This window comes from Prionailurus viverrinus, chromosome B3 (genome assembly GCF_022837055.1).
Source record: "Prionailurus viverrinus isolate Anna chromosome B3, UM_Priviv_1.0, whole genome shotgun sequence".
NCBI classification, from domain to species: domain Eukaryota; kingdom Metazoa; phylum Chordata; class Mammalia; order Carnivora; family Felidae; genus Prionailurus; species Prionailurus viverrinus.
In genome coordinates this window covers 121,301,518-121,550,918 of record NC_062566.1, presented here as the reverse complement: position 1 = coordinate 121,550,918, position 249,401 = coordinate 121,301,518, and the positions used below count along the sequence as shown (strand labels likewise).

The 249,401-nt window shown below is 40.7% G+C and overlaps 2 protein-coding genes, 1 long non-coding RNA gene, 1 other non-coding gene and 2 pseudogenes across 7 annotated transcripts; 4 read left to right on the top strand and 2 right to left on the bottom strand.

The window, feature by feature from the left end:
* The first annotated feature begins 28,121 nt into the window (after positions 1-28,121).
* Positions 28,122-176,087, top strand: STON2 (stonin 2). Of its 3 annotated transcripts, XM_047864710.1 has the most exons (9): positions 28,122-28,251; positions 38,499-38,752; positions 64,466-64,737; positions 66,573-66,857; positions 89,201-89,398; positions 121,559-121,729; positions 165,086-166,924; positions 172,711-172,913; positions 174,472-176,087. In XM_047864710.1, the coding sequence occupies exons 3-9, from the start codon at positions 64,650-64,652 to the stop codon at positions 174,553-174,555; spliced, it is 2,868 nt and encodes a 955-aa protein (XP_047720666.1). In that variant the 5' UTR covers positions 28,122-28,251; positions 38,499-38,752; positions 64,466-64,649; the 3' UTR covers positions 174,556-176,087. The 3 variants fall into 3 exon arrangements, with proteins under 3 accessions (XP_047720666.1, XP_047720665.1, XP_047720664.1); XM_047864709.1 differs by lacking the exon at positions 38,499-38,752; XM_047864708.1 differs by lacking the exons at positions 28,122-28,251; positions 38,499-38,752; positions 121,559-121,729 and adding an exon at positions 42,052-42,089.
* LOC125169384 (uncharacterized) lies at positions 129,972-130,102 on the top strand (annotated as a pseudogene).
* Positions 140,453-141,007, bottom strand: LOC125167473 (gametocyte-specific factor 1-like; annotated as a pseudogene).
* A 15,952-nt stretch (positions 176,088-192,039) lies between the features above and the next one.
* Positions 192,040-203,264, bottom strand: LOC125169081 (uncharacterized). Its single transcript, XR_007153436.1, has 3 exons — positions 203,118-203,264; positions 202,067-202,280; positions 192,040-192,103 (listed from the first exon to the last, which is right to left on the bottom strand). It is a non-coding gene; the product is annotated as an uncharacterized LOC125169081 (long non-coding RNA).
* Positions 203,265-203,412: 148 nt separating this feature from the next.
* Positions 203,413-247,454, top strand: GTF2A1 (general transcription factor IIA subunit 1). 2 transcript variants are annotated; one of them, XM_047864711.1, is made up of 9 exons: positions 203,413-203,885; positions 207,792-207,893; positions 218,479-218,683; positions 220,468-220,532; positions 224,436-224,511; positions 225,669-225,802; positions 228,674-228,994; positions 234,770-234,859; positions 243,186-247,454. In XM_047864711.1, the coding sequence occupies exons 1-9, from the start codon at positions 203,856-203,858 to the stop codon at positions 243,291-243,293; spliced, it is 1,131 nt and encodes a 376-aa protein (XP_047720667.1). In that variant the 5' UTR covers positions 203,413-203,855; the 3' UTR covers positions 243,294-247,454. The 2 variants fall into 2 exon arrangements, with proteins under 2 accessions (XP_047720667.1, XP_047720669.1); XM_047864713.1 differs by lacking the exon at positions 203,413-203,885 and adding an exon at positions 204,235-204,373.
* On the top strand, positions 219,751-219,893 carry LOC125169348 (small nucleolar RNA SNORA79). Its single transcript, XR_007153655.1, has one exon. It is a non-coding gene; the product is annotated as a small nucleolar RNA SNORA79 (small nucleolar RNA).
* Positions 247,455-249,401: the final 1,947 nt, after the last annotated feature.

The window sequence follows — 249,401 nt, the reverse complement described above, 5'->3', positions numbered from 1 at the left end:
ACTGACCTTGGCTATAATTAACGTGGGGATGTTGGACGTCAGAGCTGTAACATCAGGGGTTTGACCATGCAACTTGGGGGTGATGCTTATTTAGTGCTTAGTCTCTCTCACAAGTCGTTAAAATGGGTCCTTGGTCTGCAACTGGGTGAAAACAGCCTCGCTCCTTTAACTTCCTTTATGATACTATACTAATTTTCATTGGTTATACTAGCCCTGACATTTGCCAATACTATGTAACAGCATATACATGAATATATGCAAGTAAATAATTAGAAGCAACTTCTTTAGTAGAAACTCAAAAAAACATGATTTTTTTTACTTTTTGGATATTTTTAGGCAAGTAACAAAGAGGCTTAGAATCTGTCCGTTCAAAAGGAGGTGCTGTGGTGTTACGGGTTTCCTATTTTTCTTCCTGCGTCATTTCTGCCACTACTTGGAAAGTCATCGGGTTAACCTTATGATTGAATCCTGAAAATTCTACCAACCTTATAACTTACTGTTAGTATTACATTTTGAGCAAAACTCTTGATCTTCCTAGTGTCCACATATTTGGGGGGGGGGGGCGTCTGGATTAATTTTTTAAACATGATCTAGTGTTAATGCTGAATTGTGTATTAAACTCTTAAAACCCCACATTTTTCTCATATAATGTGAGTGGGATGTGGCCAGTTACTTGACTTCAGAACATTCGTATAAATTTCTTCTGTTGCTGCTGAATGCATTTTCCCTTTGCCTTCTTCCTACCTCTCAATAGAACTCTGTTAATTAGCCTGACAGGATTGAAAAGAATGTCTCAGAAGTAAGTGCTAGGTATGAAGTTCACGTATCCTAAATAAGGATTCTTAACTTTGAACATAAAGCCGTCATTGATGTTTTGCATGATTCAAGATTTAAATGTGAACAACAGAAACTTCCATTCTTGGAAGCAGATTTATTTCAAGATCTGACAGCACAGGTGTGGGTTTCAGAGTCGGCACATCTGGGTTTCCCCACTTGCCTCCCATGCCCTTGCCTGTAATCTTTTTTCCTTAGAAAAATTTCATTCATTAGTTTTTTTGTTCTAAATGAAATCTTTTGAAACTAATCCTGCTTGTGCAAGGGAAGAGAGGGAGGGGAGGTCAGGGAATCACCCAGCCCCTCGCTTCCCTTAGGTCTTCATAAAGAATTTACTTGAATTTTTCCAACCTATACAAATATGTTATTTTCTTTTCCATACTATTTGGAAAATGTTCTTTGGTGACATCTTAGATGATGCCCAGAAGTTTGCTGCCAGAACACAGAGGTGAAAACAGTGCACTGTTTGTCTACGGTCCCTATTTTGACACTCGATGGAATAAGTGTGGTAAGTGGAACTGTCTACACTGGAGCAGTGAGCCATAGCCTCTAGTATTTCAAAGGCAAAGGGGAAAAAAAGTAATTGGAGAAGCCTTAAGTTTGTTTAATTGGTATGTGTATCTCCTCACTCATTTGAAACGTAAAAGCAATTAAAACTACATAACCAATTTACCTGATGCTTTGTGTCCTCAGGTTTGCTAAACCGAAGATGAATCTAGTAGGTCTCACAGACACAGGAAAGCAGGTTAGAAACGGGACATTTATGCCGTAAAGCAGTGAAACAATAGAAGGAAGGCCTAAGAGCTAGGATGAAACCCCAATCTTAATTACAGAAAAATTAAGTTGCATCCCAGAAGACTTATTACTATGACTAATAAAGGGACTTCTTACTTGTGAGTCATTGTTCTGGTGCAAGTCATGATGATGAGTGGGGACAGATGCAGAAAGGAAGGGTTCCCCACACAACCTGCATGGCCTGCAGGTGGGGCCTTGCATTCCTGACAGGTTCTCCCATTGGGTCTCCCCAGGTGCCCAATCCCTTCAAAGAAGAGATTAGTGATCAGTCCTGACCGCACTGAATGGCCCTGAAATGCCAGGGAAGAGGGTAAGGATGCCGTCACCATCACCAGCATAAGGGGGAAGGAGACTACAGGGAGCTCTTGCGTCCACAGCGAGTGGGTGGCCTGGGGCAAGCCACTCACTTTACATATGCACCGTGAGAGGGGGCGCCAGGGATGGTCCCTAAGGTCCCATCCAGCCTTTTGAGGTCTTAAATGCCAAAAGTAATTGAATTGACTTATTTTTCCACTGACACCCAGCTCTTACAGGACTTTTCAGTAGAAATGACATATTTCACTGACCTAAAGGGTTTGGCTCCAGAGAATTTATGGGCAAAGTTATCCTTTATGTTAAAAAGATCAGTCTTCCCTCCCCGCTAGCACTCTCTCTCTCTCTCTCTCAAAAATAAACAAACATTAACAAAATTTATTAAAAAAAGATCAATCTCAAAGTTTATAACATAGGATTTCGTTTTGTCATTCATGCAACACCCTTTATTAACCACTATTTCAGGCACTGAAATGTACATTGAATTTAAAGATGAGTAAGAGAAGGGGCACCTGGGTGGCTCAGTTGTTTGACGACTCTTGATTTAGGCTCAGGTCATGATCTCATGGTCGTGGGATCAAGCTCTGTGTCAGGCTCTGCGCTGACAACGCAGAGCCTACTTGGGATTTCTCTCCCTTTTTCTCTGCCTGTCTCTTTCTCTCTCAATGAATAAACAAACTTACAAAAAAACAGTAAGATCAGGCTCTTGTGCTCTGGGGATCACTCCCAATCACCATATGATTAACTGACCACAAAATGTGAATACATAACAGGCCCTGAGTGCTTTACATACATTATTAATCTCAAATACTCCACGATGTTCCTACTATTTGTATCATTCCCATTTAACAGATGAGGAAACTGAAGTCCAGGCTAAGCAGTTTGCTCAAGGCTGCTGAGCTAGTGTAAGTTATGAGAGACTGTCTTAGCTATCAAATTCAAGCTCTTGAGTAGTGTGCTATGCTGTCTCCTCAGTGCAGCATGGGGGGGTGTATAGTGGAGATGTGAACACGCTGCTGGGTGGGGGGTGGGGAGACAGGAAAAAGTAACAACAAGATGCACAACATTCTTCAGTGCGCCTCAGCCTTGTTCTGGTTCCTGCTAACATGCTGTTCTATTTTAAACATGTGTTGCTAAAGCAGTGTTTGCAGGCATCTACTGCTGCTTTACAAATGTAAAGGCATAAAAAACATCTAGAGCACATGGAGGTTGGCTCATGCCTGTTCCACCTGTCTGGGGCTTCTGCTGGGGTGGCTTGAATAGCTTCTGTCTGACATATTCCAGAGCCAGCACATCCAAGACTGCTCCTTCACTCACACCTGGTGCCTGGGCTAGGATGGCCAGAACAGCTGGGCTCTGGCTGGCCTCACCCGCTCCGTGTGTGGGGGTCTCAGGGTCACGAGCATCCCAAGAGCCCGGGGGAACTGTAAGGCTTCTTAGGACCTGGCCTTGGAAGTCCCAGACAGCATTTCCACTGCATCCTATGGGTCAGTGAGTCACCCAGGCCAGCCCAGATCTATCGGGTGTGGTGCAGAGGAGAAGATGCCACCTCCTAGTGGAGAATCAGCTGGGTGGAGAGAGAGGGAAGGAAACGATGGCAGCCATCTTGGAGACAGGCGTCCACAGTCACACATTTGTTCTTTGCGGCATCAGCAGCCTTTGAATTTAATAAATAGTCTGTTATGGAAATACCAGTAGTTGACCTGCTTCTAGATAACTTCTCTGTATAAAACTCCTGCTATTAATTATGGGAAAACAAGGGGACACGATAAATCAGACATCAGGCCCATCCTCAAGGACTGCATTTAAAAATGGCCTCCAAGGGGCGCCTGGGTAGCTCAGTCAGTTAAGCATCTGACTTCTCTCAGGTCATGATCTCACGGTTTGTGAGTTCAAGCCCGGCGTCTGGCTCTGTGCTGACAGCTTGGAGCCTGGATCCTGCTTTGGATTCTGTGTCTCCTTCTCTCTCTGTCCCTCCCCCACTTGTGCTCTGTCTCTCTCTCAAAAATAAATGAATGTGATTTTTAAAAAATGGCACCTGGATGACTCCATCCGTTGAGTTTCCGGCTCTTGATTTCAGCTCAGGCCATGATCTCATGGTTCATGAGTTCAAGCCCTATGTCCGGCTCTGTGCTGAGAGCACAAAGACTGCTTGGGATTCTCTCTCTCTCCCTCTCTCTCTGCCCCCCGACCCCCGCTGCCTCCCAAAATAAATTTAAAACCAATATTTTAATGGCTTCCAAGAGCTTCTCACAACCAAAGCTTCTTTCCCCAATTCCAATTTTTAAGAGCTTCTAATGTAATTGTAGATGCTCCCACCTGATTTGTCTACAAATTTAGCACAAGACCTCCCACATCTACTTTCCTGAAACAGCTGAACTGGTGAAAACAATTAACAGAGCCAGTGTGGATGAGTGTGTTCCTGTGCAGCGTTCAGACCAGGCTTGGTTCAATTCCTTGCCTATCCCCCAGTTAATTTGGGTATGCCTGTTATGCATCCCCCCGTATTTTCCCTTTACAGCACTTCTTATCATTGATTATTCGCAGAGGTTGTCCATTCTAGGTCTCCCTGCTGGTAAATCCAAGGAAGACAGACACCATTTCCCTCGTATTCACCAATGTGTGCCCAGAGCTTGGCATGATGCCAGACACACAAATCAATTCAGTTAATGTTGGAATTCGTGGATGGACTTAAAAATAACATTGTAAAAGATGATGAAGATCCAGAGTCAGCTCTTGAGAACACTTGCTTAAATGCTGATGTACTTGAAAGGGTTTATTAGTGTGTGATTTACTCACTTGGAGTAAGATTCCCCTGTTCCCCCTGCTCTGTTCTCCCAATTGCCACCCAAGGAGGAGAAATCCCTACTAGAAAGCCGCCCTTAGGGGAGGGAAAGCAGTGGGTGCTTTCACGGGCTGTGGAGGCCCCACAGAGGGGTGGCTGTGCTCCAGACAGAGGGCTGGAGGACGCTGCACTGAAGGCAGCCCTTTGAAGTGATGGAGCCCTTTGCGAATTGAAAAGCAGAAAACAGTACAAAAGCCACAGCGCAGCCCGTGTCCTCTGCCTGGGACCGGTGCTCCGAGGGTGTACAGTAAGTTGTGTTGGGTTATAATGTAACAGCTCCAAGTCCCTTCCGCTGTGGTTTATTTGGTATTCTACGGCTCTCACAGCTAATCATTTAAAATCGGATTCTTTTCCTTGGAAAATTAAGACTTCGTTGTTACCACAAGATCCACTAGAGGGCGCCCAAGGGCCACACCAGAGGAAAGGGGGCAGAAGTCTTTTCTGGGGAAAGTCTGAGGAGTCTATCCTCCTGGCTTCCCCCAATAAAATCAGAACTTTAATAATCGCACCAGACCAGCACTGTGAGTTGTGAAGTGTCCACAAAGCTTTCTTGCTTCTGCCACCTAAAATATTTTACTGTAGCAGGTTCAGTGGTGCTTCCCAAAAAGACATTTTCATATCTTCACCCTGGCACCTGTCAATATGGCCTTTTCTGGAAAAAGTTAAGAATCTCGAGATGAGATTATGGATTATCAGGGTGGGCCCTGAGTCCAGTGACAGGTGTCCTTCTGAGAGAAAGACAGGAAATTTGACGCAGATAGAAGAGGGGAAGACAGAGGAGTGAGTCCATGGGAACTCAAGGCAGAGATTGGAGTAATGCAAATACAAGCCAGCAAGCGCCTGGAGCCACCAGAAGCTAGAAGAAGCCACAGAAGAATTCTCCCCTAGAGCCTTGGCGGGAGCACAGCCCTGCTGACACCTTGATTTTGGACCCCTGGGCTCCAGAACAGTCAGACAATAGATTTCTGCTGTCTTAAGCCGCCATGTTTGTGGCAATTTGTTAGAACAGTCCAAAGAAACCATTACAATCACCCTATACCATGTGTTCTCAGTGAGGATGACATGGCCCCCAAAGGGGAGACAATTTTTTTAAGTTTATTTATTTATTTTTGAAAGCACATGAGAGGTGGAGAGAGAGAATCCGAGGTGGGCTCTCCACTGACAGTTGGAGCCCAATGCAGAGCTCGAACTCGCAAACCATGAGGTCATGACCTGAGCAGAAATCTAGAGTCGAGAGCTTAACTGACTGAGCAACTCAAGTGCCCCCCATTTTTTTTTAATTGGGGGAGGGAGTATGTGAAAAAAATCTTAGATATTACAATGGGTTGTCACCTCCATAGGACCACAGTGCATACACAGAGTGTGTGTGTGGCATTAAGATTGTATTCATGGGGAGCTGGGAGGAAGACGACTAGGAGAAAAATAACCTAAAAAAAGTTCCATTGGGGAATGATAGTTTTTGAAAAGTTGAGAATCCTACCCTAACCCCTATGTTGCATATACATCAGTACTGCTTTTACTTGCTAAGATGACGTCTAGAAAAATAAAGATATAACAAAACAAAAAGAAAGAAAATTAAAAAAAAAAAAAACTAGAACCTATGAAGTTTCTCCCCCCTCAGAAAAAAGGATTTTATTGTATTTTTTAAAATGTTTATTTATTTATTTCGAGGAGAGAAGGGCACTGAGAGAGGGAGAGAGAGAGTCCCAAGCAGGCTCCACACTCAGCATGGAGCCCCATGTGGGGCTTGGTCCACGACTGTGAGATCATGACCTGAGCTGATATCAAGAGTCGGACACTTAACTGACTGAGTCACCCAGGCACCCCTATTTTATTTTTTTAAAGTAGGCTCCACACCCAATGTGGGGCTTGAACTCATGACTCTGAGATAAGAGGTGTGTGTTCTTAGAATCTCCTGCTAACTAGAGTAATGTCTCCCGTCTTCTCCAATGGATGATATTTCTTTTGTATGAGCCAGGCAGCCATCCCATAAAAAGTGTTTTAGACTCTTCCCTCTTTTTTTTTTTTTATTTTTTTAAATTTTTTTTTTTTCAACGTTTATTTATTTTGGGGACAGAGAGAGACAGAGCTTGAACGGGGGAGGGGCAGAGAGAGAGAGGGAGACACAGAATCGGAAACAGGCTCCAGGCTCCGAGCCATCAGCCCAGAGCCCGACGCGGGGCTCGAACTCCCGGACCGCGAGATCGTGACCTGGCTGAAGTCGGACGCTTAACCGACTGCGCCACCCAGGCGCCCCTCTTCCCTCTTTTCTAGTTCCATAAGTACACATAATCTGCAGGTTAGGCACCCAACATAACACTGAAAAATCAAGCTCACTGTCCTTGAGAGAGACACACAGTCCAGAGAGGGGACAGACCAGGCCATACTTCCAGCTCAGTGAGTAAGGGGGGTGATGGAGGTGTGGCCCCGCCGCTCCTGGTTGGCGGAGGGAGGTGGTAGTTAGGGGGCTTTCTGAAAGAAGAGCTGGCGTGTAGAGGACAGTTTGGAGTCAGCCAGGAAAGGGGGAGCTAGGGGCTGCAGGCGGAGGAGACACCCCTGTCTGAAAACAGATGCTTCCTCTGCCACCCTCTTCATTCCTGCTGTTACTGTGTTGGTTAAGACCTTCCAATCTACCATTTAGCATCTCCATGCCATCTCTGCTCCTCTCCCCTTCCATCTCCGCTGTATACCAGACTAATTCCTCAAACAATTTACAACACACATTTTATCTGCTCAAGAACCCTCCATGGCTCCCCATTACAGGCTAAAGCCCTCCCCGCACTTGCTGCCAGAATCCCAACAATTTGGCCCTTCTTACCTCACCTGTCTCCCATCTAACCAATCCTGTGTATTCACAGACACAGGCACGCTAGAGGTAAAAATATTTTCATATTGACACTATTTCTTTGGCTCCTGCTCCCCCCTTGCTGTGAGAACCCTGGACCCATTGCAAATTCCTTCCATTTAGTCTTAAGAGTCTCCAGGCAGGTTCAGACATGGTCTTGGAATCTCCTGCTAACTAGAGTGATGACTCCTGTCTTCTCCAGTGGGTGCTACTTCTTTTGTATGATGTGGGCCCCTGCCCCCAGGTGCTCTGAGTTAGTCCCCGGGGAGAATGTGTCCCTCAGCCGCATCCATTCACTGGCTCCAAAGCAGCTTCACAGTGTGCTCCCACCGTGAAGAGAGATGTTCAAGAAGCAGTTCGGGCAGTTTTATAGTCACCCTTCAGACTCTCGCAGGAAGCTGGGACACAGAGACACAGACTAAGGTCCAGACCCTAGGCTGTACTTAGATTTGTCTTCTCCTCCATCTCTAGTCCGTTGTCCTTGGTACATATGTTTATTTTTCCGATGTTTATTTATTTTAGAAAGAGAGAGAGAGAGAGTGGGGAAGGGGCAGACAGAGAAGGAGACATAGAATCTGAAGCAGGCTCCCGGCTCCAAAATGTCAGCACAGACTCCGATGCAGGGCTCGAACTCACGAACCGGGAGATCATGACCTGAGCCAAAGTCGGATGCTTAACCGACTGAGCCACCAGACACCCCTCCCTGGTACATATCTTCATGCTTCAACGGCTCTCAGTGAGTTCTTTCCCATGAAGATCCTGACACAAGGCAGGATCCTCAGCAAACACAGCTTAGATTCTTAATCTATGGCCCCCCTGCCTCTGCACTTCTGGCTCTCAAGGCACGCAGGTTGAAGACTTCCTTTACCTCCACCCACAGGTATGTTTCCGTCCTCCAAATTCCTTGCATTTATCATCTGGGCCTCTCTTTGTCATTAGTGCTGTCTCCTTGCCCCTCTTGTGTCGTTTTCTTTTGTTTTTTAAATGAATTTTTTTTAGCGTTTATTCATTTTTGAGAGAGAGAGACAGACAGAGGACGAGCAGGGGAGGGGCCGAGAGAGAGAGGGAGACACAGAATCTGAAGCAGGCTCCAGGCTCGGAGCTGTCAGCACAGAGCCCGACCCCAACGCGGAGCTTGAACTCACAAGCCATGAGATCATGACCTGAGCTGAAGTCGGACGTCTAATCCACCAAGCCACCCAGGCGCCCCTGTTGTGTTTTGTTTTAAAAAACACTGAGGTAGCAGAGGACAGAGGCTGTCTGACAGCAACTGGACAAGTCGTCCTGTCTACCTGGCTTTGAATACAAGGACACAGGACACAAAGACCAGCTCCCAGGGGCCCAAACATTACGCCACTTCCTGAGACCTCCTTGTCCTCTGTCTTTCGTTCAGTCTTGTTCCTTCCACGCCCTCGAGAAGCTGAGAAGCAGATAGAAGCAGGCACTTGTGGGTGTAAAAGAATTTCAATCTAAAATAGAACCAGAAGAAACAAAATGGAAAAGGGTCCCACGTGTGCCCTCAGGAAGACAAAACTTGAGGACTAAGAGACAGATTTCCCAGAGGTGCCTGATTTACAGAAAAGTGATAGTGTTGGAATTTTCTTGGATGATAAGTTGATCAGGGGTTGTCTCCCATCAACTCTGGCAAGCCTTGCCAGATGTGTGAGCAGGAGCTGACCAGGTCGGGTTGCTCCCACAAAGCATGCTGACTTGAGCCTTGTTTGTGTGACTGGACTAGTTTTGTCTGCTCAGGAAGCTTTCAAAGCTGGTTTCCACTTTTTTTTTTTTTGGTTTTTTTTTTTTTTTTGTTACTTGAACTGAGCTCTCCTTTCTTTCCATACCCTTCCCACAAACACGGCTAGCCCAAACCCTCAGCAGACTCACCCACAGTTCACTTGTCCCAAATTGCAATTCCTCTTCCTGAATAAACTCATCTTTCTAAGGTTGCCTCGGTTTACCTCTTTGTGCACAGGAAGTGAGTCTCGCTACAGGTAACTCACAATGGGCGGGGAGAATGTCTGCCATTTAAGATGTTCTCATTTTCCCAGTAAGAATCTCCAGAGCCTCCCAGAGCCTCTCAGTGTTGTTTTAGCTTGCATTCCTGTTATTTTTTTTTTTTAATGTTTATTCATTTTTGAAAGAGAGAGAGAGGGAGGGAGGGGAGGGGCAGAGAGAGGGGGAGACACAGAATCTGAAGCAGGCTCCAGGCTCCAAGCTGTCAGCACAGACCCGATGCAAGGCTCGAACCTACGAACCTTGAGATCATGACCTGAGCTGAAGTCGGACGCTTAACCGACTGAGTCACCCAGGGGCCCCAGCTTGCATTTCTTTTATGAGTGAGACTGACCATCTCCATGTATCGGAGGTCACATGCAACTCTCTGTGAACCATTACTCATTTCATTTGCTTGCTTTTTCTAGTGGGATTGTTGATCCTCATTGATTTCTATGAGCTTTCTATATATTAAGCAAGTTAACCTCTTGCTGTAAAATGAATTCATTTAGAGAATAGGCTGGATGGTGGAGAGAGCGAAGGTGGGAGGCAGCTCAGCCTCCCCATACTGTCCTGAGCAGTTCTCGCCCTGAATGTGCATACCTCACTCAGGAAACATGCTCTATGTCAATGAGACCCTCCTCCCTGGAAGGCAGCTGGCGGCCACCAGGTCTCCTGGAGCAGGTGTCATGGGCAAGGTAGGGGTCCTCCCCCTCCCTCCAGATGTACCCTCCCTGAGAGGAATTCTTCATCTGGTTGCATTTCATGGGTGTTTTTAGCATTTTGGTGACATTTACTTGCCCCTTGTGACCTGAGGGATTCCCCCCCCACCGCCCCGCCACCCTCTGGCCAACCCTCCAACCTGGCTCTGCTCCTGATAAACAAAAAGAATAGACACAGGTCAGAAGCAGGAAGCTGGTTCAGCTCCAGGAAGGCTGGGCAAGGGTTGGCAATCATTTGTGAGGAGAAAAACAAGTGTGATGGACTGAGAAAGGAAACAGCTGGGTGTGGTGAGGGAAATGCCCCCTTCCCCCCATATATGCCACAGAAAGGGAATCCAAAACAAACAAGGAGGCTCACATATGTGTGAGCCCCGTATGTCTTCAGGGGATAAATGCTGTGTTAACCAGCCCTGAAGTGGAAAAGGACTCACAAGATATTTTTTTTCAATTTGAGCTTTGTTGAGGTAAATTGCCATATAAAATTCTAAGATATTTAGGGGCTCCTGGGTGGCTCAGTGGGTCGAGCATCCGACTCTTGATTTTGGCTCAGGTCATGATCCCAGGGTCGTGGGATGGATCCCCACATTGAGGTCTGTGCTGAGTGTGGGACCTGCTTAAGATTCTCTCTCTCCCTCTACCCCTCCCCTGCTCATGCTTTCTCTCTCTCTCTCTCTCTCTCTAAAATAAATAAAATGGAAAAAAAAGTTAAAAATCTGAATGCAACAGCATTTATACTTTTTGGTGGATCTTCTTTAAACATTAGTGCTTGCAAAATTAGTAGGGTTCCACTTTTGCATCACCAAATGAAGGATTCTCTCAGTAGCTAGATTTAAGGATCCAGCAGAACAGCAAGTGGCTTTTGTCTCCATTTTCTATTCCTACAATGTAGGAGTAAGATTTTATCATCGCAGGGTTTTCCATCACACGTCCACACCACAGAGAAAACTCTGTGTGGAGCCGCAAATGGAGCTCCCCAGACTTCCATTTTCATCTCTTTGCCCAAGCACACAGGTAACTCCCAATGGCCAGATGTGGCTTGTCCCCATTGTTGTTGACACAATGACTTTTCACACTTGCCACAGTAAACTCTGGGTAAAGAGTCCCTGCATGATTTGGTGAATATTCTGCAGTCAAAATTCCCCCCAAACACTCCTGCCTTCAATGACTCGCTTTCTAGGCATGGAAAATCGTAAGCCAATGAGGAGTTCCTTACACGTTCAGTTTGCTGGATCCTTCCCCTTTCTGTCATTAAGGTTGTCACCCATCTGGATGAAGCTTCACTAAGCTCTTCTCTAAATTTAGTCACCAGGTTGCCATCAACAGGTATTAAGTATGGATTCATGAACTGAGTACTGGTTCCACTCTTAATAGAACCCATGGCTTAGTCAAAAAGCCACTACTAGAGCATTTTGTTGACAATTATATAAAATCATGAGCAAAATCCAAAAATCCCATGGAGATCGCTGACATTCTTTTCAGAGGGCATGGAAACACTATGAATACGGTAGCTTATCTACAGCTATTAGCAGTCAGCAGTGGTGACATCATTGTGTTGGTATTATTGTCATACCACCTTGAATTTGTCAATGTTCAATTTTTTTTTAATACTTAAGATTATGGTCTTCAACAATATCTCAGAGCTGCCACCTTAGCTTTGGTGGAAGGACCCAGATCTTTTTCTGGTCAATGGAGCCTGGCCAAAAGTGGAGACAGAATCTGAGGATCTGTGGGTGGAGGTCAGGATGTGGTCCTTCCTGCTGAGGTGTTAAGGTTAGTGGAGGTTGTGGTGGGTCAGAAGCATGGGTCCAGTAGGGAGGGAGAGGTCATAAGGGGTGGGTGGGACCCATAGGGTTAGCAGAGAAGCTGACCTCGATGGATCTCTTTTGAGTGATGGAGGACCTAGTTCCCCAAGTCAGCCTGCTGCAATCATGGTTAATGAAAAAAGGGGGTGCAATGTGGCTCTGTCACCAGGAGCCTAAACTTCTAGTCTTCCAACTTCAACAGGTACCAGTCTGAAGCCATACCACTTTCTTCACAAGGGGTCTCTCATTTTCATCATCTAATAGGTCTGGCTGGTGCCCCAAACCCTTAGAGACTATCAAACTGTAGTCTAACATTTTTATTTTTTTTTATTTTTTAATGTTTTTATTCATTTTTGAGAGAGAGAGAGAGCACAAGCAGGGATGTGGCAGAGAGAGAGGGAGACACAGAATACGAAGCAGGCTCCAGACTCTGAGCTGTCAGCACAGAGACTGACATGGGGCTCAAACCCACGAACCATGAGATCATGCCCTGAGCCGAAGTCATACACTCAACCGACTGAGCCACCCAGGCACCCCTAACATTTTTTTTTTAAAGTAGGCTTCATACCCAGTGCAGAACCCAACACAGGTCTTGAAGCCACAACCCTGAGATCAGGACCTGAGCTGGATGCTCAACCAACTGAGCCACCCCGGTGCCCCTAAAAGACAATTCTTATCAAATTAGTTGTCAGTTGTCATTTCGATCTCCAGGGAAAAATAGCTAGCTGTATACTTGACAACTGGAAATCTTCCATTCCTTTGCCGCTTATGAGAACTTGTTCAAATCTCCAAATGGAAGCAGAATTAGATTGAAATGTAATATATTATATTTTAGATTTATTCTGGAAATAATGAAAAATAAATTTATCATTAGGCTGTGGAGTAGGTCTCAGAATCCTACTACAAAAAGCTGACCCATCAGACAGCTCTAAAAGTCTAGCTAATTGAAATAGCCCAGCTGTTGAATATGAAGTATTACCCCTGTCACTCTGTAAAGATCAAAGCTCTAGGCCCACCTGTCAACTAGGAGAAGCAGGGTATTGATTGACAGCCTCACTAGGGGCTGTGCAGTTGTGGGGGGATTGGGGGGGAGGTAAGGAAAGGATTTTCAGCGGGAGAAATCAATAGATTCCATTACAAATGCCATATTTATTTTGTGCTCTTAAACCATCTTTTCCCCAGGCAATCTACAATATTTTTTCAAGGGCCCAGAATGTCCAGAGCCATAAACTAAGACTTCAATTCTTTCCCCTAAGGAGTTGACAGCTTAGCTGGAGTATAGGCACATTAACACACCCATTAGTGAACTTAAAAACTGATAAATGACCAAGTACAATCATACACACTTTAAAAATTAAAAAAGAAGACATATCTGAGGCAACTATTCACTGTGACCGTCCCTCTGATAGTCTGAGACAAAAAGAATCTATTTCAATGATTCCCAACTTCTCCAAGTATGAGGAATAATTTTTTTAAATTTCCATGACCTTTATGTAATAGTCATATTTTTGTATTTTCGGTTCATGAACTAGGAAGGCCCTCAAAGGCATTTCTAGCGGCTTGCAATAACTCTGACTTCCACCAGGAGGCATCAGCACACATGTTTTTAAACACCAGTCTACCGAATGGCTTACTGTTCAGATTCCATTGAGGATGCGACTTCTAATAATTCACTTGTTACCAGGTCTCTCTTCACCATTAATGTAAGAATGGACTTTGAATAACTGTCATCGAGAGATCTGTGGGATTAAAAAAAACATAGGCCCTGAAGTCTGAAGATGCGATTCTCGTTCCACCCCTGTGTTGGTGGCTCTGTGATCTACACAAGTTATCGACCTCAAGATGAAACACTGGGCATCATAGTAACCATGCCCTGCCTTCTTCATAGGGTTGTTATGAAGAGACAATGTCTTTAAATTGTTCTTTTAAATGTTTATTCATTTCCTGAAAAGGAGAGAAAAATAGAGCAGGGGAGGGGTAGAGACAGGGAGACACAGAATCCAAAGCAGGATCCAGGCACTGAGCTGTCAGCACAGAGCCTGATGCCGGGCTCGAACTCACGAGCTCAGAGATCATGACCTGAGCCAAAGTCGGATGCTTAACCAACTGAGCCACCCAGGCACCCCTGAAGAGACAATGTCTCTAACTTGAAATATTATTCAGCTTACTCTTCTGCAGAAACCTCACCTCTCAGTTAACAATAATGAATGTTAAGTGCCCCTTCATGGATAAGTAGATTGTGGCTGCTATATAATTGTTTGTTTCTTGTCCCCTGTAATTATCTCCCCAGTAATATAAAAGATCTAGATCTGCACTTTCCAATACAATAGCCATTTGCCCCGTGTGACTGCTGAACACTTGAAATGTGACTAGTTTGAGGTGAGGTGTGTTGTCAAGTGTAAAATTCAGACCAATTTTCAAAGATTTAACGTGAAAAAGATGTAAAATATTTTATTAATAATTTTTATTTGATTATATGTTGAGATAATATTTTTGATGTATTAGCTTAAATAAAAGATATTATTAAAATGAGCATGGGTACTGAAAATTTTATTTTATTTATTTAATATAATTTATTGTCAAATTGGCTTCCCTACAATACCCAGTGCTCATCCCAACAAGTGCCCTCCTCCATGCCCATCACTCACTTTCCCCTCTCTCCCAACCCCCCACGTACTGAAAATTTTAAATGATATATGTAACTCACATTATATTTTCATTAGACAGTGCTGGTCTTGACTATGCAGGTTTTCAGTTTCTCTCCTGCTATGAGGTTCCATGTTTCAAACATAAACACTCTGAGATGGGAAGAGAAGTTCCAGGGAAGCTTGGTACTTAGGTATTCTGCTCTTGGGAAACTATCCTTCAGAAACACATGCGTAGGTGCCTGTACAATATGCAGATGTTTGTAGTATTGTGTATAGCTTGAAGAAAATACTGGAAACAACCTAAATGTTCAATGATTGAGGATTGGCAAATAAACAATGGTACATCCTTATGTCAGACATGTGCAACTATTAGAAAGACAAGACATTTTGAACCATAAGAACCACCTGAAATGTTGCACCTAAAACCAATACAATGTTATGTATCAATTATATCTCAACATAAAAAATTTAAAAATGAAGTAATCTCTATACCCAACAGGGGGCTCAAACTCATGACCCTGAGATCAAGAGTCGCATGGTCTTCCAACTGAGCCAGCCAGGCACCTCTAAAATTTTAAAAATTAAAAAAAAAAAAAAAAAAAAAGGTCCACCTTGGCGGCTCAGTCAGTTAAGCATCTGACTCTTGGTTTTCGGCTCAGGTCATGATGTCACAGCTCTTGATTCCGAGCCCTGCATCAGGCTCCATGCTGTCAGTGCAGAGCCTGCTTGGGATTCTCTTGCTCGCTCGCTCTCTGGCCTTCCCCTGCTCGTTCTCTCTCTCTCTCTCTCTCTCTCTCTCTCTCTCTTTCAAAATAAAAAAATAAACTTAAAAAAAATTTTTTTTAAAGAACCACCTGAGACACTTATTAAAACTACAAATCTGTGAGAACTTCTCAGGCCTCTCTCTGAGAAATTCTGGGTCAGCAAGTCTAGGGTGAGACTCTGTGTTTAAAAAGTGTCCCCAAGATATTCTGATTTGCAGACAAGTTGGAGACGCACTAAAATAATTTGTGTGTGTATTTGTGTATGTATGGAAAATATAACCCAAGATAGTGTTGGAAAAATATCACACGATGATTTCTGTTTATAAAACAATATTACGTGTGTGTGTAAATATACATATTTTATGCACAGCAAAAGGTCTGGATGGATATGAGCCCAATGGCTACCTGTGGTCGCCTTTGGGAAGCATAAAGGGGAGAGGAGAGTACTTTCCATTTTCATTTGTGTGCTCCAACTTTGGTTTGTTTATACATCATTTAAAGGGAGGAGGAGAACTTGTGATTTCATCAATTCCCAAGTGATGAGGAGGGAGGCAAGGGCGAGGCTGCCAGCTGTGCTCACAGACGGGCCAGCTGGGGTCCCGGTGCAGCAGAATCCTTCCCAGGAGCCGCAAACCCCCGCTCCGCCCGCCCCAGCCCTAAGGCTCCCGCCTCGTGGGGGCTCTTCTCCCTCCGCTGCCCGGCCGCAAGGGGGAGTCCGAAGCCGACTAGAAGGAACGACTGGGGGAGGAGGGCTTCCCAGATCGCAGCTCCGCCAGAAGCAGAGCCAGGGTGGTGAGGTCACCAGCACAGCTGCGAACTATTTCAAGGAAACAGGTGGCGGCTCAGGGCTTGTTCTAGGATGGGAGTTTGCTGAGAGAGGCCTCTGGAAGGGCGACCTCAAAGCCCAACCATAGAGCCTCTGTTGCTGGGAAAGGGGAGCGCCGGGTGACCCGGGAGCCTCAGGACCCTGCAGCTATCCCCCACCCCAGGGAAGGGCTGTCTCAGCCCTGGTGGCACACGCAGTCACTAGGGAGTTTTGGCAGTCCTGTGCGGAGTTGTACCCCATCAAATTGGAATCTCTAGGACCGGCCCTTGGCATCAGCATTTCAAGAGCTCCCAGGCGATCCCAATGTGCAGCCGAGGTGAGAGACCAGTGGCCTTACCCTTGCAATTAAAGTCCCTGGATATGCGGCATCCCCAGGAAGTCTGCTAGAGATGCAAAGTCTCGGACCCTATTCTGGACCTAGTGATTCAGAACTTTGCACTTCCCCAAGATCCCAGGAGATCTGTGCGCTCTTTAGGGTTTGGTGAGGCTAGGAGATCGAACACACGGGCTCTGGGGGGCTTGCAGAAAGGTGTGGAATGCTACCAAAGCCCTTGACTCCCGTGTGCCCCTTTTCTGAGCCTCATTCTCCTCACAGATACAATGACAATAAACACTCTTAGATCCTTGTAATGATTAAGCTTGACAATGCCTGTAAAGTGCCTGGTCCTCAGCACTGGGTAAATACGAGCTCCTAGTTAGGATCGTACCGTTTTTCATCCTGAAACAGAACCCATTCAGTTGGCCAGCCGGGGGTGAGCATGTTCTGGCCATGCTTCTTGTCCAGTTCATCCTCCCTCCCACCCCAGCATCAGATGTCTTTTCTCTCTAGGGACTCAGACTTGGAGACCAGAAAGTCTGTGGCTCAATCCAGACGGTTGGTCTCTGATTCCAGAGTTGTTTTTCCTGTTGAAACCATGTGATTGCTCCATCATTAGAAAAAGAAAAACAATAAAAGGGAGTAGGTTCTTGTAATTGCCATGGAAGCTGCAAATGTGAAGCTTTTCTGGGCCATCCGGAGAGGGGAAGGGTTTGGGGAAGGTGTTTGCCAAATGTCCGCCTGCCTGGGCTTCTTGATTGCAGATTAACCCCAGACTGAGAGGCTGAGAAGCTGTGTGAAGGCCTCCCTGATGGTTTGGGGAACAACATGCTGATAAGGACAAGTCGTGGACAATATCAAACAATGCTGTGCTTTCGGGAGTAACACAGTTTCATCCAACGATGGTACTGATGTTTTGGGTTTGTTTTTTGGTTTTTTTTTTAAGAACTGTTTGTTCACTTAACAAACATTAATTAAGCACTTTCTGTTTGCCAGGCATTGCACTATCTCATTTTATCATTGAAATTACCCCCTCGAGGCTGGTATTACTCTAATTTCATAGGTAAGAAAATAGGCTCAGATGTTTTGCTTGAAGGCCAACCAGCCGCTGAATGACAGATCGTGGATTTAGACGAAAGCTCTCCTGGGTCCACAGCCCACTCAGGTTCACTTTAGGTGACGGTTGTGGCTCTGGGAGCTGGAGCTCCTTCCAGTTCAAGGTGGGATTGTTTGTTATTCTTAGCATGTTTCCCTCCGGGTGTTTAGAGGCACCGTCTCCTGCAGTCCTCTGCCAGTCCCTTCATCCGCTGAGAGGAAGGGGGTCCATTCCACTCTGAACCACAATTCTGTATTTGTCTGCAAAATACAAGAGTTTCTAAAGCATTCCCCTTAGTCTCTTTCACCTTTCCATTGAAGAAACACTTACCGAGAGCATCAGGAAATACACAGATGACTGAAAAGAAGACGTGAGTCCTGTTTGAGAGACTGGAGCAGGAGGGAATGAGCTCTGGCCTGGGGGCAGTGGAGACTGAGCAGCAGTTTCATGGGGCCAGAGGAGACACTTCAAGGGGGACGGCACAGTAATGGCACAAAGACAGGGCATGTTTCTCTGTGCTTTTTTTTTTTCCTCAGTCACCAAAATGCAGGCCCCTTGAAATAAAAGCCAGTTGGGATTTTTAAGAACATACTTTATTTTGAATTTTAGATGGATTCAAAATTACAATGTTAATAGCATTGAATAACTTCTAACACATGTGCCAGCCACGATCCTAAACACTTGATGTACCTTAACTCATTCACTCCTCACGAGGACTCATTTTACAGATGAAGAAATGGAGGCACAGTGAGAGGCTAAGCAACTTGCCAAGCATGACAACTTGTATCTGTGACACGAGTGAGCCAGGATTCCAACCCAAGCCTCCTGGCTCCCAGCTCTGTGCTCCTACCCACCTGCTGCTATCTTGTCTCTCAAATGCCAGATACCCTAACATCTCAGTGCAGTCCCTGTCAGTCTCCTTTTGAAAATGCCTTCTTGTAACTTATTCCTCGTGCAGAGCAGGGCCGTCATCCAGGAAATCTGTAGCTCTGCGACAAATATCTGTGTAGTAAAATAGGAATAATAGTTACTATTTATCAGGTACCCACTATGCGTCAGGAACAATGTTAAGTATCTCCTCATTTAATGCTTACCCAAATCCTCTGATGTAGGTATATTATCACCCCACTTTATAAATGTGGAACTGAGGCCCAGAAACCAAACTAGCATCCCACAGCTGGGAGAAGGCAGAGCTGAATGTCAATACCAGGTCATCTGAAATCAGAATACTCCCTCTCAAAAATACTCCCATGGTGCCTCTTCATCTTGGTGGAGGTGGTGGGGGGTGGGGGGAGTGTCACTTAGCTTTCTTCCTTTTTAGTTTTCTTATATTTCAAATGAAAGTATTAAAAATAACTAATATCTGTGTGCACTTATATAGGCCACAAAGGAGTCTCAGGGGCTCAATTTCATTTGACCCTCCAAGCAACCATATCAAGGTAGGTTCTTCCAGCCAGGTCTTCCCTTGAACCCCATAGAATTCCTAGAATGTGATCGCTTTCAGTGTGCACCACACTCCTACCTGCACACACTGCCCCCCAATGGGGAGGAGGGGGTGGATGAGAAGAGCCCAAGGAATATCCATCGCCTGCTACATGGCTGAAGACTGACCAGGGAGGGCATGAGGTCACCACATTGGTCAGAGGCAAGACAGGACCCCACCCAGAAGGGTGTGCTGGCGTCGTGGAGCAATGGGCTGGAAATCTCCAGGAGGACATAGGTATGAGCACTCCTGGAAACCTGGCGGGAAGCCCATGGAGAGGCTGGGGTAACTGCCCTGGGTGCCAGCACAGAGTGAAGAACGCCTGCCCCCGCCCCAGCTGCCCTCGGGTAGAGCAGAGGCAGCACTGCAGTTGGAATATGGCCAGTCAAGACCAGCGCGTGGGCCCACATACACAGCTCAAGCCAACATGTGCAGCCCAGAGCCCTGAATTCATCTTGTGTATGATGTGAGAGTCGCCCCAAATCGGCAGGCCAGCACCATTCTGGCAGCCCAGTCTTGTGCGATCCTGCAAATTAAGTGACACACAGGCCAGTGAGGCAGTCTGTGCTACAGGTCACCCTCCAGCCACATGCAACTAAAAAGATCCCATGGGTGTGAATCTAAGTAGCTCTTCAGGGTCTCTGGTCAAGTCCATGTGCAGAATAGAGGGTCCAGGAGTGCCCAAACCAAGAAGTGGTAATGAGGGGAAGAGGCACATCCAGGTCCCAGCCTCAGCTCAGAAAACCCCACCTAGATAGCACTGTTAGCCCCAGCCAGTCTGGGGGACAGAGAAGAAAATTGTGGGGATGGCCAGGGCCCTGGTTGCCTGCCTAAGGGTGTCACTGCCAGTAGTGGTACATGACAATGTCCTCCTCACAGTTATGGCTGGCAGAGTCCCAGACTGTGCTAGTTCCTCCAGCCTCTCTTGCAGCCAGGGATGGTCACGAGCTCATTTCCAGCCAATGGGATATAAAGAGAACTTCACCAGATGGGGGGGAAGGGCTGTTTGAGAAAGGTTTTCCTCCCCGATAAAGGAAAATTTCTTTCCCAGCTCAGTCCACTTCCTTTTTTCCTTGTACATGCTTTCCTAAAGATGAGAAACCTGGAGTTGTGGCAACCATGTTGCGTTTACAAGACAGCCAGCCTAAGATAAAGCCAAAAAGCCAAGGATGGAGGAGCAGAAAGAGCCTAGGTCCTTTAGATGTCATGGAACACTCTACCTTGGGGCTGCCAGCATCCAGAATGTTCGTGTCCAATAATTACGTGTCTTTACAGCTTGAACCATTATAACTGGTTATTCTGATACTTGCAGCTGGGAAGCATTCCTAACTTAAATACAGACTATAAGCATCAAAGTTCACCTCGAGACTGGGCTAGATGCTGATGCCCAGCATGCCAAGATTGAAAGAATCTCTTTTGAAAAGGAGCTTCCAGTCCAGAAATGAGATAAATATACAGATATGACCCCAGGCTGCCTCTTAACACTTGAAAGAGTGTGTAGGCCCAATCAACTACCTACAAGAAGTTAATCTTATTTAGCCAAATATGATCACAGATGGAAGTTCATGGATGGTGGAAACCATTTCTTTATGGGGCTGCCTTTTCATTCACAGAGATTCAGTGACAAATGGGACTCCTAAGGTACCTTCTTTCCCAGACCTCCCTTTTTAATCTGACCCTCCCCTCCATGTGTTCCTCAGTCCTTCCTGCTGCATATCCAGATGCCATCTCCCCCTCGGTAGTTGTTATTTATGGAGTGTATTTCTAGTTCCATCCTGGTGGGGAAGCAGAGGAGCGGAGCGTTCTTGTAGGTGGCACATTTTTAAAGTTCTTCTTAGGATTAAATTTGGTTAAAAAAAAATCTTCATAGTGGAGCAGCTAAAACTTAAGAGATTTTCCCCCTCAATATTGACTTTACTTCTGGCACAATGTCAATAGGTTGCTATGTTCTAAGTTTCCCTTCCCATCAGGTGGTAAATGGAATAATCAAAACTGGCAAAGAGGACAGAACACACTATTTCTCACACCAAAATGTCAAGATTACAAAGATACTTGCTGGTCATGGGTCCAGTGTTACAAGATGCAGGAAGGTATAAGAGAAGAGGCACCTTTGTAGGCCTGGAAGAGTCAGGGAGGGCTTCACAAAGGAATATATTTGTGCTAGGGCTTCAAGGGTGATTAGGACTCTATTAGGAAGCTTGGTTGTAAGTAATAAGCTCAACTCAGAGTAGTTTAGGAAAAAAGGATTTAACTGGGTCTCTTTCACAAAATAAAAGGAAAAGGTGAATGACCTTAAAGAAGGAGGGACAAGGAAATGGCTGGTCTGCTGCACAAATGGAGTGGAGACTCTGACTCATACTTTGCTTGCCTCTGTTTCTCTCTGCATCTTAAAACAGAGAAAGAGTGACTCCAACTTTTTTGCTCCTGGTAGGAAATTATCAGCTGGGACTTCACCTTCGTTCTATTGCTCACCTATAGGTCAATTGGTTGTAATAAGGGGTACAGAGTGGTTTGAGAACTTGTCGGTGCCTTGTAGAGACACATGGGTGAGGCAGTGGAGGAAGATCCCCCAGAAGAAAGAGGCAGGTGGTTTTGGAAGGAATCCTGTTATAGTTTGTGTGTGTGTGTGTGTGTGTGTGTGTGCAGGGCACTAAGCAGATAAGTAGAAATGAGCAGAGAAGGGAAATGGAAGATAAGGTGCATGTAGCAGGGGAACAGCATACCTGGCAGAGGGAACAGCACAGAGGCATGAGAATATATGGTACATTCTGAGAACTACAAAGAATTCAGCGTTGGTGGCATAGAGTTAAAGAGTAAGATGACAAAAGTTGAAGGTGGGGAGGTAGGCTAAGCCTGATCCAGGAGGACCTTGTATCCCATGGTAAAGAACTCAGATTTCTTCCCTTAGGTAATGAAGAGTTATTGAAGGATTTTGAATAGGAGGGAGAAAGTTAGATCATTCTGATAGGGATGGATCAGAGCAGTGTTTACAAATGTGTGGTACCCAGGATGAGCACAGACTTTTTTTGGTGCTGAAGCTGGTTTTAAGAGGAATGCAAGAGGGATATTAAATTTCATTGACTCATGTGAACAAAGAGTTATTCTTTTTTCTTTTTTTAAAATTTTTTAAAAGTTGATTTACTTTGAGAGAGAGGTAGAGAGAGTGAATGGGGGAGGGGAAGAGAGAGAGGGAGAGACAGAATCCCAAGCAGGCTCCACATGGTCAGCGTGGAGCCCGATGCAGGGCTCGAACCCACACACTGTGAAATCATGACCTGAGCCCAAACCAGAATCAGACACTTAACCGAATGAGACACTCAAACGCCCTGGGAGTTATTCTTTTTTCAATTCTCTTTCAGTCAATTTGATTGGACCAAGGAGAAATGTTTGGTGCTGATATGTCTTTAATACTCTTTAAGTCTTGATAATCTTTTCTTTATGAAAGAAATTGCAGGGCCTCAAACTCAGAACTTTTGGCAGCCAACAGTATCCAGCTAAGATGAGATAATGTGGTTTTACTTTCATTGTATTACTTTTGTGGTTAACATTCTATTTATGGCAAGTGATACTAGTTTTTCACTGATGATAACGAGATACAAATTCCTTTTCAATGAAGTTGAGCAAGATGAGAGCCAATGTAAAGAAACAAGTACATGATGGTGCAGATGATACATGGATATGGAAAGGCTGGTGACAGTAGGGGACAAACGCCTGATATTTGGGATAACTGGAAAAGAAGAAAATAAGATTAAACACAAGAGACTACTAAGAAGGATATTGCAATAGTAGAGGTGAGATATTTTAAATTCCTTGAGATCAGAGAGCCATATATATATATATATATATATATATATATATATATTCACTCAGGAATAAGCCTTGAGAGCAGTAAGAATAACTGTCCAGTTAGTACCCTTGCTAGCAATGCAAAACGTTGTCACAGATATTGAGCTGGATCTTGTTGCTAATTTATTCTTTCAAACACTGTTCTCTAAAACTTCTAACATACTACCTCAAATCCAATTTTGGAAAGTGAACAGTATAAATGAATTAAATTTTAAAAAATGTTTTAAAAACTCTTACTCATCCTTCAAGTTCCTTTAGCTTAAATGTCACCTCCACTGAGAAGCCTTCCCTGATTTCTCTGTGTACACCCACCTGCTGCTTGTCCTGTGCTTTCAGTGAACTTCCTACACATTTAGGCCAAACTTCACAGAACAATTTCTTTGTGTGCCTCTGCACAAGGCTCTAAACTTCCCAGAGACCCTGTCTTTGTTTTTATCCACAGCTCCTAGGACTGTTCTGGTACAAAAATAAGCAGGAGCTCAATAAACATTTGTGCAACAAATGAATCTTGCTGTGGGGACACCACATTAAGGAAAAACACTTAGAAAGTCATTACATTCTATCGATTTCAAATTCAGTGAAAGTTCAAAGAAGGGAAAGATCAACATAAAGTGAAAGAGGTATTGAAGGAGTTAAGGATGTTACAAGGCTTAAATTGGAAACAGGAAATCTAAATATTCTTCAACATCACTTCAGCATCTTAATAGCAAGATTTCCCACTTGAAAGAGTATGTGTATGTGCTGTTAATGGGGGATGTTGGAGGGAAGGAAGTAAGGAGCCAGGTCCCTATAATGGATTTATCTTGTCCCTTCTCCATGTCTGCCTTCTCAAGACCAACCCTTTGGAATTTGGCTGACCTTGTCTACAATCCTTCCTCTTCTCAGACTTCCACATAGTGCTTGTTCCATAAATATTTTTGGAATGGAAGTTTTGCCATAAAGACAAAACTAAATGCTGGATTATTGACTGAAGTTCATTAAAAGTTCATAGAAGGGAGAAGGGTGGGAGCAGTGAGATCCTATTGAAGGATTTCTAGTGGATACAGGCTTGAGTCAGGCTATGGAACATATAGACATTGACTCTCCCACTCTCCAGTATTATCCCAAACTGCCAGTTAAGATGGCTCCAGTCCTCTAACCAGCAAAAGCTACACTGCCAGCAGAGTAGCCTCTAGCCACATGTGGCAATTTAAATTTAAACACAATTAAAATTCAGTTCTTCAGTTGCACTAACCATATTAATGGCTTCCATATTGAATAGCTCAGATAAAGATTTCCATTATCATAGAATATTCAATTGGACAATGCAGATCTAAGGAGTAAATCGCCTCTAAGTTACTGAAGGTGGGAGCATGAGGGAGAGAGAGGCCAACTTTTTAACTATGTTTTACTGGCTTTTCTGTTCCTCTACACTTTTACACTGTTAGCTACTAAACACTTTATTATTTAACTAACATTTCCTTCGTTGATGGTTTCTAAACTTTCTGAATGCCTGCTGTGTGTATTTTGTTTTGTTTTTAATAACTCAACGGTTTTTAGTATATTCACCAAGTTGTGTGCCCATAACCACCATTCAATTCCAGAACATTTTCATCAACCCAAAAGGAAACCCAATATCCACTAAGCAATCACTCTCCATTCCTCCTTCCCCTGACCCCTTGGCAACCACTAATCTACATTCAGTCTATATATATTTGCCTACTCTGGATATTTCATCTAAATGGAATCATACAATATGTGGCTTTTTGTGTCTGGCTTCCTCCATTTAGCATTATGTTTCCCAGGTCCCCCCATGTTGTAGCATGTATCAGTATTCATTCCTTCTTATGGCTGAATACTAATATTCCACTGTATGGATGTACCACATTTTGTTTATCTATTCACCAGTTAATGGATATTTGGGTTGTTTACATTTTTCAGCTATTATAAATAATGTTTCTATGAATATTCATGAATTTTTTTTTCTGTATGGGTATATGTTTTAAATTCTCTTGAGTATGGACCTAGGAATAGAATTACTGGGTCTTATGGTAACTCTGTGTTTAACTCTTTGAGGAATTGCCAAACTATTTTCTAAACCAGCTGCATCATTTCATCCTGTGTACACTTAAGAGAGACCTTATTCTTCTTTTTACCTGACAGTGCCTCACATACAGAAACTACCTATTCCCTATTCGAGTGGATAGATGATCACTTTGACTCACATCAAACACCCATCCAGCCTGGAACTGGAGGATGCCCTGTTGAATAGCAGAGTGGTGTGGCCCCAGTCTCCTTAATGCCACCCTATTAGCCTGTAAGGGATTTTAGTCAATCAGTTCAAGTTTATTGAGTACTTACTACTGAGTTCTATGAACTAGGCCAGGTGTTGGTAATAATTAGTTGGAGGGATGGCCATGTAAATGGATCACTAGAATACTGTTGCTTTGTGCCGTACTGAGAATATAACATGGGCACAGGGATCACTATTGTTGCCTGGAAGAGTTAGCGAAAGCCTCACAGAGGAAAGGACATTTTAGTTGAGTTTTGAGTGATAAATAGGATTTGCCACAGAAGACATGCAACACAGGAGGCACAACTAAGCAAAGCATTTTTGGGGGGATGAAATGGGGATAGGAGCACCTGGGGGGGGCTTGGTTAAGAGTCCAACTCATGGTTTGTGAGTTCAAGCCCCACACCCCGCTCTCTGCTGTCAACACAGAGCTCACTTGGGACCCTCTGTCTCCCTCTTTCTCTGCCCCTCTCCTGCTCTTTCTCTTTCAAAAATAAATATACATTAAAAAGGTTTAAAAAGAAATAAATTAGACATAGACAGATACATAACTAGTTCCTGCCCACAAGACCATTCCAGAGGGACATGGTGGAATCCAGATTCTTCTTTCACTTCTCATCCCTCAGAAGGCTGAGTTTAGTGTGATCCAACCAGGGCTATGAATTTAAGAAATCATCTTGGGTCAACCTAGTTCTCCAGCTAAAATAACCTTTCTTCTTTGGAGAGATAGGGTGACCAATCCAAATGGAACTTCTGCTTTGGCAAAAGCCACCACAATGGAAAGTGAGCAACTGGAAAGATAGGCTGATGTCTTCATGTGTTTCTGAAGCTTGGAGATGGATGCTGGTATAGGAACCATTCTCACAGTCTATTTTGCTGTGGTGTTCCTACCAGGTAAGGTTCTACTCATGCCAGGCCATCTTTTCAATACAGAATGAACTACTTGCTTGTCCGTTGATATAAATTGGGAACAGTGAGCTAATTTCCTCCAAGGGTCTTGGGATCCTCAAAATAAATGACTTTAAGCTTACGCGAAGGTAAAAATCAGGCTGTTCAGAGTAGGTCAAGCTGGTTTTCACTCAGGTGTTTATTTCTCTACCAACCCAAATTTCTCCCTCTAGGTTCTGTCAACATAGGAGAATACTACGAGGGGAGATACTTGTGGAAAATGGCTCCATACTTACTTCCAAGGTATGAATACACCTGGAGTCATAAGTGCTAGAATATAACCTATGCTGATTATTTCTACTCACTGTTACCTGAATGCTTAGAGAGGGCTCCTTTTATGAGTGGCAAAACAAAGTTCTGGTGGCACCCTGATTTATAGTGATTGTTTTTATTCTTTAGAAAGGCCCAGTGCAGTTGAGAAAAAATGTTCGGAGGGCTACAGAACTGTGGGAGAAGAAATCGAAGATGGAACAATTTTATTTATTTTATTTTATTTTATTTTATTTTATTTTATTTTATTTATTTTATTTTATTTTAAATATGAAATTTATTGTCAAATTAGTTTCCATACAACACACAGTACTCATCCCAACAGGTGCCCTCCTCAATACGCATCACCCACCCTCCCCTCCCTCCCACACTGCATCAACCCTCAGTTTGTTCTCAGTTTTTAAGAGTCTCTTGTGTTTTAGCTTCCTCCCTCTCTGACCTCTTTTTTTTTCTTCCCCTCCCCCATGGTCTTCTGTTAAGTTTCTCAGGATCCACATAAGAGTGAAAACATATGGTATCTGTCTTTCTCTGTATGACTTATTTCACTTAGCATAACACTCTCCAGCTCCGAAGATGGAACAATTTTAAATCCCAATGCTCTCTTTCCGTTCTAACTTGTGCCTTTGCACTGCGGTGTGGAATGACTGCTGGAGTGTCTTCCAGATAAAAACCTCTCACACTCAGAACTTATATCACTTGTCCACACGTTTCACAGGACATGTGGACATCCTTATGTCAGCTGTTTCCTGTATTTCTGTATTAATATATGTAAAGCACTTAGAAAAGTGCCCGGCAAATAATAAGAGCCATGAAAACGTTAGGGTCATCATTATTATTAGAATTACTATTACCATTATTATTTAGCCCCATCTCCTTAGTTAGGTATTAAGTTCCTTGTAAGTGAAGATCTATGTCACCATTTTTCTCGCTCTTACTAATTTGCTGACAAGACGAGGACCTCGCACAAGTTGCTTCCCTTTCGCGAACTCTAGTTGGACCACATAAAGATTATGCATCAAGCCCAACCTAAGACCACAAACACATTTTGGCGCCCACTGTTTACAAGCCACTGTCTTGCGTCCTATGGCCTTTTTATAGTAAAAACTGTAAGAGTAAACACGCGGTCAAAACCGCATGTAGGAGTCCAGCCTTGGCAGGGGGTGTAGGAGAGACTCCAAGGCGATACCCGCTCCCCGCCACCCCCCTGCTACTCGTGCCACTTTCCGCTCCGCCCGGTGCCTGGACAACCGACACCGCTCGGCGCAGAGCGCAGGATCCCGGGTTCGGCGTCTGGATCGCGGCCGCGAGGTGCTGCGGGGACGCGAAGCAGTGGCGCCGGGGGCACCCAGAGCAGGTCCAGGCGGCGCCGGGTCCGTCCCCCCGCCCCGGCTCCCGGCTGCCCAATCAGGGCGCGGCTCGGGCGCGCGCCGCGGCCAATCAGGAGCTGCGGGAGAGGGGCCAGGAGCCGGCGGGCGCGGAGCGAGCCTAGAGAGTCGGGAGCCGGCGGCGGCGCTGCGGCCGCGAGGGAGGGCAGCGGGAGCAGTGGGGCTGGGCGAGGATCCCCGGGCCAGCCCAGCGGGCTCTGCCGTGGCGACGTTCCGGCCGAAACTTGGGACCCTGCGGGCGGCGTCGCAGGTAACCGCGCCCGCGCCCCGCGGTGGAGGGCCAGCGTGCCCTGCCGGAGGGGCTCCGCAGGTGGAGCCGGCGAGGGGTGGGGGTGGGGGTGGGGGTGGGGGCGGGCCGGCCGCGAGGTCCTAGCGCCGCGGGGGCTGCCCCTCGCCCCGCGTGTCCCCACGCCTCCGCGCGTGCCTCGGCCGGAGCCCCGCGGAGGCGCGACATTTCCACTGGCTGCCGGCGTCCAGGGGTGGGAGGGGGTGAGGTGAGCCCCCCTAAGGCGGAGAAGGGGCGGTGGGGGTGGGGGAAGACACTTGCGACCCCCGCTCCCGTACGCGGACACTGCAGACGGGTGTCCTCCCTGAGATGTGAGGCCCCGCGACGTCTTCGTTGGCCCAAGGCGACAACAGGTGTCCCTGGGGACGGTGCCTTTCCCACCCCTCCCCCCCACCGCTCGAAATCCCGGCCTTGGCGTTCCGCCCCACCTTCGGGGTGTCGGAGACAGGACCCCAGCCTGGTCACTCAGGCGCGCTGCCCGCTGGACAGCGCCCAGAGGCGGCCTGGACCCAGCAGACCCGGGCTTTGGATGGAGTTTCCTCTGTGTATTGCCAAGCAATTTGCTGGACACCCGCCTCTCCCTGGGTGAGGAAGAGTTGAAGATGAGAGACAGAGATAGAGACAGAGACACCGAGAGAATGTGCCTGTGTTGCCCTTACTGAAAGGAGCTCCCCGAGGGCTGTGGGTGAATCATTAACTGTCGTCTTGTGCAGCTACTGACCTCTGAAAGGGAGAGACACCCTTTCTCTCAGGCAGGTCCTTCATGCTCTTATGTGCCTCACTCTCTTAATCTGTAAAGTGGCCATAACTGGTTGCACCTGCTTGATAGCCTTGTTTTGAGGATTAAATAAACCAGTGCCCCCAAAACACTGAGCACAACACTAAGTACCCAGTAAATGCTGGCTCTTATTATTTGTTATACGGAGTGGATGGTTTTTTAAAGAGTAAGTCAGACGTGTTCTCACTGGCCCAGTGACCATTTGGAGCTCTGAACAGCTTTCTAAACTCGAAGGGGAAAAATGCTATTATTAATGTTACCGATGGTATCATTTAAATGTAATAATGTCCTTTGAGGGAATTAAAAAAAAACACAAAACTCCATTGAAATGGTGAGAGAGATAAATGGATTCCAACAAGTAACTGAGAAAAGCTTTGCAAACCCTGAAAAAGTTGTTATGAATGTTGTGTGAGAAGAATATCTTGGTGTTTGTTGAATGCTTATCTTTCACTAATATGGCTGATGGGGGAGGACTTGAAGGTTCTTATACTTTCCAAACTCCTCCCTGAAACAACTTTAAAGAGAGGGGGAAGATGAGAAAAACAAATAAAAAGCTCAACCACACAACAAAACGCCAGCAGCTCACAGAAACCTAAAATTGCAGTTCCTACTTTAGGCAGTTATTTTGGTGTCTGACTTGGGTGGTCTGGTTCAATTCTTTGCCACTGTGTCACTTTATTATCCTCGTTTTCTTTTCCTTGTTCATTTACTTAAAATATCTATATGTAGCCAACTTGCTTGGAATTCTGAACCCTCTGCTACTTAACCTCCTACCTTGTGGCAAACCCAAAAGGACCTTCCCACAGGTTCCCAAGGGCAATGTCAGTGGGAATCTACCTGTCTTAACACACCACACTACCTGGGAAAGGTACAGACAGAATGCCCCAGTTCTCCAAAGGCTCCAGTGCATTTACTTGCCAGGAGCCTTCGAATAAATCCATCCACGTAGAGAAAGTGATTATCTTCTCAGGGGGTAAGAAGCCCACTTCCAGATGCAAGTCTTTCAAGTGTCAAATTAATTCCACAACCTTTTAGTTGTGGATAAGGAGACTTTTACTCTCACCACCACAGTGGGAGGATATGAAAGCTTGCTGATAGAGGAGGGAGGGAGGTGAGTGGGGCACAGGAAAGATTGCTGCGATCAGAGCCATACCCACACTTGGTGAAAACTCTGTCTCTGTGGCTGATGGCTGGGAAACCTGGACAAGTCGCTTTGCTTTTCTGTGCCAGAGTCTCCCACTCTGTAAAATGAGGGCTTATTTATTTATTTATTTATTTATTTAGAGAGAAGTTGCTAATAAATGGAAAGTGCCCAGCAAAGTTCCAAGGACATAGTTACTGGTCTGTAGCATTCAAAAGGGATCCTATAGGTGAGAGTCAATCGGTTATATCTGGGAATAAAAAAGACTTGATTGAGGAGATGACACCTGAGCTGAGTGAAGAATGATGAGCAGGTCTCTTATGCAGATAGGATTGAGGTGGGATTGGAAGGAAAGGTAGAGCAGAGGAGAGAGACATTCCAGGCAGAGGGGATATGGGAGATCCAATGTGCTATAATGGTCAGCTTAGGCAAAATAACAAATAATTCCCAAATCTCAGTGGCTTACAACAACTGAGGTGTATTTGTCACGATTGCTGCATGTCCAGTGTAGGTTAGTTGTGGTTCTGCTCCTTATCTGGTTCCTTCTGAGATCCCCAGAGGCTTAAGAAACAGCCTCTTCCTGGGGCAATACTGATCTCATTTATGGGAAGGGGGAAAAAGAGAATGTGATAAAACAAAAATATGGCACTTAATACCTGCTCAGAGATAGCAGACATCACTTCAACTCTCATGCTATTGGCCAAGGTAAGTCACACAGGCAGACCCAATGTCAGTGGTAAGGGGGAGTCTAAGCCTCCTGCAGACAGTGAAGAATGGCTGAGTAGGAGGGAAAGTGCAGAAGGAAACAGGGCAAGGGAGGTGGCCCAGAGGCAGGTGATGAAGGGCCCTGGATCATGTCCTGGGACTTTATCCTATGGGCAGGGAGCAGCCATTGAGGGTTTTAAATTGGGGTTTGACATGGTCAGATTTTTCAGGCCAAACACATGTCTCTAGTGGCAATGTGGGGAGAAGACCAAAATAGGCGGGATTAAAAGGTAAAGATGGTGAGTGCCCCAACGAATTCAGCAGCCTCAAATCTCCTTCACTATCTTTCACATGACTCGAGATTCAACTGTTAGAAAATTATTCCCTGGGCACTTGAATGATTCTCCTTTGTCCTCTCTTAAAATGTATATGCTCCTTCATCCTAAAGTATTTTATGGTATCATCTAAAGCAGCAGTTTTCAAACTTTAGTGTGCCTCAGAATCACCTAGAGCCCTTGAGAAAACACAGATTTGTGGGTCACACTGCCAGAGTTTCTTAATAGATCTGGGGTGGCACCTGGGAGTTAGCATTTCTGACAAGTGCTCAGGTGATGCTGATGCTGCCAGTCCAAAAACCACTGAACTAAAGGGATGGGTGAGCTCACCCACTTCAGGGGAGCACGAGCCCCACTACTCTCTCTCTTTCTCTCTCTGCCCCTTGTGGGATTCTCTCTCTGCTCCTTGCTCACTTGAGCACCCCCCACCCCCAAATGTGGTTGAGGGAAAGGCCTGAATAGAAGGGCCTAATGGAAAAGGGAAGAAGTCTGGAAGGTCTCAGCATTCTCCATTTGGCAGATTTGCTGAAGGCTGGCAGTGGCATTGGGGTCTGTAAGAGTGACTGAGTCTCTAGGTTTATATTAAATTGCAGATATAATTCTCACAGTAAGGACATGAAAGGAGCTTGGATTCATAGAAGAAACATACAAGTGCTGCTACTTTATCCCGTCCTTTTGTAATTCTGCCCCACCCCCCACCATCCGGCATGTCCTTGAGCACACACCCTTTTGTCTGGCTCCAGCCCTCTCACTTAAGTTTGTCAGCTCAGCGTATTCCAGTCTCTGATCCATCACACTTCTTGTCCTCCCAGTTTTAATTTCTTTTGGAACTGGGGTTTGCCCACTGGGTGGATGTTTGGCTGAATTGTAAAATACACCGAGAAATTTCTTGCTTCACTTGAGGTCATCTTCATGAATACACATCTGTACCATATGATCATGCAAATTGTGATCAACCCTCCCAAGATAACTAACCCCCTGAGAACTCAAGATGTCCATAGTTTAGCTTATGCTAATGGGTGGAGCGAGTCCCATCAATTCCTTTCACTGTGACTCACCACTCCTGTAATGAGAGAACATTCCAAGAATGGACGTTAAGGAGAAAATATGTTGGCGTGTACAACATGACACAAGAAATAGAACATAGTGAGCGTTTGTTTTCTTTTTACTATTTTTTTCTCAATTCTAGATGTGGAAAAAGTTTTGACTCTACCGGGTCCAGATAATCAGTGATATGCCTGCCCACACTGTATGAATACATGAAATACTTTCAGAGTCAACATTTTGAGTGCTGGCCAGCAGGTTACAGTATTTGTTTCAAGGTGGTGTGAGTCTAAAATGATCCATTGAGATGTGGATACACTATCTTAGAAATATGCATAGGAAATTTGTATAAAACAAGAAATGTCATGGTAGGCCCAAGCTATAAAATGAAATGAGTAATATTTGAAAAGACCCTTTTTCCTAATTGAGATTTGACAATTCACACCTAAAAGGTGTGCTTTTTGAAACAAGAAAATTCCCTAGGGTTCTGCATACCTCCAGAGGTGGATGAGAAAATTTGGAACCATGACCTCTGGCCAGGAGGCCTGAGGCCATCTCTGTTGGTCTGATTCCCTCTCCAGGTAATTTTGGAAAATCAACTGTTTCACTTCCTCCTGCAGACGTGGCCTTCCCTTGGTCAGCTCTGTAGTGGAACCCTGTAGGTCCCTCGGTCTCAGGTCTCCAGGAAACTTGATCTAAAGTTGTGGGGCACCTGGATAGCTGTCAGTTAGGTGTCTGACTTCGACTCAGGTTATGATCTCATGGTTCCTGAGCCCTACATCAGGCTCGCTGCTGTCAGCGATCTCCGTTGGATCCTTTGTCACCCCCTCTCTCTGCCCCTCCCCTGCTCTCTCTCTCTCTCAAAAATAAATAAAACATTAAAAAAAATAAAGTTGCAAAAGATGTAGCAGACAAAACCCTAGGCCTGAGTGAGAGCCAGTGAGGGAAGGGACTTAAACTAGCCAGGAGGGATCTAAAATGCTGAATATATTCACTAGAAAGTGTTACTCTTCCCCATTGGATAGCATTTATCCAGGAATTTGATACTTAAAAAAAAATACACATTAAACCACTACATAAATAGTATATTCTCTATATGTTTGTATTTAATAAATGTTAAATGTAATATATATATGTATATTTTCACATCTCTAGCAGTTTCAAGAGGTAGGTTTCTTGCGCTGTCATTTTTCTGAATCGTGATTACTGAGAAACAGTTGGCCAAAATTCTATAGACAGATGGTGGAAGGGCAGGATTGAAAACTTAAAGTCCTTTGAATTTTCTGTTCATTGTGTCCACTCCCATCATCCCAGCTGGCCTCAAACTAACCCAGACTTATGCTCTGAGATAGCCTCACTAACAGGTAACAGCTAAGAGAAGCTTATTGTTCTTTGTGCAATGTGATCATGAGTGTGAAGCTACTTTGCAGATTGCTAATGGCCCAGTAAAATCTTTGGAAGGTGGTTTCACAGGAATGGCATTGGGTATCTTCTGGGTGCAAGGTTCTGAGGACGATGTGAGGAATTCAGAGAAGTGTAATGCGTATTCTTTGGACACAGCCTCTAATCTGGGAGTGAAAGGGCATAATATTTATACAGAATTAATAGTAGTCAAATAATAGTGGGGCCAGCCATATAATTAAAGGGGGCACTGCAAGCTGTGAATTCAGAGACAGAATCTTTCTGAGGTGTTGCTAGGCTGGGAAGGTTCACAGAGGAGCAGTTACGTTGGATTGGAAGTAGAAATGGAGTTTAGGTGGGTACATCAGGTTTTAGGGAATGGACCTCAGCGAACCATGGCTCTGACGGTCCACACAAGCTTGTTCCAGGTCTGTGGCTAGACTTCTAGAGCAAAGGAGTCAAGTAGAAGAGGACAGAGAAGTTTGAGGTAGACAGCTTCTTAAAGTCTTCCTTTCTTGACTGCCATCTGATTGTCTAATTCCAATATTCTGATGGCTTGTGTCATCTCCTGAAAAATGAAGCCATCTGGTGATTTGTTAGCAAATGAGTACTCTGGACTCTAATTTGTCCTCTTAACATGTTCACTTTATTAATAGGAGAGCACTTTGAAGCTAAGAATGTCAAACCTCTTTATAAATAAAATTTAATCCTATCATAAACTCTGTCAAACTGGCAGGCGGTTGGCTCACTCTGCTTGCAAGGTGACCAGGGAAGGTCAAGCAGCTTGTTTAAAGTCGTGCAGGTATCCCCTGGCACTTCTGTGCTCATTGGTCCCACCTCCCCTGGTGTCCAGCTTAAGATGCTTTACAGATATTCACTAAGCACTTGGGGACCCTTCCATCCAATTAGGACTTTCTCCATCACTCTTTTATCCCATAGAGGCCCTCAGCCTTAATCCCAATGACCCTCATTAATTTTAATTTGGAGGTGGGATGATTACACCCTTCTCTTTCAGGCTTAACAGGGGCTCTCGTTGAAAGAGGTACCATTTTAGTGCTGTGGGTCTGTGCGCACACACCATCTGAATGAATTGGTATTCTCAGCACTTTTCATGCCAGATGCCAGCCAGTATAGCAGGTCTATCAGTGGCTTTCAATCTGCCTAAACTTTGAAGTGAGACACCAGACCCTTGCCAGCTTGATAGAATCACTGCATTGGTTGCCTTTTGAAGTTAGCTAATTGCTTAAAAAAAAAAAAAAAAGTGAGATGCTTTAAATGAAAACAGATTTTATTCCTCTGTTTGCTTTAGAAACAATATATTTGTCTGTCTTTTTCGACTTAAGTTTTTAAAGAAGAAAGAATATGATACCATAGTGAAGTGGGTAAGGTTAGGGTGATCCATAGTCAGTGAGCTTACTCAGTTAAATGTTACTTAAATGTGTGAACTGTCACACATTAAAAAAAAAAAAAAAACCAAGACATAGCTGTCACAAATACAGTTTTCCTATTGTATTTTCCCACCCTTGCCAAACATAAAGTATTAATTTTTCTCTGCGTCATTCCTTGTCCCTACATTTCCCTTCACTTAACCCTCTAAACACTTGAAGGGTGTGAACAACTTTTATTATTGAGATTATCAAAATTACCATCAGTAGCCATCATTCATGGAGTTTTACTGTGTCCCAGGTCTTCTGCTAGCATTTTACTCCACATTAGCTGAATTTCCGCCTCAACTCTGTGAGGCGGGGCATTAGTAGTATCTGCAAGGGTAAGTAATCTGTCGGAGGTTGTGGTGGAGATAGGGCTTTGACCCGACCTCTTAATCTCTCAGTTCTAGAAGCTGTGCCCTTAGTCACTATTCTATCTGGAAACAGAAGGAAAAGTCCTCTAAACAGTTAAGGGGTGGGGGGCGGTCTGTGCACTCCGGGCACACCCACAGAGATCCTGCCAGAAGAACTGTCCTTGTTTTTGCTCCGTGGCTTCACTGTCAACAGGGCTGTTGAAGCACACTTGCTTCTCTTCTTTTATCTATTTCTTTCTCCTTAATATTTTTGGTATTAAAGTAACATCTAAAAGGGGGGTCTTTTGGGGGCATCTATTTGAGTACATTCAGCACATCCCAGTCACTCACCAACAGCCTAATTGGCCCAGGTGGGCAGTATCCTCTGAAGCAGCCCCTCCAGCCGCACCGTCCATCACATTCAGAGGCCCTGGAGCTCTCATGCTCTGCTGTTGGTTGGTGTTCAGTTCCTGATCCCCGAGCAGGCCTTGGGGAGGCAGTTCCAAGGAGGCAGGGTCATGTGCTGTCATATCTCAGATTCAGCTAGATGACTTGGCTGGTCACAGCCCAGTGCTCATGGGACAAGGGGCTTTGGTCTCTTGTCATTTAGTTGCCACTTTCCTGTGAAGAGGACAGAGAAGGTGCAGTCAGTCCTGGCCAGGAACTTGGCAGAGGTGGGCCCCGGCCATAAGAAAGCAAGATAAGAGTATAGGTTCCTTTATGTACTTAGAGGAAAAAGTATGTTTCATGGATGGAGCATGGTGAAGTGGTTAAGAGCATGCACACCAGAGCTAGACTGTCCAGGTTTGAATCGTGTGGTGTTGGGCAAGCTGGTTAATCTCCCTGTATCTTAGTTTCCTTATCTACTGAAAGAGAATAGTGGTGTCTACTTCAGAGAGTTCCTATGAAGATTACATGAATTCTCTAGTGCTAATTAGCTGTAAAGCACTTTGAGACCACTGTCTGGGAGACAGGAAGTGTTACATAATAGCATGTAAAAAAAAAAAAAGCGGTAGGTGGACATCGCTATACGTGGGTAGGCAGTGCTATGGTGGATGAAGCTCACCTAACTGCTTTGGGAAAGGTGCTCCTGCTGAGTTGTGTGCAAATGAATTCTTACTATGTGCACTAGGGGAGCTTGCTGTTTTAAAGAAGCATAGGAGAAATCTATTTGTCTGCTGCCTAAAATGAACATGAGAGAAACCATGTAGGAAGAAGAGGGGAGTCTAGGATGACTTGATGTTGTGACCAACGCCACTGCCAAGATAAACTGCCATCACGTTGGATGCAGAAGGCTTCTGGTAGAGCAGCTTTGGAGGGAGTGTTGCTATCCAGTCATGGATATGTGACCTTTGAGAGGCCTATTAAACGCTGTCATGAAGGCAGTCAGTGGGCATCAGGTGAGAGGTCAGGGCTGGACACATCGATGTAGGGGTCCTTGGCTGTAGATGAGAGTTAAATTCGTGAAGGGATTAAATTAGACCAAGAAGAGAAGGGGCTCTGGAGCTGAACCTGAGGGCATTCCAGCTCTAGTGGAAAAGTCAAGCCGGCTCTACTTTTCCAGTTTGCTTTCTTGGCTTGCTAGAGGGAAATGAAGTGTGGACCCATTTGATGCTGGCATTTGCTTTGGATAGTTTATCATTTGAGCTCTATAATGCTTGGACTTCTGAGTCAATAAACTAGGGTTAGATACCACTTGACCTCTTCCTACCTTTGTGCCCTTGGGCAAGCTACTTACCATCAGAGTCTCAGTTTCCTTATCTGGAGATGGGAACTGGTAGTAAAAACTCCCATCTCGGGGGTTTGAGGGGTTCAGTGAGTGCAGCTGTATCAGTGCTATGAAGCTGTTAATCGTTTGATCATTGTAAAATTCTCACTGTTCGTGCCAGAGTGGTTGGAAGTAAGGAGCGGTAACAGCTCACACATTTTTAAAGCTCTTTGAATTTCCCCTGAATTGCAAGCCGCATTTTAATTTAACCCATACTGCTACTATTTTTTTTTTGTTCTTTTTAAAAGTAAAAGAGGTCAAGAAGATACTACAATAAATTCCACACACATATGTCAGCCATTTATGCTTTCCCTGAAAGCATAACTGAAACACTGCATCCAGAAATCAAGTCTGGCCCGTGTATATGGCAGTTGGTACATGAATCCCAGATACACAAGCATTCAGAGGAAAGCGAAACACAGAAGAAAATGGATATCCTAGCAATGACAGTATTTCAACATCACATATGCTAACCTCATATGTGCTCTTTACCACTGTGAGGCAGGTGAGAAGGTTCTCACTTCTCTAGTAAACTAACTGATCCTCCCTTACGTTTTTTTTTTTTTAATTTTTAATGTTTTTTTTATTTTTGAGAGGAAGAGACAGAGCACAAGCTGGGGAGGGGCAGAGAGAAAGGGAGACACAGAATCCGAAGCAGGCTCCAGGCTCTGAGCTGTCAGCACAGAGCCCAGCGGAGGGCTCAAGCCCACGAACCACAAGATCATGACCTGAGCCAAAGTCAGATGCTTAACCAACAGAGCCACCCAGCTTCCCCTCTCCCTTACTGTTTTAAATTCCAGTTTTACACTTGGTTGGAGAAAGTATTCGAGACACTTGGTTTCTCTCAGCAAATAATATGATTCTGAATCTATTTTTTAAAAAGTCTCCCTCTCAAAGCTACATAAGAATCCAGAGGCAGGGGAAATCAAATTCTGAAGTCTTTTCTCTGGATTCTTTAATTAGCATGTCTGCTGTGTTTGCATTTGTGGTTTATATGCTTTGAACTTGTGGCTTTTCTGTTTTGCAAGAGTTACTGTCAGTGAGACATTCACCAAAAGAAATACAGCTATTAGTGGTGGCAGGACCAAATACATGTAACGGTGTGGTTGGTTTCTAAATCCCTGCTAGAATTTTTGAGAAAACCTCTCCAGATGGCGGTGGGTGGTGTGAGGGCTGAAAGAAAACATTCGAAATACCGAAGCAGAAAAAATAATAGGAAAGAGCTTCCAGTGATTAAATTTTTCTTTCTGGTCTTTCAGGTTGAGGAAGTGAAGAGAATAGGCATAAATGGTGGGAAATTTCCATCAACTTGGAAAACACAATAGAATAAATAATTCTTGGCCATGAGGTGAGAGCCCAGAGAGTCACAAGGTCAAAGGATCCTGTCCCATTTGTCTGTGGTGACAGCCCCCCTCCCCCCAAAAAGGAACGCCTCACCCTTGAACAATGCAAGTGTCCCTGGGAAGCTGAAAAGGTACATGCAAATGATGAAATAAATCACATCATTTCAGAAGTAAGTGGTGGTTATACTTTTCTATATTTCCCAAATTTTCTTTAGTGAGAGTGTGTTCCTTTTATAATAAAATATATATAAATAATACAAAAAATAGATGCAAAAGAGGGAAATTTACTGAGTGTGGAGATGGGTGAGTTGTCTCCATTTAAAGGTGCCGAGTTCCTTGCATTTTATAACAGGATTATTTTGCCCTAGAAGTCGTAACACTTCCTAACTTACCTGCTGTCTAAATTTACAATCTTCAAGAATGTACTGGGTGTCAGCCATACCTGTCACCCATCAAAACCCAAGACCCTGCTCTAGGAGAGCAGAGCCAGCGCTCAGGCAACAGATATTTATTTGACTCTCACACTGTGCCAAGCCCACCCAGTGTGGCTATATTCCTGGCCACTATCCCCAGCGGTTGGAGACCCCCTCTTGCCCCTGTCTCAGCAGACATGAACTAGGGATGTTTCTTGTTTACAGGGGGATGGCTGCATGAGGATAATGTCACAGTCAGCCTGGGGCCCTTGGAGCTGCTCCTCACGAGGCCCACTGTGGAGGCCTGAGTTTTTGCGTTCAGCTGCGTTGTTTTGGTTTCTGTGCCTGAGGTCTATTTTGTTGGGGGAAGGACAGGGATTCTTAGAAAAGGGAAGGAGATATCCTCTGCCTTACTGAAAACGGAAATAAGGAATTATCAGTTCAGGGTCAGTGGAAGCCACAGTGCCTGGCTTCCTTTTGCTGTGCTCTTCTGGAATGAGTTGGTTTTGTTTTGAACTTTCTGAAAGTGACATGAGCTAGATAAATTGTTCTAGGGTGGAGCTTTCAACAGGGAGTCCAGAGACCCCTAGGAGATTCATGGAGGGACTTTGGCAAAGGTGTCTGTGAAGCACCTGAAATTTTAAATATGTTGCATGTATGTGTATTTACTCGGAGATGAGGGTCTCTGGCTTAAATTGTACCTCAGATCCAGAGGGCCATACTAAAAAAAAAAAAAAAAAAAAAAAAAAAAAGCTAAGACCCAGTTCTAGGGGGAGATGTTCAAGTTTGAGTTACACATCTTGGCCTTGACTCTAACTAGAGAACTCTTCCTAAGGGATGGATGATGTGTTTGTAGTTGAAGTATTAGTGTAAATAGGCACATCTCAGGTGCACCCACAGAAGCCTGTGCTGCAAGAAAGGTGAGGAAGGTTTCACTACTTCAAGTGCTGGAAAGCTGGAAATCCAGAAATGCACAATCCCTGCAGTTCTAATGCTTCCTATCCTCCTCTTTCTGTTGTCCTTGAGCCCACACAGAGTTCCCTTAACTCTGTATTACCTGAAGAGTTAGCTTGTTGAAATGAACACTAATACCTCTTTTACCTGTTTTTCTCTGGGCTCTAAGCAAACCAGGTTGATTTTTCCTGCAATGGAAGGCTGGATTCGGTGCAGGCCTTCATGATGATGATGAGAGCAGACATGTACAGTGAGTGAACTGCCACGTGGCTGTTTATCCAGTGCCCCACTCATGAGTGTTGACCTTCCCACCCTTGCTTCTTGTTTCTCCTCACATTGCACATTTTCTCTAGGTGACCTCCAAACCCTTGGCTGCCAATACCTTTTAATCTGTATAATCAATACCTCTCTTCTTCTGACTTCTTGACCTGTTTAATAGTCCCTAAGACGTCTCTGTGGTTGTCCGACAGGTGCATCAAACTCACTGGGTTTAAAACTGAACTCATCATATCCCTCCCTACCACCCCTCAATCATTCTTCCCTATGAAGTCCTTCTGAAGGCCGGTGAATGGCCAGAAACCTATCCAGTCTTCCAAAGATCTTTTTCATCCGCCGACCACATCACTGCCTCCCTCAATCTAAATGAGCTTCAAATAGACTTTATCCCCATGTCTTGATGATCTTTCATTTTAAATGGCTCATAAAAAACATCCCTCCTGTTTATCCCTCATCTTGCAATGCCTGATCACTATAATTACTAGGTGATCTTCCCACCCTCCAGTCCATCTTCCTCATTGCTTCCAGAATGATTTTCCTAAAATATGATTGAATCGTATTATTTCTTCATTTAAAATTGTTTAATTGATCTCCATTGCCCTCCAAAACCCAACCTTGGCATGGCTAACAAGACCCTTCTGACTCCTCATCTTTCCAGCCTCTTCTCTTCTCTTCTCTTCTCTTCTCTTCTCTTCTCTTCTCTTCTCTCTTCTCTCTTCTCTCTTCTCTGAGCTGCTTGTAGTTCAGAAAGCACAACATGCTTTCATTCATCTCCTACACTTTGTATGAATGTATCACATTTTATTATAGCTGTTTTTAAGTGGGGGAACTTATAAAAAAACTGTCACACTTCAAGGTTCTAAGTCATGTACAGAACAGTCTAGCTCTGCATCACCCCCATCCTTGCCTCCTGCCCATTCCTAATACCACCTCTAAATCTCAGGTCATCCTTGAACTTGAACCTCTTTTCTTAGCCTCATCTTCACCTCATGCCATGTCTTACTTGTATCTCCAGATCCTACCCCATCACTGATTCATACGTACTCCAGGGGTTGAGGTCAGTGATGAGTGATGTTCAAGAATGGGTTAGGTAGGCAGGAGGTCTGGGGATGAGGTGAGAGACAGGGATGTCTATTGCACATACTTTTTGGTACCAAACTGGTTTTGCATGTTAACACAACTGTTTAAACATGGCTAAGTAAAATGGTACCCTCTAATTAAGTTGCATTGTCCTGTTTTATTCTTATAGATGCTATGCTGCCAGCTTGGAATCTCCCTTTTCCCTGCTCCCAACTAATTTCTGTTCATCTTTCAAGCCCCTTCCCAGGTATCACCTTCCCTCAGTTATTCTTTACTGACCCCAAGATTGGACTGGGTGCCACTCCTCTGTGTGCTAATGGCACTGTTGGGTTCACTGTATTGTGATTGTCTGTTTATTTGCCTGTCTCCTTCTCTCTCTCTTAGTCTTCTCTCTATCTCTAGAATTTCACTAGGACATGCCTAGCAATAGGAGACGCTGAAGAAATGCTTACTGAATGACTGTAGAATGGATGATGTCCTGTGACAGAATTCTAAGAACCTGCAGAAGATCAAGGAGCACAAATAACCCACAGTCCAAGGAGATTTATTAGATCATCTCTTCCACTTTCTGTGAATGTGAAATTGCACACCAGTACTGGTTCGTCTCTAGGTTTAACCTTCCTCTGTTGGCTGCCCCTTACACACCATCTGAAATCCTCTTAGCTCCACTTCCTTCTCAGTTGCCTTGGTGACCAGCTCTGCTGGACTGTACCATTCTACCATCCAACACCATGTTGGGCTTACTCCCACCACTTCTGGACTCAGATGAAGCACCACCCTGTAGGTATGGGATCTAGCTTCCTCATTTGCTGCTGAAGGAGCAAGACAATACACCCCAAAAGTATGGGGGATGTTGGGTCACCATGGAATGAACTTTGGCCCAGTGGGGAATAAGAGAGAGTCAGGTGATGGCAGACATTTTCCCTCTCAGAGTATCGCTCCATTTGATGGAAACTTTTGGGAGGCTGTAATCTCTACCAGCCTCTTTGGGGGTGTCCCATATGACCGAGTGAGAAGTTTTTTTTTTTTTAATTTTTTTTTTCAACGTTTATTTATTTTTGGGACAGAGAGAGACAGAGCATGAATGGGGGAGGGGCAGAGAGAGAGGGAGACACAGAATCGGAAACAGGCTCCAGGCTCTGAGCCATCAGCCCAGAGCCTGACGTGGGGCTCGAACTCCCGGACCGCGAGATCGTGACCTGGCTGAAGTCGGACGCTTAACCGACTGCGCCACCCAGGCGCCCCGAGAAGTTTTGTTTATTGTGAAGCCATGATTGGTCCTGCCCCATTTGTTATTTGATTTTGCTGTTTCACTTCTTTTTCTAAACTCAAGCTTCCTGGGATTGCTAAAATGGCCTAGAAGTTTGGTCTTAGGCTCTCATTTCTTTTTTTTTTTTTTTTTTTTTTTAATTTTTTTTTTTTCAACGTTTTTTAATTTATTTTTGCGACAGAGAGAGACAGAGCATGAACGGGGGAGGGGCAGAGAGAGAGGGAGACCCAGAATCGGAAACAGGCTCCAGGCTCCGAGCCATCAGCCCAGAGCCTGACGCGGGGCTCGAACTCACGGACCGCGAGATCATGACCTGGCTGAAGTCGGACGCTTAACCGACTGCGCCACCCAGGCGCCCCTAGGCTCTCATTTCTAAGCAACACAGCGTAAGACACATTCACACTTACCACTCTTTCCCTAGAGAAACGGGGGCCAGTGAAGGTAGAAGAAGAGGGAGGAACACTACAGATCAGGTGGTCTCTAGGGTATGGATCTGACAGGGCATGACTGGGAGTCTGAGCCTTCAATCCTCCATCCCCTGTTCTCTCTTTTTCTGTAACACTGGCTGCCCTCATTTGGAGGAACTGGGAAGATGGGTCTATCAGTAGTAAAAGATCCATCATTTGTAACCTGTGGATCTGGTCCCTGTGTAGCCTGTGTAGGCTAGCCATCTGTTCCATGGTTTCCTATTTTTAAAAATATTTCTAATTAAAAAAAACCACATCAGACATCTATCTTTGAATGTCAGCAATACAGCTGTGAAAATTGATCCCGTGAGGATGTGTGATACATTCTGGGTTTAAAGCTTACCTTCACCACTTCCAATGTGTGTAGCTTTGAGAAAGTTAGCTGATCCAAGCTTTAGTTTCCTCATCTGGAAATAGGCATTAACAATAACATTCCCCTAGAGTGGTTGTAGAGATCAGGTAAGACGATGCCTGTAAGACCCTTAGCACAGTGCCTTACAGAGTAAGCTGTCAGAAGGTAGTTGCTATAGTTGTTATTCTGTCTTCACAGTACAATTTGAGAATGAGAGAGGGTTAATCTCTGGATAGGAAACAAATGTAAGGTGATATATATAAATTTTTTTAGCCCTTAAACGTTTTATTGGGTTTTCAGGAGGGGCTTTTTCGGTAAACCTCAGGCCAGTTTTATACTTGTTGAAACAGGTGGGAAGGCATGCTAAAACCCTTGCATGGAAGCAGCGGTTACCTGCTAGGTATTTTATTTTGTGCAACGTGTGAGAATCACATACGGTTTGAGACTAGTTAAATATGTTTCCCGTCTTTTAAGTATTTTCAAGGTTGCAAATAAGTTTATACTAATCCCAAATTAATACATTTGTGGAAACAAAAGCGGAAAGGTTTTGCAACTTTGCTGTGGTCATTCAAAGAATTTGTGGCAGGGAAGATCCCAGGAAATCTCTTGCTCCTTATCTGAGGTGAGTTTCAATTCATGCCAGGTAAAAAAGAAAAGTACTTCCTCCATAGAAGTTTGTAATGGGGATTAACAGAGTGTACACTGTTAAAAAAAAAAAAAAAGTAATTTTTTGCCTTCCTTTACAAAGTTGTATTAAGAGTCATTAAACTTTAAACTGTAATTATGGTATATTATTAACTCCTTACAATAGGCCTTCTAGTCCAGCTGCTTTACTCTGTTCCACAAACACTTGCTGCTTTCCTTCTGTGTAGCTGGCCCTGAGCATTGGGAATACAGTGAGAAAGGGCACAGACCATCCTTCAAGGAGCTGTCACTGCAGTGAACCTTCTGAAGGGTCAGACAGTGACCGTCCAAGCGCCTGTAATGTCTCTCTACAACATTTGACACTAGAGAAACCCACCTTCTTGAGACTTTTCTTTCTCTCATGACCCCAGTGGCCTGTGGTTCTTCTCTTCTCTCACATTTGGCTCTGTCACTTTGGGTGCCCACTTTTTTCCTTCTCACCTCCCCATTTTCCTATATATAAAGACATGCTGCAGGACTCAGCCATCTTCTTTTGTCTTCTTCTTCCTCGGTTGGTAACCTGTTCCTTTCCTTGGCTTCATGTGTCCTCTTTTTTGGGTTGTGTGTATGTGTGTCTCTTATCTAACTTTCTACCCCTTACTTCTCTAGGCCCCAGACCTCCATTTTCTATATCTACCCTTTTGTTTCACAATCCTCGAATCTCAGCATACCCCCAATTAAAATTCTCTGCCCACCTCCACTGCCAATTAATCCCACCCTCCTCCTTTCCTTAGAATACTTAGCAGGCCCTTCTCTGCCCTCTGTTCAGCTGTCATCCTCCTGATCACCCAGGTGGGATTGTATTTCCTATCACTGTGGTTTCTTTTGTTCTGTTGAACGAAGAATAATCACAGGGATCCCTATGGCTGTAGACATTTACTTCCATCTTCTTTCCCAGTCAGGGTTTTCTCCCAAACATTTATCATCTCCCTGCTGTTTCTTAAGCGTGGGTGAGTGGTGAATGAGTACGGGCTGCTGGATTGCACAGCTCTGGGAAGGCACTGGGGCAGCATTCCCCAGGCACCGTTCCCCTTAGGGAACACCGTTCCCCTTAGGGAAGGCATTGGGGCAGCATCCCCTTAGGCACCGTTCCCTTCACATCGTGTGTACATGAATGGTGCCTCCCAGAGTTGTGCAGCACAGTGTTGTGGGGGTGTTAGGGTGCCAGGGGATGGAGTGCTGGTGAGGGCTTCTGGGGGGAAGGGATGCTGAAGACTACAGTGGCCGGGACAGAGTTAAGGGGGACTGGCAGTGCAGCCCAGGAGGAAAGTCCTATTTCTGTGAAAGAGGGAAATATGGGGAAATAGTTTTTCTCTTTGCCCTTTAGCTCTGTGAGAATAAAGCTCTGTGTTTTTCTAGACAAATCTGCACTGAGCTAACCTCATTTAGAGCCACCCACAAAGCTTGAGATCTGTGGCCGGGAGCTTGATTTTCCTCTAATTTTTGTCATTCTTGATACAGGGAGCATTGGCAGGAGTTTCTAAAATGAAGGTCCCACGTTGCTGCCACTGTACTGATAGATTGGGATAATCCCAGATACTCTTGTCACAACTGGACCCTTTTAGATATGGTTTCCATGTGGCCCAAAGGGGTTGGTGGCAGTGCTGGTTGTGCTACTGCCCTGTTTACCAAAGCAGCCCAGATGATTTGGACACACCAACATTGGGAGGAGCTATGTGGCAGCGGTGGCCAAGGTGCAGGACCCTTGGAGCACCTGCCCAGGCCAGTTGCTGTCTTCAGCCACATGGGTTGTGCCACGCACCCTCCATGGACATTGTTCACGTAGAAGATCTGCAAATGGAGTCCCAGAGTTGTCCTGTGTAATGTCCCTGCGAGGCATTTCCAGGCCAACTAATAATACCTCCCATCCTGCTGGCCGGGCCATTTCCTGCATCATGCTGAAGCTCACACCACTACTTCCTTTTTTCCCCAAATTTCTAAGGTCTCTCCTTTCCTTCCACTTTCACTTCCTGAATGCCATGACCACAGGAATGAAATCAGCAAGTTGTTGCCTGGTCTCCTTGCCAGGCTAACTCCTACTCATCCTTAGAAATAGTAATATAGTAAACTACTCTTTATTCAGTGTGCTGAAAATCTTACATGCAGCATCTCTTTCTATCCCTATAGGACTCTCTGAAACTGTTAGGTAAAATTCAGGTTTGGAGAGTTTGAGATATTCCCATGATTACAGTTAACAGTGACGGGCTTGGCCTGCATGACTGCACACAGAGCTTGTGCTCTGAATCCGTGTGTAATTCAGCTTCCTAAGACCCAAGATAGGCCTCTTCTAGGAAGCCTGCCTGAGCTCCTCCACCCCTGTGACCTTTGGTCATCCTCCATAGTTACCCATGCTGTCATTCAAGTTCAGTGCCTCTTAGAGGTAGTAGAGAGAGACCTATGTTCCTTCCTTTTTCTGAGGTTCCCAATACATTAAAGATTGAAAGAGTTCCAAGACAGGGTTAGAAAAATATTATGACCTTTCTTGTGTATTTGCATTTAACCAAATTAAAACCTTTAATGCATATTCTTACACAGAAAAACACAGAAACCCATACAGAAACACAGAAAATATAATTTTGCTACATGCAAGATAACTATAGGAGTTATAAATGATATTCATTGAACTCTCTAGGCAGAGTGGTTTGGTAATGGGGCATGAACTGAAGGTTGTAGGAGGCACCTCTTTCAATCCTTTCGGTGTATTCCTGTGACTAAATGTGTGCTTCCATTTTTTTTAATGTTTATTTATTTTTGAGAGAGAGAGACAAGTGGAGGAGGGGCTGGGGGGGTGGTGTGGACAGACAGAGGATCCAAAGTAGGCTGTGCGCTGACAGCAGTGAGAATGATGTGGAGCTCGGTCTCATGAGCCATGAGATCGTGACCAGAGCCCAAGTTGGATGCCCAACCAACTGAGCCACCCAGGTGCCCCTGTATCCATTTTTAATAATATTAAAGTCCTTCATGAGTATGAGGCGGTTGGCTAATTATAGCCTTTCTGGATTCTGTCATCTATTTCTCTATCCCTAAAACTAGCACAGTCAGGGCTTGGCACATCATAGGCTCTCAGTGCTTGTTGGTTGGCAGAATGAATGAGTCAATGATTGTTAGAGAACAGTCTCAGAACTTAGAATGATTTTAGTTAGAATCCCAGCACTACCATTTACTAGTGTTCTGACATGAAGAAGTTACTTAATCTCTCTTCTCAGCTTTTGTCATCTCTAAAATGGTGATATCACTAATAGTACCTACCTCAGAATGTTGGTTGGAGGAACAAAGGGGATAATGTGCCTCATCTATGGGATGACAGAAGTGAGCTTGTACATGAAGGGTGCTTGGGTATAGACTGGGAGAGGTAGGAGATAGGTCTGTGGGCATCATTGTTGATAAAGGGAGAGCCACTCCAGATGCTGCCCTTCCCTGAGCCTGTGCCTCCCCAACCAGCCGTGCGGAAGAATGATTGGTGGCTCCAGGAGAGTTGCCAAAGCACCTGACTTTGTTTTCAGGGTGCTGTTTCCTCATTCTGCTGCTTGATAACGATGTGCAGACCTTACTTTTGGAATAACGCTGCAATCTACTGACTACTCTCACCCACTTTGTTTCACTTAATAATTATTCAGAATTGTAAAATTGCCTGTGGTTTCAGGAAATTCCTGCCTTTGTTATAACATGCCTGGTACCTGCCCCTCTCCTGCTGGCAGAGTTAGCACTGAAGATATTTGGATTTACTGAGTTCTTTAGAAGCATTTTCAAGTTTTTTTTCTCCAAGACTGGGATTCAAAGCATTTCATGGAGAAAGCCCCACTTCAAACTCTTTTTCTATTTCCACATGGTCGGGTATAGAATGGCCTGGTTGGTTTAGGACCTCTGTCTCCCACATGCCCATGTATTGAAGAGCATAGTATGGCAGCACCCCCTAACTTGGGCTCCCTCCTCTTTTCTTTCCAGTTGGAGTCACTGGGCCCTGGGACTTGAGTCTTGTGGTGTACCTCCACACTGGCCATGCATATAAGAACTTTAGCCACCCTTCCTACAGTCTCTCTCTAGTAGACTTGATCCATTCTGTGTAGTGATAACTTTTCAATGTATATCTCCAGCACTGAGCTACAGACTCGCATGTTCAAGTTCACAGTTGACATGTCTCTTGGATGTCTAATAAGCATCCCAAATGCATCATGTTTAAAAATAAATATTTACTTTACCCCGAAATTCTGACTCTTTCCCTCAACTCAGTCAATGGCAGTGCCATCCACTCAGTCCTCGACCATAATCCAGGAGTTAACTGTTCCACCCTTCCTCTCCCTATGTATGGCATCCATCAGAAAGTTTTATAGATCCTACCTCCACCATCTATCTCAGATATGCTTAATTCTGTCCATCTTCATTGCTCCCATCCTGATTCTGGCCACTATATATTTTTTTTCTTGATAAAAGAAATCACTTTAATTTTTCAATGACAGTGTACTAAGTGATGTTAGTTTTGTGATTGTCTTTATTACCCTATACATTTATAATCAGTAAGAGAGTTCTTAATGTTTTGACAAAAGGTTTTAAAGACCACAAAACAGTCAAATTTTTCTCTTTGATTATGAAAATTGCTTTGCATAGTTTCAGCTTACATGGTCATTTTTTATGAAAAATTTTATTTTAAAAATTGTGTTGAAATACATATGAAATTTGCCATCTTAATGATGGTTCAGTGGGATTACGTACATTCACATTGTTGGGCAACCATCCCTACCATCTGTTTCCATAACTGTTTTCATCTTTGAGAACTGAAATTCTGTACTTATTAAATACTAACTCCCCAGCCATTTCAGCCACTGGTTACCATCGTTCTACTTTCTGTTTCTGTGAATGTGACCACTTCAGGGACATTCTGTGGAATCAAATGGTATTTGTCCTTTTGTAACAGGCTTATTTCCCTTAGTGTGTGTCCTCAATGTTCATCCATGTTGTATGTAGCAGAATTTCCTTCCCCCCACTTTTTTTGATGTTTATTTATTTTTAAGAGAGAGTGTGAGCAGGGGAGGGGCAGAGAGAGGCGGGAGACAGAGGATCCAAAGTGGGCTCTGTGCTGACAGCAGTAAGCCTGATGTGAAGCTTGAACTCATGAACTGTGAGATCATGACCTGAGCCAAAGTTGGACACTCAACCGACTGAGCCACCCAGGCGCCCCAGAATTTCCTTCCTTTTGAAGGCTAAATAATATTCTGTCCTATGTAGATACCACATTTTGTTTATCCATTCTTCCATGGAAGGACACTTGAGTTGTTTCAGGCCGCCATCATCTTTCATCTCAGCTATGTGACAGCCTCTTAATTGTTCTCTCCACTTCCACTCTTAACCCTCCCAATCTGTTCTCCACTCAGCTTCTGAAAAGGCAAATTAAATTTTATCGTTCTTTAAATCCTTCGTTGACTTCTCATTGTACTTAGAATAAAATCTAAATATCTAAATTTGGCTGATAAGACCCATATTCCTAAAAAGGAAACACCTTTATAACCATATCTTAGGCTTCTGTCCTCCTGGCTCATTCTACTGTCAGTTTTTTCTTTTTTGTTTCTATCTCAGACTCTGCCTTTGGTTCCCTCCACCTTGAATGCTTTGTACTTCTTGCTGGTCATAGTTGTCTTCTTCTTACCCTTGAAGTAGTAATTAAATGTCAGCTTTTCAGAGAGATCTATCACCCTAATAATTAAGATCCCTTGTTATTCCTGGTCTTAACCTTGTATTGATTTGCAGATATGGTACATGTTTACAGTTGATTTGTTTCATCCTTGTTTTCCCCTCTTGGATGTAAGCCCCTTGAAGGCAGGGTCTATATTTATCTTGGTCTATATTTATCTTGATTACTTTTGTATCCTGAACATCTAGCAGATGTTTGCTAACAATTTGGTGGATGAATTAGTAAATATCCTATTTTTTTAAAAAAAGTTTGAGAGGAGATTCCACAATCTGTTCTACTTCTCCTTTCCTTCCTTTTTCCTCACTCTCCCCTTGGCTGACTTTTAATACATTCCAAAATGTTGACATCCCTATTGTTAGGAAGAGGCAATGGTATGATATCATCATTACTGCACCAGTAAACTGGTTGAATGTTCATTAGCCTTGTGATGTTCAAAGGAAAGATAAAATTGTAATTTAACTTTTTGTTTTAAAAACAATCACCCTTCCAGCCTTGCCCTATGTCTCTGGGAAGGCAGGCTAATTTTGCAGTAGTCTAAGTAAGCAAGGCAGAAAAAGACAAACTTTTTGGAGAGAGATCCTATGTAATATGTTCCAAAATGCTACATGTATAATTTTGTGTTCTTTTGCTATTTTGTATTATTTTTTTAATTTGTTTCCTACTACTCCTAGTAGTTGATATCAGTTGAGGTCCAGTCCCTTATCCACACTGGGAGGTTATGTTAGAAAGTCTTTGTTCCTCAAGATTTTGAACTCTCAAATAAATTTTCCTCCCATTTCTAAACTATGATGCTAGCACAGGATGGTTGGGTTCTCTATCCAGAGTAATTTCAACAGGGTTGAAATTAAGGATTGGCCCACTGTGTGCTCACTTGGAACTCAGAGACTTCTCCAAACTTATGCTTGTTGTTGGCAGGATTCAGTTCCTTGTGGTTTTAGGATTGTAGTCCCCCTGTGGTCATCTCCATCTGAGCAATGGAGAACCTTCCTCTCCTGCTTTGAACTTCTCTGAACTACCTCTTTTGCTACCAGCCAGAGAAAATTCTCTGATTTTAGTCACCCTATCTTAATGGCAACTGGCTATTATCTGAAAATCTCTTTTACCATTCAATATGACATAATTATGGAAGTTGCACCAGGACATGAAGATCATAGGGATCATCTTAGAATTCTGATTGTCACAGTTAACCTAGAATTGCATTCATCTGCCTGTATCAGAAAAACTGATCATAATAGTTTAAACAAAAACATTTTTTTTCATCTAACAATAAATAGAGTTAAGTGATTATTGATACAGGATCAGTGGCTCAGTGACATCAGGGCCAATGACTGTGATTCGCTTGCCTTTTCATTTGTGGTTACAGTGTGATTATCACAATGCAGCCATCATGACCATATTCAAGACAGGAAAAAAGAGAAAAAGAAAGGATCAGGCCTGCATGAGCATTATCCGTGTCCTTCATTGAGACATGCAATACAAAGCAAGACAAAGCAAAGACAGAAACCACTTCTCAGAGCTTTAGATCTCACCATACCTTCATCTATGTCTCATTTGCCAGAACTTGGTCAGGTGGCCACCCCTAGGTGCAAGGGAGGCTGGGAGCAGGAATAGAAATTTTTGTGATTGGCTTATTAACCAGTAACAGTCCATCCCCTGGTGCTGGATGAGGAGAAGAAATGAATGTTGGGGATTCAGCCAACATACCTGTTATACCTATTTTCTGAAAAGCACAGTGTGGTGGAGGAGAGAGTATAGAAGTTAGAGTCAGAAGACTTGTGATCCTGACCCAACTCTGTCGTGGTTCTCTGCGTGACCTTAGACTAGTCAAGCAACCTCCCTGAGCCAGTTCACATATCTATCAAATGAGAGAAATATTTGCTTTACTTATCTCAGGGTTATTGTAAAAATGAATTGAAATAATTAATGAAGTTATTTGCATCCTGGAAATACATACTAATTACAATTTTTGGTTAGTATTAAGAGTACATTTCATTGATGCAAAGAAATGTGTGTATATATATGTATGTGTCTATATATATACACGTATAAGTATTCATATTTAAAAATATTTTATAATCTCTAAAATGAGATGCATTTTATAATCCATGGGGCCTTAGTTTCAATGAAACATGATAATAATATTTTGCTTAGCTTCTTGGAAAGTCTTAGGGTTACGCCTAGGAAATATGGCCACCATTGGGATCCATAGGACTCCTATAGACACCTAGGCAACGGACATCAACGCCTTATGATGGAACATCTAAAGTGATAGATTCATGCCTCTAAAATGTAGATGGAAAGAAATTATCCACACCAACGTCCTACTTTCATACAGGCAAAATAGTAGTATTCCTATTCCAAATATGAAACTAAAGTGAGCAAGATGAGTTTACCAAGATGGAGGAAACCAGATCCTTCTAAGAGTTGGAGGTACTAGAAAGTGTTCTGCAAACTTTAAGGGGTGACCTGTCAGGGTTATTCATTACACTCTGTATGTAACACACTGTTCAAGCACCTGGGGATGTCCTTCAGGGTCACTGCCTCAGGAATGCACCAAAGATCAGAGATAACCTGTTTTTCAGGCCAAGTGTGACTTAGATCCTTGACTCTGAATGTGGAGTCATAGAGTTCTTTAATAACACAGCTATCAGGATTGTTTATTTTGAATAAAAATCACACAATAGAATATTTGTAATTATAACATTGGGATATACATATATGCATGCATGTAAATATATACGTATATGTGTTTGTGTACGTGTATGTGTATACACACACATATAATGTGACTTTCGAGAGGACAAAAACAGATATCTAGAGATAGGGAATTATGATGTATGTGATTGAAAGAAAAATAGTGGAGAATCATCGATACATACTGACATTAGTTGAAATATGACATATATTCCTTTTGGAGTTCTTATGTATGTTTGACTTGAGGCTGGGGTATTCATTTTATTCACCAATTTCCAGTTGAAGAGGAGTGATCACTCTTTTTTAAAAATTTTATTTATTTATTTTTATTTTTAAAAATGTATTTATTTTGAGAGAGCAAGTGAGGGAGGGGCAGAGAGAGAGAAAGAGAGACAGAGAGACAGAGAGACAGAGAGAGAGAGAGAGAGAGAGAGAGAGAGAGAGAGGGAATCCCAAGCAGACTCCTTGCTGACAATGTGGAGCCTGATGCGGTGCTTGAACTCACAAACTGTGAGATCATGACCTGAGCCAAAACCAAGAGATGGACAACTAACCATCTTGGCCACCCAGATGCCCCATTTTAAAAAAATTTTTAAAGAATATTATATTTAAATGAAAGAACGAAAAAAAAAATGGTGAAAAGATAAGAGCATATAACCAAAGCCCCTTACCTTTTCCCTTGGGGAACATCAAAGCACCTGTTAATTAAAGGGCGTGTGTGTGTGGGGCGCCTGGGTGGTGCAGTCGGTTAAGCGTCCGACTTCAGCCAGGTCACGATCTCGCGGTCCGTGAGTTCGAGCCCCGCGTCAGGCTCTGGGCTGATGGCTCAGAGCCTGGAGCCTGTTTCCCATTCTGTATCTCCCTCTCTGTCTGCCCCTCCCCCGTTCATGCTCTGTCTCTCTCTGTCCCAAAAATAAATAAACGTTGAAAAAATAAATAAATAAAGGGCGTGTGTGTATGTGTGTGTTGTCCAGTGTTCAGATTCTGTTAAAATGAACTCTGTTCTCTCCTAAAGGAAAAGACTTTAGAAGAAGGAAGAAAAGCAGTGTTCCAAGTCCTGAATCTGATATAAGGTCTTTGCCATAGGGTAATTGTGCCTTCTGGGCTTCTGTTTATTTTAAGAAGTTATGAAACAAGTGGCAGGGTTGCTTTAACTTTGTGATTAAATCGTTGTGGTTTCTTTAGCCCACTGTGACAGAGGTCTTGGAGTATAAAACCATGCTTGGTATTATTTTGTATTCTACATTGCAAATGCTGAGTTCATAGTAGACGTTCAGTACGTTGGTTGAATGTCTTGCTTTGGAAGAAAGCTTTACAGAAATACATATAATCTATGCAGACTTAGTTTTTTTTTCATCCTTTCTTTCTTCCCAGTTTTCTTTTTGACCTTTAGATGCTTGTCTTTGATCAGAAAAAAGCTGAGGCCTGCTTTGGGGTTTGGAATGGGCACTAGGATCTAGTTTGAGATGTTTCTGCATAAGCCCCAGACAGATGGCTGGATAGCATTGCCAGTAGCCTCAAAACCCAACAAGTGGGTGCAAAGATTTCCAAAGTAGCCATCTTGTTGAATATATATGGCAGAGAGATACAAGAGGGAGATGGTTAAATTCTCAGATTTAAATTACCTTTTTGGATCACTAACCGAATAAGAATTATGTTACAGTAGTATAAACCATGGCTCCTCTAACAAAATAAAAACATTTTCTCAGCTCTGAAGGGATGGAATTAATCCATATAGCTACATGAAACTCTCCTTTCCTTTTCATATGATGTATGAAAGTTTTCTAAAACTTCTAATTAACATTTCCAAGACATCACTATAAAATCACCCTAATGTAGATTATCTGAACTGGACTTCTTTTTTCTTATTAAAAATGATTACAAGTCAGAAGGGAGTGTTTCAGGGGAGGACTTTCAATTTTGGCTATAACTGGTAACATACTAGTCCTTGTGCAGTGAACAACCGTGAAACTACTGGACAACTGTATGAGGCAACTGTTTTTAAGTATTGGTCAACAGAAAGCACAGTATTTCAATCGTGAGAGAAAGAAAGCTCGTGAGGTGAACCTGATGATCACCTTGGCTCTCTTCCAGGGGAAAGTTTTCTGACTGCAGCATCGTATGCTGGGTCTGCACTGAGCACAGCAGTCCTGCTGAGCTAAGGAAACAGAGATCAGAGTCTGGGACAGCGAAGCAGCTGGAATCTGCTGGGCAGGGCATTAGAGAAGAGAGAATTGCATGGGGAATGGAGGAACAGAAGTGTGTCTGGGTGTACCCAGGGAATCCTTGGCCTGGCTGGAGTGCAAATATACAGACTGAAACTATACGAGATTTCTCAGAAGTGGTGGCTCCAGGGTTGAGAATGGGACAGAAATACTAGAGGTCAAGCAATATTGGGAGATAGTGGCAGTCCAGCCTAGCCACATTGAAAAGACCTCCTTAACACATTCTAAGCATCTAGGAAAGATAGAAAGTCTGTGTCTTAGGGGTAAGAAACATGCTTTCAACCAAGGTTGGTAATTTTTTAAATAGATTTAGGTAGTAATTATTCTAGATCTTATGAGCTATACAGCATCTGTTATAACTACTCAATTTTGCTATTAATAGGACAAAAGCAGCCATAGACAGTATGTAAATGAATGGGCATGGTTTTGTCTCAATATAATTTTATTCATAAAGAAAGGCAGAGGGCCAGACTTGGGTCATGGCTGTAGTTTGCCAGCTGCTGCTCTACAGTAAGACCTACTCTAAACCCACCCTAACAAAGCCAGAGCTGTCAAAATCTGCCATGGAGATTGACTTTGAAAGTTGAGATCTGCAGTCAGAGGAGCTTAAGAGACATCTTCGGCTTTTCACAAATTCATCCAACAAAGTGGAAGGCCAAGCCCAGACAAGATGAATGTGAGCAAGCAGTTTGACTTCTGGCAAAAATCAACTCTGCAGAGTCGATTGTCTTCAAATTCAGAAATCTTCTGTGTATCATCAACAATTAGTAGGCATGCAAAAAAATAGGTAAATATTACTCCTAGTCAAAAACAAAACAAAACAAACAGTCAATAGAAACTAATCTCCAAATGGCCCAGATGTTGGGTTTGGCAGACAAAATCTGTAAAGGAGGTATTATAAATATGTTCAAAGAACTAAAGGAAAATATTGTTGTAATGAGAGAATATATAGGGCATCTTAGCAGAGAAATAGAAACTATAAAAGTATCTAATGAATCTATTCTAAAATAGAAAAGTTGAGTAACTGAGATGAAAAATTCACAGGATAAGCTTAACAGGAAATGAAGATGATAGAAGAACCGATAAACTTGAAAACAGATCAGTAGGAGAGGAGATAGAGAAAGGGGGCAGAAAAACGTATTAGAGGAAATAGTGACTGAATTTTTCCAAATATAACAAAAAAAATGACATACAGATTCAAAATAGTACACAAACTTTAAATAGGGTAAGTTCTAAGAAAACCACATCTACACATATCATAGATAATTGCTGACAACCAAAGAGAAAGGGAAAAAATTAACAACAACATAAGAATCAAAGTCAGCTCCTCATCAGAAACAATAGAGACCAGGGGCTCCTGGGTGACTTAGTTAAGTGTCCAACTTCAGCTCAGGTCATGATCTCGCAGCTTCTGAGTTCGAGTCCAATGTCACGCTCTGTGCTGACAGCTCAGAGCCTGGAGCCTGCCTTGGATTCTGTGTTTCTCTCTTTCTCTGCCCCTCCTCTACTTGCACTCTGTCTCTCTGTCTCTCAAAAATAAATACACATTAAAAAAAAAATTGAGAGCAAAAGATAAAATACTGAAGAAAAGTCAACCTCAAATTCTCAAATTCTCAAATTCTTCTGTCTACTGAAAAATATTCTTGAAAAAAAAAAGATAAAGAATGGATTATGTTAGAGCCATGCTGTTCCATAGAAATATAGTCCAAACTTTTCCAGTTGCCTCCATTTAAAAAATGTTAAAAGAAACAGGTGAAATTAATTTTAACAATATGTTCTTTTGGACCTGGTATATCTAATATATTTTTAACATGTAGTCAATATAAACATTATTAAATAGGTATTTTACACATTTTTGTATGCTTTGAAATCTGATATATATTTTATACATAAAGAACAAAATTTATTATTTTATTTTATTTTTTTATTTTTAAAAATTTAAATCCAAGTTAACATATAGTGTAATAATGATTTCAGGAATATAATTTAGCGATTCATCACTTACATATAACACCCAGTGCTCATCCCACGAAGTGCCCTCCTTAATGCCCATCACCCATTTAGCCCATCCACCCACCCAACACCCCACCAGCAACCCTCAATTCTCTGTATTTAAGAGTTTCTTCTGGTTTGTCTTCCTCTCATTTTTGCTTCCCTTCACTTATGTTCATCTGTTTTGTTTCTTAAATTCTACATATAAGTGAAATCATATTTGTCTTCCTCTGACATTTCACTTAGCATTGTACACTCTAGTTCTATCCATGTTGTTGCAGATGGCAAGATTTCATTCTTTTTGATCACCGAGTAATATCCCATTGTATATATATATACCACATCTTCTTTTTTTTTTTTTTTTTTTTTTTTTTTTTTTTTTTTTTAAATTTTTTTTTTCAACGTTTATTTATTTTGGGGACAGAGAGAGACAGAGCATGAACGGGGGAGGGGCAGAGAGAGAGGGAGACACAGTATCGGAAACAGGCTCCAGGCTCTGAGCCATCAGCCCAGAGCCTGACGCGGGGCTCGAACTCACGGACCGCGAGATCGTGACCTGGCTGAAGTCGGACGCCCAACCGACTGCGCCACCCAGGCGCCCCTATACCACATCTTCTTTATCCATTCATCAGTTGATGGACATCTGGGCTCTTTCCATACTTTGGCTATTGTTGATAGTGCTGTTGTAAACATTGGGGTGCATGTATCCCTTTGAATCAGCACTCCTGTATCCTTTGAATAAATACCTAGTAGTGAAATTGCTGGATTGTAGAGTAGTTCTATTTTTAATTTTTTGAGGAACCTCCATACTGTTTTCCAGAGTGGCTGCACTAGTTTCCATTCCCATCAGCAATGCAAAAGGGTTCCTCTTTCTCTGCATCCTCGCCAACATATGTTGTTGCCTGAGTTGTTAATTTTAGCCATTCTGACAGGTGTGAGGTGGTATCTCATTGTGGTTTTCATTTGTATTTCCCTGATGATGAGTGATTTTGAGCATTTTTTCATGTGTGGGTTGGCCATCTGGATGTCTTCTTTGGAGAAGTGTCTATTCATCTCTTTTACCCATTTCTTCACTGGATTATTTGGTTTTTTGGGTGTTGAGTTTGATAAGTTCTTTGGATACTAACCCTTTATCTGATAAGTCATTTGCAAATATCTTCTCCCATTCCATCGGTTGCCTTTTAGTTTTGCTGATTGTTTCCTTCATTGTGCAGAAGCTTTTTATCTTGATGAGGTCCCAACCGTTCATTTTTGCTTTTGTTTCCCTTGCCTCCAGAGACGTGTTGAGTTAAGAAGTTGCTGTGGCCAAGATCAAAGAGGTTTTTGCTTGCTTTCTCCTGGAGAATTTTGATGGCTTCCTGTCTTACATTTGGGTCTTTCATCCATTTTGAGTTTCTTTTTGCATATGGTGTAAGAAAGTGGTCCAGGTTCATTTTTCTGCATGTTGCTGTCCAGTTTTCCCAGCACCACTTGCTGAAGAGACTGTCTTCATTCCATTGGATATTCTTTCCTGCTTTGTCAAAAATTAGTTTGACCATACGTTTGTGTGTCCATTTCTGGGTTCTCTGCTCTGTTCCATTGATCTGAGTGTCTGTTTTTTGTGCTAGCACCATATTGTCTTGATGATTACAGCTTTATAGTACAGCTTGAAGTCTGGAATTGTGATGCCTCCAGCTTTGGTTTTCTTTTTCAGGATTGTTTTGGCTATTCAGGGTCTTTTCTGGTTCCATACAAATTTTAAGATTGTTTGTTCTGGCTCTGTGAAGAATGCTGGTGTTATTTTGATAGGGATTGCATTGAATATGTAGATTGCTTTGGGTAGCATTGACATTTTAACAGTATTTGTTCTTCCAGTCCATGAACATGGAATGTTTTTCCATTTTTTTTGTGTGTGTCTTCTTCAGTTTCTTTCATAAGCTTTCTATAGTTTTCAGTGTATAGATTTTTCACCTCCTTGGTTAGGTTTATTCCTAGGTATTTTATGCTTTTGGTGCAATTGTAAGTGGGATCAATTCCTTGATTTCTCTTTCTGCTGCTTCATTATTGTGTATGGAAATACAGCCGATTTCTGTACATTGATTTTATTTCCTGCAACTTTGCTGAATTCATGGATCAGTTCTAGCAATTTTTTGGTGGAGTCTTTTGGGTTTTCCACATAGAGTATCATGTCATCTGCGAAGAGTGAAAGTTTGACTTCCTCCTTGCCAATTTGGATGCCTTTCATTTCTTTGTGTTGTCTGATTGCTGAGGCTAGGACTTCCAATGCTATGTTGAATAATGATGCTGAAAGTGGACCTCCTTGTCAAAGAACAACTCAATTTAGACTGGCCACATGTCAGTACTTACTTTGTGTCAAGTGGCTACTGTATTGAAATTGGATAGCACAGTTTTATCTATCTATCTATCTATCTATCTACCTATCTATTTATTTATTTAATTTTTATTCTTTTGAGAGAGTGTGTGAGCAGGTGACGAGAAGATAGAGAACCCCAAGCAGGCTCTGCACTGCCAGTGCAGACCCTGATTTGGGGCCCAAACTCACAAACTATGAGATCATGACTTGATCTGAAATCAAGAATTGGATACTCAACTGACTGAGCCACCCAGGCGCCCCCTAAATTGGATAGCACAGTTTTAGATCAAAGAGAAAAGGGGATGTATGTGTTGCCTTATATGTAGAATGTTCCTGAAGCTATCTTATGTAAAGAGGTTAAATTAACCTTACTAAAACATTTACCTGCTCAAAGCCCTAAAGAGTGACAAAATAAGTTAATTTGTTCATTCACTAATTTCACCATCTACTCAACATTTAATAAATGCAAGACCCTATTCTAAGAGTTGAAGACATCAACAATAAAATAGTCCCCTTTTCCAGGGAGCATACAGGCTAATTGGCATGAGGCCCACATTAGCAAGTAATTTCATTATAATTTGGTAAATTAGTGTAAGTAAGATACCATCAGCACGTAGAAGATAGGGACAAGTGGAATTAGTGGAAGTCAGGGAAAGGTACCATATATCAGAGTTCTTGATTATAAGCAACCGAAACCAACTCTGGCTAACATAAGGAGAGAAGGAGTCTGTGGCTATGAGGGCCATTGAGGAGTTTGTAAGCAGAGCCATGGCATGGACGTTTCAGGTTTTAAGAAGAGTACTCTGGCATAATACATTGGGTAATAGGTTGGAGGGGTGTGACCATGAAGGCAGGGAGACAGGTAAGACACTGGTGATTATCTGGATGAGAGACAATAAGGGGATGGATCAAGGCATTGGCAGTGGGAATGGAAAGGGTAGTTTCATGTGTTCAAACTCATTCTAAGATTGAGAACTGTCACTATTCCAGCTCCTCCTTTTCCAGTGCACTCAACACCACTCCTACCATCTCCTGTAAACAGAATGTAACTCACTGTCAACTAGACATACCAGTCCTGTTCCCCCTTCCTAAAATGCCTTTGCCCCTCTGCTGTCTTGCTAAGAGCCCTCCCCTCCAGTTTAAGGTGTAGCTCATGACCACCTACTGCTCAGTAGTCTCTTAATACCTTTATGCTCTGCTGTCATTGTTTTGAGGGATCACCTGTCATAATAGGTTAGAGAGCCTACTGTATTAGTGTTTTATGTTGCCGCCATACCCCCCTGCCATCTGCTTTGAACTACTTGAGGCCAGTTCTTGTTTTTCCTTGTACGTTCAGGCCCTAAAATGGGCCCAACACAGAGAACTCAGTACATGTTTCTGATGATGCTGCCCCCTTACTTTGCCAGGCACACTGAGGTCCTGTTGTGACCAATAGCTTTCATCTCCAAGCTCCTTGTCAGTGTGGTCCAAGGAGCATTCATCTCCTGTAGGTACATTTCTTCGGTCACTCTCCACCCAAACCTTTGGCAGCTTAACATTTCCCACTGAACTCTTCTCCTCAGCTGTTAAGGCTACCAATTCTCTCTCCCCACATTTCCCCAGTAAACACCTCAGCTCTCATCAGACTGACCTCTTCACCCACCTAGAAACAAGCCCACAAAGGTCTGACTCTTAATCTTCACTTAATGGTGATCCTTTGTCCTGGGGATGCCCTCAAATATCCTTACTCCTCCCTTCCGGTGGCCCAGAACCAAGGATGTCCTTCAGATCCAAGAAATCTGCTCAATTCTTTATGGCTCCAGCCCTTAGAGATCTCTAAGTGGCTGAGCAGCATTTTTGGTGTGTCCTCCAGCAGGATTATTCCTGGATTTGTTGTGTTTGCTCTTCTGTGTCTCCAGCTAGATTGCAAGCTGCTTGTGGGTCACTCTTTCAAAGGGTGTTTAGTACATTTCCAAACACATAGGACTCATGAATGTGTATCAGAGGATTGGCACAAGATAGATCTATTTCTGCGACTCCCATCTTTTCAGCCAACTGTTCTCCACCCCCAGATTTTAGTGTGTAAGGCCGCCGAGAAAGAAGCTGTTCTCTGAAGTGGCAAGCCAGAGACTGCAATGAAATTTGCAGTGTCTCTTGGTCAGTCCTGCTGCTGATACTGAGTCACTACCATTTGTGGTGATTTTCAGCCTAACTTTATGATTCACATTCTAAAAATGGGGTGAGGTTTTTATAGAGAAACCAATTCTAGTGTGAACTTAGCCTCACAATTATTGGGTTCCTCTGTGGTTTCTAGCTGCTAGCACAGCACCCGCAAGGCCTAGCATCTCATGATTTATTAGATGTGGCTGTTTCGTGGCAGATAGCTAGAATCCATTTCACTGGGTTATGATAAAGGGTTCCCTGTAACAAATTTGTTCCACCAGGCTTTCTTGGGACTGCTTATTATCAACAACCAGCTTGTATCTAGATCTGAGATGGACAAGCTAAGGAAGGGTAGATAAATCCTTGGGACTCTTCTTTCATTCATACTTTCTGAGTAGTGGTCTTGATTCCTCAGCCCAAGTGTGCTTGTGTCTCTAAAGAGGATGTTGAGTGCTTGACTCTGCTTAACATCTGGGAGAACTTCTCTAAAAATGATTGAAAAGAGAAATGACTAAAGCCAGAATGTGTAAGTGACAGAAAAGGGTGGTTTCATGAATTTGTATTCTAGTCCCAAGACTTCTACTAACGAGCTGTGTAACTTCTGGCAAGTAATTTAATAACAGCAGTGGTTATAGCTGACATTTATAAGGTGTGTGGAATGGGGCCTGGCAGGCATATAGTAAGCCCTCTGTAAGGTCACCTGCTATTATCATTGTCATTGTTACAGAGTGTTTATTACTCCCAGTACTAAGCACTCAGTATGTATTATCTCTCTTAATCCTTAAAATTATGAAGTGAATTTTGTTATTCCTTCTGTACAGAGGTAAAATGAGTCTTAAAAGCTGCAGAGGATTCAAATCCCAGGCCCATGCTTTTATTCTCTGTTGCTACATTTGATTTCCTTGGACCTCAGTTTACTCATCTGTGAACTTGAGAGCTGGACTGTTGGTCTTTAAAACCTTTGAGCTCTACAATTTCTAGGTATTTTTTCCCATTACCCTCGCCCTTTTCCTTTTCCTCTTCCCTTGTCCCATCCCCCACCCACACTCATCTGTGAATTTCGCTGGATTCATCATCACGGGGTCAGGAGGATGTTTTCCCCATTGAGCTATGATGCTGCATGTGTCAGCACATGAATTTGTACTGTGGCTTTTTTGTTGCTGTTGGATCTGGTTTACATACTGCTGTTATTGGGAGAGGAGGAGTCTGACTCTTCAATTTTGCTGTCTTATCGTGGTCTGCAGCCATTACCACACTGAGTGATGCTGATGTCTGATGGCACTTGAGAAAGGCTTTATGGGAGAAGCCTGCTGGTGTCAGCTCTTAGGGTCTTTGGGCTTCTGCGTGGTTTTCTGGTGAGATCCGGGTTTGGAGCATTGCACTCTCTGGGCTGTTTGCACATGTCTGGTCTTGTGGTTGGTAAGAATCTTAGGAGAGGGACTTGGAAGAGAGATTTCCAGGCTTTCCATTTTCTGTACAGCTGGAATGCCCTGGCAGATTTCCACATGGGGAGTTCCACTGATCATTTCATTACGGTTCCATTGCCATTGATGTTTGTAAAGTGCTTTAGTTGGACGATAGTCTACATATATTCTAGTACTGCTTTTGTGGCTTTGACCCAAAGATCAGAGTGTTTTGGCACCAGAAGACCCAGGTTTAAGGGTGTCATTGATAGCTTGGTGCATTGAACACACCTGCTTAATATGGCCTCTAATTGATCATTCTGTGGATGGGATCTTATAGAGGAAAAAAAAGAGTCCATTTGTCACTGTCCTGGGATGTGTGAATTCTTCTACTTGGAATCCTGGAGGAAACATCTTAGGGCACCAAACAAAGGCCTGGAAACAACAAAAATGTTGGATAAGTCACTCCTCTCACCCCAAATTTCTTCATCTGTAAAGGAATGTATAGTTAAATGTCTTACTCAACTAAAATGGCTATCAAATCAAATGAGGTATGATATGAAAATATGTTTCTGAAAATTGTAAATGTCTGCAAGCAGTTATTTTTAGGGAATATTGTACAGCAAAACTGTTTTAGTTACCAAAAAAGGCAAAAACTATTACATATTTCTATTCAGATTAAGCCCAGCATAGATGATTTATAGCAGATAATAATCTACACTAAAATTTCCTCAACATGTTCTTTGTGTTATACACCAGTCAGAAGACTGTGAGTTAAATTGTCCTAGACTAAAATGAATATTGTGAATATTCCATTAATAAGAACTGGTAGTGTTCAGGGCAGATGGTAACTCTTTTGTGGAAACATATTAATTTTGCATTAATTCAGATTTCATTAATTTATTATGAGAGCAAGAGCTAGGTTCAAGTTGTAAATGGACATTAATAGTACAAACAGAATTATAAGTCTATTAAGTTCTATATACATAGAACATAATTGCAATGTGAGTAAAGGCTAGACTTTTATGTACTATTTCATAGTAGATTGAAAATGGGCTAGATTGAAAATATGTTTCTTTAACTCACATGTTTCACTAAAGCAAATATTCCCTCCCCCTTTACTCCAAATGAAAAAGATGACTCCATTTCTGTTTTTCTTGATTGGTAAACCATGCTTGGAGGTACCATCTGGAGATGGTTGGGTTTCTGCCAAGAATTTAAATCAGGCCTGCAAAAAAGCTACCTGCCTAAGGCAAGAAACTGCATTGATTTAATAGGAAAAAACAGGCTTTTATTTTACTGTCCTGTAAAAGAAAGTGAAAGTACTTTGAAAAGTTTTAACTTTTGTTTTACCATAATGGCATTATATTACAAATAAAAGTATGTCTAAAATATGATAATTGGGGAAATTTGGGAATCTAATTGCTAAAATTTGCATGATTATTTGCAAATCTGATATGAAGTCACATACAGAGATCTTGATGCTAAAGGCAGATACAGTAAAACCTTGGATCGCGAGTAACTTGTTCTGTGAGTGTTCCGCAAGATAAGCAAACATTTCTAATAAATTTTAACTCGATGAACAATCGATGTCTTGTAATACAAGTAGTATGTGACACCAAACGTCACATGATCACAACTGAGCCAACGGATCTTGAAATTTGTTTTGATAGACAAGTTCTTTGGATTACAAGCATGTTTCCAGAACAAATTCTGCTCACAAACCAAGGTTTTACTTGTACGAGAATTGGGGACAAGACAGGGCAGAGAGAAGGAATACAAGTTGGAAACTCTCCAGACCCCCCTGTGGGCAATGTTGAAAACCCTGGACCTGTGTGTATTGGATATAAGGTGACAGTTGTCATTTTAACTTTTATTATTTTTTTACACAGATTTCTGCTTGGCAGATTAGCCAGACAAGAAGGGCCAATCTATCTACGTTCTGAGTGCCCTGTCTACAAGACCCTCATAACAGAGCTGAGGCCCAAGTCCAGCGTGCCACCATACCCCACCCCAGACATTACTCTGGGGTCTGCCCGAGACCATCAATGTGAAGATGACCAGTGCTTTCCTAGCATGACTTCCTTGGACCATGTGATTGCTACCCACCAGTCAGAGTGGGTCTCCTTCAATGAGGAGCCACTCTTTCCTGTTCCTTCTGAGGGTAAGGAACACTGTCATTTCTTAGGTGAAAAGATTAGCAAAGAACCATAACTGTTTACAATGACTTCTACTTGATCATTCTTTGGGTGGGATCTTAATATGTACAAAAGAGCCAGTGTGTCACCTTCCTGAGGTACAGATTCTTCCACTTAGAAGCCTTCTTAGAAGCCTTAGGAACCTTAGAATCCCAAACAAAAGGTCTGGAAACAGCAAAAGTATTGGCTGCTTTCTTCCAAGGAGCATAAACTTCGTATTTACAAACCACTCTACACTTGGTCTTTTAGGGTGTTCCTCCCACCAGCAATTTGGATTTCCTCAGTTTCTAAAGCGTAGTTGCGGAGAGTGACAGGCGTTAGAGCCAGACTGCTTGGGCCCAAATCCTGGCTCTGTCACAAATAAGTGATGTGCCCTTGGGTAGATTGTTTCTTCAACTTCTTTGAGCGGTAGTTTATCTGAGCAGTAGAGGCAATCACAGTCGCTTCCTCGGGGTGGCTGTGAGGGTTAAATGAATTAATATATGTAAAGGACTTAGACCAGTTCCTGGCACACGGAAAGAGCTCAGTTAATTGTCATCCATGATCATGATAAAGATGGCTAAATGACTTCCAGGGAACTGGTGCTCAGGGATGAAGGTCAAGGTAGGGGTCAGGAGATATTTGCAGAGCCTTGTCAGCTGGTTCTGTTCCACTGCAGCTGCTGCAGTCAACTGGTATCCGCCCGGCTTCACTTACAGCACCTGGAAAGTGTGAGTGTACAGGTGAGCTCTCCAGGATGGAGCCACGTGGCTCTTGAGTCCTTGAAATGTGGCGAGTCCAAATTGAAATGTGTTTGAAGTATAAAATACCCACATTGAATTTCAAAGACCTAGCGAAAGTAAATATTTCATTAATAACATTTATATTAATGACCTGTTAGAATCATACATTTTCAACACACTGAGTTGAAATTTATATTAGTAAATGTAGTTAACCTCTTTCTTTTTACTTTTTTTAATGGGGCTACTAAAAAATTTTAAATTACATATGTGGTTCACCTTTTATTTCTCTTGGGCAGCACTTAGTCTAAAGGGTTTGGTCACATGCAGATGGACTCGTTTGGCGAAGGATGAGAGAAAAAAGTTTTATATTCTTTGATTTTTAAAAAGTTTTCATGTAATAGAGCTTGACTACTTTTAGTACACATTTGATAAACTTTAACACTTGTATAGATTTGTGTAACCACCGCCACAATTAGGACATAGTTCTTTAAGAAAAAAATTTTTTTTGAAGACTGTGAAGTGTTCCCGCACCAATAAAGTGCTAGAAAGCTAGGGGAGAAGCTTCTGGGCCTCATTCAGCTTATCATTGGTACGGAGTTTGCACCTGGCGGTCTGCAGACATGTGTAGTTTCAACTGCACAGAGGTTAAAGTTTGAATTTCAAGGTGTTCAGTCCAGACGGATGCTTTCTTGTTCAGTGTGAGTGTCTACCAGTCCTTGTTGCCTTTTGCTTTCCTCATTCGACTCAGTTATATTCCTGTTTGGCCTCTATAAACATTTTTGTTTGTGACTGCCAAGCACTGGAATAGGCACTGGGGTCAGAATAGTGAGAAAGACTGGAAGTCTCAGCCTGCCTGGATACTGACTGTGGACATGCAGAGGTTATCCTTTGTACCCATTATTAGGGAAACGCTCCTTGGGCATAGAGACAGATGGGCATGGCTGTTTCTTCACCCTCACCCACCAGAATGGTGAGTCTTGTGATCACCCCTTACCTATCCTTGGTTTTTCCTCCACGAGACAGTTTTGAAGAGTAGCCTCCCTCACATGATTGATGGCAGTGTCTGGTATCTGTTTCAGGGGGCACCGAAGAGCACCTCCCAGGACTGTCTTCTTACTCAGACCGGTCTGAGAGCTCCTCCGGGGAGAACCATGTGGCACATGGAGGCTCTCAGGAACTTTCCCACTCAGAGCAGGATGACTCCTCTGAAAAGTTGGGCCTCATCTCTGAAGCGGCGTCCCCTCCTGGGAGCCCCGAGCAGCCCCCACCTGACCTGGCCTCGGCCTTCAGCAACTGGGTTCAGTTTGAAGATGACACACCCTGGTCCAGCACATCACCACCTCATAAGGAAACAAGGGAGACAGGTGGGAGGCTGCGAAGGGTTCTGACTTACGTCTATGCTCACCGGGGAGAAGTGGGTGGGGGCTGCCAGGGTGCTGGTTTACCAGAGCCCTCTGGCACTGGCCATACAAAAGAGCTGGCAGAGATCTCATCTGACTTAATTCTACAACTAGTTTTTGTTAACAAAGCATATGGAAGGATTAATGTGTTCTGGGCCATTTCTTGCTTTTTATACTTGTCCCTGGCTGTTAACTTGTCTTTGGAAGAATGAATATTTACTTATCTCTCTATTAGGTATTGCAATTATATTTACCCAGCACCTAAATTATAAGCTCCTTACAAGCAGAAGTGAATGCCTTTCAGAGCATGGACCACCATCAATTTCTAATAGAGTCACTAGTTACATATGGATATTCTTGTGTCCCAGACCTGTTGAATCTAAATCTTCAGGGGTAGGGACTGCTGTTAATGATCATTCTCTTATTTTTGTGGCATTTAAACAGCGAGAAGCTGCACTGGGGAGCTTAGTGAAGCCAGAGGAGTTGTTAGTCCCCATCCTGGTGACCTGGCTGCTTATTTGATTGTGTACCAAAGCATACCAGCACTGATTGGATAACCTTTGTGACTATCTTAGTTTTCTGTTTGCTGCATAGCAAACTACCATAAACCTAGTGGTTTAAACAACATAAACTTTATTATCTTATGTTTCTGTAATTCAGAAGTCCAAATGGGCATCACTGGGCTAATTCAAGGTGTTGGCAAGGCTGCATTCCTTCCAGGAGGTTCTGGGGAAACCAGGAAATCTGTTTCCTTGCTCTTTCTAGCTTTTGGATGCTGCCCATATTCCTTGGCACATGGTACCTTCCTCTGTCTCCAAAGCCAGCAATGTTGCAGCTCTCTGTGCCTTTCTTCTGTAGTCACATCTCTAACTGATTGACTTCTGCCCATCTCTTCCGCTTTTAAGGACCTTATGACTACATTGGGCCCACCAGGATAATCCAGGATAATCTCCCCATCCCGGGGCCCTTAATTTAATCATATCTGCGAAGTCCCTTTTGCCATGTAAGGTGACATATTCACAGTTCTGGGGAAGGATGTGGATATCTTTGCGGGGGTGGGGGGCATTATGTTGCCTACCATAGAGCCCTACTAGAAAAAAGCATGGTTGATATTATTTTGTTGGTGGCTTAAATGTTTTGCTAGTTTTAATTTTTAAAAATAATCCTTTTTGTTTTCAAGCATGTTTTCAGCACCAATAAAACAATTTTAAGAAAATATAAGACATAATTTTATATAATAAATACTTCAAGGGCGCCTGGGTGGCGCAGTCGGTTAAGCGTCCGACTTCAGCCAGGTCACGATCTCGCGGTCCGGGAGTTCGAGCCCCGCGTCGGGCTCTGGGCTGATGGCTCAGAGCCTGGAGCCTGTTTCCGATTCTGTGTCTCCCTCTCTCTCTGCCCCTCCCCCGTTCATGCTCTGTCTCTCTCTGTCCCAACAATAAATAAAAGTTGAAAAAAAAAATTTTAGAAAAAAATAAATACTTCAATTTTTACATACCAATTCGCATGTTATATATACCTTTTCACATTTAAACATCAGATTTCTCAGTGAATCATTGGTGAGAGAGCCATGACACTCAGAGCAGCAAGGATGAAAAGACAGGTCCAGACAGGCTTCCCAGTCTTGCTGGTGGGAGGAAGTAACCTCTACTGAACACCTAATGCTGGCAAAACAGTGGGCTGATTAAGCATTTATGCATGTGGGGAAGAGTTACCCGACATTGGGGAGTGAATCAGTACAGAAATATGTTCCTTATTTTAATAAGATATATTTACCAAATACTTTCTTGGGCACCGTGCTCAGTGTCTTAACTACATCATCTTAATGCACCTCTTAACAGCAATCATATGAGGAAAGCATTAACATTATATTGGACATGAAGAGACTGAGACAGACAGTGGTTTAGGAATTTGCCCAAGGTTGTATGCTGGCAAGTGGCAGGGGAGAGCTTCAAAGCCAGGCAGACTGGCCCCAGGATCTTGGAACAGTCCAGGGATGCGCCATGACTTAATTTGCTCCCATGTCCTGCTGTTCCTGGTATGGTTTTCTCTGCTCCCTCATTCTGGGAGGCTGGGGAGTTGAGGATAGGTGCAATGGTGTTTCTCTACTCACTTGCCCCAAAATGGCCCTGCTTTCAGGTCACTGCTGTATTCATGGCATTCAGATTTGCTCACATCTTGTTCATACCTTACCGTTAGCCTCAAAGATTTCTTGGTGGTTCAGAATTATGTAAATGATGGTTGTATAGATGGTCAGTTTACTTCAACTCTTCACCACTTATTTTGCAAAACTAACTCTGGGGTTAGTCCTAATTATGTTGCTTCCATCTGACTGAGGATCTTAGCTTGCCATTGATAGTGCTTTTGACATATTTTTAAAACCTTATCCTTTAATGCAGCAGTTCTCAAAGTGTGGTTTATAGATCACTGTGATTGCCCAAAAGTCTCTCAAAGGGTCCTTGGGGTCAAATTATTTTCATAATAATTCTAAGATTGCCTTTTTCACTGCATTTGAATTTGTATGGTACAAAAGTAATGGCGAGTAAAGATTCTGGCCACCATGTACCCATACTAAAAAAAGAAGTCAATTTCAACATAATATCCTTGATAAAGTAGTAAAAATTATTAATTTTATTGAATTTTATTAAATCTTGATTCTTAAATACATCTTTTTAATATTCTCTGTGACAAAATGGCATAAAGCACTTCTGTGCCATACTCAAGTGTAACAGTTATCTTGAATAAAAATGGTTGTCTTGGAAAAAAATTGGGTTAAAATTTTTTTTAAATGTCTATTTATTTTTGAGAGAAAGAGAAAGCATGGGGAAGGGGCAGAGAGAGAGAAAAGGGACACGGAATCTGAAGCGGGCTCTGTGCTGACAGGAGACAGCCCAATGCAGGGCTAGAATTCACAAACTGAGACGTCATGATCTAAGCCAAAGTCGGACGCATAATTGACTGAGCCACCAAAGTGCCCCTAAAATTTGTTTAATAAAAAAATTCATTTAGAAAATCACAATTATTTTAAAGTTATTCAAATTTTCATTCAAAAATGAAAATAATGCAAAAAAAAAATCCTTGATGAACAAAGTATCAGTATTTTAAAAAATAAGATTCAACCTATACTTGCATGACTGTCTCACTGGTACCCTAATCCTGGCCCTAGTTCCAATAAAATTTTATTTACAAAAATAGGTGGCTAAGTCTGTGGGCCATAATTTTCTCATTTGATATTTTAAAAATACTGCATTTAAAATGTTACTTGATTCCTGAGATTTTTGTTACCCCCTAAATTTTCCACCCAAAGGGAGTTCCTCACTTGCCTTACCCTAGTCCCAGGTCTGCATTGTAATAAGGATATGGGATGTATGGATATTACTATAGAACAAATCAAGAAATGATAGTTTTCAAATGTGTTGAAGGCATTATGTTGCCTTGAAAATTGTTCAGACAACAATTCCATATGTTTCCACATATGAAGATTTAACTCAGCCTTATAGAGGTAGAGCTCTCTGCCTTAGGGGGAGCCTGTAGACTGGTTTCACAGCAGACTTGAGGCTCAATGTGTGGGCAACAAGCAGGAATAAACCATGTTTAGGGCCAGCCCTAAATATTACCTCAGGTAGTATTCTAGGGACCCAAGAACCATGTGTTAAGCATCAGAGTGGTAAAGAAAATGGTAATAAATCCAAGACTCCAATCCCAACTCTTCTGCCAATACCCAGCCTTGACACATCAATATCTCTATTACCCAAACCAACATCACCCATGTATGCTAATTCCCTCGTGGATTTCCTTACACAGATTGGATTTGACAACAAGGCAGAGTGGTTGGTAGAGCTAAGGTCACATGATAAGGAGAAAGGAGGCTTCCACCCTCTCAACACAGATAATGCAGATCTCTCCCAAGATAGACAGTTCCATTCTGACAGCTGTCGGGCAGCTCAGATTTTGATTTAAATTCAACAGATTTGAGAACTTGTGCAATGTCAATAATATCTCATACGTAACTGCAGGCATTACACCAAAATAACACAGATCTGTGCAGCAAGTATCCTCATAGTGATAGAGACAGTCTGAGGTTTCTTACAATCACTGCTGCCTGCTCTATTCTTTTGGTAATACTCAGTTTGGTAATACTCAGCTAAATAATGGCCTCCAAAGATATCAGGACCCACTCCCTGGAACCTGTAAATGTTATCTTATTTGAAGAAAGGGTCTTTGCAGATGGGATGAAGTTAAGGATTTTGGGGGGCACCTGGGTGTCTTAGTCAGTGAAGCATCTGAGTTGGGCTCAGATCATGATCTCATGCTTCATGAGTTTGAGCTCCGCATTGGTCTCTGTGCTGACAGTGTGGAGCCTGCTTGGGATTCTCTCTCTCTCCCTCTCTCTCTGCCCCTCCCCTATTCTCTCTCTCTCTCTCTCTCTCTGTCAAAATAAATAAATAAACTTAAAGAAAAAGTTAAGGATTTTGATAGAGAGATAATCCTGGATTATCTAGGTGGGCCCTAAATGTAATCACATGTATCCCTTATAAAAGGGAGGCAGAGGGAGATTGTGCCCACACAAAGAAGACAATGCAAAGACAGAACAGAAGGGTATTTGAAGATGGCAACCTTGTAAAGTGGAATGTTGAGGCCACAGTCAAGGGATGCTGGCAGCCCCCGGAAGCCTGAGGCCTACGCAAGGAATGTGTTCTTCCCCAGAGCCTATGGACGGAGTGCTTGCCAGGCAGGTATCTTGATTTCTACCTAGTGATTCTGACTTCAAACTTCTCACTTCCAGAACTGGGAGGAAACAAAGTTCTCTTGTTTTAACCCACCAAGTTTGTTACAGCAGCCACAGTTAACTAATGGACCAAGTGTCCAAAATCCTAAAGCAGAGCCATTTGCATAAGGCTGAAAATGAGTCAGTCTGGGCTAGAGGAGCATCTGTAATAGTGCAGGCCATTTATTAAGTAGATGTGTTAGCCGGTATGTTTTACTTTCAAACTTGACAGCCTTTTATAGTTTATTCATTGAATCACCAAATATTTATTAAGCACCTCCTCTGTGTAGTTGTCATAGATGCAGACATTCATATACAAAGCTGAGTAACATAAGTGCTCAGAATTTAACAGAAGCCCGTTGAGTTTCTTCCTGGGTCCTCTAGTATGAAACCAGAGCCAGCCTATGCTTCCATGATTTCTCCATCTGCCTCCAGTTGACCATCTTTCAACCACTGCATGTCTTTAAAAAAAAAAAAAAAAAAAAAAAAAAAAGCTTTCCACTTCATGGTAGCTAAAAATCTGAGACTTAGCTAAAAATCTGAGGCTTCTTTGAGAAAACAAAGGAAGAAGTGGATGTTGGGAGAATTGCTTGCCTAAAAGGTTCATTTTATAGCCAGGCCTGTCTATCATCTCTTCTTGGGAAGGATGAAAATTAGAACTTAAAGCATTTCCCCTTGTTATATATCCATTGATTGTGGGTCTTCTCCAGGGCTCTTGTTCAGTTTTGCCCTAGATCAATGGTGCCCACTTGGAGAAAGCTATGTGTTGGCTGGGTGGCCACCTTCTACAAAATAAGTGTCCATCTGGTTCTTTTCAGTTTAATCTGACAGTATAGAAATGGTTTGTCCATCAATTTCTCATTTATTCACTTTAAAAAATGCTTCTCTTAGTTTATTAGTTTCCAGCTAGCAGACGCTGGGCCTGTTTTCGGCCGTAGCTGTGTGTATCAAGTGAACTTTTTTTAGTATGGGCAGCATGTGCGTGAAATGGAGAGATGTTTGCTGTGCTGTACTGAATGTGCAGAAATTGGGAATCTGTTGGTGAACTATGGAATATGTCAGCGTGTCTCAATGCATGTAGGTGGTGAAGTGCAGCCACAAATAAGGAAAGTCTGAGTAAACTGTTTATGGCTTCAGCCATTTTCTCATTCACAAGAGTATCACATCAGTATCAGCAGAGCAACACTCATTCCTAGAATGTAGTTGCAGCTTTTCTGTTTTTTTCCCATTTTATTTCCACGTCCTGTTTGCTTCTGTTACATGCTTAGCACTTTCTGATTGGACAGCTCTGTGACAGGAGAAAGGGGAAAGTGTTTCCTCTACCCCTCAAAATTTCTTTGGGCTAGTCTAAATTGACATGAGACAGGGGCGCCTGGGTGGCTCAGTCAGTTGTGTCTGACTCTTGATTGTGGCCCAGGTTGTGATCTCAGGGACCTGTGATCGAGCTCTGCACCGGGGTCTGTGCTAAGTGTGGAGCCTGCTTGGGATTCTTTCTCTCTCTCCCACTGCCCCTCCCCTACCTCTCTATCCTAAAAAAAATTGACATAAGAAATTAATGGGAAAAAGTGTAACTTTGTGCTACATATACAAGAGGCTCATAGACTGGCAAAATGAGGTGTATATGCCATCCTGAGCTAAGGAATGGGATAGGGCCTGATGCTTCAAAGGGGAGGAGGGCGATTCACAGGATGGTAAGAAGAAGAGTAGATGTTTAATAATTAGGTGCCTGCCCTGCCATGCAGACAGGTCACTCAGATAAAACTTATCTCTGGTAATAACTCTTATTCTGGGAAAGATACTCCATTTATTTATTTTCTTTTTCTTTTTTTTAATGTTTATTTTTGAGAGAGAGAGCGTGTGCTTGTGTGTGAGATGGGAGAGGGGCAGAGGGAGAGAGAGAGGGAGACAGAGGATCTGAAGTGGGCCCTCGCTGACAGCAGAGAGCCTGACATGGGACTTGAACCCATGAACCACCCATGAACCATGAGATCATGACCTGAGCCAAAGTCACTTAACCGACTGAGCCACTCAGGCACCCTCCATTTAGATTCTTCTAGGTGGTTAAGGGAGGGGCAGACGTTTCTCTTGAGCCTTCAGGGTCTCAATTGACTTTAGCTCAGAATAGTCCACATGCCAAAGTGACACATTTTGAGGAGACTTGTTCTGAACGCCCTCAGCCCCATCCCATGCAGCCTCTTTGTAAATATGTTTTCATGAGACAACCATGATGTAGACCTAAAAGAAATAGGATGAGAAAGGAGGATATGTGGAACTGATTAACACCGTTGCCAGTCTGGATTTCTGGAAGCAAACAGTGCAGCCTTACTTAGCCAGCTGTTCCCTGCCTTCACGTCCGGGCTGGCAAGGAATAGTTGGGAAAGACAGTGCACGTGTGCACACATGGAGGAGTTAGGTGGAGAGATGTTATCTGGGATACTCCTTTTCCATTCCCCCAGCTCCTGTTCCTCTACTGTCCATAGTTTTTCTGGCAAATGAAGAGCAGAAAACAAAAGACTTACCTTTTAAGTTATGCCACCTACGAACAAACCAAGGGAGCATTGCATTTCAGCCTGGAATGGGATTGTACTATTAGCCCAAATAAAAATGCCAGGAGGCTGTAGGCACCGTGGATTAAAAACAAAGAGACCATCATTAGTGGTAAATCTCTTATTTTTGTGGCATATAATTGTCAGAAGCTGCACTAGGGAACTTCAAAAAGCCAGGGAGCTGTTACTCCCCACCTTGGTGACCTACTTATTTTATTGTGCCCTGAAGCATACCAAGGTTGATTGGTAACGGAGGAGCGACAGCTGATGGGGAGGACAACTCCAGGAATGTTTTAAATCCATCAGGGGGACAACTTTGTTTTGGACTTCAACTGGTGCAGGATTTGAAATGATCAAGTGCCATCCTGGTTGGTCTGGGAAAAGGGAGACACACATGATCTCTCTCGTAAAAATATGAGTAAAATCACTTAATTCAGTGACAAAGCCTTTTTGTAACCAAACGTATAAGAAAGATTGCTGGCATCAATTCTTTGGACCTGAGGATCCTGGAGTGAGGGTCATATAAAATCAGGCCCCTTTGGTAAATGTCGTTTCCTCCATTAAAAGCCCTAAAATTTGGTGGAGGCCCAATATGGAATTTGTACCCCTTTATTTAACAAGACCACTTAGGCTCAGGCCATGTTGTTGATAAATATTCTCTTTAAATGATTTTTATTAGAAACTTAACTGCCAGATACTTAAGACAAAGTAGCCACCAGAATACTGTTCACATCTTGAGTGTGAAAATGCTGTATGATCCATCTGGGTTACCTGGTAAAAAATGTCAAGAAGTTTAAATGAAAACTTGTTTGCTGAACCCTGAACCTTAATGCATAGATATCCTGCTAAACCTTTAAAACAGCAACAGAGCACAGCAGATCCAAAGTGTTAAATAAGAAAAAAACAAAAGCAAAAAAAACACAACAAACTTCTGATGAATCTGTTCAAATCAAAATTGAATCTCTATATAGTTCTCTAAAGAAATATTTTTGAAAATGAACCTAACCCCAGGGGGTATTTTATTCACATCGAGTCCCTTAGCAGTAGTGTTTCTGAGTTTCCCTGGTGGTAAGAAGTTTTCCTACTTTAGTATTTTGTCTCCTCTGTTCTAAAATTCCACTCCGTACCAGGAAGAATGTAGCAGTCAGCTCATATAACACCTAAATTCTTTATAAACATCCTCTCAGAGCAAGGCTGATTTCATGTGCATTTTACAAGTGTATGTGTGTGCTTTGAATATGTTTGTAAATGCATGCAGATAAATTGAAAGAGCAAAGTTCATTCCCAAAATTAAAAGAAAAAAAATTATGGCACTATTTTCAGCGTGAAGCTTCCTGTTCAGTCATCATGTTATGTGCTGACCTTCCTCCACAGACATGGCAATTTTGCGGCAAGGCCAAGACTGAATTGGACCCATTATGCAGATGATGCAGGATATGCATAATTACAAACACAAAAATTTTTTCATTTCCAGAGCATTTGTTCCACAGCCCAAGAAAAACACTAATATTCCCTTGTGCTTCAAATGTCTTCCCCAAAAGCTTGGGCTAAGGCCTTCCCATTGTGTCTGGGGAAGCTAATTATCTGGGGCCAGAGAAAGAGCCACTTGTTTGGGGGGAAGACCAGAGATGATGTCAGCCACTTAAGAGGGAGGCAGGGGTGACAGCTGAGAGACTTAATCCTGAAGAAGACTAGCCCAGTGGTTAATTTCTATTATACTTTTTATTCTAGCTACTGAGGGTGAGTTGGTGGGTGGGGGTGGAATAAGATCCCAACCATTTGGTGACTGTGTAGCTGAGGCCCATTGCTTTTGGTATGCATATGTATTTCCCTCTTCAACAGAAGAGGTTTTATTTTCTTTTAATACCTTAAATGTTCTCTGCTTTTAAGAATAATTAATGACCTTTCCGGAATCCATCTCAGACAGTGATATACTGAGGAATGGATTCTAACAAAGCCCTTCTTCCTTGGGGCCTGATGCCCTCTGCCCCTGCCCACTGGGCACCACTCTGCTATAATCACTACCTCTTCTGCTGTTCCTGACAAGCTCATTACTGCTCTTGCTGTTCCCTTGGCCCCCAGAACTCTTCTATGTTTTCAACTCAGAGCTCTGCTCAAGCATCATTTCCTCCTGCTCCCACCCCCCCAACTTTTTCCTGCATTAAATGTCTTTACAGCCCATGTTTTTACCTGAAATTAGGTTATAAGTTTGTTTATTGTCTCTTCCTCACTAGGGGAAAGAGACTATCTCATTTACTCTCAATAGTATAATATGGAGCATGGAACTTAGTAGGTACTCACTTAGTATTTGTTGGATTAATGAATGAAAGATGTATATGAAACATACTGCAGAATGACTGACTCCCATTTATGGAGTGAATGAGCTATTAGGTGGAAGTTGAGGCATGGCTTCCTCTGTGAAGTATGTGTATTTTTTAACAAACTAGGCAAAGAAAATAGGCCAACCTCTTCCCTATCATGTCACCAGCTGACTATCATCAGTTTTGATTTCCCATCATTATACACAGTGCACACACGCAGATTCATATACCTGGCACACAGATACACATGCAAATATACATACACACACATAGTGTATGTGTGTTAACATATGCACTTACATATACATGCATATATAATATAGGCATAACATATGTACATATGATACATATATTTATACAAACACACACATATTTTTCCCCCTGGGAGCTACCTTAAAAAGTGCAATTAAACCTGTCCATTATATTTTTGTCATATTTGAAACTACTACCATCATGCCATGTGGGCAGGGGAGAGGATCTCTTGAAAATTACTTCCAGTTATGTAAAATGGGCCTTAAAATATTTTATTAAAGCTACAATATTCTCCTCATCCAAAGAATGTGCTAACTCACCCAGGGGGTCCTTGTGGCCTATCTCACCCTCAGCGTGGGACATAAAACACAATAAACTGCCCAAACATGCATTAATTAACTAGTTTATTCATGCAAAAAATATTTAGGTGCTGGGAATGCAATTATGAGAAAGTTGGCCATAGCCCCTGCTCTCCCCACGCTGAGGTTACCTAATGGTTGGGCAGTCTGTTACTAGTAAAGCCTTCTGGGGTAAGCAAGGGCCCTCTGAACCAGTCCTGGGACCAGCTGTTTGTATTGCCAACTATGAACTAGCAGGGGAGCCACAAATGAAGAATGGAATTAGATCTATTTTGTATTCATGGATGGGCATGTTTATAGCATTGGAAAAATCACACAGCCCTAGTGAGTAGACACCAAAGTATAAAATAAAGGATATGATATCAAACTATACATAAGTATTTCAATTTTAATCTATTTAGGATCCCAAAGGATAAAAACAAAAATTTTGTCTTTGCTGTATTAATTGTTTTAACTGACAACTTACCAGTTTATTGTTTATTCAACCAATGGTGTTTTGAATTCCCACTCTGGCAGTCACTGTTCAGGGCACTGGGGATACAGTGGAATATTCCTGCCCCATGGAACATACTTTGTGCTGGAGAAGACGTACCAGAAACACAATAAAGGTGTAGATACAGTGTCAGTGTGTGAGACAGTGGTTAGCAGGAAGGAGAGACACATGAGGGAAAGAAAGAATAGAGTAGAGAGGATGTGAAATTTTACATAAGATCAGGGGTGACTCTGAGCAGCAACTTTTGGGTAAAGACATGTGGGAGGCAAGGAGTGAGCCTTGCAGAAATTGGGGAAGGAGCTGTCCAGGTGAAAGTAACCACACATGACAAGCCTCTGATGGGTGTCTGTCTGTGTTGGTGGTATGTGACTGGAGTGGAGGGACATGGGGAGAAGGGAAGGGGATGAGGCGGACAGGTCATGAGGAATCAGACCATGTATGTGCTTGGAGGGCATGGGGAGGACCTTGACTTTTGCTGTGGGTAAGATGGGAAGCCATCAGAGGGTTTTGAGCAGAGGTGTGGTAAGGTCTGACTTCGATTTGAACAGGTAATTCTATTAAAGCTATGTGGCTGCTCTGTTGAGAAGACCAAGAAGAGGAAGACACTTGGGGAAGCGGGGTGACCAAGTGGGAGGCCCCTGTAACTATCCAGAAAGCGATGGCTGTTCCCTGAAAGAGACATGTGGGAAAACAACTTCCAAAGGCCAAAGGAGCCCTAAGGCCAGAGACAAAGGCTGATAGGTCCAGTTTGACAACAAATGGTTTATTAAAGGGACTTAGGGACAGAGGCAGGTCTTGGGCAGCTACAAGCTGAGTAGATCTCTGTGACCCCACCTCCTATAAGACCTTCTTTCATAGCCCTACAGGCTGGGGAGTCATGCTGGTGGGCCACCCCGGAGGGACCGTTGGGGAGCAGTTGTGTGTCACAGTCCTATCTCCTGAGCTGATTGAGGACTTCATGCCCCAAGGGTGCACTTAAGTGAGGTTAGATGAGAAAGAATGTTGGGAGAAGGGGGCTGCACTCAGGAAGGCTTCAGGTCATCACCCTCGAGTCTGGGTCACACAGCAGTGTGTTCGGCCAGTGGTAGCTTGGAGATGGTGGGAAGTGATTGGATTTCAGATGTATTTTGAAGGGAGGACTAGCAGAAGCTGTGGTGGACGAGTTGTGAGACGAATCAAGGGTGGCTCAAGATTTCATTCTGAGCACCTAGGAGGATGAAGGAGCCCATGTGGAGAGGGTAACAGGAACTTGGTTTCCAATAGGTAAGGTTAGAGACCTAAGTGGAGATTTCAAGTAGATTTGGACGTAAGTTTATATCTGGATGTAATAACTACCACTTGACTCTCTTTCAGCACTTCCTTTGTGCCAAGCACTTTTCCAAGCACTTCATCAATATTAACCTAATCCCCCTGTGAAGTGGGTACAACTTTAAGCTCCATTTACACAGATGAAAACCCAGCAGAACAGGTGGATTAAGTAACTTGCCTCCGGCTGCCGGGCTGGATACCGAACAAGACAGGCAGTCTGGATCCAGGGGCCTTGTACCTAATCTCGTAGGAAAGGAGGAGACAGTTTCTATCCTTTTTTCACCTTATTCCTTGCTGGATGGCTGTGGCTGTGAAGAGCCCTGCTGACAGCACTGTCTGGCCCAGGTATCAAAGGCCTGGCGCCTGGGAGAAAAATCAGCCCCAGGCTCCACACTTCAACATTTCAACTAATCTTGTGGCCTGAGGACACTCGCTTCAGAGCCCAAGTAAAGTGATTCATCCAAGATTTCTAAGTTGATAGATGAATAGTATTAGAGCAAATGAGAACAGTGTGTGAGGTGTAGGGATTTTGCCTCTCCCAGCTGTGTTATTCCTAGCTTCTCTTTCAGGGGAAGTACTGCAAGTTTTATCCAACAAATGTAAAACGCCAGTGTGAAAATACAAATAATTAAAATAGCTTTCTTTCACAGCATTAGAGTCTTTTGATATGTGGTTTTAATAAGCTTTATGATTGAATAAATATAAAGGAACATTTAAAATGTATATTAAATTATAAAGAACAGCAGTACAACCCCATCACCCAATTTAATAAATAGAATATTGTCATCACCCACAAGCCCTCAGGTTTTCCTACTGATCATATCTTCTTTCTTCCAGACATCCCATCCCTCCCTCCTATATCACCACCTTCCTGGGGTTTGTGATATTAACTACATTATTTTTCTTAACAGTTCTCCTGCCTACACGTGCATCAAGAATGATATAATTTAATTTCACTTCTTTTTGAACCTTGTGTAAATGGAATAATACTGTATGTATTATTTCATAGCTTGCTCCTTCAACACATTATTTGTGACATTTTCCCATACCATTACCTGCAGCAATAGTTCCTTTGGTTTTTATTGCTGTGTATTCCATTATGCTGATATACCACAATTCACTTATCCATTGTATTACAGTTTGTTATTTGCCTTGTTTCTAGTTTTTTGCACTTAAGAATGTCCTTCTATGAGCATCCTTTTTGTTTTTGTTTTTCTATGAGCATTCTTTTTTTTTTTTCTAATGTTTATTTTTTCAGGGAGAGAGAGAGAGAGAGAGAGAGAGAGAGAGAGAGAGCGAGCGAGCAGGGGAAGGGCAGTGAGAGAGGGAGACACAGAATCCAAAGCCAATTCCAAACTCTGAGCTGAACTCACGAACCTTGAGGTCATGACCTGAGCCAAAGTTGAAAGCTCAACCAACTAAGCCACCCAGGCGCCCCTCTGTGAGCATTCTAAACATACAACCTGTGAACATGTGTAAGCGTTTCTCTTGAATTAAAAAGTCAGAGGAGAATTGCTGTGCTGTAGGCTGAGTTTATCCTCAACTTTCTCACTTAGCACCAAGGCGTTTTCTAAGGTGGTTCCAGTTTACTCTTATCAGCCATATATAAGATACTGTGTCTGCACTTCCTTGTCTGCACCTGGGATTGTCGTATTTCTCTATTTTAGTCAGGGAGATAGGGAAGGGGGAAGAGTAATGGACTCTCATGTGGTTTTAATTTGCATTTTCTAGATTATTAATGAGACTGAACTTTATTTTTTGCCATCTGAATTTTTTTTTTCTTTCATAAAAGTCCAGGTATATTCTTGTTGAGGTCTCTCCCCTTTTGTTGCTGATGTCTAGGACTTCCTTGCAGATATGATGCATGGCAGATCTCTCTTACACATGGATGTAGAATAAATTGGATGGTCTTTTCATCTCTTTATGGTGCCTTTTGTAAAAAGTTCTTAATTTTAATGATATGAAATTTGTTTTTCTTTTATGGTTGGTGTTTTCTGTGTCTTGGTAGAGGAAATCTTTCCTTACCCTGAAGTTGTGAGCATATTTGGGTATATTTCTTCTAAAATATTTCTTGTGGAACCTTTTATACTTTGATATTAAATCCACCTAGGATTGATTTTTCCATTTGGTGTGAAGTAGGAGTCTAATTTCAATATTTTCTATATAGTATTTTACCATTATTTCTATTATCATTTTATTCATTTTAAATGTATATTATTAACATTCTATTTTGTTCACATCTAAATAGTGTGATTCTGCTTATTAATACAAGGAAAAAATACGTAAGGTTTTTGATTGAGAATTAACATCTTTACACACTTTTTTTTTTTTTTTAATTTTTTTTTTCAACGTTTATTTATTTTTGGGACAGAGAGAGACAGAGCATGAACGGGGGAGGGGCAGAGAGAGAGGGAGACACAGAATTGGAAACAGGCTCCAGGCTCCGAGCCATCAGCTCAGAGCCCGACGCGGGGCTCGAACTCACGGGCCGCGAGATCGTGACCTGGCTGAAGTCGGACGCTTAACCGACTGCGCCACCCAGGCGCCCCACACACTAACTTTTTAAACCCTAGTATAATATCTCTTTCCAGTTATTTAGATCTTCTGTACAATCTGTTAATAAACCTTAAAAGTATCTTCTCTGAGACCTTGTGCATATTTTGTTAAATTTATTACTATATAGATATTTTTTGTTGCTATTATACATTTTTTTTAACATTTATTTTATTTTTGAAGACAGAACACAAGCAGGGGAGGGGTAGAGAGAGAGGGAGACACAGAATCCAAAGCAGGCTCCAGGCTCCGAGCTGTCAGCACACAGCCTGATGCGGGTCTCAAACCCATGAACTGTGAGATCATGACCTGAGCTGAAGTTGGACTCTTAACCAACTGAGCCACTCAGGTGCCCCTGTTGCTATTATAAATGTTATCTTGTTTTAAGATTAATTTTCTATATATTCTTTGTTACTTTTCAGAAATGCAATCACTTGTATATATATTTAAAAACAAATACTGTGCTAAATTTATTAATTTGATAATTTATTAGGGTTTTTTTGCATTTTATGTACACAAAAATATCTGCAAAGAACGAGTTTTGTTGTTTTCACTCTCTTTTACTTCCTGCCTTACTGTGCAGGTTCTGACCACAAATAGGATGTTGAGCAGAAGTGGGAGTAATGGGTGCCCGTCATCTTGATGAGGATCTCGGAGGGAAAGTTCTCCCTTGCATGGTGTTTGCCGTAGGGGTTTGGGGTTAGCTCTATTAGGTTTAGGGAGCTTCTTCTGTTTCTAGTTTGCCAAAAATTACTACCATGAAAAGATACTAAAATTTATTCAGTGCTTTCTCTGTATGCATTATGATGATAATATGTTTTTTATTCCTTTAATGTATTATTATGGTGAATTATATTAACTGATCCAGTAATGTTAACCCACACATTATCAGCAGAGTGGTATTACCTCCAATGGGGCTAAAAATAGTTCTTTGGGGGGGGGAGAAATCTTATTCTTTTTATATGTACAGCATAGCTATATATACAGTACATGATAGACATACAACATATCTTCCGTGTTAAAATTTAAGAGGGAATTGATACATTGGACTTCATCAAAATTAAAACTTTTGCTTTATGAAAGTCCCTGTTAAGAGGATAAAGAGAGAAGCTATAGACTGTGACAAGATATTTGCAAACTACATATCCAACAAAGGACTGGTATCTAGAATATATAAAGAAAACTTAAAACTCAGTAGTGAAAAAACCAAGCAATCTAATTAGAAAATGAGCAACAGACATTAAACATATTTTTTACTTAGCTGGCAGATAAGTATCTGAAAAGGCATTCAGTATCGTTACCAATAGTGAAATGCAAATAAAATGAGTTATTGCTATACACGTATCAGATGACTTAAAATAAAAATAGTGGTAATATTAAATGCTAGTGAGTATTCAGAGAAATTAATTGCATGTTTAGTTTAATAAGGAACTGTCAAACTGTTTTCCAAAGTCATAGTTACAGTTTACATTCTCACCAGCAATGCATGAGTGATCTACTGTATGACCCAGCAGTTGTACTCTGGGACATTTATCCTAGAGAAATGGAAACTTACGTTCATACAAAAACCTCTCCATGAATATTCAAAGCACTGTTATTCATAATAACTAAGAACCAGAAACAGCCCAGATGTTCTTTGACAGGTGTAAACTAACTGTGCTTAGTCCATTCCTTGAAACACTACTCAGCAATCAAAAGGAATGAAGTATCAATACATTCAACACCTTGAATGAATCTCAGAGGCATTATGATGAATGATAAAAGCCCATCATAAAAGGTTACATACTGCATGATTCCATTTATATAGCATTCTTGAAATGACAAAATTATAGAAATGAAAAACAAATTAGTGGTTGCCTGGGGTTAGGAACAGGGCATGACAGGAAGAAATAGAAATGAATATAAAAGGCAACATTCCTTGTGGTGATGGCACTGTTCTGCATCCTGACTGTGGCTGTGTATACACAACCTATTATACACTGATAACATTACATAGAACTAAATACACACATAAGTACATGTAAAACTGGGCACATCTGAGTAAGATCAGTAGATTGTATTAATATCAAGTTCCTGGTCATGTTATTCTACTGGAGAGGAGGGGATTCAAGGGAGAGGATGATTGGGGAAGAAACCTGCTAGTGGGGCAGTAATGAAAAAAAGTTGAGAAATACCATGTTAAATAAACTAAACTCGTATTAACTGGATAAATCCAATTTAGTCATGATGTAATTCTCCTTTTCATTGATCTCTAGATTCTCTTTGATGATAATTTATTTGAGATTCTTATATCTATGTCCATGATTGAGGTTGACCTATAATTCTCATTTTGGAGAATAGAAGTATAAATGCAATGTACTTTGTCAGGTTTTGATGTCAGGAAGTTCTGACCTCATAAAATGACTTGATGGGTGGTCTCTTTTTTTTTCTGAAAAAATTTTTTTCCTTTAAAGTTTGATAGAACTGTTCAGTAAAACTACCTGGTCTTACATTTTCCTTATGGGAAGATTTTAAGAATTCCCTTTATTTGATGATTATTGGACAAGTCAGGTTTTTAACTTTCTTCTTGGATCAGTTTTGAAGTTATACTTTTTTAAAATTTCTGTAGTTCTTTTTTCAAATATGTTGGCATAAAGACATTCATTATTTCCCTCTCATTGCCTTCTAGATATATACAGCATGTATAATTATGTACCCTTTTTCATTCTTAAGGTTATTTGTGCTTTCTTTTTTCTTGATTTTTCTAACAATTTTCCAATTCTATTACATAATCTTCTTAAAGAATTTTTACCTATGTGCTTTTTAATTTCAATAACTTCTGCTCCTATGATTATTATTTCCTTTCTAGTATTCTCTGATTTATTTTGCAGCCCTTTCTGTAACTTGATAAGTTAGAAGCTTATTGTATTAAATTTCAGTTCTTCTTTTCTAATATAAGCAATGCACCTGTCCCTATTAATACTGCTTACCTCCATTCTTTCTCTTTTAAATTTTTTAATGGTTATTTAGTTTTGAAAGAGAGAGAGAGACAGAATGTGAGTGGGGGAGGGGCTGAGAGAGAGGGAGACACAGAATCAGAAGCAGGCTTCAGGCTCTGAGCTGTCAGCACAGAGCCAGACACGGGGCTCAAACTCACAAATGGTGAGATCATAACCTAAGCCAAAGTCAGACACTTAACCAAATGAGCCACCTAGGCACCCCTGCTTACCTGTATTCTTAAAGTTTTTACATATACTATTTTCATTTTTGTTTGGTTCTGGATATTTTCTAATATTCATTAATATTTCTTCTTTGACCAACAATTCATTTGAAAGTATGTTTCTTAGTTTCTAAATTTTTCAAATTGTCTTCTATCTAGTTTTGGTAAGTAGATGCTAGTTATATCTAGATAACTGGTTTGGATAACTAGAGACATCATTGTATTGTGATCAGTGTTCATGGTCTATTTGATACCAGTTTTTTGGTATTTGTTAAAACCTGCTTCATGTCCTAGCATCTGGTCACTTGCCATAAGAGTTTTAGGTGTGGATTATGAAGAATATGCATTCCTCACGTGTTGGTCTATGTATGACCATTAGATCAGCTTGTTCATTTTGTTGTTTATATCTTCTGTTTCCTTGGTAATTCTTCTCCCTCTTTGATCTATCGCTTACTGAGAGAGGTGTAATTAAAAATCTCCCATTATGATGATGGACATTTCTTGCTTTCTGCACTTCTGTCAGTTTTTGTATTAATAATTTTGAGGCAAAGTTATTAAATATATACCAACTTAGAATTATTATTATCATATATTTCTGATGAATTAAAACATATAGTAATTTTGTTGTAACCCTTTCTAATAATGCTTTTACTTTAAAGTCTATTTATAGGCAACAATATATCAGGGTTTTTTTTCATTAATATTTTGTCTTATATGGATTTTTTATCCCTTTACTTTTATTATTGTTGAATCTTTGTATTTTTTTTAAGTTTATTTATTGTTGAGAGAGAGTGAGCATGAGTGGGGGAGGGGCTGAAAGAGAGGAGACAGAGAATCCTAAGTATGCTCCACACTGTCAGCAGAGTCTTATGTGGGGCCTGAACTCATGAACTGCGAGATCATGACTAAGCCGAAATCAAGAGTTGGACACGTAACTGGCTGAGCCACCCAGGTGCTCCAAATCTTTGTATTTTAGATGTGTCTTTTGTAAACAGCATGTTGGATTTCATTTGATTTTTCAGTTTGATAGTCTTTTTCTTTTAACTGGAAATTTTAGTCCATTTATGTTTATTATCAAGTACTGATATAGTTTATTTCTATAATCATATGTTTATTTTTCTTGTCTTTCCTTTTACATTAATTGTAGTTTCTAGTTTTTGTTTGTTTAAATTGTCTTTATTTTTCCCTTGCTCTCTGAACATCTCCTCACTGAATAAACAGTCCTATTTGGTCATTTTCTGTCAGCTTATTGAAGCATTGGCTTCTCTTGTTGAGAAGATGGTAGTCAGTCTAATCATCATTCCTTTGAAAGTAGTCTTATTTAAGATCTTCTCTTTGTTGTTGGTCTTGTATAGTTTCGATGTCTATTTGCACAGTTATTTTTGGTTACCCTGCTTGAGATACCATGAGATTTCTAATCTGACGAAAAAATCTTTCATAAATTCTGGAAATTCTCAGCCAGTGTTTTTTTTGTTTTTGTTTTTGTTTTTTTTTAATATTGTCTCTCATTCTCTCCCTCTTCTCCTTAGGAATTCCGGTTAGATAGTTACCTATGAGCTTTTACCACTCTGTCCAACATGGGACTCAAACTCACAACCTGAAGATCAAGAGTTGCACATTCTACCAACTAAGCCAGGCGCCCCTCCCATGTGTTTTAATCTCTCATGTTTTCATCTCTGTCTCTCTATGCTATCTAGATTAATTTTGTATTTACAGTAGTAGTTTTCTTCTCCAGAAGCTCATTTAGTTCTTTTTCAATTCTGTGTCTTCTTTTCTAATATTTTCATTTTCTTTCGTATTTTCTTGTTTCCTTAAACATATTAAACATACTTATATTTCCTGCTAAATAATTCTAGTGTCTGAATTCTTTGCAGGTCTGATTCTGGCTTCCCCCCATCCCTGGCCCCCTTGCTGGCTCTGGTTTGTGTTTATGGTAACTTGATTTCTTATGTATTTCATGGTTTATTTATTTTTGTTTTTTATTTTATTACCATGTGTAACTAAGGAACATTCTGTCTGGGAAGGCTGGCTTTGAGGTATCTTCCTCCAGAAAGGATGAGTATTTGCTTTTCCCAGGTGCCCGAGGCCACTACCAACCTGGAAATACTTCAGCTATGTTCTCAGACTGGAAGGTTTTCAGACCACACAAGTAGTTTCAGCCGTAAGCCCCTATGTGGGACAGCTTATAGTTATAAATTCTTAGGAGATTTCTTTTCTCTACCCTGCACCCAGGCTTAAGGCAGACAATTTTCCTTGCTGTCCTTAGTTTGGGGGTGGGGCTTATTGCTAATTTACCCTTTAATTGAGCCCTTTAGGAATTCAAGCTTCAGGCATCACATCTTCTGTCAGGTTTCCCATCTTGGGTTAGCCCTAGGTTGTTTTCCTTCTTTGCCTTCTTCACAAGACCTTTAAAAAACTCAAACTCAGAAGTCTCCTTGGTTTGTTCAAAAGCCTCGGGGTCTGAAAATCAGGATGAGTGCTCTGTTTACCATTCTGGATTCCAGCTTGAACTTGGCCTCTGATAATTCTTTCTTGCTCACCCTCTAATATATTTTAAATAATGTTATTATGTTTTATTTAATTTTTTTCCACAGTAAGGTGTCTAATCCATTATATTGTAGGAAATGGCAGTCCTATAATAAGCCTTTACAAGTTCAGTTTTGCTTTGGGCTGTTTGATTGTTTATTTTGTTCTTCTTTATCAGTTTGATTTTTTTCTATGTTTGTGTAGGAGTTTTATAGGTACAAGTTTAGTTGTAACAGTCTGTACTTAGCATAGACTGTTATGAGTGCTTCTCATAGACTGTTATGCGTGTTTCTGGTGCTTCTGTTGATAAAACCAACAAATATTGAGTACCTATTCACACCAGACAGTATTCTAGGAATGGGGATGCAGAAGTGAGTAAAATGGACCAAAATCCCTGCCGCCCCAACCCTGTCCCCAAGAAGCTTGGATTCTAGTGGGGAAGACCCTGCATTATGTAGTACATTAGATGGTGATAATACTAAGGAGAAATAAAGGAGAGAAGGGACTTTGCATTTTTGGAGAGAATAGCTCAGGAATACCTTACTGGGAGGGTAATATTCTTAAAGAATAGGGGGTGTGAGCCATGAGCACTCCAGACAGAGAAAAGACCTTCATGTCTTATAAATGTCTAAGAGAATATGGAATGAAAATTCTCCGTGGTTTCATATTTGTTCTATGTCACATATATTGCTATTTATTATTTTTTCCCTCCTAAATCTCAATTTTCTCTTTACCCAAATTTCTCTGAACCCAACTCTCAGTCATTTTGATTCTCTAGCTAGGAGAACTGACTGTTTTTAAATTTTTTATTGTAGTTTATTAATTTTGAGAGAAAGAGCACATGCATGTGCACAGGGCAAGGGCAGAGGGAGAGAGAGAGAAAGAGGGAGAGAGAATCCCAACAGGCTTCGAGCTGCCAGCACAGAACTCCACGCATGGGCTGAAACCACAAACCATGAGGTCATGGCCTGAGCAGAGAGCAAGAGTTAGACGCTCAACCAACTGAGCCACCCAGACACCCGTAGGAGAACTGACCCTTCTTGAACAAGCTCTTTAACCTCTTTTGAGGTGATTTCCCCTTGTGTCAGATGAGACCAGTGCCTGTCTCTCAGGATTGATAGTGAAGTGAAGTAACATTTGTATAAGTGTCTGACATTTCATGAGTACTCAAGAAATGCTAGTTGTTTTTCTTTTATTTTTCCTTCCCTGTCCACACTGCTTTCAGCACTTGTTTTTAGTACTTATCAATTAATTTGCAGTAAGATTCTCATGCAATTCCATGGAGAAACCGTGTGGTAGGCAATTAACTGAAGACAAATAAACGTTAGAAAACTTCATTTTAAAAAAAGAAACTTTCCAAAGTGGTTTTGAAAGGCTGAGTTTGCTGCTCAGCGTTCAGGAGATAAAGTCAAGCCCTGTGCATTCCTCCCTTGAAGTTTGTTCATTGTATTGCAGATCAGCAGCCCCAGGAAATCTCAATTTGTATATGAAACTGTCTGCAGAGTCTCCAGTTACAGTGAGACTCCAGAGGCATATCACCTTCCTATGCGAGTACATATATATTCACCTATCTTCTCTTAGCCATTAACCTAACCTAGCTGTAATTTTGCAGTATATTTTGGGAAGTTGGCATACCACTAAAAATGGATTCATGAAGTTTTTGTTTGAATGAAACAAATCTAAGTGTAGAAATACAAGTAGAGCTGAAAATCACTACTTTTCTTTAGTGAGATTTTCTTTGATTTGAGAGTCATGAGAGCCCTTATTTGTGGTACTGGTTTTGATACAGACTTACAATGTGGGGGCTCAGTCAGTTATTTTGCCCTGTCATAAGTGATATTTCCATCATTTCCTTCCCTTGTATGGCTGTTGAGATTTTGTAGGACCTGAGCACCATCAAGGTAAGACAAGCACTAAAGACAAGCACTAAACGAGCACAACCAATTTATATTGTCTGCTTTTGGTTCTTGGTCTGTCCCCAGCCATACCATTGACCATGCCCTGCTGGACGTGCCCTTCCTTCGACTCCTTGAGGAGATGCCCTCTGACCTCTGAGAGCAGCTGGACCACACATTCTGAAGACACCAGTAGTCCTAGTTTTGATCCCTCATACACCGACCTGCAGCTTATCAATGCGGAGGAACAGATGAGTAGCAGGGCTTCTCAGGCTGACTCGACTGGTAAGATGGAGCCCAAAGGGCTTTGAAGATCACTTTTGGTGACCTGTTGCCACTCCTAAAATCTCTGCAGCTTTGTTTGCAGAATGAGTTCAGATGTAGTAGTCCTACAGTCAAAAAGCTAGGATAGAGTGGTTCAAAATTGCATTGGGAAAAAACACGTACACAGATTGGCTGATTAGTTGGCAGGATGTTAATATTGGGAAACCATTTGACAATATATCTTAATGTGTTATTTTCTACTATTCGGTACAAGTACTGTTCCTTGTCAATTTATTTTCTCCTTGGATGACTGAACTATACATAGTATGCACAAGGCTGAATCTTTCACCCAGCCACCCATGCATCTTTCGTTTTCAGCAAGAGGGAGGTAGATTTGAGCAGAGAAAAAGCAAATGTTATGTCAAGTGGAATGAGTCAGGACTCAGCCACTGTGTCCAGACCACAAATCATTTTGCAGTTATATTTTTTTCTTTTGTGCTTGAATTGAGCTATATACATCAGTCTGTAACATCCTGTGCTCTCATTTATTAAATTTCTAAGAGGTGTAGGAAGGATGCTGCCTGGCTTAGCAGGTGAAATAAGGGCCTATTAATAAGCACTGTATCTGGGTTAGGTTTAGAATGGCATTGGATAGATGTAGTGCATTCTTGGTGTTTTGTTTATTTGGCCCAAGGGATTATTTTCCTTTGAAAGTAATAAAGTTACTAATAATTTCTCTGTGGATAAATTTGCCAGGTGTATCCAATAATTTTGTTTTTCTCAAAAACATTGTTTAGGAATTTGTCTCTGGATCATTTTTCAAATTTGGCTAACATTCGTCCTTATGCTATATGTTATTGGAGGATTCTACACATGGAGAGAGAGATTTCTTGCGGACTAAAGGTTCAGACAGGATTTGATTTGGTATTTGATAGTATTGCAAAGAATCCTAGTTTATCATAGTCTGTCTTCACGAGCCCCAGTTCTTTATAGCATTTTGTTTTTACACCCTCTCCGTTCTGTTTAATCTCTATGGCTGAGGATCACGGTCAGTGGCTGAACTGTGACAAGCCCATCTCCACTGTGGGGAAAGTTTCACGTTGGGAAGGCACCATCAGAAGCCAAGGCAATTAGGAAAAGAGGCTGTACTCACCCCTTCCTTCGCCTCCTTGCCCTCAACCACCAGCCTTCCCATAGAGGACACATAGAACAAACACATTGGTCAGGAGTACTCAGACTCTGGGGTTAGACTGCTCAGATCCTCATTCTTCCATGTACCAGCTGTGTGACTTTGGGCAAGATCCTTAATGTCTTTTTGATTCAGTTCCCTCACCTGGAAAATGGAGATAATAGTAGTACTTACCTTACCAAGTTGTTAATAGCTCCAAGTGAGACAGTTTATATACAGCAACTTATATGATGCTGGCCACAGAATAAGTGATCAGCAAGGATCTGGTTGTTTTCCCCTCTCTCGCCCCAGGGTTCTTACTGTTTCAGAGAGGTGGAAGAGGGCCCATCACAGTGGGAAAGTCAGGACCTCTAGGCTCAGGTTGGTTTTTTTCAGTGGCCTCTCTGCTTAGATGAAAATTGCTTTAATTCCTACAGGTTCTAGTGATGAAAATCAGAGTTCTAGTCGGAACTGGACATTATTAATCTGTCTCCAAAGCGTATAATTGTTTTCAGTATCTCCCTTTTCTGAAGCCATGCTAACAGTATTACAGTTCCCACTGAGAAAACCTCTTCTCTCATTGTTTTGATCAGGGTCCTGGCAGGTGGCAGATGGTATCCTCAAAAAGGTTTTATTTGAAGAGGGTTTAATGAAACAACTCTTACAGAGGCAGCAAGAGCTAGAATCATGGGAAGAGGGGCTGGCCAACAGGTGCTGTGGCTGTATGAAGGACAGAGCCACTGCCAGAGATTTGGTGAAGTGGGGAGTAGGGGGGAATAAATGCCCAGATCTTGTGCTCATGCTTCCCACTGGCAGATCCCAGCTGGAAGTCAAAGGGCACAGGGCCCTGGTGAGGCAACCCACAGAGATCAGCCACCAGGGCATAGAGCTGTGGAGAAGGGTGGGAGAATGGATTTGGGGTGATGGTGCGGGTGAAGCATGTGGAGAATAGCCAACACACTTTCATCTCCACCAGGAATTCCACCTGGAGTCCAGGGTCACTCTGGAGAAGCGAAGGCAAAACTAGGGCTGTGGAATGATGAGCGATGCTCCTACATCTCTCCTTCAGCACGAGATAGTTTCTGTAGTTACAGGAGGCTAGAGGTGTGGCCTTTTGGCAACCATCCTTTTTTACAGAAGCAATCATAATCATAGCCAGCACACAGCATGTGCTGTGTGCCAGTACATGATGTGTATCATCTCTGGCCTTTACAACAGTCCTGCGAGGGAGGAATCTTTCTCCCCATTTCCTGGTTGACCCTGAGTCTGGGAGGTTAAGATGCTTGTCTGAGACAGTACTACTAAGAAATGGATGTGCCTGGATTTCAACCAAAGTTCCAAAGCCTTTCCCCATGGTTCTCAAACCTAGTGGTGCCCCAGAGTCATCATGTTTATCATTTTGCTAAGTTACCCTCCAGACCTTCTATACAGATAGGGTAGAGGATGCGTATGAATATATAACATATTTTACCGTGGGTTTATGTTTAACGTAAATAGAATCAAAAGGTTTTTAAATAAGGTGTATAGTAGGTGGAGTCTGAGGAAACAGTTCATGTTCCCTTAACAGATATGAGTGCTGATAGATAACTGCTATGTGCCCACAGTATAGTGTTATGTAAACACGTTTCCGGACACTCCACTTTGAAAAGAAATCTCCTCATTCTTTAGTAATCAGCCAAGGGTCCAGGTTGGCCCAGAGGAATGCCTCCATCTGTGTAGGGTAGAGCCACCTCCCTTCCCTCTTCACCCACCTATTCTTCTAGGCCCAAAAGTGGCAAGCAGTGTCCCTTTGGGCCCTGGAAAAATGAAAGGCAGGGTGGTGAGCGGCCTAGGCTGTGTGGACCGCCTCTGGATACAGCCCCAGATATAAGACCTCCATGAGCCTCTTTCTGAACATCCTGACTTGTGTAGTCATGTTAGAGTTCTGGCTTTGAAAAGCCTTTAACTCTTCCTGGATAAGTAAATACAAGGTTTAGGAGAGTGACCAAATATTTCTAACCCTGTGACATTTATCTTTCTACTTCAGTCATAGAGAAGTTATAAATGCTTTCATTTGAGCTATTGAGAGCTTCCAAGAGATCTGTGCTGATTATTATTCTGTACTGACTACCTGCCCACCGCCTGGCACCAGGGCTGTGTCAGTGGCCAACTCTTGGAAGGCTCTACTTGGAGGCTGGATCGTTCGGTCAGGATAAACGAAATCATCGTGAGGCCATGGAGCAGATCCTCATCTGTCCATATTTCTGGGCACAGCCCTCTCCCCGGAGCTGTCGTTCCTCATCTGGGAAGTGGGGCAGAGGATCCGTGTCCAGGCTGGGCAACAGGGTTTGTGTGAAGGTGCTTTGTACGGTGCAAAGTGTAGTAGGAATTCACAAAATAAAATCCTGATTCCATAGCTCTGTGCCTCATTTCCCTCTGATATGGGAAATAAGGATAATTTCTGCCTACTCCTTTACTGCCCTAAAGAGGACGGTAAACTGTGTACGTGGTGGGATGAGACCTGAGGAGGGTTTTGCAGTCCTCCGAAGTGAGCCATGGGTGCATGCAGACAGGTGCTGTGGGAAGTTCAGTGTGGTTAGTTTCTGTACCGAGGCCTTGAGGGTCCTTGGGAGGAACTGCCTTGGGGAGACTTGAGGTATTTATCTGCCTCCCCTGCCCCATGCCTTTTAGCACTGCAGAGGGGGGTAGAGGGTGAAGAATTGCAGCCTCCATCAGGAGACCCCTCAGCCTAGCTGGCCCGGGCTTTCCCTGGCAGCATGCTGTGTGAGTGTGAAACTCTGTGATTCATCTTATGTGTGCAGGGGGTTATGGGGGCCCGGGTCCAGCCTGTGTCCCTTGGCCCCACTGCTCCATGCTGGGCTGCAGCAAGCCTCAGACTCCTCCCTGTCTTCTGTGGCAGGACTTCTTTCTGCAGGGATCCGGCAGCCCTGCAGGGCAATCCTGATTCCCAGCACAATTGTGGAGGGAGAGACTTTCTTCTCATTTTCTCACCAAGGGGGTAATTAGGAGGGGGAAGGCAAACAAATCCCCTCACCTTGGTTACATCACAGGGTATGCTGATATTTGTTCGGGGATGCAGCTCTCCAGAGCAAATGATGGGAGAGCTGAGAACAGGCAAGAGGTTTATTAACACTTGTTTCCTCTCTCACCCCCTACTTCCCGAGGGGGCCCCCTTTCCCTAGATAACAGGCACGCCCTGTCATCTTCACCAGTCAGCAGAGCTCTGTAATGCCACTAATTTTACATGGGATGATAAACAGGAAGAGTGTCGAGGGAATAAAAATAAGCCTTCTGCCTTGGAAGTCCATTGCAACCAGGAAAGAGAAAACACAGAAATGTTTGCAGTAGCACAAGCTATTGTTTAGGTGGTGGGCTTCCATTCTGATTTTCTTTTACCTATCAGGTAAGTGCAGAGTTTAAGTATAGGATTAGAATGCTCAGGCATATGTGCCAACTGAGGAATGTCAAGACTGGATAGAGCACACATCAGGTGTTTAATGATGGTCAGTTGAGTGGGTCCTTGAATGAACGGAGATTGCAGGTGGGGAGGGTCATCTGCCTCCCAGACATCCATGTCCCATTTGGGTTTAGGAGTCCAGCATTTCCCTCAAGTGTGGTCCATGCAGCAGTTCAAGAAAAGCCAAGATGCCGGGGGCCAGTATGTTAGATCATGCTGTGCCCTCTTTGTTGGAGAGTCCTAGCAAGTATTAGGTTATGAAAGACTTTGAGAAGTTCTGAGTGTATGTATGTGTGTATGTAGGTGTACTTTATATATATGTTTTTGTATACATACATACACACATATATTTATGTACATATAAAAATACATTTAGCCTTCCATCAGCCCATACTGACTACCTGGTCAGTAAAACCCGTACATAACATAAATTGGCAAATTTGACTTGGAAGTTCATGCCATTGCTAAAGTGTTGGGAAACCAGAGAAACCAGAAAAAAATATTTTGATGAATTTCCCTGGATCTACAAAGTTAGCCCTGCTGTGTCTCATGCTCTGCTACACCTCTTGGCCTTTTTTTTTTTTTTTCAATTCTAGATTCAACAGACCCAGGACTACATTTTGCCAGACTTTGTGTTAAACCCTCATGGGTTTTAAAACAAATGTAGACCATATGTTCTTGATTCATTGCATTTAACTGATCGCAGTGGAATTCTGCCAGAGCAGTAGAATATCTCCAGGGATTCTTGACTCTTTGTCTCAGAAATAAGTGTTTATGCTGGGTAGAAAGCTATGGACTTAAGATCTCAATTTTTGTGACAAGAACTTTTTAGATGCTCAGAATGTTTCTCTGGTTGTTGTTAGTTAAGGATGGTGAGAGAGAATCATTAGGGGTGCGTGACTCCTTACAAGATGTGACATGTTTCTCTGTTGTCAGTTTTGTCCTACTCCTGCTGCAGCTGGTAGAGCAGTAGACTGGAATTGGGGGTCCAGATTCCCGGGAAACGGTAATTATCATCATGCATGGTGGGGTAACAGGGGGATTCTTATTGTTCTCAAGACACGTTCATATTTCATGATTTTTTTTTTGCCTTGAATATATTTTCCTCGAAGACAAAAATGAATTAATTTGTTTTTTAAATTATTTTGCCTAGCTACAAATTTCATCAATATTCATATTCTTCCTGAACAATAGTCTCTTCCTCAAAATTAAAGAACAGTAGAACAGTTTTTAAGAAACAAATTACATCATTTTTCTCTTTCATTAATGTATCTAAATTTGGCCACATTTCTGTTTTTAGGGTGCCCCAGGATCCTTGATACTCTTGTCCCTATTAAGTTGTGCATTTTGGATTTCAGTCAGTGCTTAAAACAAACAAACAAACAAACAAACAGGCAAAAACACCTCTAATGACTGGTTTCTTTGAAAGTTTCTCCAGAGAGGTTCCAAAGTTTTCTCAGAAACACAAATGTTTATTGAGTAAAACTGGTATTTGCCAGTTGTTATGACTACAGAAATAGGTAAGTTATATGTAATAATCTGCAAACAGATTCTTTGCCATTAAAAGGATTTTCATACATAATTTTAAAAATAGTTTCTATTTATGGAATATGGATTATGTGCCAGGAATGTGCTAAACACACACACACACACACACACACACACACAATCTCTAATTTTCACAATCTTAAAAATAGATATTGATCCCTCATTTTATGGATGCAGAAACAATTGCTAAAGAGATTAAATGGTTTGGCTGAACTAATACAACTCAAAAAGGTAGTGCTGGAATTCAACCCAACTCTGTCTTGTGGGCTCACCTGCCTGGTGCCATGAGAGGCCAGTGTTTATGAACGCAGTGGGTTGTGGGAAGTGGTTATAGAGACCCTTTTGCACAGCTGTTGCTGCCTCCTATGCGTTCCCCAGGAGGTAAGTGCAAATGTGCCTTATGAGCTCATCTTATTGGACAGCAATGACTTGTTTGGGGGTCCCACTCAACTGAGGCCCTCTTGGAAGCAGGAACCACGCCACGTTCTTCATTTTACATTTTCAGCATGCTGCCTGGCACATTGAAATTATACGGCGGATCTTTGTGGAAGAAATCAACTATTCTCATGTGGGTCTGTGAGACCCTTCTCCCCAGACCTGTTCTCCATTTACCTATGCCTAAGTGTGTTCGCCAATTGAACTGTAGCTTCATGATGGGAAGGAATTAAGAGGACACGTAGGAGCAGCTCGTGTGGAAGGACGCCTCTTTCCCCTGTCTTCAAAAAATGTTGGGCAGCTCTCTGGCGGTCTCCATTCATTTTGTTTTTCCTGTTCTGTTTTGGGGGATTGCTGTAACCTTTTAAATGTTTTTTAAAAATTAATGTACATGGTTGTGTGTGGGTATGGTGGGGGGTACTCTCTAAGTTGGATGTCTCAGAATCTCACCTGTCTTATACTTTGTGCAGTCTCTTCCCTATTTAGTCACCACAGTGCAAAGATGGCGAGTTGGGGAAGGCTTTTCTGTGCTAGTGAAATAGGTTATTGTGGCTATTAAACCAAATGTGTGGAGCAAAATCTGAGAAAGAGTGGCAGAGTTTAAGATGCTGTGTTCCAAACAGAGAATCTAAACTAGATATTGTGGGACCACTTAACTTAAAAACTGTGGCCTCCTGAGGCACCTGGGTGGCTCAGTCAGTTGGGGGTCCACCTTGGGCTCAGATCATGATCTTGTGGTCTGTGAGTTTCCAGCCCTGCGTTGGGCTCTATACTGACAGCTCAGAGCTTGGAGCCTGCTTCAGATTCTGTGTCTCCCTCTCTCTCTGTTCCTCCACTGCTTGCACTCTGTGTCTCTCTGTCTTTCAAAAATAAATAGACATTTAAAAAAATTAAAAAAACAAACGTGGTCTCCAATCAAATTCTACAAGTCATTTGTAGAATTGCTAATGCGTCAATCCTAAAGAGGAAGTGACAGCTGAAATGCCTTTTATTGATTATCTTCTGTGGTGTTCTTTTCAGTCTTATGATTTTCCTTTTATAGATGAGGACACCAATGCCCAGAGCCACACATTAGTTAAGTGACAAAATTGAGATTGACACCGAGGCTTGTCAACACTCTGCAGCTGTATCCCTCTTGTGGCTAAGCTCACTGGAAGGACCACTTCTCTGTACCCAGTCCCAGAAGGCAGAGTTTAAGATGTTCTGTTCTTTCAGTTCTAAATAGGTGATCAATACTGGGTATTTGTGACCACTTAGAATCCAGAGGGGCCATGAATTTGGAGGATAGGTATTTATTGTCTCTCACCTATAGGGAAGTTAGTACAATGAGCATTTCCCTCAATTATGGATGCAGGCAACAAACCCCAGTGGTACTAGAAGTACCTCCCACTTAATTGTCAACAGAAATCACAGGTGTTTCCATATCACATTATCATTGTGACAGATATCTCAAAGGATCACTCATCTCATTGCTCCTTGGGAATCATGGTAGTTATTGGTTATATTACTGGTAGTGCTAACATACTACAGTAATCTGGGTGGTGTATATGGTGGTCTGGTCTAGGGGACTGGATTAGATTAGAGGAAACTGAACAGATTCAAAAGACATTTAGTATTTAGAATGGATAGAACCCCAATCATACTGTTTCTCTCATTATGCTTCAAAATGTTCCATTTCTTTTTTTTAACGTTTATTTATATTTATTTATTAATTTATTTTGAGAGAGAGGACAGAGAAAGAGGGAGACACAGAATCTGAAGCAGGCTCCACCCTTTGAGCTGTCAGCACAGAGCCTGACATGGGGCTCGAACCCACGAACCATGAGATCATGACCTGAGTCATGATTAATCAGACAATTAACCAACTGAGCCACCCAGGTGCCCCAAAATGTTCCATTTCTATTCCTCTACTTACTCCTGCTTTTTACCCTGAGTAACTCCTTTTTTTCCCCCCATATGACAAAGTCTTACTGATTGTTTAAGACAAAATTCAAAAGAAGTTTTCTCATGCAGAATCCTTACTTTGTGCCGTGTATGTTCCTAAAGATGGGGCATTCCTGAGTGAGCTACCCTGAGAAAGTTCTCTCCCCAGCTTTACTCTAGGTCATAGTACCTGTTCCAGCTCTTCTATTTTTGGCAGGAGAGGTCTTTGAGTGGTTCATTCATTTCCCGACGATACTCAGGTCCTTGAGGGCAGCAACACCGATATTTTCCTACTTGGATTGTTCCAACAGTCTGGTCTCCAGTACAGTGTCTGGAACTAATGAGGTGTCCAGTGGATGTTTTTAGTCACATCTCTTGTTGCCAGATTGCATCAATGTTATATCCTTGCCTCCCACCTCAGAAAAAAGAAAAATTTGCTTCCAGGTACCTTGGTCGCAAGTATACTCATCTAGAAAGAGAATTTGGAAAAATAGAAATGAGTTTATCTGGTCATAATTTTTAATTATTTTATGGAATATTTTAAATGTATGTCATCAGATTCACCCATTTAAGATGTTATATTCCACTTTAAGTAGCTCCCCGGGTGAGTGGTATAATATCACTGGTGTAAATGAGATTAGGGCTTGCTCACTGAGGCTCTTGTGCAAAGCACTCAGTACCCAGCAAAGTCAGGCTCCAAAAAGAATCATGAGCTGTGCTTTTTTCAGGTAATAAAATGTTAACTCAAACTCAACAAAATATCAGTGGATGTAAAAAGCTCAAACCACAGTGCTAGTATGCCATGCCCTCTCAAGTGTTGTCATTAGCCCAGAAGCTTCTGGAAATAGACGGCTTCGTATTTTGGCTGGGATCATAATGATTGGTTTGGATCCTTTAACTATCATAGACCTTTAAAGTTAGAGGAAATTTAAGAGATCACTTAGTAGAATTTCTTCATTTTATGGGGGGGAAAAGCCAAGGACTAAGTATTAGCAGCAGAGTCAGGCCTTATAATTCCTTGTCCCTTACCCACCCTTTGAATCATTTAAAACCCTAAGAGATTTTTGGCCAGGCACAACTGGCTATTCTTCATTTCAGTCCTCTCTAAACGTTTTATCTTCTTTTTTCCCCCCTGAAATAGGCAATGGATCCTCTTTCTTGAGGGTTCAGTTCACTCATGAACAAGTTAAAAGCCCCTCAGATCCAAAGAATCGTGTTGGGTTTTTTTGGTTTTTTTCTTAATAATTTTGGCACCTTGATGAGACATGGCCATGGAAAGTCTCTTGACCCCCAAGCTAATGTATTTTAGATCACACATTTCTTTTCCTGATGCTGAAGTCTAGGTGGGACAAGGTCTGGGTCTTTGTAATTCTCTTTGGGGGCTCTTTTGCAGTGAGTGGCAGGCCATCTTATTGAAGATGTGCTAAAGTGCTTTTTTCCTAACAGATCTGTTCTCACCTTACCTCACTTTACCACAGTGGCATCTCTTCCTTCCATTTGCAAAGTCCTCAGAGCTTAGAAAGGCTCTTTATTAATGTTTTATTAACATAGGCTTTCTTCAGAAATGGGAGTTAACTTTTCATGCTTCTTTCAAGGGAGAGAATGAATTCTCAGCTTAAGTGAGGAAATAGATTATGGATCAAGTGAGGAAATGGATTATGCTATTTCCTCTAAAAGGGCAGCTGTCTTTGGCAGGAGTCACATCTGCCATGAGCCTCAAGAACAAATTCATGTCACCATCTTACAGTTCATCTAGAAACAGAGAGAAGTGCTAGACAAAGGGTTATAAATGTCAACAAGATGTTAGTCCTTCAAAGTGAAAGCACCAAGGGTGTTCGTCAGCTCTTTTACTGTGAAATGGACAACTTATGTGGAGTGCGAATTGTATTTGTTTACTAGGGCGGCCATAGGCTGAATGGCTTAAACCACAGAAATTCATTTCCTCATAATTCTGAAGGCCATAAGTCTGAGATCAAGACATTAGTAGAGTTGGTTTCTTCTGAAGTCTCTGCCCTATGTCTTCAAATGGTATTGTCTCTAGGTGTGTCTGTGTCCTGATCTCTTCTTCTTACAAGGATGGTCATACTGGATTAGGGCCCACCCTTGAGACCTCACTTTAATTTAACAATCTCTTTAAAGACCCTATCTCCAAATACACCACATGCTGAGGTACTAGGGGGTTAACATTTCAACGTATGAATTTGGGGGACACACAGTTCAGCCCATAACATGATGCAAACACAACTTAAAAGTCTTCTCCCTTCCCTGCCCAAGATATGCAGATTGACACTATACACTCGTCATCTATAGTCTTTCTGGAACCATCATTAGCAGTGTGACTTGCTATAGAAACTGGAATCTGCATCTGATGCTCCACTTAGAGCCTACTTCCCACAGCTATACTAAGGGGAAAGGAATTGCTTATGCTTAATAAATCCCTCGCTCAGCCTTTTCACCTGCTTATCTACAGAATGGCTTGGTGGGTCCTGCTAGACTCGTTGGCTTACATGCTAGTTCAAAAGTAAATATGTTCGTTCATAAAAGAAGAAATGCAAAGAAGTGATATAAAGAGCTGATTAATCCCTATTCAGTTGTACAGATTAAACAAGAATATCTGTTAGCTTGGTAAAGTGTAAATGATTGAAAGCATTCTTGTGTTGGGAGTGGAGAATTGTGACTTTGCATGCCTGGAGTGTGGAAAGACCTTTCTAACCCTTAGTATTAATTTAAATGTCACACTCTGTAACTGTTATTTTGTCCCTAGAAAATAACTAGACATGTACCTGAGTATGCCATGCAGCACTGTTTATATTAGTAAAAGCAAACAAAACCCAAATATCCAACCAAGTAATCAAGTAAAATGGAATGTTATGCAGTCAGGGAAAGTGATCCAATTATATTGTTAATTGAAAAAGAGAGGTTAAAGGGGTGCCTGGGTGGCGCGACTCTTGGTTTTGGCTCAGGTTGTGATCTCATGGTTTGTGAGTTCAAGCCCTACATCGGACTCTGTGCTGACAACTTGGAGCCTGCTTGGGATTCTCTGTCTCCCTTTCTCTCTGCCCCTCCCCACTTCTCTCTCTCAAAATAAATAAACATTAAAAAAAAAAAAAGAAAAACGTTAGAGGATAGAATGTATAATCATTTTGCTATATTGGCCTATATATACTTTTGCTGTATTCGTCTGTGTGTGCGTGTGTGTGTGTGTGTGTGTGTGTGTGTGTGTGTGTATGTATATATATATATCTAAGTATATAGAAAAAAGTTTGGCAAGATATCCCAAACTGATAATATTGATTATCTCAGGGACTTTCCTTACTATATTTCTGCAAATCTGAATTATGTATAATATTCCTAGATCACTCTAAAAATCAGAAAAAATAAAAAATGAATTTAGAAAATTAAATATGTTACAGAAGCTATTTTGAAAGTTTTTATATGATAGATGTGTCTGTTTGGGGCAGGCTTATTTGTTGGGGGAGAGTATTGAGTGCTGGCCTCTTTGCTTTAGAGGGGGGTGGCTAGTATTTCAGATACTGCAGTCATGTACTTGTGTTTAAGTTTTCACTGATGTAATGCTAGTTGTTTATTCTTGGCAGGAGGTAGCTACAGTGTAATGGAAAGCTGTCGTTCTCTGGGTTTGATAGACCAAACACCATCTCCGCTACTCTCCTGCTCTATGATATTCAGCAAATTATTTTCTTTTTAAATTTTTTTTATTGTTTATTATTTTTGAGAGAGAGAGACACAGACAGACAGACACTGAGAGCAAGCAGGGAAGGGGCAGAGAGAGAGGGAGACATAGAATTGGAAGCAGGCTCCAGGTTCTGAGCACTCAGGACAGAGCCCGACGCGGGGCTTGAACTCACAGACCGCGAGATTATGATCTGAGCTATAGTCGGCCACCCAACCAACTGAGCCACCCAGGTGCCCCATCAGCAAATTATTTAATCACACTGACTTTTAGTGTCTCAGCTGCGAAATGGAAATAATAATGGTAATACTGACCTTGCAAGCTTGTTCTGAGGGTTAAATGAGACCAGGTCCATAAAGTTCCTGGAATATGGTAAGGAGTTGCCATTATGATGATGGCAATATAATGTAGTTTTTAGAATTCCTCCTATTTAAGAGCTAGCATCCAGTCGGTGGTAAGAAAATTTCTTAAAGTTGTGGAAAAACAGCTAAATCAAGCCCCAAATATGTTCTATTTTATGTCTGGCTAGTTTTTATAAACCACCTTTACAGAAAGGCAGTTTCTTTTATTCTCTCAGATCTCATTGGCTGAAGGGTGGGCTCACTCAACATGCCTGTGAAACTACTCGTGTCTGTCTTTTTTCTGCAGAAGTGAGATCTGGAGGAAAAGCTTTCCTGAGAAGAGGTGGGAGGGAGGACAGCGGGGTGGGGGGGGGGGGTTGGGTTTCAGGAGCAGCTGCCAGGTTTACTTGCATGCCCCGCCTGCTCACCCTCCCCCCCTCCGCCCCACCACCCCCGACTTCAGGATTGGCTTGTTTTGTACAAATTGGTTGCCTCAAGCAACACGTTATTAGTTTGAGCCAGAATGTATCCCGGGAGACTTACTGTTTTCCCTTTGCCAAGTAATTGTCCTTTTCCTGCAGAGGATGCTGGGATTGTGGGGGCATTTTCCACTTTGGCATATTTCAGTCCAGTTCCCCCCTTTTCACTGAGTGTTTGCTATTTGCAAGGCACTTTGCCATTTCACTGCGTTTAGAAATCAACCAGTTGTGAGCTGTTAATATTTATTTTCAAACTCCTGAATATTTTCCCCCTCCTTCCTTAAACATCCCAGTACTGGTGTCTAAGGAAAGAAGATGCTATTCCTGGTGAAAATATTCACCATCCCTCTCTCTGATGTAGCCCCCCCCCCCCCCCCGCCCCGCATATACACTCCTGCAGAATGATATTCTATTCCTGCCCCATTGACATCAGGCTTGGCTGGTGAAATGCAGGTGGACGTGATACTTCAGGCACAGAGTTCCGTGTGCTTCCAACACCACCCCTTTTCCCTTTGTCAGAGCCCCCACATGTCACCCTCAGGCAGACCCTGGCTTGGACCCTGTTTTGGTGTTCCTCTGGCTTCACTGGTCCTCACTTCCCATCTTCCAGAGCACAGTCCCTGTACCCAGGACTCCAGGACCCTCTTCCTACACAGCCACGGGCCTGCTCCCTGGCTTCGTCCTGGACTTGTGCACCCAGGCACAGCCCACACTGCTGGTGTGTGCAGCCCCAGGCAGACGGGCTGAGAATGGAGCTTGAGTGTGGGGCCAGGGGGAGCCTCCCCAGTGCAGGCTGGGGTGGGCTGGGCTGGAGGAGAAGGAATGGGGCAAGCCTCAGGCAGGGCCACTTCCTCCTACACAGTGATGTTTCTGTGTGGAGCCCCAAGGGGTCCAACAAGCTGCCATTCCATCTTGGCCTTCTGGTTTGTTATGAACACATACTCATCGAGGAGGATAGGATACACTTCATTTAACAGGTTTTAGCTTGGTCTGTACTTTTAAATACTGAGACCTATGTTAGCCAGCATCTAAATCCTTAGGGCAGTGCCCACCAATGCTTGGGGGTGAGTCTGATGGTCTAGACAGGGGCCGCTCTTCCGGCCTGGGCCTTGGAATGATGTGCGACAGAGCCATGGCGGATTCTTGACAGATGTGAGATGTAAATCGTGTAATAAGCCATTGAGATTCTGGGCTTATCTGTTAACTGTGGCATCGTTTAGATTAAGGTCACTAATTCCAAAATGAAGAGGTGACATTAGTTGAAGTTGTCCTACTTTACCCACTTCAAATATGATATTGGCACAACTTTTTGTTATGTGCATGGTAGCCCTACCCAGGAGAGTCTGAAACAAATCCCAGGAGTTGACTGGAGTTCTTGAGTGGGCGCGTACAGGCCCCATACTGCTGTGATCCCTCTGTTGCTGCTGGTGAATTGTTAGCATTCAGTGACATTTCAGGTCCTTTCTCCAGTTAGTGATGGTTTCAATTATCGATACATCTGTCTTTTGTCACTTCCCTTGTGACCTTCCAGAAATCAAATTCAGGTTCAGATTTTGGGGGGAAACTCATAAAATGAGAAAATACAAATGAAGCCCCTAATATGAAGAATAGTGGGTAGTAGGAGTGCCTGGGCAGCTCAGTCGATTAAGCATCTGCCTCTTGGTTTCAGCGCAGGTCATGATCTCACAGTTTCATGGGTTCAAGCTCCATGTCAGGCTCTGTGCTGACAATAGGGCCTGCTTGGAATTCTCTCTCTTCCTCTCTCTTCCCCCCTCCCCCGAACTGGCGCTGTCTCTGTCTCTCTCAAAATAAACAAACACTTGAAAAAAATTTTTTAACAACAACAACAAAAAGAATAGTGGATAGTATTTTTATTTTTTTTTTAATGTATCCATTATCTATGAGTTTACATTTGAATATATCTACCCATGTGTCTCCCGTCTTGTACCAAAAAGAATGGTCCCCATGAATGGTCTTCAGATTCTATCTTCTCATATCATATCAAGTATGAGGCACTTACTAGAGCTAAGGGTGAGGTCTTTCTGGCTTGGAACAAAGAAAAGTCACCTGGACCTCACTGGAAGTAAAACCATAAACTAGGCCTCAGGAAATCAAATAGAGATATTCATAATAGCAGTTATGGTAATTATATTGTAGGTGAAAGGTATGCTTATTTTCAAAAAGCTTTCACATACATAATTTTATTTATTCTTTATTATAGCCTGTGAGATAAGCAGAAAAATCTTCCCTTTTCACAGAGGAGGAAACTAAGACCTATTAAGTTTCAATGGTTTGCTCTCTGTTCTGCTACCAATATTAATGTTGGTATTAGGAATATTAATACACTGATTAATTTATTAATATGTACTATATAACACATTATACTAATGATACACTTTACATTATACTTTATAGGTTTAATAGACTGTAGATTATATTGCTAAGTATTAATTATTATTATTTATATAATGTCCTTGTCTAGGAGACTAACCACTCTAACAAGTCCAAGATTTCAGTGTTTCTATATGGTTCCAAGTTTATTTCTCATTCATACCACTGTGAATGCAGGGTGGAGACAGGGTTCCATGCTCCAGAGTTCAGGGACCCAAGCTACGATGTGTCCTCAGAGTCTCCTCCAGTCAGGTAGTGGGTGGGAGGGGAAGGAGAACATCGTATTGGCAGAACTCAGGGCCTGGCCACGCCTTACAGCCAGAGAGGCTGGAAAATGTGGCCTAAGTATGTGGCCAGAAAGCAGAGAACACCAATATTTACGAACATGAGAAGTCTATGCCACAAAAGTTATAGAAATTCATACGATTACAGGGCCCCTGTTTAAGCTCTACACCATTATATTTTTCCCCAGCTTTACTGAAGGGTAATAGACATAGACTATATTATGAATATTTATAATGTACAGCGTGATGTGCTTTGACACACATATACATCTGTGAAGTCATCACCATAATGAGGATAATGAGCATATCTGAGGAACACCCAATAGTTCCTCGTGTCCATTTGTAACCCTCCCTTTCTCACTGTCCCCCCACCTCCCACCCCAGGTACCCACTCTCTGCTTATGCAGATTTGTTTGCACTTTCAAGAATTTATAGAAATGGAATTACACAGTAGCCTCTCTAATTTGGGTTCTTTCACTCAGCATAATTATTTGGAGACTCATCCATGTTGCATGTATCAGTAATTCATTGTTTTCTATTGATGAGTAGTGTTCCATTGTATTGGTGTGTTACAATCTGTTTTATTTAAAACAAACAAATGCAACTTTTCAGTGTCAAAGGACCTGTAAGTCATTCCTTTTTGACTTGTCAGAAAGAACAGCCCTGGTGTCTCACACATAACCCCACTCACAAGACAAGGAGGAGTACATTGAACAGGTGCTGTGCTTTTCTTGTTTTTGAACTTCAGGTCAGGTAGATTATTAATCAAGATCTGACAACCTAATGTAGACCTAGCGTTGTGCCCTGTGGCCTTGGGAATACAAGAGAAATAAGACCACTAATCCCAGAATTTGATAGTCTGAGATCTGAACTGTCATTTGCTTGTCCCCTGGTCCTGGAGTCACAGCCTGTTTCATCCCAGGGTGGCATGGTGCTGCCCATGTCCCTCCTGTGTTTACAAACCTTCCGTGATTTCCCCTTCCCAAACTTTGACCTCCTTACCTCAACATCCACGAGTCACACTCAGGTGTAACCTTCCATAGCCTGTTTCTCACCTATAACATGAGGCTGACAATGTGTATCAGGAAGTATTTACTAAGAAATATATTGAAATAAATAAAAATTAAGTGAAATATTACAAAGTACCTATCCCCATGCCTAGTGGATAGTACATGTTCAAAAATTACATGTTTCCTTACTTTCTGCTATTTCTTGCCCACTCCCTCTTCCCTCAATTCTGGCCTTGTCTTACCTTTCCAGTATGGTTTTTAACCATTTCCCTCTATCAAATGTGCTCTCCATCCAAATCAAACTTTTTTGTTCTCCACACATACACCTTTTGCTTTCCTCCCTTTGGACTTTGCTTTGCAGTGTTCCTTTGCCACGAGTACAAATGGTGTTTCTCTATTAAGGTCCAGCCCAAGTGCCTACTCCTCTGGGAAGCCACCTTGGATTCCTTGTCATGCGCCCCAGAGATGCACCAACACCCCAAGGTAGGAGTCACTTCTCAGTAGCTCCACTGTGTCCCTACCAACTTCTTGTTTATCATATTCTTCCCAGACTGAACACTTGGTGTTCTGTGCCTCTAGGCTCTTTCCCTTGCTGTTCCCTCTGTCTGCAAGGCTGTTCTTCAATAATTTCACATATCTTGCTCTCTTATTCCATTCAGGTCTCTGCTCGTTTACCACCTCCTTGGATCACCCCATCTAACACAGAGTCACCTTCACCCAATTTACTGTCTCCTTACCTGCTTGTGTTTCTCCATTGCACTTAACCCCATCTGAGGATATTTGCCTGTTTCTGATTGTCGTGCCCACATAAACTCTGTGTGTGCAGAGACTTTGTGATGTTGCTGATGTATCACCAGTGCCTGGCACATAGTGGATGCTTGATAATTATTTGCTGACCAAGTGAATATTCGCAACCCGATTATATTGTAGTCTCTATCAGATGTGCCCTGGGGGTAAGAGCAATGTCAATGTCTGATTCCTTATTAGATCACCTCAAACACATTGCCTAGAATAGTATCAGTAAACATTTCACCGAGAGACAAGTCAACAGTGAGGAGAAAACTCCCCAAGGTCCACATGACTCAATTGCAGCTTTGTCCAAAGTTTATTGAGTACCTACCATTTGCCAGGCACCATCAGCTACTTTGACGTATGCTGTCTCAGTTGAAGCTCACAGAAGTTCTCACATCCTCACACTAATATTCTAGTTAGAATCTTGGGAAGGTTCCATGACCTCTTCTACCTCCTTTCCTGTCACTGATGGAACCCTACCACCTCTTGGCCTGAAATCTTGCTCAGCCGTGCTGTTGCTGATCATGTATTGGAGGTCAGAACCCTCTGCCCTGCTCCTTTGGCTTCCGTTCATTTATTCACTCACTAATGCATACACTCACTCTACCCCAAGCCGTCTTGTAGCTGTTGAACCCTAGCTGCTGGTGAGGAAATATTCCGGCCTTCTCTGCCTGTATAGTGTGTTCCTCATAATTCCTTGTCCTGAAGGAGTCTGGCTTCCCCTGCTCTCTCAGTGGCCTTAATTTCTCAAACCTTAGGAGGACTAGTGTAATGCCCACTCCCCTAAATTACTTTCGGTGCCACTGTTGACCTGCCATCCTTCCACACTTTTAGGTGAACCTCCAGTGCCCCACTTCTACCACTGTCTGCCCAGTTCATGCACATCACACTGCTGATGTTGGCCCTTGACTTATGTCCTCTTAAGTCTATCTTTCCTTTAATGATATTTCCAGTACTCTGAGGTCGTGGTGTAGTGAAATGAGCATTCGGAGGGCTTGCTCTCCAGCTTAGCAGCGATAAGACTTTGGCAAATCACCTCACCTCTCCAAGTCTCCATGTCTTCATCGGGAACACAGCGATAGTGATACCCACTCTACCTGACTACCTCACAGGATTTGTTGAGAAATAAGGTGAAGTAGGCAATGTCAAGTTACCTTATAAACCAGGAACATTATATAGATGTCAGCTATTACTGGAACTTGTCCTCTCAGCTGTTCTATGACATGCCAAGCTTCGGATCTCATTTTCAGCTGGAACTTCTTGGGTGATTTCCTGGTTTCACTTGCTTTCCAACCCTGGCTGGACCCCAAGGGCAGTTTTTTTCTTCAATACTCTATGAGTAGCCTTAGAATTCTCAGTCAGAGAACCCTGACCTGCCACCATACCCTTGGACAGTTGTCAGTCCTGGGTGACTCCTACCAGATATTCACAGTCTCTATGCTGCTAAGCTCTGCTAAAAACCAAAGTTTTGATTTGATCCTTTTGCCTCATCAAGAACCTAGCTCCTTCAAGCACCACCCCATTGCATATTGTGTATTTGTCTCTCTCCCACATCACTAAATTCTCTCTCCCCTAAATATGCTTCATTAATTCTTACTCTTAACAGTTTTTTCAATGTTGCCTTTTCTCATGTTGGCATTAAAAAAAAAATTTTTTTAACGTTTATTTATTTTTGAGACAGAGAGAGACAGAGCATGAACAGGGGAGGGGCAGAGAGAGAGGGAGACACAGAATCTGAAACAGGCTCCAGGCTCTGAGCTGTCAGCACAGAGCCCGACGCGGGGCTCGAACTCACGGACCGTGAGATCATGACCTGAGCTGAAGTCAGACGCTCAACCGACCAAGCCACCCAGGCGCCCCTCATGTTGACATTTTTTTGAAAGACCTTCCTCAATTAGGTTTCAAGTTGTAGTGTAAATTTTGGCAGGACTGACTCCATAGTAAATCCAAGAATATTATTTATGAAGCTTGTGGAATGCACAGCTGTGGTTTGAAATCCTGGTCTCCCTCTAATTTAGATCTTTTTCCCCTCCCTCCATTCTGTCCTGTATCTCCCTTGTAGATGCAGGATTTTTCATGTAGCCACAGGACTGACAGTCCAGCTGTGTCCATGGAACCAAAAGAAAGAACAGCTGTTGAGAGGTGAAACAGTGGCTTTTCTTCAACCAGCACCTTCTTCTGTTTCATCTGTCTCTCCAGACCGTCCCTGAACATCTTGTTAGATGGAAACAGCAGGAATGTTAGGGTGGGGAAGACATACTTGGTCAGTTTTGAGAGCATCATGACTAGGGTTTGTACTAAGATCTTTTGTTCCCTACTTTCTTCTTTTCTTTCTCTCAGTTCTTTATTCCTATTTCCTTTCCTTTCCATTACCACAGAGAGCTGGTTCTTGGAGAGTATCTCTTGTCAGTCTTCATACAGGGAAAGGGTCACATTTTTAGTGCTGACTCTTGTAGTTAAAATTGGCAGCCAGTCTTTTGGGAAGGAAGGAATTCTTTCTTACCAGTTTTATTGAAAAAAGTAGCTGACTTACATCACTGTATAAGTTTAAGGTGTACCATGGAATGATTTGATATACGTATGTTGTGAAATACCTACTACAATAAGTTCAGCAAATATCCATCTTCTCGTATAAAAGAAGAAAATTAAAAAATTTTCTCTTTGTGATGAGAATTCTTAGGATCTACTCTCTTAGTAACTTTTCTGTATATCCTACAGTGGTGTTAACTATGCTCATCATGTTATACATTACATCCCTAGTACTTATTTTAATTTTTTTTTTTTATTTTAGAGATAGAGTGTGTGTGTGCACGTGAGTGGAAGAGAGGGGCAGAGGGAGAGAAAGAGCGAACATTAAGCAGGCTCCATGCTCATCACAGAGGCAGATGCAGGGCTAGATCCCACGATCCTGGGATCATGACCTAAGCTGAAATCAAGACTCGGATGTTTAACCAACTGAGCCATGCAGGCGCCCCAGTACTTATTAATTTTATAAGTGAGATGGCTTGAAGGGGCAGTACATCTTTATTCAGGAAAGCAGCCTGGCTCCCCGTGGTGGCACACCAGTTGCTGTCAGGTGTTTCCAAACCTCCTGGCATGTTTATTCTTCATCGCTCTTCCCCTGCTCTATCTCTGCCTTCCACTTGCCAGGGCTTCCTTGCACCAGCCTCACTTGTGGAAGTAACAACAGCCCACGTGCTTCAGATCCCTAAAGGAAGATCCCTTTTCTTCCAGATGCCCAGGAAAGGCATTTTGGAGACATTGGCAAAGAACTGGAAGCAGAAAGGGAGACAGATATGAAGAGCTTGCTTAAGGGCTAGAATTCTAGTTGTGGGCCCTCAGAAAAATAAAAGGTGGTTGTTTTCACTATTTTAGAGGTTCTAGAAACTTGGTCATGATTCTTACCTTAATTCATGGTTGGATGATGAACTCAGCACGTTATCAAACTCCTTTGTTTTGAAAGCTGTATAATGGGTGGTGAGACTTGAATGGTGTCCTAATATTTAAGTAAATGAAGAGAAGGAAAAAAACAGGGAGGAAAAATGAGCCATCTTTCAACAAATATATTATTTCACTTTTCTTTTATAGGTACTTGTTAGATTCAGCACTTCCAACAGAGAGGACATGGGCATTGGTTTGGCCAGTTACTAATGCTCTGGAGGCACCACGGTGACTTATGTAAGGCTGGTTTAATGGAGTCTTACCTGGCCTCTTATTATCAGGATTATCTTTAGCCTCATGGCCATGCTTGAACCTTGACATCCATTCTGACTGGAGCTTGCTTGAGAGTAATGTGCACTGCAGGTGCCGTGTAGCATCTTTCCCACTGCAGAGACTGGCTTTAGAACAGAAACTTTGACAAGCTCAGATTGCCGTCCGCTTCCAAGACGAAGGCAGAGAGGCAGTTTCAGAACAGGTGTGCAAACCAAGACCTTTTCTTTAGATAGGAATCGGGATATCACCTGGGATCCCAAACTGATCCTCTGCTCTTTGAATGACATACTTTCTGACAAAGATGAAAAAATCTATCTATAGGATCCGTCCAAACCTAGAAAATAAAAGCGTGTTGATACTAAGTAGTGCAATGCAGTGGAATTGGAAGAGCTGAGTATCACCAGGGACCTGAATCCCAAGTGCAGCTGAAGTTCTCACTCTGGTAGTCATTGCCTGAACACCTCTTGTTTTGAAGGAAGCACTTCCTAGAGAGGCAACCCGTGCTGTGTTCATATACTGTTGCAGTGGATGAGGTATCACTTTACCATCTACCCACTAGTCCTTTGGAGGCTAGCTGCCTAATTTGAACACTGGCTTCCCTACTTACTAGCAGTTTGACTTTGTATAATGCACTTAACTTTTCTGAGCTTCAGTGTCTTTGTTTTTATTTATTTTATTTTATTTTATTTTGAGGATGGGAGGGGCAGAGAGTGAGAGAGAATCTTAAGCAGGCTCCACAGCCAGCACAGAGCCTGACCTGGCTCATCTCATCACCCTGGGATCATGACCTGAGCCAAAATCAAGAATCAGACCGCTTAACCGACTGAGCCACCCAGGGGCCCCAAGCGTCAGTGTCTTCATATGCAAAATTAGACCCATCTAGTAACAGTTTTAGAGAGTTCTTATGAAGGTGAATAAAAACACTATAATACACAAAGAAAAACACTTGATATAGTAGATGTATTTAATAGATGTCATATCGTCCAATAAAATCATAATAATTTTTAGAGTCACTAATAATAATTAGAGTTATTATGATCACCATGTCTTAGACCCATAAAGGAAAAATCTATCTGTTTTCATGTGATAACTTCTTCCCTTTGTGAAAACAGCTAGACATGCTCAGTCCCAGAAATAGCCAACTTGTCAGCTTAGTTCTTCGAAGACGACAAAGAAGTTCAAGGCCCTTGGAGATATTAATAGTAAAATATTCTAATATCTGAATCATGACAGCTTCTTCCCGGGAAATTTCTCTCCCTGAAAGAGGGATTTAAAGAAGATTAAAAAATAACTTTAAGAAGAAAATGATTGGGTTTTCTTTGCTGGATTCAAAGATAGTATTTGCTTATGGTACTTATTTATTCATTCAGTTGGTCAGTCCATCAGTCTGCCATTTGTATGCTAGAATCGTGGACATTTTAGAGTGTGAATGTGGCTTTTTTTCAGAATCATGCCTAACTTGCAAAGAAAGCTGGATATTCTCATTTGCTGGTACATGGCATCAGGCAGCTAAGCCTGTAGCTTCAAGACCAAGGAGGTCCTGGCCTAAAAAGTGCCATCTGTATTAGTGGCACAGTGAAAGCCATGACCTCCACCAACTTTCCCTCCCTCCCCAGTGGTGACATTGAGGGACTTCCTAAGGAGTTTCATTTTAGGGCTGGGAGAAATCCAGTCACCTCTCAGGTCTTATAACCTCATATACATGTTTATGACCCATTTTATTGCTGACTCTGGTTTCAAAGGCAGATCTGCTATGTTGTTTGAAAATAAAAATCAGTCCCTTTCAGATAGCCACAGAATTTGTTCCTGGGAAGATGACAGGCCAAATCTTCATTAAGCTGTTGAGGAATGAAGGAGGGAGGGGCTCCCTTTTTCTCTTCCCACAGTGGCTGGCAGCAGTTAGGCTAGGCAGTGTGGGCTCCTGGGAGCCTTTTGTTTGGTTTCTATGGCTCTAACCTCAATTAGCTGCTGAGCATGCAGAGGAGGGAGGATGCAGCTTTTCAACTTACTTTGGTAGTTAACAGTGGGGTTCTCTTTTTCTCCTCTGTCCAAGGCTGGAGGTATGTGTAGAGGCCAGCCTTGTGGAATCATTTGATTCTCCAAAGTTCAGTGCTTCTACTGGTGAGCAATGGCTTTGGGTATGGAAGAAAAAAAAGGCTGGGGACTAACAGTTTTGCTTGATCCTGGTTCTGTCAGCACATATGGCCAGAGTGTTGAACTGTGGTCATGCAGGAAGTCTTTGCTAGACTCACCAAGGCACGAGATCCAATCCTGGCTCTGCCCCTTCTGGCCAGTTTCCCAACCACTGAAACAGGGTCAGGACGACCTGGTAGTGCCTCTGAATGGAATAAATAAAAGAGTAGATGTGAAGAACTTAGCACAGTGTCTCACTTAATATGCCTGCCCCCACATTTCCGAGACGTGTGGGGCCAATTCTCCTTGTTGCTTCCAGCAAGTATCCCAAGCATCTGTGGCAGCCACAGTGGACAATAAAATTCTAAAGTCACTGAGAAGGCCTTTATTGGCTTTAGGCTGCAGGTGTTGTATGCATGCTAGTGCACATGCACGCATGTGTACATGCATGGTCACATCTGTCTCCTGGGCACTGGTGCCTCATAGGTGGATCCCTTAGACCCACTCGCATGTTTTGCCCTATGCTCTCAGTGGTGCCATTTCAGGGCAAACCAATAGGAAATGATTAAACAGATCCTAAAAGTGAGCGGGATTCTTAGTCACAGTCTCTTCTGCCTCCTCCCTTGCCCTAACATAACCACTGGGGCAGCTTGTCATGGCTCGTTTTCTGGAAAGGTAGAAGTCAGTCACAGAGTTCCATCTGCAAGGCCAGCTAATCCTGGGGCATGGTGGGCTTTTGAGTAGGTGCTAACAGATGGTGTGAAAGGAGAGAATTTCTGCTGTGGGGGAGCTAATCCGGGAAAATAAAACTAGCACATCTGAAATAATTAGCTACCAATTAAGTGTGAAATCATGTGTTACTGACCCCATGTTAGCGTGCAGTGTGGGTGGGGGTAAATTGGAGGGCAGCACTATCTCCCTAGGTGCCTGGAGCATTGCCTTGCTGAAGGATTGAGCAGTGTTGTAAATATATACACATATATATTTGTGAAATAAATAAATAACAAAACAGCTGCCTGTGACCGCTTTTCCCACATCTTTAAAAAAAAATTAGATCTGAGTTTCAATTTTAAGCATTTTATTGTAAAACATTATTATAACATGAAAAGACATTTTAAGAAAGAAAGCCATCTCCGATTCCATGTCCCATCCAATCACTTTATCGAAGACTGTAGCTCATTCTTCATTTTTCCAGTGTCCAGCCCAGTGCCTGGCACACAAAGGGGGCCCAGTGAGTGCTTGTGAATGGCCCCCATCACAATTTTCTGTTTACAGATATCCAGACAATGGTTTTGCAAAGGGTACCAAGCCAGTACCATCTGCGTGCCAGGTCCCCTACCACACCGTTGCATTGACTTCTTACTGTTGAGGGGTGGTCTGCTGGGGCTCAGCGTGATTAGGTGACTACCGGAGTGTTTGGGAGCATCATCTTTAGACCATAGAGACTTCCTGAGATACACTAAGGATAGAAAGGTGGATGCCTAGGCTAGAGTGCTGTCCCCACCACGCCTGCCTGGACAGCACTGTTGCCCCTTTCCGCCTGCCAGATTCCACAGAGAGCATGCTCATTCCCAAAGTGTCAGTGCCAGCAAGTTCCATGACTTCTGCCTACTTGCTTTTCAGGTAAAGCAGGCTTGCCTGCTGGTACTTGCATAGCTTTGAAGAGTCAGTCATAGGCCCAGTTGATACAAGATGAATTAAAATGGAACAGGTTCTCTTGTCTGGGATTCCCCCCTCTCCTTTCCTCTTTCTCACTAGACAGTTACAGGCATAGGTGGGCTGATTGGTCTATACCTTTGGTCTTGGTTCACTGGATGTATTCGTTTCCTAGTGCTGCCATAACAACTTACCACAAACTGGGTGACCTAAAACAAGAGAAATTTTTTCTCTCACAGTTCTGTGGGCTAGAAATCCCAAACAGCATGTCAGTGGGGACATGTTCCCTCAGATAGCTGTAGGGAAAAGTCAGTCCTTCCTGCCTCTTATAGTTTCTGGTAGTTACTGGCAATCCTTGCCATTTCTTGGTTTATGCAGCATAACTAATTTCTGACTCCATCTTCATCCCATCTTTTTTCCTGTGTACCTTGATACCTCTGGTGCCTCTTATAAGGACACCAGTCATCAGATTTAGAGCCCCCCGCTAATGCTGTAAAATCTCATATTAACTTGGCTACATTCTCAAAGACTATTTTCAGATAAAGTCACATTCTCAAATCTGAAGCTTAGGACTTTAGCCTCCATTTCTGTGGGACACAGTTAAACCCAGCACACTGAGTGAGGCCTTAATGCACCTCAGGTCAAATATGATGACAATGCTGGTATATTTTCCTTTTGGTGAAAGTTGATGTCTTCTCATGTCTTCTCATGTAGTTGAGTTCGTCGTGCTGCCCTCTCATGTCCTGACCCCATGGGTTACTAATAGGACTTATTTTCAAAAGAGCCGACTAGAATAATTCCCCTGGGAGCAAAGAATTCCCTCTTCCATTCCTGCATAAATTCATGAACGGGACTTTTTGTTCACATCTGTATCCCCAATGTCTTGAAATATTAAAGTACCATCAGCTTGGGACAGAGTAAAAAGAATCAACACTTTTTCCACCCAGCATTTATTGAGCTACTGCTGTTTGCCAGGCACTGTGCTAGTTACAGGGGAGACAATGGTAAACTAGTAGTAACTATAATTTATTGAGCATCTACTATTTTTCAGCCACTGGAACAGGCTCTTTGCATACTTTACCATAAATCCTCACAGGAGTCATAAGATAGGCATTATTATGCCTATTTTATAGATGAGAAAAGAGAATAAGGATGCCAAATGAAGGTAAGAATGCCAAAAACCTTGAGCAAAGTCCTAAAGCTCACAATTGTGGGGTGCCTGGGTGGCTCAGTCGGTTAAGTGTCCAACTCTTGCTTTTGGCTCAGGTCATGATCTCACGGCTTATGGGCTCAAGCCCTACGTCGGGGTCTGTGCTGACAGCTCAGAGCCTGGAGCCTGCAGCAGATTCTGTGTCTCTGACTCTCTCTACCTCTCTCTCTCTGCTCACACTCTTTCTCTCTCGCAAAAATACATAAACATTTTTAAAAATTAAAAAAAAAAAAGCTCACAATTGAAGGAATCACATTTGAATCTGAATGATGTACCATGGACCAGTCCTTCTCTACCTTTTGATTGAAGGTTTCCTCATAAGTCGAGTAGTTTTTTTTTTTAATTAAACTTTAAAATAATCTTTTCATTATTAATGAGATATGTAGATATTGTTTAAAATATATCAGACAGGGGCGCCTGGGTGGCTCAGTCGGTTAAGCATCTGACTTCAGCTCAGGTCACGATCTCACGGTCCGTGAGTTCGAGCCCCGCGTCGGGCTCTGGGCTGATGGCTCAGAGCCTGGAGCCTGTTTCAGATTCTGTGTCTCCCTCTCTCTCTGCCCCTCCCCCGTTCATGCTCTGTCTCTCTCTGTCTCAAAAATAAATAAACATTAAAAAAAATTTTAAATATATCAGACAAAAATGGTTTTCTTTTTTTGTGTTTCATTTCATTTCATGCTTTAATTTCAGTCAAATATCAACTTTTAATAATAATAGCATCCCATTTAATAAATGAAGAAGTAATGGGAGAAAAAATCACCATTTTCCAGTCCCCATGAAGTAATGCCCTCGACGCTGATTCTCAATGCTGCCAAGTGCACACAACCAGAGGTAATCAAATATGAGTTGCTTCCCGATGGAAGTACACAAGAACACCTATCAAGTAACTATTCTGTCCAAAAACCAAACATGAATTGGGTCAAGCCTCTAGATTTAACTGTGAATTCACAGGAAATACAGGGGCAGACGAACATGTTAAATCACACCATTGTCAAGATGTGGTCGTGGGATAGTCTATATGACGAACCAGCTTCTTTAACAAATAAACCGCAAGGAAAAAAAAATAAAGATGGATGAAGAAGCTTTGGATTAGAAAAGACAACATGTATCTACCAGTTGCCTAATTGATTTGACCAAAGTACAAAAAAAAAAAATCTTTCAAAGATTTGTAGAAATTTAAACACTAACTGGATATTGGATTACAGTAATATAGTAATTATAGTTTAGTTTTGATGTAATATTTTGGTTATGTTTACACACAGAATCCTTATCTTTTAGAGATACCTGCAAAAATGTATATGGATAAAATGATATGATACTGAAAATTTGCTTCCAAATAATCCAGAATGGGGAGGGAAATGGGTGAAACAAGATGTGAGTGAGTTGGTAATTGTTGAAGCTGGTGATGTATACATGGAGGTTTGTTACACCTTTGTCTCCACTTTTATATATGCTTGAAATTTTTTATGACAAAAAGATTTTTTTTAAGTTTATTTATTTTGAGAGAGAGACAGAGCATGTGTGTGAGCTGGGGAGGGGCAGAGAAAGAGGGAGAGAGAGAATCCCAAGCAAGCTCAGTGCTGTCAGCACAAAGCCCGAAGTGGGCCTCAAACCCATGAACCATGAGATCATGACCTGAGCCAAAATCAAGAGTCGGACACTTAACCAACTGAGCCACCCAGGTGCCCCTATAACAAAAAGTTTAAAGGCTGAAAGCAAAAAGGTTTATAATTATGCTAAAAGGAAGTAGTTCGGAAAATCTGATAAAGCAAGAATGGAGGAAAACGTCTGTGTCCACATGAAATTAAGCTGGTCTGTTTTCTACTGGATCTATGCTCACCTGCCAGTTAATATCGTGATGGACCTCCCTTGGGAACAGCAGCTGAGTAGGCCATGTGGTGGGAGATGATGAACAGAAACAACTTGGTTCCTCTTTTAAAGCGATTATCGTGCTCCACCGCCAACACATTTAGAGAGCCGGAAGCCGTGATGGTCACTATCTGATATTTGTGTGGTGCTGTGCCATTTACAAAATGTTTTACATACTTCTTTCAGTTAATCTTCAATCACAGCCTTATGAGGTAGATGATTCTCACTTTAGAGACCAGGAAACTGGAACTCTGACCTCTGACTTCATCAGAACATAACTAAACTGGGACCCAAGCCCTGTCTTGGATGCAATCGAGCACTGTTGTTCCTTCCCAAACCTTTTTTTTTTTTTTTAATGTTTATTTATTTTTGAGAGAGAGACAGACTGTGAGTGGGGGAGGGGCAGAGAGAGAGAGAGGGAGAACCAGAATCCCAAGCAGGCTCCAGGCTCCCAGCTGTCAGCACAGAGCCACAAACTGTGAGATCATGACCTGAGTTGAAGTCAGACACTTAATCACTGAGCCCCCCAGGTGCCCCCTTCCCAACTGCTGATTGCAGAGCAGCTAAAGCAAGCATTTTGTGTCTTTTAAGTGTGTGCATATGTCAGAGCAGTGCTGCGCCATCTATTCCTGGCGTAGACTTCTTTCTTCGTGGATGGTCATGGCTGAATGTAATTGGGAATAAGAAATAATGCATTGGACGTGAAGATTGTGCTAAATTAAGAGGGCAGGATGGGGGACAAATACCCCCCCCCCCCAAACGAATAAGCTCCTATCACATTCTCAATACTGTGCTGTTGACCAGAGTCTAATATGGGTGTGAGAGTCACAGCTGGAGGAGGGAAGGAGTCAAGGCTTTCTTTGCTTGAGAAGGTAGATGGAGAGGAAAAAAAGAAAAGAAAAGAATGAGAAAGAGATGGACAGGAGGATCGGGTCAAAGCATGGGCACCCCAAACTAAAGTTAAGGCCCAGGGTGATGCCTCAAACTGTAGAAGTGCTGCCACCACCACGTGTAGGGGAAAAGTACCCAGTGGACTAATTTTGAAGGCCTATGGCTTCTATAGGAAAATATATTGAGAGAATAAGATGGTATTCACATTATTCCTAGTCTTTCTAGGAGAACTGAGTCAGTCACACCATTCCTGAAATGACCTTTAAAATTCTAAGGAGGCAGGGAAAGCTACTTCTAATTAAATGTTTGATGCTTGTTCTAATGTATGTATTAATGTTGTGTCAGATTTGTGATACGGTATATTTTGTATATACATATAGAATTATGTTGGAGTCCCTTAATCACATGGGTTTGAAATGTATGCACAATTAAAAATTGTTTCATGCTGAGATAGTGTAACAAGGTCTTAGAGAAGACCCACATATTTTCTGGATATGATTTCATTGATCAATAAAGAGGAGGGGTTGTAGCAGCCAATCTCTCAAATGCTCTGAGCCATGGAACCTCATTTCACTGTTTTGAATGATTATGAGATTTGTTGTAGCTGTGTTTCTACAAGACTTTATTATGTCTAGAATTTATAGTAAGCCAAGGTGAGGTTTGGGAACAGAACCCTTAATTATAACATTATTAAGGGAAAAATGGGATCCGCTTTACCGTGCCACTGTGAGGAGTATATTGTGTCAAAGATCAAGGTTGCTGACATCATGTTTACTTAATTGATACAACTTCAAGCATTTATTGTGCACTTGTGTGCTGGGTATGCAGTGGGAGATGGCTCTTTCAATGTGTAAAATAGGTCTAATAGTAATACCTACTTCACAGGGTTGTTGAGAGCAAGGCTTAATACATAGAAGGCATTAAGAAAAATGCCTGGCACAGAGTAGCTGCTCAATAAATGGTGGCTGGGATGTCATTGTCATCATTGTTACTGATCCTCACGACAACCTGTGATATGAGGTAGGGTTTAGGTTCTTTCCATCTTATACATGAGTGTCAAGTGTGGAGGTTACACAGAACCGGAAGGCGAGGCTGGGCATTGTGACTTCTAGTCTTGAGGTATACTGTGACCCAGGTAGGGGACCCTTTTATAAAGCAGTAATCCCATATTATAGATGTTCCTTTTGCTTTTCTCTGATTTATCAGCAGCAATTCTGTAGGCTGATATGAAAAATCTCAACTCTATCATTAACATTTTTTTAAGTGCCAAATAACGCATTGTGGGTATGCTTTAATCCCAATTGTGATATCTTAAAAAGGGTGTTCATATGTGCTTCATATGCATAAAAATTTCTAAAGCAGATTCCTAAGAAATTTCTAAGAATGCTTACCTCTGGGGAGTGGGACTGGTGGTTACAAAGAATAGGTAGATCCTCACTTTTTCCTTTATACCCTTGTATGCTGTTTGAACTTTTTTGTCGTGAATTTTTTTATAAATTAAAAAAAAAAAGATTTCCTGGTCTACTTGGGCTGCTGTAACAAGATACCACAGACTGGGTAGCTTGTAAACAACAGAAATTCATTTCTCACAGTTCTGGAGGCTGGAAATCTGAGATTGGGGTGGGAACGTGGTCAGGCAGGGGTCCTCTTATAGGTGGAAGATTCCTTGTGTCCTCACATGGTGGAAGGGGCTAGGCAAGTGTGTGGAAACCCCTTTGGAATCCCTTTCATGAGGGCTCCACCCTTATTATGTAATCACCTCCCAGAGGCCCCACCTCCTGACACCACTTTGGGCATTAGGATGCCACATGTTAATTTTGGAAGGAAGCTAACATTCAGATTGTAGCAGAGGGGGAGAAAAGTACAACAGTGACCCATCTCTAGAACAGTGTTTCCCCAACCCAAAATATCCTCTTTTCCCACTCACAAAGGCTTCAGGAAAGGACGTGTGGCACACTAAGTCTCGAGCTTGGACGTGTACCATATATGGTAGTATACTAAAGATTGTGAAAAGCTATCATACAGAAAACTATACAGTACATTGTTTTTAACCTTTGTTACACCTGTTAATATCCTGCAGAATTGTATTTCACGGCACATCAGTTTTGGAACTGATGTAAAAATTTAAGAAAAGGTAACTTAAGCTTAGGTGGACTGCAAAAGGAGAAAAGGTGACTATTTCTTCAGGAATTGTGGGGGACATACCTGGTGGAATACCAGGAAATGTGGGTGACATAACTGTGGGTGACATACCTGGTGGATGAGTCTGGGTCTCAGATTCAAGCAAACCTGGGTCCAGATCCTGGGTCTTCCATTCCCTAGCTGGCTGAGCCCTAGCCAGGCTACCTAACCTCAGAGTCTCAGGGTGCTCACATGTGAAAGAGGAAGAATACTTCCCTCAGAAATGCATTTTCAGGATTAGGTAAGAGAAGTACCTCGTCCACAGTCGGTACTAATAAGGTTAGTTCCGTCCTCCTCACCCTTGGCTCTATCTCCCCATCTCCTTCTACTGATAAAAGGACAAATTACTGAAGGGTCCCTCCATTTATGAAAGGCTTCATTTCAGGATTTATCAGAAGTCAGGCTATCAGGTAACAAGGTCTTGCATTTTCAGTGGGAATCCATTTCTAAAATCTTGATTTCTGGATACCTATTTATTTCAAGCCTGTGTCTCTTATACAAGGCAAGGTTCACAGACTTTAGGAGACTGTTGAGAATCCTGTTTCTCTAAAATTTAGTGCCTAAAAGATAGAGAAATTCACTGTCTTAATCACACCCAGGTTTGCCTGCTCCAGGCATTTCCAGGCCCCTGCACCAAGGTTGCCCCCTTACTCTCATTTCCTGTTCTAGTGTTAATGCTCAAACACAGCGGAAACAAATTTCAGGATTAAATTTAAAAGTACGTGCACTAAAGCACTGCCTTTTCAAAGTAACCTTTGCATGAAGCTCTTGGAATCTAATTACCCAAGTGTTATTGGCCTCCCCCAAAATACCCATGTTGGTGCAGATTGGGTTTAAAGTTCAGGAAGTATTAACAAAAGGAATCAGAATCAAGATCTCAGGCATGGCCTCTGAAGAATCTCCCTGTCTGTGCTTGGCCTCTCCCTCCTCCTGGGTGTGCCCGCCTGGGAAGGCCAGTGAGTAACCTGCACATTTTTTTTTTTTTTCATCTTGGCCCTTCCCACCCAGACGAGAGGACGGAGTGGCAGACAGGCAGGCAGACGGCGGTGAGTCCTGTTCAAGCATGCACGGAGCATACCTCTACCTGCACCCAAGTCCTGGACCCCTCACCACCCTTACCCCACCCCAGGAGGAGCCAGAGCCCCTGCGGGGGTCCGGAGGGGGCCTCTGCTCCCAATGGTAAGGGCTGCCAGCAGCGGGACCACTTAGTTCATTTGCTTTGGTGTTGGCTTTTCTTTTCAGTTATGTTTAGATGGGAGAGTTTCTGATGGAATTAAAGGTGTTTTGTTTGTTTGCTCTCAGTGGTCCCAAGACAAAGAAATGTCTTCCCCCAGCAGGGTTTATTAGAACTTGTAACCTGTTAGTCTGGCCTTGAAACAAAACTTAACATACTAATTATTTCTGGTTAGTACAGTTTACCCTTTTGGCCCTCCTAAAAAAAAAGAAAAGAAAAGAAAAGAAAAGAAAAAAGAAAAGAAACAGAAAAGAAAGAAAGAAAGAAAGAAAGAAAGAAAGAAAGAAACCCAAAGAATATCATTTACCAGATAGCTTTTGAAGGAAGGAAAGTGCTAAGGATTGTGGCCATTTTAATACATGGGCACCTCTGACTAAATTGAAAAGTAGCTTGTTACTATAGCTTTAGAACAGACCAAGATGACATTTTGTCTTAAAATGAGCAAACAGAAAACCCTTTTTAAAAGATTTCAGTGTTGAATGACGGATGCTGGCAGAGGGGTGTGAATAAGAGTTACAAGATAAGTTGGTCTAATTAAATATATATGAACATGAAAGTATTGAAGTAAATCTGTGCTGCTGTGGGAAGAAGAAAGTCAGATGTTCAATGTGGGATTCATGTGGTATTTAAGGGAGAAAACTGAGATCTTTGTGTAGTGTGTTGAGACTTCTTTGAGGGGAGGGTTGGAAGGCAAACGGAGGAGGCTGGGAAGCAGGTTTTTTTTTTTTTTTTTGCATGGGGCTGGTGCCAACGACTTCTCCCTCAATTGCTGTGGGTGAGAGTAATTCAGAGTAATCAAGTGCTGCATTGTTAGCAGGCTTCTGAGTTTCAAATATTTATTCTAAACACAAGCCATTGATTGCACTGGCATGGGAAAAAATAAAACTGCTGCCTCTGGTTCCTGGCCTAGCCCAAACTTTACTACCTGGGGAGATTTCAGGAAAAAGGTTGTAGGAAAGATAAAGCTAGAAGTGTAATGTGAATTTGAAACTACACCACTATAGTATATTTGAGATGGCCCCATTCCTTCAGCCTTGAGGAATTGTATTGTGGTTACATCTGAGCTAAGGGGGTTTTGTAAGAGAATGGCTTAGAAACTGCAGTAGAAACTGCCCAAAGCTGAGGCACTCCCATGACACATGTGGAAGTTTGGCCTGTGCCCGAGTGTCCCTGCAAATGTAGTACAGGTTCATTCTTGGCACCACTGTGCAGGCAACTTAAGGATTCTCTATAAGGAGCAAACTGTACATCACATAGGTAGGTTTTCAGAGCAGCGGTAAACAGTAGCCCTAAAAAGTACTGTACCAAGAAGGGTATGAAGTTGTGTGTGCATGTGTGTGTGTAAGTGGGGAGGGGCACAGGCAGGGTGAAAATCCCCTTCTTAGATTGCATACCCTACTTCTGAGTTTCAGGACGATACATTTTATCTTTTGTTGAAAAGAAATGAGTAATTCGTCATCATTATCATTATCAAGGTTCCTGTGGTGATCATACGAGTAGTTTGTTTTCTTATAGCTTTGGTTTCCTCTTGGCTAATTAATCAAAAGCATAGTCTGACTGCAGCCCAATCAGCCAGCTCATTAAGAGACCATCCAAGAATGTCACTTACTTTGTTTTGTTTTTTTTTTTGCCTAGCGAGGGTGGGCACGATTATGGTAATTTTACCTGGGATGCGAAGTTTATATTTTCGACTCTATTGAGTTGTGATTGAGAAACAGACGGATGCCACTCCAAGCCACCCGCAGGGTTGACCGCGCTTGGTAGCACTTCTAGCCTTCACGAGTGTTTGCGGTTTGTTTCCTACGTGTTCAGGTCTAAAACATCACCAGTCCTACCATACCTGCCTCACTCCCCGATCAAGTGCTCGGGAGTGGAAGACAATTTGTAGGGGTGCAGCAACATTTCCTCCTATTGATGGCCTGTCCACACATTTTCAAAACTTTATGTAGTTTTTTTCTCAAACTAAATTAAATGCAATACCTTCTTGAATTTGGCTTTTCTGAGGCATCTTTCTGGTGAGTTTAGCATTTCTTTTCATTTCATTGTGTTTTTCATCCAGTCCTGTTGCTTAGTCTTTTGAGCAGTGATAGCAAGCAGATTGAAGACTGGCCACATGCTTGGGGACCAAGTATGCGCTTTAGACAACCTTCGTGTGAGCAGCACATGCTTTCTCCTTCCATTCTTTGTATCCACATCCCTTCCAAAGAGCCTCCACGCACTACTACCCAGCCCTGGCCACTTCTCTGCCATCCTGTGTTTCCTGGTTGCTGGAATTCTTTTCCCTACCACCCCCTGCTGTCCGAAACCTCACAAGGAGGTGTTTAGAGACTTCCAAAGGTCGTGGTGGTTTTTCTAAAAAAACAGGAAGCAACACCTTTATTGTAGGGATGCTGTAATAAGTGGCTGCTACATACCCCCAGGCTGCATACATCTTAGGGCCTGGGTCAGGGGCACAGTTGTTGATCCAGTCACCGCCCTTTTAGTGCGCTTCCTAAGTGATCAAACACCGGCGAGTGAAGTAGGAGTGGAGTGAAGCAGCTGGCGGCTAGAATATAATTAGCCTCCGTCTGGAATCTTCAGTGAGTGCCAGTTTCTTACTCCTCAGGGCTCTTTTCTGGTCTAGTGTGTTATCTTTTTCCTGTAATATTTCTTAGGCATTGGTGCTCTTCGGTTAATGCTGTGGGGTCCTTTGCAGGATGTAGCCCTATGATCATTTGGTCACATTTCATCTGTAGACACATCCTAAGCCAAGAAGAGACATCATGGAAAGACTCACCCTGAACAAGTCCTCATAAGGATGGCATGTCATCCACATCATCTTTAAAAACCTCAGAGGATAATATGAAAGTGCTGAAAGGAATGAGACCAAGGTCTTGAGGAGTAAGTAAGGTGTGTGAACGCAGGCAGGAGTAGAAATGAGGAGTATCAGATGAAACTTCACCCTAACAATTGTATAACTTTTTTTGAGGTTAGGGTGAAAACCTCAGCCTGCACTGAGAAATCATATTTGACTTAAGGCAACCTTTTTCTCCCTTTGGTTGTATAATAGACTTTGAAGCTAATCTCTTGTGATATGACTTTGTAGCTCCTCTTGTCAAGAGGTAGCGTCTAATTACCCAGCCCCTGAATGTGGGCTTGGCCTTGTAACTTACTCTGACCAATAGAATGTGCAGAAGTAGAAGGGTGAATGTGTACCAGTCCTCAGCATAGGGCTTAAGCGGCCTCTCACACTTCTACTTGCTCACCTAGAATCTAGCCCGGTCACCATATGGACACTCCTGGACCCACTTGCTGTGGCCCAGAGATGCTTGTATCCCCAGCTGATGGTGGTCTTGAGCAGATATGTGAGGAGGAAATCCTGGACCAGCCAGCTGACCTGACATGTGAGTAGGCCCAGGAGTGGTCACACAAATGGGTCCGAAGACTCAGGAGCAATAAGTAGTGCATACTGTTTTCAGCTACTGAACATTGGAATGGTTTGTTACGCTAATAATAATGAATGAATTCGTGTGGTTACCTGGAGATAGTGCTCCTGTGTTCACTCCTTGGTCTGCTAACATCACCACAAATGCTTGGTGCAACTCAGCATGAGAAATTCAATCAATGGAGGAACTCTGTTAGATGGGGGACATTTCCAATTCTTGTGATCATCAACATTACTTTGAGAACTTTTTAACAACACATATACCTATGTCAGATTATTCAACTAAATATCTATAGATGGGGACTAGGAATCTGTAATTTAGAAAGCTCTGGTGATTGGCTAGAATTGAAAACCAATAAGCCAATGGTCTTGTTAGTCCCTTACATTATGGAAAGATGCAGTGATTCCAGTTCCTCTGTACTTAGGCAAACAACACTCCAGCTGTTCAGAGTTTTTTACTGATTTGATATATGTACAACCTTGGATCACGAGTAACTTGTTTTGTGAGTGTTCCACAAGACGAGCAACATTTCTAATACATTTTAATTTGATAAACGAGCAATGTCTGGCAATACGAGTAGTGCGTGATGCTGAATGTCACATGGTCACAACTGAGGCAATTCTCAAAATTCGCTTTGATAGACAAGTGCTTTGGATTACAAGCATGTTTCTGGAATGAGTTTTGCTTGCAAATCAAGGTTTTACTGTATTTCGAGCCACATAAGAAAAGTTTATAGTCACCTTTGAGCAATCACATTGACCTGATCCTGGATGAGAAAAGTTCACAGGTGCAGATTGATGGCTGCAATTATACACTTTTACTATTGTATCCCGTGAGATTTAGAACATTGTATAGATTTCCTGAATAAGTCTTTGGCATTGGGGATGTAATAGGGCCCTTACTTGTTACTTATTAAGAAAACAAGGCAACAATGTTTTAGCCCTTAAACTACAGGTGAATTTTTGCTGTGGTGGGTGTATCAGTTGTTGCTACAATAATGTTACATTACAAACAACCACAAAATCTCACTAGCACACAACAATATGCTTTTTTTAAAAAGTTCATTTATTTATTTTTGAGAGAGAGAGAGAGAATAGGCATGAGTTCATGGGGGGGGGGGGGGGAGGGGCAGAGAGACAGGGAGAAAGAGTCCCAAGCAGGCTCAGCACTATCAGCACAGAACCTTACCTGGGGCTCAATCCCAGGAACCATGAGATCATGACCTGAACCAAAACCAAGAGTAGGACCCTTAACCGAATGAGATACCTGGGTGCCCCACAACAATATATTTTTATTAACCCCTATGTCTGCAGGTTAGGGTGGGAAGAATCAACTGATCTTGACTTAGCTTCATCGGGGGTGGCTTTATTTTACATGTCCCTCAATTTTTCTCTCGGATCAACTGTTTGGGCACGTTCTTCTCACAATGATAGCAGACATAGAAGAGAAGAAGCCACAATGAGCTATAGCTCATTTCAAGCTTCTGGGTTATGCCATTAACTGTTAACATCCTGGTGGACAAAGCAGATCATATGGCCAAATCTACTGTCAAAAGCTAGGGAAATACAAATTTGCAGAGAGAAACTGCAAAGTCACGTGGCAGAGGGCATGGGTACAGAGAGAAGTAAAGAATTAGGGTCATTAAAGTAAACTCCCATGATGGGGGAAGGACATGTGAGGGATTTATATTTTTTCCTTCTTTGAAAAGCTGGTGAAGTCAAAACTGGGTTCCAGAAAGTGTAGAAGTAAGTGTCTTTGCTGCTATGATCTGCAATGGAGTGTTAAAGGGAAAAAAATTCCTATAATTACTTCAAACTTGATAGATAAGAAAGATGGCACTAGAATGCCTCCATTTCTATTCTCACCCCATTCCCCGAAGTGTAAAGGGATCATGAGTTCGGTTATTCACTGGCCACTTCCAGGAAGGGCATGATTTGGGGTGAAGTCATTGTGTTAGGTCACATCACATCCCTTTGCTACCATCACTTCTTTCCAAGACAAAAAGAAAAGAGTTTCCATCTAGTCAGATCATTTGGAACCTTTTCCCAAATACTAGCCCAATGTTGCAGTGGTTAAAAGAGATTTTCGTGAGTATACTTTTTGATTGCCTGTCTCTTTCTGGATTGCTTAATGAAAGATCTATAGTCCTGTGCCTCTGGTTGAGATAGGAAACCCATGTTCCGAAATATGATTGAGCTTCTCAGATATTCTCCACAACAGAAACTATGTTTTACGGTGTTACTAAGAATAACAATGGAGTACAGTTGATGTTGAACAACGTGGGTTTGAACTGCACAAGTCCATATATACATGGATTTTTTACAGTAATGTAAATGTATTTTTCTCTTCTTTATGATTTTCTTAATAACATTTGCTTTCCTCTAGCTTAAAGTATTAAGAATACAGCATATAAAACATATACAAAATATGTTAATTGATGGTTAATCTTATCAGTAACGCTTCTGGTCAACCGTAGGCTATTAGTGATTAGGTTTTGGGGAGTCAAAAGTTACATGTGGATTTTTCAACTGTGTGGGTTGTCTGTTTCCCCAACTCCTGGGTTGTTCAGGGGTCAACTGTACTTTATTTCAGGCCACAGGTTTATAGGCATTGCTATTGACCATTCTGTGCTTTTGGATCTGCATAGTGTATTAAATTTACTTCCGAGGAAACTGAGATACAAAAGATTATGTAACTTCCATGAAGCCACATCTACTGGCCATCTGAGATTAGAAACCTGTCCTCTTGGTTTTTCAGCTTTTTCTTGGCAGTCTTATCGATGCTGCCTTGTTTCACAAAAAGCGGATGAGGCTACGATTACCTAATGGGTTTCTCTTCCTAAGAAGCCCCTCCCTCCTAGTATTTATGCTCCATGGGAAATAAAGAATTCTAGCAGGAAGGTATTCAATAATATAAGATTTCTGTATTATAATGTTAAGGAAAATAAGCTGGATTATAGGTCATTTCTAAATTCTATTTCCTAAGGTTTCTTTGTTACTGTTTTGATCACAGAAATAAATTGGGGTGGGGACTGTTTAGATAGAAGTCCTCCCAGGGTCCCTGTGACTGTACTTATTTCATGTATTTTCTGAGCCCTCACCTGCCATTTCTGTTGCCTAGTGACTGTTCAGCAATTGCTTGCAGTGGTTCTCTAACAAACAACGCTCTTTCTATTTTATGTGGAAAGCTGATTTGATTAAACAACTCACTTAAACTAATGCTTCGTAGGAGCCATGATATGATTGGAACAGGCATTTCTAGGGGTAGTCTTGTCAAATTAGCACATGCAAACAATCAAGTAATTGCAATGGCTCTGAATATATGGAGTCTGCTACCATTACTGTATAAGCTGGTTCTCTTGGATAGGTTGTTTCCATTCTGGTGATGGTTTTGCTGGAAACCTCTTGTGTCTCCCATATAACGCTAATGCTGCATAATATATTGTTATTTGAGCAATAATTTAATATCCTACACCTCCTCTTACTCAGTCTCAAGGGCCATAGCTGCATTGTTTACCACCAAAAATCTAGGATCCAACATAAGAGAATCTAATTAGGTACTAAGTGAATGCATGAGTGAGTGGATGCTGAGAGTATGATATCTAGTGCCTAGGACAAATTTAGGATTCTTCCCAGGTGATTCTGCCCCCAAGAAGGGGTAGTGAAGGGTTAATGTTCTCTTTGGGAGCTGGAGGGATTTGGATATGGATCTCAGCAGAGCTGCCTGAATCACATTCTTTCTGCTACTATAGCAACAGGTTGAGAATTCTGCAGGCTTTGTCTCCTGCCTACATTGGAAATGCCTGTATGCAGGCGACCTCATTGTCTGAGGGACAACTGTGTGTGTGTGTGTGTGTGTGTGTGTTTTCTATGATGTTTCAATGAAGCAGCTTCTTTGCAGACACAAAGAAGCCAACACAAAGCAGGGGCTAAGAATCATGGACAGGCTGAGAGAGATCTTGTTTTGATTGGAGGGACATTTCCAATCTTTTGTCCCCTGAAGAGATGTGAAGTGGAGAAGGATTTGAGGTTTAGAGGTAGTCTATAGTATCTTTCCCTGCCTTCTTAGTGAGACCTGTCTTCTGAGAGATGCCTCCTGGAAGCTTTTGGAAACCTTTCTCTCTCTCTCTCTTTTGGGAACCTTTCTCTTACTGTCTTTGCTTAACAAATAGGTGGTAGTGAAGCTCTTGGATGATTGCCCATGTTGTGTTCACTTCTAAGTTTGGAGATGCCAGAGTCGACCAGAATGTGGGTCTTTCCCTCTGTATTTACCAGTCCTTCTAATCAGCTCTGTATCTTTGTTGAGAAGGAAGGACAAGTTAACTGAGACTGAGAAATGGAGGTGTTAGTCTTTACTTGCTGTAGCAGTGTTGCAAAGAGAGGAACAAAAATGGGGAAGCTGCTGAGGAAAGTCACTTAGGTGGTATTAACTTCCCAGGAGGTGTCTGTCACTGGCATTTAAAAAATGCCCTGCCTGTTTACTCAGGGCTGCTTCTCAGGTGGGTTAAGATTAGAGTTTAGGGCTAATTGTAGTTCTTGTTGGACTAATGGGTGAAGTCAGCAGACCTTAAATACCACTTTGTATTGATTAATCACATCACCACAGTAGTGTTTTCACTTTGCACGCAGATGGAGAAGTCTGCCTGGTTCACTCTTTGTTGCTGGTTTACGAAAACATTTTGGTCAGAAATATCTGAACGTCTCCAGCCATTCTTTAGAAGCAGCACTGAGTTCTTAAAAGTTCCATTTTAAAAACTTTTATGAGCTTTGCGCAGTGGCAGTATCGTAGCCAATGAGGTTTATCCGAGGCGCGATTATTGCTAATTAAAAACTTTTATGGCGCCTGGGTGGCTCATTTGGGTTGGGAGTCCGACTTTGGCTCAGGTCATGATCTCACGGTTTGTGGGTTCGAGCTCACATCGGGCTCTGTGTGGAAAGCTCAGAACCTGGAGCCTGCTTCCGATTCTGTGTCTCATTCTCTCTCTGCCCCTCCCCCACTTGTGCTCTCTCATTGTCTCTCATAAATAAATGTAAAAAAAAAAAATTTAAACACTTTTATCCCTGACCCACTACATACCATTTGAATATGGGATAAGCCCTTGGTCTGTATGTCTCAGAGTTCCCTCAGCACTGCTTTTTAAGTCTGGTGTGGCCACTGAAACTCCCAGTTCTTGTGGTGTGGTCCAGTGGGCTCTGGGCTGGGAGCCAGCAGCCCCTGGGGGGTCTAGTCCTAGCCTGAGTGGCCTTGGGCAGCTTAAGTGGGGATTTTAATTCCACTGCATATAGAATGAGAGATGTGGATGACATTGCTAGCATTTCATTCACGTCTCTCATACACACACAAAAACTGGAACTCCAGTTGTTGGAAAAGTAGAAAATGCCTTTGCTTTCTTGAAGGGCTTGTAATTTGCAGCTCCTTTAACTCCTCATACTTTAGGTCTATACTTCAGTGTCAAAGATTCCTCAGGGAAGACTTCCCTGACCCCCCAGGCTAGAGCAGGGCTCCAGGCATATGCTCCTTGCTAAGCGTGTTCCTTTATTTCATCATACTTAGTATAGTTTGTAATTATCTTTTGTTTTAAGTTTATTTATTTTGAGAGAGACAGAGACAGAGTGAGTTGGGGAGGGGCAAAGAGGGAGGGAGACAGAGAATCCCAAACAGGCTCCACACTGTCAGTGTGGAGCCCGATGCGAGGCTTAAACTCACAAAACTGTGAAATCATGATCTGAGCCAAAATCAAGATTCGGACACTTAGCTGACTGAGCCATCCAGGCACCCCATTTTTTTTAAAGTCAATTTTCTCTCTCATAATGAGGCTAAGGTCTTTGGAAGGCAAACACCCAATCTGTTTTGTTCACCATTGATTCTGCGTAGGAGTCACTCAGTAAACATTTGTTTTAGACTGACAGTGCTGCATTTGGCTGTCTGGAGGGTACAAAGATGATCACATCACAGTCTGTGCCCTTCAGGTTCTTCAGATTTACTTGTCCTGTTTCTCTTCCCTACCATCTCAACCCATACCCAGAATATGCTGTAAGAAATTAACAAAAAACCCAGGGCTCTTGTCATTGATCTGATCATTAGATAGATTTTCATTTTCCTTGATGGGACTGGTTAGTCTTTTGTGACAAAATCCATGAACTGAAGCAAGGTCCTGGAAGGAGGTTGTTAGAAGACAGTATAGAGAATAAAAGCAGTGGATGAAAAAGAAAAAAGAAAAGAGAGAGAGGGAGGGAGGGAGGGAGAGAGGAGGAGGAGGAGACCGCAAGAAGAGCTTTGAAATCATGTGGTTCTATCTTTTTAATTAATTTGCCTGTAAGTGTCCTTATGTGACTGACAGGTTTTACAAGCAAGGACATGTTTCTTAAACAGAATTCTTACCTGAAGTGTTGAGTAATGGAAACACAAAGAGTTTGCAATCAAAAGGTGATTATAAGCACACAAAGAGTTGACGGGACTCCAGAAATCTCTTTGCTTTAAAAACCAGGAAGATACCAATTTTCCAGAGGATTGGCAGGTTCCTGTAAACCAGTACAGTTAGGATCAATACAGGCCTTCGCATTATGAAACCAGAGCTAGCATTGCACATTTGAACAGCAAGCCTAGACCAGATGCTGCCAGGAAGGAAAAGCGAGAATTCATCAACCAGGTACAGGAGGAAGAGGGGGGAGTTGATTAAATTAGAAAATACAACTAACTCCTTTTGGTCTCACTGAGTTTGCAGTTTGGAGGAGAGTGACTTAGGGAAGTTATACTGATTAAGCTTCTGTAGAAAGCATGAAATCTCTAGCTTCAAAAAGCCAAATAACTTCAATTTATCTTGAGAACAGGTATAGATAGAGAGTATGGATAGCTGAGAGAGTTCAGCTTTCCCGGCAGAGGACAGCCTTTGCCTGCACACTTGTTCCTGCTTCCCTTTCTCACCCAAACCCACAGGCCAAGAGGGTGTCAGTCGCCAGCCTTTAGGCTTGGTCCACCGGGGGGTTAAACCTCAGCCAGACTACAGGCCTCCCAAAGCCATTCCAGGAAGAGAAGAATGACTAAAACAGTCACATAATCTCTCTTCTTTATGGGGAGGAAGGAATTTTAGCCAAGAATGCAAGGTGTGCCTATGGGCTTTGTGCCTACACTGCACACATCCTACACACACACACACACACACACACACACACACACACACATGCGCGCGCACATGCACACGTATGTCCACTCTGCTTGGTCACTTACTTGGGCAGAGATAGTACGGTATGCCATGTTGGCCAAAGACCAGGACGTAACTGTGTTGAGTTGACAAACAGCCAGGCCATCAGGCTCACGTGTCTCACGAGGCATTATTAACTGGCCCCTCCTTCATTTACAAAACTATGCTCAACAAAGATAATATGTGGAATGTGTTGCCTTTCTATTTGATATCCCCTTGCGAGGTAGTTTCAGAGGAGGTCAGCTCCAGGTGTCTCTTGGTTTCCTAGGAATTTGCCCTTTTCTAGCACTTCACACAATTCTTTAAATCCCTTGGGGCACCTGGGTGGCTCGGTCGGTTAAGCGTCCGATTTCAGCTCAGGTCATGATCTCAGGGTTCTTGAGTTCAAGCCCCATGTTGGACCCTGTGCTGCAGCTAGCTCAGAGCCTGGAGCCTGCTTCAGATTCTGTGTCTTCCTCTCTCTCTGCCCCTCCCCCACTTACACTCTGTCTCTCTCTCTAAAAAATAAATAAACATTAAAAATTAAAAAAAAAATCCCTTTGTTTCCAGTGGCAAAGCTTCTCTTAAATCTCAGCTCTGCCAGCTCCTACCTGTACAGCTTGGGCATGTTATTTAACATCTCTGTGCCTCATTTTCTTTGTCTTTATATGGAGTTAATAATAATGTCCCTCTCATAGGAGCCTTGTGGGAAGGAAATAAGATCATCTAAGAAAATTTTTTTGCACAGTGTCTGGCATATAGTGTATGTTGGAAACTTGTTGCCATTTTTAATATGATGAGATTTCAGCCTTTTTTCTTCTTTCCTCCTCCTGAGTTAGAAACACCCCTTGACATTTGGTAGTTCTCAATATCAGGGTTTATTCCAGTGTGGGCAGAAGAGAGGGGAGCAGTGGCTGGGCAGGAATGGGGGTGATGGAGACCTGTGCCCATGTTCTTCTACTCCCTCCTATTCCATTGCTCTTTCTGGTATATCATACTGTTTCTTTACCTGTTGATGGCTGGATGCAAAACTGAGTGCAGTGCAAAAAGGAATGTGCATTCAGCTCTGTCTTCTAGGAAGTGGTAATCTAAGTTCCTGACCCACTTTTACCTATTCTGCAAGTCTACAACATGTCTTGCTGTAAACACTCAAATTCTAGCTCAAACTGACCACACCAACTAATGTCTAACATAGCAAGTGCCCTAGGGTTACCACTGGTACCAGTTGATTTGATCAAGGAAGACAGGAGTAGTCATGGAACAATTTGGCACCTAGAGGAAAACACTGTTTAAAAGTCAAAGACCAAGTCAAGTGTCAAACTTTCTGAGCTACCCAATCTCTCAGGAATGAGAGGAAGGAATATGAATCACTGGACCTGGAAAGAAGGCACAGGAGAAAGGAAACAGGAGGTCCCCGGTTCAGCCCCTCTGTGAAAGAGTGGCCATTACATTATAGCTGAGTAGCAGAGCTGGGACCCTAAGCTTCTGTAGCCCTAGCCTCCTGACCCACAAAGTACAGGTGGTAAACATTAGGTAATGTATATAAAACACATGCCTATAAGTCCTGGAATAAATACTCAACAAATGTTAGCCATGATCAGCTCATGCAGAACACCTCTGTATTCAGCAATTTGGCTGCCACTTTTGCTTCCCAGTTCAACATGACTTAACCTCCACCACTTGTTCCTGATGCTGCCTACAGCTTACATGTTGACCACAGTTAGTGGGGAGGAGGCATCACATCTGTCTGCAGCCCTGGTTAGTCTTGACAGTTCATAAGTTGGAATTAAATGAGCCATTTTGAGGATTCACAGATAGTGTTCTGTCATTCACACAAGGGGCAGGCAGCTCTCTGATAATGACTGCAGGATGGCAGTATGTGTGTCTATGTGTGTCTGTGTGTGTGTGTGTGTGTGTGTGTGTGTGTATGTATATGTTTTATTTTATTTTTGAGAGCGCACACCAACAGGGGAGGGTTGGGGAGGGGGCGGGGACAGAGGATCCAAAGTGGGCTCTGTGCTGACAGCAGACAGTCCGATGCAGGGCTCAAACTCACATGCTGTGAGATCATGACCTGAGCCAAAGTCAGATGCTTAACGGACAGGTTAAGATGCCACCCAGGTACCCCAGCACTGTATATATATTTAACTTGAATTCATATTTTATCATTTCTTTCATTTTTATGATCAAAGCCATATTTTATTCTTCATTCTGGTGAAAGTGGGGTGGTTTCCATTGGTGTCTTTCACAATAAAAAAGTAGAAGAATGGGTATAAATTATACAGTTTTAAACACGAGACAAATTCAGTGTTATTTAATTCACCCTACTCACTTTACAGATGTGGAAGTTGAGGCCCAAGGGTATTAAATGAATTCCCTGAGTGGCAGAAGGACAGGTCTTCCAGCCCTAATTCAGGGTCCCCTGTGTTTGGTCTTTTGGTTTATTGCTCTTCCAAAGTGACCATCGCCATAAAACAATTGGAGAGCCATTGTTTTTGAAGCGTGAAGGTGGTCATCTGTGTGGAGAAGTCTCAAACAAGATAATGACACCTTTGACCCAGTCTCTTCCTGTCTTTGGCACATTATCCCTGACTCGCTACAGGACATACACATCTATTATGTGAAAGAGACAGTGATGACAGAATGAACAGTTCCTGTTTTTCCCCTCTGAAAAAGAACTCCTCCACTAACTCTGTGCTGTTAGGTATACAGTCATGATCACAACAGAAACAGACCCCCTGTACTCCACACATGGTCCAGGGGATTGATTGAAGGAATATTTCATCATCTAGTGAATATCCATCCTCTGTGGAATCTCATCCTCTAGCTCTGTAATTCAAAGAAAATGTCAGACCTGTGGAGCACAAGACCTGGATATTCATGAATAGATTTTCTCAAGGATAATTGGTTAAGTGGCTTTTAATTCTTTTAATAAAGCAAAATTGTAAGATATATGTAGATAAAGAAGGATGTATAGAGAAAGTGTCTGGAGAAAATATACATTAAAGATATAATAGCAATTGTTCAAAACCAAGATTCAGCAAATTGTAGAATTATCCAGACTAGACTAAGTTTTTCTCTCAATCTATAGATTATCTTCTTAGTAGTTCAGATGCAACATTTTGCATTTGCTTCTTTGTTTCAAGCCAATAATAACTTATTCATCAAGCAACTACTATGTGTCAGACACTATAATGATGCTTTTATGAGATCACATTTAATTTGCATAGTACTGTGAAATAGGTGTGATTTTCCTCATCTTATTGACAAGGACACTAAGACTCAGGGGTCAAGGTAACCAGATTTTGTGGGGTATTTGATGACCTATTTTTGTTCCCAGAGAAGTAGAGCAGAGTAAGGTTTTAGGCAAACACCAAGGAAAGATTGTTAGTTCAGTTGCTGAAACAAATGAAGCTTGACCATCATAAGACCAGCCTATTCTTCCTGGCTAGTACCACCGTAGAAAACAGCCCTTCTGAATTTTGAAGATGCAGCTTATTAAAGCAGCCATCCTGACCCTGATCCTCCTGCAGTGCCTTAGTGTATATGTCTATGGGTTAAAGATGTCCTCTGAGTGAATCCGGTTTCCCTTGAGAACTTCTCCTTCCTCCATCAGTTCTTTCATTTTCCCCTGCACCAAAAGCTACCGTCTCTGCATGGGCCTCATCATGGGCATTGCTAGGGATGGGTCAGAATTAGAACGTGAGCATCTAGGCCTCCTCTGACACCAAGAGGCACACCTGTGAATAAATGCTCCAGCTTTAGTACTTGGACTCTGTCATTGTATTTTGTTCTTAGGGTCCTTTTAGAAATAATTTCTGGGTCTGTGCTGGATTGCATAAATCCAGAGACAGTGCAAGTTGTGTCACTCACTAATGGTGACGGCTAAAATTTGTAAACTGTTTTGTGGCAAGTCGTTTCAGAACCTGTTTACACTCAACAGACAAAAGCCTTCTCCTTCCTTAGTCACAATAATAAAAGCTAAAAGCTAAAGATATAATAGCTTCATATACATTATCTCATTTACCAACTACACCCATCAGACTATTAGTCCCTTCTGACATATAAGGATATTGGGACTCAAGTAGGCTGTCTTGTGTTCAAGATCATATACCAGCAAGTGTCAGAATAGAAATTTCTTGGGGACCCTGGGTGGCTCAGTCAGTTAGGCGTCTGACTTGGGCTCAGGTCATGATCTTGTGGTTCACAGGTTCAAGCCCCACATCGGGCTCTGTGCTAACGGCTCAGAACCTGAAGCCTACTTCGGATTCTGTGTCTCCCTCCCTCTCTCTCTCTCCCCTCCTCCTCTGCTCGTGCTGTCTCTCACTCAAAAATAAAAATAAAACACTAAAAAATTAAAAAAAATAATAATAATACAGATTTCTCTAACTCCAAAACCTACACTATGTTGTGTTACCATTTTTTTTAATTCATTAATTTTTTTTTTTTTTATTTTAGAGTACAAGCAGGGGAGAGGGACAAAGGGAGGGAGGGAGGGAGAGAGAGAGAGGGAGAGAGAGAGAGAGAGAGAGAGAATCTCAAACAGACTCCATGCTCAGCATAGTGCCCAATGCGAGGCTCTGTTCCACAACTCAGGGATCATGACCTGGGCCAAAATCAAGAGTCTGATATACAAGGAACTGAGCGACCAGGCATCCCAATGTGTTTGTCCCCATTTTTTAAAAAAGGAAATATATTTATAGAAATTTACTCACTAGCTTTGACTCTGGGTTTTGACTGTTTTTGAGAATCCAGTCCAGTCAATGTCCAGGAATAGAGATTTGCCACCATTAAGGTCATGCTGAAAAAAACACCATAGTTTCTAAAAACACATTACATCTCAAAAAGATGTAATCCAGAAACGCCTAATGTTACAACTGCATCAGTGCAATATGTGTATGACTTGCCAGCTTAGACTCATTTGGAGATATAATTTCTTTGTTTTTAAAAAAATCTCTCTTGTTCATGTTGACCTGTGGTCTGATTTTGCGAAACATAAAGGGTCTGGGTGCATGATTATTGAGCTGGTTCCCCAAACACCCTTCCAGTTATAACAGTGCTTCTGCAGATTGCCACCCCCTTCCCCCATGCTTCCTACTTAGGATAATTTGATTTTTAGAAGTGCTCATTTAAATAGTATTCTACAGGGGTGCCTGGGTGGCGCAGTCGGTTAAGCGTCCGACTTCAGCCAGGTCACGATCTCGCGGTCCGGGAGTTCGAGCCCCGCGTCAGGCTCTGGGCTGATGGCTCGGAGCCTGGAGCCTGTTTCGGATTCTGTGTCTCCCTCTCTCTCTGCCCCTCCCCCGTTCATGCTCTGTCTCTCTCTGTCCCAAAAATAAATAAACGTTGAAAAAAAAAAATTAAAAAAAAAATAAATAGTATTCTACAAAGTATTGTTTGCTCTTCTACTATATTATCAATGCTCATTATTATAGCTATCAGTGAAGAAAAGATAGTAATTAGACTTAGGCACAGCTGCAGAACAATCTTTGCCTGATACTTTGTTGAGGGTAGTTAATGCCCTCTCAGTTATACCTTTTTATTGTCTGGGTTTTTTTTTTTTTTTGAGAATGTCCAGATTTAGCTAGATTTCCCCTTATTCATTTCTCTAGGAGCCAATGAGTTGAAACTGCCATTGTTTTTCCTGATTTAAGTGTCACAGCAGAACCATCTCTGGGATGTCAGAAAGCTCATAGTTTTTGAAAATAGTACTGCACTGGGGCACCTTGGTGGCTCAGTTGGTTGGGCATCCAACTCTTGATATTGATATCAGCTGGGGTTATGATCTCATGGTTCATGGGATCGAGCCCGTGTCAGGCTCTGTGCTGACAGCACAGAGGTTCTCTCTGTCCCTCTCTCTGCTCCTCCCCCACCTGTTCTCTCTCTCTCCCTCTCAATGTAAATAAGTAAACATAAAAAGAAAAGAAAAATCACATTGCGGTCATGAAAGAATTGAGGACTGAGTTTCAAGAAGATGAAATTTCTTATTTGCACAGTGTAACTGATCAAGCTATACTTTTGTGGTTAGTGCCACATGAATAGGTAATGTCAATATAGGGAGAATGAAAGAAGGAATCAGTACAATTCTTTGATTGTAAGCAACAGTAAATAGACTCTGGCTAACTAGAAATTGTTAAGTTTTTTAAAGTATTTTTTTAAGTTTATTTATTTATTTTGAGAGAGAGGGAGAGAGAGACTCCGAAGCAGGCTCTGTGTTGTCAGTACAGAGCCCAACGCAGGGCTCAGTCTCACAAACTGTGAGATTGTGATGTGAGCCAAAATCAAGAGTTGGATGCTTAACCCACCAAGCCACCCAAGTGTCCCAGAAATTTTTTTTAAAGGAGAGTTTATTGGAAGGACATGGAGGGGTGAGGGGAAAGGTGTGCTCACAGAATTGAAGGAAAAACTGAGAAATCAAGCTGAAAAGCCATACTCAGAAAGAGCAGGGGTAGAACAGAATTTGGGTCTCTAGTGAGGACTTGCAGGTGGCTTCTTCCAGTGCTGTCATCTTGATGAATGAATAACAGCCATTTTCAGTTTCATTTTTATTTTCATAAAGAGTAAAATTCCAGAGAAAGAACTTTGCAGTGGCTTAGCTTAGCACATGTGGCTTCAGGGAGACTGGGGACCTTGCCCGGCAGCCCCACCAGTCAGTCTCTAATAAAGCAGCCCCTAAAAAGCACATTTTATTTTATTTTTTTTTAATTTTTTTTAACATTTATTTATTTTTGAGACAAAGAGAGACAGAGCATGAACGGGGGAGGGTCAGAGAGAGAGGGAGACACAGAATCTGAAACAGGCCCCAGGCTCTGAGCTGTCAGCACAGAGCCCGACGCGGGGCTCGAACTCACGGACCGCGAGATCATGGCCTGAGCCGAAGTCGGACGCTTAACCGACTGAGCCACCCAGGCGCCCCTAAAAAGCACATTTTAAACAAGACTCAGAAAGTACTAACTGTAAAGGAAAAAATTGATCAACTAGACTACATTAAAGTTACAACTGTTTATCAGTAGGTGAGAGAGTTAAAAGCAAGCTACATCACGAGAGAAGATACTTGCAATACATACATACCTGACTGAGAACTCCTATCCAGAATGTATAAGGAACTTCTACACATCAACTTCTATAAAGCAGCAGACCACCCAATGGAAAAAAAGCCTTGAAAAGGTACTTGCAGAAGAGGATATCCAAATGACCAATACATGCACAACTTCATTAGGCATCAGTGAAAGCCCAATTAAAGCCACAGTACCTACCATCGCACACCTACCATTATAGCTAAAATGAAAAACTAGACAATATCAAGTGTTGACAAGGATTTAGAGCAAAAAGAACTCTCAGTCACTGCAGATGGGAGTGTAAGTGGGTATGATCACTTTGCATACCCAATGTCATATCAATTCCATACCTGGTTAGGTACCCAAGAAAATCCCACGCATGTATGTGCCAAAAAGCATGTATAAAAATATTCACAGAAGCATTGGCTACAGTTAATTAAGTTTGGAATCTATCAACTGTCCATCAGCCAGAATGGATAAATCATGTCACACCCACACACTTCAATATAGAAAATGCAATACGATATAGAAAATACAATATAGAAATGCAAAGTAACACACCGTATGCAACAAAGTGAATGAATTTCACGGATATACAGAGGACATACTATATGATGTCATTTATATAAAATTCAACAGTAAGTAAATGAATATATGGTGTGAAGAGGCAGGAGAGTGGACACCCTGGGAGGGTGCAATTAGTGTCTAGAATGGGGCGCTAAGGGGCCTTCTGGGGTGCAGACCATGTTCTGTCTCTTGATCTGGGTGTGAGTTATCTAGGTGTCTTTACTTTGTAAAAACCCATTGAATTGTATTTATTTTTTATTTTTTTGAAGATATCTGCATTGATGCTTTATTTGAAACAGTTCTTCTGAGTTAGAGGGTTCTTGCATCAGATGAGTGAAGATTCAAAGCAGGGAGAAAAGAAAGGTGCTTGTCATTTTGAAAGTCACAGATAGTTTATCTTTCTATAATTAGATTAGGAGACAAAAAATGATCCCACTATTAGTGGGAAGAAGCTTCTAGGGTCTGGCATTTGATGAGGTAGGTATTCAGTTGCTGGGCATTCCCGTTGTTTTTCCATGGCAGAACATAGAGCCATATTCCCAGGCATGGGAATATGCATGCCTGAAGCCAGGTTACTCTTATGTTCCATAAGTGTGTTGCCTGCGGGGCTGTTGTTGACACAGTAGTTGGCTGTGCCCCAGACAAAGGGGGGTGCTGCTCTGTTCCCATAGATCTTAATCCCAGTCTTCACCACAAGGAAGGCACTGCCATGTGCTCTCAGCCAGAGTCTCCTATCCTCTAAGGTTCCTGGTTTGGTTGATAACATTCTTCTCAATACAACTTTTATCATCACAGCTTGAGATGTGATGACCGATTTTGGCCCAAGGAACCTGGTGAAGGGACAAGTAGCCAATTGGTTTGTGACGTCAGGATGATTCTTTCTGCACTTGGTAAGATGATAGAGAAACCTACAGGCCCTGATCTGGTGGTTTTATCATAGGGGCATTGTAATAGCTTTTCAGCATCCAGGGAATCCACGTACGTTTCTTCCATGTGGGAAATGAAGGCGCTGAATCCAAGTGCCCAGTTCAGACAAGCTCTCCCCACGTTCAGAATGCATTGAACTTTAAATGTGTGATTTATGTTGTCTTTTTTCTACGGGTGTTTTATATTTGAATAAAAATGTTAGGAAAAGAGAAGAGAATAATGAAAGCCCTCCCATTGACACATGCCCTGGAATAACAATGCCTGGGTTTGAATCCTGACTGTCTCTCTCTGACTGTTTGACCTTGAGCAAGCTGCTGCTTTGTGCCTCAGCATTGTTATTTGTAAAAGGGAGGCAATTGCAGTACCTACCTCATTGGACTGTTAGAAGGATTAAATGAGATAATCCAGGTAAAATGCTTACAACAGTGCCAGGTACACAGAAAGCAAAAGTTAACTGTTAGGTACATATATTGTGGAGTCATTTCCCCATGCAGGATGCACCAGGGGAATGCAAAGAAGTATAAACCCTTGGCCTCGAGGAGCTTATAACAATAGTAATTAGAAAGACAAGGTATGTAAAAGAACAAATAATTGACACTACAAGAGGGTATTAGGAAATTACAGATAAGAAAAATTGAAGAATTCAATGGAAGGAGAAATTGCAATATGTTAGAGTATTCCAGGCAAAACTCAAGAGAGTTTTGAGAAGTCAGAAGAGTGGCTGCCCTTGGAGTGGGTGTGATAAGAAAGTGGTACGGGGGGACTTGTTTCTTCAGCTGGAACTGCTTACATGAATATAAAAATTTTTGATATGTACGCCTTTCGGTATGTGTGCTGTCCTATAGGATTTTGAACCTGGTTGACATTTGACCTTAGGCAAGGTACTTAACCCCTGTGAATTTCATTTTCTTCACCTCCAAACTATACCTAACACCTTCCATAGGGTTGTCAGGGAGGATTATTGAACGCAGTGTGTGTAGGATGCCTAGTCCAGGATGGGACAAATATTTCATGTATCTGATGTGCTAACTGGGATAGAAGGTGACTGACTGGGACAGACCTTCCCTGTGTTAAGATTTGGAGCCTTTGGGGCTTATTGCTTCGTTGAGGGAATGACCTCATGTCATTATTGGTGTTGTGAGTGGAACCTGTCGCAGTGTGTCAGTGTGAAGGCGTGGTGACTCAGCTGCTGGGACAAAGGGCACTTCTGCTTATCAGAATCACTGCTGGACAGTTGTCCCACACCACCACTGTCCATTTCCTTTTCCTGCTTAGTCAGAGCCACACCTGCGAGCGAGAGTCAGTGTCTGATCCAGGTGTGTATCAGTAAACATTTGCCGAGTGTCTACTGGGTGTCAGGTGTTGTGGTACAGTCTGATGGAGTTTGTAAGGATGAATAAAAACAGGGTAAAAAACAACATAAAATGAAAGATAGGCCTTGCCTTCAAATAGCTTATAGTCTAGTAATAAGATACAAGTTCTTTTTCTGAAAGTCGTTTTTCCCCCTTCTCTCCCCTCTTTGTCCTGTTACCCTCCACTCACCCAGTACATGTTCTCATTTGCACACCCCCCTCCCCATCACATGCAAACCCTTCCCTGAAATTCACCCCATGTAAGCAGGCTAAAAGCCATTGAACATGGCCTCTATCCAACAAAAGCAGTCAACTCGTAGCACGTATCTTTTCCTTGGCTCCCCCCAAATTATAGAGAGCCACGCCTTAGGTTAATTATGATAACAAGAATAACCACTTATTAGGTGTCTGGCACATGCAAAGAATTATGCCAGGCACTTGCCTACATTATCTGTAACTCTCACGGCATCTTGCAGGGCATCATTATTCCATTTTATAGGTGAGGGACCTGAGGCTTGAAGAACTTAAATAATTTGCCTAACATCATCTACAGCCTACTTGTGGCTGCCACAGAGCAAGCCTGTTGTCTCCCACGTGCCATGCTCATTGTCAAGCTGTTTGCAGTGTTTGCTCTGATGATTAAATAATGTAAACACCCTTCTGAGTCAGTTCATCAGTCAACTGTGCACATATAAACCTATGTGGTTAGGAGAGGTTGGTGCCATGGTCACTCTTGCTGTAATTATTCTACCTTGACTGGATTTGTCAATAAAGAGCCACTCAGCCTTGCAAACAACTTCTGAGCTCTTGTTTTGTAAATGCCTTAATATTCAGCAGCGCTAGCCTGCTGTGCCATCGGAAGGGATACTGAGCCTATTTCATGATCTATATTAAAATCTTGGATGCAGGTGCCACAGGAAGAGCCTTTATGTATTGAGAAAATTCTGCCATTTTGGTCTTCCCTTACTAGGCTGTCTCTCTCAGATTGATTTCTTACCACTAGCCTCTGTTCTAGAAATCTGTACACCGATAGGGGTATCTCATGCAGATTAAAGTGAGCATTGCTGTGAGCTGGGCACAGAGGAGACAGTGATAAAGTACATGTTCTGAGTGGTTTTGTACAAAAAGGAACAATGCAGAGTGACTGCTATTCCCACTAGTCCAAGTGTTTTTGGGTCTTGGCTTCTAACCCTGTATAAGCCACTCAAACTAAGATAGCCAACTCTACTTAATCCCAAGTCTCATGGTGTATATTGGGCACAAGTCATGTTCAAACGAGGAGGGAGATCAAAGCCAGCAAATCACTATGGGTTTGGGGTCTAATCTTAAGCTTTTCAAGCCTAGAAAGTCAATCATGTTCTTGTTTTGAGAGGTAAGGCTTTCTGGAGATTGACACACAATTTACAATAGGAGATGTATGTTGGCAGTATGAGTAACACCAGTTATTTGTTCAAAAACTAAAAGCTACTATAAATTGAGTTTCTTCTGCATGTGCTTAGATCCTTAGGTATTCACAACCACCCCGCAAGTTTCTGAATAGTTACTCACATTTCACAAATATCAGTACTGAGCCAGCATCCCAACCAGGTGGGCTTAGTTCCAAATCTTATACTCTTTCCACTCTTCCTCAGTACCTGAAAGCATTCTATCTGCTGTTATATTATCAGCTGAAATGCCCGCCCTTTTGCCAGTTTGGCTTCAGCCAACTCAGGCAGAATTATCAGTCATTTTTCATTTTGGGATCACACAGCACTTTGCATAAACCTATGAGAACACTTTGTATTGTATCATAATTGCAATGACAGTGTCTTACACATTGTTTTTTTTTAAATGTAGGACCTGTTGCAGTGCCTGGCAGTGTTGTGTAGTGGAAGGACTGAGTTTAAATCTTGTGTCTAATTTTGCTAACATTATATCCTTAGCATGTGACACACCACCTATTAGCAAACCGTATATGCTCAGTAAATCTTGAATGAACTAATGAATGAGTAAATACAATCTTGGGTATTAGTTTTCCTCTGTGAATCTTTTTCATTATTAAAACTGATGGATAATAGTATCTACTTTGAAGGGTTGGTGTGAGATTAGATGAATCAATGAACTAGGGTAAGTGATGGTGTGCTAGTGACTTTTGAGATTCAGGTAGTGGTTTTAAGATTTATCATGTTGCTGCATGTCTAAATATTTAGGTTTATCATAACTGTAGTCCTCTATTATATGAATATGATGCAATTTTCTTATCCATTCTCTTATTGATGGATATTTGGGGTGTTTCCAGTTCTTTAATGAATAAAGTTGCTGAACATTCTTGAACAAATCTATCTGTGGACATATTTTTCACTTCTCTTGTATACAAACATGGGAGTGGAATTGCTGGATCATACGTTAGATGAATGTGTAAATTTATTAGAGGCTGCTAAACCATTTTTCCAAGTGATTTTACAACTTTATACTCTAACCAACAACATAAGAGAGTTCTAGTTGTTCTTCATCCTGTAACACTTGATATTATCATGCTTTCCAGTTTTAGCCATTCTAGTGGATGTGTGGTATCTCATTGTAGTTTAATTTACACATCCTTGATGTCTAAAAACCTTATCATGTGCTCCGTGGCCATTCATATAGCTTCTTTTATGAAGGGCCTGGGTTTTGGGGGGGTTATTTCTCTTTTTATTATTGATTTGTGAGGATTTTTTAGGGATTCTGAATATGTCTCTTTTCAGTAGCTTGCCTTTTTACTTTTTAAGTGATATCTTGATAAATAAATTGATTTAAGAAAATCAACAATAGCCAAAGTATGGAAAGAGTCCAATGTCCATCAATGGATGAATGGATAAAGAAGATGCAGTATATATATACAATGGAGTATTATTCAGCAATCAAAAAGAATGAAATCTTGCCATTTGCAACTACATGGATAGAACTAGAGGATATTACGCTAAGCGAAATTAGTCAGAGAAAGACAAATAGCATATGACTTCACTCACATGAGTACTTTAAGACACAGAACAGATGAACACAAGGGAAGGGAAGCAAAAATAAGATAAAAACAGGGAGGGGGGCAAAACATAAGAAACTCTTAAATATGGAGAACAACAGAGGGTTACTAGAGGGGTTGTGGGAGGGGGGATGGGCTAAATGGGTAAGGGGCATTAAGGAATCTACTCCTGAAATCATTGCTGCACTATATGCTAACTAACTTGGGTATAAATTAAAAACACAAAATTTTAAAAAATGAAAAAGAAAAATAGATAAATTGACAAAATCAGTTTATTAATTTTTTTTCTTTCATGGTAGTGCTTTCTTTGTCCTCAGAAGTCATTGCTTACCACAGGTCATGAGGTGGGTTTTTTATGTTTTCTTGTAGAAGTGTTATAGTTTTGGCTCTCATATAGATCTGTGATCTTTCTCAGTTTAATTTTAGTATATATAGAGAGAGGAAGAGATTAAGGTCAATTTTTTTTTTCCATATGTATGTCTAGTTGCTCTAGAACATTTTATTGAAAAGAACTTTCCCGTTGAATTCTTTGGCACTTTTGTCAAAACCCAAATGACTGTATATGATTGGGTCTACTTCTAGACTCTCTATTCTGTTCCGTTAACCTATTTGTCTTTCCTATCATGCTGTCTTAATTACTGAGTGTTTACAGTAAATCTTAAAATTTAGTAATGTAAGCCCTCCAGAATTTTCTTCTTCAAGATTATCTTGGCTATTGACAGGCTTTAATAAAAATTGACAGGGGTGCCTGGGTGGCTCAGTAGGTTAAGCCTGCGACTTTGGCTCAGGTCGTGATCTCACAGTTTGTGAGTTTGAACCCCACGTCCGGCTATGTGCTAACAGCTCAGAACCTGGAACCTACTTCGGATTCTGTATCTCCTTCTTTCTCTGCCCCTCCCACCATGCACGCATGCGTGCGCGCTCTCTCTCTCTCTCTCTCTCTCTCAAAAATAAATAAACATTAAAAAAAAAATTTTTAAAAATAAAATAAAATAAAATAAAAATTGACAGCTTATCCATTTCTACCAAAGGGAAAAAAAAAAGTCTGGGGATTTTGATTGGAATTGCATTGACTCTATAATTCAATTTCACAAATTTTTCTATCTTATACTTTGACTTTTCAAATCCATTAACATGAAATCTCTCCATTATTTACGCCTTCTTTAATGTCACTCAGCAGTGTTCCATGGTTTTCAAGTATAGAGAGCTTCTGTATCTTTTATTACATTTACTTCTGTGTATTTGATATTTTTATCATATTGTAAATCATAATTTTTAAAATTTCATTTTCCAGGGATGGCTGGGTGGCTCAGTAAGTTAAATGTCTTACTCTTGATCTCAGCTCAGATCTTGATTTCAGGGTCATGAGTTCAAGCCCCACGTTGGGCTCTGCAATGGGTGTGAACCCTACTTAAAAAATATACATAATAATATAAGATAAAATTTTCCATTCATTTGTTACTAGTATTTAGACATACAATTTGTTTTTAGGTAATGATTTTGTATCCTGAGACCTTGCTGTATTCACTCATTACTTCTATGATTTTGTTGATATTTTTGGTGATCATGCCACCTATGAAGAGTTTTAACTCTTTATTTTGCTTTTCATTTCCTTTCCTTACCTTGTTGCCATGCATATGCACTCCACTACAGTATTGACTAGAAGCAGTGAAATTGGGAGAAAACATTCAATATTTCATCATTATAATATTAGCTGAGTTTTTTCTTATATATACACCCTTTAGCAGATTGAGGAATTTGTCTTCCATTTCTAGTATGCTGAAAGTTTTTATCATAAATGGGTATTAAATCTTATTCATTTATTGAGATGGTCTCACAAAATATTCTTATACAACACATTATTGTATGCGTGTGTAAATAACATCTGTAATATTCCAAGGAGGATCAGAGGACTTGCCTAAGAGGACAGAAGTCCAGGCACATATTGTAAGGTGACCACCAGGTCCTAGTACAGTTTTGTGTCCCATGATTCCCACCTGAGTCCTACAGTTAACTATGTTATTTTCAGTTTCCCCTTCATCAACCTCTATAATAGTACAGATGTCTCTTATTTTGATGGTAAAAGTGGGACTTTGGATGCTTTTTATTATTTTTTTCGCTTGCCTGTATCTTCTAAATTTTCTTCAGTGAACATGAACTGCTTGTGTTAGAAGGAAGTTTTTAACCTTTGGTCTAATTAATGAGATTACAGATTAGTAGACTTTAGACCCATTCCTATCAATTCTTTCTGAAATTATACCCAAGTCACCTTTTAATTTAATGGTAGATGACTAAACTCTTCTTTGTTGATCTTTCTATTACTTAATTTCTGAAGATGTTCATTTTTTTCTGCTTTCCCAACTTAGGGTTCCTAGATGAAGTTCCCAGCACAATTAAGTTCAAAAGACTGTAATGTAGTAGCCAGAGTGGGAAAATAAACACAAAGAGATCATGCCTGTGTGTGCTCTGGCAGAAGTGTAGATCAGGGACTTTAGCCCTGCTTGAGAATTTAATGACTTCCAGCAGGTTGGTCTGATTCCAGAGTGATTTTGCTCAAAGGTAATTCTTTCTAAACTTTTTTTGTAATGTTTGTTTATTTTTGAGAGAGAGAGAGAGAGTGAGCATAAGCAGCAGAGGGGCAGAGAGAGAGGAAGACAGAGAATCTGAAGCAGGCTCTGCCCTGTCAGTGCAAAGTCTAATGTGGGGCTTGAACCCTCGAACCATGAGATCATGACCTGAGCCAAAGTCAGACGCTCAACTGACTGAGCCACCCAGGTGCCCTTCTAACCTTGGTTTTAAGTTCTGGCATTTATGTCTATCCAAAACAGTTGGGGATTTGGAATCCTGGCGCTGGAGAAGCCTCTGTCAGACCAGACTGAGAATGATAGCTCTAAGATATGGAATAGGGACTAGATAATAACAGACAGGCTGTTATTTCCAGCTGCTGTGCTTTGTTTTCATGGAACTGGAAGTCATTATCTGGAGAGCCACAAGTCCTTGAAAGTTCATTCCACTTCCGGGAAGTAAGAGTCACTTGCCTGCCAGCAGTTCGAACAGGCTTTTATCACTGGAGATGCAGAGCACCCCCCCCCCTCTGCCCCCCACAAAGTCATTCTAAGTCACTGCCTGGTCAAAATAATCACTATTTTTTTTTTCTTTCTAGTCACAGGTTCCTGATACAGGAATGTTTTCTGCTTTGTCTCAATACCTAATGTGCCTACCAGTGAATATTTGTTATTTCCATTGCTTTATGTTGATTATTAAAATTAAAATGTTCATACTAAGCAAAAACAAGACAAACAAAACAAACCTCAAAATGAAGAAATAAGTGCCCTCTTTCTCTTCTTTCATCAGTAATAATGAAAGTAATTTAAAATGTGTAGCATGCCATGGGGTACCTGGGTGGCTCAGTCAGTTAAGCATCCGACTCCTGATTTTGGCTCAGGTCATGATCTCACAGGTCATGAGTTTGAGCCCCGCATTAGGCTCTGCACTGACAGTGCTCAGCCTGCTTGGGATTCTCTCTCTCTCTCTCTCTCTCTCTCTCTCTCTCTCCCCCCCCCCCTTTCTCTCTCTCTCAAAATAAGTAAGTAAATAGATAAATAAATAAATAAGCTTTTAAAAAAATGTGTAGCTTGCCATATTTTACAAGTGACATGCACATGTCTCATTTGGTTCTCACAACCCTATTGTGATAGATAGATCAGCTTATTTTTATTATCCTTTTTAAAAGTGAGGAAACTAAGACTTAGAAATTAAGTAACTTCCTCAAGATTAGCTAGTTCTACAGACGTTGAGCTGCAATCCTAGTGCTGCTATACACGAGAGTGGTCAAGCTGAAGGTCGTGAGCTCTGACCTCCTGGGTTCAGATTCTAGCTGTACCACTTACTAGTCTGTGACTTTTGTCAAGTCATCTAACCTCTGTGCTTCAGTGTCCCCATCAATAAAAACGGGAGAAGGTAGGATCTATGTTATATAGTGTTCCAGGATCAAGTTAAAAGTTTCCATACAGTTCTAGCAGGGCATCTGGCATATGGTACACGATTGGGGAGCATCACCCAAGCCACTGCTGTTGTCTTGAACATAGGGGCGGTGGTGGGTTATTCTTCCTCTCTCCTTCCAGCTCCCTCTCTTGCCGTAAAACCTCAAGTCTGCTCCTCAAGTCACCAGAGAACTCTAGACACACTCCAGAAGTCACCAAGGGCCATGTGGGGTTAGACAATCCAATCCCAAATGAAATACTTTAAAGAAAAACTAACACCATAAAGATCTCTTTCCATGGCTCAATTTTGCCCTGATTTCTGAAGACAGTTTGTGCTTATCTTCTCTTATTCTTAACCAGAAATCTTAAGGCGTTAGATAGAATACTTCATCCTCTCTAAATATTTTTGGGACCATTTATTCTTTATTTGCTAACAACCTTTATCAAATGCTGACTCGTGTATTTGCCCCAGTCTGCTCTTGAAGATAGGGCAGAAATTCCTTTGCTCTGTAGTGCATGCTGTTGAAAGGTCTTTGAGGAAGCAAACCTCTGGTTTATGTTGTGCAACCTGCCCTATAAAGTCACCAAGGTTCATGCTTTGAAGTGGGTGGATGATTCTGCCTTTATGTCCTCCACTTGACTTCTCTCATTTATGCGAAGACAGGGCAACAGGTAGCCACACATACCAATCTGCTGTGTGTCCAGCTGCAGAGGATACTCGATCTGACACTTAGGAAATGCCCTCAGTGTGGGAAACAAAGGTTACTATTTTTAAAGACTGGAAGGCAGCATGTTTGTCAACATTTCAGCATGTCACAGCCAGGCAAGCTTTAGATTTGAAAATAGAAGCCCTGATCCCATGACCTCATCTCTGTCTACTGAAGTCCCTGACTCTAAATGTCAGTGGGAGTCATATTTACTTCATGAAGCAAATTATCAGCATCGATCACCCTTTATCCAGCATCTCAGTTTCTCATGACCCTTCACGTCCCCTGCATGTCCCCACCAAGGCAGCCAGACACTACATGTATATCCTGGAATTAATACAAACTGCCCTCCAAACCCGTTTAGCATCCATCATGCTCGTCCTAACAGCGTGGTCAGATACTGCCAACAGCTCCTGGCACGTACTGTCTTCCACACTGCCTGTTTTCAGTGTTGTCCCATGAAAACTCTGATGTGCGAATATTAACAACAACAACAAAAGTAGGTTCTAAAACCGTATATGCAGAATACTCCTGACTTTTAGATAGGTGTGTGTTCATGAATGTGTACTTGCACAGTGAGACAACTTGAAGGAAACACTAGAATGTGATGCCACTTACCTCCGGTGGCAGCAAGATTCAGGTGCTTTTGATGGTATGGGTTTCTGCACCATCCAAATTTTCTAAAATGTAACTTGTTCCTTAAAATTATCCAAAAAAAGTTAATCTTTATATTACAGAAACAAATTTTTAGTTATATTAGAACTTGGTGACTGGAACAATTCAAAAAACCAGTGTGCTTTAACATGAATTCACATATGAGTGCCTTGGATTTACTGGGCCTTAAATCCCGAGTTGTCCCTGGCTAAGGCAAAGAACACTCAACCCTGGTCCTGTGGACAGGTGGGGAACAAGTTGATTAGGCGGCATCCGTCACTTCAGAATGTAGAAAGGTATGAGTGTGTTTTTGGTCTTCCACTTTCCCTGCTCTCAGGTTACTTGATGCCGTTTATATCCTCAGAAATACTGATGGTCTCTGGGACAGTTTTGAAAAGGCTATGACCTCTTTTTTTTTTTTAATGTTTATTTTTGAGAGAGAGAGAGAGAGAGAATGCATGGGGGAGGGGCAGAGAGAGAGGAGGACAGAGGATCCAAAGTGGGCTCTATACTGAGAGCAGAGAGCCCCATGTGGGCTTCATACTCACGAACTGTGAGATCATGACCTGAGCTTGTGAGATCATGAGCTGAGCCAAAGTCACACGCTTAACTGGCTGAGCCACCCAGGCACCCCTAGGCTGTGACCTCTTTGATCTGATATGTAATCAAGCCTCTCAACATACAGGGTTTTTTTCCTGTTATTTATTTAATTTAATTAATTAATTTGTTTGAGATAGCATGAGCTGGGCAGGGCAGAGGGAGAGAGAGAATCTTAAGCAGGCTCCACAGCCAGTGCGGAGTCCCATGTAGGGCTCAATCCCACCACCCTGAGATCATGACCTGAAACCAAATCAAGAGCTGGATGCTTAACTGACTGACCCACCCAGGCACCCCTCAACACACAGGTTTTGGTATAATATATCTGTAAATAACTTTTTATGCCAAGATCGCTTTTTGCATTTCTCTTTCTCTGTCTAAATGCAATAACTCTCCACCTAGGACCTACTCAAATGGCATGAGAAATTGTAGGACTTATTTGGAACCTAAAACTACCTCATTATCTGAATAATAATCATAGACCTTACCAAATAGCAATTGAGCACTTTTGAATGTTTAGAAACATGTTCACGTGTGTTACTTCATATTTGCTTCCAAACTAGAACAGGGATTATGATTATCCCATATTACAGATGGGGAGGGAAATGGCACAAAGAGCCTTGCCCAAGACCATAGCAGGTTTGTGGCAGAGCCAGGACTAGCAATAAAGCCTTCTCTTCCATGGCTTTTTCCAAGCTCGCACAATACCAAATGTCTTTTTCCAAGATGTTCCCCAAGGGAACCTAGACTCTAAGGAGTAATCATTATAATAATAATACCAAATATTTATGTAATGTTTGCTGTGTAAACTTTACCTGTATTAACTCAGTCCTTACCACACTTAAGAGGTAAATATTATTATTATCTCCATTTTACAGTGGAGGGAACTAAAGCCTACTACATTTAAGTAACTTGCCCAAGGTCACCATGTTAATAGGTAGAGTAGCCAGGATATGAACCAGGCTAGAGCCACAGTCCACAGACCACTTGACAATGCAGTCAGAGCCTAACTTCTTCCCACCTGTTTATGTCTAGGGTGACCCAGACCAAAGATGACAGCTCTTCAAATAAGAGTCTCAAAATTCCTCCCCTCTAAACTTAGAGTTTGAAGTGTGTCTTATATTATTTCAACAGTAAGAATACTATTCTATTTCCTTGTGAAAAGAATAAGGGAGAATGGAGAGGAGCAACAAAATAGTTTTGCTCAAAAACCAGACAAGTTTGGGGGCACCTGGGTGGCCCAGTTTGTTAAGCATCTGACCTTTGATTTTGGCTGAGGTCATGATCTCGCAGTTCGTGAGATTGAGCCCTGTGTGGGGCTCTGCACTGACAGTGTGGAGCCTGTTTGGGATTCTCTCTCACTCTTTTTCTCTCTCTGCCCCCCACCCCCCCACACACTCATGCTCTCTCTTTCTCAAAATAAATAAGTAAACATTAAAAGAAAAAACAGACAAGTTTGGAAGTTTCTAGAAATTTATATTTGCCATGTTTCCTACAAAGATCTGGTCATCTGTCTCCTACCTGGCTACTAAAATAATTTCGATTGCAAGCAACAGAAGCCAACTTTACTAACTTTAAGTAAAATGAATTCATTCTAAGGATATGATAGTTTACAGAATTAGAAGAAAAGCTGAAAACTCAAACTCCAGGAAGTTGGTGTATCAGCTTTTACTGTGCTACATAAAAACCACATTGAAAATTAGCCCCCCACCCCCTGACACACACACATACCCAGCTCCCCAACAATCATTTGTTTAGCTCAAGATTCTGCACATCCACAGTCCGGGCAAGCTTGAGCAATTCCTAGTCTGTGCCAGGCTAAGCTGTTCACCATAGGAGCTCACTCATGGGTCTGCAGTCACTGCCTGGTTGGCTAGGGTGCCTTGCATCTCCTCCACATGGTCATTTATCCCCCTGCAGACTCACTGCATCATGGTCTTGGGGTTCCAAGTACAGCAAAAGAGGGCAAGCACCGTCACACAAGCACTTTTCAAGTTTCCATTTGTGGTGTATTTGATCCTGACTAAAATGAATCCCATGTTCCAGCTCAGAGTCCACATGGAAAGGGACTGCCCAAGAGCGTGGAGAGAGGAAAGAAGAATCTGAGGCCATTTTTGCCATCTCTCAGAGATGGTCAGAAATCTTGGCAACTTTAAGCATCAAGCCAGCAAGAACTAATATGCAGGCTCTTTAGGGTGCCTCTATCTGAATAACTCAGCTCCCACTACTTTCCTGCGCTTGCTTCAGTCTATTCAAGATTTCCAACAAGTATCTGACTTTGCTTGGGTCATATGCACCATGGATGGGGCACACTGAGTGAAGATCCATGAAGACTTGAATGGGGCGGGGGGGGGGCGGAGTCTGATTGTGAAGTGGTTACCCAAAATAGGGGGGGTGGCGGTTGCAGGATAGGTAATACAGTATTTCTTCCATCGGTATTGTTGACTCCATTGATTTTGTCCTTCTGCTGTGAACCATGTAGGTTGAATTTTCCTCGGGGCTTTATTGAGAGCAAAGGTAACAGTCACAACCTATTACTCGAACAACAATTAAAACATTTACTTTGAAGACACTTGCTGAGCTGGTGATGTCCTTGGCACGGACCAGGATCTCACAGACATCTTCCTGCCATTGCTATTTATTCCCTGGGCACCAAGAGTGTAAACAAGAAAGGGAAATGAGGAGACTGGTGTTCTGATATTGAGGTCACACAGTCTTTGGCCCTGGCATTGACTCCAACAGTTATTTATTTAGGTCAGTTTCATAATTTCTGCAGAATTGGAAGACTGTTTTTAAAACTTTCTAGAAAGCAGGGAGGAGTGGTGATGAAGTCATATTTAGCATGATTCTAGGAAGAGGGAAAACCTGAGATAGGTTGTTAGCATGACTACAGGAGCACTGGGGTATTTAAGATTGAATTATTGCCCAAATAATAGAGTTTAAGGGAATAAAAAATCTTATTTGGCAAAATACTTCTCTCTTTGGACTGATAACCAAGACCATTTTTTTTCTGGTTACAACAGCCCACTGTTATAAAGGACAGGGAAGAGGTGATATCTTTGTGTGTATGTGAAGTCATGCTAAGTATTTGAAACATGCCTAGTGCACTATAACAATTTTCTCCAAATGTTTGGTCATGTTTCTCCAAAGACTTAATCATGAGCCTCTAATATTTTTGTGTGTGTGTGTGTGTGTGTGTGTGTGTATTGTGTGTGTATATATATTATAAATTTATTTATATATTACAAACATACTAGGTATTTTAGCAAATGTTTTATAACATATAAACAAAAATTAGAAATGTTTAAAGGATGGGTTAAAAAGTGAACAAAAATAGAGGTTCTGATGTTTTCTTCCCACACCCCAGTGGATCATTCTGGATACCTCCTTGAGTGCATTTCTCTCCACTTTGAGGATTACTTGTCCAGAATACAAAAGCATCTTAGACCTGCCCTACAATTACAAAGGCACTTCTTTGTACCAGAGGAATAATAGAAAGTTGGATGTTCTGTCTTGACCAAAGTGTACTCAAGACTTAACACTTCCCTCATGTGATAGGCTAGTGCTGCTGTTTTGTAGTCACAATGACTGTGAATGCAGACCCTCAGATCCCTTATCATTCCCAAGCCTTTGGGGATTTATCTATGCAATGACTGTGGAAAGATTTGGACTCGAGGAATCATAACCTGAGATATTCTTCTCTCTCCATCCCCCTTTCCATTTCTTCCAGTTTTCTTCCTCCTTTCCTTCTTCAGTCTCCCCTTCAGTCTCCATCAGATTGATAATACAACTTCAAAGGCATTCTCTCTCCTCTTTTCCTTCCCTCTTCCTTTTGCTTCCTTGAGAATTCTAATAATATTTACATATTTTTATTGTGATAGCTAACATTTATTGAGCTGAAGCCCAGTTAAATGCAGTGTCCGTTAATGATCTCATTTCCCTTCACAATCCTGTTAAGTGGGTACTGTTATTATTTGCTTTGAGAATTGAGAAATCCTGCAGTTTAGAGAGGGTTAAGTAACGTGTCCAAGATCTCATAGTTTTCTAATGGCAGAGCCTGGACGAACTGACTCCAGAGCCCAAGCTTTACCCTTTTCTGTCTGCAGTGACACAAAACAGGCAGTAGAGACCAGCGTGAAGCCAGGAATTCAATCCATCATTAGTACAAACCACTTTAAAAATTTTTTTAATTTTTTTAATGTTTACTTATTTTTAAGCGAGAGAGAGAGTGAGCGCGTGAGTGGAGGAGAGGCAGAGAGAGAGAGAGAGACAGACAGACAGACAGACAGACAGAATCTAAAGCAGGCTCCAGGCTCTGCGCTGTCAGCACAGAGCCCTACATGGGGTTCAAACCCACAAATGGTGAGATCATGACCTGAGCCGAAGTCGGATGCTTAACCAACTGAGCCACCCAGGCGCCCCTGGTACAAACCACTTTTAAACCAGCCTTTCCCTTGTGAGCCTTGTGTCCACCCAGGAGATGCTGGTGTATATATGCCAGATGGTGGGAGTGCTGTAACAAGTCAGGAAAAGTACCAAGTGTGCAAATCATCTGGAAATAACACTTCACTGTTTGCGGATTATCTACCTCATGAGGGCTTCTGAAAAATTTGAAACGTTCAGAAATACAAATAGAGCTCCACCAGCTAGAATAAATTTATTGTCATGCTAGAAATTAGTTGCTCTCCTGTTTTTCTAAACAATTACCTTAACTTGATATGTTTACAGTTTGTAAGTTTCATCTGCCCTCAGTCTACATAAGAATGTCTCCTTCGATCTTGATAACTAAACAGGAGCTGGATAAGTACTGAAATGAAATGAAATTACCAACTCCAAATTCAATTGAGAAGAAGTGGCTTACTGCACACAGGAGCTGTTGGTTATTTGTTACTGTCATTGCTGAAAGTCCACATGAAAAACAATGAGCTTTGGGCAATATGGGTGAAAAGGGAGTGATTTACAGAGATTTTTTCAGCTATTGTCAATTGCCCTTAACCTTTCTGTTGGGTGATCTTAGACTGGCTAACGGTACCCCTACCACCAACAGACCTTTAGAACTTCTCCTGGAAGCTGTATTATAGCCTAGCAGAGTTAACACATGGAGCTAGGAGCCCGCTCTGCTCCTCATCCCCAGCACACATGTACCCAAGCAAGCATCTGTAATACTGTGTGAGAGCCCCCAGCTCTGTTCCTTTGCCCTTATCACAACCCCCCTGTTGAACTCACTGGGTCAACCTTGGAGAAGTAACAGTCCCTGTCACTAAGACTCACGTGGGTGGTTGCTGGGGTCTTACCTCACATGGTAGCCGGATGCATAGTGAGTAAGGATATGGGGGCACACATGAGTGACACATCCACAGTGGCAGAGGGACAGGCGGTCCTAATGACTCAGCTATCCTGGTCACAGTAAGGGCATGGGCACTGTAGGCTTGCCACTCTTTCAGGACACTGTCCCAGTGGCCCTGCAGGTAGTCCTTGTCCTGGTCCCCACCTCTGACACTTCCTGGGTATGCAAACCATGCTGCACTTAGAGTCAGGATGGAGACCCTCTTTTTTCCTTGCCGTTCCCTTATGTTCTCCCTTAGAGTAACTTCTGGATGCTTCTCCTCTTTTAAGCTCCTAAACCAAAAGAACCTTTTCTACTTCTCATCACACCAGAGATGAGTTGTTGTTGTTTTTAATTTCTATTTGAACATAGTTGACGCATGAGGTTACATTCGTTTCAGATGCGCAACATAGCGATTCAATTTCTCTTATACCTTACTATGCTCACCACAGTGTAACTACTATCTGTCACCATACAATGCTACTATAGTACCATTAACTATATCCCCTATGCTGTGTTCTTTGTTCTCGCGACTTACTCATTCCATTACTGGAGGCTTGCATCTCCCAGTCCCCATCATTCATTTTGCCCCTCCCCCCCGCACTCCTTTCCCTCTAGCAACTATCGGTTTGTCCTCTGTATTTATAGGTCTATTTTTGTTTGTTCATTTGTTTTTTAGATTGCACATATGAGTGAAATCATATGGTATTTGTCTTTCTCAGTTTACTTATTTCACTTATCATAATACCTTCTGGGTCCGTCCATGTTGTTGCAACTGGCACAGCCTCATCATTTTTATGGCTGCATAGTGTGTGTGTGTGTGTGTGTGTGTGTGTGTGAGAGAGAGAGAGAGAGAGAGAGAGAGAGAGAGAGATTCCTTATCTGTTCATCTATCTGTAGACACTTAGGTTGCTTCTAGATCTCAGCTATTGTAAATAATACTGTAATAAACATAGGGGTGCATCTGTCTCATCAAATTAGTGTTTTCATTTTCTTTGGTTAATACTAGTAGTGGAATTAATGGGTCATATGGTAGTTCTATTTTTAATTTTTGGAGGAACCTCCTTACTGTTTCCACGGTGGCTGTACCAATTTACATTCCCACCAGCAGTCTGTGAGGGTTACTTTTCCTCCACATCCTCACCAATGCTTGTTATTTCTTGCCTTTTTTATTTTAGCCATTCTGAATGGTATAAGGGAATAACTCATTGTGGTTTTGATTTGCATTTCGCTGATGATTAGTGATGTGGAGCATCTTTTCATATGTCTGTTGGCCATTTGTATGTCTTCTTTGGAAAATGTCTATTTATGAGACCATAGAAGAGTTTTATGGTCCATTAAGCAGAGCTTCATTGCCCGTTCAAAAAGGCTTAGACTCTAGAAAGTCCTTTGTTCACCCCTCTTTGGTGTGCTCAAATAGTTGAGGAAGGAAATACAGGAGCTTTTTGCTATGGCAATGACAAATAAAACACAGGTTGGGTTCTCAACAGGCCTTATTACTAAGTTAAGTCTTTGATATACCTCAGTGTGTAAAATATTAAGAGATTAATTTATAAAACGGAATGTTGATTTTTCAATTTGTTATAGATATTGGCATCTATCCCTGTTCCCTGCCTATGACCTCTGCTGGGGAACTGGAGTGACTCTCTCAGACAACAGCAAGGTGTTTTGGTAGGATCTCTGCCCTGACGAGAGTTGAAGAATAGAGTCTTCGTCTAAGACAACATGAGAAGCTGATATTAAGCCAGGGAACCAGCAAGCCAGTTGAGTGGAGATTTAGTTGTTAGAGGAAAGGAGCCAAAAGCAGGGATCCAAAGGTTGAGTACCGGTGAAGTGCGGGGTGATAACGTAGGAACAAAAGTTTAGAACCAGAGAGAACAGATTCACCAGGAACACACAGGTTCCTGGGACAGTCATCAAACTTAAAGTCTGATGCTTGCTTTTCTGAGCAAGAGATGATATATGTTGCTTTTCTGAGCAAAACAGAGATGAGGAGTGATGGGTGAGCTCATCTTGATAAGCAGGGGTGGGGGGAGTTGGCAGAGCAATTGAGTACTGCTTCATAGGTCCTCTTAGCAAATAGAAACCAGAATGTAGTGTCAAATGCTCCTGCTAGGAAGTCTGTCAACTAGTGGTGAAGTACTAGTTTGATGAATTGGCTTCTTCACTTTGGGGATATCCCTGACCAGGTAACTTTACCAGCGCCAAATCATCCCGTCTCCTGGATAATGCTAAGGACAGATGAAGAGACTCAAAAACCCTCTGGCTCTCTTTATCAGTGTATTGTGATGACTAAGCAGGTCTCAGCTTGCTTTATCCAAGTTGGAAGCTCCATTGATAAGGTTCAGATGACTAACTCTTTTCTCACCCTTACACATTCACACATCAGGGGCTGACATCACCTGACCTTATGCCCAGAGGCTTCTTTGTGTAAATGGATGTAAATCCTTGTTTAGTTAACTTCTTTTCCCCTACTGAACAGTGCTCCCAAAAAGCTGTGTGTCAAGGTAACTGTTGCCCATCTCAAAGGCAGTGGGAAAAATTAACCAGATTTTAGCTTAGAGAACAAGCATTAAGAAAATAACAGAGGTAGTGAACATTGAAAGTAGGACTTTGTAAATGTTACCTTGGGTACTTTACTTAAACTTCCTGAGCCCCTCAGTCTTCCCAGCAAAATGAAGGTCAAGTTTTATTATTTCTAAAATCTCTTCAAACCTGAAAATTCTGTGGTCCTCTTTTCACTTTCTAGATCATTCCACAAATATGTAACGGCCTGCTGTGCATCTGAGGCTGCTTATACAGTTTTAAGTATATGCTCTTGTGTAATAGTGACTGCTGTCTCATCTGGAGAAAACGGCAATAATCTAAGAATATTTGTTCTGGCCTCTGCAAATAAATTTAATGAACAGCGCTCAGTTTTTGCATTTGTCATTGCATGAACAAATTAGGTTAACAAATGGAGAAAGAAGAGGGCGGAGTATCTGCTGTATTCAAAATATAGAAACTTAGCCTTCCCCCATAGTTCTTACTTTTTCTTCGGTTTGGTAACTTTGACTACCATTGTAATCATTTAACTGAGTCTTTGGGGCACTTAAAATAGATTGTGGTCTAGCATTGAAAGAATCCACCGTGTCTTTTTTGTTGGCATCAGTAAAGACATTAGGAAGCTCGTAGGTACTAGCTAGCTCTCCCAGTGGGCCGATGAGAACCTGATTTTTATACATGGCTTTGGTTTGGCAGCAGCCCAACTCATAATAAAAGTAATTTGGAGGTAGCAGGTGGAAGAGATAGTAATTAAAATTATGCTGGATTTTTGGCTTTGGTTTTATTTTAATAAGTCAATAAAATGAAATTCTGGATGATAGTTAATTTTGTTCTGAGCATAATTAGTTTTTGCCTGTTTCTTACTGAAGAAATTTGCTGGCTTTTTTTTTTCTTTCTCTCCCCTCATTGTTCTCAGTACCAACTACATTAGTCATAAGTGTCATGGGAAAGATCTAACTGCTGCTTTATCAACGTGGATTACAGCTAAACTGTTCTCTTTCTCTAAGGTTAATTAGCAGGAGTGCTAAGGATGTGTTTTGACTTTTTACTATTTATCTTGTAAGCAAACAGCATTTTCTTAAAGAATACAGATTTAATATTTTTTAAATCGCCTCTTACCCCACAGGAGACACTGGTTATCACATCAAAATATTTTGAAATATTATATTCCAGTGCTTTTTTAATATATGTATACTTTATATGATGAAAATGTATCCTTCTAGTAGGAGTAGTGATAGCAGCTAACATCTACTGAACACTTACCATTTATTACTTGCCAGGCACAATTCTAAAATCTATATTAAATTTTCCCAACAACCCTGACAGGTAGGATTTAATATATTTTTTTAATGTTGTATTTATTTATTTTGAGAGAGAAAGAGAGCATAAGCAGGGGAGAGGCAGAGAGAGGATGGGAGAGAGATAATCTGAAGCAGGCTCCACGCTGTCAGCATAGAGCCCAACACGGGGCTCGATCCCACGAACCTTGAGACCATGACCTGAGCTGAAATCAAGAGTCAGACACTTAAACAACTGAGCCACCCAGGAGCCCCGGGATTTCATATTTTCTTAATGTCATAGATGGGAAGACTGAGGTGCAGAGAAATTTAAAAACTTGCCCAAAGTCACATGGCTAATGTGCTACAGGTACGGAATTGAAACCAAGGCAGTTTGACTCCAGATTGTAGGCTCTTGTTACTGTTCATGCAAATGTATGTCATAATCAGCTTCTGTGTGAATAAACATGTGTCAATAACATTTGCTTAATAGCTGCATGGGATTCCATTTTAGGAGCATAATACTCGATATAAACAATCCTCCATCGCTGGGCATTTATGTTGTTTTCCAATTTTTCTGATACAAACATTGCTGTGATAAACCTACACTAAATGTATCTCTGCATGCCTGTATTGTTCTTTCCTTACAATACAGTTGTATGAGTAGAATTTTGGGGTCACATTTTTTGAGACTTTTGTACAAATTTTCAAATTGCCCCCAGAAAGATTTTTTTTAACTTTCATCAGAGTGTAAGTTTCCTTGCGTCACCAATAATGATTATTATTCTTTCCAAATTTTTGTCTCTATGACACAGAGAGAATTGTATTTATTGTTTTATAAAAAGGTTGAACTTCTTTTTTTTCCAAATAGTTATTACACATTTATATTTCTTCATTAGTGAATTATTCCTTTTTAAAGACATTTTAAAAATATTATTTACCTTTGAGAGAGAGAGAGAGACAGAGTGCAAGCAGGGGAGGAACAGAGAGAGAGAGGGAGACACAGAATCCAAAGCAGACTCCAGCCTCTGAGCTGTCAGCACAGAGCCCGACATGAGGCTCGAACCCATGAACCACGAGATCATGACCTGAGCCGAAGTCAGACGTCCAAACAACTGAGCCACCCAGGCGCCCCTCCTTTTTTTTTTTTTTTCAAAGTATCTTTATTTTAAGAGAGAGACAGTGTGAATGGGGGAAGGGCAGAGAGAGGGAGAGAGAGAATCCCAAGCAGACTCCACACTGTCATCACAGAGCCCGATGTGGGGCTCAAACCATGAACCATGAGACTATGACCTGAACCAAAACCAAGAGTTGGATGCTCAACCAGCTGAGACACCCAGGTACCCCATGAATTGTCTGTTCTTATCCTATTTTATTTTACTTTATTTTTGTAAGGGTGTGTCGTTTTTATTAAGAAAACACCATACTATTATATGAAGGATGTCAAGTTTTTATCATATATGATATATATGTTTCCCCAGAAATTTTACCTACAGATAAGTTACTTTTTATATGTGAAAGTCTCAAATAATGTAATAAAGAGGTTTTAATTAAAAGAGACTCAGAAAATATATGACCTAATCTTTGCAAAAACCATTGAAAATCTCAGTGATAAATGACAGAAACTTAAGAGCTTACAAATAGAGAAGTCAGTGTTAATAAGGGATAGTTTTTCAAAGTAGTGTTTGTCAGTCCTTGGGTTTGCCCCAAGAAATGCTTTATTTTCATGTGAGCTAGAGACACTTTTGCTTTTCATCTGTAAAAGTATCTTTATTAAGACTTTTTTTATAAATTTATTAATTTTGAGAGAGAGCACACAGGGGAGGGGCAGAGAGAGAGGGAGAGAGAGAGAGGGAGAGAGAGAGAATCCCAAGCAGGCTCTGCACTGTCAGCACAGGGCCCAATGTGGGGCTTGAACCCTGAGATCATGACCTGAGCCAAAACCAAGAGTAGGATGCTTAGCCGACTGAGCCACCCAGGTGCCCCTAAGACATTTTTTATTTAATAAGTGATTTTTTAGGGAAAAAAATCTCCAGAAATTTGACTTATGTCCCAGTGCTGTGCCAAATGATGGATTTTTTAAAGCAGTTTGTAATCATGGGAGATGAAACTGTCAAAGGAGAGAATATTTTGTAACAAAGTCTTTTAATACTTTTCAATGGCCATCAAAGAGAATATAGAATCTCTAGAAATTAATTTAATTAAAAACTTTCCCTCCAGATTTAAAGAAGATTCATTTCAATTGTATCCTAAGTCTAATGCTTCAAAACTGTCTAGGACTTTGTGTGATTTTAAATAGCTTCATTTAAAAAGAAATTTATTGTAAGAAAATTGTGTCAAGTGGAGACAAAGCCTCTTTTTTTTTCCACCCCCCTTCTTTTTTGGCTTCATAGAGGAAAATGAGAAATGCTATTTTGGGGACAGGATTCCCAGCAGAAGGGAATCCTTTGGCAGAAAGAATAAACAGCTTTGGCAGAAAAGCACCCTCCAGAGGAAAAAGACGTGGGCTTGTTTGAATTAGGGAGTGGTCATGAACCCCAAAGCAAAAAGGATATCCTTCCACAGGGACTGGGTCAGTATCAGGCTGTTCGGGTGGGAGCACTAAGGTTACAAAAGCTCCTTAGAGTGGCTTCATAAGAAACTGATGTTTTGAGATGCAACCCCAGTTGTCTAGGGAGGATCAGTTACTGTTCCAAGGAAGTGATTGTATTTTACTCCGGGCCACACTGTTCCCTTTAGCCTTCATTATGATAACAATAGTAGTTGTTGCAGTAATAGTAGTAATAAGGATAATGATAATGATAAATAAAATAATACATAAATCCTACAAACCTGGGTTTTCTTGACCCCTTTCCCTTCATTTTTTCAGAAAATAAAGCACACATCTACAAAAGTGTATTAATGATTAATTTGAAGGGAAGTCTCATTTTTAATTTTAAAATGCTTTGAGGGACACCTGGGTGGCTCTGTCAGTTAAGCACCTGACTTCGGCTCAGGTCATGATCTCACCCAGGTTCATGGGTTTGAGCCCCACCTCGGGTTTTGCACTGACAGTGCAGAGCCTGCTTGGGATTCTCTCTCCCCTCTCTCTCTGCCCCTCCCCCACGCTCTCTCAAAATAAATTAAAAAAAAAAAAAGATGAATGACAAGCAGCCATCCCACCACATGTAATTCTACTTCCATTTATGTGCAGCATTACTAATTTGGTTTGGTCAGATACGATATTCGTGACAGTTAAGGGAAGTGGTCAGAAAACTCAACTACTTGACTCAACCACTGAGCATCCATTTCTCTTTTGTGCCACATTACTGGAAATAGAAACAGTGGGTAAAGCGGTGGCAGAGGTTCCCCCTCGACATTTCTCCAGGAACAGAGTAAATAGAACTGCTCCAGTGCAAACTCTTTTCTCACTTAGTCACTCAACAAACTTTTACTGAATATCTACTGGATGCCAGACACAGATTTGTTTTCCGTGCCACTCCTTCATCAGAATCCACTCCTTGCTAAAGGCTTCACTTTCCCCTCCCTTCCCACAGTCCCCGCAGACACACAGGGTCTTGATGCTGACTGAAAGGTTTGGATCTTTCCCTTATGGAAACTCGAGTCCTGCCTCCCCTTCCTTGAAGGCCCTGCCAGGGTGGAGTTTTATTTGTAATAATACTTTTTTATCTGCATAAAATAAATAAACTCCAAGATGGAAAAGTATTTTAGAGAAAATAGAAGAAATTATAAGTATTTCCTCATGTTATTGCATACTTGTAAACATTTTAATGGCTGGGTATTCTATTGTGTACCTCGGTTTCTTAACATTCACCCAAAACTTCGTTCACAATTTATATTTATTTCCTTAGGGAAGAATTACAAAGTTATTATTTATGCACATTTGTAAGGCCTTAATACAAATGGCCAAACCACTTTCAGAGAGTTTGTAGCAACTTAGAGTCCCATTAAAGGTCTATTTACTGTTCATATCATAGTACCCTTACCTTCATTGAAGAGTAAAAACTTTAAGAATCTTCACTGATTGTTTTTAATCTGCATTTTTTTCTTATTTCCAGTGAGATTGGACATTTTCACATGCTTGTTAGACATTTTTAGTTTCTCTCTCCTGAGCTTTCTGTATGTGTCCTTTGTATTTCTATTGGAGTTTTTATAGCCTTCTTATTTACTTGTATGACCTTATTCAGGATGTTAACACTTTGTTTTTAATATTTATTGATCACATTTGGACAAATTCCCCCAATTACATTATTTGTAATCATATTATCACTTAGAGCAGATAACGTGTCTTGTCTAATGAGATCAGCTTTATATCATTTTATGTAGGAGGTGGTTTTCAATGTCTAAGAATTAAGAATGCATACTTTATAGCACAGTAAAAAAAAAAATCTATTCTAGAAACTTCTATTAAATAAAGGGAGAATGTATAAGAGTTAAACTGCAAGGGACCTTGGGCCTATCAGTGCTTCTGTATTGATAGACCTACTTGTATTCTTACTGCATTTGATGTGTGGCCCCTTTGGTGTGCTTATTACAAAATTATGAGATTCTGTGCCCAGACTAGCACTTGAGACAGGTAGTGAGCTGCTTTTGAATTTATCAGATTCCAGATAAAATTCTACTCATCCTTCATTCCCATATCTCAGTTTCCTGTACTTGTAGAGGCCCTGAATAGCAGCCCTCATAAGCTCTCCTTTTCCTTGCAGACAGTTCTTCCTCACTCCAGGAAGATGAAGAGGTAGAGATGGAGGCCGTCAGCTGTCCGGCCAGTAGTCCAGCCACGAATGGACACCCTGCAACTCCAGTGACTTCTGCTCGTTTCCCCAGCTGGGTCACTTTTGATGACAATGAAGTCAGCTGCCCTTTGTCGCCAGTCACCTCTCCCCTGAAGCCAAACCCACCACCTACTGCATCTGTGATCCCAGATGTACCTTATCACTCAGATGGGTCATTTAAGAAGAGGGAGCGTCCCAAGAGCACATTGATGAACTTTTCCAAAGTTCAGAAGCTGGACATTTCCTCCTTAAACCATCCGCCTTCCATAACCGAGGCTCCACCTTGGAGGGCAACCAATCCTTTCCTGAATGAGACTCTGCAGGATGTACAGCCTTCCCCCATCAACCCTTTCATTGCTTTTTTTGAGGAGCAGGAGAGACGCTCCCAAAACAATTCCATTTCCAGTGCCACAGGCAAAAGCCAAAGAGATTCTCTCATTGTCATCTACCAAGATGCCATCAGTTTTGATGACTCAAGCAAAAACCAGTCACACTCTGATGCCGTTGAAAAACTCAAACAACTCCAGATTGATGATCCTGATCACTTAAGCAGTGCGACACTACCAGATGATGACCCGAAAGCCTGGATTGAACTAGATGACCACCCACCTGGTTCAGGGCTGTCCCAGCCCAGGGATGGATGGCCAATGATGCTAAGGATCCCTGAGAAGAAAAACATCATGTCATCTAGGCACTGGGGACCCATCTACATCAAACTGACAGACAGTGGTTACTTGCAGCTGTATTATGAGCAGGGCCTAGAAAAGCCATTCCGTGAGTTCAAGCTGGAGATCTGCCATGAAATTTCAGAACCCCGGCTCCAAAACTATGACGAGAATGGCAGGATCCACAGCTTGCGAATAGACCGTGTCACCTACAAGGAGAAGAAGAAATACCAGCCCAAACCTGCTGTGGCCCACACAGCAGAGAGGGAACAAGTGATCAAGCTGGGCACCACCAATTACGATGACTTCCTCAGTTTCATCCGAGCCGTTCAGGACCGGCTCATGAATCTGCCAGTGTTGTCAATGGACTTAAGCACAGTGGGCTTGAACTACCTTGAAGAGGAGATTACTGTGGATGTCAGGGATGAGTTCTCTGGCATTGTGAGCAAGGGAGACAACCAGATTCTCCAGCACCATGTCCTGACACGGATCCACATTCTGAGTTTCCTCTCTGGGCTTGCAGAGTGCCGCTTGGGCCTCAATGATGTCCTTGTCAAAGGGAACGAAATAGTTTCCCGGCAGGACATCATGCCGACCACCACCACAAAGTGGATCAAGCTCCATCAGTGCCATTTTCATGGGTGCGTGGATGAGGATGTATTCAACAACTCACGGGTTATTCTGTTCAACCCTTTGGACGCCTGCCGGTTTGAGCTAATGCGGTTCAGGACAATATTTGCAGAAAAGACCTTGCCTTTCACACTCAGGACAGCAGCAAGCATCAATGGAGCAGAGGTGGAGGTGCAGAGCTGGCTGAGGATGTCAACCGGCTTCTCCTCTAACCGAGACCCTCTCACCCAGGTTCCCTGTGAGAATGTGATGGTTCGTTACCCTGTGCCCAGTGAGTGGGTGAAAAACTTCCGCAGGGAAAGTGTCCTGGGGGAAAAGTCTCTAAAAGCTAAAGTGAACCGGGGGGCAAGTTTTGGTTCAACTAGTGTATCTGGCTCTGAGCCTGTCATGAGAGTAACTCTGGGAACTGCCAAGTACGAGCATGCCTTCAACTCCATTGTGTGGAGGATAAACCGACTGCCTGACAAAAACTCGGGTAGGTACAGGCTTCTCTTCTGTGAAAACTGCCACATGGTTACAGAAGAGCAGGGGTCCAAGTTCCACACTCTGTTCCCCTATGAAGTGCTGGTTTTTTTTTTTTTTTTAATTTTTTTTTCAACGTTTTTTATTTATTTTTGGGACAGAGAGAGACAGAGCATGAACGGGGGAGGGGCAGAGAGAGAGAGGGAGACACAGGATCGGAAACAGGCTCCAGGCTCCGAGCCATCAGCCCAGAGCCCGACGCGGGGCTCGAACTCACGGACCGCGAGATCGTGACCCGGCTGAAGTCGGACGCTTAACCGACTGCGCCACCCAGGCGCCCCTGAAGTGCTGGTTTTTGTTGGGTGACAAATGGTAATGGAGGAATGGGACCAGAAAATCAAAAATACTTGTGCGGAGTAAGGAACAAACGTGAATAACTCAGTTCACAACATGTTCTCACCCCTTTGTTATCACGCTTCTTCCAGAGAACTCTGCATTATTAGCGGGTTGAGCCGCTAAGCACGTTTCCAGGGCAGCTTATGAGTTTGTATTCTTTTCTGACTCATATAAGTATTATATGTGGTGCTGGAAGCTGTTTCCAGATCCTAGCAGGCTTCTGGGTTCTGAAGAGGTATCTTTCTCAGATTTAAGATTCGAGTCACCATGTGCAAGACCTGTCAGTCATAACATCTCCAACATGGAGTTGGGATTTGAGGATGCAGGAAGGGGAGAAATGGCCTCTGATGAGACTGAAGATCCAGCCAGGACCAGAAGGTCCAATAGGGCTGAAATTCTGTCAGACAAAAAAACCAAATCAATAAAGGAAGGTATGTTTGAATTACACAAAGAAAGCAAGCTAACCAGCCCTAGCTGGCTTGCTCACGGCTATCAGGGGTGCTTTTGTGCTTGAGTGAGCACAGAAGGCAATGACTTTCCTCAGGGGTCCAGTGAATTTAATGAAATGACAAAACTAGGGAGTGATCCAACTAGTTCTAATAGCCCTATTTCTTAGAGGAAGTCCGAGTGACTCCAATGACAGGCAGTAAGCTCATGATCCTGTGATCCTTTGAAGCACTTCTCTTCTTGTTTATAATAAATTGTGCCCATCTGTTAACAAATAGATATCCAAGCCGAGCAAAAGGAGTAAAGTTTAGAAAAACTTGACGGAAATGTCCTTCTCTTATGCAGATATTCTTCCATTCTACTATTAAATCCTAGTGGTGTGTTTATAGAGTCTTCATTTCCTGGTCTGAGGGTGGAGTGGTCCTGTCATCGTACCCAAAATGTATCGTGATGTGATGGCAAGAGGCAGTATGATCTGGTCACCTCCCCAAGCAGTCCAGGGGGGTGGAACACACCGGGGCATTCTGTGTCAGACACTGGGTGTAGCGGTGCAAAATGAAAAGACAATTGGATCTCTGTGTTTGAGGCTGGGTTGGCCATCCCCCGCCCCCCTGCCATTTCTAAACTGACAGGATTTTTAAAAACAAAGTCTTCCTCTCTGCGCTTGCATATTCGTTTCTCCCCGGTCAGCACTGTATTCTCCTAGTGATAGCACGGTGATCTCCACCTCAGCCATGGGGCCCGCCCTGAACTGACGGAGGAGAGGAGAAGCCCTGAACTGTCCTTTGGCACAGAAGCCCCTGAGAAGAGAACTGAGGCGGTAGGAAGCAAATTACTGTTTTACCTGCTGGAGACTTGACATCAGAAAAGACAAGGCCTCAGGTTTATGTTTATCGGAATGCTTAGCTCTTCAGTTTGTTACCTATGGATTCAGATAACTTCATTATGGGATTACCGAGTTTTCAAGTTGGAAGGGGCCTTGGGAATAACTTGAGTCCAACCTCTTCATTCTACAGATGAGAAAATTAAGGACCGAGAGTGACATGACTTATCTGAATCACAAAGCCACATCCAGGGGTCTTTTCTCAATACCACAGCTGCCTCTTAGTAGAGGACACCAAATAGACACAGACGTGAAGTAACTTCCTCTAAGGGAAGAGAGATTTTCAGTTTTCTCAATGTGTACACCTCTATCTCATTTGCTTCAAAGTTCTTTCTCTCAAATATTTAAAAGTACTGTATGAAGAGTTTTGGTTATAAGCAGCAAAAACAAAACGAAACAAAAGATTGTTGGAGGATAGCTCAGAGCGCTGAAGGAAAGGCTGGAAGGGTTGAAAGAGCAGGCATAGAAAGGATGGCTCTTGAAAGCAGAGCTGTGAGATGCCTCCTCAGTCCGCAGCTATTGGCATAAATCATCACAAGCCATTTTCTGTCAAGAGTCAAGGGGAAGACAGCGCATTTTGACTGACATGACCTCCAAAATGACACGCAGTGCTGGGGAAGATTATCTCCCAAAGCAGAGGGAGGGGGAAAAGATTGTTACCAGAAGAAAGGGGGGAATGGATGCAGGACACGGGTAAATATAGGTCTTCAGCAAACACGTTCTTTAATGCTTTCCCAGCAGGTGAGTGTTCAGTAGGCTCAAGGCCAAGTTAATGAAGCTTATATATTACAAATGTATTTCCTGATTACTGGAAACTTTGTGAAAGATTTTTGAAATCCAGGACAGCATAAGGATATTTGGGAATGTTTCTCAGTTAAGCTACCCCCTCATCCCTGCTTTTGTTATTCATGGTTATGCATTTTTAGTAGCAACGCCCCACCCCAACCCCGGCAAAGGTACTACTCCTGACCAGTGGTATATTTCTGGATCTGTTCAGGAAATTGATAACACCCTTTTCTGGCAACTCAAGACACACGGAATCTGAATTAAGTCAGACAGCAGGGTCTTAGCGTTGCTGGTGTTCCCTGGGACCAGCTCCTCCTGTCCCCATCCAGTGTGCCCTCCATGAAACCACCGAATTGATGATCTATTAGTAATCATCCCTTTCCTGAGCTCCTCTATCTTGGTCTTCAGAGAGCCTTGGGAAAGTGCCTTTTACAGGTTATTTTCCATAATTCTCACACCTCTGTTTACAGTAAAGGAGGCCTGAACCTCTGCATGCTTACTTCTACCGGCAGTGACCCTGTATCCCTAACTTGCAGCAGGCAGGACAGTCAGACCACAGGCAGCATGGGTCTGTAGGTCTGTACCCCTGGCTTTGCTGGCATCTGAGGCTGTAGTCACAGAGGGCTTGTCCCAGTCCCAGTCACCAAAAGACTAACAAGCTGCCACTGTAGTCCAACGTGGCCTGAAGTGGTGGGCCTAGCCCAGCTGTGTGCATGTACAGTCATCCTCCCCACGCCCCCTGGCCCCCCACCCACACTCTTCGGGGACCCTTTTCACCCTGACCCCAAAAGCTTTTCTTAATCCTGGAAGGCACCAGAACAAGTCCTACTGCTTTCCCAGATCATCTGCCAGGAAACAAAGCATTCTGTCCTGCACAGGTAGCTTTCTTTGCTGGAACTCCAGTTCTCTAATATTAGACCAAGAGAAAAGCAATTTCAATATAATTCACCTTTTATGGAAAGTAGAAATCTAAATTTTAAATTAAATTTTCTTGGTTTCATCAAGGAAGATGACAAAATGTGTGGGTTCACATAGTTCATTACCATAAATCAAACTGTACTAGCTTTCAGAATTGCATATCCCTATCTGTCCCTCAGCCCTATACATCGTGGGCGTCCATTAGTGGATGCCTGGAATCCAGAGGGAATACTGCTTTCATAGGGTTTGCTGTGAATACACTTTGGAAGGTGAGAGGAGGCATCTGCTTTGTGGAAAGTAATGATTTCTCAGTATTCTGACAATGTTTAAATAAGGGTAACTGGGTAAAACTGTTGTTCAGGTTGCCATTGAATTAAAGTAAACTCCTCTGTGTACTTCAGAGTGATCTAAATCTCTAGCAATGTATTGAGAGGAGTTTAGGACATAATTTGGAATCTGTCAGATCTGAGTTTTATTCCCAATGCTGCAATTTAGTGGCTGTAAGACCTCAGGCCATTTACTTAAACCTCTCAGAGAAATCTTATTTTCCTCATTTACAGAAGAGGATTATGAATACCTAGCTCATTAAGATAGAAATTAGATAATGCTTTTAAGTGTTTAGCACAGTCTCTGGCCTGTAAGAAATGCTCAGTAACTGAAAGCTGTGTAATCACAATTGTAATTTAAAATAAATCACCTGGGTTCATTTTTAGATAATATAATTTTTACTAACATATGTATCAAATTTAAATTTCTTTCCTAGAAACCAGTGCAAGTTTCTCAATTTCCCAAAGTATTACTCTTTAGAAATAACCACTGAAATATGTTATTTGTGAAATAGAGCAAAACAAATACTTCACTGAGTGATGTTTTCCTTGGAGAGCGGGTGTGTGTGTCCTCACTCTCCGAGATTAAAAAGTCCTGTCCAGACCAATAAAGAAAATTGAAATTGTTTATTTGGGGAAGCTCAGATAACTTAGGACTCTTGCTGTTACATAACAAAGTCAGAGCCGTGTCACGTTGTTTATCCACGGTGAGTTGTATGGGGGTTCTTACAGCTCACTTCTCTACTCATGTCACCCTGCAAAACCTGGTCTTGAGATGGGAGACCATGAGGGTGGCTGTGACTCAGACAAAGTGGCTAAAGCACTTTGGAGACTGACTGCTTGGGTTCAGTTCTCATTCTGCCACTTTGCAGTTCTGACTGGGCAGCTCGCTTTACCTCCCCGAAGCCTTGGTTGCCTCATCTGTAGACTGGAATGGCTGTGACCTCAAGGGATTGTTATGAAGATGCAGGGAGAGGGTGTGCACACAGCAGCTGGGACAGTAAAGGATGCTCAACAAACACTGATGCTTCAAAGGTTATAGTCACAGAACTAAGCTCTCTTTTCACTCAGATAGCTAATCGGTCCTCAAGTTTTTCAGCCACGTACAGTAGAACGAACCATAGATTTGTAGAATTAAAGAACAGGAAAGGACTGTGCCTTGCATTGACCTACCTCCATTTCCCCACTTCCCAAATCAGGACTTGAAGCTGAAGAGAACAATGATGTGGGTGCAAGATTTCTGACACTTAGCAGGAGAGCTAGAAGTCATACTCGGTGTCCTGTTGGCCTGTGTTCTACCCAGCATACCATGTGCTTCCTTAATGCAAAGCTGTTGTTTATAAGGGCTTCATCATTTACGTGTGCCATTTACCCACAGAGACATTCCAAAAGCATCTTTGTAAAAATATGAGATGATTAAGATGATTAAGAAAATTCATCTTCTGGGTGCCTAGGTGGTTCAGTTAGTTAAGTCTACAACTTTGGCTCAGGTCATGATCTCGCGGTTTGTGGGTTCGAGCTTCGCGTTGGGCTCTGTGGAGCCTGCTTTGGATTCTGTCTACCTCTCTCTCTTCCCCTGCCTTGCTCGCACTCTGTCTCTCTGTCTCTCTCCCTGTCTCTCAAAAATAAACATTAATTTTTTTTTAATTAAAAAAAGAAAATCCATCTTTCAAAGGGAATTAATTACTTTGCTCCACATGGCTGTCATTGATGCTCTATTAGGTGCTAAGTGCTGATCCCTTTTATTCCTTCCTGCCAATTTACAGCCTCTATTACTTATTATTTGTGTTGTGTTCCCATTATCACCCTGACCTGAGTGGGTTTTTCAGGCCGTGGGTTTTATTGCTAGGATACAAGGCTACTGTAATCAGAAGGGTCTGAGGCACAGGCAGTGTGATTTCTGTTGTAAGTCCTCCGCTCAGCATTGGACCCTCGGAAAGACTGCCTGGTGCTGAGCCTCCTTTGCTATTGAGTGGCTCTTTTGGCCTCTTCTTCCACGTCCTCCCCAAAGAACCTAATGTCTAAATTCTTTTCCTTTCATAGCTTCTGGTCACCCACACTGTTTCTTCTGCCACCTTGAACTTGGCTCTGACCGGGAAGTGCCTTCCAGATTTGCCAGTCACGTGAATGTTGAGTTCAGCATGCCCACAACTTCTGCCTCTAAAGCTGCCGTAAGATCCATCTCTGTGGAAGACAAGACTGATGTCAGGAAGTGGGTCAATTATTCTGCACACTACAGTTACAAGGTAGCCTCGGGAGGCGTCTGGCTAATGTTTCCAGGTCCATTTGTTCACCCCCTTCCCCTCCCCTGTCTTGTTCCCTTTAGCAGTGCCTGCCTTGAATGTAGGATGTTCTCTTACTGCCTTAGAGAGAGGTACACCATGCATAGCTGTGGATGAGTCTGCTCTGATTTGAATGAATAGTCTCACTGGTGGGCAAGAGAAAGGTTGGAAAAAAATAAAGAGGTGAATGAAAGAGGAGAGTATAATGTTTTTCAGTCATCATGAACAACAACAAAAGAGTCATGGGGTAAAGGAATTAGTATTACTCATTCATAATATATGTTGCAGAAGTTGTGAACTTGAAAGTGGAGGGGAGTTCAGGAAAGCGCTAACCCAAAGCATGTATTTCATTCAGCTTCAGAGTTGGTGAAGTAGATCTGAGTAAAGTCAGGACACCTATGACCTGGTCACTGGGCTATACCAGGACAAAATTCAAAAGCCAAGCAAGCTTCTGTAATAGTAACAGGATCAGGGCTGTGGAAGGAGGAAACTAAGTTGGAGTGTTCTGATATAAATAGTGATTCTATCTTCAGGCATTGGAAATTCAATAGCAGATTAAATGCCAAAGATAGAAAATGGGGGTTATTGAAGAATTATTTTGCAAACGGTTTAATAATTTTTTTATTCATAATAATATCCTTGGTTTTTCAAGGTTATTTATTGTTCTTCAATGTTTACTTAGTTGTGTGATCTAAAACCTTATTAAACTACCAAAAAGAACACATACTCCATCTTGTGGCCAGGGAAAATATAGCACTTTCATCAAGCATGACCCTCATCTGTTTTTTCTTTAATTGTTCCCTTCATCATAAATATCCAAAGTGGTGAAGAGAAGAGCAGTTTTAATTATGAAACTCTCTAGCTTGATAGATTTCCTTTCTGACTTGTCAAAGGCTTCAGCGTGTGTCACTTTCAAGGCAAAATGAATTTATTAATCCCTTCATAGTTGTAGCTGCCGTATTTTGCAGGAGACACAGGAAGAACTATAAACACTAGAATACTTAACTTTGGAAAGAGATAAAGTAATGGAGAGTATAAACAGCCAGATGGAAAGGAATTCAGTCATTTTGATAAACCTTTGTGCTTGCCTGCTGTATACCTACATTATTGGAGTACAATAGTCAACAAGGGCATACCCCTGTCCTATGGAGCCTGTGGTTGGGGGGAGCCGGGCAGGTGTACCAGGTACAGTGGAAATATGCCCAGGAAGAACGCCTCACTCTACCTAATGACTTGGGAACATGACTCAAGGTGACCTTTGAACAACTATGCAAGACAAAGAATAAGAATTTTCCAGGTGGACTGTGAGGAAGGGGGATTCCAGAGCAAGCAAAGAGCATGTGCAAAGAGATAATCCTAATATACTCAGGGCCAGTATCTTCAGTGTGGCTAAAGCCCAAAACATTAACAAAATTACAGGGAATCTCAACGAGCGTGGTGAGGTATTCTCTTTGAGATTATTTATTATTGGGATGTTTTTCTCCTCTTTCTGATATTTCTCTCCAACTTCTATTCTTGGCAGGTGGAAATTGAGCAAAAAAAGAGTTTGAAGCCAGACTTTGAAGGAGATGAAATGGAAAATCCCAAGGAGTGTGGGGTCCAGTGACAAAGCCCTACTGCAGGGGGCATGACCCAAGTTCTCATGAATAGCTGAAGTTCAAGTCAGTACCTACCATGACTACTCCATGTTGGGAACAGTATTTTGGACCTTCCTTTTGTAGTTACCTGTATTTTAACAGGGAACCTTGAGGTGGTTGCTTTGGAGAGACCCTGATATGCCTAATGATGCACCTAGTTCACCTGACTTTTGGGGCTTATCGTCTAATTAAGCCTCCTTTTCTTCACTCTGCTTATCTCACAGCTGTTGGGTGTGGTTTGTTGTCACTGTTGGAGTCAGGAAGAGAACCTTCCACATGAGTGTTGGCCCCATTTCCTTCTGATGTTCATCTGTCACTTACATGATTTTCTAGAAAACACAGTCTTGAGAAAGTTCATTCAGAATCCACCTCTGTCACTCCCTCTAGAAAAAGGTTCAGAAGAGGTGAGGTACAAAACAAATTTCCTCTTTGGGTCTACTAGGCTCTTTGTACATGTCTCCATTCTTTAAATGTTAACACTATGCAACAGAAGTTTTCAAGACGTTTCCCTCCCAGTTCTGGATGGTTTTGATTAAAACACTTTTTCCATCTCTCTGTTCCCAGGGTTCACCACCCTGAGTCACAATAAACAATGGAAAAAAGGCACAATAGGATACTTTTTTATTCTGTGATTAGCCGCACATTCTGCAAACGGTGGGTATTGAAGGGAAAGCAAAACTGAGCTGATTTTTCTTCATTCTGGGGAAAAGGGCCATTAATTGTAACATAATATTCAATTCAGGAGACAACTTCAATCTCAGAGAATTCCCAAATTCACACTGAAAAATACAGGTCATTTCTGTTTCTGAAACAAATGGATGGAGATATACATATATACATATATATATATATATATATATATATATATATATATGTATATATGTATACATATACACATATATATACACACACCTATATATATATATATATACATATATATGTGTGTATATGTATGTATGTATGTATACCTCAGGCATTTGTCAGGGCATTTGGGAGCTCTTTTTATACCTCAAGCCTATAGACAGTTGCGTGTCTCTTTAATTCAGACTTTTCAGGAAATATAAGTGGAAAAGATAATTTTAAAAGCTGTTTTAAACCAAGCTTTTAGTATATGAGCTCTCCCCCCAAATTCAGAGTTTGATAATTACAATATTGTAACAGATCTAAAAGGCGGAAGACTCTAGGGTAGAAATGGGGGAAAGGCCTATTTTTCTAATGTTGGGAGCATTAAATCTGATTCCAAGAGTCTGGGACACTCGATCTTCTTTCCCTTCATATGTTCCTGCTTATATTCTGTACTTCTACTTCTTATTTCTATCTTGGTGCCTCCTTACCATACAAGGAACTATATTGGCCATCCCAAAGGGAATACCTGCTCAGCAGCTTAAAGGCCGGTTCTATCTGCCTTCTCCTCCTGTGAAGAATAAAGTAAGGGGACAGAAAGCATACCTGTAAGATTTGTCAGATGACACAGAGAAATAAATGATATATCCAGTCTCAACTGGCAGATTTGGGATTAATTTATCCAGTGAATTTTCACTAAATTGTAACTACGTACTGACACTAGAACATAGACATCATTACCATTTTTCTTGAAATACCTGAACATAAGACTGAAACTAAAAGGATAAAATTCAGTAGGCATTAACGAGACACTATATTCTGAGTTGCTTAAACACTATATTCTGAGTTGCTTAAATACAACCTTCTAAATACAGAGTGGTGTTACCTATGTGTGTGTTGACAGGAAGGTTGTTGAAAACTCATGGTTTCACAATGGTTCCTGTAGAAATGTTTTCTTAGGGAAATAGGACTTCAGTTTTGAATTAGTAGTGTATGGTGACTATCACAAAGTTAATGCATTCAACCTGTGGTAACAGAAGCCCAGGGAGCCCTGCATGCTGCACTGGTCAGTCCACATTTGGATGGAGGGTTGGATTCAGTTGTGGATGCTATGTTTTCAGAGGGACATTAATCAGTTGTGTCCAGAGGCAGGTGACCAGGGTTGTGAAGGGTCTAATTATATAAGGGACAGGGGAATAGAATAGGAGAGAATAAAATAATATAGCTGCCCTGAAATTTCCGTTGAGTTTTAAAAAGGGAGAAGAATAAGACTTACCTGTGTAACTTCAAAGGGCAAAAATAGGAACAAAGAGGAACTTTATAGATAACAGATGTTTGCTTCAACATAAGAAAGAATTTTCTAATAAGAGGTTCTAAATGTGGTGGTTCTAAAGGGGAAAAGACTTGTGTAGTAATATTTCCTATTGCTGCAAATGCCCAAACAAAGGTTAAAATAACCATCCATCCCAGATGCTGTGAAAGGGGCACTGGATTTGGGCTAGATGGCTCCCAAGATCCCTTTTGCATATAGGCTAATCTCAGTAGTAACTCTCTAACTCTAGTTGTTTTCTCCTTGATAAGTGGTTTTGTAAACTTTGTGAAATACATTGGGATTTCCTGAAGGTCTCTGTCAAGTGAGGCAGAGCCCTTCCCCTGTTGTACGAAAGGCACATGAGATTCCTCACAGAAACATCAAGATGCGCTAAAGAACTGGCAAGGTGAAGGTCATTCTGACACCTTCCTTACCCAACGTTAGCACCTGCGCACCCTGTCAAGATCTCTGCCTCACCTGCCAGCATCACATATGTGCTGCCTGTTGGACGATTTCTCCCCATCTTAGTTAATTCTCATTGCCTTTGTGCTTTTACATGGATTTTTTTTTTCTTTCAACCAAGGGTTAGGAAAATCCTTTCCATGCTATCTGCATTCAGCAAGCAAATTATTATTAATAATAATTTTTTTAAAAAAAACCTACCACCTTGATTTCATCAAATTTGCTTTCCCACTACTGTTTTCGGGAAACTGATTATGGGTAGCATTTGGGACTTTGGGGGATATAATACTATCTATTTTTAGGCCTAGTGTTATGTGAATAGCCTACATAGAAAACACAGGCAAATTATCTTTTTGTTGTGCAGATTCTTTTACTACCCTGGACCTGGATTGTGTGTATGTGTGTGGTCACAAGTAGTCCTTGTCTATGTTATCAATAATGTGAAGATATTAAAAGTAAATTCACTTTACCAATACATAGTATTACTATTAGAACATAAATTAGATGTCACATGATATTAAGAGCTATGCTTTCTTTTGAGTCTCATGGCTTGCTTTGTGACTTTATAGTAAAAGAGGATAAGAAATGTACTTGTCGTGATATGTCAAACAAGAGAAGCTAAGGTATTTTGTGGTGGGCCATTAAACCCCCTTTGCCACTCTTGTAAACATAATACTAGTTATTTTTTCTCAAAATTTTACATTTCACTTAAATATCATCTGGACATTTTTTTTTTTTTTCATTTGGTTCTTTCCCCGCTCTCAGCATTCCTGCATTATTGGCAGGACTCATAACCCTTGAGAACATTTTTTTTAATGCAATATATTTCTTATTTGAAATGGGAGCAATTTCTATTCAAATCCAGTGGGTGAGAGCAAGAGTTTATTTCCTTAGAAATTAAAGTCCCCAAGAAATATGATCCATGATGGCAAGGAATATATCTTATTCTTTATGTTCAGTACCTAGGAGAAAGCTTGGGAAAGGTTTCAGCCACCTTAAATCCTTGCTGATAGGACAAACATATATTAGTGAAATAAAAGGAAATTATTAGGGGGTGCCTGGCTGGCTCAGTTGGTAGAGCATGCACCTTCTTTTTTTTAGATTTATTTTATTGATTTTGAGAGAGACAGTGTGCAAGCAGGGGAGGAGTAGAGACAGAGGTAGAGAAAGAATACCAAGCAGGTTCTGCTCTGCCAGCACAGTGCCCAACAGAGGGCTCAATCTCACGAAACGTGAGATCATGACCAGAGCTGAAATCGAGAGTTGAACGCTTAACCAACTGAGCCACTCAGGCACCTGGAGCCTGCAACTCTTGATCTCAGGAACATGAGTTCAAGCCCCATGTTAGGTGTAGAGATTACTTTTAAAAGAAAGAAAAAAAGAAATTATTAGGTATTTAATAAATGTTTGTTAAACGCACACTCACCTGAAACTCTAAGAAACTTAGACCTTACTTATCATCAAATACTTCTATTAAAATAAGTAAGCAAGCTTTATTTCCTGAAAGACTTAATTTTTTTTTTATTCCTGCTTCCACTGTCAACTAATGACTGTCAGCACATAGCCTTCACGTGCAGCTGAATTTAAACTACAGTTTTTCTCACTCATATTGAAAAACATTTTTGTGCCCAAAATACAGTAGCACAGATGCTATCCATGAGTCAAGATTATTGATTCAGTTTTGTTCCTTCAAGTCAGACATATCTTGCCCATTTGAATAGTCAGCAGGAGGAGAAAGCTTGGCCAGTCTTGGTGTGCTATGTCTTTGGTTTCCCCACCATTAACTACTGACTGGTGTTACTGTGTTTTGTCACCATAGGCAGATGGAGGACTGAGATGGTAAGGATGAAACTCGTGAAATTAAATCATGATTTCAGAGCTGCTTTCAATCTCTTTATGAGGTTAGTTGTGGGAAAGCACAGAATGATCTGAAATTGTTTAAAAGCCTTGGGAATATTAAATTAATTTCAGTAGGAAGCATTGCCACCTAGCCTACTTTTAGAATTCTCCCACTTGGGACTGGTAACTTTAATGGTTCTCCAGATGATGATCGTAAGTGAATTCTAGCATATCTAGAGTTTTAGGTCATGTTAAGAATGCCATTTAACAGAAAATTCAAACAAAACTGACCAAAAATGTCCACACACACAAAAAAAATCACCTAGTAAACAAATCATCTTTAACAACTTATACCAAGTCCCATTCAAACCATGACTGCTCTTCATATAAAAATAGTCATCTCATTCTCCCCAAGTTTTCAAGATGTTTTCTAAACATTGCCGATGTCTGCCAATTTCCTACAAGTCACCATTTCTCCATCATTTCTTAATTGTGCTTTTTGTAAAGGAAACTTGCATTGGGTATTGTGACTTATATTTATGTATTTAAGGAATTAAAAAGTAAACAAGATGTAGAAAATAAATGTATCAGTAATATTTTCCCACATATTAACTCAAAGAAGAAATACGGAGTTTCACATTTCTTCCAGTGTGCCTTAGCAAATCTGACTGAGAGTCTCATCTTTTTTTGTTTGTTTGTTTTAAGAATTGGGGGAAAAATATATCTCTGAACTTGCAATTCCAAGCCTGTACAGATAGAAACTATCCATAGGAAGGTGTTTGGTAGTGTCTACAGAGAGGCAAATAATAGTGGGTAATGAAAAGCCACAAAAGAGCAGACTTAAAAATGAGAATTTCAACATGAAAAGGTAAAGTGGACAGAGGTGACAAACAGCACTAGCCACCAAACTTGAACTAGAGGCTATCCCTTAAAAGTAAGGGACAAATAAAAGGTTATGCAGCAAGGATAAACAGAATGATTTCAGTTCAACAAATGTTTATCAAGTGTCTACTCTGGTCAAAGTGCTGTGCTATCAGCCAGCTTCCCTAAAGGGAGGTAACGTCAAAGCCAAGGACACTGAGAATTGTTGATGTGAAGTCATCAGAGGGAGTGTACTTTATCAAGGGAAAATTGGGGTTTCTATGACTCTGAAGGACATAGTCATGGAGACAATCACCATGTGAAGTAACCTGCTCTTTTCCCAATAAGGACTCAGTAACCTCACCTAAAAAAGTGAGGAAGCTGGACTAATTGTCCCCTTAGGTCCCTGCCCACTTCAGTTTCATGGATTATTTTATAAAATATCCTTTGGTGCCACTGTCAGTGATACTTCATGTCATGGGTGCTCTTCATATAGTCTTAAGAACCAAGAAATTTAAAATTTGAAGATTGGGAAAATCAGCTGGCCCATCGTTTTTCTTTTCCTGTCTTCATCCCTTACCATCTGCCCAGACAACAAACACAGTCCTCTATTATGTAATTGTGTAGTTGGAGTATCAAAAGGATGGTGAACATCAGTTAGAACACTGCCCTGTAAGTTCCACTGGCATCACCCAGCACAACAGTGGTGTGAATGTGGAGAGGAACAGACCAAACAGGTCTCCGAAATGGATGTTAGGATTTGAGTATCACTTGAAGCAGAAGTAGATCTAACCCTCCAAGGTACTGAGGGGCCACGTTACAATGATCTGTGATTTATAGATATGTCCTTTTATACAACAGACTGCAGAAATTGAGGGAGGGGGGAAAAGTGCTCCATAAATATGCTGGGACTATTTGTAAAACAGTTAAGGCAAAACGAGATGAGAGAAAGGGTCAGGCCTCTTTATATTCTCACTGTCTCTTAATAACATGAAAATGTAGTTTAAATTTTTTTAAACATGCACAAGCTACAAAATACCATCTTTTTAATGTGTTAGTATGACTTTAGTTTCTTATACTTAGAATTGGGTCAAATGGATGGCTCGATTCTAACTGGACAGAGCAAGACGTTCTAGCATCCCCTTCCTATTTAGCTCCATGCTGTGCCTCGGATCAAACTCTCAGTGCCAGTCATGGACACTATCTAGCCACCATCATCATGCCTCCATGTGCTTCAGGATCAGCAACTCCATGTAGTGTCCAATGTGAGCAGTTCTGGGAAAGCAGATGTGCAGTCAGAACCTGACAGCAACCTATTGGACCAAAGGGTTTAAGGGTTTAGAAGTATGGGGGTGAAAGAAAGGAAGATTATGAACACCTCTGACCCTAAGCCAGCATTCATTTAAACCTTTGTGTCCACCTGCCAACAGAGCCTGGAGAAAACTCTACCATATTCAAGAAATTAAACAGAATCAGTGTTTTAGCTAGGGAGTGTGATAAAAGAGCACTCCTTCTCACCCTCCATTTTTGTAATGTCTGTAAGTGAATTTCAGTCTGTTAGGATGATGGACCCTAGATCCAATGAGTGATTCAGCTGATCCAAGGCTTGTATTTTTCCTTCATTCATCATCCATCCTCATTTGATATAACTTCTTGTACTATTGTGATTAATTTTATGTAAAACCAGTTTACTTTAAAAAAAAAAAAAGAATATGTGCCTATGTAATAAAGTCTACACACTGGCTAACTTTATAGAGGTGAGGTTTTATTTTTAATTGTTCTGCTGATTCTCATTTGTAATACCCTTTTTTTGAGCTATGAAAATGAGCTATTAATAAATTTTTTTTATTGTTTTTAGGAGTAGAATTTAGTGACTCATCACTTACATATAACACTCAGTGCTCATCATAACAAGTGCCTCCTTAACAGCCATCACCCATCTAGCCCATCCCCCACCCATCTCCCTCTATCAACCCTCAGTTCATTCTCTACTGTAAAGTCTTGTGTGGTTTCTCTCTCTCTCTCTCTCTCTCTCTCTCTCTCTCCTCTCTCTCTCTGTCTCTCTCTCTCTTTCTCTCTCTTTTTCCCCCTTCCCATACATTCATCTGTTTTGTTTCTTAAAATCCTATTAATACAAACTTTTTAACAAAATCTGTCACCATGGAAGATTTAATGAGGTAAGACATAATGAAAAGTGTTTATTATAAAGAAGGCCTATCACCCAGTTAATGTGGTGTGATCATAAGATGACAAATTAACAAGTGACACATTAAAAACTGTTTATCCTAGTTAAGTTTATCATATATATAATTTAGTCAATTCAAGATATATTTATTGCATTCCAATTTTGTGCCCAATTGTGCGAGAAAACAAATTAAAATGATATAACCCTTAAGGTTTTCTTGGTGATAAGTGCAAATGCATATAGTAAGTGAGAAATAGAAAAGAATACATAAAAAATAGCATTTCTGCAATATGTTCCTGACATATTCCTGTCAGCGCTCAACAAATAACTATTCAATCGATTGATGAATCCAAATGACTAATGTCAACATAAATTCAGATTGGGGAAAAAAATCAATATGGACTAGAATACTTGGAAAGTTTTCAGAGGAAAGATCACTTTTAAGTGAGACCTTGAGGTGGGGGTAAAATTTGACTCAGTTGCAAGAGGAAGTGAGTTTAGAACTGGAAAGAGTCAGGTGTACAAGTGGCATGTTGGATTGGCAGGAGGTGAGCCTGACCTGAGCAAAGGGTTCCTGCCCATCCGAAGGTTGATAGTGAAGCCAAGCTGAGATCTAGTCTAAGGTTGACTCAGTCTAGTAAATGCTACAAAGGCATTTTAGAATCTTACTAATAAAGCATTATTCTAGAAAGGCTAATCTGTCTACAATGTGCCAGATATTTTGGACTAGAGGAAAGCTTAAGGGCAAAGAAAGCAAAGTTTTTTTTTGGAGTAAACAAGGCAAGAAAGAAACAGCTTTGTGTTTAGTTCAAACAGACCACAGACATCTTACTGCAAAATACAATGATCTATTAAGAGGAGAACTTAGACCAGGTCCATGGCCCCCTGCCAGTGAAAGAACTCTGTGCTGAACAGAACACAGAATTGTATAGCCTGGTCAGTCTGAAATTAACTGATACAAGTAATTGATAGCAGATGCACAGAAGGGTTAATGGCCAAATAACAGCATAAAATTTTCGTAGGTTGGGGAATCTGAAGAATAATATACTCCTTCCCCCTATCCCTGTCTGCCAAGAATCCTCTTGAACCAAGTTTTGAGACCTGTCTAGGTTCCACATTGGCACAAGGTTTCAGTCTGCTAAGGTCCCCCTGTCCTTTAATATTCACATGGAATAACTGTGCAAGTAGCTGTTTGAAGCCAAGCATGTCCTTAATGTTTCTCAGCATGTGGGGGAGGAGGAGTTGAGAATGAGAGGAAGTGAAGATGAGAATTTAAATATCCTCAGTGTCATTTGTCAGCACTTTTCCAAGCTCCTCCCACCTCCTCTCCATCATGATCCTCTATTTCCTCTTTAGTCCTCTATGCTGGGCAACTTTCTGTATTCCTGAAACATAACATGAGCTAGCATTTATGTAGGGCTTATATTCTGATGCGACCATGTGTGCTAAGTCTTTTAGATGCATCCTTATCTAATGAAGGCAGCTCCCCTCTCCATTCTGCATGGTACTAATAATTCAAGGCTGATGGTACAACTGACATTTATTGAAGGTTGGCAGTTAATAGTGAGTGCAGCACAAAACAGGGAAGAATTTAAAACTGAATGCCAGACATCCCTGCACCTAAAGTTCATGGCTCACACCCCACAGAGGGAATCGTTAAACATCTATCTCCCTCGTCTCTAGTCTGAGTACATGGAACCAACACCTCAAGTCCCCAAACTACTGTCTCCCTGACTGCCAAGGGAAAACTGAAAACTTCTTAAAATCTCATGTTAAGTGGAGATTAAGTTCTAAAGTCAACACTCTTGAAAATCAAAGTAGCCATAGAATAGACAAAAGCGTAAGTCTTCTTTAATGAAAGTTGCTCCATGACCCTCAATTAATTTTTCAGTTTCTTCATTGAGAATTACTGACAGAGTCATCAACGCCCCAAATCCCAGCTACCTGAACAATGTGTTCCAGTTCATGGTCAATGTGGGGAAGCCATTAAAATGAGTCACAATTATTTCCTGAGTTTTACCAACATGAATTGACCATTTCAGGCTTGACAGCATCTTTTATCTGCCTCACAGACCCACTGAGTGGAGTGGCAGACCGAATAACTTGAATAGACGTATAATGAGTCTCCATTATAGTTCACTTTCTTATGCAAAACAATTTTTAGTTCCACTCCATTGCACCCTGTAATGGACCCATTGAAGTATCTTTCCAAACCAGAGAGAAGTCTATCTTAGATCTCCAAAAAGAATTTACATAAACACATTTTTTTTTTCTTCAGAGGTCTCAAAAATGACAGATAATATTTTCACAAGAAATTAGAGCCAAAACTACCTGTCCTTTCCTCCCCCATACAGTCTAGGCAGCAGAAATAGATAAAATCTATTTTACACCTGTTGAGAGCAAACCCCAGGAGTTACATTTTTTAACCCAGAGACCACATGTAGGCATTCCACTCAACGGTCTTAGCTAAGGTCTCAGCTCACAGCTGGAATCAACGAAGACACACAGGTGCATGAAAATTTAGAGGATTCTAGCCCTCAGACTTTGAGTCTTCCAGCTGAGGCACCCAATGTCACAGAGAAGAGACAAGCCATTGCTGCTGTACTGTGTCCAAATTCTGGATCCTCATAATCCCTAAACTTAATAAATAATGGTTTCAGGCCAATAAGTTCTGGGCAACTTGTTACATAGCCATAGTCACCAGAACACTAACGTTAATTGAGTGTTTAAGAAGTGCCACACACTGTGTAGGATGCCTTGTATTTTATATCACTTAGCTATTTCTGTGTAGCAAGCCATTGGAAACCTCAGGGGCTTAACACAATAGTTCTTGATTTTTATAGCTCAGAGATGTGTGGTCTATTGAGGATTGGCTGACCAAGGCTAGGCTCACTTATGTGTTTTAAGTGTTACCTGGGAGCTCTGCCCAGCCTGGGCTTGGCTGGGGCATCTTAGCAAGGACAGATCCACTGTAGGTATCTCTTATCTTCCTCTTGGAATTTACAGGTTTGACTGGGTATGTCATTTTCATGGAGAGGAAGGAGCACAAAAACACATAGGCTTCTTAGGGCCTAAGGTCAGAAATGGCACACCAACACTTCTACCAAATTCTATTGGCCAATGGACTCACATGATCAGGCCCAGATTAAAGGGGTGAGAAAACAGACTCCATCTACTTAGTATACTGCAAAGTCACAGGCATGGGTGTGCATAGAGGGAGGGGTGAAGAATTGGAGCCATTCAATCTGCTGCATATTTAATCTCCATAATTATCAAGTAAGTACTATTGTCATCCCCATCCCACTCATTTCATAAACTGAAGCACAGAGACTTTAAATAATGTGAGTTAACAGAATTCCTGGAGCTTCCAGTGAGACTACTGCTCCTGTGGCTGTCTCATCACTGCAAAATGTCCATGAGACCAAACTCTCAGAAGGTATCTTTGCCTTTGGGTGCTAGACCACAACTGGCTGCGCTGGGTCACCCATGCTTCCTGTCATAAACCAATTCTTGACCTTCCTCTAATTGGAACTGAGGATCACTATGCCAATATGTGTTTCCATGAGATTCAGGAACCACTAGAAGTCCAAATCCTTTTCATTCTATCACCCCAATTCATCCATAAATATGACTCCTTCTCACACTCCTCCCTAACTCCCTGGACACTTTCTGTGCCTCTAAGACTCAAGGCCTGTCATCAATACTCTTGATCTGTGATATCCTCTCTGGACAGTGCCTTCACTCACATCTCCCTTCATTCCACCCTGTTATCCCCTAAGAGCACACTGCTCCCACTGCTGTGCATGTGGGACATGCTTTTTTCTCAAAAGGACATGCTTTTTTCTCATACCATGTACCTCTGGGCTTGAAGATGAGTAAGCAGTATCCTACTTGCCTCCTATTATAGTTTCATCAATCATTCTCCTTCCTCTTCAAAACTTAGATCCTATGAAATTCATGCTATCAGACACTATAACCCCAAATACTGTCATCTCATTGACCTTCAAGTCACACAAACAAAGCTTAATTTAGCTTATTTTGCAAGACTAACTTGACCTGGGTTATTTCTTAATTATGCATCTGGAAATCATAAGCAAAACTTGAACTGGTTCCCAAGGTTAATATGAAGTCACTACTGACCAATTCCCTATCATTTAAGAAAATTCTAATATAACCAATCACTGTGAAGTATAAATAATCACTTCCTTTCCACTCTATAAGCTACCCCTTACAGGAGGGGCATTGTCGTCCAACAATAGCTTCATTCCATGCTTTGGTTTGCATGCTCCCAGTTTGCAAACTGTATTTTGGTGTGTGCTCAATAAAGCTTTGCAAATTACTACTTTGCTGATGTATTGGTTTTCTGTTATTTATGAACTATTTATGAACTATTTGTCAATAGTCGCTCACTGAGGTCCAAGGCACCTTTAGGAAGATGTTCCAGAAGTTGCCCACATCACATCTTATATCCATTGGATCAAATGTAAGCACGGGGTGACACCCGCAAAGGAAGCTCAAAAATGTAATCTCTTGCTGAATAAGACCAGCTAAAACTCAGGGAATTCTATTACTAAAGGAAAGGGGAAAATGGTATTTGGGGATAGTGATCTTTGTCAATTAGTTGAGCCTATTATGATAGGGAAAGATAGGATTCAGTAGGCAGAAAGGGAGAGGCTAAGTCTTGAAGGTCCCTGGGTGGGGAAAAACACAAATTTTAAAACATTTCTTCTGGGAACATCTGACCTCGAGCAAACTCCCTCAGGCACAAAGTTCCTCTTGAGAATGTGACAGACCCCACCTACTCCTCCTCAGGTTTCCCTCAGGAATTTGACAAGACTTGGCTAAAAATAACAGACCCACAAAGCACCTATGGCCATAGACCACCCCTTATACAATGGAAACAAGCCAATCAAAAAGGAATGACTAGGCATTTAGAGTTACCAAGCCAATAATGGTAGAACCTGAGAAGGAGCAAGGGGGAAGGGAAGGGAGGGTTGACCAAAACCCTATAAAGCAAAGTCCCTTGCGTATAGTCATGAGCATTCACTTTGGAACGCCCCCTCTCTGCAATGAGAGTTTTCATACTGTTCTTACTTTCTTAATCTTATACTCTTACGAACTTTTGCCTACTGCTCATTTTATTTTGTGTCCACCTCTTTATTCTTCCAAGTGGCAAGAGAACAAATCCTGGGTATCGAGGTAAAAAAACAAACAAACAAACAAAAAAAACCTGCAACACTATTATTTACCTATTCTATGTCTTCCACAAGTAGCTGACTGAGACCAGAGAAAAGCACCATAGCCATAATGATTCTTATCCTAAATCTCAAAAAAGCAATTGCTTTTCCATAACAATCTTGCACACTTTTTAAATACATCTGATGTTCTACCTGCAAAAAAATGACAATTTCATATTTTCTCCTCTCTTCTCAAACCTTCAACAATTCCTTCCCAATTTTACAACTGCACTCTCAGCTGATAACCGTTGTATTTTATTGAAAAATTTTAAACCATCATGGGAAGTTCTTTTCTTTCTGACCACCAAATCTATCAACCCACCTACACATTTCCACTATCAATTCTAACTTTCTTTGTTCTCATCCTGTTTGTTGCACAGTTTGTAGAAGCTCTCTGTTCCCAGCAGAGATGAACAGCTCCCTTTTGCTCTGAAGCCTATCCTCACTGGCATTTCTCAAAAAGTGATGACTGAAATCATATGCGATTTCTCTTGTGTCATTATGTTTTTTTTTTTTTTTTCTGTTGACTATTCCCAGCAGCTTGGAAATAGTTTCTAATAAATCCCACCTTCAAAAAATGATTTGGAGAAAGGACTCTGGTAAGTTGGTGGAGTTGAAGCAAAGCACCAGGAATCTGTCTCCCCACCTAGACATCAATTGCATTGGCAGAATCTGTGGGATATGACCATGTTGGAACTCTGGAGTCTATTGAAGGCTTGCAACTTCCAGGCAAAGGCTTGGACGGTAAATTGCAGCTAGATTCAGTCAATGTCAGCTCTTCCCACAATAGCAGCTCCCCATTTCCCACCTCCCAGCCCTGTGGCAGGCAGCCCTGTACACCCTCCAGAAGCTGCTTGCATGCACTTGCAGGAGCCAGAGTAGACATAAAGGACCCTGTTCCCCAAACATGGGGAATCTGTGCTCTGGCTGCTGATTGCTATTTCTGACCATAGAGATACAAAGAAGATATATTTGTTCTCACCATTTTCTCACTTCTTTTCTTCTCAGTTGCCTTTAATTTATCTTCCATCTCCATTACTACATGATAATGACTTTTGTCAATGTCCTGCAACTTGACAAATCTAAGATCTTTTCTATCTTATATGCTTCTCGTCAGCATTTGACAGTTTTAACTATTCTCTTCTTGCAGCAATCTCTTCCCTTGGTGTCCACCCCCACCCCCACCCTCACTAATGTTCTCCTGGTTTATATGCTACATCATTGCCAACTCCTTTCCAGTCTTGTTTTTTGGCTCTTGGTTTTTTTTCTCCTTGGTCCATTCTCTAAACATCAGAATACCTCTATTCTCTTCCCTTATACTCCTCACAGGATCTCATACATTACCATGGCTGTAAGTACCTATATATGTTAGATGATTCCCGTTTATTTCTAGGTCAAATTGCTGGGTTCTAAGCTTGTATTCACCAGTTTATTTGACTCTCCACTTGACTGCTCAACAGACACCTAAACCTAACCATAACAGAACTTTTCTCATCTAAACGTGTCTTTCCCTCAATTTCCCCCAACCTACGTAAAGGGCACCAACATCTTCCCAGTTACCTAACAGAAACCTGTGAAAATCTTTGCTCATTTTTCTAAGACCCCATGTTCTATCCAAAGCAAGCCTTACAGAATCCCTTTTCAAAACATATGATGGGAGCTCCTGGGCAGCTCAATAGGTTAAAGATCTGACTCTTGATTTTGGCTCAGCTAAGGATGTCACAATTCATGAGTTCAAGCCCTGCATCAAGCCCCACATCAGGCTCAGCACAGAGCCTGCCTGGGATTCTGTCTTCCTCTCTCTGTGCCCCTCCCCCACTCTCATGCATCTGCTCTCTCACTCTCTCTCAAAAATAAACATTAAAAAAAATCACTTGAAGAAACCTAGTTTAAAAATATGATGAATCTTTTTTTTTTTTAAACTTTATTATTTTGAGAAAGAGACAGACAGAGCACCCAAGTGGGGGAGGGGCAGAGAGAGAGAATCCCAAACAGGCTCCACTCTGTCAGCACAGAGCCCAATGCAGGGCTTGATCTCAGGAACCCTGAAAATATGACCTGACATGAAGTCAAGAGTTGGAGGCTTAACCAACTGAGCCACCCAGGTGCCCCTATGATGAACCTTTCTTACCTCCACTCTACTCACCTGGATTTCTACAAATGCCTAATGTATAACATTTTACTTATTTATCTTGTCTATTGTCTGTTTCATCAGTCTCATGAACTTCATAATGGAAGGGGATTTGGTTTGTTTTCTCTTACACTAGTGCCCTCATAGCCTAGAATAGGGCCTGATTCTCAGTGAATATTTTTGAGTGATTGGAAGAAAAGTCTAGTGGGACTCAGACATGCAAAACTGAATCATAATACATTCTTTTAAATGGGAGTGTGTACAAAATTTAGAAAGGGGAATATTTGGAGATCTTGGGAATTAGACACAACTTTAGTCTTTCTTTTTGGATAAAGAAAAATAAGCCAAGAATAAAGAACATTGTGAAAACATTTGTCTTACTTTTCCTTTTAGAATGTATGTTGAAGCAAGAAATTGTATCAAATATGATCACTTCCCAAATAATTTACAAAAATAAATATAGAGAAACAATGATGGGGGAAATAATGGAAGGAATTAAAGCTTCCAGGAGCTGGATTTTTCCAGAAAGGAAAAAAGGTAAGTGGAGAAAGACATTGTAAGTGTGCAATGTGAAGAAAGATATAGAAACAAATTTTTAAAAATTCCTTTTCCTGGAGGAATGAGAAAGGAGTTGGTCTCAAGTTTACAGGACAGCTATGTGGGACCTTTATAGAGTCAGAGAGCTAGTGGGGACAACCCGTCCATGGATGGCTTGTGACTATCGACTAGTATTTAACTTGTAGAAATCCTAAGATCAGTCAACTTCATTTCTAAGACCTATCCTACAAAGATAATAGCAAAAGTATATAAAGGTACCTTCACAAGGACATTGTTGCAGCAAAATTTAAAATAGCACAAAAGGAAATAGTCTATTCCTTTATGCACCTACAGAGGTGACTTAAAGTCACCTGAGACAGCATAACATTTACTGGTCTAGAAAGAGGTCTGTGATATACTGGGTATATGAAAAAGCAAATCGTATATAAAATTAAAGGCATGATTTCTTTTTTGTAAAAAACAAAGTGTAGTCATGTTTATCTACATATATATATCCAGAGATGCTTTATGGAAATAGGAAAAACATGTGATTGAGAGATATGATTGGAAAGACAGAAACACATAGATTTCATCTTTTATATTTTTATTTGATGGATTTGGGTAATCTAATTTTTCTTGTTTTGTTGTGTTTTTTTCCTTCCAAATATTTTTTTAATGTCATGATTGCTTAAGGATAAAATTAAGAGAGCTAAATATGGAGACTAAGAACATACTGAGATTTTGAAAATGGTCTGTATTTGATAATCATTATCCATTTTTAAAAAGTCAGACAGATTTTGATTTGATTTTTTAAGCCAATAATGGAAGGATGAAAATACATGAAGGGCATTGAAAAAAGGCTATGTTTGGTATTCTGTAACTACTGTATTAAAGAAGAAGAAAAGGGGTACCTTGGTGGCTCAGTTGGTTAGGCGTCTGATTCTTGATTTTGGCTCAGGTCATCATTTCATGATTGTGAGATCAAGCCCCACATTGGGCTCATGCTGGACGTGGGGCCTGCTTAGGATTCTCTCTCTCTCTCTTTCTCTCTCTCTCTCTGCACCTCCCCTGCTCATGCATGCACATGTGTGCTCACTCTCTCAATAATAATAATGATAATAATAAGTAAAAAGGGACAAATGGAGACAATGAGGAGGCAAGAGGGAGGGAGGGAGGAAAGTAAACGAAGGGAAAGGGGGAGACAGAAAGAAGGGATTTGAAATTGTGTTGTTCACCAAAATCAGAGAAAAGTTAAGAAGCAATTATATAATGAGTTCTATCGTTTGAAAATAAGACCATGGGGTACTTGGGTGGCTCTGTCAGTTAAGCGTCCAACTTCAGCTTAGGTCAAGATCTTGCGGTTCATGAGTTTGAGCTGTGCATCGGTCTCTGTCCTGACAGCTCAGAGCCTGGAACCTGTCTTCAGATTCTGTGTCTCCCTCGCTCTCTGCTCCTCCCCCACTTACGCTCTGTCTCTCTCTCTCAAAAACAAATAAACATTTTAAAAAATAATAAAGAAAAGAATACCATAGTTATTTATTACTAAGGAGGCTACAAAATCTATGAAGAAATGGAACACCACTGTAAGGGACTGTGGTTTCCTGGTTCTACGTTCTATCTGGGCTCAGGTGTATTTTGTCATCCTGTGTCCAAATAGCAGTATTGATTGTCTTTTATCACACACTACAGTATATCTGAGGGCTGAAAACTCTATCATTTCAATTTAACATTTATTGAGGAATGGTAATGCATTCTACACTTGACAAATGAGCAACTGTATCTCTTGGCTAGAGATTTATATAAGGCTTCTAGTTTTAAACAGTCTGAGTCATTTCAGGAAGTAGATGATTTTCAGCTGATGTAGAAACAGAAATCAGTTATTCAAATGATTTAACCTCAATGAAACCGGTGAAAAATTTACTACTTTAGAGTGTAGTATGTGTTTCATCTCAAACTTGGAATTGCTTCCTTCTTTGATTCTAATTTTATAGACGGGGAAAAAAAAAAACCTTACATGTGCAGAAGATATATACAGCTTTGCTTTATTGGTGAACTCAGTTCAGAAATATGTTCTAATTTCTACTTGTTCCGCTCCACTGTTCAACATGATCTAGACAAAGACAAAATGGAACCCATTTAATTTTCTGTACCATCAATATTATTATTGTTGCTACGGTCTTCAATATTTACTAAGGACCTACTTTATGCCAGTTATTGTGCTAAGGGGCTGCACGTGGATCATTTCTTAATCCTCACATAATTATCTAAAGTAGGTAATATTACTAACCTGCCACTCTACAGATGAGGTCACTTGCCCATGGTCAGAGCAAGAACAAGCATGTTGGTCTACCTGACGCCCGAGGTCACATGCTTGGATACTTGCTAGACCAGTATAGCTGTTGATATATACTACCTCTTCTAATTTATTGTGCCATGACATTAGCACATGCTTAATTTACTTTTTTTATCTACTTATTTAGAGTTATGCCGCTGGCTTATTAGATAAAATAGAAAGAATTCCCCTTCCTAATGTTCTACCTCTAAAAATGGTCATCCTTTATTTTCTTGTCTTATGAAAGCATTTAAAATGTAAGGATAAAGCTAGACATAAATGTTTTGATTATAGACAATCTTGCTAGAAAATGGCTGTTCTTGACAAATTCAAGAATTGAATTGAGTCATTCAACTGAAATGAGTAACTGAGTAGGTGCTATTTAAAATGGAAAATGGAGGGGCGCCTGGGTGGCGCAGTCGGTTAAGCGTCCGACTTCAGCCAGGTCACGATCTCGCGGTCCGGGAGTTCGAGCCCCGCGTCGGGCTCTGGGCTGATGATGGCTCAGAGCCTGGAGCCTGTTTCTGATTCTGTGTCTCCCTCTCTCTCTGCCCCTCCCCCGTTCATGCTCTGTCTCTCTCTGTCCCAAAAATAAATAAATGTCGAAAAAAAAAAAATTTAAAATGGAAAATGGATGATTTTCAAGTGATGTAAAAACAGAGGAATTGGTTATTTAAATTATTTAATAAATGCTTCTTGATGACACTTTTATGAAGGCAATTATATTTAATCAGGGCAAAGTCTTGGTTTCAGGGCTCAATGTTGCATAGAGTTTCTTGTCTCCCAAATGAAGTTTAACACATTATATAATTAACATATACTTGACAAACTTAAGGAGAGACATGATTCGATTCAAAACCGTTGCATTCTCCTGGATTGACAGCTTCTTATTTCTAAGACAGGTGGAAAGAGCCCTGAACTTGTACCTCTAAAATTTCACAAGTAAACTGCAATATGACCTTGGACAAGTCACTGTTGAAGGTAAGTCTCAGTTTCCTAATCATAATAAAGGCATAATATTACTTATCTCATTGGACTGTTACAAGCTTTAAATGAGGTACTGTGTGATTAAAACTTTTACAATAAATCCATTGTTGTTGTTGTTGTTGTTGTTTCTTAGCTTGGCAGGAACACAAAGTGGCAAATGCCTCATCTTTTTTTTTTTAATCTCCATTTTTCCTGCTTAAGCATCTATTATTTTTTGCCCACTGGCTATCTCATTACTTTGAAGAAACAACCGATAACATTAACCCAGAGCTTTGTTTTCAACAAGTTATTTGAACTACACCCCTTGATTTTTCTCACAGAAACCAATTAAAAGGAAGACCAGCCCTCAGTAGTTAAGCCAATTCCTTACTTCCACTCTGGTCTGGAATCTATGATAATCTTTCTGCCACCTCCCCTTTTACAATCTCTACCACCTCTGCTACCAGAGGAAGGTAGATTCTGGAGAAGAACTGAAATGGGTCCATCTAGTTCCAGTTACAGTAATAATTCTCTAAGATATAGTTTACAGATAAACTGCAGATTTATCTTCTATAATGTATTATTTTAAGCTTATTTATTTATTTTGAGAAAGAGAGAGAGAGAAAGTAAGACAGAGAGAGAGTGTGTACATACAGGTGGGGTAGGGACAGAAAGAGCAGGAGAGAGAATCCCAAGCAGGGTCCATGTTGTCAGCAGAGAGCCAGAACCCAACTGGAAGCTCGAACTCACAAGACTGAGTCCTGTGATGTATTTTATTATAAAGTTATCTATGTAGGGGTACCTGGCTGGCTCAGTCGATAGAGCATCTGACTCTTGATCTCAGGGTCATGAGTTCAAGCCCCACGCTGGGCATGGAGCCTACTTAAAAAAAAAATAACAACAACAACAATAATAATAATAAAGAGGAGTGCCTGGGTGGCTCAGTTGTTTAAGTGTTCAACTCTTGGTTTTGGCTCAGGTCATGATTTCACAGTAATGGGATCAAGCCCCCTGTTGGCTCCTGGTGTGGAGCCTGCTCAAGATTCTCTCTTGCCCTCTGTCCCTCCCCTGCTAGTATGTGTGCATGCTCTCTCCCTCTGTCTCTCAGAAAGAAAGAAAGGGAAAAAAGGAAAGAAGCTTATCTATGTAGAATTACCTGTCATATCAGGAGGCTCTATCTGGATGAAGGTATATGAAGAAGATAAAGTTGGCATGTAAATCAAAGATAATTTCTCCACTAGAAGAATACTTACATAAAAACATCAGAGCACATTTTCAACATTTTTAATTGTCCTAAGGCACAGCTGTTCAACTTGTGAATCAAGATAAGGCATATGTAGGGCACCTGGTTGGCTCAGTTGTTAAGCATCTGACTTTGGCTCAGGGCATGATCTCATGGTTCATGAGTTCGAGTCCCACATCAAGTTGGGCATGAGGCGAGCCTCACTTTCTTTCTCTTTCTCTCTACTTCTCTCTCTCTCTCCCTCTGCCCCTTCTCGGATTCTATTTGCACCTCGCTCACTTGTGCCCCCCCCTCAAAAAAAAAAAAAAAAGGCATATGTGGCTGAGGTCCAAAAAACAGAGAAAGAGAAAAACCTATGTAATTAAAGTGTTTAATATTAATTACATGTGTAACAATACCAGGCCTTCTTGGGAATATCAACTGTCTTTCGACAGAAAGACAAGTTGTCTGTATAAAGAATCATCACTGATTGTAAAATAAAGCTTCATTGGCTTATTTTTAATATTTTACATGAACAATTTCATTTAATTCAGTAACTCTTTAATTTCATCAAATATCCAATAAGTGTTCAAATTTCCAATTGTGTCATAATTGTCATTTCTTTTACAGTTTATTTGCATTGGGATCCAAATAAGTTCCATACATTGTGATTAATTGATAAGTCCCTTCTAAAAAATTTATTCATTCATTCATTCATTCATTCATGTATTTAGAGAGAGACACAGAGAGAGCACAAGCAGGGTAGGGGCAGAGAGAGAGGGGGACAGAGGATCCAAAGCAGGCTCTGTGCAGACAGCAGAAAGCCTGATGAGGGGGCTCAACCTCACAAACCATGAGATCAAGACCTGAGCTGAAGTCAGACACTTAACTGACTGAGCCACCCAGGCGTCCCTCGTAAGTGTCTTTTAATCTGTAGGTTCCTCTCTCCCTGAATTTATTTATTGAAGAAATTGGACCATTTGTACAATAGCTTCCCAGGGCCTGGCTTTTGCTGATTGCATTCCTGATATATAGTTTGATATGTCCTTGAACCCTTTGTATTTTTTGTGAATTGCTAGTTGGGTCTACAAACTTAGATTCTGGGTTTATATTTTTGGGTGGTGGTCATGAAGGTAAGACTACCTTATAGGTGGTGGCATGTTTTTTATCAGGAAGGCATATACCTCTGGTTGTTTCCCTTTTTGTAATGTTGGCAGATGTCAGTGCTTAACGCCTCCATCTCTCAATTCATTAGAGGTTGCCCAATGGTGGTATTTTATCATTCTTTATTCGGTTATTGGCTGGAACACTTCTCTTTTTTTATGTTTATTTATTTATTTTGAGAGAGAGAGAGAACAAGCCGGGGAGGGGCAAAAAGGGAAAGGAGAGAGAGAATTCCAAGCAGGCTCCCCATTGACGCTGACCCAGTGGAGTTCAAAGGGGGGGCTCGATCTCACAAACCATGAGATCATGACCTGAGATGAAATCAAGAGTCAGATGCTTAGCTGACTGAGCCACCCAGGTGCCCCTAGATGGAATACTTCTTTAATGAGAAACTTCTTTTCATCTACTGTATTAGTTTCCTAAGGCTGTTGTAAGAAATAAGCATGAACTTGGTGGCTCAACACCAACAGAAATTTATTCTCTTGCAGTTGTGGAGGCCAGAAGTCTAAAATAAATGTATTTCCAGGACCACATTCCCCCAAGAGGCTCTAGGGGAGAATCTGTTCTTTGCTTCTTCCAACTTCTGGGGGCTACACATTACCTGTGGGTGCATTGTTACAATTTCTACCACTGTGGTTACATTTCCCTTTCCTCTTCTTTTTACTCACTTCTATGTATCTCTTTTTAAAAAATTTTTAAACATTTATTTATTTTTGAGAGAGGGAGAGAGAGAGGCAGAGCATGAGTAGGGGAGGGGCAGAGAAAGAGGGAGACACAGAATCTGGAGCAGGCTCCAGGCCAGAAGTGGGACTGGAACTCACGAACCATGAGATCATGACCTGAGCCGAAGTCAGATGCTCAACTGACTAATCCACCCAGGCACCCCTATGTATCTCCTATAAGAACACTCACCATAGGATTTAGGGCCTATCAGGGTAATCCAGGATAATCTCATCACAAAATCCTTGACATAATTACACCTGTAGAGACCCCTTTTCAAGTAAGATAACATTCATAGGTTTTGAGGATTAGGACATGGTCATTTTCTTTTTTTTTTTAATTTTTTTTTTTTCAACGTTTATTTATTTTTGGGACAGAGAGAGACAGAGCATGAACGGGGGAGGGGCAGAGAGAGAGGGAGACACAGAATCGGAAACAGGCTCCAGGCTCTGAGCCATCAGCCCAGAGCCCGACGCGGGGCTCGAACTCACGAACCGCGAGATCGTGACCTGGCTGAAGTCGGACGCTTAACCGACTGCGCCACCCAGGCGCCCCGGACATGGTCATTTTCTTTTGGGGGCCACCATTCAACCCACTGCATCTACTATTTGGTACTTGGTGGTACAGTTCATGTAGGGAAGGTTAGATAAATGCTTATTTTTCTCCATTTATCAATCTTCAAAATAATGAATTAATCCCTAGCATCCTCCAATAGTGACCAATTAGAATTTTCATATTTTGTTTTGTAGCGATATTATAAATTAATGGAAAGTGTCTCATCTTTGTCCAGTGGGAGCCTCTTCATGTTGGCTCCTAAATTCTTTTGACATGAAACTAGGAGTCTTTGATATCTTCTCTCATGGGCTGAATTGTGTCCTCCAAAAAAGAGATGTTGAAATCCTAACCCCAGTACTTCAGAAAGTGGCCTTATTTGGAAACAGGGTCTTTACGGAGGGCAAGTTAGAATGTGGTCATTAGAATAAGCCCTAATCCAATATGACTGACATCTTTACAAAAAGGGGGACTTTGGACACAGAGACGGACAGGCGCAAAGGGAAAACAATGTGAAGACACAGGGAGAATGCCATGTACAGATGGAGGCAGAGATTGGAGTGATGTGACCTTAAGCCAAAGACAGGAAGGACTGCTGGCCACCACCAGCAACTGAGAAGAGGCAAGGAAGGAGTCTACTCAGAGTGTCAGGGAGAGCATGGTCCTGCTGACACCTTGATTTCAGACTTCTAGCTCCCAGGACTGTAAGAGCATGAATTTCCGTTATCTTAAGCCACCCAGTTTGTGGCACTTTGTCACCGCTGCCCCGGCAAACTAATACATCTTCCTTGCTATCTGTATGAAAAGATATTCTAGATTCAGTTTGTATTAGGTCGGGCAATAATTGGCAATTTCATTTGGTTCAAACTGATATTTTTCTTGCTCTAGTTCTGGAGTCAGCAATATCTGCAAGGAGCCTTGATTCCTTTCAGTGGAAAATGGTATTTCAAGATCATAATCTGGGAGCTAGAGATGCTCACAGTTACTAGATTGGTCGCTGTGTTTAGGCTCTTTCAGAGCTATGTGTCTTTCATAGGCTAAAATATATTGGGTCTGGGTTTTTATTATTTAAAAAAAAAAAAGACATTTCTTGTTCCTGATGTGGATCAGAATAAGACATTTATCCAAGGAGTGCTGCTCTTGAAAGGCCATAATCTATGTACTAGGTATACTCACTGCCACTGGGTTAGTTATTTCTAGGCTTCTTCAGAGGCAGGGGAAAAAATAAGACAAAATGCATCATGATACTTAAAAAAATTTTTTTTCAATGTTTATTCTTGAGAGAAAGAGAGAGAGAGAGAGCGCACAAGCGGGGAAGAGGCAGAGAGAGAGAGAGAGGGAGACACAGAATCTGAAGCAGGCTCCAGGCTCCGAGCTGTCAGCACAGAGCCTGATGCAGGGCTCAAATCCACGAACCATGAGATCATGACCTGAGCTGAAGTCGGAGGCTTAACCTAACGAGCCACCCAGGTGCCCCTGCACCATGATACTTCTAATTCAGATTCAGGACTACAGAATTTTTACTCTTCCCGCTTCTATCTTATATCTGTATTTCCTTTCCCCCATGTTGGGAATCTCAGTTTTTAAGAATAATTGAGATAATGTAATTAGAACATCACATAATTACTCATTTTATTTATCCCACATGCCATTAAAAAAACAGGATATACAAACATTATCATCAACAATACAGAGAAGAGCAAATATTTTTTTTCACATTTGTTTTTAGAAAATATCTCACTAAAGATGCAGACTCAAATTACTGTGTTTTAAAGTCACTTGAAAAGGTTCCTTCCTCTCTGTGTGTTATGAAATACTGTTAACTTTATTTGCTTTATTGTCTTTCAGTTTTGAGACTAATTAAAATTAATTTTATTTTATAAATAATTTTATTTTATAATTAAATGAATGTTTCCAGAGTAAAATATAAAAATATATTTTCTAGTTTCTTTTCCTGTCATCATATTATTTTCTCCTTGTCTTCATAGGTAACCTTCCTTAAAAAAAAATTATGGCTTATCTTTCCTTTTTTTTTTTTTAACATAAACAAGTATGTATGTATGTACACACGTTTTTATAGTTCCTCTTTTCTTAAATGGTAACATACAAAGAACACTTATCCCTACTTGTTTTTTTCACATAACACACTATACTGAAAATTAGTCTAGGGTGCCTGGGTGACTCAGTCAGTTGAGCGTCTGACTTCGGCTCAGGTCAGGATCTCACAGTTTGTGAGTTCGAGCCCCGCGTCGGGCTCTGTGCTGACAGCTCAGAGCCTGGAGCCTGTTTCAGGTTCTGTGTCTCCCTCTCTCTGCCCCTTCCCCACTCATGCTCTGTCTCTCTCTGTCTCTCAAAAATGAATAAATGTTAAAAAAATTAGGAAAAAAAAGAAAATTAGTCTACAGTGGTAAATAGAGATATTTCTCATTCCTTGTTATAGCTGCATAGTATTTCACTGTGTGCAAATACCGTGGTTTATTCAACCTTATAAAGACATATAAGGGTGTTTCCTTTCTTTGGGTGTTATAAGCAGTCCCATAATGAATAGTCTTGGGCGTACACTTTTCCTATTTTTGCTACTATATCTGTGAGATAGAGTCCTAGAATTGGCGTTGCTGGGTCAATGGATAAATTCATCTGTAATTTGCTAGATATAACTGTACATGTGTGTAACCAAGCAACCTGATTAATTCCAATGATAAATCAACATTTTGCTTAAGGAATCTTATCTCATGACAGCATATATTATATTTATATACAAAAGTTACGCTATATACTAGCCACTTAAGGTATCAAAATTTAGCCAAAGGTAAATTAAGTAACGAAATTAAAGTAACAAAAAAAATTAAGGTAACAAATTTATTTTGTGAATAAATTCATCATCAACCACTGGCATAATTATTAAAATCTCATACTAGTGTTCTACAAAGTGAGTTAAAAAGACCTTCCCCCTACGTTGATGTAGCTGTTAATACACTTACCATTAATAATAAATACATCCACCCAATACTTATCAAAACACTTTCTAGTACCCTTGATCTTCCTAACAATCATAGGTGGTGGTTACTATTTCATCTTATCAGCACAGAGAGGTTTAGTTACTGCAGAAGGTCTCACAGTAAAGTAATCGCATTGTCAAACTTGATTGCACAGACTCTGCATTAAGTTATTTTTGCTAAGCCGCCACTAACTGACTTATATTTCCATATACAAAAAAGAATTGCAAGTTAGTTGCTGTTTTAAGATATGGAGTAGCAATTTTAAACTGCAAGTTACAAGGGAGGGAGAGAACATTTAAAAAAAAGATTTAAAAAATCTCCACCTCGTGTATAAAAGTAATTTGTGTGAACAGTAATTTCTTTTTATATACTACATCAAACATCACTGCATATGGAGACCAACAGGTTTTTTGTTGTTGTTGTTGTTGTTGTCTTGCAAAAGCCTAAAAAATAGGTGAACTCTGAATATTATTTTTTTGGTAGGACTGAAATACATCAGGGCTTCTAAGATCTTGAATAAATGCTGTAACTATGCACTAACTTTACAATAGGGGCTTTCATTAGGATTGGTAAGCTTGAGCAACAAGATCTTTCCTCTTCACTTCTATATTCTCCACAAGTGCCCAAAATTATTGAGCATATAAGGGCTGTGTGATGCCTAAATATGCCAGAATTAGCTTTACTGATCTATTATTTTAAGAACATGGAGACTGCAGGTAAGTTATATAATGAGATTTTAATGCAATCTAAATTTCCAGGCGCAATCTTTTTAGATTTTTTTCTTTCTTGGCATTGTTGTTAAAATAGTCATGTGGACAGTAAAACATTTTAATGTTTGGACATACAAGGTTTGGTGTCATTTTGTTTAATATTAAAATTCATGCACTACATTTTTCCTTTGCTTTTGTTGTTTGGCAGTTATCCAGTGGTTTAGGCAGAATATTAACATTAAAAGAAGTAACTTTTTCTCATCCAGTAAATTTTGAAAAAAAAAAAAAGATTCATCACAAAGAAAGAGAGCACTATTATGTATCTGTTTAAGTATATAGTTGTTACAAAGTATGAGTTTGCAAACTGATAATCCAGTATAAATACTTCACATATGGTACAAGAAGTACTAAAATTAGAAAAGATATTTAAGCTCTGCTCCTCCCCAAAAAGTTCATATAAAAACAATTTAAAAATAATGCTAAATCTAGTCTTACGTGAGAAGAGATTTCTGTTCACAGATTTCCAGTTTTGTGAATTAACTGGCTGTGGCCTTCAAATTATTCACACCGACTATTTTGGTGCAAGATCAGGTAATATCTCTTCCTGAAATTAAGCTGGCTGGCACACATATATAGTGATTGGAGGCATGTTACAACTAAATGAGCATTTGGAAAACAGTAAACTGGAACGGAATACATGGTGGTTACTTAGGTGCCACGCACACTGGAGGGAGAGGGAAGAGTTCTAGGTAAATATTAGCCAAGTGCTTTTAAAATGTGTGAAAGAGGCCATCTCAGAGCCTCTAGGAAGTATGAAGGTCTTAAGGAGTGCAAGGCTGGGTTTTCTGCCTTTTTAATCCAAAAACTATATTTTGTTACTTCATAGATGAGACTCAATCAGAAATAACTGTCACTAATACCCCTGGGAATAAGTCCATGGAGAGTAAATCTAGATTCTAACCCACGTTCTGTATACAGTGGTCTTAATCTTAACTGATGGCAAAACATCTTATCATTTAGTTAATACCAAATGGTTAGGGAAGAAAATGAGGTGGAAGGAGAGGGATTCCATATGCAAATTACTCGGTAGTATGTACACATAATGAGGTAAAAAGGAGTCCTCTTAAAATAATAAGTGGTGAAATTTACCAGGGTCTGTACTGTTTAGAATAACTTGTCGGGCTCATGGTCACCTGAATATTAAATGAATTACAAATATTGATGGAACCCCATTTTTATGTATCAAGAGCACTGTTTTCCTATGACTTATTTTAAGTTTCCTCAACAAACAGGCAGCTGTGCACGGAACTGAAATGCACCTGAGTGTTAAGGCAAGAATTTAGGGTCAGGAGGTTTTAAAAGAAATCTCAAAATTATTTGATATTCTCTCTGCCCATCACAAACATACCGACAACTTCCCATTTTCTGAGTATTAATGGCTCTGCTTTCTCTAAGTTCTTCCTTCAGGTCCTGGCAGGTCGCATATTTTCCTCTCTGGTAAGCTGCCTTTGATATTCTCCAAATCTGCATTCAGAGGCATATAACTGTGACATTTCGTTTTGCTTTATGAGGATAAACTCCTTCACTTGTCCAGACTACATTCCGCGTGTCTCTCAAAATTCCTACGGACAAGAGAATTAGGTACTGTGAGTTCTGCCTTCCAAACAGAGCATTCTCTGTTCTGCGTGAAATGTTGCCATAAAGGCGTGATTTGCCTGAGCAGAGCAGGGCAAACGCCTATTTAATTACACTCCAAGACATGGACTTTTTCTGCCGGCTCTCTCACAGCGAGAGGCCACGAGAATTGGTGGGTCAAGGGCAAGTATTTTAGGTGTTAGTCACTGCCCGCAGTCCACGTGGAATCACAGAATTTGGGCAGTATTAAAAAAAAACAAAACAAAACAACGGAGGGGGGAACGTTATGGTGCTGTCATAATCCGATGGCTCATGTTTCATTGTTGTGTGTTTCTGGCATTTCCACTACCGCAACAAATCACTTAAAGTACACGGTCTACTAGGTGGACGAACCTTGAGGGAAATGAAACCCAGAGACTTTTAGCTGTACTGGGGGAGACAACTCAGCCGGTTTCAGAGGTTACTAGTTCTGAAATGTGTTAACAGTGGGCCCAAGCCAGCTTTCCTCCCTTTAGGAACAGGCACACAATTTCGCAGGCCAAAGGCCCACCCTCCGCAAGTCGACCGAAAGCCTCGGAGCTCTAAGTACAAGACTAGCTCACTCCCTTGAGATGACTCCGCATTTAAAACTCTGCCCGGAGTCCGAGCGCCTCCGGGACCGGAAGCGGGGTCACGTGACTAGTCCTCCGCCGCAGCCATTGCTAGCGAGGCAGCTTGCCAGCGCCCCTTCCATACTTCTTAGCTCCTCCAGCTCAGGGAGATGCAGAAACACCTGACAAGAGGGGTCCCAGGTAGCTTTGAACTCGAGTGTTACCAGAACTCACGTCGTTTCCAGCAATACTTTAAAAGCCCCTTATCCCAAAAGAGCTGTCAGACACTTCCGCCTGTGGGGGCCACCACGTGATCACGCGAGACTTGGGAAACCTGCGGGGCGACTTCACTACTCCAGGCCACAAGGCTCCGCCCGCCCAGCGCTCTCCACGGCGCGTGACGACGCGGCCCAAGGTGGCCTCCGCCCCGGCGCGCCTGCGCACGCGGCTCTCGCGGTGTCTCGCGCTCAGCCCCGCCCACCTCTGCCCCCGCCCTTTCCGCCCCTCCCTCCCCCTCCGCCCTGTCTCTCGGCGGCAGCGGCGGCGGCGGCGGCTCGCGCAGCTCGTTGGCTCACTATATAAAGGGGAGAAGCGGGCAGACCGGACGGCTGGAGCTGCAGCCGGTGGCGGCAGCGGCGGCGCGGGGAGCGGCGACCGGTGGTGGTTTCCCTCCTTGGCGCGGGGTGGGGAGCGGGCAACGCCCCCCGGACCCCACGAGGGTCGTGGCTTTTTTCTTAAGGGCGATTCTCGAGGTTTTTTAGCTCCGGGAGGACTGCCCCCCTCCTCCTCCTTCTCTTCTCACCGCTCCCCTCTACTCTTTCAGGATCCGATTTTGTTTGAAATTTTTACCCCCAGTCTTGCGGTGGCTTGGGCCACCCTCCGGGTGTTTTGGTTTTCTTTTTTTCTTTTTTGGTTTTGTTTTTATCTTGTTTTCTCGGGCTTGCCCCCCTCTTGTTTGTGTTGTGTGTGGAAATGGCGAACTCGGCAAATACAAACACCGTGGTAAGGACGTGGTTTGGTGGCCGGCGGGGGCTTCGTTCAGGCGGCAGCAACGGCCGGACCGGGCGGGGGCGGGGACGGCGGCGACTCCCGGCCTCTACTCTCCTCAGCCGCCCGCGCGGCCGCCGCCGCCGCCACTTCCCGCCTCGGGCGGAGCGGGCCGGGGCGGCGGGCGCGGGGGGGCGCCTCGGGCTCGCGGCGGCGGCGGCGGCGGCAGCGGCGGGGAGGGCGGGGGCGCCGGCGGGGCCTGGGGCCGCCGCGGGGCGGTCCGGGCCTCGAAGGCCGTTGGGCCGGGGCGAGCGCGCGGCCCTGGCCCCAGACCCCGGCCGCCGGGAGGGAGGGTGGGTGGGAAACCGCCGCTTCCCCCCGAGACGGGTCCGGCCACAGTGGCTCGAGAAGGGCCTCCTGGAGCAGCCTCAGAACAGAAACCGCGTCTGGGGAATTGGGCGAGTCCCCAATACCCACCGTGGTCCACTTCAATGCGGTGGAAGGTGAACGGCTACTTTGGGGGTTACTTGGGGTGTTTCTGGCGGTTGTGCTTAGGGAGCCTTCACTGGGGCCGTTTTATATTTCTTTAAAAAAAAAAAAAAGGACGAAGGTTGAAAAGCACTTATCTCGGTTCCTTCCGAATCGGTAAAATGGCGAAGGGGAAGCAAAACCCCCATCGTATCTTCCACTAGCAAAAGCACCAAAGCAAACAAAAAAAGCCTACAGTGGTCAAAGTGCCCCCGCTTTCGCCTTGAAATTTGCCTACTTCTCCCATTGACCCTTTTTGGTTACTTGCGATCACGTAGGTTTGCAAAAAGCAGTCACATAAATAACCTTTTCAGTCACGAACGCAATATGATCACTAGTCCACCCCTCTTATTTTTATTCTGACAATAAAACACGTTTTTGCCCGGTCCCAAATGCCGCAGACAAGCCCGCGGCCGCCCGACTCCGTACCGTTGGCGACTCGGGTCGATCCATCATGGCTGCGGCCGCTTACCCTGCTTTTCAGTCCCTGAGCCTTGTGGTCCTCCTCCCTTTGGCTGCCCTGTTTATATAGAGCCATTGCCGCTCTCTAATATAGACTCTGCCAGGATGGGAAGGTGCTTTTCAGGCCTACGTCACCGCCTCTCCATTTAAACACTAGATCCGGCTTTAAATAGTGAGAGCTGCTGAGAGCGGGGCTGGGAGGTGCGTGCTCCCGAGGCGAGAGGCAGGAACGTGCAGAGCTCAGTTTATTTCTAGGTCCTTTCCTTACCCTGTTATTTCGCACCCAACAGGGCCGCTCTCAGAGCCCCAAGTTTTTTATTGTTTTGATGCAGTAGCTAGGATTTGTCTTTGTTAGGGGAAAATAGAATTGGTGTCCATTCTTTTCATTTTATTTTTATTTTTGCTTTTAAAGATTGTAGCTCAGATGTCAAATCGTTTTTGTATTGGAAAATAAGTGCGTTATTGACGGGGATTAAAAAAATGCTTCCTACATTAACTGTTGGCTTCAGGGGACTTTGGTAGTGTTTTGATCATTAAGTATTCAGAAAATATGTTAGAAACAAAGCTTCTGATGTCTCATGTTTTTCTATTAAGTGTTGGAGACAAAAAGCTTTTCAGAAGAAATAGTTTAAGTGCCTAAAAGCTGCAACATAGGACCTTATGCCCACGGTACATTTACCTATAAGGGAATTGTAAATAGTAAGAGTGAAGAAGTTTAGTGCAAACTGGATTGAAAAAAATTAAAATTCTAAGTAGATAGTGTTTTCTGTTCCATTGCATATCGATATCCCATACAGAAGTTAATCCAGTTTATTTCCCAGTATTACCCCAGGGGACTAACACTTTTGAAAGGAACCTTCTAACTAATCATTGGGTACTGCCACTGTCTTGGCTCTTTCATTTACCAGTTTTTAAGTTTGGAATATGTGTTAAGAAAACCAGGACAAACCTAAATTACTTGGTATTTTGTAGAAGGCAAAAATTTTGGCTCAAGTAAGGTTTAGCATTTTAAATAATAACTTGGAAATTGCTTGTTTCAAATAGTGTGTTTGTACCTCCATGCTTTTAAAAACATCAGTATTTTGAGGGCTTATCAACTTATGAACAATAATGCTAAATTATTCTCTGTGTTTATACTTCATGAAGAATACACATTTCCTTTCAGCTACAGTGCTTATAAGAATCATTTAAATGGTCAGGTTGTGGGTGATTTTGCACATAAGCAAAATCCTAAAACAGAATGGTTTCATTAAATGGGGAGTACCTGAAGAAAACAAATTTTGTACTTGTAAATGCCTGGATCTCCAAGCTGGGGATTTTTAGGAGTGATTGACTTCGGAAAACACCAAAGTATCCAGTTGGCTGAAAAAATAATTTTCATCATCAATTTAAGATTCCGGGTACCGATTTAAAGTTTCACCACCTCTTTATAATGCTTTAAGCATCATTGCTGGCTTAAAATAAAACGACTTTTTAAATGTTATTTTTGTAATTCAGTGGTTAAGTCACCATGGATAAGGTGATACCCATAGTCAGTTACACTTTCCTTATATATAGAATCGATGTTAAACATAAGGAGGCTGTGTAGAGTTTTACATTTTGCATGTGAAAATTTAAAGTTCACAGAGGCAAATTTGGCAAAATAAAAGGTTAGTGAGTGGAATAGCAAAAGTGAGAACCCAGATATGTGAATTGTTTTTCTGGTTGTAATGAAGAGGAACGAATAATTTTTAATAGTTGAGGTAAATTGTACAGAGGAACTCATTATTTATATTTTGGGCATTGCAAGGACACATTTTCTTAGAGGGTTCTCCTGTGATAACCATGTTGTTGATAGAGATGCTAATGAAACATTTAAATTTGTTTGAGCTTTGGTTATGAAAGCAAACCCTTGGTTTTATTGGGTAACCAGTAATTTTTACTATAAGCAGGATATAAAACACAAATGACAAACATTAAAAGAAAAAGTCTGATAATCTTAGCTGTGTGTGATAATGGGTAGGATTTATAATGAGGCACCACTAGTTGCATGTCCCACTGACATGCAAACTTTTTGCCTAACATGTTAAAAATAGGATGTGGGTTGGGCAAATTACTGTCTCTCACCTTTTGATTTTTAGAAAATACTTTATGCTTTTGAAAGTGCTTTCACATCTGTTTTCATTTTATTCTTCTGGCAACTTTCTAGAAGTCATCTTTCCCTCCAACCCCTCCCAAGAAATAGCAACAATAATAGTAATAATAATTTAAAAAACAAACATTGAGGCTGTCCATGATTCCATTTCATAATATCATTTGGGCAGTGGTTGAAGGAAAGAGATCAGTGTGCCTTGTTTCTCTGGGACTTCTGAGACCTGTTAGTGTGGGTATATGAACAGTATAATGGTGTAGCTTAAAGGCACAGACTGGTTAATAACAACAACAACAAAAAATTAGGTGATACTTAAATTTGAATGTTTTTTAGGTTGCAGATGTCACAAATAACTGTAGGATGAAGGTTCTCTAGTTTAAAGCTTAATGAGGAGGTTCTGAGAAAGAAGAGGAGTCAGACAAAGGAAAGAATAATGGGAACCAGACATAGCAACCCATAAAGCTGTTATTGGATCACATTAGGTGCTTTGAGTATAACAACATAGGAAATTATAACTGGAAATTGTGTGGACCTTGTATGTGTAAGGATCTTCCCTATACAAATTACATTAAGTAGTCTACGCCTTTAAAAAAAAATATGCAGTCATAAAATAATTCATTTTAACTGAAGCAAATGAGGTTTGTTAAGATGGTGATATCTTTAAAGTTGTATCTTCTAGAATAAGTTTTAGATATTTGGAGAAACGATTATATTTAATTTGTTTTGAATTTGTGAAAACGTGTCATACATTTAATATGTAAAAAATGATCTTTTTCAAGTCTTTTATTTTTCCTTTAAAGCCTAAATTGTACAGATCTGTGATTGAAGATGTTATTAACGATGTGAGAGACATCTTTTTGGATGATGGAGTTGATGAGCAAGTTCTGATGGAACTGAAAACTGTGAGTTTGCCTCCCTCTTTTTGTTGTTATTTTTAGTATTCATACTTTTTCCTTCCTCCCTTAAAATACTCTCTTCAATCCACGACTGATCCCTAATTTTTCCATGGGATGAACGTTCAACTTTGCTGCAGGAGGCAGTATAAAGTTAGGTGAAGGGTGCTAGTTTTAAATCCCAGCTCTGCAGTCCATCCTCCCTCTGACTTTAGGCACATTGCTTATATTTCAGTTTCTTTGTATGTGATGTGGAAATTAGTAGGACTTACCTTTTTTTTTTTTTTTTTTTAAAGTTTATTTATTTTGAGTGAGAGAGGGAGAGAATCCCAAGCAGGTTCTGTGCTTTCAGTGCAGAGCCCAGCGTGGAGCTCGATCTCACAACTGTGAGATATAACCTGAGCCAAAATTGGGAGTCCGAGGCTTAAGCAACTGAGCTACCCAAGCACCCCCTTGTAGGTTTGTTTTAGTCCATTAATTGATGGTTATGGTCTAATTATTTGACATAGTTTTTTTTTCTTCCTTGTTTCTATGGTTTTAATGTACATATATTCTAAAATGTATTTATGTTGTAGAAATTAAGTAAGTGCTGGGTGAAAGAATTTCATGTTCTTAAGTATTTTTTTTTTTTTTACATGGGCCAAATATTGGGTTTATAATCTATTTTACTTTGGAACTGGTTTTCTGTCTCTTGGATTTTTTTGGATTTAAGCGGAAGCAGTTCGATATTCTTATTTAGCATTTATGTTTTCTTGGTATTGTAATGACTCATGAAATAAATCATGCAATCTTTTTGCCATATTGCTCAGAACAGTGGTTCTCAAAATAAGGTCTGTGGAGTCCTGAGGTTTCCTCACAGATTCTTTCAGGGGGTCCATGAGGTTGGCCAAATGCCCAAGTCTGGAAATCATAGTTTGTCATATTTCCAGTAAAAGTTGTGTTCTGACAAGTGGCCAGTTAAAGTAGCTACTCAAATGCACAAGTGCTTTTCCTTGAGGTAACTGTTCCATATGCACAGTGCTTTATGTATGCATCCCATTTTGATGCAGTGAATATTAAAACGATGTTTACTTAAGGGTCCAGAGGAGATCACTGTTACTATTAAGAAGTGCCATTATTTGATACTCTTTAATGAAATGTATTAACATTTGGAATATCTGCATAATTCAGTGAATTTGTATTTTCCAAATGACCAATGCATGATGTTGCAAAATCCTTTCAAAGTGAAAGATAAATTAATGGATTTTGTGTATGGTTTCAGATTCCACATTATAGCTAACTTTTAAGAAACCATAATTTAAAATACTTTTTCTTTTTCCAACTGCTTAGCTGTGGGAAGACAGATTTTCTTCTACTTCAACCAAAACAACAAAGTAGATGTAGAAGCAGATAGGAGAATCCAGCTATTTTTTCTTTAAGCTACTTGTCAACTAAATTTGATCTGGAAAATATGGTTATTTTTTTTAAAGATATGTTATTTATGTTAACATGTAATGGATACATTGCTGTTTTTAAATGCATTCGTAAACATAAAAAAACAAGTTAGTTATAATTTCATAAAAGCTTTTTGAGGTCCTCAGTAATTTTTGAAAGGAATAAAAGATCCTGAGACCAAAAAGGTTTAGAACTGCTGGCTTAGAAATTGGATATTGAGTTCCTTGAGGACAGTAATCACAATGCTAAGAACACTTGTTTTGGCATTATTTATCCATTCAGTGGAAGTGTGGAGGCTGCAGCTTAGCAACTTATTTTATTATTTTTTAATTTTTTTTAATGTTTATTTTTGAGAGAAAGAGAGACAGAGCACAAGTTAGGGAGGGGCAGGGAGAGGGGGAGACCCAGAATCCAAAGCAGGCTTCAGGCTCCGAGCTGCCAGCACAGAGCCTGACAGGGGGCTCGGATCCAGAAACTGTGAGATCATGACATGAGCCAAAGTTGGTTGCTTAACAGACTGAGCCACCCAGGTGCCCCTAGCAACTTATTTTAAATAAAGCAAACCTCATATTTATTATGGTGATAAAATGTATCTTAGGGTGTTAGGCATCTGTGGGCAACTTCTGTAGAGTTTTTAACAAGAATCCCTGTGGGAGGAAGGAAAAATACATAGATTTAAGTGAAATGAGGAAATTTTTATTTATCTTGAGAGAAATGTAATGGTTACTAAAAGTAAAGAGCAGGTATCCAGAATTGCTAGTGAAAGGACACCAACTCTTGAGGCATGAGTTGGAAGAATAGCAATATAAACTACTGAAACAGCATAAAGTATCTCAGGGTATGAATAAGAAGAGAGTAAGATTAGTTTGATTCCTTTGTGTTCTGTGGAGCAAATACTTTGCTGTTTACATTACACTGGTATAATGGTTGACCTTAAAGTACTTTGAACTTATGTAGAAGATGCAACATTTTTAAATGTAGGAAATCAGCCCCAAAGACTTACCTTAAGTCATACTGGCAGTTAATCCAGGTTGTTGGTTATCTACTCTTGCTTTTCACAAAGTGTGGGGAATTGGTTTTTCTGAATGGTTCCAATAGAATCAAGGCATTCTCTCAAAGAGAATGAGTTGTCTTTGAGATTAAATAGCTCTACCTGTATTTTTATTATATTTGGCTATTTAAATATATATTAGTGTAATCTATACAATGGAGTACGTAATATATTGAATAATATATATATATAATGCACCTTTTGTTTAGTGGCTAGTTTTTAATAACAAAAATTGTGAATTACTCATCTTTGAATCCCTAGCCTCTAACACAGTGCCTTCCATATGTGGTTGGTATTCAGTAAATATTTAATTAAATTGGTTAATAACAAACATGACTCCATAATCTAACTGAACAAAGTACTGTAATATTTTTACTGTTTTTCCAAATAGGGCATACTCTTCTTTTCTAGATTGTCACTGGATTTAAAAATAAACTGTTAGACTAAACTGAGTTTATGTTATTTTAATTCTCTGTACTAAATTTCTTCAGAATCTCATTAGAATTTCCAGAATGTGCCCTGTCTGTGGTGGTGAAAACATTCCATATCTGTGTTCTCCAGTATAGTAGCCACTAGCAGCATATGGCTGTTAAGCACTGGAAATGTAGTTAGTGGAACTGAGGAACTGAGTTTTTAATTATAATTCCAATTTAAATCACCATGTGTATGTGGCTAGGGGATATTGTATTAGATTCTACAGGTTTAGACATTCTTGCTAATAAAGACTAACAATTGATTTTGTGTTTTATGTTTTACAAAGAACTTTGTCATTAGTTCTAGCCCCTCCTCTCCTCTTTTGGGCTATTTCACAAACTTTGATCAAAAATTTCCCTACTGCTGTGAAGGATACATGGTGAATTAGATTATGAATTAAGATGAGTAGTGACTGTGCATGTAATTTAAAGTTTAACTAGATAATGCTGGAAGGGAAGTGATGGGGAAAAAAAATCAACCCGGGCACCAGGGTGGCTCAGTTGGTTAAGTATCCAACTCTTGGTTTCAGCTCAGGTCATGATCTCATAGTTCATGACTTTAAGCCCTGCATTGGGCTCCACACTGACAGTGCAGAGCCAGCGTGGGATTCTCTCTCTTCCTCTCTCTGTCTCTGTCCCTCCCCTGCTTGTGCATGCGCTCTCTCTCTCTCTCTCTCTCTTTCTCTCTCTCTCTCTTTCTCTCTCTCTCTGTCTCTCAAAATAAACTTAAAAAAAAATTCAACCCAATTTTCTAGGTTCTCTCTTGAAACACTATAGGCCTACTTTAATGTATAAACTATGGGAAATAAAAAAACACCACAGTCTTGATTTTTGATCTATCTATACATACATATTTTAAATATATGTATTTAAAAAATGTTTTTAATGTTTGTTTATATGAGAGAGAGAGAGAGAGAGAGAGAGAGACTGAGCACAAGCCGGGGAGGGGTAGAGGGAGAGGGAGACAGAATCTGAAGCAGGCTCCAGGCTCTAAGCTGTCAGCACAGAGACTAGTGCTGGGCTCAAACTCAGGAGCCATGAGATCATGACCTGAACTGAAGTTGGATGTTTAACCAACTGAGCTACCCAGGCACCCCTTAAATATATTTTTTTTACTGTTTATTTTTGAGAACTAGAGACACAGACAGAGCACGAGTGGGGTTGGGGCAGAGGGAGAGGGAGACGGAGACACAGAATCTGAAGCAGGTTCCAGGCTCTGAGCTATCAGCACAGAGCCCGACGCGAGACTCAAACCCATGAACCGCGAGACTGAGCCAAACTTGGACCCTTAAACAACTTAGCCACCCAGGCGCCCCATTTTTTAATCTCTATTTGAATGTAAGTTGTGATTTGGATTGGTGAGTGATTATGGATGGGAATGACAGTCTAGAAATCCTCTTTAAAGTGAATGATAAAATCATCTTTCTTTCCACACTGTCAGAGCTCCCCATATCTCAACAGCAAATACTATGGGAGATATAAAACATGGCCTCTCCTAAAGTTAACAACTCAGGAAACAACAGATGTTGGCAAGGATGTGGAGAAAGAGGAACACTTTTGTACTGCTGGTGGGAATGCAACCTGACACAGTCACTCTGGAAAACAGTACAGAGGTTACTCAAAAAATTAAAAATAGAACTACCCTACAACTCAGCAGTACACTACTAGGTATTTATCCAAAGGTTACAAAAATGCTGATTTGAAGGGACACATGCACCCCAGTGTTTATAGCAACATTATCAACAATAGCCAAATTACAGAAGGAGTCCAAATGTCCCTCAACTGACGAATGGAAAAAGATGTGGTTTGTGCACATGTGTGTGTATGTATGTATATGTACACAACACACACACACATATATATATAATATTCCACACACAATGGAATATTACTCAGCAATCAAAAAGAATGAGATCTTGCTGTTTCAACAACGTGGATGGAACTAGAATGTATTATGTTAATAAGTGAAGTAAGTCAGGGAAAGGTAGATATCATATGATTTCACTTATGTTGAATTTAAGAAAACAGATGAACATAATTGGATAAAAAGAGAGGGAGGCAGATCATAAGAGATTCTTAAATATAGAGAAGAAAGGAAGGGTTGCTGGAGGGGTGTTGGGTGGGGGATGGGCTAACTGCATAATGGGCATTAAGGAGGCACTTGTTGGGATGAGCACTGGGTGTTACATGTAAGTGATGTATCACTAAATTCTACTCCTGAAACCATCATTACACTATATGTTAACTAACTTGGATCTAAATAAAAAAAAAAAAAAAACCAAAAACCATGGCCTCTTTTCTCAATAAAACCACGAGAAAAAATTTTCTTTTTTGGAGACAAATCTGAAACTCACTTTGTCTCTAGATCAGGTTTCTCAACCTTGACACTTCTGCCATTTAATTCTTTGTTGTAGAGGGCTGTCCTGTTCCTAGTAGAATGTTAGCAGCATACCTGGCCTCTACCCACTAGATGCCAGTAGCACCCTTCATTTCTGACACCAAAAATGTGTCCATGTGTTGCCAAATGCCCCTGGGGGCAAAGCCACCCCTGATGGAGAACCATTCTAAATATATTCTAGTTATGTATAGATACTTGGGTCATAACTTGAACAATAATCCATTATTCCACTTCATTTGTCCTTGTGGAAAACTCTGTTCCCCAACCCCAGTTCAAGAGAGCCCATACGTAAATGAATTTGTCTTATGTTTTATTCAGGAGCTAGATATTTTGTGAAAGTAGAATCCTTCAGAATTTCTAGCCTAGCAGACTGCCAGGAAGCGGTAGATTAATAAAAATTTATAGATCAAAAAATAGACTTGGAGAGAATATGCTTTGACGGGGTCATTTATCATGGGCTAGAGACTTGAACCTAGGCCTTTGTCTCCAGATGACATTCAATACTTACCAGTAAAAAGAAGGTACCAGAGTTGTGACTAGGCCTGCTCTGATAACAGGAATATAGTGTAGAGTTTAGAAACTTGGACCAGAGCTGGGATCAGAGTGAGGCAAGCAGGTTGCCTAGTGTGCCTGCTCACTCTCAGAGTCCAGCCCTGACTGGAAACAGTGGAGTCAGACTGCCTGGATTGTTCTTCATTTTTGCCTGCTTTTAGTTGGTGGTCTTGGATAAATTATATAACTTCTTGTCTTGGGTTCTTTTGCTGTAAAAAGGAGCTAGTAACAATGTCAGTGTTTTAGGATTTTGTAAAAATGAGTCTGTACCTATAAAGTACTCACAAAGTGCACAGTAAGAATACAGTATTAGTCTAGTTAACATGATACACAGGTGTATATCTGAGTCATTTGGGGAACTGAAAAAGAATTTTCTCTGTGTCTAATTTCAGAGACCTGGCAAAGATGGCTGAAGTAGGATTGCCAGAAATAATAGCTACTGTGTTGGAGGGAAAATAGTATTATGAAAAGGAAGAAAAATAGTTCTTCCTATTTCCTTAGCAAAATAAATAAATAAATAAATAAATAAATAAATAAATAAATAAATAAATATGTAAGTAAGTAAGTAATTCAGTATTCTTGGTTGTTGTTAGTATTAATGTTATCTCTGTTGATGAAAGTAGGTATTGTTTAGTTTAAATAGCTGATAATTTAAAAAATAGAATATTTTGATAAATACAATTAAAATATATAAAAAATGAAATTGGAGAGAACATTCAGCCAATTTGAACTTTATATTATGTGATGTTAAATTTTAATGTTAAGTATTTAGGGTACTGTATTTGTATTTTTTACATTACCTAGTATTTGGTGCTTAGTAAATGGGGATTCTTTGTGGACTACTCCCATCACCCCTTTCTTCTGTCTTCCCCACAACCCCCAGCAGTTGGAAATGTATGGGGCCATGTTTGCTTGTCTTAGTGACTAGTGGACACCCTTGGCATTTAGTAGGCTACAGCCAGGAATGCTATATTTTCTGTATACTTCCTATGGCACTACCCTGTATGATAAAGCATTGTCCTGGCCAGAATGTCAGTAGTATCCTTACAGAGAAATATTATGCTGGAAAACAAGTTTGTTTTCCCTTCTCTTTGAAATTAATACTAAATGTCTGATAAGCTCTTAGTCATTTTGTTAGCTTCTGAATAAGACACATAGTCTCTGCCTTGAAGGAATTCATACTTTAGTAGAGATGATAAACTTAGTGTGAAAAGTACGGAAGAAATATTTCTAGGGTATGGAGGCAGTCAGTGATTTCATTGAGGCTGTGTGACTTTGACATTTGCATTGTTTGGAGAATTGTGAGGAAAGACTGTCAGAGGGAGTAGTTTACTAAGATTTAGACATGAGATATGTATGCTGTATTCTGGGAACTGCAAGTCGTTGGACACTGTTAGGAAAATAGAATACAAGTTATAGTAGCAGCTAGGAGAGGTGACATATTCTGTACTAAGGAGCTTGATTTTTTCTTAAAGTGAGAAAGATTCTCTGGAATGCTAGTTAAAATGCAGATTTTTGGACTTCTGCTCCAGCGAGTGACTTGATAGAGAGGTAGTCTGACATTTGCTTTTTAATTGTTATATTTACAAAAAAAAAAAAAATTAAATCTTAACAACCCACTAAAGGGCTGCAGTATGCAGTTTGAAATGCATTAGTTTAGACTTTAATAGGATGCATTAAAGTGACCTGGACAGACTATTAAAACAGATTTTTGGCTCTATCCCAAGAGTTGCTGATTCAGTGGGTCTGGGGTGGGGCCTGAGAATTGGTATGTCTAACAGTTTCTCAGGTGATGCTGATGCTGTTTGTCCTGGGACCACATTTTGAGGACCACGGATTATTGTAATAGAGGATAGATTGGAAGAACAGGTTTTCACTAGAATGTAGTCTCTGTGAGGAGAAGGATATTTATCAGGTTTGTTCACTGTTCTCAATGCCTCTACTAGTGTCTAGTAGATAGGAGATCTCAGTAATTATTTGCAGAATTTATGACTTGATGTGGGGAGCTCAGAGGACTTAGTCATTACAGTTTACAGTAATGGGAGGAGAGGACTTGAAGCAGGCCCATAACAGTAAACAATCCTCTGGAAAGGATAGTGACGATAGTGATGAGGTGTTGGGTGGATTCTGACCCATAGGCTGTTGACTTCAGAGGACTCACCTAGTACCTGGGTACTAGGTGAGTAGTACCCAGCACTTAGCACATGATACACAATTACTAATATTTGCCATTACCATGGAAGTTTCATTGAAGTAATGTGATGGATCAGATTGCAGTGGGTAGATCAATTGGAGGTGATAAAACTGAAGCTTTCAATTTAATAAAAACATGGATTAAAACACAACTGTTTCTTAAAGCATTAATTTTTTTTTCAATATATGAAATTTATTGTCAAATTGGTTTCCATACAACACCCAGTGCTCATCCCAAAAGGTGCCCTCCTCAATACCCGTCACCCACCCTCCCCTCCCTCCCACCCCCCCATCAACCCTCAGTTTGTTCTCAGTTTTTAACAGTCTCCTAAAAGCATTAATTAATAGTACTTTTTTTACCGTGATTTTTGGCTCACCAGAGACCAGGTTTTGTTTTGTTTTAGACTCTTTTTTTTTTCCTTTTTTTTTTTAATGTTTATATTTGAGAGGGAGGGGAGGGGCAGAGAAAAAGAGAGACACAGAATCTGAAGCAGGCTCCAGGCTCTGAGCTGTCAGCACAGAACCTGACATGGGGCTCGAACTTACGGACTGTGAGATCATGACCTATGCTGAAGTCGAATGCTTAACCAACTGAGCCACCCAGGTGCTCCAGTTTTGTTTTAGAACAGACAAAAGTGTAGAAGGTTTGGGTGAGTGCAGACTGTTTGGAAGCCTTACTATATGTTAGTTGGAATGTGTTTTATTCAACGTGTAGGTGTTCATTTTGCTCTGCGTGCTATGCTAGATGCCCCCTTCATGGAGATGAACCAAATGCAACTTGGGCTCCCAGAAAGTCATTCTTTGTTACCCTAGAAAGAACTCTAGCTGTTTTCAATCTGAGATTTTTCAGAGACTTGGATTTCTTAGCTGAAAGTGAGTTTAGAAGTAATTGAACTTGTTCTCTTTTTAGATGAGGAAAATGCCCAAGAAAGATACGTAATTTGTCCACAAAGCTAAATAGTGGCCAGACTAGGACTAACTGGGTTTCTGACTTCTGGTGTCATGTTCTGTTACACAATTAATAACCACCACCACCATAATAATGAAAATAACATTTATTAGTGCTGACTTTATGCTAGACTCTGGTAACTACATGAATATGTTATTTAGTCCTCACAGCAAACCAGGAGATAGATATGGTCACTATCTCTGTAAGAATAGTCTTCAGGCAAGTCTAAATACTAAGCCTGTTAGGGGAATGGTTGGTTTGGGAAATTGACTGTTAATTTACTTTTTCAGCAAGCCATTAGAGCTATGCTGGAATTGTAATTAGCATGTAGCTACAAATATAGAATTTCTAGAAGTTGGAAGTGTCGGGAGATTATAAAAATCTTTGTGAGTATTGGTAAAGGGAGCTTCTTGAAGGATCTGATAGAAGCCTCAGGTGAGTTAGGCAATATTCCAAGAGCATATCCTAGGGGAGAAAACAAAGTATGTGTAGGTGCTTGTGTACAAAATGACTGAATTAAATTTCATTTGTATATTTAAAGAACAGTTTGTTCCTTTCTTGGGCAGTTTCTTATAAGGGTTGAGGCTCTCTAGATTGAACACAGTCTGGTAGAGAGGAAATGTGTTAGGAAGAAGGATGAAATAGTCATAAATACTTTTTTTTCTGTGTTCCTTTTGCCCATGTCTTGATCTCCCCCCCCCACCCTCCCCCCATCATAAAAGCTGTCCTATGGTGTGATGAGAAAAGAGAAGGGGAAAAGCAGAAAAGGGTTGTCATTTCTTGTCATGATGGAAGACAGAGGGGAATTTCAAAAGGTGTAGAGGGTTGAGAGTGCCTCTAAAAGCCTTAGGCATTGCTGCTGCTTTATCCTTGTGTAGGATTGGACAGATGGAAAGTTACCCTTTTCTAACTTGAGGATTGCCTGTATAATGTTTCTCGTTGTTCAGATCAAGAGATGATGAATTTATGTTTTACATCTATAATTTAAAAGATATTTCATTAAAGAAAGATTTCCATAAAAATAGTAATTGATTTGGTGTTACAAAAGGATAATCTTTGATTATTAAAAACTTGCTTCTGTGAAACTGAGTAGAATTACTAAGGAATTACTGTAGAAAGTTTGAAGATATAAAAAGAAAATTCTCCAGTACTCTAAGATAGCAAAAAATGAAATTTGATACTTTCTTTAATGTTTTTTTGTTTATTTTGAGAGAGCATATGGGCATGGGAGGGACAGAGAGAGCGAATCCTAAGCAGGCTCTGTTCTGAGAGCGTAGACCAATCCGTGAGATCGTCTTGAGCCAAAATCAAGAGTCGGATGCTCAACTGACTGAGCCACCCAGACCCCCCTGAAATTTGATACTTTAAAAATTAGTTTTGGTTATTGCATACACTTGGATAAGAATTAGGGGTTGGTTTATTTTGTGGTTGTATCAGTTTTGAAAATGGAAGAATTTTATGAACAGACTAATAAAATATGTTTTGTCCATGTCTGGATTTATCTTCCTTGATGTTCACTTAGAACGTTCTTTTCTTTACCTTAGTTGTGGGAGAATAAACTAATGCAGTCTAGGGCAGTCGATGGATTTCATTCAGAAGAGCAACAGCTTTTACTGCAAGTTCAACAACAACATCAACCTCAGCAACAGCAGCATCACCACCACCACCACCATCAGCAAACTCAACCACAGCAGACGGTACCTCAGCAAGCGCAGACCCAGCAGGTCCTTATTCCTGCATCACAGCAAGGTGAGGCTGGGTATATTTTTCTACTTACAACTTGGAATTGAAATTTGTCATTTTCAAAGAAGAGAAATATTCTAGGTTTTTCCTTTCTATTGGCCAAGGGATTGGTATATATATATTTGCCAACAGATTTTATATAAAAAGTGGATTTTATTTTTGTAGTAATGATAAACAACTGGTTAACTGATTGAGAGCCTAAGATGATATTCAGGTAAGTGTATTAATACTTTTGAGAAGTCTACATAATGCTGGATTTCCTACAATAAGTCAAATCTATAAAGGTTTATTTAAGGGTTTCATTGTTTTATATGGGAAAATCATCTACTTTCGTAATGAAATTGATTTGTTCCTCCAAAGACCTATTTAAGTTTAGTTTTTATAAATATATCTGAAACATTGGAGAATTTTTGTAATGATGGCAATGGGAAATTTCAATTTCCTAGTAATTGAGTAAGTGTAAATTGACTGAATTAGATTTCTTTTAAGCGAAGAGTGTATATATAACATATCTTAATTTACATTACTTGGTTTTAAGGTAAGAAGAACCAAGTATTTATAGATTGTGTCCATAGTGCTTTGTACTGTGCAAGTAATTTCATAGATTTTTGTGTCACTGAAGCTTTACAAAAGCTTTGGGAAGTAGCTCTTCGAACATTTCAATGCTCAGGAAAATTTGGGCCCTGAAAAGGCTAAGAAGCTTGGCTTGTTGCATATAACAAGTATTTTCTGTCATGACAAACATGTGTTCAGTTATGAAACTTCTGAGCATTTGAGTTTTGTAAATCTTGTTATTGGAAAGGAGAATGAAGGTAAATGAAAAATTTTATTTCAAAGTAACAGTTTAGTTACCCATATGCCTCATTTGAGAGTATCTGAGAATACACTTAAGACTTAAAATTGATAGTGATATATGGTAAATGATGTACAGTAGAAATGTCTATTTGGGTTATTTTACTGTTATGCCAAATATGGCTTTTAATATTTGATTTTATTCTGTATCTGCATCAAATAATTTTATCCTTTTAATCTTTTTTTGTTTTTTGTTTGTTTTTATTCCTTTTAATCTGTTTTGATGACTGTTCCTCCTATTGCCTTCAGGTCTGGCACTAGGATTTTAGGTCATCATAAATTAAAATTTGATTTTCTTCACTCAGAGAATATTAGGATAATGGGATTATCATTTATTCTCTGAAATTTGCGGAATCAAACACTTAATTCCTTTTATACTTCTGTAATATTGCCATTATTTCTGATTTATATTTTTAAAAACATTGTTGGAAGTAACTTAAGATTCTGGCAACTGTCAAATGGGACAAAAGGGCTCTGTAGGTTTAAAAAAAACTAGAGTTTTTTTTTTTTTAGCTCATTCTTAAGGGGTTAATAATTCATTCCAACAGTAACATCATTATATCGATAAAATAGTTCATGCTGAGTTACCAAGACAGGATTAAATTGTGTTTGATGATTTCCAGTTTAAGAATGCACAGGGCTGTATACGTATAAATATTAGGTGTCTCACTACTTCATGTTCCCAAATTCTCTTGTGTCCTTATGTATTGTTACTTAATTCTTTTTTTTCATTGATGTTTTCTAGTATAAGATGGGTATGTCACAGCTGTTATTTATAGATATTTATAACATTCTGAGATATCAAATGGGTGAATGCATTTGAATGCAGAAAATGTGAAAAAAATTTTCAGCATTGTATAGCATTCTTAGGATTATGAAACAACCTCATGGTTCTTTGTTTGCATGTGTCTTTTTTTTTTTTTTTTTCTTTTTACTAGCTGCTGCACCACAAGTTATAGTTCCTGATTCTAAGCTGATACAACATATGAATGCATCAAACATGGTGAGACTCAAAATGTAGCACTTTGCTTGGCTCTACTTTAACTCAAAATTGTGATTATTCCTGGGTATGTTGTGTATTAACAGTCTGAAGTTTACTCAAAACTTGAGCAAAATGGCTGTTTTATTTAGTTTCCTAAATATTGGATTTAGCAGCAAATCTAAAGTTTAGCTTGATACTTAGACATTGAGGTTCATAAAATTATACAGTTTTCTGTTGAAAATACCAAAAGAATGGTGCTTTGTGAGAGCTGTTTTATTCCATGCTATTTTTGAAAATAGGTTTTGAGACCTACCAGACATACTGTGCCAATTATAGTTCTGTTTCAGAAGATCCATTAATTGCAAGAGGTCAGGAATGCTGAGAATTATAAGCTCTAAAAATGAAAATGAACTATTTGCATAGTTCAAGATAACTGTTTTTAAGATCAAACTTTTAAAAAGTTTTGCTCTGATTTAACCATAGCATAGCCTTTTAAGATTTATTACGACGTGTATGTTACTACTTTAAAGTGCATTTTAACCAGTTGCGTTATGTATTAGTCTTTTGATATTTCTAAGGGATATTCACTGAATATAAGTCCTTAAATTTTCACATTTCATTTAGGGCATACAGTATTTCCCATCAAATATAGTACCATATAACTAAAATTCAAAAAACCTTTTCAGATCCTTAGAGAATCCTTACCTATGAACTTAAAACTTTTTTTTAATAAAACATTAAAATGAAGTCTTATTAGAATAGTTACTCCAGCACTTTCTTATAAATGACTTTTCTTCTGTTTACAATATATAGACTATTAGTGGTGTCTCAGTTCTAACATTTCATTTTTAAATTCAGCCAGATCTTTTATTTAATGATTAAAGAATCATTAAATGATTTTCATTTAATCATGAGTCATTTAAATGATTAAAGAACCATTTAAAAAAAAAATCTTAGCCTAACGCCAGCAATGAGATTTTTTTTCAGATAGCTTTTTTTTAAATGAAAAAGGAGTATTTTAATTTTTTTTTTTTTTAATGTTTATTTGTGAGAGAGAGGGAGACACAGAATCTGAAGCAGGCTCCAGACTCTGAGCTGTTAGCACAGAGCCTGAGGCAGGGCTTGAACTCACGAACTGTGAGATCATGACCTGAGCTGAAGTCGGACGCTTAACCGACTGAGCCACCCAGGTGCCTCTGAAAAAGGAGTATTTAAAAAAAAATCACTTCTGTTTGGTGAGTGATGAGTAGTGAACCTCAAACTCATTTGTGATTGATAAGCCAGATAGGAAACAGGGCTCACCTACTAGACAAATGATTCCTTTTAAAATATGCCAGCCTTATAAATTTATAACTTGACAGAATTGCAAATTTCTGCACTATAGTGGAAATTACAGTTTTTAAATTCACAAAAAAAATCAAGCATATCTATTTGTACTTCCAGTTAAAGTTGCTGGAATTAATTTTTTCTGCATGAAAATCACAAAATTCCAGTCTGTTATGGAATCACAAGATTTTTTATCATTCAAAAATTCCATTTCAGGTCTAATACCCCCAATTATTTTTTTTTAACCTCCACCCTTAAAAATAAAAGTCTAACTGTAGGATATATATTGCAGTTGGTACTATTGAGACTGTTTCCTAGGGAATAACTTGTGTCATTTTAAAACCAAGTTTTGTAGAATCACTGGGAGTAGGCCCATCTTGCTTAGACTTTCTAAGAATTTTAAGTGTTTGCGAGAGAATTTTGAATTAAAATTGTGTTTAAAGAGACTGGGGCAAAATCAGTAGCCCATCTCTTACCTGTTTTTTACATCCCCTTGATTCCAAAAAGCATGTATTTAAACAGATCATGGGTCAGAAACGTCAGTCAATAAAATGCATTAGCATATATGTGTATTTTAGTATTTTACTTGATGTTGTCAGTCAGTGTTTGCCTCATATATTTTATATGTTCTGAAACATCACTGTGGGCTCCTTACCAATAAAAGGTTTTTAGGTTTTGTTTGTTTGCATTATTATTCCTGATTAAAAGATAGCCATTAAAAACAGTTTTGGGGTACCTGGGTGGCTCAGTTGGTTACGCATCTGACTCTTCGTTTGGCTCAGGTCCTGATCTCACTATTTTGTGAGTTCGAGCCCCATGTCAGGCTCCATGATGACAGTGCAGAGTCTGCTTGGGATTCTCTGTCTCCCTCTCTCTCTGCTCCTTGCCCACTTATGCTGTCTCTGTCTCTCCCAGAATAAATAAACTTAAAAAAAATTTTTTTCTAAAAGTTCTAATTTTTTTTTAAAAAGGATTTTATTTTTAAGCAATCTCCACACCCAGCATGAGGCTTGAACTCTTGGGTCACATGCTGTACTGACTGAGCCAGCCAGGCACCCCAGTTTTGATTTTTTTAATAGTTATGCATGCTTTGGAAATGAACACATTGAAAAGTTAAGTAATTCAGTAAGAATGGAGGATAGTGGTAAAAATTAGGTAATATATTAGGTAATATATTAGGTATTTCAGAGAAATTACAAAACAAGACCAGGGTACCAGGGTGCCTCAGTTGGGTATGTGTTCGACTCTTGGTTTTGGCTCAGGTCATGATCTCCTAGTTAGTCAGCTCAAGCCTCCATCTGTCAGCTCTGTGCTGACAGTGTGGAGCCTTCTTCGTATCTTCCCTCTCTCTGCCCTCCCTGCTTGTAGTTTCTCTCTCTCTCTCTCTCAAAATAAATAAACTTCAAAAATATTAAAAACAAAACAAAACAGGATCTTCTATCAAACCAGTGTTGCAGGTTCCCTTTATGAAATAATTGCTCTAATGCATTATTCTAATGCTATTTCATATAATACGAGAATAAATTTTCAGTAGATATCAATAAAGGATGGTTTGTGTATGGTATGTCACTCCAGAAATATTTATTGGTAGCAACTTGAACATGCAGAGGTGTGTAGGTGGTCATTGTGTCATGTATGATGTGTAGAAACTAGAGTTGTCACTTTGCCAGTACAGGGAGATCTATTAATCTTATAAAATATGAATTATAAGCCCTTAATATGTTTTTTTAATGTTTAGTTTGAGAGAGAGAAACCGAGTGGGGGAAGGACAGAGAGAGAGGGAGACAGAGAATGCGAAGCAGGCTTCATGCTGTCAACACAGAGCCCGACATGGGGCCTTAACCCACAAACTGAGATCGTGACCAGAACCGAAGTCAGATGCCTAAGCGACTGGCCACCCAGGTGCCTCTAGGCCCTTCGTATTTCTAAATAATATTTCTCAGTAGTAAATGGCTGTTAACTTATTCCTCAGACTTAGATTACCTTTCTTTTGCCTATACAGACAAGATTTATTAAAATAAATGAAATGCAGAACCTGCATTTCATGAAGACAACCTGGTGGGGCTATAGCTGTATTCTGGGGACATAGTGGGAGTTTGAGGCTTTAGGTGTAGAAATTACTTAGGCCTATTAAATGACAAGAAGAAACACATTTTCTTTTTCTTTCTTTTCTTTTTTAATGTTTATTTTTGAGAGAGAGAGAGAGAGAGTGCGCTGTGTGAGCAGGGGAAGGGCAGAGAGTGGGAGACAGAGGATCCAAAGTGGGCTCTTGTGCTGGCAGTGAAGAGGGGCTCGAACCCACAAACCATGAGATCATGACCTGAGCCAAAGTCAGACACTTAACTGACTGAGCCACCCAGGCGCTTCATACTACTCTACTTAGTTGAAGTACTTAAGCAAAGCATTTAGGCTAGGTAGTCTTTATTGTATCATTTTATAAAATGGGATTTAGTCTCATTAGAACTTTTAGTATTAGTATACACTAAACAATAAACTTCCAAATACTATTAAAATGTTCCAGAGTTAAACTGAGGTAATCTTGTGCCCATATGTGGTTTTGATTTTTTTCCTTTGCTTCCCGCCCCCCCCCCCCACCAGAGCGCTGCTGCTACAGCTGCTACCTTGGCACTCCCTGCAGGCGTGACTCCAGTTCAACAGATATTAACAAATTCAGGTAATTAGGAATAATAGCACCATTATTTATATGTATAACTCAGAAAATTGTACCATCTAGTCTTTGTTTTGGCCTCATTGAAAAAAATCAGTGTTTCTTTTGTGATTTATCTTATTAGGTTATTAAGATCAAGTACTACTGCACATTAAATGATAATTATTGCTGAGGATGCAGTAGGGAAGATGAAAATTGCACTTGAGCTTTTGATCTGTGAATAAGAATCCTATTTATTGAATGAAGTATAATCATATAGAAATACATAGATTTTTACACCTTTACATAGATTAATACGTACATAGATTTAATACTTACATAGATTAAACACCTTTAACTTGCCAAATAAATTAAACTTGACTCCTTTGAACAAATTTGTGATATCAAACTAAGTACTCTGTTTTATATAGCATGTCTGCATAAACTGACAAAATTTACTTGGGATTTTTGGCATATTAACGTTGGAAGAATTTATGTGGCTTTTAAGTATTCTTTCTGTAATCGTAATTATATAATTTCTTATTATTTTGCCAATAAAATTCTAAATTTGTAAAGAACTTTCTACATATTTTTAACGTGTAATTGTTGCTTTTTAATTATTTGAAGATTCTGCATCATCTAAAACAACAAAGAGAGGGATTCACTTCTGTGTGTATAAACCATGCATACAGTTAGGATTATGTGGCAATGATAATTGGTTCAGCAAGCTTTGATTGTTTTTAAGCATTTTGAAACTAAGTACCCTGGTGCTTTGGCTCAAGATAATAACAAACTGTTACACTTTCATGTCTTTAAGCTTTAAAAACAAAGAGCCCCTGAAAACATCTGATCTTGCTTACTGCTCTTTCATGACTCCTAACATGTTAGTAAAGATAATTTAAATTTCTAATCAATTCTCATAATCTGTTGTTAAAACTTTATTGGAAAAGAGTTTTATGAGGATAAGTAAGGAAAAGAAAACATTTTAAAACATTTATAAAACATGGAGAAAAGTGAAGAAGGTAAGTTTGCTGTGTATGGGTGACAACGCTTAATAAAATCGTTAGACTTCTTACTTGAGAATTAATAGGGCATTTTGGTGGTTTGACATTTACCATGAATTCATTTATTTTGAGATGGTTACTGCTAAAATGGTGACTTGTAATATATATGTTTTGCTTTAGGCCAGCTTCTTCAAGTAGTCAGAGCAGCCAATGGTGCCCAGTATATCTTCCAGCCTCAGCAGTCAGTGGTTCTACAACAACAAGTTATACCACAAATGCAGCCTGGTGGAGTACAAGCCCCTGTTATACAACAGGTAATAGAGTCATAAGTTATGATCACCATGGGGTTCTTTTTTCTTCTTCTGTTTGAATTCTCTGGGTGGTTCCCTTTCTCTTTCTCATGGCTTTGTCTATATGAATGCTTAGACTATTCTCTAATACTATACATCCTGTCATTCTAAATTACTCCTGTATACGTCACAGCTTAACTTACATTCAGTATGTTTAAGACTAAGTTGTCATTATCCTTGCTTATCTTTCATCATCCCTCCGAACATGTTTTTCAGTCAGTGGCACCACTCTCCAGCTTCCTAAGCCTCCCAAGTTATCTGGTATTCATTCAACAAATATTTACTGTGTGGCTGTGTATCAGGGTCTTTGCAAGGGACTAGAGATTTAAGAGTGAACAGGGCAGGCATGAATCTAGTTTCATGAAGCTTATACATTTTCTGGAAGTGGGTGTGGGATGTGGGATTCTCCCCCCTCCTTTACCTTTAATATGCAACATATGACAAATTCCTACCAATTCTTAATAGCTCCTTTTTTTCAGACTGCAGTTTTAACATGTTTGCAGTTCCTTAATATGTTTGAAACTAGTTTTCTTTTCTCAGACTCTCCTATCATTTCCTTAGTTCATGCTTTCTTAATTTCTCACTTAAAATACAATTATCGTCTCAGTACTATATATATATATACACACGCGCTATATACTATGTGTAAAATGTGAGCGGGGCACCTTGGTGGCTCAGTTGGTTAAGCGGCTGCCTTCGGCTCAGGTCATGATCTCGTGGTCTGTGAGTTTGAGCCCTGCATCAGGCCGTGTGCTAGCAGCTCAGAGCCTGGAGCCTGGTTTGGATTCTGTGCCCCACCCCTCCCCCAGTAGTGCTCTGTCTCTCTCTTTCTCAAAAATAAATAAATGTTAAAAAAAATTTTTTTTAAAAATGTGAAGGTGTGTGTATACACATATGTATATATATATATATAATTACACTATATACATATATATATACACACTTTAATACTATATGTTATCCTCCTAATTGATTTCCCTGACTCTAGTCTTGTGCCCTCCTAACCTGTTACTCTGTATTTGTAGTTATTTTTCTAAAATCCTTAAAATAATGATTTCCCCTTGCCTATTGGAAAAAGTCTAAACTCCTCAGCATGGTTCACAGGATCTTTGGGTTTTTTTGGATCTTGTTTTTTTGTTCTCTTCAGGTTTATTTCTTGCCATGCTTCTAGTTATCTGGTTCAGCTGCTGTTTAGATCAAAGTTAAATATTTGTATCTACTTGTGTGCCAGGTGTTAAACTCTTATACTATGAAGACAAAGAGGAAAGAGAAATGGTTATTTTCTTGAGGAACTTAGGTACTTTAAAAAAGAGACACATAAATACATAACGTTTGTATAATAGTATGAAGATAGAGGTAAGATCAGAGAAGCATTAATCCATCTGATATACAGCTTTCCAGATTTTCTCCTGCTATTACTTTTGGGTTTCACTTGATATTACTCTTCTACTTAGAATGTCCTTTGGCCTTCGTTCCAGCAACTCCCTCCACTCCCGCTGCCCCCCAGGCAAACCAACCAACTGATCAAATGGAAAAACCTGGCTAATCTTCCAAGCACAAATGAACTCAAGTATTAACCTATTAGGAAGGCTTCTCTGACCATACCTTGTCCCTCAAGCTGAATTTAATACTCTGTCCCGTGTTTTCATAACATCATATCATACTTCTGTTACACCTTCTGTCTTTTTTTTTCTTTAAAGTTTGTTTATTAGAGCGTGCAAGCAGGGGAGGGGCAGAGAGAGAGGGAGAGAGAATCCCAAGCAGGCTGTGCACTGTCAGCATGAAGCCCAGAGCTTGAACTCCGAAACCAAGAGTTGGACACTCACCCAACTTGAGCCACCCAGATGTCCTTAAGCCTTCTATCTTCTTGAGTTGTTTTATTGCTTTGCCTACGCACCATTAATCTGTAAACTTCTTAAGAGAAATATTGTTTTATTTTGCATTCCTTGAAACTAAAGGCAAGTAATTGCCATTCATTGTTTTTATTTATCACTAGGAAGTCTCTGCTTTTTATTTATTAGGAAGTATAATTATAAATATGTTTATTATAAAAGATATAATTAATATTTGTTGATATGTTCTTTTTGAGTTGTGGTTTACCTTAGAATTCCAGATGCTGAAAGGAACTTGAGAAATTGTCTGATCTGGTGTGGTTGCATGGTTAGAATCAGCTGGGGAGCTTTAAATGATTACATTTCTGCTCACACCAGTTAAATCAGAATAATAGGACTGGGGCCCAAGTACCAGTATTTTTTAAGTTACCAGGTGGTTGTAATTTGCAGCCAGGGTTGAGAACCATTGATCCTAGTATAACAGTGAAGTGACAAAAGCCAAGGGAGGTTAAGTGACATGCCTCTGCTACATCTCTATCTGGGATCTTAGACAAAACTAGGACCTAAGACTTCACATTTCCAGTGCGGTGTTCTCCACAGGGAGGCAGTGTAACATAATAATTAGAGCAAAGTCAGAAAGTCTAGCTTAAGATTTTGCCTTTTAGTGAGTGGCAGGTTGGTGAGTTACTATACCTATCCATACATCAAATAAATAAACTTATATGTAACTCTTAGTACAGAATCTGCCATGTACATATACATAGCAAGTGCTCAGTAAATGAAACCGTTATTTTCAGGAAATCTTTTTTCCTTCAGAAATTTGAATGGTAAAATGGAAGCAGATCAGTATACTAAACATTCCTTTTATGCCTTGGTAGTTTTAATGGTGTGAGATACGGTCATTTTTGGTGACTCTTCAGCTTTTAGGTCTGTCTATGTACCACATGAAACTGAGCTGCTTGGTCCTCTGACTAGTTTCTAATATGGGTTTCTTTTGCCTTAGGTACTGGCCCCTCTTCCTGGAGGGATTTCACCACAGACGGGTGTCATCATTCAGCCACAGCAAATCTTATTTACAGGAAATAAGACTCAAGTTATACCTACAACAGTGGCTGCACCAACACCGGCACAGGCACAGATAACTGCAGCTGGCCAACAGCAACCACAGGCCCAGCCTGCTCAGCCACAAGCTCCATTGGTGTTACAGGTTGATGGAACTGGGGATACGTCATCTGAAGAAGATGAAGATGAAGAAGAAGACTATGATGATGATGAGGAGGAAGACAAAGAGAAAGATGGAGCTGAGGATGGGCAGGTAGAAGAAGTAAGTTTGTAGTAAAAGACTTGAAACGAGAAACTATTAGTTTCTTTTACCCGGTGCCAAACTGATGAATTATATTCTATTTTTTCAGAGGCCGTTAGGGTATTATACAATACAGATTTTAATATAAAGTTAGATTTTTAACCTAGTAAGGGTTTTAAATTTTTCTGGTTGTATTTATCTTCATGAAGTATTGTTTCATATAGCTGACAATAAAAAAATGTGTATCAAATTGAGTTGTATTTATAAAGGGGGTGGAGACAGTGCACGTAATGCTAGTTTTCTGGCTTATGCATTCACGATATGGTTTAAACATACGACATTGGTAGAACAGATAAATATGGTTAATCTTTTGCTTCAGTAATTAGGAAGGTATGGCAACATTTGGGAAGAGAGGAAACTTGAGAAAAAAGCTGAATGTGACTTCCTTTTGGTCTGTATTACATATCAGTTCCTTACATCACTTTATCTACTCTTAGTGTCCATCATGAGTTAAGCAAAGTATTCTTTCTTAGTCTTTCTTAGTTATGTATTTCTAGAAGTGTATATCTTTGTTTATATATCTTTGTTTTCCTTAGTGTTCTTGCTTAGTTACTTGTGTTCAAGGTGACATTTGTCTTAACAGTTTTCGTTGTTACTGCTTTCTGCAACCTAAGATGTAAATCTGTTTATCCTAGTACAAATTCTTTAAATTATCTAATGTTTTTTTAAAAAATATTTAAGATAAAAACATCCTTACATCCACCTCTAGTTAAACATAATCCTATACTTTGTTCAAGTCCCCTGAGTGCCTCGCCCCAATCCCCATTCTCTTCCCTCTTCCTTCTGTCATCAGAGTAACCATGCTCATGAATTTTGTGTTTACCATCTGTATTTATATTCCTGAAGAGCATATTGTTTGATTGTGAATGCCTATGTATAACATAAATGGAGTAATTTCTGTATTCTTCTGCAGGTTGACTTTTTTTTCCCTCAAGGTGGTATTTCTGAGGTTCATCTAAGTTACTGCATATACCTAGAATTATTTTCACTGTTGAATATACCATAGCTTATTTATCCATATCTGATGTGATGGCTTGTGTCTACTTGTTTACTGTTATAAAATATTTTGGAGTGTGTCTTCTGAGGACACACGCATGACTTTCTTTTAAGTGTTATACCTAACCATTGAATTACTAGATTCTAAGGCATGCATATCTTCAACTTTACAATAAAATGCCAGATTGTACTAATGTCTTCACTGATACTTGATATTGTTAGGCTTCTTAATTTTTGGCAGTCTGATAGGTAGAAAGTGGTGTTTCTTTTTGGTTTTAATTTGCATTTCCTTGATTAATCATGATATTTATCATCTTTGATTCTTTCATGTTTTCTCAATTGACAATTAAATATTAAAAAGGACAGCTTTTCTTACCTCATTGGCTAAACCTTCCAGAACAATATTGATTAAAAATAACAGGCACCCTTATCTTGTTTTTGTTTTTTTTTTTTTTAAGTTTGTTTATTTATTTTGAGAGAGTACGTGCGTGCAAGCAGGGGAGGAGAAGAGAAAGACGGGGAGAGAGAATGCCGAGCTCCACTGAGTGTGGAGCCACGTAGGGTTCAATCTCAGGACCCTGGGATCATGACCTGAGGTGAAATAAAGAGCCACATCAAGAGACGCTCAGCCACTGAGCCACCCAGATGCCCCTTTCTTATCTTATTCTTTTTTTTTTTTTTTTTTTAATTTTTTTTTTCAACGTTTTTATTTATTTTTGGGACAGAGAGAGACAGAGCATGAATGGGGGAGGGGCAGAGAGAGAGGGAGACACAGAATCGGAAGCAGGCTCCAGGCTCCGAGCCATCAGCCCAGAGCCTGACGCGGGGCTCAAACTCCCGGACCGCGAGATCGTGACCTGGCTGAAGTCGGACGCTTAACCGACTGCACCACCCAGGCGCCCCACTTATCTTATTCTTAATCTTAAAGGGAACCCTTTCTATGATTCACTATTTAATATAATGTTTACTATAGATTTTTTATGGATATCTTTTCTCTGGTTAAGGAGGTTCTCTTTTATTCAAATTAACTAAGAGCTTTGCTTTATTTTTTATATCATAAATAAATATTGAATTTTATTAAACACTTTTTCTGCAACTATTAGATCATCATACAATTTCTTATCCTTAATCTGTTATTTATAACTAATTGCACTAATTGGTTTTCTACATGTAAACCAATTTTGTATTCCTGGGATAGCATGACTTGAGTATTGCCCTTTTTGTGAATTGCTGAATTACTTACACTTAGTTCAGGATTTTTGCATGTATATTCATGAAAAATACTGTCTGATTTTCTGTTCTCATGCTCTTTTTTACTAGGTTTTCAGGTTTATGATAGTCTTATAAAATGAATTCTGGCAAATATTCCATCTTCCTTGGACTTTTTTTTTTCTAAGATTATACTTAATTGTTCTGTGAATATTTGTTAAAGTATGCTGTTAAAAATATCTGATGCTAGTAATGTCTTTACTCTGTTCAAGTATCTTTCTTTTTGAGACTGAATAAGTCAACATTTTCTAGTATTACATATTTAAATGTTTAATTAGCATAAAGTTAATGATAATCTTTTTGGTGTCAGAATCATATGTAGTCATTTCCTTTTTTTTAATATTCTCATTTCTGATATTATTTGTGTCTTCTTGCCCTTCTTGTTCAGTTTTGCCAGAGGCATATTGATTTCATTGATGTTTTTTAAGAATCAACTTTTAGCTTTATTCTCATTAGTGTATTTTTTTCTATTTCATTAATTTTTGTTGTGACTAAACTGTTTTATTTGTAGAGAATATGGTCTGTGTGACGGGACTTGCTTTATGTGGTCACTATTTGCATATTCTTCTGTATATTTGAAAAGACTGTTTTCTGCAGTTGTTTTGTTGTCTTCTGTATGTACCATTAGAATTAGATTGTTAATCATTTTCTTTGGATAGTCTACTTACATATCTAAGGTAAGATATGTCTACCTTACTGAAATTTTTTGTGTGCTGACACCATCATTGATTACTGAGTGAGATATGTTCAGATCTCCTACTATGATGGTGGATTTGTTTTGTTTTCATTATGCTTTTTATAATTTGAACCTAAAAATGGATGTACATAAGCTTAAATATGTGTTTTCCAGTGAGTTGAACCATTTATGATTATATAGTTTCCTGTTTTATCTACAATTTTTTTCCCCATACAGTCTGTTTTGTGTGACATTAATAGAGCCATGTCAACTTTGTTCAGTTAGAATTTGCCTGCCTGGTATGGCTCTATTCATTCTTTTACTTCGACATTTTTTTGGATCCCTAAGTTTTAAGCGTGTCTTTTTTATGTGAAATACTGCTATGTATGCTGTCATGTTACAAAATTTTTATATGGGCCAAGACTATTCAGTAGGAAAGAATGGTCTTAATTCAACAAATGTAACAACCAAATATCCATCCGCATGCAAAACAGTGAAGTTGGACCCCTACCTCACACCATATACAAAATTAGCTCTTAATGGGTCAAAGACCTAAATGTAAGAGCTAAAACTATAAAACTCTTAGAGGAAAACAGGACAGAAGCCTCACAACACTGGTTTTGTTAATAGTTTCTTAGATGGGACACCAAAAGCACAGGGAATAAAAATAATAATAATAATAACATGGACTTAATAGATTAAAAACTTATGTGTGTCTAAGAACTATGTCCAAAAAGTGAAAAGACCATCTACAAAATAGGGGAAAATATTTGCAAATCACATACCTGATTAGAGCTTAATATCCAGAATAGAGAACTTTTAAAATTCTACAACAAACAATTCTATTCCAAAATGAGCAAAGGACTTAAATAGACATTTCTCCAAGGAGGATATACAGATACCCGACAAGCCTGTGAAAAAATGTTCAATATTACTGTTTATTACAGAAATGCAAATCTCAAAACCACAAAGAGATACCACTTGATGTTTACCGGGATGGCTGTAATCACAAAAGAAAAAAGGGAGACAGATGTGGGACACGCCTGGGTGGCTCAGATGGTTAAGTGTCCGACTCTTAATTTGGCTGAGGTCATGATCTGACAGTTGTGAGATCGAGCCCCGTCTCAGGCTCCACACTGAGCCTGTTTGGGATTCTCTGCCTCTCTCTCTCTCTCTGTCTCTGTCTCTGTCTCTGTCTCTCCCTCCCCCCCCCCCCCCCCCCCCCCGCTCCCATGCACTCTCAAAAAAAAAAAAAACAAAACAAAAAAAAACGCTAATAAGAGAGAGACCAGATACTGTTGGGGATGTGGAGAAATTGGAATTCTTGTGCATCGCTGATGGAGATGCAAAATGGTGTAGCTGCTGTGGAATATGGTTTGGGGGTTCCTCAAATGTTAAGCGTGAAAATATCATATGACCCAGCAATTCTTCTAAGTATATGTATAGGAAAATTGAAAATAGGTATTCAAACAGACGCTTGTGTGTGAATGTTCAAAACTGTTTACAAAATCCAAAAAAATGTAAATAACCCAAATGTCTATCAGTTGGTGGAGGGACAAATTAAAATGTGGTTTATCCATACAACGAAGTATTATTTAGCCAGAAAAAGGAACAAAGTACTGGCTTATGCTACAGCATGGATGAACCTCACACATTATAAGTTAAAGAAACCACACCACAGGTTATATGTGTATATTGTATGTTTCCATTTATATGAAATATCTACAGGTAAATATATAGTGACAGAAAGCAGTAAGTCGGGGGCTGGGAAGAGGTGGGAATGGGGAGTGACTGCTTAATGGTAAAGGTGATGAAATTATTCTGGAATTAAATAGTGGTGATAATTGCACACATTGTGAATGTACTAAGTATGATTGGTTGTACACTTTAAAATGGTTAAAGTGGTGAATTTTATGTGAATTTTACCTCAATAAATTGCTTTTACATTTACATTGGTGATATCTATTTTAAATGAAAGAATACATATACATACACATATATGTGAGATACAGGCCTAGTTATAGACATAGACTTAATACCACCTTATTTTCCTTTCCACTTTTATTTTGTCCTGTCTTCTCTTTCTCTGTTAATTAAAAATCTGGGTTATATCTTTTATCCTCTCAAATAACTGAGGTCAAATTTAATATCTTTGGTCATTTTATACACTAGTTAGATCTTGGTCTTTAATTCTTTTGGGGACTGAGATCCTTTCCCACCCTTCCGCAGGTCCCCTTTTCATTTGAATGCCTTAGGTAATTATACTGCAAGCCTCCACCATTACCATCAGAATGGTAGACCTGCTAATATTATAAACAGTCTTAGTCCTCAGTGTTGTATACACAAGCCAGACTCCTAGCCTGTTTTAGAGCCCCTTTTTCCTCCAACTTCACCATTTTTTTCCCCTTTTACTCTGCTACTTCTGGTGGTACATAATGCCATTATCTCATTAAACCTTTGTATTTTCTTAGGTCCCCTTCTAGGCATTTAAACAGTTATTGAAGAGAATAATCGTGTGCTATTCTGAAAGAATGAAGGAAATAAAATCTCTTTTCAGACTTTAAAGTTATGTAGCTTAACTACTTTAATTTTTGGTTTCTTGCTGGCATTTCAGTAACCTTGGCAAAGTCTTAACCATAGCTGATTAACAATATGTTTGTGGTGTATATGTGTGTGTGTGTATGCTTCTATCTGACCCTTCATTCTCGAAGAACATCAAAGTCATTGTGTATTAGAAGGGGCTTTTTCTAGTAACACGTGAAGTATAAATAAATCCTGTTCTTTCTTATTTGTAGGAGCCCCTCAACAGTGAAGATGATGTGAGTGATGAGGAAGGACAGGAACTCTTTGATACAGAAAATGTTGTTGTATGCCAATATGATAAGGTAAGGATTTTATCAGATTACTGACATTTTTTTTGTTATGATTTCTTCCCTAAATATCTGTTCTACCTTGTTCAAACATTTGGGCAGCTAATTGATGCCTCTTATATTCAGTATAAACAGTGAATGAAAACATTGTTATAGTTGATTATTTTAATAAAATGAGAAATTATTTATGTAGCTGTACATTTGAAAAATGTTATAGTAAAATCATGAGGAGAGGTAGGCGTTTTCCAATTTACTCTGTCTTCCACTTGTTAACAAAGTAAAACAGAGCCATTTGAGGTTGTCCTTTAACATTAATAATCTAGGGGAATAACCCCATTTTCCCTTTACTTCAACTACTTTAAAAGGCTTTAATTGAATTCTGTCACTTTTTTTTTTATTACTAAGGACAGAACTAAGGCAATAAGCAGGACTGATAACAAATAGATGTGTTTTTACCAAAAATCATTTAAAAAATTACTCAGCTTTGCTTTATTTTGGTAGCACTAGGTATTTTTAAACTAGGTGTGTGAGAATTGGTTATTGAATCTTTGTTTTCCTAGTTCTCCAGAAGGATGCTACCATCCAAGTATCTTTGTTGTAGTTATAGGCATTATTGTTGAGATTTTGTTACTTGCTGAAACATTTAATTTGGAATAAAATTGTTTGCTGATTATAATCATTAAATTTATAATAAATCTACAAAGTATATTGCACTTATAATTTAATTTCAGCAGTGGTCTTTACAAAATGATGAAAACCCTAACCGAACCAATTGGGTTTTTGTTTGTAAGCACCACTCATTCATGAAACAAATACTTACTAAGTATCTACATGTGCCAGGCACTGGAGCTGCAATCATGATTATGCAAAATTTGTACTCTGCATGAATTTCCTTAACAAATGATGAAGAGCTAAATTTGTGTTGCTTCTATAGAAATGAATTTCCTAAGTAGCCATGCTTATTGCAAAGAGAACTGTAGGGAAATGTCAAAACAATGAATCTTAACATTTTGTAATGAAAAGGTAAAGTCAAACCAGTTAACTTATCAGAGAGATTACGGAATAAAATCCGTGAGGCCATTGATACCGAATTACCAGAGCATCCACTCTTGTACTGTGTGACTTTTGGATAAGCTTCTTAAAACCTTATGTTATAATAAATGTAATTTCTTGTTACATTTATGTAGAGGAAGAGTATTAAGGTTAAAATAGATACCAATAAACCTTTGTTGTCAGAAAATGTGAAAAGGAACCTCATACAACTAAATTATCCAGAACACAATTTCTTTTTTTTTTTTTTTTTTTTTTTAATGTGTATTTATTTTTGAGAAAGAGCTTTCAAGCATGCAAGCAGGGGAAGGGCAGAGAGAGAGGGAGATAGACAATCCCAAGCAGGTTCTGTGCTGTTGGCACAGAGCCTGACGTGGGGATCGAACTCATGAAACATGCATGAGATTATGACCTGAGCTGAAATCAAGAGTCAGACGCTTAACTGATGGAGCCACCCAAGCACCCCCAGAACACAATTTCACGATGACAAGAGGTCAGATTTATTGGGCTAGGGAGGCCTTTACCCTAGCTAGATTGAAGAATATACTTCCCAGTATTTTCATATTATAAGAATGGTTGTATTCTCCTTTGTTATAAATTTTGCATATATTTGAAATGTTCGAATTGGTTTGATTTGCTTCTAAAAACATTTTGATGTTTTAAACAGAAACTCAAAATAGCTTTAAATAGTATATTGAATGATAAACAATTGTAAAGTTTACAGAGATCTAATTTGTAGAATCAAATGAGTTCTGGAGGGCTGGGCTTGATGTTTTAGTCAATGATAAAGAACGCTGGTGTTCTATGAATTTGTTAAAATAGGGTTGGATATAGTTTGAGCAACTTGTATTTTAGGATTTTATATTTGAAGCCTAAACTTTAGAATTTCAATAATGAGTCAGTTTTAGAATACATTATCTTATTTATAGAAAGAATAATGAAGTCAATGTTGCCAATCAAAACCATAGTTAAACCTAATAATGAGGCAGAATTCTCTCTTATTATGAATAAAGACTGATGGCATTAGGTGTTGAGGCTTCAGCTTTATTGGTAATTTTACTTAATATGCTTGAAGTGTTGAGTATATAGACTATTATTTGATCCTGAAACTTTTCTACATTTGCTTTTTGCATGTTGTCTTAGAGCAGAATGCCATCCATTTCTTTACTTGTCTGGGGAATTTCTTTTTCTGGGCTACTCATCACTTTCTTGTTTATATAATCCCATTGTCTTTCAGGTTGCAGTCACTTGCTTCATGCTGGAAATAAATTTGTATACCCATTTTTGGATAGCTACTACTTTCTCTGTAGGAGTGGTAAAGAAAAGAGGAAACAGAGGCCTTTTCATTCAACAAACAGAGTGTCTATGATGTACCAGGAAACTGTGCTAGGAGGTTGACATACTCTAGTGAACAAAATAAAACAGTTCCTGCCATTAGGAAGTTTAGTCAAGGGAAACAGATGCTAAAACTTAATAATAAATTATTATGGTATGTTAGAAGCTGATAATTGGTATGGATAATTGGTAGGAAAGGGACAGGTTACAGTTTTTAAAAGGTTAGTCTTATTAGATCTTTTGAAAAATAACATTTGAACAAGACTTGAAGAGAGCTGGGGTGCCTGGGTGGCTCAGTTGGTTGTGTCTCTTGATTTTGGCTCAGGTCATGATTTTCAAGGTAATGGGCTCGAGCCCCACTGAGTGGAGAGCCAGCTTGAGATTTTCTCTCTCTCTCTCTCTCTCTCTCTCTCTCTCTCTCTCCCTCTCTCCCCCTCTGCCCATCCCCTGCTCACACTCCCTTTTGCAAAATAAATAAACTTAAAAAACAAACCAAAAAAAAACCTCTTGAAGAGAGTTAGCCTTGTCATTATCTGGTAACAGAGCCTGCCTGTTGTGTGTGAGGGGTGGCACAGGGGCCAGACCAGAATTGTTGGACTGGGGATGCAGGGGAGGGGATATAGTAGTAGATTAAATCAGAGGTAAGTGGGGGCAGGTGGTGTGGAACTTCGCAAGGATGTGGGTTCTTGTGTGTGAATTGGGAAGTTACTGGAAGGTTTCAAATAGATGTAGTTATCACTTACATTTTAATTCTAAAAGGATTACTTTGCTTTCTTTATTGAGAGTAGATTGTGTAGAGGAAGCAGAGGTGAAACAAGGAGACTAACAGGATGTTGTAATCCAAGTGAGAGACAATGGTGAGTCAGGCTTGGGGGATAGTGTTGGAAATGGTGAGAAGCAGCTGAATCTTGGATATGTCTTGAAGGCAGAATCAGCAAGATTTTCTCTTCCTGGCTATGTGGTAGAAAAGAAAAAGAGGAATCAAGAATGATTCCAACATTTTTTGATGAGGACCCAGAAAGAAGAATGGAGATGCCATCAGCTCAGAAGGGAAAGGCTGAAGATGGAGCAGGTTTGGGAGAAGAGAGTGATTGATTTGGGATTTAAGTTTGGTGTGTCTTTTGGAATTCAAATCATCCATCTTAAGATGTGAGGTTTAACATCTTATCTACATAGTGTATTTTTCAACCAGAGCTATAAGACCACTTAATGCAAGAGTTTCTGCCCAGTCCACAGTTTTAATTTTATGTTGCTCTATTTTCTTGTACTAAGTCAGAAAAATTTGGTAAATATTAAATGTGTATATAGTTTAACTCAGTGATCTAGGGGAAAAGTATGACAGTTTTCAAATACATGAAGGGTGTATATATATATATATATATAATATATATATATAAAATATGTATAAATATATATATAAAATATATATAAATATATATATATATATATATGTGTGTGTGTGTGTGTGTGTGTGTGTGTATTTTGTTTGTTTTTTGTTTTTTTAATTAAGTCCCTGAAGGTAGAGTTAGGATCAGTAAGTGGAAGTTTTGAGAAAGCAGATTTCAGTAAGCGGTAAAATATGAAAGACTTGTAGAAAGCAGCCCAGAATGGAATAACTTAATTTGCAATTCTTTGACACTCCCCCCCCCCCCCCCCCCTTTCCAATCCTACTTAAGCAGACAGTGAACAGCAGTTTGCCAAGAATATGCTATGGAAATGTTTACATTGGGAAGTTAGACTGTGGAATTTTAGGAATGAGTTCTCAGAACGTATCTGTACAAGTGAACATTTCTGGATAATTATATGAAATGACCTGGTTTAGTAAAAAGTGTGTTGGACCAGAACTTGAGAATCATCTTTGTCACTTATTAGCAATATACCCCTGGTCAACTCATTGAACGTCTCCAGGCATGATTTCCTCTTTTGAATATGAAAGCCTAACCTACTCAATTTTGAAGTCCCTTTAAACCAGAGAAGAGGGAGAACGGTTGGTCTTTCTTTGAAGATGTGGAGCTTGAACCGAAAATTGAATGATATATGGGACTTGGAAAAGGAAGAAAGGTCATTTCAGTTGATTAAATTTTGTGACTTCTTTTTCCCCTTAAATCCATGAATTACAAACAACTAAAAACTATAAATGAAAGTAAAGATGGGAGTGCCCAAGGTCTGGTCCAGTTTGAACACTGCCATTCCCCCTTTGGCTTAATTGCAGATATACATAGTTTTTGAAATCTAAGTAATCAGATATATTTGTTAAATACTGCCAAGTATAAGGTTCCACGTTAGGTCTTGAGAAAACGATGTTTTACTTTGGTAGGAGAAGATAATTTATATATATATATATATATATATATATATATATATGCACACTTAGAAATGATACTAGAAATGTGTTTAGGAATACCACTGAAAATTAACAATTAGACTACTTTTTGAGGCACCTGGGTGGCTCATTTGGTTATGCATCTGACTCTTGATTTCAGCTCAGGTCATGATCTCATGGTTCATGAGATTGAGCCCCGCATAGGGCTCTGCGCTAACATTGCAGAGCCTGCCTGGGATTCTCTTGTCTCTCACTCCCCCAACCCCCACCACGTGCATGCGTGGTGCTCTCTCTCTCTCTGTCTCTCTCTCAAAATAAATAAATAAAAAAAAAAAGTACTTTGAGCTGATGTGATTAGGGAAAGCTTTGAGAATAGTTATTTTTGAGGTGGATCTTGAAATAGGAATTGAATTTGTAAAAATGGGAGCAAGGGATGAGACTTCTTTTGATTGAAATAAAGTCTTTGAGAAATGTGGAGGTAGGAAATAAGCTTGGAAGGTGAGTTGTTACCAGGTCATTTAGAAGTAGAAATAGTCAAGCAGAGGTGATTGGTTTTTTTTTTTAGTTTTTTTTTTTTTTTTAATGTTTGTTTATTTTTGAGAGAGAGAGATAGAGTGGGAGTAGGGGAGGGACAAAGAGAGGGAGACACAGAATCCAAAGTAGGCTCCAGGCCCTGAGCTGTCAGCACAGAGCCCGATGTGGGGCTTGAACTCACGAACCACGAGATCATGACTTGAGCCAAAGTCAGACGCTTAACTGTCTGAGCCACCCAGGCGCCCCTCGAACTCTTGTAAAACATAGAAGAGGGAACATTCTACTAAAATCATTTTATAAGTTCAATATTACCCTGACACCAAAACCAGACAAGGACACCACAAGAAAAGAAAAGGCCAATATTCCTCATGAACACAGATGCCAAAATCCTCAATAAAATAGCAGCCAGCTGAATTCAACAATTGAGATGATCATATACCATGACCAGGACCAAGTGGTCTTTATTTTAGGGGATCCAAGGATGATTCAACATACACAAATCAATCAATGTGATAAAAAAATTTTTAAACTTTTTTAATTAAAAAAATTTTTAAACTCTTAAGATCATTTCAGTAGATGCAGAAAAAACATTTGGCTGAATTCAGGATGCATTTATGATAAAAACTCAACAAAGTGAATATTAGAGGGGCCGTATGTACCTCAACATAATAAAAGGCACTCATGACAAACATGCAGGTAACATACTCAAAGATGAAAAGCTGAAAGATTTTCCTCTAAGATCAGGAACAAGATGGGTGTTTAATTCTTGCCATTTTTATTCAACATAATAGTAGAGGCTCTAGCCAGAGCATTTAGGCAAGAAAAAGGAAATAAATAGCATCCAAATTGGAAAGGAAGACGTAAAACTGTCGCTATTTACAGATGACATAGTATTATATATAGAAAACCCTAAAGACTCCACCAAAAAAACTAGTAATTCAGTGAAGTTGCCAGGTATAAAATCAATATACAAAATATGTTGCATTTCTGTATGCTAATAAACTATCAGGGAAGTCAAGAAAACAATCCCATTTATAATTGCATCAAAAAGAATAAAATACTTTGGAATGAATATAACCAAGGAGATGAAAGACCTGTGCACTGAAAACTGAGACATTGGTGAAAGAAATTGACGAAGACACAAATAAATGAAAAAATATTTTGTGCTTATTGATTGGAAGAGTTAATATTAAAGTGTCCATACTACCTAAAGTGATCTACTGATTTAGTTCAGTCCCTACCAGATTTCCAAGGGATTTTCATAGAAATGGAACAAAAAATTCTAAAATTCAAAAGACCCTGAAAAACCAAAGGTAACTTAAGAAAGAAAGAGGCATCATGCTTTTTGATTTTATTCTATATTACAATACTGTAAAAAAACAGTATGGTATTGTCATAAAACCAGACGTTCAGATCAGTGGAACAGAAGAGAGCCCAGAAATAAATCTACATATACGCAGTCAATTGATTTACAACAAAGGAGCTAAGAATATACAGTAGGGAAAGGACAGTCTCTTATATGAATGGTGCTGGGAAAACTGGGCAGGCACATGCAAAGGAATGAAACTGGACTGCTATCTTACAACATAAGATGGATTAAAGACTTGAATGTGAGATCTGAAACCATAAAACTAGAAGAAAACATGGAAGTAAGTTCCTTGACACGGGTCTTGGTGATGATTTTTTAGATTTGGCACCAAAAGCAAAGGCAACAAGAGCAAAAATAAACGGGAATACATTAAACTAAAAAGCTCCTGCACAGCAAAGGAAACCATCAACAAAATAAAAAGGCAACCTACAGAATAGGAGAAAATACTTGCAAATTATATATCTGATAAAGAGTTAATACCCAAAATGTATGGAAGCTCACTCAGGTCATGATCTCCCAGTTTGTGAGTTTGAGCCCTGCGTCGGGCGCTCGCTCTCTCTCTCTGTCTCCCTCCCCCCCCCCCCCCCCCCACCCTCCCTCCTCACTTCTGTCTCTCTCAAATAAACTTAACAAAATAAAAAGTAAATAAAACATGGGCAGAAGAACTGAATAGATGTTTTTCCAAAGAAGACGTAAAATGGCCAACAGGTACATGAAAAGGTACTCAACATCACTATCTGTCAGAAATACACATCAAAACCATAATGAGATACCACCTCATACCTGTTAGAATGACTATTATCAAATGACAAGAAAAACAAGTGTTGGTGAGGTTGTGGGAAAAAGGGAATCCTTGTACACTTTTGGTAGGAGTGTAAATTGGTATAGCCACTGTGGACAACTGTGGAGGTTCCTTGAAAAATCAAAAAGGGAACCACATATGATCCAGCAGTTCTGCTTCCTGGGTAGTTATTCGAAGGAAATGAAAGCACTAACTCTGAAAGGTTTATGTCCTCCCATGTTCATTGCAGCATAATTTATAGTAGTCGAGACAAGGAAGCAACCTAAGTGTCCATCATTGGATGGGTGGATAAAGAAAACATGGTATATGTTTATATACACATGATGTATTTGTATATTATTGTATGCAGCCATAAAAAAGAAAGGAGGCTTGTTTATGACAACTTGGATGGACCTTGAGAGCATTATGCTAGGTGAAGTAAGTCAGAGAAAGGCACATACTGTATTATTTCACTTATTTGTGGATTCTACAACAACCAAGCAAAAATAAACCAAAAAACAACTGAACTCATAGAAACAAAATGGTCATTGCCAGAGGCCAGAGGTTGGAGACTGGGGCAAATGTGAAGGGGGTCAAAAGTACAAACTTGCAGTTATAAAATAAGTAAGTCCTACAGGTGTGAAATACAGCATGTTGATTATAGGTAATGCCATATTATATATTTGAAAGTTTTCAAAGAGTAGATCTTAAAAGTTCTCATCACAAGAAAACAAATTTGCAACTATACATAGTGATGAGTGTTAATTAGACTTACGATCATTTTATAATACCGAATCATGTTGTGCAGCAGAAACTAATGTTACCTGTTATCTGTCAATTAAAAATAATTTGTAAATGCAATAATGTACAAGACAAAAGTTTTTTTGATGTGAATGGGTTTTCGTTTCCTATCTTTTGTATCTCTTATGTTCTTTTTTTGTTTCTTTAGATACACAGAAGTAAAAACAAATGGAAATTTCATCTCAAGGATGGCATTATGAATCTTAATGGAAGAGATTATATATTTTCCAAAGCCATTGGAGATGCAGAATGGTGAAGAGTTGGTTCTTTTATTTTATAAATAAACAAAAGAAACTTAAAAAAAAATTTTAAGTGGACAGTTTGAAACTTGGGACATACACCAACCAAAACTTAACTTCTGCATGTCAGAAAAGTGCAGTAGAATCAAAGCTACTGGAACAAAGAGACCTTGACAACATAGACACTACTTCTAACTGGCAAGCCATGGAACTGTAGCACCTGGGGTTGTTGGGGTGGGGGAGGCTGGGGTTTTGGAAAACCACAATTGTCGATTTTAAATACAGGTACCTGCCACCAGTAATTAGCATGTAAAGCTTTGTCTATATTCCTTCCTCCAACTTGGGTTCAATCAGAAGATATTTGTTGGAACGAACTGAAGAAAATTCCCTTTTGATAGATTGACCTGAAACTGCTTATTGTATGTGGTTATATTTGGTAAAAATTGCGTGTGAGCTTTTTACAAAAGGGTAAGAATTATGGTGTTGAATTTTAAGTCACTTGTATAAGGAAACAATTTAGAACTCTCATAATAGGTCTTAAATATTTTTACTAGCTATTCTCCCTCAGTAATATATACCTCTTCCTTCCCTGCTTTATGAAACATCTGTTTAAGAGTTAAAGGAAGTAATCAGTGATCACAGTTTGGAGACAAAATTTGACCCAGGAATGGATATTTATTTTAATTAGGTTCTCATTAAATGTAATTTAAAGACTTGGGTCTCATTGAGTTGAGCAGAATTAAAATGATGACTTCTGTTTCCTTCCAGAAAAATCATATTTGTTTTTTTTGTTGTTGTTTTTTAGTCCCATACCTTAAAAAGAAACCCCAGAGTGGCTCCTCAGGAATACAGTTTTAGTTCACAGAGGTACCATCTAGCTGAAATTACATACACATGAATAGATTTTTTTTCCTGTTGGACTGGAGAATATGCTTATATATGTGTTTAATTTTTAAGCTAAATATTCAGATAATACTCTGTATTGATTGAAGCATTCATTGGGCAGGTGGTGAGGACCTGGATTTTTCTTAAACGATTTAGTAACTATTAAAGTTTCCTGTATTTACTAGTAAAGAATTTAAAAACTCTTCTAATTGGGGAAAAAAAACCACTTTTAATTGCAACTTTGTAATTTGAGGGGAAATTTTGGGGGTTAGAGGGGGATGGGCCACTAAGTACATATTTACCTCTCTTTGATTTGGTGGCCCTTCCAGGCCATTGATAATGTATACATGGGCTCCAGTTTGCACATCGAGAAGAAAGCATAGAAATTTGACTTGTATATTAAGAATAGAAATTTAATATGTATATTAAGAATACACAGCTTTGTATTCTGTAAGGGGCTCTAAAGAACAATGTGGCAGTGCTGTGTTCCGTGTGAACTAGTTGCCTGGGAGAACTGTAGGATCACTTGTCTTCACCTATATTTTCTTACAACTAATTCTTTTCATGGTCTATCTTGGCAAAATTCACATGTGGTAAAGTTACTCATATATTGATTTTTTTTTAAGTCTTCCATTTTTGTCTTCCTTTTTATTTGCCTTTATATGTGTTTCTAGAAGTAACATAGAAACGCTTTACATTCAAAGAGAAACTGTGAGCTATTATATGTTTGTTTTTTTAACACAGATCTTTAAACTTCTCAAAAAGGCAAATCAATTTGTGTGTGTGCGTGTGCGTGCGTGTGCGTACTTACTTCCCACCCCACATACCATCTTGGACCCTTTAACTTATGTTCTGAACTTTGGTGTAAATGATGGTTTCTAGCATGCTAGTAGTTAGGTTTTATTTAGATGCCATTAACTGGTAATACGGTTTTAATTTTTACTCTATTTAGTTTTTTGGAGGCGAGGTTTATTTACCCCACTACTCTCAAAGCACACACAGGTTTTTTTATTTTTGTTAGTGAGACTGGGAGAAGAGAAGGGAGGGGGTGAAATCACAGAAGTCCTGTTGTTCATTTGTCCTTCAGTATAGTTGTTAGTAGGTTTATATTTACCCAATGAAGAAGTCAATGACCTGAACTACCTATAAAAGTTAGCAGGGCTGCAATGTTGATTGAAACCCTTTGGCTATCTCGTAGTTCTGCTACTGAACCTTGGATTACTATATGATATTCAGCTCATGTTTTGGGCCCTCTATGTAGACAAACATTTGTATTCATAGTAGAATTGTGTACTGGCCTGTTTTTATAACGTTTTCAAACATGAACAACCACTGCTTTCAGAATGACTCACTAGGGCTATTTTGAAGCAGGAAATAACCATTTGTATTTGCACCTGTATATTGCATATTAATTATGGCATACTTGGCAAATGCTTTTCTTTTACCTGTGAAAATTCTGAAAGCTGGTCCAAACAACACTGCATACCAAATTGTGCTCTTATATATTACTGCATCGTGTTCCTTTTTAATCAAATAGAATGTTTTAGTTTTATTATAGTGGCTTGCTATAAGAATGCCACTTGCTTCTCTTTTACTGTACTTGAATTCTTAATCATGCTTTTAATGTATTTAACAAATCATTTCATTAGGTTCCATAAAATGTCATTCCTTTGAAAAGGCAAGGATTCCCACTTTCAGATTTTGAAAATGAAAATAACATGTTACTTTAAAGAGGGAAAGTAGTTCAGACTTGGTATTATGAAAATAAGTAAAGGTTTCAGAAGAAGATTTCTTTAGATTTGCACAGATGGTGATGGCACCTTTTATTCCAAAAAAAAAAAAAAAAAAAAAAAAAAAGATTAATGTTAACAGTGCTAAGGAAAATTTACACAAAATTTTAGGTAAAGTGGGGAAATGTGTGCCTTTCAGTATATGTACCCTTTTTTTGGTGGTCATTTGTATAATCAGACCATTTGAATTGCCTGAGAGCACATTTAATTTCTGTAGAGAGCCACATTTGGCTAAACCAACTCTAATGTGCAATTAGTTTCTAGAGTAAAATGTCTGTTATATGAGGGGGATCTTTATATTGGGCTTTTATATTTTTTTTAAATGTTCACATTTAACATTTCTTTCTGTTAATTAAATGCCATCATATCACATTTATATTGTTGCCTCTTAAAATCAAAGCCACCTTGATGTTATTCTTAGGAATACATCAGGATCTGAGCGATGTGTATAGTGATTAAAATGTGTTCTTGAAGAGCGTATTCTAATAGATTTTCGTTTTAGACAGTAAGAACATAAAAATATAATAGCTTTTGTATAAAGATTTTCTTTTGCTATATGAAAATCAAGGATTTGGTTTTCTTTTTTCTGGCTTTTATGGAGGAATAAAAAGGGTTGACTCCCTCTAAGAGTAATTTTTGGTTATCTTATAGCAATAATGTCACCATTCTTTTCAAAAGGTAAATATGCCTTGTACAGGAATGTAGACATAATTTCCTCTTGGGAGTTCCCTTTATAACTTTGCATTTTCTTCCACTTGAGAAAATTCCTATATTTTCAGATTATTTCATCTTGAACTTTTTTGAGCTTTTGTGCAATGGAATATTTTATTGATCCATCTTTGTACATTTTCATTTTATCTCATGTCTGTTTCCCATCTATCTGTCAGCTATTTCAGATTTTGAATTCATTGGTTAAAACATAGTTGCTTTAAATAGTTCCTCATGAGTTTATGTTAAATAGTTTTGCATTTTAATCTATTATGCTATGGAAATTATTCTCAAGTTTATAATTCCCTTTTTAAGCCTGCCTTAGTCTATCTTTTGTCATTTTTATGATTTAAGGAAGAACTTTAAACACCGAGCTTACTATTTTTGTTTATTTTGAGGAACAAGAGAACAAGAACAAGTTCTTCCCTTAAGGGAAGAACTACGTGGAATTAGTAACTACTATTTTAGTCAAGGTTCCTTAAATCAGTCCAGTATGTGTCAGGGCTACAATTTTGGGGGAGGGGCTAATCCTTTTGCTGTTCTGAGCTACTATTGTCAACTGCTGTTGTACATACTGTTATGTGTAAGGGCGTAAATATATTTATTATGTTTGTAAAATTCATTCTGTACAATTGCAGATCAAGGTTGCTCTTCTGTGATATACAGGATATTATGTTTTAAAGACCATCTTGGAATACAATTAGAGAACTTAGTATTTTGATGTACTAAGACCTATTTTAAGTTTAATATTTTACCTTTGCAAAAACTTTAATTAAAGATGTTATTTAAAAAAGAGTAATGTTGCTTGCTTTGTTTACTAGTGTATAATATTATGTAGCTAACTGAATAAAACTATACAGTTTAGAAAGGAAAATACATTGTTAAGTTCCATTTATCAAAAAAAAAAAAGGTTATCATTAAGTTCTATACCTTTAGGGTGGGATGACAATCTGAATTATTAAACTGTATTACAAGTTCAGAGTAGCTTTAAAAAGAATAGTTGTATTTTCCAGGCACCAACAAAATGTAACTAAAATTGATAAATTTGACATATTAAGTAATTCTCCAAAGAATAGATTACTTACGATAGAATTATATGAGGACATGTTTTTAAATTATTCTGTTTAGCTAAATCCTTTCTTTAGTTCAGAGTTTGTAAGTAAATGCATAACAGGAGAATTGAATTATTGAGGTTTGTATTACTTATTATATATATTTTGTGTTATTTTAGAAGGTATTAAATAGGCATTTAATTTTACAGTTAATCCAAATGAATCATTAAGAAGCTTGGGGGTTTTTTGTTTTTGTATTTTTTAAATTCTGCTGCTACTTTAGGAAACCAAGTTTTAACAAAACAATCCTAATAAAGACATTTATTGCTAGCAAATCTTGTATTTTTGCAGTTTAAGCTACTATGTTGATCTTAACCATTTTGGCCTCAGTTTCTCCATCTGTAAAATGATGACAATCTGGTTTTGAAGACTGAGGTATAATGCATGTAAAGCTCTCAGAATTGTGCTTGGTAACAGCAAGCACTCAGATGTCACAAATTACTAAATTGTAATTATATACATTTAAAATGATTGGTGGAGCTGAAAAACGTTTTTTTAATGGTGGCAAATAGCAAAAGAGAACATTATCTGATTAAGCTGAGGCAGTGAAAGATTTGGTTACAACCAAACAAATTAAGCCTGGGAGGTTGAATCAGTAAAGCAAGGGCTGTAGCAGAAAGTGCCTGCGGGAAGAAAAGTGAAGGATAGGTATAGGGGATGATGGTAATGAAACATGGTGTGAAGGCTTTAAGCTTTTTTTTTTCTCCCCACAAATAAACAGTCTGAATTACATGTCTAAAATTGGTTGAATTTTCTCAAAGCTAAAACTAGTAGAATTATAACATTTGTAAAAATTATCAATGGATTCTTCCCAATTCATTTATGGAGAAAAACCTTGATATTGAGATATCGTTATAAAAGATTTTGAAGTTCTTCATTTTTTTTTTTTTTTTAATATATGAAATTTATTGTCAAATTGGTTTCCATACAACACCCAGTGCTCATCCCAAAAGGTGCCCTCCTCAATACCCATCACCCACCCTCTCCTCCCTCCCACCCCCCATCAACCCTCAGTTTGTTCTCAGTTTTTAACAGTCTCTTATGCTTTGGCTCTCTCCCACTCTAACCTTTTTTTTTTTTTTTTTCCTTCCCCTCCCCCATGGGTTTCTGTTAAGTTTCTCAGGATCCACATAAGAGTGAAACCATATGGTATCTGTCTTTCTCTGTCTGTATGGCTTATTTCACTTAGCATCACACTCTCCAGTTCCATCCACGTTGCTACAAAAGGCCATATTTCATTTTTTCTCATTGCCATGTAATATTTCATTGTGTATATAAACCACAATTTCTTTATCCATCAGTTGATGGACATTTAGGCTCTTTCCATAATTTGGCTATTGAGAGTGCTGCTATGAACATTGGGGTACAAGTGCCCCTATGCATCAGTGCATCAGTACTCCTGTATCCCTTGGATAAATTCCTAGCAGTGCTATTGCTGGGTCATAGGGTAGGTCTATTTTTAATTTTCTGAGGAACCTCCACACTGCTTTCCAGAGCGGCTGCACCAATTTGCATTTCCACCAACAGTGCAAGAGGGTTCCCGTTTCTCCACATCCTCTCCAGCATCTATAGTCTCCTGATTTGTTCATTTTGGCCACTCTGACTGGCGTGAGGTGATACCTGAGTGTGG

Coding starts and splice junctions, on each gene's coding strand:
- STON2 (XM_047864709.1), top strand. CDS start 64,650: ATGACTTCCTTGGACCATGTGATTGCTACCCACCAGTCAGAGTGGGTC. Junction 64,738..66,572: donor CTTTCCTGTTCCTTCTGAGG/GTAAGGAACACT, acceptor TATCTGTTTCAG/GGGGCACCGAAGAGCACCTC. Junction 66,858..89,200: donor TAAGGAAACAAGGGAGACAG/GTGGGAGGCTGC, acceptor GTCTGTCCCCAG/CCATACCATTGACCATGCCC.
- GTF2A1 (XM_047864711.1), top strand. CDS start 203,856: ATGGCGAACTCGGCAAATACAAACACCGTG. Junction 207,894..218,478: donor TTCTGATGGAACTGAAAACT/GTGAGTTTGCCT, acceptor TCTTTACCTTAG/TTGTGGGAGAATAAACTAAT. Junction 220,533..224,435: donor ATATGAATGCATCAAACATG/GTGAGACTCAAA, acceptor CCCCCCCACCAG/AGCGCTGCTGCTACAGCTGC.